We start from the raw sequence: 288,358 nt of genomic DNA on the forward strand, positions 1-288,358 counted from the left end.
AGTTCAATACAAGTATATCCCTGTATTATCAATTTATAATCTCATTCAAGATCGCTGGTACTGAGTATTGGAGTAGTTACTTGATTGCTGAAGAAAATACCAATCTTCTCCATACTCACCTTGCCTTGCACACACCTCATGTGCAGTAAATGTTTTTTTGAATGAGTGAGCGAAGGCATGATTGTCACTATATAAAATCTACACTTTTGCAGATAATATAGAGAAGTCTGTTTTCTGTCAAATCCCAAAATTTATGTATTACCAACAAACATTAAAATCCTTTGGGTAAGTTATTATAATAACTATTCTGTTATCTGGAATGCTCACCACATATCTATTCAAGTTTATTTAATAAATGAATAAGCCTACAGCAATATTTCCTTCCTTTTAACTTGTTCTCTTTATGTGCTGTGCTCCTTTGGAATCAAAGAAGTGCGTGAGATCTCTATTGGATTGCCTTGTAGTATCACCTGGCTTTTTTATGGTTTAACTCTGCATGTATTAGTAACTCACCTCTCCCCACCAAAAAAATTGGGAGCTCTTCTTTATTATTTTAAGAATAATTTCACTATGAAATGTTACAAATATGCAGATGATTACAGGGAATCATAGAATGAACACTAAACTCCATGAAGTCTTAACATTTTTGCCATATTTGATTCATATTTTTAAGTAATTAAATATTACTAATAGAATTGCAGCCCTCTGCAATCCTGTTCTCTCTCTCCCTTCCCAGAGGTAATTTTTGTTCAAATTTGGGTTTGTCTTTTTCAGACATATTTTTATATGACTGCAACATATGTATCCCTAGACATTGTATAGTATTGCTATTCATCCTTTAAAAGAGTTGGGAAAAAAAGCAAAAATGTTAGATGTATATTCAACTTAGAATATAGATGCAGATTTTTCTGAGCACTGCCCTCCCTAGATGCCATTTAAGAAAACTAAAAACACACTTATGACACTACACATCTTGTAAGAAGCTAAGAACATATATAAAATATGGAATGGAATTGAGGATTTGAGATGAAGAGTAAAAGAATGGAAGGAAAGAGAAGAGAAAAACTAAATGGTAAGTGCAAAGCATAAAATACAATGAGGAAAAAGGAAAATAGATAAAGGAGTGTAAACGTATAATATAAAAGTTTGAATGCCTGCATCAATCAATAATAATAATGAGCTAAGATCCTAAGGAGAATTGTTTCTTTAAAAAGGAAACAGAGGCACTCAGACCACCTTAAGAAAAATGGAGCTTATCATAAGGATATATAAGGTCTAGAACTACAACTGTTAACTGACAAGCAGTCAGGAACTGATAAATCTCTAGGAACCAATCTCTCTGTCTCTCAGATTATCCTCTGGCTTTCAGTTTGCTGAGTTCTCTTCCACTATACCAAAGGCTTATCCTTTCCTTCATTCTGTATTCTTTTTACTACTTCATAGTTTCATCTTTTTCATCATCACTGTCATTTTGATATCTTTATTCTTCAATTGCCCTGTATCTATGTATGGATAGATGATAATGATGATGATGACAATGATGGTAAAGAAGGAGGAGGAAGGGGAGGGGGCCGATGAAGAGGAGGGAAATGAGAGAAGAAGAGGAGAAGAAGAAGAAAGATAGGGAGGTAGGTAAATAGGTAGATGATAGATAGGTAGATAGATAGATATCACAGATCTTCATCTATTTAGATATTTTCTATATCCTTCAATTGAATTTTCAGATTTTTCTCTTGTCCATTCTTTATTAGGTTAATTCCTATATAACATAGAATTGTTTTCTTTTTGCAAATGGCATTCTATTCTATTGTATTTTCTTGTTGGTTTTTGTTAGTACAGAAAGAAAATATTGACTTTTATAAGTTGAAGTGAATTCTTATTTCTGAGTTAATCCTTATTCTGTTCCCCTGGATAATTCCTCTTATAAGATATATTCTCTGTCTCCATTTTGTTTTGCTTTGTTCCATTGTTATTTCAGTCTTTATGCTGGTTCATTTTATATTATCATTCATCTTTGAATGTGGTCAGCCATTTAGTGAAGAAAAGCCGCAAATATGCTATATCCTTAGCCCTAAATTTTTGATATTAAAACGGTTGATGTGACTCACAGGATTGTCATTAAGTCCCAACTCTGTGTGCTGTGATCCTTGTTTCCTTGCATCCCCACCCTCTCTTTCCTCATTTGACCTCTGGCAATCTCACTCAACTAGAAAACAATGTTGTAGATAATTTAAATGTCATGTCATTGAACTTCCAGGCAAAATGGTAACCTAAACAGATACAGTCTCCCTCCCACCATCATCTCTGACAACTAGAAATCCTGGGTCAACGTGTTTTAATTCAAATTACATGTCTGTTTTTTAACATAGTATTCTGATTTTACATCATGAGTGTGATCTTGTCTAAGAACAAAAACAGTGCCAAGAAATCAAACTTTTTCTCATTAGGTTTATTGTTAGCAACACTGGTATTATAGTTTGTAACTACTCTATGTATACTGATAAAGTGAAATATAAGTATATATATAAGGTTTTAGGAACTGTCTTATCTAAAATTCTCCCAGAAGCAGGTCTTGAGACAGGAATTCAAGTAAGAGTAGTTGGAAAACACAAATAACACTGGTAAGGAATGGGAAATCAATAAAGGGTAAAGAAGGCATCCCCTAAGGGCTGTGCTACTACACCAACTACCACATTAAGCCATTGAAGACTAATCCCATAAGAAAACTCTGAGAATGCATGCAAAATATATACCTCAGAATTGTCCAACACCTGCTTATGAGAGTCACTGATTGAGGGCTGCCCTCCAGGGATTGTGAGTTCATTGGCATTTCCAGTCTGTCATGTGTACAGGCAGCTCTCCACAGGAGCAGGAAAAAGAGCCTTAGTCACAGATACAGATACTAGCAGTTGTAAATGAGCAGGATTTCCCACAGATATGAATGGAGAACTGACCGTATCTGCAAGGGTCCATCCCTTGCACCAATCAGATGTACTCTGTCCCCATATGAATTTCTTTCTTTTTTTTTAATTGAGGTATAATTGACATATAACATTATATTCATTTCAAGTGTACAACGTAATGATTCAATATTTGTATACATTGTGAAATGATCATCCCAGAAAGTCTAGTTAACAGCCATCACCCTACATAGTTACAAAAAAATTTTTTATGTTAATTTCACTTCATCTAGTTACTGTTTCTTCAAAGTGGTAACCAGTCAATTTTGATTAAAAAAGATAACAAATTACAACAGGCTTAATCTTGGTGTAATTACTTAATTGTAACTACTTAATATTAGTGTACAATTACGCTGGTAAATGGCCGTCTCTTCAGGAAAACGTTGGGGAAATCACTACTGTCTGTGCTTGCTGAGGCACTGCAAAGTTCTTCATCAGGAAGGCCCATCTTTCCCTTGAATCAATTCTGGGTCTGAGAACTGCTTCAGATCTGGAAACTGGATAAGGCATCAGGATTTTTGCTGTTGTTATTGGCAGCTGACATCAACACCTATCCTTGATCTTTTTGCTTAAAGATGTACAACAAAACTCTCATTGGGTGTCCCTCTACCTCTCTATCTTGTCTTTAGTAAAAACACTGAGAATTTAAGTGTTTTATTTCTTTGTTTAAAAAAACCCTATCAAGAGTATTTGAACAGTACTTGCCTTCTTCTTTCTGTCTATAAGTTATGATATAAATCAAGGATCTTTTCATGCCTTGGCAAATTGTCATACTACTTTCTAAGTTTGAATCCACTTCCAGCATTTTATCCTTCCCATTTTCAATGTGATGAAATATCTCTGAGAATTCTATGAATGAGAAGTTTTTCACTGGCAATTCTTTCTCTGAGATATCTTCATCCTTTCTGTCATGACCACTTTTCTCATTTATATTGTTAAGGCTGCCTTCACTAAGTTCCTCTGATTGCACATTGGAGTCTCTTTTTTTTTTTTTTAATAAATTTATTTAATTAATTATTTATTTTTGGCTGTGTTGGGCTTGCGCGCGGGCTTTCTCTAGTTGCGGCGAGCGGGGGCTGCTCTTCGCTGTGGTGCGCAGGCTTCTCATTACGGTGGCTTCTCTTTGTTGCGGAGCACGAGCTCTAGGCACATGGGCTTCAGTAGTTGTGACTCATGGGCTCTAGAGCGCAGGCTCCGTAGTTGTGGCGCACAGGCTTAGTTGCTCCGCAGCATGTGGGATCCTCCCGGAGCAGGGCTCGAACCCATGTCCCCTGAGTTGGCAGGCAGATTCCCAACCACTGCACCACCAGGGAAGTCCCTGGAGTCTCTTAAATAGAGGTGGTGCCAGTATTTCCATGGTTAGCTATTTCTTCTTTAACCCCATTTACATTTGATTAAAATTTTACTTCTAGTATTATAACTTGTTTTTTTTTTTCTTTTCTGTGCTTGATTTTTGATGGCCAATTCCCTCTTTCAATTATCCATTTTGGTAAAATGTTACATAGCTTTATCACTGGGAGAGAAAGAGACAACACAACTCTACTTTTGTCATCTGTGTGCGAACTAACAGATGTGCCATGACCAATTACCTATAGAGTCTGAAAAAAGTGATATAACTGGTCACTGATCATAATGTGCATCTGTTATTTGCATAGTGATTTGTGCATTGAAGAGCTAGCAGCAAAGTCTGTGCTTTATGCAATTGCTAACAGTTAATATATCTTGGTAACTGAAATTTGAACTATGCTATTGGAGCACTGGTAGTTTTTAACTGAACTGCAGTAACTGAAATTCATGCATATCAGAACCATGCAAAGCAAGGACTGCAAATCCATTTCAACATGCCCACCTCTCTGAGCCTTTTGACTCCTCCTTCAGTTCTCTGCCATGGCAGTTTCAGCATCCCCACCATCCAAGCAGAATATTTTAATTGACTCCTGGTGTCCTTGCCAGGATATTAAGTCCTGAGTCATGGAAGAATACTCATATCAGTAAACTCTCCTTTATCCAGCCTTATTTTGTAACTTCTGGTACAGCACTCTCAAGATTTATTTCTAGGCACATTTTCCTGATTCCTGACAATATATTTTAGCCAGGTCCTGCAACTCATCTGGTGAATAATCCCTTTCCTCGCAAATCAGAGATAGTACTTCCCCTGTGAGGCTATGCTGAAGTTGACCCCAGCTACTGGCCTTGCTACCGCAGGGGCAGCTGGAGCAAATCTTGAGGTAAGATACTTGCAAGCATATTATCTTGTAAAACATCTGCCTCAGGTAAGGACTCTGCATGATGTCCAGGCAAAGCAGGATTGAGAGTGGTAAAAGGAGTCAGCAACTTCTGCAGGCCCAGGAGTTTAAGGAAGTCTTGGAGAAATTCAGTAGGACACCTATGTAAGTCCAAGAGTTCATGGAGCTCTTGAAGGAGTTCAAGATTCTCAAGTCAATCCATTCTAGATATCAGGGTCCCACTTTTTTCAGATCCCTAATTTTAGAAAGAAACTTGCCAGAGCTGTTATTCAGCCTTCTTTGTAGTTCTACTACTCTCACAGGCAGATAACTGGGCCTAATTCTCAACACAATCTGTCCTCTAGCTTTAGAAGGTTAGAGCTTCCTTAAATACTCCCAAAGAGATTTTCTGGCTTTCACACAATTCCCATGGTTCATGACTGGCTAGTTTGAGTGTGTGGTTTTCTTTCTTTCTTCATATGACATGCCAATGTCATTTAACAGCAATTGATAAATCCATAGTCCTGATAATCACCAATGTCACCATCTCTCAAATTACAGAGATATTGCATAAGATAGTGCATGCCCTTCCACCTCATCCCATCCCAATTCATCACAATAAGAATCTTAGTGATTATAAAGCTACAATACGCCAGAGTTTATCACCACCCTGCTTATCACTAGCAATGGGGTCTTTGCTGCAACCTGGGTGTCAAGTGATTCTGTTCTAGAATCCATCTTGAAGATCTGCTTTCTAGAACAACTTCCTGTCTCACTTGCCTTAGTTAAGGATTCCCACCCTCCACAAGCAGACCCAGAGAAAACACTTAAATGAAAATATTCATTTGGAGTTGCAATAAACAATGGAGGGAAGGAGGATATGAGATAGGGAAGAGAAGACACTCAATAAAGAGTACATTATCAAACTAAATATCTCAGTGGGTAACTGGAGTTTAATCCCTTAGTGTGATATCTGGGAAATATAGATACAAATTATCCTACCTGAGGGCCAAAAAAACCCGGAATATTTAAATACCAATTTCTCTCAGTCATTGGTTGTGAACAGCTCCCAAGAGTTGTTAATTCTTCAGCACATCCAACCTGCCATGCTCATGAAGAAAAAAGCTTTCTACAACATGGAGAGCCTCATGCAATACTAGTAGTTGAAGTCAGCCAGAAAAGACAGTCCTGGAAAGGCCTCAGGAATCTGGGTGGGGGAGCACAGCACCTGCTATACCAATCATCCCTGATCCTCAGGAAAAAAAAAACTGTATATCTTGAACCTTGGTGCTGAGTGGAGCTGAAAAATAGTCTCCCGGTGAATCTGGATCAAGAGAATTCTCTGGGTTCCCAGATCACCAAAGAAGGAGGAGCATTAGGCTGGTGTTAAGGCCTGAATTGTGTCCCCCCAAAATTATATGTTGAAGCCCTAACCTCCAGTCCGTCAGAATGTGACTGTATTTGGAAGTCGGGCCTTTAAAGAGGTGATTAAGTTAGAACAAGGCCATTAGAGTGAGCTCTAATCCAATCTGACTGGTGTCCTTATAAGAAGAGGAAATTTGGACACACAGAGAGACATCAGGGGTGTGGACACACAGAGGAAAGACAATGTGAGTACATACCATGAAGGTAGCCATCTGAAAGCCAAGGAGCCTTGAAAGAAACCAAACCTGCCAATACCTTGATCTTGGAATTCTAGCCTCCAAGACTATGAGAAAAATACATTTTTATTATTTAAGCCACTCAATTTGTGGTACTTTGTTTTGGCAGCTCTAGCAAACTAATATAGCTGGTATGGCTCAGTGATCCAGGAACATAATCCCCATGAGAGCAGAACTACAGGAAAAGGATCCTTCCACCAGATCAATCTATCCTGATCAAGCAATTCCTCCACAAGTGCATTGCAGAACTTCTCCTGATGCTCCCTGGCTTGCCAGAATCTCAGGATCAACAGAACTTGTGAGTTTTACTATGCCTTCTTTTGATAACCCAGAAGTCCATCTTCAGAAATGGAATCCAGTAGAAATGACACCACAGATAATCAGTCATTTAACTATGCATGATTCACTGCTCCCACCAGAACAGGACACAGCTGGCCCAGACTCTGGACCTCCACTGCATTCTTCAGTCAGAGGTCAGATGCTGCAGAGGATGTCAGGGGACAATGTCTGAGAAGAGAACCTCCTGTCCCTCTTTTTCCCCTAGAAAGCTAGTATGGACATTCCCAAGAATTGTCTCCACCAAGTGATTTTCCAACCCCAGCGCACCCTCAAATGGCAACGATAAAGGTCTCTCCACCAAGCACTGGATTTTGTCTTCTGTCCTGCAACCTGAAAACAGAAGTGTGTCACTTTCAGAGTTGACCCAGCCTTCCAATAAGCAGACTTCTGAAGATTCCAGGACCACAGGAATACATTCTTTTGAGTTTCATCTAAAGTATTTTTTTCTTTTAATTTTATCACCATTCATTAAGTGAATATACAATGGCCCAAATGGAAATTTGATAGAATTATAATTCTTAAGATAGTGATTATTGTAATGTAAATCTTTTGTCACTTCCATTTTATTTAATTATAAATAGTGTAACTACAGTAAATTTGTTGTTTTTAACAAGTCCAATAAAACACAGCAGGAGTTTTTTGTCCTTCTAAAATAATTTTGATTTTTTAATCTTTTCATTCTACTCCCCTTAGTTAAGTGTCTATATAATAGCTCAAATATAAACTTGATAGATTTACAATTCTCAACGTAGTGCTTTAAAAATATACATTGTGTAAATGTAAATCTTATTAATAAATTGCTTCCATTTTATGAGTTTAACTGAAATCTAATTTCAAACATCTATCTTTAAGGCTTAGATAATGTTAATTTAGTATTTTGTTATTGCTATTTAACAAGTCTTTCTTATTAATCCAGAAACAAATCTTCTAGTTTCAGTGCTATAGTCAGGTAATTATACAGATGTTCAAATAGAAGCTCACTAGAGTAATAATTCTTGGGATATTGTTTTATAACAATAAAAGTTGTACGTGTTGCTTATTTAAGAATGAAATTTGTGAGTCAATTGCTTCATTCTCTTCTATTTCTAGATAATGGAAGTATGGTATTTTGGCGTTGGTGTTTGAATTAGTTTCCTGCAGCTGCAGTTACAAATTACCACTGTGAATGGAAAAGCAAAATGAAGTCAGTATTACTAAGAGAGTTCTCTAAAATGGAGCTGGGAAATGACTGAGGAAGTGTGACTTATGCATGTCTCAAGCAGGATGGAATATGAACTTTGATCACTTATTATCTTAACACAGTCATTCGGAACATCTGCCCAGTATTCCAGAAACTCAAGATACTTATTGGATGCTGACCCTAAAATAACTCATGGCAACCTATCCCTTAAGGACAAATATTTCCCTTCTTCTGTTATAGTGAATCATAATTCTTGCCAGACAACTTTACCAACCATGTAGCTTTTGCCTTTATAAGCCCCTGACTCTTTCTCTTCCCTGAAACACTCTTTAGGTTCTACCCCAATCTGTGTCTTGCAAACTGCAATTCCTAAGAACCACCCCCCCGCTCCCCCCCCCGCCAAATAAACTCTTTTCTTATTTGGAGCCTTCTGCGTTTCTTGGTTGAGACTCCATACTAGTAGCTTAAAATGACAGAGTTCAAATCAAAATGTCATCAGAGTTGCACTCCCTCTAGAGACCCTAGGGGAGAATCTTTCCTTGCCTTTTCCACCTTCTGGTGGCGCCCAGCAACCCTTGGCTTTCTTGGCTTGTGGCCACAGTACTCCATTCTCCACCCCCATCTTCACTTTGCCTTCTCCCCTGTGTACACCTTCCCCTCTGGATGTCTATCTTATAAAGATTCCTGTCATTTGATTTAAAGCCCACAAAGGTAGTCCAGGATGATCACCTCATCTCAAGATCCTTAGATTAATTACACTTGCAAATCCCCTTTTTTCAAAAAAGGTGACATTCACAGGTTCCAGGACTTAGACCATGGACAAACCCTTTGGGGAGGGGCAGGGCACCATTTAACCCACTACAGTATTTTACAAGTTGCCCATAACATAAAGTGTAATGAGAGTTTTACATGAGTAGTCTAGCAAGAAGAGACTTTTGAAACTCGAAGTCAATTTCTGTACACCAAGGGCTATATCTACTCTGGTTGGTAGACTAATATGTTTACCTAAAAGATAGTAATTACTCTTTTTGAAAAAAACTGATTAGACTAATATTTATAAAATGAAAAGGTAGTAGAATTTGGAGTCAAAGTATATTTATTTTTTAAAATGTGTGCCCATGTTAAGGACTGAAAAGATACACAACTAAAATGTAAACAGTGGTGATGGGAGGAGAATGGGAAGTGGAGGGTAGGGGGATAAAGGGGGAATTTCGTATTCTTTCTCTGTATGTACTTGCATTAAAATGCACACACTAGTGCACATATCTGGCATCCAGGTTTTTGTGGCTGCTACCCAGAGGAAACATTCCTTGATACTTTGGCTCTAATGGCCAGCAGGGTTTGTGTTCACAGGCTCAATGGGATGGTAGCAAACAAAGAAACACTTCTTAACTGATTCACGCCAGAGTTCAGTGCAGAGAGAACAGAATGAAATGCCTCTCTCCTCACCTTCCCCTGAAATAGGTATATTTGCACACTTTAAAAACTACAGCCTGAGGGTTCAGTTTCCAATCAGGCTGCATCTAGATGCTGACTAAGATCCTCCCCTTTGGGACACTGACAGGTCTTGGCACACTCTCAACTACTGGGGGCAATTAAGAACAAAGTAGGCTGCTTGGACAAACAAAAAGGTTTGAGAGACAACCAAGAGGTAGGAAAGAGTTGAACGATAAGATTTGTCTCCTGTATGAGGTCACTCCAAAAAGACTGGGAGAGGTGGTTCTTTTCTCTAACACATACAAACCAAAAGAGAGAGCCAAGGAAAACAAAGAAACGAGGAATATGTTCTGAATGAAAGATCAAGAAGAAAAGAGCATTTGAGATGCTGATGCATTTGGGAAGACTCAAAATTACTAAGTTCAAGAATAAAAGTGGATGGAAGTCCTAGCCAGAGCAATTAGTCAAGAAACAGAAATGAAAGGCATCTAAATTGGAAAGGAAGAAGTAAAATTGTCACTATTTGCAAATAACATGATATTATATATAGAAAACCCTGAATACTCCACCAAAAAAAAAAAACCTGTTAGAACTAATAATCAAATTCAGTAAAGTTTCAGGATACAAAAATCAATATACAAAAGTCTGTTGCATTTTTATACACTAACCAGCAGAAGGAGAAATTAAGAAAATAATCCCATTTACAATTTCATCAAAAAGAATAAAATACCTAGGAATAAATTCAACCAAAAACATGAAAGACCTGTACACTAAAAACCATAAGACACTGATGAAAGAATTTGAAGAAGATACAAATAAACGGAAAGATATTCCAAGCTCATGGATTGGCAGAATTAATATTGTTAAAATGTCTACACTATGCAAAGCTATTTGCAGATTCAATGCAATCCCTATCAAAATTCCAATGATATTTTTCAAAGAAATAGAAGAAACATTCCTAAAATATGTATAGGACCACAAAGGACCCCGAATAGCCAATGCAATCTTGAGAAAGAAGAGCAAAGCTGGAGCCATCACAATTCCTGATTTCAAACTGTATTACAAAGCTATGGTAATCAAAACATTATAGTATTAGCATAAAAACAGACACATAGATCAATGGAACAGAATAGAGAGCCCAGAAATAAACCCATGTATATATGGTCAATTAATTTACAACAAAGGAGCCAAGACTATACAATGGGGAAAGGACAGTCTCACCAATAAATGGAGTTTGGAAAACTGGACACCCACATACAAAGGAACGAAACTGGGTCACTGTCTTATACCATACACAAAAATTAACTCAAGATGAATTAAAAACTTGAATGGAAGACTTGAAACCATAAAACCCCAAGAAGAAAACATGGACAGTAAGTCCCTTGACATCAATCTTGGCAATGATTTTTAAAAATTTGAGACCAAAAGCTAAGACAACAAATGCAAAACTAAACAAGTGGGATACCATCAAACTAAGAAGTTTCTGCTCAGCCAAGGAAACTATCAACAAAATGGAATGGCAACCTACTGAAAAGAAGAAAATATTTGCAAACCTTATATCTGATAAGGGGTTAATATCCAAAACTATATATAAAGAACTCATACAACTCAATAACAAAAAATCAGACAATCTGATTAAAAAATGGGCAGAGGAACTAAATAGACATTTTTCAAAGAAGACATACAGATGGCCAACAGGTACCTGAAAAGATGCTCAACATCACTAATCATCAGGGAAATGCAAATCAGAGACTTGCAAAGAGATATTACCTCACACCTGTTAGAATGGCTATTATCAAAAAGACAAGAAATAACAAGTGTTGGCAAGGATGTGGAGAAAAGGGAATCTTTGTGCATTGTTGGTGAGGATGTAAATTGGTGCAGCCACTATGGAAAACAGTACAGAGTTTCCTCAAATAATTAAAAATAGAACTACCGTATCATCCAGCAATTCTTCTTCTGGATATTTATCAGGAGAAAACAAAATCACCACCCTGAAGACATATCTGCACCCCCATGTTTATTGCAGCATTATTTACAATAGCCAAAACATGGAAACAACCCAAGTGTCCATCAATGGATGAAAGTTTATCCTCACTATGTGAGAGATAGATAGATAGATAGTTAGATAGATAGATAGATAGATAGATAGATAGATAGAGAATATTGTTCAGCCATAAAAAGGAAGGAAATCCTGCCATTTGCAACAATATGGATGGATCTGGAGGGTATCATGCTAAGTGAAATAAGTCAGACAGAGAAAGTCAAATACCATATGATCTCACTTTTATGTGGAATCTTAAAAAAAAAAAAGACTCATAGATACAGAGAATAAAATGGTGGTTGCCAGAAGCAGGGGGTGAGGTTTGGGTAAAGGATGAAGCTGGTCAAAAGTACAAACTTCCAGTTATAAGATAAATAAGTCCTGGGGTTGTAATGTACAGCATGGTGACTATTGTTAATAATACTGTATTATATACTTGAAAGTTGCTGAGAGAGTAGATCTCAAGAGTTCTCATCACAAGAAAGAAATTTATGTTTGTATACCTGAAACTAATATAATGTTATTTGTCGATTATATCTAATTAAAAAATAAAATAAAATTTTAAAAATAAAATGCATGCGCTGGGCTTCCCTGGTGGCGCAGTGGTTAAGAATCCGCCTGCCAATGCAGGGGACACGGGTTTGAGCCCTGATCCGGGAAGATCCCACATGCCACGGAGCAACTAAGCCCGTGTGCCACAACTACTGAGCCTGCACTCTAGAGCCCGCGAGCCACAACTACTGAGCCCGTGTGCTGCAACTACTGAAGCCCGCACGCCTAGAGCCTGTGCTCCGCAACAAGAGAAGCCACCACAACGAGAAGCCCACACACCGCAACAAAGAGTAGCCCCCGCTCGCCGCAACTAGAGAAAGCCTGCGTGCAGCAGCAAAGACCCAACGCAGCCAAAAATAAAATAAATAAAATAAAATAAATAAATTTATAAAAAAAAAATGCATGCGCTAAGAAATTAACACACAATAAAGAGAGAGAGAGAGAAATTCAAAATGGCAGAGAGAGAAAATCAGTATAGGAAGTCGACAGTTGGTTCAAAAACCACTCTCCAAGCTACAAATGCCCCCTGGACAGTTCTCTTCTGGTGGCCCAGCATGTTTTCCCCAGCCAGAGGCAGAACTTCAAAGAGTAAAGCCCCTACAGATGGAGATGGAATCTCAGTGAAGATGAACTTCACCTACTTCATATCTTGTCCCAGGACTTGTGTTAAACTATGGGTACATTCTAATTTTCACAAATTCTGTTATTGTAGGCCTTAAAGATAAACATTTAGAATTGGATTCCAAATTAAATTCATAAAGTGCAAAAAGACCTGTTTTACACATGCAAGTTATACACACATACACATACACACACACACACACACACAGCATACATATGTATGGACTAAGAACTACCATATCAATCATCATTATATGTGCAGGGAATAGTTTTAAGAAAACAAGATTCTGGCCAGGGCTATGAGTTACGATCATTTAGATCGTAAAAAATAGAGTGATTTTTTTCCATAGCACTTCTATGTTCTTTCAAAATATTTGAAGCATTATCTAAGCACAAATATGAAATGTCTCATGGAAAAAATATCCTTTGACTATTTAAAGCGCCTTCTGGATCACAGATTGATTTTCTTCTGATGCATCAAAGTTTGAAACAGATGAACCTGGTGATGTTAGTTTTTCTTTTATTCCAATAATATCCTTCATGGTTACATATGTTTTCCCAACTTGTGCTCTAAGCAAACATTCCTTTTCACAGTTACTCTTCCAAAAACAATCCATTAGAAGCTTTTACATGATAAAGATCCAGTCTACATCTTAACCTTATAAATCATATTCTCATGAATACACATGGTAAATTTTATCAACAGATAAATTATGATGGCAAAGGAAGAAATGTCATTATTTGGGAGGAAAGTTTAAAACTGAGGCTGTCTACGTCTCATATGGACATCAAGGGTCCCTGATGGGTTTTTTTAAAATAATAGATGTTTATCCTTGTTTCTGTTCATTGCCAGAATTTTTTGCAATTAACCAGTAAACTAGGGGTCAGTTTATTTCCCCAGAGATATGATTACATTAGTCACGCAGTAAATCTTGAATTAATTTTGTTCCAAAGTTTTCTGAGGAACTCATTAGATAATCTCTGGATCTAGGGAAATTAGTCACAGGGCCTAAAGGAATCACCTTCGCTGCACCAAAAGGGAAAAAAAAATTCAGTAGCAGCAAATATGCTGAAGAAATCTTAACCAAAAGGTTCCCCAAGTCTTAACAAATACAAATTCATAATACACTGAATATTTCTACTATAAAGTAAATAACCAAAACCTATATTTATAGCATCTTATGCTAGATGGGCTGTAAATGTCAAGATCTGGTGTAAACCAGTGATTTACTTGGAGCAGCAGAGTTCTATGTCTAGCAGCCATTGGGGTGATTCTTCAAAAAAGAACCGTTTAATAAATGCACAGACTTGAACTAATGCTCTAAGGTGTCACTGACAAATATCTATGCTGCTGGAAATTAACGTCTTTCAAGTACTGGATGAAATTGTAGTTCTCCTCTCACCAACAACCTGCATTCACCTTTTTCTCGCATCACATTTGAATCACATTGAGGAGATAAGCAGAGCCACGTTGTTGAATATTCATTAGCTTCATCCCTGCTAGCCCTCTCAGTGGCACACTCTCTCTAGGTTACTTGTTCCAGAGACCACACAGACAGGAAAGGCATACAAGCTACAATTGTTAGTCTCCAACCCCACAGAAATACGCCATCCCCACCCCACAACCAGTACTAGAAAATCCATCTAGCATCATACACTGAGTAGGATTAGAATCAGTTCATCCACTGCATTCCCATATTGATTTTCTATCACATACTTTTTTTTCATAAAATTTCAAAATGGCCTTCGAAGAAGGTACTAATTACTTCTTTCCTTTAACTGCCTAGAAATGAACTCCAAACATAATAAAAACAAAACTTTGTTTCATAAATAAACAAGACTGGTCCTGTCCATAGTTTGTATATTTATCTGCAGCAAGTTTAGAACAAAAAGGTTCCATGGGAAATTAGAGTGATATTAAAAGCAAGTCAAAGCAAGTATCAAGTGCACTCAAATAAGTCATGCTACTAATTAGCAGTAAAGAGTCAATGGAATTCAGAAAATCCTTGTAACTTTGAGCTTTCTTTTCATCAATGTGCTCTGGAAGAGAAAGGTTTCTTTTCACCGAGATATGTCCTCACTAGAATTTGTTTAATTTCTTTCTAGCAGTGGTAAATGACAATCAAAATCTAAACCCTGCCTCTGAGGCCTCTTAACGGCCAGTTTTCACTGGAATATAAAAGTCTAATGAAATAAAGTGTATTACAGTGAATAAAGTGTATTCCAGCTGGCCTTAGTTGCCTTAAAAACCAGAAGAGCTGTGTGAACCCCTTCATAAATTTGCCCCTTTCAGTGAAAGGAGAGGTTACAGACTACAATAAACAATACAGGAGGGCTGGTGTGGCCAAAGGAATTCTGCTCCATGCAGGAAACACGAAGGCCCAGATGTCCAGTTGCCCATAACCCATCACCGCTCACCTCTTTAACGTAGTTTTTATAAAGACTTTGCTGGAACAGTCTATATTCATCCTGAAAGCAGACACACAGAAAAGAAAGGATAAGGGGAAGAAGGAGAGGGGCGGGAGGGGGAGGAGGAGGAGGAGAAGGATCTTTTCAAGACTGATCCTTTTCAAGATCTGAGAGTTTGATAACTCAGGGCAATTTGCCCTCAAAGAGCAAAAATATCTTAATATTTATGCTATGGAATACCATATTTAGATAATTAGGGAATGAGTAAAATGCTAGGACCATAAAGTTTTTTCCATGGAGAAATATAAAGTCTGTTTTTATAGCCCAAGTGTTGCCCTTTCTCATATCTTTTCAAGCATTTTGCTTACAATGAATTTTCCCCGAAGTATTACTTATCTGAGCAAACCATCTGAGTTCCATTAGCAAGGCCAGCTGCAACAAAGGTCAGTTCTGATATCAGCTAGTTGCTATGAAGCAAAGGGAATAAAATTCACCGTGACCCAAAGGATCATAATATACATCCATTATATATTGTTTAAACTGAGCACTGAAAAAGAAGCTTAAAGAGTAACATTTTATGTGAAATATAGTCTATTAGTCCAGTTTTTAATCTTTTCAAGTGTATATATTACAGGAGATTTAACAGAGAAATAAATGCCTGACAAAACTTCCATTCCTGGTGTTTGTAGATCTATAAATTCAAATTGGTTATCAAAAGGTTCTTTTTCAACCTGTGTGGAATTTATCTGTCTGATAATTTATGAACACTTGTTACTCAGATTTAGAGCTCTTTCTGCATCAACAGCAGATTCACACCAACCAAATGCCTCCGTGAACCCTCTTCTCTCAATACTCTATACAACCCCTCCCAGCCCGCTTTTGTAAATAAAGTTTTGCTGGAACACAGCCATGCCCATTCATTTACAAATTTTCTATGGCTGCTTTTGAGCAGAGTTTAAAAGTTGCAACAGAGAGCCTATATGGTCCAGAAACCCTGAACTATTTACTACCTGGCATTTTAACAAAAAGTTTGCTGAACAGTATTCTATACCCCCTCTACCTATCTTTACTTTCCCAATTTTACTCTCATTTCCTACTGAAATACACATTCCTAATGCCTAATTTATTATAAACCTTAATGATCATTCCTTATACTTTCAGTATTTGGCTTGAAAAAGACTTTTAGTAAATTTTAATTCTTTCCAAGGAAATATGAATTGCTGTTACATTTCATAACATAAACCTTACTCTTTATCCTCTGCTTGTTCTACATTTACTGGAGTCGCACTTCCCAGTCAGGCCACATACAATCGTACAGGTTGCTCACTGCACAAAATGGCCCAGCAAAGGGGATGAGCTGAGGCTGGATGCAGCCCACACATCCCTTTTCTAGTCATAAACCTTGACACAATGCTATAACCTTCCACAGGAAAGGCCACCTTCATTCAAAATTGCATGAAGGTCTCTTCTCCTCATTAAGCTTTGCACCCACATGGTTGATTATGCCAATGTGCACAAAGGTATCATCTGATCCAGCAGAACCCTATGTTCTCTTGTTCTTTTTCAGCAGATCTCTGATAGGATCCTAGAAAATGCAGGTAAAATTCTTAAGTAACATTCTGAATGTCCCAACTTTTGCACAATCTAGCCCTGGTATTACGCACAGGTATTCAGCAATTTATAGTGATGACGTAGGAGCTAGAAGTTGAGAGAGAAGATAAAGGTAGGCTGATTAAACTGGATGTATTCATCATTTATGTTGAGGATGTGAGAAGGTTCTTAATAAGAGAGGAAAATAAGGAAAGAGGTTTACTTGTATAAATCAGTTACATCCTGGCCCAATCTCTGTGTGGAATTTATACATTTCTAGAGTTAAGTAACTATTTAGAAAAAAGAAAAACAGAGAAGAGGAAAGAAATTAATTTCTGGGGGGTGGGAGGGCAGTAGTGATGGAAAGAAATGGTCTATGAGAAAAGGTAGGTAAAATGACGGTTAAAAGGAGGAAGCTAGGAAAAGCTCATGGAAAATTAGGGTGAGGAAAGGTCAAGGATGAGAATTAAAGGGAAAAAGATGATTGGACATGAAGCAAAGGGTCTGAGTATGGAGTGTGAGAGGAGGTTTTGAGATAAGGAATCTTGAGTCACAGGCAGAAGAAAAAGGAGAAGAATAACCACAGCTGCAGCTCTAACCTTCTAGCTAACAAGTAATTAAAGATCGTTGATCTATTTTGTCTTAATACAATATGCAATTATTCTAAATATATAATGCATGATAGCAGAGCTGAAAGAATTTGTATAGAGATCAGTGTCAGAATTTCAAGGAATTAAATATTTAAACATTTTATAATAGGGAAAGAAGATAAAGAATAATGTACAGGAGACTTCCCGGGTGGTCCAGTGGGTGAGACTCCACACTCCCAATGCAGGGGGCCCGGGTTTTATCCCTGGTCAGGGAACTTGATCCCACATGGATGCTGCGACTAAGAAGCCCGCGTGCTGCAACTAAGAAGCCCACATGCTGCAACTAAGAAGCCCGCATGCTGCAACTAAGAAGCCTGCAAGCCACAACTAAAGATCCAGAACGCCACAACTAAAAAGATCCTGCATGCCACAACACAGATCTTGCGTGCCACAACTAAGACCCGACGCAGCCAAAATAAATAAATAAATAAATAAATATTTTTTAAAAAAAGAATAATGTATAAAGTTAGATTTGCATTTTACGTTTTTCTCAAGAAGTCTCTAACTTTACACATTTGGATCCTTTATTCAGCCTCTCTTGAAATAAATATAATTCTGATTATTCAAACTATTATACTGAACTTATGAAAAGGTTTTGAAGATGATTTATGGCTTACCAGTTAGAAAGTGAATTATTTTACCAAAAAAAAAAATGAATTAGCCCTCAGCAGCTCTAAACTGAACATTACAAAGTGATTATGTGAGTCACATACTTGAGTTTGAAGTATTATCAAGTCTTGAACTAACTAATAAATTAGCTGACTATTCTAAACCCCATGTTCATAGAAGTATTAATGATAAAAAAAATAGTGACCCAAATAGTGACCCACACATTCAGAAAATTTATGGGGAAAATACCCTTTTTTTTTTTTTTTTTTTTTTTTTGAAAATACCCTTTTTTAACTTGTTCCTCGATTTTACAAAGTTTGAAGTGGGCCTCTCCTAAAGGAACCACCCTTCCATTATGGGAGGCCCACCTCCAGCTGTGTCACCTCACCAATGAGATCATACCTCACTGTACATGATCTGAATAGAATGATGGAACCACAAGACCAATTTCAGCACAATATCACATCCAAAAGAAATAAAATTTGGATATTGTTTTGTTTTCCTTTTTGTCTTAACTTTCTTTTGTTACACAACAAATTACCACAAATTTAGCAGCTTAATACAACAACTCTTAATTCACTCACAATTCCGTAGTTCTGACGTCCGGCATGGTGTGACTGGGTCCTCTACTAAGTGAATCACGAAGCAGAAATAAAGGGGTCAGCTGAGCTGAGTTTTCATCTGGAGGCTCTGAAAAAAGAAAATCCACTTCCAAGCTCATTCTATTGTTGGTAGAAGTTAGTTCCTGGAGGTTTTATGACTGAGGTCCCTGTTTTCTTGTTGGCTGTAAACCAGGGCATCTGTAACTTATAGAGTCCTCCCACTGTTCCCTGACAAGTGGCCCTTTCCATAACACAGCATTTGTTTCTTTAAGGCCAACAGGAGTATGTCTCTGCTGCCTTGAAACTCTGACTTCTGAAACCAGCCGGAGAAAACTCTCCACTCTTAAAGGGCTTCCCTGGTTCATCCAGGCCCACCCAAGATAATCTTCCTTTTGCCATATAGTGTAATATAATCATCTCATCATATTCACAGGTGCCACCCACACCCCCAGGGAAGAGTATTATATAAGGGTGAGGGTCATTAGGAACTATCTTAGAAATCTACTTGCCAGTTTTGTTTTAATTTTATTCATACTATAGAGTTGGTGATACTGCCATGAAATGTGCACTCTCATATGGCCAGAAACTACCCTCTCAGCAACTTCTCAACATAATAATCCTCCATCAACCATGGCAGTTACCCTCCTGAAAAGCACAGTAGTTGGCAAGACAGTAGTCGGTAAAATCAGGATCTTACAAAGGAAATGATATTGGGGGAGCAAAGAAAAAGTCATTAAATATGTATTAGGGTCTGTATATTCTTTACTAAGGCATTTGCTTCCTAAATAAACTATGTTAGTTGGTCAACGTTAAATTGTTTGAATAAACAATTGTCCTGACTCATCTTTGATTATTCAGGGAACAGGTCTGCAGACATCATGATTTGCTAAGATTTGTAAACTTTCACTTGTTTAATTTGCTTGTAAAATTTTACTCTTTTATAAAGCTTCTTGGATCAGCTCTTGCAAGCTTATAAATCTAATATCTTTTGCACTTACAGTTTCCTTTATTCTTTTTCACAAGCTACCACAAAATGTTTGTGTGGCTCCCTAGCTTAACATGTTATTTTCTGGATCTGATCTATTATCCATATCACTGCACTAGCCTCAGTGCCTATATCTTCAATAAATACTTGTTGAAAGACTGAATGAATGAATGAATGAATGATTGAATATTGAGAGGGTACAGCACAAAGAGATGTCTCTACTCTTTCCTAAATCTAAGTGAAAGGGGAAAAAATAATTATCACACTCTGTTTTAAAAGAGCTGGACTGAACTATATATACATAAAAAGATCATGAATTTTTAATTTGGGGCATATTGATTAAAATTTTTTTGTTTATTTCAGAACAGCATCTAGCAGTGGTGGAACTTCTCAGGTATAAATGAAGAAAGGGAAGTGTGATGTGAATTTTATGTGTCTACTTGGCTGGACCACAGTGCCCAGATACTTGGTCAAGGGTGTTTCTGATGAGATTAACATTTACATCAGTGGACTGTGAGTAAAGCAGATTGCCCCACATAATGTGGAAGGGTTTCATCCAATCAGATAAAGATCTGACTAGAACAAAATCTGACCTCCCCTGAGCAAGAGGGGATTCTGCCAGCTTGATGGCCCACCCTGCAGATTTTAGACTTGCCGGCCTCCATAATCACATGGGCCAGTTCCTTCAAATAAATCTCTCTCTGTCTCCATTTCTCTCTCTCTCTCTCTCTCTCTCTACACACACACACACACACACACACACACACACACACTATTGGGGTTTGGTTTCTCCAGAGAACCCTGGCTATTACAGGAAGTCTCAAGGAGGCACATCCACACTCTCAAAGTGGGAGCCTGTTCTACTGGGAACCCTATCTCCCTCACAGCAGCTGAGGCTTTGCTGTTGAGCCAGGGTCACCATCTGGGCTGGACTGTCCCTTGGTCAACTTGACATCATTGCCACCCTCTCCAAAGGTCTCTTATGCATCACAGAACACAAACCGGGAACTCCATTTCCAGAATCCACTTCCTTGTATGATTATAAATTAGAGTCTACCAATGAGAGGCATTTGCGTGAGATCTAGAAGGCAGAAGAGATGGAGAGGCTGCTACCCTCTGGAGGCAGTTGCAGGCAGTTGCAGATAGACACGTGAGCTGACATGAGGATCAAAGTAACTTGAGCTTCTTTCAGAATCATGGAAATCACTGCTGTGGGATGAGATCATCAGTGCAGCTTTCCTGCCCTTTGCTCCTGCAGTGCTTTCAACAGTTGCATAAGCCTCGATTTCCCTGTCTTGAAACCCTTCCTATTCAGAATGCACACAATGCCTCTGTGTTCTGACCAGACCCAGACTACACCACTGATACATTCTTTTGGATGAAAGGGAGAGGAAGCTCTTCATTCTTTCCATTATCCTAATCTATCAGATGGGGTATAATAACTTGGAACTCTAAGAGGGATCATAATCCTCTTCCACCCAGAAATTCCCATGACTCCTATGAAAGTGGGTCTACTCTTCACCCTCCTGTCTAAATCCACAGGCCTGAGATCACTGGGGAGAAGCAGCAAGACTCTCTATAGAGCAGGAATGAGGTGTTTCCCCTGGCAAAAATATCTCCCGTTACACTTCCCTTGGAAGAGCAGGTTCCAACCTGTCTTATACAATCGTGATTAAGACACTAAAACAGTTCTTCCCAGAACAAAGAAGATAAATTGATAGTTTCATCTTTAAAAATCAAGTTGCTGACAATATTAGAACAACAGTTTATCCTTCTTAAATATCTGTGTGCATTGTGTCTGTTTTCTTTAGTTCCATCTCACAGGTATCCTCTTACAATAGGATAAACCTTAAACTCTTAACTATGACAACCTGGTCCATGTGGCCTCTGCATAACATCTCAGACTCACTTCACTCACTCTGAATTCAGGCCTCATTAGCCTCTTTATGATATGAGTCAACCCTGTTCCTTTGGGTCTTACGGCCTTTGCACATCCCATTCTCTCTGCCTGAAAACACTCCCGTGGATTCTGACTCTACCTTCATACCCTTTGTCCCAATAATTTCTACTCACTCTCCAGCTCTCCTTTTAAACATCACTTCCACAGGCAGGTTACTTCATCCTGTTATTCACACTTATATTATTGCACTTTGCAGTGCTTATTACAACTACAATTTACTAATTTTCAAAATATCTTTCTTGCCTTCTAGACGATAGCTTCCTGGTGTTACATTTTCACCACTGCATCCCTGGTACCTGGCGTGTTAAGCAAATAGACCTTAAATATGTATTGAATAAAAGAAAAAAAAAGAGAGGGAGGGAAAAAGGAAGGAAGAAACGAACGAACAAAGGAACGAAGGAAAGGGAGGAGGAGATGTGGTGGTTAAAATTAAATTCACCATAAATCAGTGATATTTCAGGCAGCACTATAAAAAAAGGAATCTATGGATTGACTGGAGAGAAAAAAAGACCTTCACAGAAGGCTAGAGAAGTGTTCTTTCTGTCTGGCAAAAAATTAATACAGTGCTGGATCACTAAAAGAAACCATGTTTTTTTTAAGATGGTGATGATGACAGAAACTGGAGAGGGCTCTGTATTTCATCTGCAGTTTGGGGAAGGTAAATAGGTTTTTAAATAAGGTAGGCGGACACTGGTGGGCCAGCAGAAACCGCACTGCCTCCATTTTGGGAAGAATTTGGCTGCCACTATTCCCAACGGACCTCCGAGGACTATGTCAGCGCACAATGGCTCCAGCCTTCTCTGGTTCTTGGCAATATAGAATAGCCTGAATCAAAGGACAGGAAACAAAACAGACATGGACTCTTCTCCCCAGTGCGCAAAAGTAGCCACTTCCCACATGAAAAGGAAAGAAGTGAATCTATTATGTCACCTACTCAGAATATGTTTAATGAGAGTAGCTCGTCGTTTGAATCAATTTGTTCTGCAATATCTACTCGATTCCTGTTATTACTCTCCAACTTCTTCATTCTACCTTTATAACTACCCCCCAAAAGTCAACGTCTCCCAGGGATTTGTGTGTATGTGTGTGTGGTGGGTCACAAGCAGAAGGAACTTGGCACCACAATCACAATTAGATAAGTCAAGCCAGGTCAAAGAGAAAGGTCGGGTCAAGAGGAAATGGTAGATACACAGTGAAGGGTACATTTCTTTAGAACTAGATATATGGACACTTGCCAGTGCTACACAACTGCTTATTGTGTGGAAGAACGCCAAAATGTGACAGCAAGAAATTTCCACAAGTAAAAAAATAAAACAGTCTTTCTATGAGGGCTTAATGCACTGAAAATAAAAACCAATGCAATTTTATGACTTTAAATTATAGGAAAGACAACTGAGTCAAAAAGAGAAATATAGCTTAAAAATTATGTGTACTGAAGAAAAAGCATACACACTATATAGAACAAAGGTGCTACATCCAAGACTTGTAATATTCTAAAGTGCAAAGTATTTAAATCTTTCCAGTTCTCTGAGGGAATGAAAGAATCAAACGTACGTATATGATACACAAATACACATTGATGTTATAAGGAAAATAAGGGGAAACATCTTCATAAGGATTTTGATGAGAATTCTTGGCCATGAGACTACACTTTAGCTTTCAGAGTTTGTATTCTCATATTGATTGTTCTTTCCTACTTTTCTTACATGACTCTGTTATTCAGGGCATCACCTGAATCTTGATCACTTTCTTTTCTAAATCTGCACAATCTTCCAAGATATTTTCTGTGCTATGAACCATTTTCATTTATTCATAGTAATTGCCAATATCTAATCTATTTCTTTAAATGTTTCAGTTCCTTAAATTTCCTCCAAGCCACGATAAGTCATCCTTCAGAAAGACAAGGGAAAAAAAACACTAAAAAATTTCTTTAAATATCTATTTCTTCCATGTTACCTATATGTCATTTGGAAATTTTGTCTAAAAGTCCCACTTATAGTAATTATTTTTTTTTCTCAAAGCATGAAGTCTGGGTTTGTATGTAGTTCAGTTTGCTATTGCCTCTGATGCAATATTGTGCAGATTGATTATGCAGAATGATTGATTCTCTCCAAATTTTCACCCATTGTAATAAAGCACTTTCAATTTCAGTCAGTGGGCTAGTGGAAATACATGGAGGAAATATAACTGCACATTTTCTTCTTCTATAGATCACAGCTTTTCCCATTTGTTGGTAACAGATAATTTTGGAAAACTGACACTGAAACACACTGCTCCCAATCTCTATTGCAACTATGTACTCTTAAAAAAAAAAAAAAAAGCCCTGGAGGAATTCTCCGAAGAATTAATGCATCACTGTATGTTAATAGCATATGCTCAATAAATATAGATAAAAATGTCATGAATGGATTAATAAGTTAAGGTAGATTAGAGAGAGAGTGTGTATATGCGTGTGTCTTCATCTGTTTGGCTGCTGTAACAACATACTATAAGCTGGGTAGCTTATAAACAACAAACATTTATTTCTTATGGTTCTGGAGACTGAAAAGCCAAAATCATGATGCCAGCATACCTGGCATTTGGTGAGAGCTAACTTCCTAGATGGCCATCTTTTCACTGTAAACTTGCATGGTGGAAAAGGGAAGCTTTATCAGGCCTCTTTTATTAAGAGCACTAATTCCATTCTTGAGGGCTCTGCCCTCATGACTGAATCACCTCCCAAAAGCCCCTACCTCCCAATACCATCATCTTGGGGGGTTAGGATTTCAACGCATGAATTTGGGGGAGACAGAAACATTCAATCTAAGGTAGACAGATTAGATAGATAGACAAACAGATAATAGAGGATAGGAAGATAGATGATAGATAGATAAATAGATAGAGAGACAGATAGGTAGGCTTTGTTGAAAATGAACATGCATGGAACAAACTTATGGAAATAATGATTCAGCAGGTGAACCTGAGAATCCACTGATTCTGATGACCCTTCTGGTCAAAGATAGATATAGGTAGGGAATCTCTATCTCTGGACCAGCCTCTGAACACACACATCTGACTCTAAGGGCAAAAGAACCATAAGCGGTAAGAAAAAGCTGCTTCCCTCAGAATATGCTGGGGCCTAAGAAAATCTGCTCTATGAGCCCTCCAACAGATCTTAACACAAAAGGAGGGAGAGTCCTTCAGTCCCATTCTCCCATTCCAGCATAAATCATCACACCCTGAGGGCTTTGGGCCATGGTCTATGGAAAAAACTAGACTCTGGAGCACCTTCTTCCTGGAGTGAGACAAATAAGCAGCAAGCCAGTAGGTTTGGGCAGCACCCCCAGCAGCTACCACATCATGCCAAGAGCAGACTGAAGTAGCCAGTGGAGTGGCACGAGGTTGTAAAATATTGCCCAGCACCTGGAAACACTCCCTGGGGAGTCACAGGGACACTTAAGAGAACTGTCCTGGGGTTGAGAGCCTCCTTTGAGCAGATGGAAGATAGAGCCAGATGGATAAATGATATGTGTGCCCAAGAAAAGTATCTGCGAAAGGTTTCTATGGAGAAAATCCTTGCTTTTATTCCTACCCCATATATAAGAAAATAACAGTTTTTAGAAGTAGTATATCCGGGTCAGATAGAGAATCCATCTTTGCATTAGGATCATGCAAAAATACCTCCTCTCCTTTTTGTCAAAAACACTGTTTATCTGGATAATAAGTGAGACAAATTACAAGACTTTTCCTTTCAAGTGATAAATAAAGTAGCATGCCAGACAAGATTTTCTTAGTTAAAAGCAAAATGAACACATGAATCATTGGTCTGAATAATTTAAGAAGAAAATTATCTTATATTTACCTCCTTTTCAATTTGAGCTGTACAATTTGACATAAGTTGCCCACAAGCCAACTATTTTGGTTATGTTTGTTTTTAATAAAGCGCTAACACTCATTTTTCATTTCTCTAATGTTTCAGAATATAGTTTAAACCACTTAAACTTGAAAGAGGATTTTTAAGGCATCGATGTATGAGGGATATTTCTAGTTCTCTTCCTCCCACTACCCTTCCCAGGCCCACCTCTTTAACCCCCATTTCAATACAACCTTACTTCACTCCAGCTAATCCCTGTCTCTGTCTTCACTTTCAAAGCTACCCTTCTCGAAAGCATTGTGCACATTATTTCCTTCATTTCCTCACCCCTCATTCACTCCTCGACCCGCTCTAGTCTGGCTTCTACTCTCACCAAAACCACCCTCCCTCAGATAATCAATTATCTCCATCTCCAATGGGCATGATTTCTCTGAAGAATTTTGGAATACTGACCACTTCTCTCTCTCCGTACTTCTATGACTCTACCTTTTTACCTCTCCAGCCACTCCTTTTCTAGCTCAGCTCCAGACTTCTCCTCATCTACCAGCCTTTAAATGTTGGATTTCCTCAAGTCTCCAGTCATGGGTCCCCTTCTCCTCCCACCCTACACCCGTGACTGCACTCCCAGTGCCTCAGGAGCTAGGCAGGTAACCTAATCCAGTGAAACAGACCAGGAAAAGCCCTCCAATGAAGGAAAAATCTACCATCTCAAAGGGAAACCCAGCCCCAGTTCATTATTGACTTGCAGGAATGTGACGGAAATGTTGCTTTCTAGCTTCAATGACTATATAAACATCAACTCTCAATTACTTATCTCTAGTGTAGACTTCCTTTCAAAACTCCAGATATATACATTCAAACACCTACCCAATATTTTCACTTGGATGTCTCAAAAGAGTTTCATACCCAACACACCCAAAACAGAATTCATGATCTTCCAGCCTGGTCCTCCTGGAGAGCAGACTCATTTTATTGTCTACAATAAATGGCATCATTACGGTTACTAAATCTAGCTGTTGAGTACAGTGGAGCATCATTCACCCAGTTGTTAACAACATACTCTCAGAGCACTCAAAGTACATGTTTTCAGAATATATGTGTATATGATATATGTACATGAATATGTGTATAAATATAAATTTGAGATGTGTGTATAACATACATTATATATAATTTATATATGTCACTTATGTATATGTGAAATATATATGTATATATGTGTATGTATCAGTAGTATAGCACTAGTGCTTCCAGAATATAGTAAAGAATTATGTTAGAAAATATTGGTAAGACTTGGAATTGACTCAGAATAGAGTAACTTACATGACAGGCACAGTGAGGAAGGTTCCCACTCAATATAAGGCAGAATGTTTTATCTACAAGGCTGGTCTGAAAAGTGCAGTGATGCCCAGGTTCCCCTTGAAGAAGGAAAGATTTATTCCGCTAGTTGCAGGAGAAGATAATCTTCAGTTTTTAACCCTTTTTGAGGATTGCCTCAGCTGACCCAAGATCCAATGATTAGTCAATAAGAGGGCATAAATGTCTAGCCTTCTACCTCAAACTCATGACAACTCTGACAGGTCACTGCAGACCTGAGCTTGCCGTGGGTTCATTTGAAGCTTTCATTGGGACTGCATGACGGCTTGACTTCTCCCTCTGCCCAATCCTGCCTCCTTCCCTCCCTTCCCCAGGTGATGATCTGATAAATGACCTGCACCCTAATTCCTCCTCTGAGTTTGTTTCAAAAGGAAACTGACTTGGGACACTGCATCCGAAAGAATACGGGACCATTGCCAGAAATGTCCAAAGATGGGACAATTATTTTGAAATGTTACAGAAAAGATGCATCTATTGGATGTCGTCTATATATGATTTTATGCATTTAAGTTTGGTACATTAGAAATCATACTTAATATACTTTATGTGTAGAGTACTTTATAGCTTTTACATATCATCTCATTCAAGCACAAAAAACAGATGAAGTAGAGAGAGTACCAGCCCCATTTACAGAAGAAGAAACTGAGGTTCAGAAATATTATTTGGCCCAAGGTCACATATTCACTAAATTAACAGTCTAGTGCTTGAATTAAGTTTTTCCTCAGTTCTCAACTTACAACCGAGGCTTCTTTCACTGTGTCAATTATGAGAAATGACTATGGGTTTTCATAAAAGTATTGTCTAACCAAAAATTATATTAACTTTTTAATTTGCTCTGCCATTGCCAGTATATTAATGGGTATTTTTTAAAAAATCATTGAAAACACAGCTGTGTTTCCATTTGCCAGGTGTAAGTAATTCCATCCAAGAATTTTGATGGGACCTTTGAGACTTATAAGACTCCTTTATTATTTCATTTGGTTCCACATGACAGCCTGCCTTTCTGCTCAGTTGTATAGGCATGTCCTATGACATACCTGGCAGCACACATTTCACAGACTCCAGACTGCCAGGACCAAAGCCAGAGGTCTTGGAGTAAAATTCTGGATATTCATAAGAACATTACAATAGCAGATGAGGGAAGCTTTGTACAAAATATTTCTGAAATGAAAAGTTAGCAATATAGACTCTATCCTAGCATCCACCATGCTGGACAAAGCAAAGACTAGCCCTTTGGGTTGTTGGAACTTGGGACCTTGTGGTAGACAGACACTTGAACAAAGGCCTGCAAAGGCCACAATCATCTTGAGAGTTACATTAGAGTCTCAGAATGGTTAAAGCACTTGCCTACACTCTGAAGAGAGGCAATAACATCTTTCTCTAGCTCCAGATTATGTCCTTTGAAACAACAGTATAATCCAAATTAATCTGACAAGAGCATAACTGAGACAGAAGTTTACATGGAACCTGACCAGACTCCATTTAGCCTTTTAATCAATGAAGACTAGGCCTTTCAATAACATGTTTTTTGTCAGACAGAATTTCCATCCCAGAAGGAGAAATGACAGTTTCAAACTTGATTATATGGAACTCCCTTGGAGGATGCCACAAGAAGGAAAGCAGGTACCCATGTTAAGAGGGTGGCAAGGATATACCCACTCCTACTTCAATTTCATATTGACCTTTCTCATAAACTTTCACTAAAACATGTTACACACATTTAGAGGGGGAAAGTTTGAAACCACTCCAATAAGTGACACAAAGCTGGGGTTTCAAGGCTGGTGTGCCTACCAGATGCCTCCTTTCCAGGAGGTGTTAGGGTCTGGCTTTGAGACTGGGTCCTGTCACTTCCCAGCTGTGTGAGACAGGGCAACTTACCTGAGCCTCAGCTTTTCATCTAGAACTTGTGGCTAATAATACCACCCTCAGGGGGTAGTTACAAAGACCTCATGAACTATTATGTGCAGATGTGGTAGCATCTTCTGACTCTGCAGCTCCGTAGTTGCTGGTGCCCCTGATGACACTGCAGCGGCTCCATCTGCCCTCTTCAGTCCCCAGAGCCACCCGGGCTCCCATCAGAACCTCCAGCTTCTCAGACATCCGTCAGCACTGACAGAGGCTTTAGTCATTTTCATCACCACCATCATTGTTATTACTCACGCTATCTGCTATTTATGTATACAATGATGTACACAGTTGTCTTCCTGAAAATGAAGGGTATGAAATCTGGGAGGCAATAGAACACTTCATACGTGGGTTCTGGAGTCAGACTGCCTTGATTTGAATCCTAACTCCACAACCTATTAGCTGCGTGATCACAGGCAAGATATTTAATATTTCTAAACCTCACTTTTCTTTTCTATAAAATGGGCACAAAAATGGTACCCACTCCCTAGTGTCATGATAAAAATTAAATTAGACAATCCATGTAAACTTCATGGAACACAATAAGTACTCAATATATGCTAGCTAGCTATTATCACTGTAGCACCTTACTAGAGTAACCCTGTTTTTAAATGTCATGTTTCAGACAGTAGAGTCTTATGAATTAATATAAAACAAGTAAGAAATATTAAGTGAAAATTCAAGAATGTGCACATTACATATGATCTTTGTGTTTAAAAAGAGAGAAATATCTCTAGATACTTATCTGCAGAAAAACAAACCTCAGGGACTTCCTCTGAGAAGGGAAACCTGGGAACTAAAGAAAAGGAGTAGAAAAGAGACATGTTTTACTGTAGACTACTTTTACTCTGTGAGTTGTTTAATATGTGTGGGAACTACCTAGTCCAATAAATATAACATTAAAAATGAATTTTTTCTTCTAGTTTCACTACAGATAGTTTTTGGAAAGTGTCATCAAGATACTGTTGCTTTCCAGGGACCTATTATAATAATCACAAAGGTATTGATTGGAAGAGCTTTGATTGCAATGATATCTCACAAAATTGTTCCATTTTACAGATTTTCATTGATTAAATCAGTTACCTCTTTGACAGGGAAGCATATGAATTTCAATTCAGATATCAGAAAGTTAATACATAAAAATTATGCTACATTTTATTTAGGGAGCATTAACCAAAATTTTCAATTAATGAGAATATAATTCTGCACCTGATATTCAGTAACTCACCACATATTCCTGCCCACTCTCTACCACTGTGCCCCATTATTTCCAAACTGATTCCAGAAAACTGAGTTAATGTGTAAGGAAGACATTTTAAAAACTGTCCTGGACTTCTCTGGTGGTACAGTAGTTAAGAATCTACCTGCCAATGCAGGGGACACGGGTTCGATCCCTGGTCCGGGAAGATCCCACATGCTGTGGAGCAACTAAGCCCGTGTGCCACAGCTACTGAGCCTGCACTCTAGAGCCTGCGAGCCACGACTACTGAGCCCGCATGCCACAACTACTGAAGCCTGCGTGCCTAGAGCCCGTGCTCTGCAATGAGAGAAGCCACCACAATGAGAAGTCCACACACCACAACGAAGAGTAGCCCCTGCTTGCCACAACTAGAGAAAGCCTGCACACAGCAGCGAAGACCCAACACAGCCAAAAATAAAAATAAATTAATTTAAAAAAAAAAGAAACTGTCCTTACTATATTTTCTATTTCTTCTATGAAATCTCCTCCAACCCTCATAGATGGCCTTCTCTCCTATAGGAATGTTATCTACAATTTACTGATTGATTTCAATATGTCAGACACTGTTTTGAACACATTCTATGCATTTTCACTTACACTGCTCTCAAGGACAAAAGACTATTTTTAAAATTCAGTAACAGAGTATAATAACAGCAAAACCACACACCAAATAAATGACTAAATGTAAGATAAGACTATGAGGTTGTAAACCTGTGCTTTTCATCATTCAAAAAAAAAAAATACTACCCACAGTTATCGCCTGTACCTCTCATTGAACACCTAACATGTGCTACTTTGAATGATTTCTTTTCTGTTTTGTTTTTGTTTAACTTTTGCCCATGTTCAGTCATCCTAGCTCAATTTTATAGTCCTTACAGGAAAGAACCTTGTCTTTTGACCCCTTTGTATTCCTAGCAGTTAGTACTGAAACAAAAAAATAACATGGGGATGATAGGGTTATGGTGGTGATGGTGGTGATGGTTAGAATGACATAATGACAAAGCCCACTGGGTGGGATTTGGGGCAGGCACTCTAGGCTGAAGTGTACTTATTCATTCAACATGTATTGTCTCAATATCCACTCTAGGCCAAGCTAGTGCAGTCTCTGGACATAAGGGTAACAAGGTACTGTAAATCTATGATAAAAAAAAAAACACTTTATGGAGTGCTTTTGGGGTACAGAGGGTGACTAGTATATCCAGAGAGGAGAAAAAGACTCTGTAATCCAGGTATACATTTATAGTCAAAGTCTACATTGTTACAATCTAAGCCAAGTTAAGGGCTTTGTATGCATTATTTCAATTAATCGTAGCTAAAACTTTGTCTGTTTGGTATTATTACCTCCTCTACGCAAATGAAAAAACGTGAAGCTCACTTTTCCTAGGATTTTAAGTGTTAGAGTTAGGATTTGAGATTCTAGCCCCAGAATCTGAGCTCTTAACTGATGTTTGACCTGTCTTTTCTAAGACCTATACTATAAAATGAAAAACATTCCATTTGAAGTCATCTGAAAGTTCCACAAATTTTTCCACAAAAACCAACTTGTAAAATATGTTAACATTGAGCAAAACCCATCTAGTACAGCAGCAATAACTCTAGCTGAAAAGAATTTGGGGGATTCTTACAACTCTACTGTGTACATGGCAACCTGTGCTATAGAGTAGAAGGGAATATTGTCTGAAACTCTACTCTGGAGTGGGCTTGCCTACTAAGAAGTCAAAGGAGATTACCTACTTCATCTATGATTTTGAGTTTTCTTGAAGAGCCAATTAGAGTGATAGTTTAAAGGGCCAAGATACAACATGGTAAAGAAGTTACGGGAATAATCAAAATGCAGTTTCTAAGCATACCAGAATACAGACGCCTAGGAAAGAAGCAAGTCAAACATTAGTAACCAAAATTATTCTATATTCGTTTAATGCAAACAATTTGTCAAATAAAGTGAAAATAGTCTAGCTATGCATAGCTTACAACCTCTTGAGGAAACCAGGCAGAAAAAGCCAGGAAGACTTTCCCAGAAATAAATCAAAGCTTTAGCAATGATATTCACTACTGAAATATGGGACAGAAGTACAAGGCCAAAGAAGAGGCAGAACTATTAAATGGTTTCTGTCAGGAGCCAGAGTTATTGTAAATAGATTTGAAATGGGGAATTAAGAGACTATTACAGAAACATATGGCTTAAAATACCACAGTCTATTCGAGGGACCTAAATTTTAAAATAAAGCAGTTAAATGTTCTGTGCAGCATAAAATATTTCTGTAGGTGGAGTAAAAGAATGAGGTATGATCATACTACTAATTCCTTCCAGTTCCATAAGCCACCTCACCTCTGTTGCAAACCACAGGGCAGAGGTTACAGTAATTACAACTGCTTGTCAGTGAGCGAACTACCCCTAGAGTCACTGAAAACCATGACATGATTAGAAATACAATTAAAAAGCAGTACTGATATATGAGAGAAAACGTGGTGAACAAAAGACTAGCCCAGATCATTAGAACAGTGAAACTGTTCTGTATGATACTATCATGGTATATACATGTCATTATACATTCGTCAAAACCCATACAATGTACAACACTAAGAGTGACCCCTAATCTAAACTATGGACTTTGCGTGATAATGATGTGTCAGTGTAGGTTCACCGATTATAACAAGTGAACCAGTCTAACGGAGGATGTCCCTAGTGCGGAAGGCTGTGCATGAAGGGGCAGGGGTTATATATGGGAACTTTCTATCCTTGCCACTCAACTTTTCTGCAGCGAACCTGAAACTGCTCCAAAAATTAGTCTTAAAAAAAAAAAAAAGAAGAAGAAGAAGACTAGCTCACTGGTCACTGATGGACCCACAGAGTCCGTAGACAACATCTTAAAGAAATAGAGGATGAACAAACCAAACTCTGCAGCTCCACCCTACTGCATTCTAGTTGTTTGCTCCATTATGCAAAATAATGGAATACCTCCACCTGCCTACTCCTCCTACTCTTCATGCTGTTTGCACTGAGTTGTCTACTTATGAAAACATATTATGAGTGTGTCCATTTCAAAAGGAAATACTTATTGAATAACAAGTTAGTAAAATCCATTATTGAAAAAATTTAATTGCAAATTTAAAACTTATTAGTATTTACCCTACCAAAAATTAGTCTATAATTATTTCCCAAAATTAGTCTATAATTAGTCTATAATTACTAAAAATTAGTAGTGAAAATTAGCATGGCAAGCAGTAATTTTAGCATTCATAGAAAAAGCTCAAAGCTGTGTGATGGGTACATACATGAAGGATCATTATATTATTATCTACTTTTGTATCTGTTTGAAAGTCTCCTTAATATAAAGGTTTTTTTAAAGGCTCAGCTAGGAAGTTAAAGTATATACCTGCTTAATGTACCAATAACTCTACATAAGGTCATTTGATTGCTATCAGGTTGTGTTATTATAGTCATAGAAAAAATTTTATATTTTTTAGCACCAGCATTTGAAAATTTAGCCTAGTATTTAAGAATATGAATTCAGAAACTAGATGGTCTCAAGTTGCATTCCACCTACTCTGCTGCTTAGCTGTTGTAACCTTGGAAAAGTAATTTATGCTGCATAAACTCCAATCTCCCCAACCAGAAATGGGGATAATATTACCATGGGTGATTGTAGAATTAAATGACATAAAAAGTACAAAGTCAGCACAGCATTGGGCTAATGATAGGTGCTCAATAAATACTAGCATTATTAACATTCCAAAGTTCTCTATCGATATTATTGATCTAAAACTAAAGGAAGCAGTAAAGGTAATTAAGAATCCTATTTTGTAGGTGGGGAAAGAGATTTCAGAGATTGACAATTCAAAGATTAAAAGACTCTTCCTATTCTAGTGTATTTCTAGGTTAAATATTTAGAAATTAAAGAATTTACAAAAATAGAAGAAATTATATAGTCCTATCTTGGCCTTTAACCCTAATTAAATAACTTAAAGAAAGTTTTGCCATTGAATTAACCAATCGGTTTTCAAGACTGCCCTGGCTTTTACTTCCCACCAGGCCTTCTAGCATAAACTCTGCACAGGAGTATGGTCTCATGCTTAGCCAGGGATATGCTCATCTGGCGGGCCTTCTCCAGTCTCTCCTGAGTGGATGTATGGAGAATGTATCAAATCCCTCTGTGGCTGTCTCATTTCCCAGATCTCCCTGTTAAATTTCAGGCTATTCTGCTAGTCCCCTGCTTGCCCCAGCCAGGACTACAACCTTAGTGTACCTGAGCCATTGGTCCTCTCATTCATTTGCCACCGAAATTTGTGCTTTACTGACAACACTGCTGGATATGAGGCTTTCCATACTCTGCTCCAAACCAAGTGAGCCCTCTCTGGCAAGGAAGCTTCTTGTTTTCTTGTTCTGCAGAGCCCTGTTCAGTTCTGCTCAGATCTACCTTGGGGGTGAGTGTGGATGAGAGAAGTCCCGAGCAAGAATGCCAGAGGCTCCCACCATTCATATCTGACATTCAGTATTTTTTCATGAATAAATTGCTTCTCAATTTGTTGTATGCCTTTGGTCGTTTTCAAGAGCCCCGAAATAGTGGTTTTTGATCATTTTGTCCAGTTTTATTGCTGTATAACGCTTTACCAGAAAACATAATCAGAACCTATTATACCACGTTTTATCACAAAAAGTAAATAGTGGGCTGTGTTCTAAATTGTCTAACTTGTAGCCATCATTATTAGCATTTTTTTTTATTGGTGTATAATTGCTTTACAATGTTGTGTTAGTTTCTGCTGTACAGCATTTTATTTTGAGGATCACAATAAATACATGCAAAGTAAAATGTTCATCTAAACTCAATAAAATATTGGCCCTTTTCTATACAATGTTTATACGTTTTCTATAGAAAGTTTATATGGGGGCCCTTGTCTATATAACATTTCTATAAAATATTTCTATATAGTGCTTATATTTTATGCTATGTGTTCCCATATAATCTTTTTTTTAGAATTATTTTGTAGATTTTTTTTCATTTTTTTAATTGTATTATTTATTTATTTTTGGCTGTGTTGGGTCTTCATTGCTGTGAGCGAACTTTCTCTAGTTGTGGCGAGTGGGGGCTATTCTTCACTGTGGTGCGTGGGGTTTCTCATTGCAGTAGCTTCTCTTGTTGTGGAGCACGGGCTCTAGGTGCACGGGCTTCAGTAGCTGTGGCACACGGGCTCAGTAGTTGTGGCGCACGGGCTTAGTTGCTCCTCAGCATGTGGGATCTTCCCGGACCAGGGCTCGAACCCGTGTCCCCTGCATTGGCAGGCGGATTCCTAATCACTGCGGCACCAGGGAAGTCCCCCATAGAATCTTTTTATGATTCTATATAATGTTAAATGTTCATCTAATCTCAATAAAATATTAGCCCTTTCTTATATAATGTTTATATTCCCTAATTGTTAAATTATTCAAGCTCCTCAAGAAGCAAGGATTCTGAAAGCTGGCAATGAACAATAATCCATTTTTCTGAAACTCTCTTTCATCTAAAAACAAGTCCTTTCTAAAGGATGATCAGAATTTTCTTTTTTAAGCAAGATTTTAGAAATGTACTTTTAGTGAGAGTAAATGATGGTTGGATAAGATAAAAAGTCTCCATTAACATAATTATATAATTATATTATAATAACCAGGTTAAGACTCCACAAATAGGTATATTTGACTACAGGACCCATAACTATCAAAGATATTTGTGGTTCTCTGGAGACACTCTCTCTTAGACAATAGTGTTAAAAAGGAACTCACTGGGATTAAGTGCAAACCCACGTCTATCCATTCAGGGTACATTGAACTGTAGCTCAACCAGTACTTTTATTTTCTGTGCCATTATCCTTCCTGACCATAGTCAAACTAATAACAAGATGAGCCCATAGAATAATTAAGGCAGGCTTAATTAATGGGTCACCTGTACTCAACCCCATTCCTTTTGAACATCTGACATAGCTATAACCTACAGCTTTTTTTTTTTTTCTTATAGGAGATAACTTTGTTAGAACTTGAGCACAATTAACTGAAAGGCAACTGGAAGATTAATAAGCGTGATATTATACTATGAACTCCTGCCATGTAATTTTTCTCATCTTTGAATAAAGTAAAATAATTTGCATGAATGTGCTTTCATAATAATCTGCCAACAAATTGGATGGTCTTAATAAAGAGAGTAACAGCCTGAAAGAAAAAGCAAAAGAGAGTATACAATTCCTTACTGCTGTGGAAGGAAGTGAAGAAAGATATCAAAATTTCAACATCTTCCAGGAATGAAGAGAAAACATAATGGTTTTTAAGGCTTAAATTGTACCCTACATTCCCAATATAGTAAAATTGGTATTTAAAACATTTTTTTTTCACATAAACATACTACAAGGTTCAAAATGAGACAACAGATGAAGAGCAATGGAGAGAAAAAGTTCTTTCATGAAGAAAGAAAAATCTAGCATATTGCAATGAGGCCCTCTGCTGCCATTTTTTAATACTACACCAAAAACCTAATTTCCAGTGGCGTCTCATTGTCTTTGCGGGAGCCAATACTTCAACAAAGCTTAAAGGAAAAAAATGGCTTAAATCCTTCAAAAAAACTTAGTCACTTCCAAGATTTTTAAAAATGGAATGAATTGATTCTAGGTGATACTATTCTGAACATAGTGTCTGAGCCACATAAACCTCAGTTAAATCCCTTAGTGACAGCATTATTTATTTAAGAATTGATTTTCATTATTTATTTTGTATTCTATTTAAGTATTTCCAAAAAAAATTATATTCATGCCAAATAGCTTCTATGAAGATGACAGTCCAACCAGTGCCATGGCCAAAAGATTTTTTTTTAAATTATAAATAAATCCTTGTATTGCAAAAGGCTATTCCTATTAAAATATCTCCATTTCTTGGGGAAAGGTACCAAGAAGTCCAAAAATTAACTCAAAGACTCATATGAGACTAAAACCAGTGCCATTTGATCATCATTTTTGAATTGCCAGGACCAGAGGTAGACCTACCAGGAAATGAATAAAGCCTCATGTGTAGGGCTGCCATAAGTGCTAGGAGTGGCCAGGAGTTGTGAAGCATCCTGGGTGGGGAGGAGAAGCCAGGTGGCCAGGTGGCAATAAGGAAGCATGTCTATGTAAGCATATCTGGTACACTGTCTCAGCGTAGAAAAAAAGAAGTTGAACCTCTAACACTCATGTAAATTATCATGATTTCTTTTCCTATACTAAATATGTCAAGCTTATTTTTATATTTATACTTTTATCTTCTTTTTCTTAAAGAGGGCCAAAAAAATTGTGTAAGCTCAGGACCCACAAAACCTGAATCTATCCCTGGGGAATACAATTTAATCAATACAGTCCACCCAGAAAATATTATTTCACTTTTAATGGGATCATCTTGGATTCATAGGGGAAAAAAATGGTTTTAATGGCAATTTTTAAACTAAGACTAAATAGGAGCCTAAAAAGGCATTGGTGCAATACTTCATACAATTTTTTTAAGGGAAAGAAAGAAAATTAATATCTGTCCAACAGTGAAGCCACCTAGCATTCAAGAATCTCTAGCTCTTGATATCTATGTAGTAGTTAAGAGTACTGGCTGTGGAGTCAGGCAGTTCTGGATTTCAGCCCTGAATCTGTCACTCTATAGCTATGTCACCTTTGGCAAGTCAATTGTGCCTTGCAGTGAAAGGCATTGAATAATTATTTGTTGAAGAAATAAAAACATACATCAGTTCCACACACTGCCCAGAAAACTTTCAAGTTAGCAAATATAGCAATTTTTTAAAACTATTTTTGCACATCTGTTAGAGGAATGGTATTGGGCAAAAGAGTAAGAAGCGATACTGGAGTTTAAGCAAAGCATTGTTTGGGTTTTTTACTAAGATTTATATTTGTATTTGATGAGATTGGAAAAGTCTGCCTGGTGCAGAAAGCATTTAAGGATGGAACCTGAAAGATTATTAGGATTAGACCTGGGTGATGGAGAAGGTGGAGAAGGCTGGAAGCATTTCAGGCTGAGGCAACAATACACTAAGTTAAGACCCAGAGACCAGAAAATGGAGAAATCTAAGGATTCTGGGAAAAGTCAGCAGCCCTGTTGGCTTGAGGTTTAAAGAACTCATGGGAGACTGGAAACAATTAAGGGTCATATCGCCCCTTTAGTTAATAATGCGCCTCATTCTGGAGGTGCTTGCGAAAAATTCCTTATCACTAAATGTCCACACAACCACCACTATAAATTACATTTGGTTTTAATTGATACAAAGAAATATGAGACTTAGGACAAGTTTTTACTAAACTACAATTAAGTTAATCTAGTTCCAGTGTTGAAAAGGGATTTTATTTTTTAATTCAATCTTTCATCCAGGAGTGGACTATGTGTAACTTTTTAAATACTTCTCTCATATAGAAATCATTTGCATTTCAAGGTTTATGTTAAAGCCATTTACTGGAGGATTGAAAGGGAAGGAAGCATAATGGACATTAGGTTAACTACATAAATTTTCTAGGAAGTCATTAGGAGGAAAACTGTTCTCAAGGCAAATGGTAACAAAGACAGATGGATAGATGAAGTTGCCATTCTTATTGGTATAATACAAAAGTAATGGCCTTGGGTCAGAACGTGAGATTCCAAGTTGGCCTCTGCCACTTGTCAGTAGTGTTAACTTGGGCAATTTAACTTCTCTATGATTTGGTTTCCACTTCTGTAAAATGAGAAGCACGATCACAATAATAAAACTTGCCAGTGGTATATTGTATTACTATCTGCCTGAGAGAGGAATATACATTTTCACCCCACCGTCTTTGGACCTGACATGTGACATGTTTTGTCCATTGAAATGTGACATTTGTCCCACCTCTTTGCTATTAGAATGGTATGCGTGTAAGGATGCTCTTTCAGCCCAGATTCTAAAGTGAAGAGGACATGGGAAGCAGAGATGCAGCTCATCTACAGCCTACATTAAATGTAAATGACAAATAAGCTTTGTTGTTTGAAGCCACAGAGATTTGGGGGTTGCTGCAAGGCCAAGTGATACACTATGCTACCCACTTCACACACTTGTTATAAAAGCTGAATAAACTATTTTAAAGCACCTTATAATGTTCTATGCCCACTCATACCTCAAACTGTCTGCTTCTCTCCCCCCACGTTGTTGCAGATCAGAAACTCGTCATGTGAGATCATAAGGAAGAATGGGAATACCAGCTGTCAAAGCTGCAACTCGCTCTCCTGCCATTGCCTCCCCACATTCAGTGCTACTGCCCTGTTGGCAGTATACTCAGTTCCTGTCCCATCACCTTACCATACCTCATAAAACAAAATAATCTTGGGTTTTTTGTTATCTTTGATGTGAATTCCCTTGAAAATAAAAAGGGGGAAATATCTTTCAAATGATACACCTTTTCATGCTAGCTCTTAACCCAATTTTTCTGAGAAAATGCTCAGAACCACTTAAGTCTGGTTTCCCTTTGTACTTTAGTTAAATCTTACTTGAATCCTTTGTTTAGCCAGTTTTACCAGAACTTCTATGTGGAACCTTATTCCCTGTTTAACTTAAAGGATTCCATGAAAACTAAATTTTTTTTTAAAGGACAGCTTTAAAAAAAAAAAAAAGACATTTCATTTTAACCAGCAGTTAAAAAAACCCAAAAACCAAAAAACTAAATTCGATAAGGCGGTAACCAAAGGGATGGCAGAGGAAAAGCCCAAGAGATGGAACCATGATTCTCAATAAACCAGGAAGAGATGAGGGCTAGGGAAGCAAGTGAGTCAACGACTGGGCCAGGAAACAAGAAAATCTTTATTTTTCAAGCTCCTGGAACTCCCATTTCTGCCTGATGAAGTTGAAAGAACATGAACTTGAGAGTTATACAAGCCTAGGAGCTTTGAATACGAGCTCAACCACAATTTCTGCACAACTTTAGGCCAGTTATGCAATTTGACATTTACTTTCCTTACCCAGTAAGGGAAATAACAGCTACCTGATAAGATTGCTGTGAAGTATTAAATGGATCAAGGTGAGTGGAGCACCTAACATAGTACTTGGACAATAACAGCTTCTCAAAAAATTCCCATTCTTGGCTCTTTGTCATTAACTCATCTCTCCATACCCTGAATCAATCTTCAAAAATCAACATGAAAATGCTTTTGTTCCCAGGTTGGGAATCTCTTGTAGAGTAACAAAAGTGACTGTAATCCACCACATAAAGACAGACGACAATAAAACATTTTATGTTTTAGAGCTCACAGTATTTTTAAAGTATGCACACATTTATATGTAGATATTTTTCTAAATATATTGATTAGCTTTACACTGGTCACCAAAAAGGTACACAACTGAAATATGTAGAAATAAAATTACACATTTTCCAAACAAAGTCACATCATCAGTTCGGTATTTATTCGACTTTCAACTTTGAAATCCCCAGGAACTGGCAATGAGAGAGAGGGAGCCCCCACCCATCAAGGGTCATGTTAGTGATTCCAGGGAACGCTAGAAAACCTGTACTGAATCCAAGTTTTTAACTGCCAGGTTTTTAACTCCTGGCTACAGTTCCCATGTATGATATAATTTAGAAACTTAGTTTAGGCACAAGAGAATCATGGGATTTAAAACAGTGTCCCTCAACATGTAAAATTTTAATGAAAAACCCAGAAAAGTCATAAATTATCATAAAGAAACTAAAAAACAAACAAAAAATTTGCAAAATGGCAGGCAGACCTTTTTAAACCAAAAAGGGGGGAAAAAGGAAGGATGGTAATTTTACTAATGTGTAAGTTGAATAGAACCTTCCTAGGTCCTTTACACTCTTCCCCTTCTACAGGCATCTTCTGCACCAATGATTCTCTAAGGCCATTATGCCACCTACTATGAAGATGGAGCAGCCAAGTATGGTGCTACATTTCCAACCCAAATTGATCACAGAAGTTTAAAAATACACATTTTTCACCCCAATCCTGCAGTACCAGCACAACTACCCAAAACACTTGCACACATAAGGATTTGTTCATATAAACCTTGAAAAAAACTACCAGAGGCTTCCTGCTGCATTTCTTTGAAACCATTTGTTGATTCTTAGTCTGAGAATTGACTCAAAAATTCTAGATAAAATTGATTTTTACCTGTAAGTCTCATATTTACCTCTAAAATCCCTCATGGTCAATCTCAGTTATCCCTGTCACAGAAAGAAAGGAGTAATGCAGACAGAAGAATTTATCAATTCATATAAAATGATTTTCCTTTGCCCCTAGTAACATTTAAGCTTAGATGTTTTCTGATACATAAACACCTATCTGGGCATGGCTGTTGTTCTCCGTGCTCAGGGCAATAGTTCTAGAATTAAACAATGGAGGGAAGAAGCCACAGTCACGTTTAAGCACAGTTCATTCACATCTTTGTTTATCCATTCAATATTCATTTATTGAGTACCAACTACATGTCAAATAATGTTCTGATTGTTGGGGTTCTATCAGTGAACAAATAGAAGAAAATCCCTACTGTCATGGAATCTATACTCTAGTGGGGGCAAATAAATAAAAGAAACAAGTAAATTAAATTACTTTAGATAATTGTGGTGAAAAATAACAGTGGAGGGGATAAGGAGTATTGTACGCAGTTACAAATATAAACAGAGTAGTCAGGGATCCCTCACTTAGAAAATTCCATTTGAGCAACGACATGGAGTTAAAGGAACATTTCAACAAGTGCTAAAGTTCTGAAGCAGGCACACACTAATAGTATTTGAGAAATAGCAAGAGGGCTAGTGATGCTGGAGGATAGAGCAATAGGAGATGAGGTCAGAGAACTGGAAGTAGAGGAGAGGAGATTTAAATTTTATTGTTAATGAGATGAAGAATGGTTACAGGGTTTAAGGCAGAGGAGTGGCATGACCTGATGAAGGTTTAATGGAATCCCTCTGACTGCTGTGTGGAAAAGAGCTTGAAGGAAGGATGAGAAGGTTGGAAGCAGAAAGCACATATAGACTCTACCACAATAATCTAGGTACTCAGGTGATCATGGCTCGGATCAGGCTGAGAAAGAATAAGAAGTTATTGGATTCTGGATATACTTGAAAGGTAGAGCCAACGGGGTTCTTTTTCTATATGGAAAAAAACCCCGACAAAGATGACTTGTTGACGTCTGGACTGAGTAACTAGGAGGAGAAAGTTACCGTAAACTGAGATGGAGAATACCTTGGCGGGGTCTGTTTGGGGCAGGGAAAGATCAGGAATTCAGTTTTGTATGTGTTATGTTTGAGATGCCTGTGAGATGTACACGCCTAATGGCGGGTGTCTACTGGGAATACCTATGGGGATACCTAACAGGCAGCAGTCAATACGGTTGACTCTTCCTCTATAGCCATGTAGCTTTATTTACCTCCAAGGGGTCCTTTGATGGTCTCTCTAAATACTTTTCCTTTTGCTCACTTAGGGGATTGAGATAGCACAGAATTTTCCATTGCTGATTCTATCTATGAGTCAAGATTTCCTCCATGCTTTGCTTAGGTAGCTATGCAGCAATACTGTGAAAGATAAAACATGTAAGGGGCAAGCAGGAAAATCTTAAAGAGACTGAATTATCCTGGAAATAATTTGGAATTTTAACATCACATGCAAAAAAAAAAAAATCTCTTGAAGTACATTGGGAAACCAGCTGTGGCTGAAACATTGCGACCGTTAGGACCACAATTCAGTCTGAGATATTTGCATAATTGTTACTTTATAAGATCAAACTTTCCCCTGTATTTATTATTAAACTAATGCATTTCAGCTGCTGTATACTGTGGTTTACAAATCATCAGGAGCTTGTAACATTCACGGTCATGTGAAGAGCCAAAAAAGATGTGATTTCTCAAATTAAAAACTGATCTTATTAGGAACAAACATAAATATGATGAGCAAAGAAGCAAACCACAAACCCAGGTTTGCCTGCAGATCTGTAAAGTTTCCACTAGGGCCAAGTTCCAACAAGGAATGATGTTATAAATTAGATGACAATTCTAACATTTGAGTGGCTAAAGATTTGTTCTAACATTGAGTATTTAAAGACACAGTGTGGATCCTGCCTGCCAGTAGTGTACATTCTAAATCTGAGGAGTAAAGATATGTATATGTTGATGGAATTCTTGAGCACTGTCATTCCATCTCAAGATAAGCAAAAGGCTACTTTCCCACACCTATTAACACTCCTTGTTAAATGATACAGAGCTACTTCCTTTCAGGTTTCAACTAGATTCCTTCCACTTCTTTGCTCCTTTATTTGAAGAAACTCCCATCTGAACAAGATTACCCACTCTTTCCATTATGCAGTTATACTACTTAAGGCAGAACTAATTACAGGATAATGCAAGCAGTTGTGTTTTTTTTAACATCTTTATTGGAGTATAATTGCTTTACAGTGGTGTGTTAGTTTCTGCTTTATAACAAAGTGAATCAGCTATACATATACATATATCCCCATATCTCCTCCTTCTTGCGTCTCCCTCCCACCCTCCCTATCCCACCCCTCTAGGTGGTCACAAAGCACCGAGCTGATTTCCCTGTGCTATGCAGCTGCTTCCCACTAGCTATCTATTTTACATTTGGTAATGTATATATGTCCATGCCACTCTCTCACGTCGTCCCAGCTTACCCTTCCCCCTCCCTGTGTCCTCAAGTCCATTCTCTAGGTTGGCGTCTTTATTCCTGTCCGGGCTAGGCTCTTCAGAACCAATTTTTTTTTTTTTTTTTTTTTTTAGATTCCATATATATGTGTTAGCATACAGTATTTTTCTCTTTCTGACTTACTTCACTCTGTATGACAGACTCTAGGTCCATCCACCTCACTACAAATAACTCAATTTTGTTTCTTTTTATGGCTGAGTAATATTCCATTGCATATATGTGCCACATCTTCTTTATCCATTCATCTGTCGATGGACACTTAGGTTGCTTCCATGTCCTGGTTATTGTAAATAGAGCTGCAATGAACATTGTGGTACATGACTCTTTTTGAATTATGGTTTTCTCAGGGTATATGCCCAGTAGTGGGATTGCTGGGTCATATGGTAGTTTAGTCTCAGGTCTGAGAAGGCAAATCTTGGAGTCTGAACAATTTGTTGCAGATTCCCAGATGATTATTTTCTCCAGACAACCTCACTACTTGTGGTTAATGAGTCTGTTTTATTCCCTTCAAAATAAATGAGAATCACAATTGCCATTTTCATAGCCCTATAGAAGCTAAGAGTTCAATCTCTGAGGCAGTAGCTCCATTCCAGGCCCAGCTCTGACTCTTCTGAGCTAGGAGACCTTTGACAAAGTTTCTTAACATCTGTGTCCCAGTTTCATTGTGTGTAAACTGAGGTCAGCAATAGCACCTACCAATTGGCTATTGTGTGGATCATATGATAAATGACACTTGGCATTGTGACTGGCAAATAATGAATGCTCAATAAAAAGGCCCACCCCTAACATCTGTGGAGTCTGGAGGGGAATATAAATGAAGACCCTTAAACCATCAAAGAGATCTGAAGCCAAACACTGGTGAAAGTGGTAAAGCAGGATTTTATTCAGAAACTATCGCAATCGAGGAAAAGGAGACTTCAGTATAGTATAAGAAGGATAAGCAGGAATTTATAGCCAAAGAATAGGATGAGAATGTCAGTAGATGGAAAATTACTAAGAGGAAAGAGACATCAAGAGTAGAGAGATTCTTGCTAAAGCAACTTAACAGGATTCTTGCTGAAGGTAGGCCAGGGTGACTGGATATCAAAGGTGGGGAGATTTTCTGTAAACTGACTTAGCAAGATTCTTGGTAAAATTGGGCCCAGCAAGAGGAGGGGGCCCAAGATGGAGGGCAAGTCAAGAAGAAGGCTAAGAGGAACTTGACTAAAGTTGATCAAGGAGAGAGTCTTTGTCAACAGCAGAGTTCTAAACATTTAAGAGGTATAAAATTCAGTCAGTAAACTGTTGAGTTACTTATTATTTTATCTATCATATATATTCTCTATGTATATAGTCTCATAATGACCTAGGACTCCTCCCAGTTCGACAGCAGAATATGCCAGTCAGGGGAGAGCCAGCATCCTTCTCCTTAGGCAACAACTGCCCTCAGCTACCCATTGGGCACATGGGTGTGCATACCAGTGGGGCAGACCACACTAAGGAGGATGGAGACTGGGACGAGGCCAGAATAAGCCCCAGAGGCAGGCTCAATAACACTTGCAGAGGAAATTCCAGGGACTCAGTTACCCACGTATCCTCTTGGCCTTATGGACTCCTTACCCCATGGGAAGGAGGGCTAGAGCAGGTTGCAAAAGCATGGTGTCCAGAGAAGGAACGCTTCACAGTTTTATGTGTTTTAATAACAACACTGCTATGACTTCTACAGACAAGTGTTACAGAAGATACAAGCTCAGATAAGGCACTAAAGAAAACTTTGCAAGGGAAGGGAAAAGAAGAGTTAAGGAAAGCCTATAAGAGTGAGGGTATTCTAAGCAGAGAGAAGAGCAAGTGTTAAGATAATGTGGTGTATAAAACAACATGATCTCCATGCTCACAGTCTTTGAATACAGTAAGTATTGGACAACGTAATGGAAGTGAAACTGGAAGAGATATTGGGAAGGCTTTATCACCGAGGAGCATATGCGTCATTCTAAGGAATTTAGATTTTATCCTGGAAGATCTGCTGCAAACTGGCCAAAGCCAGTTTGGCCCCCTTGAGAAATACAGGTTCTTTTTTATTTTTTTCATGTTTTTGAGGTATAATTGACCAACAAAATTGTACTATATTTGAAGCGTACAATGTGATGACTTGCTATATCTATACATTGTGAAGGGATTATCCCCATCAAATTAACATATCTATCACATATATACCTTTCTTTTTTTGTGTGTGGTGAGAACACTTAAGTTCTACTCTACTAGTAAGTTCAAATTATACAAAATAGTATTATCAATTATAGTCACCATTTTATACATCAGATCCTCAGAACTTATTCATCTTATAACTGAAAGTTTTTATACTTTTACCAAACTCTCCTCATCTCCCACCCCCTGGCAGCCACTATTCTCATCCTTGTTTCTATGAGTTTGATTATTTTTTTTAAGATTCCACATATAAGTGATACCATGCAGGACTTGTTTTTCTCTGCCTAGTTTATTTCACTTAGCATACTGCCTCTCAGATTCAAGCATATTATCCCGAATGGCAGGATTTCCTTCTTTTTCAAAGTTGAATAATATTCCATTGTGTATATATATCACATTTTCTTTATCCATTCATTCATCAATGGACACTTAAGCTGTTTCCATGTCTTTGCTATTGTGAATAAGGCTGCAATGCACATGGGAAATGCAGATATCTCTGAGACAGTGATTTTTTTTCCTTTGGATACATATCCAGAAGTGGAATTGCTGGATCATATGGTACTTCTATTTTTAATATTTTGAGGAACGTCCATACTGTTTTCCAAAATCACTGTTTACATTCTCACCTCCAGTGTACAAGGGCTCCCTTTCTCCACATTCTCACCAGCATTTGTTATCTCTTGTCTTTTTGATAATAGCCATTCTAATAGGTGTGAGGTAACATCTCATTGGGGTTTTGATCTGCATTTCCCTGATGATTAGTGATGTTGAGCACCTTTGCATGTACTTATCAGTCATTTGTATGTCTTCTTCAGAAAAATGTCTATTCAGCTATTTTGCCCATTTTTTAATTGGGTTATTTGGGGTTTTGCTCTTGAGTTATATGAATTCCTTATATATTTTAGATATTAACCTCTTATCAGATTTGTGGTTTGCAAATATCTGATCCCATTCCATAGGTTGCCTTTTCATTGTGTTGATGGCTTCCCTTGCTGTGCAGAAGCTTTTTAGTTTATTGTAGTCCCACTTGTATATTTTTTTCTTTTACTGCCTTTGATTTTGGTGTAAAATCCAAAAAGTCATCACCAAGACCAATGTAGAGCTTACCTCTGGTGTTTCCTTCTAGGAATTTTATAGTTTCAGGTCTGATGTTCAAATCTTTAATTCATTTTGAGTTGACTTTTATGTATGGTATAAGACAGGGATCCAGTTTCATTTTTTGCATGTGGATATCAGTTTTTCCAACAATATTTGTTGAAGAGATTATCCTTTCCTATTATATTCTTGCTGCCTTCTTGAAAATTGACCATATGTACATGGGTTTATCCCTGGGCTCTCTATTCATGTCCATCTATGTGTCTTTTTTTTATGCCAATAGCATACTGTTTTGATTACTATAGCTTTGTAATACAGTTTGAAATCAGGACCTGTGATGCCTTCAGTTTTTTTGTTTTTCTTTCTCAAGATTGCTTTAATTATTCAGGGTCTTTTGTGGTTCTATACAAATTCTGGATTGTTTTTTTCTATTTCTGTGAAAAATGCCATTGGAATTTTGATAGGAGTTGCATTGAATCTGTAGATTGCCTTGGGTAGTATGGACATTTTAACAATATTAATTCTTCCATTCCATGAGCATGGACTATCCTTGCATTTATTTGTGTCTTCTTTAAATTCTTTTATCAACATCTTATAGTTTTCAGTGTACAGGTTTTTCACCTCCTTGGTTAAATTTATTCCTCAGTATTTTATTTTTTTTGATGCAATTGTAAATGTGACTATTTTCTTAATTTCTCTCACAGATAGTTGATTGTCAGTGTATAGAAACTGATTTTTCCATGTTTATTTTGCATCCTGCAACTTTACTGAATTTATTAGTTCTAAGAGTTTTTTGGTGGAGTCTTTAGAATCTTCTACATATACCATGTCATCTGTAAATACAGACAATTTTACTTCTTCCTTTCTGACTCAGATGCCTTTTATTTCTTTTTCTTACCTAACTGCTCTGGTCAGGACTTCCAGTACTACACTGAATAAAAGTGGTGAGAGTGGGCATCCTTGTCTTGTTCCTGATCTTAGAAGAAGCTTTCAGCTTTTCACCACTGAGTATGATGTTATCTGTGGGCTTGTCATATATGGCCCTTATTATGTTGATGTACGTTCCCTTTCTCCCCATTGGGTTGAGAGTTTTATCTTAAATGCATGTGAAATTTTGTGAAATGCTTTTTCATATTTCTTGAGGTTATTGTATAATTTTTACCCTTCATTTTGTTAATGTGGTATTTATCACACTGATTGATACACAGATGTTGAACCATTCCTGCATCCCAGGAATAATCCCACTTGATCGTGGTGTATGACCCTTTTAATGCAATGTTGAATTCGATTTGCTAATATTTTGTTGAGGATGTTTGCATCTGTGTTCATCAATGATATTAACCTGTAATTTTCTTTTCTTGTAGTGTCCTTTTCTGGCTTTGGTACTAGGGTAATGTTGGCCTCATAAAGTGAGTTTAGAAGTGTGCCCTCCTCTTCTGTTCTTTAGAAGAGTTATGGAAGTACTGGTATTAATTCTTCTTTAAATGTTTGGTAGAATTCAACAGTGAAGCCATCTTGTCATGGACTTTTGTCTGTTGGGAGGTTTTTGATTACTGATTCAATTTCCTTACTAGTTTTTGGTCTGTTCAGGTTTTCTATTTCTTCATGATTCAGTCTTGGTAGGTTGTGTGTCTCTAGGAGTTTATCCATTTCTTCCAGGTTGTCCAATTTGTTGGTGTATAATTATGCATAGTAGTTTCTTATGATCCTTAGTATTTGTGTTATCAGTTGTAAAGTCTCCTCTTTCATTTCTAATTTTCTTTGAGTCTTTTTTCTTATTTAGTCTAACTAAAGGCTTATCAACTTTATCTTTGCAAAAAAACCCCACCTCTTTGTTTCATCAGTCTTTTCTATTGTCTTTTTAGTCTCTATTTCATTTATTTCCATTCTAATCTTTGTTATTTTCTTCCTTCTGCTAATTTTTGTCTTAGTTTGTTCTTCTCCTTCTAGTCCCTTAAGATGTGAAGTTAGATTGTTTTTGAGTTCTTTTTGGTTAATGTAGGCATTCACCTCTATAAACTTCCCTCTTAGGACTGCTTATACTGTATCCCACATGTTTTGGTATATTGTGTTTTCATTTTCATTTGTCTCAAGATGTTTTTTTATTTCCCCTTTGATTTCTTCTTTGACCCATTGGGTACTCTGGAGCATGTTGTTTACTATTTGTGAATTTTTCAGTTTTACTCATGTAATTGTATAGGTTTATTTTGCAGTTACTATGACACTTACATTAAATATCCTATCATTATAACAGTCTATTTTAAGCTGATAACAACTTAACTTTGGATGCATACAAAAGCCCTACATTTTTACACTCTTCCCCCACCCAACATTTTTGTTTTTAATGTCACAATTTATGTATTTTTACCTTGTGTATCCATTATCAAATTATGGTAGTTAAATATTTATTTTTAATACTTTTGTCTTTTAACTTTCATACTAGATTTAAGTGGTTTGCCCACCATCATTACATTAGAGTTCTGAATTTAACTATATATTTCCTTTACCAATAAGTTTTATACTGTCATATTTCCAATGTTACCAATAGTGTCCTTCAGTTCAGCTTGAAGAAATCCCTTTAACATTTCTGGTAATGTCAGTCCAGTGGTGATGGACTCCTTCAGCATATGTTGGTCTGCTTAATGGTGTCCCATAAGACCCTTAAGCTATCTTCACTCTTTCTCATTCTTTTTTACTTTTGCTCCTCTAAATGGATGAATTCCACTGCCCTGTATTTGAGTCTGCATATCCTTTCTTCACTTGATCCAGTGTGCTATTGAACCCCTCCATTGAATTCTTCATTTCAGTTATTGTATTCTTCAGCTCTACGATTTGTTTAGTACTTTTTTACATTTCTGTCTCTGTTGAAATTCTTGTTTTGTTCATGCATTGCTCTCCTGACCTCACTGAGCATCTCTGTGACCATTAATTTGAACTCTCTATTGGGTAAATCACTTATTTCCATTTCATTAAGATTGGTTTCTGGAGATTTATTTGTTTTTTTTCTGTTGTTGTTGCTTTAAACATAATTCCCTGTTTCTTCATTTTGCTTGACTCTCTGTGTTAGTTTCTGAGCATTAGATATAACACCTATTAGATATAACAGCCACCCCTCCCTGTTTTGACTTTCTGGCCTTGTATAGGAGATAAACTTTGGCAATCAGCCCAGACTGAGCTCCTGTTGCCTCTCAAACCTTTGTGATTGTCCAAGCTTCCTCTTTGTTCTTAGTGACTGTCAGTGGTGGAGGGTGTTGCAAGACCTGTGAGTGTCCCCAAAGTGTGGAAAATGCCCATATGCCTATTCAGGCTCCCAGAGGACTACTAACTGCCTACACCTTCAGCTCCCCAAGAGAGGTTAATTGGAATCTCGACCCTCAGGCAGCAGCTGGGCAAGTGAGAACATTAGATATGCAGTCTAGCCCCTATCAGAAATAAATCAGGAGTAGGTGTTTTTGCTTACTCTGTGCTGAGCCAGAGGGAATAGTTGCTGGGAGTATCTGTGTACCCATATAGAACCACCACTTTGCTTTTTGCAGTCCTGGAGGATTCATGAATGCCAAGCCCCATCAGCTCCCAGATGTAGGTGATTTGGGAGCCAGTCCCCTGAGGCAGCCATAACAGTTGGGGAAACAAGCTCCTTCCAGAGAGACTGACAACTTGGTTTTACTGATGGAGTGAGCCAAAGGGAGAAGGTGGGGAAAGTGCCCTCCAGCTCTTTCAGGCTTCAGGAAGGATCACAGTCAGCACCTAGATGTGAGCTAAACAGTAGCCAGATGCTCAAACAGCAGCTGGTAAAGTATGCAGTTAAACCCCTTCCAGGAAAAACTGGGAGATGGGCATTTTTGTCTACTTCCTCTGCACTGAGCCCAGAGGGATAGCCATTGGGAGTGCTTGCATGCCTGTTAACAAGTGTTTCCTTGTTTGTAATAGTCCTTTGGGACTTGTGAATGCAAGAGCCATTGGCTCTCAGAGCTAGGTGATCTGGGGACCTGTCTCTTGGGTGGCAGACTTAGGGACAGGTTGGGGTGCTATATGTGTGGTTCACACCTTTAGCTCCTCAGCAAGAAGCTAGGTTTGGATATTGGGGGTTCCCTCCTGATTATAACATGCTGTGCCAGGGGTGGGGTTTATGGTGAGAATGTGTCTCAGCCTTTCCTACCCATTTTGATGTTGGTATTTTTTCAGTTGCCTGACGTGTAGGAGTCACTCAAATAGCTCTGTATTCCTCTCAGAGAGAAATAATCCATGTGTAGCTGTATATTCAGTGTGTCTGCAGGAGAAGGAAAATTCAGAATCCTCCTATGTTGCCACCTTGGTGATGTCTTTTCTAAAATGTTGGTAGTTGCCCATGTTAGAATTAAGTGGGGCTATTCATCCCCTCCTCTTCAACCTTACTACCAAGTGGCATGTTACAATGAAAAGAAGTCCCCGAGTGAATTTAACTTATGCCAGGGATTTAAAAAGACCAGTTTATCATATCCATCCTCTCCAGATTCAAAATTGATCAATAAATATGAAAAAAAGATAGAAATCAAAATACACTCATTATTATTGGAAAAACTAGATTGGGACTCATGTGGTACTGTGTAAGAATGAGATTTGGCATTTTATTTTAACTACACAACAAGCAAGAAGAAATATCTAGACAGAGTCTGAAATAGTTTCCTATCTAAAGGGAATTTACAAAGTTTAAATATGGATAAGGTCAACTTTAGTAAAATCAATGAGGTCATAGTCAGTGGGTTAATTATCACACAGCTGGTGAGCAAATTCAATTTCCTAGGACAAATACAGTTTATAACTTCAGTGATCCAACACAATTTCCTATAGCAAACAATTGAATAAGCCTTGAGGTTAACATAGTCTTAATATTGTAGATTATAACATAAGATTACAAATAAAACTGTCCTTCCTTAATCTTTCTTATCTGAGATGAAATGGTAAATACCATAATCTTACACTTTGAATTCTTAAAGCATTTATGTCAACAATGTTTAATCTGACTCTATATTTCTTTAATGTTAAACAATATTGAACGTATCTGCTCAATTCAGACAATTCCAGGCTTGCCTGATATGCTTACTTTCAAGAAGAGAATACCAGAAAAGACCTGGAGATGGTAGGTGAAGAGTGAGAGGAAGGGGTAGGAAGGAAAAGAGAGAGAGAGAGAGAACTCTAGCACACCAAAAGCTAGGGTTATACACAGAGCCCCTTTTCCCAATTTCACCAAAAAGTGAAGTCACTCCCACTGCTGGGCATAAGAGTCGGTCAGCGGTATGGAGAAGAGGAAAGCTTGCTCCCAAATGAGTGCTTCTAAATGTGTGACAGTGTTGGTGGAAGTTCCTATTTATGACCAGAAGGAACTTTGGAAAAAGAAAGAATAGTTTCCTTGGAGATAATATTGCTCAGGAAGAGTATGGCAAATGGGAAGAGGAAACCAACGTGGAATCTTGGGGAAAACAAACAATAAAGAAGCAGCAAAGGTAAGGGGTGGCCAGAAAGATAAAACGAGAAATGAGGGTGGTGTCTTAGAAACATAAATCACATAAATACTGACTGGAAAAAGTTTCAACAAGGAGAAAAAAATTGTTCAAGCTACCAGTAAAGACCATGTGTTATGAGTCCCTATGTGTCAGGCACAGTGCTACATGTGCACCTCAGCCAATCCTCTAAATAAGAGGTAGTCTTACTTCACAGAGAAGAAAACTAAGGTTAAGACAACTTAAGTAACTCATAACAAAGTTGGGCTTTGAACTTCTTTCTGACCATAGAGTTTATTATGTTTTCACCGTGCTGTAAAGCCTCTGAGAATGGGGAATTTGGCAAATATTTCATATATATCTTATACACCTCCCTGGGGGTCTCTTGAGGCCATCACTAGACTCTCAACTGCTTGCTCCTTCTCAGCTATCCTGCAGCTGCTCCTTTTATGACATGGTTTATCAACTCCACTGGGGTTCCCAATAGTCCCAATGTCTGGGATTGATGTGTTGCTTGCCCAGCATACTAGGTATTTATTGCTGCATAGATAGTAGCTTTTAATTTCATAGTCTCTGTGAATCAGGAATCTGGGCTTTCTCTGGCTTCAGACCTCTCCAAAGGCTGCAATAAATGTGTCAGTTGGGGCTGCAGTCATCACAGGCTCGACTGAGGAAGCACCCAAGCTCACTCATGTGATTGTTGATAGTATTCAGTTCCTCATGAGCTGCTAGCCAGAGGCTTGCCTTTGTTCCTTGCTATGTGGGTCTCTCCACTGGACAGCTCACAACATGACAGCTGGCTTCATCAGGGAGGGCAAAAGAGTATACGTTACAGCAAGATGGAAGTCAGAGTTTTTTATAACCTAATCTCAGAATTGACATCCCATCACCTTACCAGTATTCTATTCATTAGAAAAACATCACTAGGACCAGCCCACACTACTGTGAGTCCCAAAATTACTTAAGAGTATTGTTCCTTTTGCATTCCCCACTCCACACACCTTCAGGTCTACAGCTTTATGGTAAAATCCCAGTCCTCTGATTTATAAAACTAGAATGAGAAGGAATCTTCAAAAGCACTCTGTTAAATTTCGTGTTGAAAAGCCTTGAAAGGTGTTGGGAACTTCAGGATGTCAGTCAGAAAATAAGCTCCACAATTTTCCCTACTGTCTTGGTATTTAATGAAATGGGTGTTGTCATGTGACAGAAGGGACAAAACTGGAAGGAGTCTGGACAAGATATGTAATATAAGAACTTACAATATCTTTGTAAAACTTCTCCATTTTCTAGTCAGACTTGGGCCATTCGGCTCATACATCTCCTAAGAGTCAGTGAGAAATGAATGTCTTCATCTTCCCCGTGGCCATGGACCTTAGAGCAACTTAGGCTTGCCTGGCATTGTAAAAAATTCATTCCCACCCCCCTGCTCAGAAACCCCAACTCAGTAAGTGGTTTGGGGAAGGGGCCTAGAATTTGTGTAATTGCTGACCAAGTGGAGAAATTCTGGCAGCGGTAAACCTACAGAAAGGTGGGAAGCAAACTGCCTCTGCCTTAGTGTCGGATCCACCCAAGATGTCTTTAGCCCCATTCTTACTCTGTCTCTGACTTCCCAAACCCATAGTACCTGTGTGATTCTGCAAGTCTTTTCCTCACCCTCTAGAACATAACTTCATCTCTATTAGACTTATATCATCTGCTGTGTCACTATCACATGATAAAGTTCTGTTCCATTCAACACAGACCTGCCTGCTGCTACCCACATGTAAGAAAGACAAAGTCTTACTCCTAGGTTGGCCAGATGTTTGTTTCTCAGAGTCAGGCCTAAGTCTTTTAGCCACAGATCAAAACTGTCAATAACTTCACAGTCATTCTGAACTGCTAATCTATCCAGAGATCCCTGGTACTGTCCAGAGAAATTATCTAACTAGGCTTTTGCTTTCCTCAAGCTTCAGCTCAGTCCTTAATCATTCTGAGTTTTTCCTAAATCCCTCTGTAATTGATGAGCATTGACTGGGTTTCTCTACTTCCGCATCTACCAGATACCAATACTGTTTTTATTATTGCTTTGAATGTTTCTATACTACCAATAGCCTTAAGCTCACTTGAGGATGCTTTCAGCCTCACATCCTTTCCTCTCAGGAGCCCCACTTCCTCCTTTCCATGTGATTCCAGTGGGGGCTGCCAATCATCAGACCTCACCTCTCTCATCTCAGGAACAGGCACAAGACCAGGACTTGCCAATCAGAGTCTCCTGTTCCCCAGGACTCAATGGTTGGTGTACTTACTCCAGGGAAGGTTACTTGGGGTCTTCTTTTTTTTTTTTTTAAGGGACTGATATGGATGCAAAAAGAGTAGAATACACTAGAGTTATAAGGGCTATTTTGATCCAAATATACTTGGGACCATCTTTCCTGTCATTTGAAAGAGAACCTGACATAGAAACAAAGCCAACAGCAAAGAAAACAGAGTCAAGAGATAGAAAAAAGAAACAGATGCCTGACAACATCATTTAAATAACTGGGGACTGTCATGTCTGAAGCAGTGAATCCCTGAACTTTTCAGTTATATGAGCCAATAAATTCTCTTCTTTTGCCTAAGATGGTACAAGTTAGACTTCTGTCACTTGTAAGAAAAAGAACTTGACCAATTCATCTCCACACAGCACACAGCACAGCGATGCCATAGTCACTTTTAGGGAAGGGAATATTTCACCACCATTATATACTTCACAGTGTCACAGAAATTATGTTCTTTCTTTTTTAACCTCAACCAGCTAAATAACGGTGACGAGGTTCCCAATTAGTCAACACTTAATGGGCCTATTTTATTTTTAAACACTACACTGCCTTCAGGTATCTGTGGAGAGGTGTGTGTCGAGTGACCGGCTTGTTCCCAATACAGAGGTAAGGCCAACTTGTATTTGTCAACATGGCCATTCTTATTCTTTCATGGATAGGCCACGACATACACACAAAACCTGTGTATTAGTGGTCTGAAACTTACAGGAAAACTTAGCATATCACTAATCTCAACTAGTAATTATCCCTTCCCAATTTCCCCATTTCTACCAAAGCTTCCCTTTCTCCTTTGCCAACTACATTTGACCCATTGTTATGGTCTGTTGCTCTTTTTTAATAAGGTCTCTTAGGTCTGATGCTGTCTTTCTATTTTCACAGTCACACCCTTTATAGGGTCTGGTTAAAAGCACCCTCAGTCACCCTTCATCACATGGCTCCTGGTAACGTGTTAAAAGGTGTTCCCAAATCCATTGCCACTGTATTCAATCCAGGCTCCTCACCATTCAGCACTTCGTCCTCCTCCTCTCAACTACCATTTCCAATCTCTCCTCCATTTTCTCTTTTGATCCTCTTTTAAGTTGTTTTTTAAAAGTCCATATAAGTTACTATCCTATGTGGGGTCCACCCTGTCAGAGCCTGTTTTTCAATATTTTAAAAAAATCATGTTTGGAAAAAAATTTTGTATAATAGCACAATTCCTAGGAACAATTTTATGGTAAGAGTGAAAAGGAAAAAACTGTGTGGTTTGATATTTTAACTTGATAAAAATGTTTTCTAGGTTTCATTGTTCCAATTTATTAGTTAAATAATACAATAAATGCTTCCATATGACAATGACCTCATTTCTGTGAACAAATAAACTGACCTAAATACATGCCAAGAGAGATTGCTCAACTAAATCCATGAATGTGGGATTAGAAAATATAATGAGCTCTAGCCAAGAAGAGTAGATGCTGAGAATATAAAATACCGTATATAGTTCAGGTATATAGAAATGCAGTTTATTTAGAAATTAAATCCTCTTTAAACACTTAAAAAATAGAAAAATATGAGTGTGATCCTGAGAGAGTCAATCAATTAAAAGGTTTTTTCCCACATTTTGAAGTTTATTGTCTTTTAAGCTCATTCTGTCTAAACAAGTAGTTGTTTTGAACAGGGAGCCTTAAAAACTCTTGCCAGAATTCTCACCCCAAAATAACAGAACAGTTATCTGCTGAATACTGAGATCCTGATTTATCGTCTTTTTGTGACATTTATATTAAAATGGCATCTCCCCATTGAAACTAAAAGGAATACTAAGTAAACTACAAAGGCTAAACTTCAGATTATGAACAATTTACAAGGTCAACAATATGACTTGCAGGTTAATCACCAAGCAAATAATTTGACTTCACAGTCTATGCAATTCAGATTATCAAGGTTCATTTTATTAACTCAAACCTGATCTGAACTAGCATGAGGATATTTACAGTCTTTGATGTTTTTATTTACCCACTTATTGTGAAATATTAATGGGAAGTGCTACCTCAGTGAAAAGGAAAAATTCTAAATTCCAAAACAGTCTGGCCCCAAGTGTTCTGGAAGAGGGATGCGGACTTGTCCCTTTGTTTTATAATATCGAAATGTTGATCCTGTTTCTCCATTGTGTGCAGATTTTAGAAACTAGATTTAACATTAGTGTCTTCAACAGAAAGTTCCGTAAGTGATCAGATTAGCCATTTTCTCACCTCCCTTATTACCAAGTATTATTTATTATTGACCAGCTACTCTGAATACAGCACTGTGCCAGGCCCTGGGGTAACAAAGAGGGAAAAGGCATGATCCCTGATGCTCAAAAACTAGTTGAGGAGTCATGGGGCATGCATTTTAAAAAAATCCATCAAACCTATAAATAAATTCTTTAGAATTTCCAAGGAAAGAATGGTCACTCAAGACTTTAATCTCCTGGGGGCTCTATGAAAGAAGTGAGATTCGTGCTGGACCTGGAAGGATACATAAGAATTAATCAAATGGAGAAGAGGAAAGTGCATTCCAAAATAAGGGAAATGACATAAACACAAGAAATTGGAATGTGCAGAGCCAGTTCCTAGACAATGAAATGACCAATTTAGGTAGAATGGAAGAGGTATGGGATTTATTTAATACTGATTATCTATTTTTGGCAGGCACTCAACTGGAAACTTGAAATATAACTGATAAATAAGAGACTATCTGCTCTATAAGAACTATAATCTAGTAAAATCTACATAAAGAATTGTCCTAAAATTTTATAGGAGCTGTGATAGTATGACATGAGGATACAAAGGAAGAAATAATCAAACCTTTGTGGATAGCTAAGGAAAGGCTTCTTAGTGAAAGTACTGATTGAACTGGGTCATAGAAAATACATTAGGATAACCACATGCACAAAGTCAGAGGTTGTTCTAAAAACACTGTTAACTTAAATGAATCCACATTGTAAAGTTTAATGTTCTTAACACATGAAAATTCTACAACCTCTTTTGATAACCCATTCCAGCATTCAACAGCTTTATAACGTTCTCTCTTACAAAGTCCTTTTTACTCACCATCTTGACACCTCTCTTATAAAACTCAACATGGAGTATTTTATAACTTCTAGTTAACGTTTATCACACTCATATTAACCTTTTCTGTATGGGACGATTAAAGGGGAAAGACATGTTGCTTAAATTCCAATACAGACAACTTTAACTCTGTAACTCTGATTCAGAGGAATACCTGATTTAGCCTCTGTGCTGGCAATCTATCTATCTTTGTTTGGTTTCCTTGGGTTGCTATACAAATATGGAGAACATTACTGCTTTGGGAAATAGGATTAACTAAAATCCAGGTGCTTAAAATATTTCCCAATGCAAATATAAACAACACTGGAGTGTTTATCCATCAATCATTCCAAGTACTCATCACGGGCTATTTTACTTCCCTCTTTAGTTTACTCTTTGTAATCCCTTCTCTTCAACATATTCAAGCACCCTATTAAACAATAACAAAGATTTTCTCTTTCTGGTATGGGAATCTCTCTCTTGCCATTGATAGAATACAAACATACACAAATCCCTTTAAATTTTAAGATAATCTTATTGCTTAAGAGTCAAGCTCCCCCAACCTTCTTCTTAATGGACTTGGTGTACTTTTTTTTAATACATGACCCATGAGCCCCCGATTTTCTTACAGTAATCACATTCCTGGTTTTCATGTACTTAGAGAAAGGACTTTCCCATATTTTCCAAAGAAAATGTCTTCTTTTTTGTTCACATTACCATATGAACAGATACATTCTACCATATATATAGAATTATATCATAGTTGATCCTTCAAAACAGAAGCCCCCCTTTTCATCCTTATGCCTACAGTACAACTTCTGGTACATAATAGTGCTGTCTAAATAGTTGGTTGAATGAATTATAGAAATAAAATTAGTGGACTTATACTGTAATATGTAATACTATTTTAAACCAACGATGCATATATTAAAATTAAAAGCTCAATATTTTATAAATTTCATAGTCATTAACGAGATAAAATACCTCTAGAATTTTGAGTTTTGTGAAAGTTACTTGAAAGAGAAAATCTCAATTTAGTTTCAGTTTTGGGGAACTAGGAACCCTGCAGAAATGCAGAAAAAACAGTCTTATCATATTTGTGCACACTGAGTGATTTGGCATCTCCCTACCTTCAGTGTTCCAGAAGCTGTTTTTATTTTAAAACAAAATAAACTTTTCAACAAAATTAAAACTATTAGCTCATCTGTCAGTAGTCAAAATATGCCAAGGAGTATGGAGAAGATATTTTTGGGCAGAGCTGCTTTCCCAAGTTAAGAGATCCAGCAACCTGGATCCCTCCCACTCCAGAAATCAGAATTTTTAAAGGAGCCTCAGGGCAGCATTCTGCCTTGCCTAATCCTTCCTATCTCTAGCAGCCAACCTTAGAAATGCTATTTTCTTCCCAGCCTTTACGACTCCTGTACTGGCCCCACAGTTCCTGACTCAGGCTCATTTCATTATTTTCCTAGGGGTTAGGTAGACTCAGTGACTTTGGTCCTAGGTTTCTGCCACCCAGATTACTGCCTATGACTAGTTAGTTATAGCTAACCCCCTGGTCCTAATCTGGTGGAGCCATAGACCTTGCGATGGTTGAGACTCCTCTATGGAAGTAGAATGTAAGTTTAAGTTAGAGAAGAGAACTCTTAGTATGACAGATTCCTTCCAGAACCAACAATAGAACTAAACTAGAACCAACTAAATAGAACCAACTAAAACTAGAATTACCATATGATCCAGCAATCCCACTACTGGGCATATACCCAGAGGAAACCATAATTCAAAAGGACACATGCACCCCAATGTTCACTGCAGCACTATTTACAATAGCCAGGTCATGGAAGCAGCCTAAATGCCCATCGACAGACAAATGGGTAAAGAAGATGTGGTACATATATACAATGGAATATTACTCAGGCATTAAAAGGAACAAAATTGGGTCATTTGTTGAGATGTGGATGGATCTAGAGACTGTCATCCAGAGTGAAGTAAGTCAGAAAGAGAAAAATAAATATTGTATATTAACGCATATATGTGGAACCTAGAAAAATGGTACAGATGAACTGGTTTGCAGGGCAGAAATTGAGACACAGATGTAGAGAACAAACGTATGGACACCAGGGGGGAAAGCGGTGGGGGGGTGGGGGTGGGGGGTGTGCTGAATTGGGCAATTGGGATTGACATGTATACACTGATGTGTATAAAATGGATGACTAATAAGAACCTGCTGTATAAAAAAATAAATAAAATTCAAAAAAATTTAAAACTCATCATGTTTTGTTATTATCCTTGCTTTTGACATTATTTACTTCTATTGTATCTATATGATATAAATACTGTATAATGATGTGCTACTGCGAATTTCTTCCCAACTCTGATTTGTTCAGGTGAGAAATCATTTAACAGTAGGTCACATATCAGATTTAATGATATTAAATTTATTGGGAAAGAGTTAACAGATTGAGATGAAATTCAATTTATCAAATTATGGTTGAATTTCTACTATAGGTTAGTCATGGATACAAGAACTTGGCAAAAATGAATGAAAGCATTCTGTGATAATCGATTGGTATGTGAAATTTTGACACAAAGTACTGTATATTTTATTATTACTTGTAAATTGCCTAGTGCACTTCCTTTTAAAAAGTAAAATTTATAATAATTTATGTACACAAAGATATGCATGCACGTTTTTTTCAGAAAGCCAGTTGTTAAACATTTACCTACACCAGGGGAGTGCACAGGGGGGAAAAATTCTTCTAAATACGAAGATCTTATCAATAGTTTCCAAGGAAAAAATTAGAGAAACTAGTAAAACTCTTAGAAGAAAAGTCAGGCAAAAATTTTTGTGATCTTACATTAGGCAACGGTTTCTTAGATCTGACACCAAAAGCCCAAGGAATAAAAGAAAAAAATGGATTAATTGAATGTCATGAAAATTAATGTGTTTCACATTACTCTATCAAGAAAGTAAAAAGGCAACCCACAAAAAGGATGGAAATATTTACATATCATATCTGATAAAGGAGTAGTATCCAGAATATATAAATTATTCTTACAACTCAACTATAAAAAGAAAAATAACCCAATTAAAAGATGGGCAAAAGATCTGGATAAACATTTCTCCAAAGAAGATATACAAATGACTGATAAGCACACAACAAGATGCTCAACATCATCAGCCATTAAGGAAATGCAAACCAAAACCACAATGAGGTATCACTGCTCATTTACTAGGATGGCTGTAATCAAAAAGACAGACAATAACAAATGTTGGCAAGGACTTGGAGAAATTGGAGCCCCCTCATACACTGCTGGTGGGAATGTAAAATTGTATAGCCAGTTTGGAAAACAGTCTGGCACTTCCTAAAAAGGTTAAATACAGAGTTACCATATGACTTAATAATAATAATTCCATCCCTGGATAAATACCCAAGAGAAGAAAAATATATACGTGCACACTAAAACTTATACATGAGTATTTATAACAACATTAATCAAAATAACCAAAAAGTAGAAACAAACCAAATGACCCTGAATTGATGAATAAATAAATAAAATGTGATATATCCATATGATGGAATATTCAGCAATAAAAAGAAATGAGGTTGGGACTGTGCAAAGATCCAGTAAGGGAAACTAAATAGAAGCAATGAATGAGATAAGAAGAAAACCCAACCCTTGCAACCACCCTGGCAGCTCTAGGTCTCACTGGTCCCACTTCACATACAGGTAAACAGAAGCTCAAAGTGGTCATGTTACAAGACGCCATAGTAAAGCAGTGCCAGAATCTAAACCCTGGGTTCTCTGGGTTAGTCCATGTTTTTCCACCCCTATAGGATGATTCTAAAAATGTATATATTATTGTTATTATCATACTCATCTATTGTTTTGGCATGAGGTTTTTGGCCAGTAATTTACCATAACAGTTACATCGCTGAGTTAAATTTCTCCCACTTGTGAAGAACACAAACAACACATAGCAGCATCCCCAATCAAAATTCTTAAATGATTAAATTGAAGAACTTCTTTGGACTCACAAGGCTACCCATAGCAAGGCATGTTTCTTACAAAGTTCTGGAGATAGCACTGGGAAACGGGCCTGAGAACAGCCCCAGAGAGGAAGCAGTTTCAAGTTTCCACTGTAGCCACGGATATGTAAATTTACTTCCTCCTCTCCTTTGCTGCTCAGTGCTTTATACTCCATGTTTGGTTTCACCACTATTCTTCCTTCTGTCCTATCTTCCTGTTTCTCCACTTTAACCAGAGTACTATATACAGTTAAAGCAGCATATAAAGTGACTTGAACTTCTGGAGTACAGGAGTATTTAAATCTAGGAAACATAATTTTAGCATAGTGATAATGATTTAAAAATAGAAAGATTATATTGCAAAAAAACATATTTAAACTTTTAAAGCAGCAAACATTTATATTTGAGTCAAAAAATTTTTATCCAGAAATTCCTAAAATTGACACATCATTAACATAGATTTTTTTCACTCTTTTACAAAACTTAAGCCTAGATCCTTCATGAAGTGCTTTTTTTTTTAATTAAAAAAAAAATTTTATGTGAGCACTGCATTTTTTTTTAATGAAGTGCTTGTTTTTAAGATAAAGTCCTGACCCCTAGTGGCTACATTGAATTAATTCAATACCTAAATCTACTGAAGTCTTAACATCACAAAAAGGAGCCAGCCAGACATTATAGCCTCTCATCAATGTAATACAATAGGTAAAATACAAACACATCTATGAAATATTTGTGAAAAAAATCAAACTTGGATCTGTCTAGCCTCCAGGTCTAATCTAATAACCTGGTTAGAGGAAATAAAAAGGAGATAAACATATTAAACAATATCAATCTAGAATGTCAGAAATTCTACCCCACAAAATGTCCAATCTTTTTTTTTTTAAACAAAGGACGTGAAAAAATGGAGACAGAATTTCATAGATTAAAAGTATCTTAGGGACTTCCCTGGTGGTCCAGTGGTTAAGACTCCGCACTTCCACTGCAAGGGGCATGAGTTCAATCCCTGGTCAGGGAACTAAGATCCCACATGCCACAGGGCATGGCCAAAAAAGTAAATAAATAATTTTTTTAAAAAAATATCTTAAGAGACATATTAAGCAAATGCAATCGTGGACACTGTTTGGATCCTGATTTGAACAAACAATTTTTTTTTTAATTGTGAAAACTAAGAAAATGTAAACACTGTGTATCAGACGATATTATGGAATTATAGTTTACTTTTATAGTGTGATGTTGATATTATGATTACTTTTTAAATGATCTCTTAGAAATACATAGTATTTACAATTGGAATTTTTTAATTTTAAAGAAGAGAATTACAAGTAGAAGAAACTACAAATGCGAAGGCCTGGAGGCAGAAATGTGTTAAGATGAGATCAAAAAGGTCATGGAGGTGTGAGAAATAAAGGGTTTTGTAGGATTTTTAATGACTTTGGCTATGTGAAGTCATCAGAACATTTCTAGCAGAGGAGTGATATAATCAGATTTAGATGTTTAAAAAAGGTCATTCTGTATGGAAAGCAGATGTCAACAGGCAACCAGTTAAGAAGCTATTACCATAATATAGAATAAAGAAAGTGGTGGCTTGGACAGCATGGTAAGAAGTGGTCACATTCTGGTTATATTTCAAAAGCAGAGCTGACAGGATTTACTGATGGCTAAATATGAGTGTGAGAAAATGAGAGAAGTTAAAGACAGCCATAGTTTCCTAGCCTGAGCTATTGGAAAGATGGAGTTGCCATTTACTGAGATGGGAAAGATGGCAGGAGAAGACTTGGTGAATTTGAAGTTCAATTTTTACCATGTTTTTCCCCCAGTTTTATTGAGATATAATTGACATATAATATTGTGTTAGTTTCAGGTGTACAACATAATTTGATATATTTTGAAATGATCACAATAAGTCTAATTAATATCCATCACCTCACACAGTTACATATATATATATACATTTATGGAGGGTGAGAGAGAAAGTGAAAGGGAGGGAGGGAGAGGGAGAGAGACAGCCCCCACAACTTCTTTATCCATTCATCTGTGGATGGATGCTGAGGTTGGTCCCATGTCTTGGCTATTGTAAATAATACTGCAGTAAACATGGGGGTGCAGATGTATCTTCAAAATAGTGGTTTTGTTTCCTTCATATATATACCCAGAGTGGAATTGCTATATCATACAGAACTATTTTTAATTTTTTCAGAAAACTTCATACTGTTTTCCATAGTGGCTGCACCAATTTACATTCCCACCAACAGCACATGACGGTTCTCTTTTCTCCATATCCTCACCAACACTTGTTATCTGTTGTCTTTTTGATGATAGCCATTCAAACAAGTGTGAGGTGATATCTCATTGTGGTTTTGATTTGCATTTCCCTGATGGTTAGTGATGATAAGCACCTTTGCATGTACCTGTTGGCCATTTGTATGTCTTCTTGGAAAAATGTCTATTCTATTCTTCTGCTGGTTTTTTAATAAGGTTGTTTTTTGCTACTGAGTTATATGAGTTGTTTATATATTTTGGATATTAACTCTTTAACAGATATATGACTTTCAAATATTTTCTCCCATTCCATAGGTTGTCTTTTCGTTTCGTTGATGATTTTCTTTGCTATGCAGAAGCTTCATAATTTGATGGAGCCCTACTTGTTTGTTTTTGCTTTTGTTGCCTTTGGTTTTAGTGTCAAATCCAAAAATTCATTGTCAAGCCCACTATAAAGGAGCTCACCTCATGTTTTCTTCTAAGGCTTTTATGGTTTTGGGTCTTACATTCAAGTCTTTAATCCATTTTGAGTTAATTTTTGTGTATGGTGTAAGATAGTGGTCCAGTTTCATTCTTTCACGTGTGGCTACCCAGTTTTCCCAACACAATTTATTGAAGAGACTGTCCTTTGCCTATTGTATATTCTTGGCTCCTTTGTTGTAAATTAATTGACCACATATGCATAGGTTTATTTCTGGATCTCTATTCTGTTCCATTGATCTATGTGTCTTTTTTTATGCCAATACCATACTGTTTTGATTACTGTAGCTTTGTAATATTGATTGAAATCAGGAAGTGTGATAACTCCAGTTTTGTTCTTCTTTCTCTAGATTGCTTTGGCCATTTGGGGTCTTTTGTGGTTCCAAACATATTTTAGGAGTTTCTTTTATTTCTGTGAAAAATGCCATTGGAATTTTGATAGGGATTGTAATAAATCTGTAGATCACTTTGGGTAGTATAGATACTTTAACAATACTAATTCTTCCAATCCACGAGCACAGAATATCTTTCCATTTATTTATGTCTTCAGTTTACTTCATCAATGTCTTATAGTTTTCAGTGTACAGATTTTCACCTCCTTGGTTAGATTTATTCCTAGGTAATTCATTCTTTTTGATGCAATTCTAAATGGAGTTATTTTCTCCATTTCTCTTCCTAATAGTCATTAGTGTATACAAATGCATTATATTTGTATATTGGTTTTGTATCTTGCAAATTTACTGAATTTGGTTATTAGTCCTAACAGTTTTTTGGTGACATCTTTAGGTCTTCTATATATAATACCATGTCATCTGCAAATAGAGGCAGTTTTACGTCTTCCTTTCCAATTTGGATACCTTTTATTTATTTTCTTGTCTAGTTGCTCTATCTAGGACTTCCAGTACTATATTGAACAAAAGTGTCACGGGCATCTTTGTGTTGTTCCTGATCTTAGAGGAAAAGCTTTCAACTCTTCATCATTGATTATGATGTTAACTGTGGGCTTGTCATATATGGCCCTTATTACATCAAGGTATGTTCCATCTACACCCAGTCTGTTGAGAGTTTTTATCATGAACGAATGTTGAATTTTGCAACATAATTTTTCTGCATTTATTGAGATGATCATATAGTTTTTATCCTTCATTTTGTCAATATGATTGATTGATTTGCAGATGTTGATCCATCCTGCATCCTAGGAATGTTGATCCATCCTGCATCCTAGGAATAAATCCTACTTGATCATGGTGTAAGATCCTTTTAATGTAATGTTGAATTGGTTTGCTAATATTAGGTTGAGGATTTTTGCATCTATGTTTATCAGTGAAAATTGACCTGTAATTTTCTTCTATCGTAGTGTCCTTGTCTGGCTTTGGTATTAGGATAGTGCTGACCTCATGAGTTTGAAACTGTCCTCTCCTCTTCTGTTTTTTGAAAGAATTTGAGAATATTAGATATTAATTCTTTAATTGGTTAGTAGAATTCTGTGAAGCCATCTGGTCCTGAACTTTCATTTGTTGGGAGGGTTTTGATTATTAATTCAATAACCTTACTAGCAATTGTTCTGTTCAGATTTTCTATTTCCTCATGATTTAGTCTTAGTAGGTTGTATGTTTCTAGGAATTTATCCATTTCTTTTAGGTTGTCTAATTTGTTGGTATATAATTGTTCATAGTAATCTCTTATGATCCTTTGTATTTCTATGGTAACAGTTGCAATGTATCCTCTTTCATTTCTTATTTATTTGAGTCTCTTTTTTTCTTGGTGAGTCTAGCTAAAGGTTTGTCAACTGTGTTTATCTTTTAAAAAAAAAGCAGCTCTTAGTTTCATTGATCTTTTCTATTGTCTTTTTTAGTCTCTATTTCTACTCTTTTAAATTTATTTCCTTCCTTCTACTAAATTTGGGCTTAGATTTTTTTCCTAGTCCTTTGAGGTATACAGTTAGTTTTTTTAATCTGAGATCTTTCTTGCATCTTAATGTAGGTGTTTATTCCTATAAACTTACCTCTTACAACTGCTTGTGCTGTATCCCATAAGTTTTGGTATGTTGCTTTTCCATTTTCATTTGTCTCAAAATATTTTTTGATTGCCATTCTGATTTCTTTGACCCATTGGCTATTCAGAAGCATGTTGTTTAATCTCCACGTAAATTCTCCAGTTTTTTAATAATTGATTTCTGATTTCATAAAAGATGCTTGATATGAGTTAATCTCTTAAATGTATTGACTTATTTTGTGGCCAAACATGTGATCTATCCTAGAGAATATTCCATGTGTGCTTGAGAAGAATGTGTATTCTGCTTCTTTGGGATGGAATGGTCTGTATATGTCTGTTAAGTTCATATTTCTGTATATGTTTGTTAAGTTCATCTGATATAACATGTAGTTTAGGACCAATGTTTCCATACTGATTTGCTATCTACAAGATCTATCCATTGTTGAAAGTGGGGTATTGAAGTTCTCTACTATTACTGTATGGCTATCTATTTCTCTCTTCATGTCTGTTGATATTTGCTATATATAATTAGGTGCTCCCATGTTGGGTGTATATTTACAAATGTTATATTGTCTTGGAATGACTCCTTTCTCATTATATAATGACCTTCTTTGCCTGTTATTAGACTCTGGCTTAAACTCTATTTTGTCTGTTTGTCTGATATAAATATAACTAAGCCTGCTTTCTTTTTTTTTTTGGTGTCTATTTGCATGGAATATCTTTTTTTCATCCCTTCACTTTCAGTCTGTACACATTCTTAAAGCTAAAGCAAAAGAGCATATACTTTTTAAAAATTCATTTAGCCATTCTATGTCTTTTGATTGGAGCAGTTTTTACCATGTTAAATTTCAAGCTTACTAGATGGATGTTCAAGAGGAGATGTGGATGAGTATGGAGTCCAGGGGAGTAATCTAGGCTGGAGACAAAAGTATAGGAGTTGTGAAACTCTACCACTAACTCTCCTTTGCCTTTCTTAACTTCTCCAATTTCCTCACCTTTTAGGTAGGACCAAATGTAACTGCCATTTTTGTAGGTTAAAAATGGTAAAATATAGCAATTTCATATGGTTCAACCAAATATAAATGGAAAGATTCCTACCCTATTTCTTAAGGCAGTTAAAATGTTCAATGAGATTAAAGTGTGAAAATTTACACAGTAAATGTTTAAAGTATTGTTATGAGAGAGCTTGTCTAGTTACAAATTAGAAGAAGCATTTTCATAACTCAGAATTCATTCTCATGCAACACACTTTTTAAGATGATTTCAGGTTCTCTATGTGGAATCTGTTTAGGGAGGTCCCATGACTGGAGTTAAAGCATTTAGCAAATGTTTGAATGCTCTGTGCCAGCACAAAGCTGTTTGAGAAACTGCTCTTAGACAATGCTGGAGAGATAAAGTCTGCCTAAACCTGCTTTTTAAAATAATCCAGTCTAGACTTATCCAATCCTGGATCAATACCCCTAATTAGCATACCAAAAAGTGGTCCAGTCTTGACCCAGTACCTGCTAAAGTCAGCTTGAACTCCACTCAGTGCTGGATAACCTGGTTAGGCACTCTGTATCTAGCAGCAATACCTTAGTTTGGGTCATTTCTCTTATCTTTTTTAACTAACCATTTAGTCCCATGCTTTCCTTACAGTTCCTGGAATGTGTCAAGGATTTCCCCTCTCCCCTCTATTCATTTCCCCACCTTTCACTTGTGGGTTCACCCTCCTCACCTCCTTCAGATCTTTGCACACATGTTAATTACTCATGGAGTCTTTTGTTGACTGTCCTTTTGTAAATCTAAACCACTCCACCTAGCTCCATCCAGAACTCCCTATCTCTTCTCCCTGGTTTATTTTTTTTCTTCAGGGCACTTATCATCTGAGAAAGCAAAAATCCCTGAAATCTGGAAATTGGCCTGATATTCACAGCTAGGCCATGGTGTTCTCCTGTTGGCCATAAACAATCTCACAGAATGTCAACAACAGGCAAGGACACAATTATAAAATTGTCCCTGCTTTCTGACAACATGCAATCCAAGGAAAATCTCTACTTATTAGAACCTCCCCAAAGTTATCCAGCCAAGGCCTAAATCCTATAATAGGTTCTTTTTAACACCCTCTTACTGAGCTCCCCCACAGTTCCCTGTGGTGATAGTTCTCCCTCACTGCAACAATAAACCCAAGTTGTTCTACTACAGGTGTGTTCCTGGTGATATTTGCCTGGAGGACACTGATACATCTAACATACTATCTGTTCTTCTTACTTATTTTTTGATTGTCTGTCTTTTCCCACTAGGATATATTTCTATGAGAACATGGATTTTTGGCTATTTGGTCAGTATTAACATTGCCAGCAGCTAGAACCGTGCCTGGTATATTATAGGCTCTCAATAAATAGTTCTTGAATGAATGAATGAACAGTAAGCACTCAGATTTCAGTAGGCATTAGAGATGCAAGCACAAACCAGAGCAAGTCCTTGAGATCTTCAGAGTTTGACTAGTACTGGTTCAGTAAGTTTGCCTGAGGAAAGGAAGAAAGTGGCAGAGACAGAAAGTCAAATTCTGCACTGGGGCCTGCTGTGTAACTCTGTTTTCCATTCCTGCTTTCTTTTCCTTTGCTTTCTTTCTTTATCAGGATCATCCTTGGGAGAAAGTCAGACACACTCTCCTGAAACCAGTGCCGGCTGAAAGAAACTATGGTTTGACCTGTGCCAATGAGAACTGAAAATGCTATGGAATCTTCATGCCAAATCTATAAAACTTAACTCTTTATGGCCTCAATGAGACAATGCTTCAAGAATTAGAGATTCGTTCACTGTAATTTAGAAACCCCTCTTATGGTTCTCAAATTTCATGGCACGTAAGAATCCACTGAGGAGTTAGAAAAAGAGACTATTTTTAATCAAAACAAAATTGACTAAGTTTATAATAAAATGAATACCTTGAGCTTAAAGGCTTAAAAGATCTAAATTTACACGTCTACAATTTTAATAAATTGAATATTCATTAAAACACTGGCAACTACAAATAGTTTTTTCAAGCACAAAATTTTCCCTCAAGACAATTAGCAATACAAGTGACATTTCTCAGGGTTCTTTGCAAAGCCTTTTGCCTCTAGAGCCAACATACATACTTCTCCTTTTCCTTGGTTTCAACTAACATCTTTATACCAATTATTAATAAATTAATCATTATGATTTAGGGAATCTCTTATAAGTGTGGTGACTTTCCCGACCTGGTTGGGGCTATGGAATTGTCCCAGGTAGGCTCCACCCAGGGGACAAAAGCATCCTTTAGCAATAACATTAGCTTGTTACCCTTTGATTGCAACAATGCTTATTTTGGGTAAACTTTTAAAAAGATATATAGGATCTAGATTTTTTTAAAGAGAACAATTTGTTGGAGGAAAATACTAATACAGTACTAGCTATTCCATTTGGTGCCAAAAGATGTCACTTGTACACAGGAAAACTCTCCGTGTATAATATAAACAATTTAAATTGTTTTCAGCAAAATTTTTTGAGGCTCTAATTTGTAAGGACACCAGGAAATGCATTCTGGATGATGATAGTATGAACACAACATGGTTTCCAACCTCAAGGGGCTTAAAATACCAGAGGAACAGATGTGTGTTCAAATAAGTATATATAATGCATGGTACATACAATGCAAAGCCAGAATTACAAACTGTCAAAGCAAAAATTGCCCCCAACAGAGTTAAAAAGGTAAGGCTTTACTCAAGGCTATCTAAATAGGTAAGAGAGATCAGAACACAGTCTAAACTCAACTCTGCTGAAACAAAGAATGGGAGTGTTGTTCTGGTGGCTTTTAAATATTTTTATTATAGTAAAATATACATAAAATTTACTATTGTAACCTATTTTAAATATACAATTCAGTGGCATTAAGTACATTCACAAATGTACATCAGAATTACCTGTTTCCAGAACTTTTTCATTCCTCCAAAATGGAAACTCAATACACATTAACCAATAATTTCCCATCCCACAGTCCCTGATAAACCATTCTACTTTCTGTCTCTATGAATTTAACTATTCTAGATACCTCATTAGGTAGAATCATACAATAATTGTCCTTTTGTGTTTAGCTTATTTCATTTAGCATAATGTTTTCAAGGTTCATCCATCTTGTAGCATGTGTCAGAATTTCATTCCTTTTTAAGGCTGAAAAATACTCTGTTGAATGTATACACCACAGTTTATGAATTTATCTGTTGATGGACATTGGGTTGTTTCCACCTTTTGACTATTGTGAATAATGTTACTATAAACACTGGTGTACAAATATCTGTTCAAGTCTCTGCTTTCAGTTCTTTGGGGAATATATCTAGAAGTGGAATTGCTGGATCACATGATAATTCTATGTTGAACTTTCTGAGGAACGACCATACTGTTTTCCATAGCATCTGCACCATTTTACATGCTCGCCTGCAATGTCCAAGGTTTCTGATTTCTCCACATCCTTGCCAATGCTTGTCATTTTGTGTTTTTTTTTGATAATAGCCATCCCAAAGGATGGGAGGTGGTATCTTACTGTGTTTTTTAATTTGCATTTCCCTAATGATTGGTGATGTTGAGCATCTTTTCATATGCTTATTGTACATCTTTGGATAAATGTCTATTCAAGTCCTTTGCCCATGTATATTTCTGATCCTCTGAGGCACAGGCTAGTAAAACTACTCCCTCTTGGGAGGAAAGTACTTGTCCATATTAGGTAAATTATCCATCTCTCCAAGGGAGCCAAATAATAATGATTTTCAAAGGCCAAGTAATAATTCAGTGATGAGTAAAATTTTTCCACAGCAAGTAAGAGTTTAGAGTATTTATACATTCCCCCAAGCCTTTCAATTAGAAATATAGCAAATGGCCCAATAATTTGTTATTTCTAAACCTAAATGCATTTACCCAACATGTAGCTGGTTATTAGCATTCATAGCAATATTTATGACATGTGTGTTGGCTCTGTAGGTGTACAACACATAGAGTCTTGATGACATCATTTAAAACTTTAAAATGTAGTATATTAGGATATGAACTTCTCAGTATTATACACACACACACACACACACACACACACAGAGTAACAGTTGAATAATTACACGTCACACACATCTATTCCCTGTTAAGGGTACAGATAAAAATCAGTCAGAAATGTTGCCACTTGTCATAAAATATTTTCCTTTGTTTTCTATCATGGAACTAGCCACAGTGGATGCTAAGGTAGGTGATGAGAGAAGTATATTTGTTTTCAGTGTTTTCTCCAGCTTCTTCTTAGGAGAATTTATCATTGGATGAATCTCATTTGCAGGCCTTCCAAATAAATTTACAGATCTCTATAGGGTTGATGGACAATTATGTCCATGGGCAGTGGGTACTTCAAATGGTGGCAAGCAGTGTGTTTTCTCTGTCAAGATATATTTAGTTCCAGTGCAGTCAATAAAAAAGAAAACATGGCTGAGTCTTCAGTAAAACCTAAGAGGCTTCCTTCAATATTACACTGATTGAACTATGAAGATTCAAAGCCAAAACAGCTAAATATATAGGAGAGGAAAAAAAAAAAATATATATATATATAGGAGAGAAAATAGTCCATGTTCTCAAGTAATGAAAAACATATCAATCTATCACATACTATATTCTTCATTTGACTTCCAATTTTTATAAAAGCAGAAATAACGTGCAGATATCTTTCAAGGCAACTTGAGAAACTATTACAAACTCATCTTAGGCGCTGGTCCTGCCATCACCTTCATCTTATTCTCTCATTCTCTCCAAACAGCCTTCTCTTGTGTTTCAAAAAAATCCCTTACGTAGCTTATTAGCTCTCATAATTCAAAAAGCCCTTGAAATAATCTCTTTCTTGATAAAATGACACAAATGATGATCCAGAAGAATAAGCTTATAGGAATCACCAAAAAATCATTTACCAGTTTATTAATAAAGGATATTGTAAAGGATACAGATGAACAACCAGATGAAGAGGTACACAGGATGAAGTACAGAAGAGTCCCAGGAGCAGGAGCTTCTGTCCCCAAGGAACTGGGGTGGCCCCACCCTCCTGGCATGTGGATGCTTTCACCAAACCAGAAGCTCCTCCTCTGCCTATTTTTCAATCGAGTTGTTTTTTGTTGTTGTTGTCAGGTCATAGGAGTTCTTAATATATTCTAGATATTAACACCTTATCAGATATATGATTTGCAAATATTTTCTCCCAGTCCATGAGTTGTCTTTTCACTCTGTTGATTGTGTCCTTTGAAGCAAAGAATTTTTTAGTAGGAAAGGTTTTAAGAGCTGGGGTGAGGACATTGTAGACCACCTGTGTTAACTGGCCTTACCCAAAGGAAAAGTAAACTTTCTCTTATCTTCATGACAGGGGGTACTTTTACAACCTGGAGCTAGGCACCTACGGTGGTTAGTCTCCTACTCTCCCAGCAGACAAAGAGCGATGGGAGCATATCTTCCTTGATTATTACATTTCAAAGGGATGGCTAGGGGAGAGAGGAGGTTAAAGGCTTTTTTTTTTTTAATTTACATCTCTGGAGGTTCCTTAAAAAACTAAAAATAGAGTTACCATATGATCCAGCAATCCCACTTCTGAGCATATATTTGGAAAAGACGAAAACTCTAATTCGAAAGATACATGTACCCCAATGTTCATAGCAGCACCATTTATAATAGCCAAGACATGGAAGCAACCTAAATGTCCGCTGACAGATGAATGGATAAAGAACATATGGTAAATATATACAGTGGAGTATTACTCAGCCATAAAAAATAATGAAATAATGCTATTTGCAGCAACATGGATGAACCTAGAGATTATCATACTAAGTGAAGTAAATCAGAGACAGACAAATATCATATGATATCAATTAAATGTGGAATAAAAATTGATACACAAATGAACTTATTTACAAAGCAGAAATAGACACACAGACATAGAAAACAAACTTATGGTTACTAAAAGGGAAGGGGAGGGAGGGATAAATTAGGAGTTTGGGATTAATAGATACACACTACTATATATAAAATAGATAAACAACAAGGACCTACTGTATAACACAGGGAACTATATTCAATATCTTGTAATAACCTATAATGAAATAGAATCTGAAAAAGAATAGATACCTATGTGTGTACCTAATATATATACATATATATATATATACATATATATATATCTGAATCACTTTTCTGTGCATCTGAAACTAACACAACATTGTAAATAAACTATACTTCAATTTTTTTAAAGCCATTAAAAAAATCAATTCTAAAAAAAAAATTACACATCAAAGGGGCAGAGAAAGAATTTACAAGTTGTCAGAAGCAAATGCTCTAAGAAAAGGGAAGTCATGAGCCTAGAGGGAAGAAGCCTGTCTAAAGTTTAGTTAAGCTGAGTGAACTGTAAGGCCATGTTGATGAAAATAAAGCATTTGGGGACATGAGAGATCAGAAAAACTAATTCCAACTGAGGAATCCCAGAAAGTGTCAGAAGTGATAACATTATGTAGCCTAGAAAGCAATATAAGATTCAGCAGAAAAGTTACTGAGGAGGAAAATGCAAAGTAAAATAACATCACTAGAGAGAAACAGACAGAAAGAAATGATATTTCATCACGAGATAGCTAATAAGACACCAGTGTGCCAAAGGAGTTATTGTGGAAGACTCAGTCTGGAAACATGGGTGGAATCAGACTGCTGAGGGCTTTACTATCATATTAAGGATGCAGAATTTATTTTGTGGACCCTGGGGGCTCGATGAAAAAATTTAACAGCGGGGATATGACATGATCTGTGTTTTGAAAGTATGGAAAGTAGCTAAGCAAGGAGGAGACAGGCAGTAGAGAAAGCCCTGCCTGTTGGGCCTTCCTGTTGCCACTGTGTGGCCCGCACAGCTGGTAGGTGTTTCCAAAAAATGTACAAAAATACGAAAAAAGAGTATAATGGCCTCCCATTCACCAGTTTCAACAATGACTAATTCATGGCTAATGTTGATTTACCTAAACCCACACCCATTTCCCCCACTCCTGTCCCCATGAATTATTTGGAAGCAAATCTGAAACATATCATTTCATCTATAGGCATTTCAGTATTTATCCTTGCAGGATATATCTTTAAAGAATAAAGATTCTTTTAAAAAAACAAGCCACAGTACCATTATCACACCTAAAAAAATAGCAATAATTCCTTAATATTTTTGGATATGTAATCAGTGTTCAAATTTCTATATTATCTCAAATTTTTATAGTTTGCTTTCAACAATTTCTTTGTTGGTTCTCCCACTCCTCTCTCTTTTCCTTTTGATATATTTGTGAGGAAACACTGTTATGTGTCCTGCAGAGTTTCCTATATTCTGGATCTGGCTGACTGTATCCCTTTAATGTCATTTAACATGTTCCTTTGTCTTCTTTATTTTTTGTAAATAACTAGTTAGCTACAAAAAGGCGTGACTGGATTTTTTGCTTTTTTGCAAGACTCCTTTCTAGCTAGTCTCTCTTTTTGTGATGTTAGCAACCAATCAATGACTAGGTAAATTATTTCATTTGGAGTTTCAAAATGGTGAAAATCTGATCCTATCAATTCTGCATTTATTAGCCTTTATTCTTCTTTAAAAAGAAATTTCCACTCATGAGTTAACTGAATCCCTTGAGGTACAGTGATTTATAAAAACAGGATAAATGTTTAATTCTATCTCTTTATCTACCAGTTTCCATTAGTATTAGTAACAGGAGATATGAGTATTTATCTATATCTATTATATTGTATACCATGTTAAAATAGCAGAATAAAGCAAAAACCTAAAATATAATGGTTACCAATTGAGGGAGGGAGGAACAGTATGAAGGAACTGGAATAGAAACTAAAATTTCTGAGTTTAATCTTATTTTATAGATTTTACTTGTAACTATACAATTATTTTAAATACTTATTAAAATAAATTATAAAATAATTCCTAAGAACTAAAAAAAGTTTCAATTCCTAAAAACAGAAGCAAAAACAAATATTTCTGTGTATCAAGTTGTTGACATAGCCAACCAGAAAGAAATTATTTTAAACGACTTAAAAAACTCATAATTTGTATATGTATTTCCAGTAGTATATAGTCTAAGGACAAAAAATACCTTCAATAAAAATCTTTAAATGTTCCAGTGATTATACTGTCGATGGTAGCATTAGTGTTGTTATTCTGAGATGGTTGCAAATGTTATGTGGGACAAAACAATCACCATTTTGATGCAGTTGGGGACCAGCATTTTCAGTGTGGGAGAAAGGCTATCAGATGTAGGATCAAGAGGTTAAATAAAAATATTATAGTACTGAATTTTTTTTTATATGACAAATCTTGTTTTCTTACCTCCCAACCTTATTAAAGTTTTTATTTAATTAAGCCTAAAAGACTAATAAAAAAATTTTAAGGCACTGTTCTACATAACCGTTTATCCACCAAAGCTTAAACTTTGAAATACATTTTTTGGACATATTAAACATTTATTACAGGTTTGAAGTTGCCTCCTTTTTTTTCAAGGAATATAAAATATACAGGTAATTGAGTTTGTGTATAAAATTATACTTGGCATATTAATTTAAATAGGATTTAAAATCCTAACAGAATTTTGTTTCTTTTATTTTTTCTTTTTCTTTTATTTACTTATTTACTTGTAAATGCTATATTTTGCATCTCTAATACATAAAGTCCATTTTTCTTATTCTCATAACTAAAAAAAATCATTATTCCACCTAATGTTATTGTATTAGTTTGCCAGGGCTGCCATAACAACATACCGCAGACTAGGGGATTTAAACAACAGAAATTAATTTTCTCTGAGTCTGGAGGCTGAAATCCAAGATCAAAGTGAGAGCAGGGTTGGTTTTCTCTGAGGCCTCTCTCCTTGGCTTGCAAATAGCCCCTTCTCGCTGTACCCTCACAAGGTCTTTTCTCTGTGTGCTGGCATCCCTAGTGTCTCTCTCTCAATCTGTGTCCTAATCTCTTCTTTTAAGGATACCAGTCATATTGAAGTAGGGCCCACCCTAACAGCCTCATTTAACTTAATCACCTCTTTAAAGGTCCTATCTTCAAATACAATCGCATTTTGAGGTACTAGACATTACCGCTTCTACATATTAATTTGGGGCGGCGGGGGTGGGGGGGAACAGCACAATTCAGCCCGTAACAGTTAATAGTAATTCCTTAATATCACATAGCCAATTCACATTCAGTTTTCTTACTGTTTACTACACTATGTATTGGGCAGATTGTATTATCATGTTGTCACTTTAACAAGTTACTCTGTGCCTCTTTATTCAAGTAAACTGGTAGTTAGACCTAGGGGCTTGATTCAATTCAGATTCAATTTCTGTTTTTATGAACATAATTCATAAATAGTAATAATATGAAATACACTACATCAGGAGGCATATAATACTTGATCAGCTCACGTTTTGTATTGTTAAGATTGACAAGGTGTTGTCAGCCTGATCCATTCCTTATAAAGTTTCCTTTCACTCTTCCACCTAATGGTTGGTTATTTGGCAACCATTAGTTATTATTTCCTCAGCCGTGTCCAGTCTATTAATAGGTCCATCAAAGGAATGCTTCATTTCTGTTGCATTTTTTTTTTTTATCTACACCATTTGTTTTTAGTTTTCTTAGGATTTTCATCTCTCTTAGATTGCTCATCTGTTCTTGCATGCTGTCTATCCATTAGAGCTCTTAGCATATTAATCATAGTTTTATTTCTTTATTGAAGTATAGTTGATATACATTATGTTAAAGGTGTACAATATAGTGATTCACAATTTTTAAAGGTTATACTTCATTTATAATTATTATAAAATGTTGTCTATATTTCCCGTGTTGTACAATATATTCTTGTAGCTTATTTTATATGTAACCGTTTGTACCTCATTAACCATAGTTTTAAATTGCCAGTCTGATAATTCCAACATCCATGCTATGTCTGGTTGTGATGCTTGTTCTATCTCTTTAAACTGTATTTTTGGCCTTTTAGTATGCCTTGTAATTTTTTCTTGATAGCTAGACATGATGTACTGGATAAAAGGAACTGCTGTAAATAGGCCTTTAGTTATGTGGTGGTAAGGTTTGGGAAGGGGAAGCAGTCTACAGTCCTTGGATTAGGTCTCAGTCTTTTAGTGAGCCTGTGTCCCCGAACTGTGAACTTCACAAGTGTTTCTCAGATTCCCCCACCCACAGGTGAGACACATGGCTACAGTGGGCTGGAATTGGGTATCTCCTTTCCCCCAGGTCCGCTAGGCTCTAATAAAACCAGCAGATTAGGCTCTGGTTTACTAGTTTCCCCTGAGGGCAGGCGTTGTTAAAACTACAAAGTGCTCTGGTGTTTTCATCCTACCAGCCTGCCCTATGGATCACACCTGCCAGTCTCTACAACTGCATGAGCCAATTCCTTAAAATGAAGGAATGACTCTACCCAGAGCAATTAGGCAAGGAAAGGAAATGAAAGGCATTCCAACTGTAAGGAATAAGTAAAACTTCCTCAATTTACAGACGACACGATCCTATATAAAGAAACCTTAAAGAACACACACACGCACACCACACACAAGTATTAGCACTAATAAACAAATTTGGCAAGTTTTCAGAGTGCAAGATCAACACTCAAAAATCAGTTCCTTTTTAATACATCAACAATGAATAATCCGAAAAGGAAATTAAGTAAAAATTCCATTTATAATTGCATTTACTATGGACTAAATTGTGTTCCCCCAAAATTCATGTTAAAGCCCTATGCCCCAATGTGATTGTTTTTGGAAAGAGGGCCTAGTATCCTTAAAATAAGAGACACCAGAGCTGCCTTTCTCTCCCTCACCACCACATGAGGACACCCGGAGAAGGCAGTTCTCTACAAGCCAGGAAGACAACTCTTACCAGAAATCACATCTGTCAGCACCTTGATCTTGGACTTCCCAGACTCCAGAACTGTGAGAAAGAAATTTCTGTTGTTTAAGGCACCCAGTCTGTGGGATTTTGTTATAGCAGCCCCGAACAGACTAAGATAGCATTCAAAAAAAAAAATGAAATAGATGGGAATAAATTAACTAAGGAGATGAAAGACTTGTACACTGGAAACTACAAATATTGCGAAAAAACATTAAAGAAGACTTAAATAAATGGAAAGACATCATGTTCACGGATTGGAGGACTTAATATTTTAAGATAACAATACTTGTCAAAGAGATCTATTAATTCAATGCAATCCCTATCAAAATCCCAGTTGCCTTTTTTGCAAAAATGAAAAAGCTGATCCTCAAACTCATATAAAATTGCAAGGGGTCTGAAGAGCCAAAACAATATTGGAAAAGAACAAAACTGGAGGACTTACACTTCTCAATTTCAAAACTCAGTACAAAGCTACAGTGTGGTGCTGGCACAGGACAGACATATAGACAGACAGAGTAGAAGTAATACTCCAGAAACAAACCCATACATCTATGGCAAACTGATTTTTGACAAGGTTGTCAAGTCCATTCATTGTGGATAAGAATATGCTCTTCAACAAATGATTCTGGGACAACATGCAAAAGAATGAAATGGAATGCCTACCACAGAATGTATATAAAAATAAACTCAAAATGGATTAATGACTTAATATAAGAGCTAAAACCATAAAACTCTTAGAACAATATAGGGGTGAATTCTGTAGAACCCAAACTAAAATGGAGTCACTTATATTGGGGACAAAATGGAGTTGGACAACACAGGTGCATTAAAGAAAAACGAAACTTTACCTTACCTAACGTAAGTTGCAGGAATTTACAGCCCTCCTCAGAAATCAGCAGAGGATGCCAGCCAATCCCCAAAGACCAAGTCTGCTCATGCTATCTTTGGACTTCCTTGTTTCCCTGACACAACTACCCTGATCCAAATAAGGATCAGCTAAAAAAGCCAAATTACTTCTGCATTTATCCTATACACACTCTTTAGTCTGTGAGCAACTCAGAACTCGTCGCTCCCATAGCCTTGAGTTTCTTGGCTTGCAGGTTGAAATCCTTGTGATAAACTCACTTTCTGCTTTGTGTAAAACGAAGTGCAGAGATGGTTTTCAACAATCCTTATGACCTTGGATTTGGCAATGGATTCTTAAATATGACACCAAAATCACAATCCACAACAGAAAAAAATAGATAAATTAGACTTCACCAAAAATTTAAGTTTGAAAATCAAAAAACATTAGCAAGAAAGTGAAGACAACCTACAGAATGTGAGAAAATATTTGTAAATCATATTTCTGATAAGGGTCTAGTATCCAGAATATATAAAGAACTCATAACTTAAACAACAAAAAAACAAACAACCCAATTTAAAAATGGGCAAAGGACTTGAATAGACATTTCTCCAAAGAATATATACAAATGGCCAATAAGAACATGAAAAGATTCTCAATTAATATCATTAGCCATCAGAGAACTGCAAATCAAAACCACAATGAGATACCATTTTATACCCGCTAGAATGGCTATGATCAAAAACAAAACAAGACAAAAATTTTGGTGAGGATGTGGAGAAACTGGAACTGCCATACATTGCTATCAGTATGTAAAATGTCTCAGCCACTATGGAAAACAGTTTATTGACTCCACAAATATTTAAGCACAGAATTACCATATGACCCAGCAGTTCCATTCCTGGGTACTGACAAAGACTCTCTCCTTGACTAAACTTTAGTCAGGCTCCTCTAAGCCCTCTTAGCCTCTACTTTAGTATCGGTCTTGTGGGATCTGCATCAACCAGTTGTAGTAAGAATCCAGCTAGGTCAGTTTAGAGAGAACCCCTACCGGGGTATCTGATCACCCTCAATATCTGATCGGATTCTTCATCCCCCCACCGTTAATAGCTGATCATCCTGGTCTGCCTTCAGTTAACAATCCTTTCAAGTCGGTTTGGCCAGAATTTAGCCCTTACACCTGATATTTCCTTTTAGGAAATTTCCACCCAGTTTCCCCGCCCCACCTTGGCTATAAATCCTTACTTGTCTATGCTGTTTTTGTAACTGAACCCAGTTCTATACTAAGGTCTCTTCTCCCTACTGCAATAGTTCCTGAATAAAATCTGGTTTTTTTACCGCTTGAATTACTGTCAGATTCCAGGTTTCTTTAACAGTATATACCGGAAAGAGTTGAAAACAGGGACTCAAAACAATACTTGGACACAAATATTCATAGCAGCACTATTCACAATAGCTCAAAGGTGTAAACAACCCAAATGTCCATCGCTGGATGTATGAATTAATTGGGGTATATACATACAAATAAGATGCAATATTAGCCATAAAAAGAATGAAGTCCTGATACTTGCTATAAGGTGGATGAACCTGGAAAACATTATGTTATGTGAATGCAGACAGATGCAAAAAGGTCACATATTCCATTTACGTGAAATACCCAGATTAGGTAGATACTTAAAGTCTGAAAGCAATTGGGGTCTGCTAGGGTCTGGGAGAGGGAAGCATAACGTGTAATTTCTTAACAGGGGTGAGGAAAATGTTTTGGAACCAGTATGGTTGGTGGTTGCACGACACTGTGAATGTACTGAAGGCTACTGAATTGTGTACTTAAAAATGTTTCATTTCACATTCTGTGAGCTTCACTTCAATAATCATTTTTTAAAAGTTTATAACCAAACAACCAAAGTTGTTTAAAGGTGCAGAATTACAATCAGACATTGCAATGTGCTCTGGTTATTCCGTTCCTGAATCTTTACAACTCTTCAGTGAGGTGTTTTGTTTTATGGCATTAAATTCATTGGCACTTGATTGATAGACTATCATAGGCTGCAAGGCCTGCACTAGTAAATACAGGAATGGTGTCTTTCCCTTTCATGAGGATGGGCTGAGCAAGGAAAGCTTGTTCCAAGTTTCTTTCACTGTAGAAATTCAACAGGGCTCCCTACCTCACAAATAGCCATACGCTACCTCTCGTTTTACGGACCTGGATGCCGGGCCAGCGAAAGCGCTCTTGGGCCTCGCCCCACCACCGGGCCTTAGTCACGAAAGGCCTCGCGGGGACCAGCCCCAGGCGGGAGCATCCTGGCGTCGAGTCTCCTGGCCGCGGCCCCGCCTTCCCACCTCTACCGCTTCCGCCCGCGGTCGCCCGCCCAGCGCGCCAATCGGAAGCGCGGGCGCCGTAACAGGCGGTCGGCGGGGCTGTGGCGCCGCGCGGGCAAGGGGGCGTGCGGAGCGAGCGGCGGGCGGGCGCGCAGTCGGCAGCGCGGCGCCGAGGTCGGCGCGTCGCGTTCTGGCCGAGCCAGCGGCGATATCCTGAGGCGGCGGCCCGCACAGGTGGGCTGCGGCGCGCCTGCGGGGGACGGGGTAGCCGCGCGAGATTCGGGGCGGGGTCAGAGGTGAGCGAGCGGCTTCCCGAGTGGCTTTTCGCCGCTTCCGGCGCCCGGAGCCCGCGGGGGGAAGGTGGTGTCCCCGGAGACGCGGTGGGCCGGGTCGAGCCAGCCGCCCTCCCGGCGGTCCCTCCGTTGCCTCTCGCGGTGCTGCCAAGCCACGCTTTTCATCTTAGTTTTGACTCTTGGGTTCCAGTTACAGGTATTTCCGGAAACTCGCAAGAATTGCGCGTAGCGCTTCTTTGGGGGCGGGGTTCTCGGTGTCCATATTGAATAAAGGCTGTTCGCTGCGCTGTGGCGTTGGGGCGTTTTTCAGGTAAAGTCTGAGTTGTAAACAAATGGTTGAGCAGTTGGAGGAGACTCACGTCGATCGGGGAAATCAGTGGGATTGATGGAGACGTTTAGAATTGATTACTGGTCCTCGCCGTGGTTCTCGGGATTTCAGAAATAAGCTTGGCGAATAGCTGCCCCTGGAAGCCATCTCCGATAACCACCTCCAGGGAGGGGCTGCGTACAATGAAGTCCCTGGTAGGACTCCCAATAGAAAGTGATTAGCGCGATTTTCGGAGTCAGTTTGAGTACCGTGTACGATGGGTGATAACCATGATGTAAAAATAGGTCAAAATTAAGAAAAAAATTTTTATTAGTCTGAGCAGAATCGAGGCCTTACTTTAAATGTTTTGCTTTCAAAAATCTAAAAATGGGTGTTGGATTGAGTGGTCTGGAAGGTTGTAAGATTTAGGAGAAAGAATCTTAATATTAAAAAGAGAGGTCTGAGTTCTAGTCTAGTTGTGTGATCATGGGAAAGTCACTAGTTCTGAGAGCCTTATTCTGTAAAATGAAGACAATAATTACAATGGTTTTCTCTCAGGGTTCTAGTAAATTCTGTATACAGTCAGAATGTTTGGTTTGTAAGTGGTTATTGGGTTTTTTAGTACTTAGTTTAAATTCACTAAGCCTTCCTCTCCACCATCCCCCGCAATTTAGTGACAAGAGATAATCATCATCACATTTTGCCTATACCTAGTGTATCTTCATCTTTAGATTCAATGGTCAGAAAATTTTCACCGTAAATTCATCTTAAATCTTTCATGAGCTCTTCTAGAGTAGGATTACTGTCTTACTCGTTTTTTGAATGATTATTCCTGGAACCTGTATGGTGCTTGTCTTTTTTGGTGGTTTGTGGGGTTTTTCCTGTTTTTTTCACCCCCTCCCCTCGTTTTTTTTTTTCAAACCTGAACTGGCAAAACTTAAGCTTTGGGTTCACCCAGAGCGAACCAAAACAATTTAACACGGAAAATAGTGTTTTCTGTCGCTTAAAGATGTGCTCAGCTGTGTGTAGACACACAGGGGTGGTTACAAGGAGTTAGGTAAAGAATTAGATTAAAAATAAGCTTTATTTAGCATCACTCTCAGAGCAAACATATCATTTCTGTGGGAGGCAGAGAGGATATAGCAGTCGAGTTCAAATGGCAGCCCCTTTGAATCACCTAGGGAGTTCCAAAAATGGTGATCCCTGGACCCTACTCCAGACCAATTAATGAGAGTCTCTGGAGGGTGGAGCATGGGTATCCCACTTTTTAAAGGTTCCCAAGGTTACTCTCTTGTGCAGCCAGGATGAGAGCTTGTGTGTTAGAGGAATGAGGTTCTTCAGGAGTGTATCTTGTTTGCTTGAAGAGGTGAGAGGCTGGAAGAATTAGAGCTGCATTGGAAAATGTAGCCTGGGGCATTTGGGGGAATATCATTAGAGGACTTTTATCAGCAGGTATGATGAAATGTATGATTTGTAAAGTGAACTGTGCAGTGACCAAGGCCAGAGGGCAGGCTGTTAAAATAATCCAGAGTAACAATGAAAGCAGCAACTGTGATGATAGAAGAAATTAAAAAACATTCTCTCCTGGGTGTTAAACATTTTTAAGAAACTGAGTAATGATTTTAACTTGCAAACTGTATTTTGCCCTACCTAGTTACAACTTTTCAACAATGAGTGTATAGATTGTCATATAATGAATTTTATTGTTACTAATTATTTTTAAAGGGTCTTAGAAATATATATGCCTCAAATAATTTTCCTTGTTAATTATTAAGTAATCTCATATCTCTTGAGAGCTTTATGTTAATATAGGGGTTGTATTATTTTTGCTTTTTCAGTACTCTAAGACTGATTTCTAAAGGTACGGTTTTCACCCCACTTCATCAACGCACATAAGTTTTCTCCTTTTTGGACCTCTATTTTATACCACAATGGTAAGCTACAGCTCAGTATGTTAATATTCTTAGAATGTTCTCTTCCTTCATCTCCATAAAGGTATCTGTATGAAACAGAAATATTTTCGTAAGCTGCCCAAGTTACCCTAACTGGGAAATTACTTAGCAATCACATGCAAAATCTTCTCTACAAAATAGGGGGCTCATCTCTCAACTCAGTGTTATAATCATATCCAGATTACACAGATAATCTATCTGTCCTTATTTTTGGGAAGTATTAAAAAATAATTACTTCTGTCTACTTTACTGTAGTCCAAATCATTGGCAAGAAGGATAGGTATAAATACAAATAGTTTTGGGGGCATAGGTTTCTCATAGTTTAAAGTTCCTCTTAATTTAGATTTAAAAAAAATTTTTAACAACAAATGTAACCTGCTTACTGCAAATAACATTTAAGCAGCATTAATTTTAACCTTCTAATGGCAGATTTCTGCTTACCACTTAGAGTCAGTAAACATACTTAGTGCTGGGCATTTAACTCATGCCATTAAAGAATTAAAGACAAAGGAGAAAAAAATCAGTTTCTGTTTTAAACAGCAGCATTTGACAGGGAATAAATGAACACTAACCACCATGTTGGATAAACCTCAGAAAACATATATCTTCTCTTCTTGGGATCTTGCGTGTATACCCTTGCCCTGTTAGAGAAAAGCTGTCACAGTGGGGTTCTGACCTTGCCTTATATTTTGCATTCGTATTAGCCAATCACTTCCCTCTTAAGTATTTGAACGCAATAGTGAATAAACGATACTAGTGTTTACATATGCAAGTATATCTCACTGGAGCTTTTAAAGTTTTGATATCAGAAGATTAAATATTTACTTGAGAAGACTGGCTATTTGAAATTGTCCTAGAGTATACATTTGATTGTGTTTATTATAATTTTTTGATCTAAACTTACTTGAAGCTTTTATGGCCAAAATAATTAAAAGAACCTTGTGTTTTTGTCAAGAGTATATATTCAAAGTTATGTTTTTATGTTGGAAAATAGTTTATTCTCAAGAATCTCATCTTGAATCCTGGGAAACAGTTTCATTGAAATCTGCCCATAAGATATTTTAATAAATTAAATTGGTATAAATTTATTTTAACAATCTTTTGAAATACTGGCATATTTTAGACTTTTTTACTTACTCCATTTAGATGCTTGATATGTAGGGGTTCTATTGCTGTTTAAAAAGCCCAGCTAAGGACTTCCCTGGCGGTCCAGTGGTTAAGACTTCACCTTCCAGTGCAGGGGATGCAGGTTCAATCCCTGGTCGGGGAGCTAGGAATCCCACATGCCTTGGGACCAAAAAATCAAAACATAAAACAGAAGCAGTACTGTAACAAATTCAATAAAGACTTTAAAAGTGGTCCACATCAAAAAAAAAAAAAGAGACAGGTACCACACTGTTCATTGCAGCACTGTTTACAATAGCCAGGACATGGAAGCAACCTAATTGTCCATCAACAGATGAATGAATAAAGACGTGGCACATATATACAATGGAATATTACTCAGCCATAAAAAGAAACGAAATTGAGTCATTTGTAGTGAGGTGGATGGACCTAGAGTCTGTCATACAGAGTGAAGTAAGTCAGAAAGAGAGAAGCAAATAAAATATGCTAACACATATCTATGGAATCTAAAAAAAAAATGGTACTGATGAGCCTAGTGGCAGGGCAGGAATAAAGACGCAGACGTAGAGAATGGACATGAGGACACGGGGTTGGGGGGGGAGGGGGAGAGGGAAGCTGGGGCGAAGTGAGAGTAGCATCGACTTATATACACACTGAATGTAAAATAGTTAGCTAGTGGGAAGCAGCAGCATAGCACAGGGAGATCAGCCCAGTGCTTTGCGATGACCTAAAGACGTGGGATAGGGAGGGTGGAAGGGAGGCTCAAGAGGGAGGGGATATGGGGATATATGTATGCATATGACTGATTCACTTTGCTGTACAACAGAAACTAACACAGTATTGTGAAGCAATTATACTCCAATAAAGATCTATTAAATTAAAAAAAAAAAAGGCCAGCTATTTTTGTAATCATGTATTCTCTGTCCTTAGGACTAGGAGGACAGGGTCACTTCAACCTTTTCATGATTTCCAAAGTCTGGCAATATTTATTCTTCTCCCTGCCCTCTTGGGATTTTGGTGGGTGCTAGGAGCTTTTATTCCATGCAACTTAGTAGATTGAAGTATTGGAGTCTGCAAAATACAACAGAAAAATGTAGGTTCTTGTAAATAAAAAATAAAAGTTCTTTGCCTCTCAATGAAATTAAAAATGACTGTCATTGTGAATGAAAAATGCTGTAACTCTGTGTGATACCCAAACCACAAAACTAGAAAGAAATCATTGGTGGTGTATTTGCTTAATTTTTTTTTAAATCTAGTACTTTTTATTCTTGGGTATCATTACAGAAGAATGCTATACAAATGAGGAAGACAGTTAACCATCTTATTTCTCCCTCTTGCCTTACAATAAGGGTCTCTAAGAAATCAATGAAGGATGGGGATCTACTAGTAGATCTCAAATTGTACATGTAATAATAATACTATATTTTCATCATTTCTAAGATGCATTTGCTTTTACGTTTTCATTACTGAAGTGATAATGTGTCTACAATCAGTGACATCTTACAGTTATAATTGGCAGCACGTTTTTCTTAATGTTAAATAATAATTCAGGCATATAACTGATGGTATCTTAAATTCATTAAAACATGCTAAGCATAGCCTTCATTTATTCTATTTCTGCTAGGTACTGACCTAGAAACATTGTATTATAGTTTCTCTGCATAATATTAGGAATTTCTAAGTTGATATTAGGTACCAACATAACAACCCCCTTGGTTTTCAGGATTCCTAGCAGCTTAAGGGATTTTTTAGTCTTTGCTTCACTTTAATTGCATACCTGATGGCCAGTATATTTTCCTGAATGGTGCTCTTAAAATGTTGATGTTTATAAAATGGTAGTGGTTACCATATCCAACCCTCAGCCCTGTATCAGCTGCACAAGCATGGCCAGAGAAAATCATGGTAGCATTTCTTAACTACTTTGTGGTCATAATCAGGTGCCTGAGACTGCATATAATTTCTTTGTGCTATATCTTGAGTATACAATGGGGTGGGTGGAGGAGAGAAATAAAGAAAAATGTTAGACCTGTTTTAGAAAATAAAACACATTTAAACACTTAATTAGAAAATGTTATATGTATATTAAAGTATGTTTGTGTGAAAATAACTAATATTACCAAATACACTATTTACTTTTTACAGCAACAAGCTTTAGAACTAGCTTTGGATCGTGCGGAGGTGAGGCGTGACTAAGTTACATATTGAAATAGTGTTGTCTTTAATCGACAGAACTCAGTTTTAAGAGATTTTCGTATGTGACTGTCAAAGGAGTACGTTAATATTAGGACGAGTATGCAAATTTTTCTGTAAATACATAAAAACTACCAGATGATGTTTGGATCGTCTGATACTTGGAATGCTCAGATAGTAATGCTGTGGAATAGAAATTGAATAATACAGTGGAATAAACATTTGAACAAGGACATAGAGTTTCTAAAATTATGTTTTCTGTTTTAACAGATATTCTAACTGCTCAATTAAAGGGGAAAATAGCTCAAATATATAGAGTCCTTGTAATTGGGTATGCTATGCATATTCTGAACAACCATAAAACATTGAAAATATTGCTAACCTGTGAAATCACAGTGGTGAAACTATATGATTTTGCTTATAATATAGCAAGTAAATATTGTGCTAAATTTTAGTACAGTTTAAATTTCACTTGTTTGTAACATGTATTTAGAAATTAAGTAGGTTTCCCTAAAAGGTATGATTTAATATGCATCAGAGACTTGAGTGACTGAACAGCCTTTTTAGCCTTACATGATTTATTAATACAGTTGTTCATGCAGTATGCAAAAGACAAGCTGTTTTCTTAAACTTCTCTTTTTTAGTATGTCATTGAAAGTGCCCGACAGAGACCTCCTAAAAGGAAATACCTATCTAGTGGAAGGTATGAATGCTTAATTAATTGATATCTTAGACTCACAGAAGTATGATGATTGCCATCATTTATTTCATTCTTCCTAGACACTGAGCTAGAAATGTTATATTCTGGGTACTTTGCATATACAGTTGACCCTTGAACAATGTGGGTTTGAACTGTGCAGGTCCACTTACTTGCAGATGCTTTTCAGTAGTAAACACTACTGTACTTCATGGTCAGTGGTTAGTTGAACCTGTCGATGCAGAGGAACCACGGATACAGAGGGCCGACTACAAGTTATACGAGGATTAACCCCTGTTTTGTGCAAGGGTCAACTGTATTAGAAATTTCTAGGTTGATGTTAGCTACCATATCCAGCCCCACTTCACCCCCAGTTTTTGGGAAATTGGAGGAAAAATTACAGGAAAATTCAAAATGTTTATTTTATGATTATTATATTAACATTACTTTGTATACTGCCTTTGTTTATTAAATTTTAGAAAATCTATATTTCAAAAACTTTATGATTTATATATTGAAGAATGCGAAAAAGAGCCTGAGGTTAAGGTAAGTATAAATTTTTTATGTTATTACGACTTTTTAAATGTAGTGGAAGAGGGAAATTTGAAGGAATTAGATTTGAATGATTTATATTTTTGTTAGTGAACAGATATCTTTTCTAACCAGACTAGCCAGTTCTGCAGCTAAACCAGAGCTCTGGCTAATCTGGCACCAGGCAGGGATCACCTACTTAGGTAGCAGAGGGGAACCATGTTTGCTGAGTAACAGACTATCTCATTGGGAAGTTAGAAGAAGCAAAGCCACCATATATATTATCTTTTGCATCTTTTTCTTCCTGAGAAGTTATTTGTAGACTGAAGACAGGAGAAAATTAACCTATTTCTTCATGGTGAGTTGCACTGGAAAGTTAAAACTATTACAGGATATGTAGGAAATTTAGATGTGATAATAAAAGGTGAATTTGGTCAGAAAAATTAGTTTATGCCCAGGTTAACTTAATTCATTTTTATTTAGCATGAAAGTATGGGCAGTAGAAATGTAATAGAAATTGATTTTTTGATATCTTTCGGACCCTCAGGTCGTCAGGGCCTTAAAGGGCTCTACTGAGCTTCTGTTGTCTGTCTTTAAAAATGAATACCTCTTAGGCAAAAAATTAGTGGAATTCCAGTAATATCTAACCTTTAAAATCTTTAGGAGAAAAATGATTGTGAAACCATGAGTAAATCTTACGGTATGGTTTCCATAAATTCTATTGAGGTATAGTTGACATAGAATAAGTTGAGTATGTTTGAAGTATACATTTTATAAGTTTTGATGTGTATTAAAAAAAATTTGAATAAATTTGAAGATCTAATTGGCTTTATTAAACGATTCATGAATTGGGCAACATCTCATCTGGCAGAGATACTCTGAGGAGTTGCACAACATGGAAGGCTTTTATTGTAAGGAGGGCAGGACAAGGAAAGAAAATCATCAGCAAGGAAAAAATGAGAGTTCACTGGAGGAAAGTAAAAGTGCCAGAAATGATGGCTTTTTGTTGGCTGAGCTGCAGGTGTTTTCCCTTGGCTGGCCTGCAGTCCTTTCCCATTCACTGAACTTGTTGCTGGGAAGAAGAAAGTCTCCCTTCCCCTAGTTGGGGAAGTAAAGTAGTTGCATTTCCTGTTTGGGAGTTCAAGGTGGTTCTCTTCCTGGTGGGATCAGTAACTGATGTCTTCCTGTTTGGGGTAATTGACGATGAGTGGTGGGGCAGGAGAGCTCCCTCTGCAGTCCTTCCCCGCTCCAGTTTTAGTTGAGGTTTCCTTTTATTAGTTTTCACAGTATACACCCATAAACTGTCACCACAGTCAGTATAATGAGCATATCCATTGCCTCAGAGACAGAACTAAGATAGGAGAGATACATAAATGAAGATTCTAAATTGGGGTTGACAGCCATTGTCCACCAGCCAGATCTGGCCCAAACATGTTTTTGTAAATGACCTTTTATTGGAATACAGCAGCACCCCTTGATTTATGTCTTGTATGTGGCTGATTTTGAGGTAAATAGCAGAGTTGAGTAGTTGCAACACAGACCGTATGGCCCACAAGACTAAAGTACTGTCTGGTCCTTTAAGAAAGACATTTTCTGACTTCCCATCAATGTGGTTAAAAGTTGCTTTGCTTTGCTTTTTAAAAATTTATTTTCAAAATGCAGTTTTTTGATTCTATGGTGACTATAGATCAAGAATTTATAATTTCTTTCTGCATATGACTGTATATATATATATGCATGTTAAATATACTCAAAATGGATTTGTTTTTTGATACGAAAAATATTCTATTGACTGATATCTTTCACAAATAAGATTTGATGAAAGGATTTATTATATCTATAAGTGGGTTTCATTTTAAATCATATACATTTCTAAAATAATAGATTTTGATGTATGTGTATTAGGTTCCCTGATAGTTTTCTGTTTTTTTTAGCGAAGTGGTTTCTAAGGAGCTGTTAAATTGAATTTACAGAAAATTACTTAAATTACTTATGTCCTTTTAACCAGTTAGATATTTTTGGGTTTAACATTTCAGCTGATTAGAGCTGTTGAACTTGTTTGGATCTAATTTAGGCCATAAAATATTTAAGAAATGTGCTCTGTAACAGTACAACCAAAGAAAATGCCCCAAATTATTTATGTAGATTTATACTTAATAGAAACTAATTATACATTATAGCATCTTTCTAAAAAATATTTACATTTAATGGTTTTCCTTTTTAAATATTTTTAATATTTGCTACTTGTGTACTCAGGTACATATTTTGTATTTAAGTGTGTTTATTTTATATATAGGTCACTAGTTTTTCTTTGTGTTATTAATTCATTTGCCTAAAACATAGTAATAGATCAAAATTAAGTTTACACAGATGTGGAAGGAGCATCAAAGATTAACTCAGGTCTGATTTTATTAAATGATTGCATTCTTTGTTATGCTGGATTATTTTCATGAGCTCTGCCTCTTTTTAAAGCAGAAATTAAGAAGAAATGTGAACTTGTTAGAGAAGCTTGTTATGCAGGAGACATTGTCATGTTTAGTGGTCAACCTATACCCAGGAAATGAGGGATATTCTCTGATGCTCAGGGGAAAAAATGGATCAGGTAAGAACTTCCAGAGGGCAGCAGCCACGAAAATCCCTCTGCTAGGCGGGGTGTGCTGTCTTTTAAAAGTAGCTTCTTAACCTTCAGATCAGTGATGACTTGATAAAAGAAGACTTTGATTCCAAATTGTTCTCTTTATGGTGTTTTGTTAGAATATTAGAAGTTACCTCTAGTATGATTAGCCTTCCAGAATTTGAGAAGTATTCTGACTGAGGTCTTTGAAGTTAAATTATAAAAGACATAATTTTAAAATACTTGTCAAAATTTCCTTTTGTTCTGTTGCTATTTATATATTTAAGATAGCATCAGGTGTTTTAAGGTATGTTTTTCTTCTGTGCTTTGAATATACTTTGAGTCTGAAGCTTTCAAAGTTAAGCAGATTCACTGCCTTTTGAATAGTTTTCAACATTTTATTCCTATTAATGTGAATATGAAAATAGAGTTTTAAAATAGAAATATTCTTAGATTTCACTAAAGAGGCATTTAAATTTTGATACAGTGATGATACTATGAGTTCTACAAGGAACTTACCTAGTTAAGAATTTTTTCTTGTGTTGGTTGTTAATTGTATAACACCAAGAGAATTTTGGTCTGTAAGTAGTCATTTTTCAGAAGTGATACCAGATTATCACTCTGACTTCCAGATTAGATTAAGCAATCTTCAAGGAACTTTTCAGTTAACAGATGTTGGAATTTTATCGTATTCTGCTTACTATACTGCTGGCGGTGATTTGTACTGTGATTGTTGTGCCAGACGTTTTTCCATAGTATATTAGGTGTTTTCTCCTTTCTGCTCTAAAACTGTGTACACCAAGTTTTTTAGCAATATATAAGGTGATTTATTTTTGAGACTTAAATAAAGAAGGACTTTAGGAGAGCTTTTGGCTTTATTCTTTTTATTTTTTATCAGAAGTTACTTAAATTATTACCTAAGCTTTTTGGTGAGGCTGATCACTTTCTGAAACTTTATGTTTTAAAATTAAGATTCTGAGACCATTCGACTGCCTTATGAAGAAGGGGAATTACTTGAATACTTGGATGCAGAAGAATTACCTCCTATTTTGGTTGATCTCCTAGAAAAATCTCAGGTACAAAATTTTTCTCTTTAAAATGTCCTTAGATTTGCCAGATATATGTTGTTTTGTGATGAAGGGTATTTAGTTGTATTCTCACTAGTGCATGGAACATGAAATGAGACATTGTACATAGCTATATGAAAATTGGTTTATTGTGGAATATTTATTCTTTAGGCTGTACTGAAATGTATAGATTTAGTTGATTCTTCTAAAATTGCTATAACAAGTAACTCATCCACTGGAAATCGCCCTATAGCTACAATCAAGAAATTATGGAAGAAACTGCTTACTTTCTTGGCTTTCCAGCCATACTGTGGTAGTTTACTGAGGAAAAAGAAGCCATCAGATGGGAACTCCCATTTCCTCCCAGCATCCCCACATCTCTGTCCACACTTTCTGCCTGCCTTCCTGTTAAAATGGATGAAATAAGCTGTTCCTAAGGCATCTTCTCCACTTTATGTTCTGGATCCTTCTCCTCCTTCTCAAGGTCTTGCAACTTTCACCTTCCTCTCTTCTATTATCTATTTTCCTCTCTCTAGTAAAGAATATAAGCATATTGTACCATCTCTCAACTTCTAAGAAAATCCTTTCCTGTTCTCACCTTAATTGGTCTCTTAGCAAAGTTCAGTGTAAATAACTACTTCGTCCCTGAAACACCCTTCTTTCAGCTTCTGAGACATCACCTTCCTGGTTTTTCTCTTCCCTCTAGTCTTTCAGTCTTTTTTGCTGTCATCTCTGTTCCCCCATAAGTATGTTCAGGGTTCAGTCCTAGGGATTCTGTTCTTTAGTAACACCCTCTCCCTGGATGATCTCAAACAGCTTAATGAGTTTTAAAAAATGACAGTTAATCCCTTGCTTATCTCTCTCACAATGACCATCCCACCAAGCTCCAAACATACATATTTACTGGGATATAGATTAGGTTCTTCAGACTTACCATGACAAAACAGAGCTTTTTATTTTTACCTCCCAAACCAGTTCTATTACCAGTCTTTCCAATCTGACAGATAACTATACTCTCATCTTTCACATTCAGTCCACCAGCAAATGTCAGCTGTACCTTCAAAATATATGGTCATGACCTTCTATAGTTACCTTCCTGAACTTTCTGTTTTCATTCTAGAACCCTAGAAATCAGTTTTCCACAGACAACCAGATTAAGCTTACAAAACAAAAACAGAAAACAACAACAACACAGTTCCCTGTTTGAAGTTCTCCAGTGTCCTCTCAGTGTACAAAACCCCTGCCTTTCTGTTTGTCTTCACCTCCTGGTTCTCATCCCCACTCACTACACTCCAGCCATCTGTGGCTTCTTGCCATATTAAAACACACCAAGCTTATACCTATCTTATTCATCTGCTCATCTGTCCCAGATGTCTGGCTCTTTATTGTGATTCAGGTCTCAGCTGAAAATTACTCCCTCAGAGAGTTCTGTCTGAGCACACAGTCTAAATTAAGCCCCTCCCTATTTTATTTCCTCTGTAGCATTCACTGTCTCAAGTTACCTTGTTTATTTGTTTACATGTTTATTGCCTGTCTTACCACACTGAGAGCAAGTATCTCACCACTCTATCTATGAAGCTTCTTGGATAGTGCGTGACACACAGTTCCCATTGTAGTGGCTCAGTAAATGTTGGTTAAAAAGCATGAGCATAATAATGACTGACAACATGGAGGTCACAGTACCCACTAAAAGTTAAGAATGGTGAAGACACACAATACCATAAGCGACTGTGGCAAGTGATAATTAACAAGACTTGAGTGACAGAGATTCTTACCTTTGGACTTAGAAAAAGGACAAAAAAACAGTGTCTTTAACAGAGATTATTATTTGAATTAATGTTAGCTTCCTTCCTCTTATTAGTAAAGCCTATCTTCTGGAAATTTTAGCAGAGCAAATATAGCAGTTGTATCTATAAGCTGAAACTCTGGCATGGTTATTGACAATTTATAACAATGACAAGGTTAGCAGAGTACAACAGTGAGCCAGTGAGTGTCAAGAAGAAAAGCAGGGACTTCCGTCCTGGCGGTCTAGTGGTTGAGACTCCACACTCCCAGTGCAGGGGACGCGGGTTCGATCTCTGGTCAGGGGACTAAGATCCCGCAAGCCTCATGGCACGGCCAAAAAAAGAAAAAAAGAAAAAAAAGAACAGCAATACCAGTGATCTGTAACATTAACAGTATACAAATGCCAGATGTCATTCTATTACTAGGAAACAGTTAAACAGTGTTAAACTGCTTCTTGAGTCATGATGAACATAAACAGTTGCTTTTAAAGGGTTTATATGGTAGTAAATCCACCAAGGAATTCCATTTAAGAGTATGTGAGTGGTCAGAAACATTGCATAAGAATGTAAAGAACCTGAAACATTCAATATAAACCCACTTATTTAGGCTTTTGAAAAATGACATCTACTTATATATTTTCACTCAAAACAGGTTAATATTTTTCACTGTGGATGTGTCATAGCAGAAATACGTGACTACAGGCAGTCCAGTAACATGAAATCTCCTGGTTACCAAAGTAGGCACATTCTCTTACGTCCAACAATGCAAGTAAGGAATGTTTAATTAAGAAGTATTATTTCAGATTTTATTTGGAGTTTTACTTATTAAATGTCTTCATATGTTTGTATGCCTATACATTAATGTGTTTTTTTAACTTTTATTTATTCTAGACTTTAATCTGTGATGTACATTCAATAACAAGTGATAACCATAAATGGACCCAGGTTAGTTCTGTTTTTTAATCCCAAACAGTAATATATAGGATGAAACAATATTTACTAAGTTAAGCAAAAGATATTTTCTGCTCATAATTTTATTTATGAGTAAAGTTTGGGATTGATTTATGAGCTTTAGAAGTTAAGGGTCTCTACAAAGATGCAGTAATCCTTCAAGGAACTAAAACGGTTCAGTCCCAGTTGCTTTTAGGGCATCGTATAATAGGGTGAGGCTGACCTCTCCCAATGTGAAACGTAGTTTTGTATCCCCTCTCACACAGAATGTTTTGTTGTGGATACAAACAGATGCTGATTTTTTGTCATCTAGGGTTCTAAAGCAGACCTAGCTGTCGTTTTGCCATCGTACTGGTTGTAGCCCTAGGGGACCTCTCTTACCCGGAGAATAGCCGGTTAGTCCTCCAGTGCTGGCTCAGGATGTGTGAGGTGCCCACTCACAGGTGTTCACTTATTTTTCTGTTACTGTAAAGAGGTGTAGTTAAACTAAAGAAAATATTAATGAGAATTATTCTAGCTGTGAAATATGATTGTAAAATAAGATTCAGTTCATCAGTAACTATCAAGTGTTGTGCTGTAGTTTGGGCTGTAATCTTTTTGTTTACAAGAAGGTTAAAAGCTATTAAAAGAATATTCAAAAACAAACTCACTGGGCATCATTGGAGGTTCTTAGGGCATTGATTTCTTACTCTGAAGATTGGTAAATAATGGGAGAGACCAAAGCCTTTATTCTGCCTTTTCAAGGAAAATTCCTTAGAAAAATTTCAGCTAACAAGTGTAAAAGAAATGATAGACTTTTTAAAATGTCATCAACTTGGAAGTCTTAATGAATTAATGAATCTAGATGGCTGTATTTCTTAGATGTGAAAAACCTATAGTCTGACTAAACCCTCTGGTGTAAAAGTGGGACAGTCAATCCTTTTGTGCCCTCTTGCGTGGCGGACGAGAAAGTATACAGTAGTACTGTTGAAGAGCTCTTGTTTAAAAAATAGAACCTTAATTTAAATCAAGCCTCTACATCTAACCAACAGTTTAAAAGTAATTTATGGAGTAAGAGAAACCATTAAATGACACAGATGAGGAAACAACCAGCCAGACCCAGTTAAATGATACCCTGAGGAAGCAGTTGCTCAAATCCTAACAAATCAGTTCCATGAGAAAAGAAAAAAAGATGGGGGAAGAGATGATCGTTACAGAATATTTTTTTTTAAATGTTTGAGGAAAAAAAAAAAAATGTTTGAGAGATAAAAACCGAATGCAATGTGTAGGCCTTGTTTGAGTTCAAATTCAAACAAACCAACTAAGAATACACTTTTGAGATAATGGGAATTTATCTAAACTGGATATTAGAGGTCCTTAGCAGTTAGCAGTGCGTCCTGAAGGATTTTTCAGGTGAAATAATACAACGTCGAAAATGTATTTAAAATTACTTCAGGAAAACAAAGAAAAACAAAAAAAAAGTTAGAGGGGCGGTTGTTAAATAAAATTGGGTGTTGGTACGTGGGTGTCATTATATTTCTGTTTTGTGTATTTTTGAAAATTTCCATAATAAGTTGAATAGACCTAGTGAAAGAAGCAATGTTTCTTTTTTGCAAAAATTTTTATTCAGCAGTAATTAATTGATTCATTTGACTTTTTAAAAATTTAGTTAATAGCCATTAAAATATTTCAGAGTTTAAGCAAAAAAAAAAAAGAAAAAATAGGATTCAGTAAAGTAAGTTAAATGATACTGGTAAAAAGCCTGTATAAACTTTGGAATTGGTGTATATAGCTTATACAGTATTAGTGGAGTCATTTTTATTCTTGTAATGAAGTTAAGCTGAGTATAGAATGGGACTGTTATCTCAGTTAGTGAAAGTGCTGTCATCTATCTTGGTCCTGTAAGCTTTGTGGGGACAGAGGATTTTATCTGTTTTCTTCATGATTTATTCCCCCCATCTAGAACAGTGTCTTACACATTGTAGGTGCTTAGTAAATATTTGTTGGGCTAATGGATAGGCATTCTTATAATTTGACCACCTTGTACCAATTACTGAATTTCCATTAGTAGTTTCATTATGCTGTCAAGTTTCTAAAGTTTACACACTTAGGTTGGAACTTGAAATACTGTATTTTACTGTACTCCTTAGCAGAAATATTCCAAGGAATATCTCTAGATTAAGTGATATGTATGATTTGAAAATCTTAAATCTGGTATTGATATATGCTCTTATATATTTCAGGAAGACAAACTTTTGCTTGAGAGCCAACTGATTCTAGCTACAGCTGAACCACTGTGTCTTGATCCTTCTGTAGCTGTAACCTGCACTGCGAACAGGCTGCTCTATAACAAGCAAAAGATGAACACGCGCCCAATGAAACGGTAATTACCTTTGTGGAAGGATAAACCAAAAGAGAGCTAGAGCGGTACCTCTAAATTTTGCCATTTATGGTATCTTTTCCCTTTAAAGAATAAAAGTGCTCTGATTTTTTTTTTTTTTTTTTTTTAACATTTATTTGTTTATTTGGTTGTGCTGGGTCTTAGTTGCGGCTCGCCGGCTCCTTGGTTGCGGCTCACCAGCTGCTTAGTTGCAACACGCGGGCTCCTTAGTTGTGGCATGCAAACTCTTGGTTGCAGCATGCATGTGGGATCTAGTTTCCTGGCCAGGGATCAAACCTGGGCCCCCTGCATTGGGAGTGTGGAGTCTTAACCACTGTGTCACCAGGGAAGTCCTTGATTTTTTAAAATTGGATTTTTAATTGTCTTTTAATACTTTTATTGTGTAAGAATTAGGATTTTTTTAATATGTACTTTGCTTTATATTGAAGTGATGCATTTTCTGCATTCTTTTGAAGAACAAACTACCTATAAATTCAGAGTTTGTTCACCAAAAAGAAATTCTGAGAAGAGACAGGTATGAGCAGAAAGAATAATTTATCACTTGCTAATACCAGTTGAATTTTTGTTAATATTACCTTTAAAGATACAACTTATAACTTCTTTTAGAGATCTGGGAAAATGATCACAGTTTGAGAAGTCAGTTTCTAACTAAATGCCTTTTTATAACATAGTAATTTGTCTTGGAATGTTTTAGCTATCTCTTCTAGTTAATAAAGTAAAAGAATGCATATTAATTTGGTCTGCAGTTATAGTAGGCTCATCATTAAGTTATCTTTGCATTATTGTTTGAGTTGCCCACTTTGGATCTTCTTCAAGTTTGAAGGGGCTGAAATAACCTACCCATTTTCTAAATTCCCTGCTTTACTACTGAAATAATATATTCTGGGGAAAAGGTGCAGCTTTGGAAATAGTGAAATAAGTCCATGTAGTATCCATTAGCAGTCCTATAAAGTCTCCTAGTATCTCTGTCCACATCTCTCCACGCCCACTGCCAGTGCCTTAAGCCAAGCCACCATCATCTTCATCTTGACTTCTGCAATAAAATCCTTCCTAACTGGTCTTCCTACTTCACTTTCGCTCGCTTCTGGTTTGTTCGCCATATAAGCAAACCACAGTAATGTTTTGAAAACCTCAAAGCCGACCATGCCACCACTTGCTTAAATTCCTCTAAAACCATCCCATTGTACTTCACATTCAGTCTAAACACATTGTCATTCATCTGCGAGGCCCCTGCCTTGCTCTTTGACCTCATCTCCCATTGTGTGGACCCTGATGCTCTAGTCCTACCTACATTTTTCTGTTTTAAAAATAAGCCAACTTTGTTCCTGCCTCAGCACCTTTTAAAATTCTCTCTCTGCTTCAACTGTTCCTTCCCTGATCTTTCTACAGCTTGTTCCTTCTTGTCATGTCTCAGCTCACGCATCATTTCTTCAGAGTCCTTCCCTTCCCTAATGTTGCCCTCTCTATCACGTATTCACCACAGTACCCTGGTTTTTCTCCTACTGCTTATTGTTATCTGGAATGATCTGACCTGTTTACTTGTATACGTATGTCTTCACTCTGGACTGTCAGCTCCGTGGTAGCAGGAATTTTGTTAGTCTTGTCCATTTTTATTTCACCAGTGCCTAGAACATTCCTTGGCAAGTGACAGTGTTCTACAGATACTTGTGATTTAATTACACATTTAACACCTACTAATTTAAACCATGTTTATTCTGAGTTTCTTGTATGAGCTTTGTGTAGTTCTAATCTCTTAATATTTCAGGTGTTTCAAGAGATATTCCAGGTCCTCTCTGAATCGGCAGCAGGATCTGTCTCATTGTCCACCTCCTCCTCAGCTAAAATTACTTGATTTCTTACAAAAGAGAAAGGAAAGAAAAGCAGGTCAGCATTATGACCTCAAAATTTCTAAAGCAGGAAACGTAAGTATATATTTTTAAATATATATATATATATATATATATATATATAATGCCAAATGCCTTGCCTTATTTTCAGTGTTCAGTGTATTTATTTATACTCTTTAATTTTTTAGTGTGTAGATATGTGGAAACGGAGTCCCTGTAATTTGGCCATACCTTCTGAAGTGGATGTAAGTCAGTGCATGAATTGCACGTCCTTTCATGTAAGGTTCCTAAGTTTGACTAATAGTAGCTTAAACTTTGGGAAAACAAAGACTCTTACTACTTCTTTTTTTATTTTATTTATTTATTTTATTGAATGAAAGATTCTTTAAATTCTGTAGTGCTTTACAGTTTTCAAAAGTTTCACACATGTGATTTTATATAATCCCATAATAACCCTTTTTTTCCCCATTACCCCTATATTGCCCCTCCCCCCTTCCTTTTCCCCACTGGTAACCACTAGTTCATTCTCTCTATTTGTGTTAAGACTCTTCTTAAGTCAATTGCTCATTTTCAGAAGCTATTCTTCTTTCACATTAACTTGTCTAGAAATGTAACTCCTTAATATAGGTCTGTGTTTAGAGCAGGAATAATAACCAAAGTATTTCAAAATGAGTAAAAAGATGGTACATATTACATAATATGCATAAAATGACTCTGATTTTTTTCATAATATTTCATCATAATTTCCTGATAATGCTTCTTTTCTCACTGGCTAAATTTAAAAATTAATAATATTGGAGCAGTAGCCAAGATTAGGAACCTTGGGTGGTATTCTTTGCTGGCCCATGAAACACATGAACTATAAATGAGCAAAGACAGGAAAGAGATCTTTTGATGGGAGGTCCCATATTTCTTTTGTTTCCCCATTTCTCCTATTTTTATTATTCACTCAATTCTTTAGAATTGGTCAGTTATTTTAACAGATGTTTGCGCTGTGCATCCTTCCCAGGCTAGCACATGTATAATTCTTACTACCTTTGATTTTTAAAAAACTGTCAGAAGCATCAGAAGTACACTGTATATGCAGCTCAAGAGAGTAAGCCACATCATCTTTCAGTAACTTATGCGCCCCTCAAGGAACGTGGCCTGAGAGGAGATGTTTAGTGTAAATACCAAAGTGTGGAATTTAGCTTCGGAGGGCAGTCTGGATATCTAAAGCAGGGCTTCCCAAACCTTAATGTACGTAAGAATCACATGGGTTGCTTGTTAAAATGCAGGTTCCAGTTCAACAAGTCTGGACTAGGGCCTGAGATCCTACAATACTGAAAAGCTCCTAGGTTGGTGGCACTGGAGTCCACAGACCATGCCTTGAGTAGCAAAGCCCTAATAAAAAGTTTCTCAGCCTAACTCGATCAGTTGAAGCATCTAGGATACCAGTTAAACATACACATTTAAACCCTCACTTCAGACCTGCTTACTGAATCAGGTCTCCAGGGGAGGGATATGGGAATCTGAATTTTTACCAGATGCCCAAGTGAATCTGTTGCTCTTAGAATCATGGTTACCAGGAAGATGAGAACTTTTGGTTCACACAGACTGCTAGGAGATACATGGAATATATGGTTCAAGTCTGACTAGAAAATGGAAAAGATTTACAAAAATTTTTACCAATTTTAATGTAACTTCCCTAGTCTCTTGCTAGTTTTGTCCACACTGTTACATGACAATTCCTGTTCCATTAAAGACCCAGCCAAAGGAAATGATCCAGATCCTGGTCCTAATCGCCTGTCTGACATCCCAGTTTTCCTAAAAGTCAAATGTGATATCACCTTACGGAGCATAAAGAAGAGGCACTGTCCAAAACAGCAGCTGTGTTTATTACATTTATTTAATGGCAAAAGAGATTCTCATTTCCTTTTGTTTGTAAAACCAGTTGGTCTAATTGAATATATATCAGGAGAATTTTAAACTACTTAAGCATAAGTAGTTGGTGTTATTAGCGATTCAGGAATTCTTGTGCTAAAGTACAGTAACCGAAAGTGGGGTCCGGCTGCTCACCACTCAAAAGCCAGTAAAGAGGCCAGGTTGGTGGAAAGGAAAGTTTGCTTTATTTTGGATGCCAGCAGCTGTGGGGGAGACCAGACGCCTGTCCAAAGGCCGACTCCCCCTCCTGACAATCAGGGAGCAAGAGCTATTCTATACACGGAGGGAGGGGGGGCTACCTGCAGAAACAGTACAGTCAGCTCTGACAGTCATCTTGAAATAGGTCATCAGTGGTCTGACCAGCATCATCTCGATTGTTTTAGGGACAGTTAATCTTCACTTCTAGGGTCAGTTTGTTCCCATTTCTTTGAGGTCAGTTCTCGGAATCGTGGCAGCTTATGTCATGGCTACAGCCTGGTCGTCATGTAGTTAACTTCTTCCACCTGGTGGGGTTACAGTATCTACAAGGCAGCTCACAGGATAGGGCTCAGAGTATTATCTGTAGCCCTTGAGGAGGAACTAAAGGTCCTTGACTTTGCTCCATGACTAAACTATTATTATTTGGTCTCCTTGACTGTTTTCCTTTGTTTCTGCATTTTCTCAATTCTCTGATTAAACTTATTCTTTGGCTAAAGTTTTTCCACAGACAAAAGCAGGGGGGCGGCGGGGGCGGGGGGGTTGGGGAAGGGTCCCGCCCCGTTTCAGTGTATTTTGTTAAAGTTACTTAGGTTTTTCTCTTTGGTCATAATACTGATTTCATTATATCTGATGTCTCTTGATTTGATTGCTTAGGTGGAAAAATATGCCAAAGTGGAAAAATCTATCAAATCTGATGACTCACAACCAACAGTCTGGCCAGCCCATGTAAGTAACCATTGTAGTCTCCATTTCTAATGATGCTGTTTCTAATCTGGGATCTGAATTTATTAGACATATAAAGTACAGTAGCCTTTATTTTGGGATCTTCTTTTGTTTGTTTTTTTTAAGAACTTTCTGGGAGTTCAGTGAATTAAAAAAAGGAACAACGATTTAGTTTTATTTTTCATAAAATACGGTTTCCATTCTAAGGACAATTTTAATGCATAACTGCATTTTTACTTTTGTTTTGGTCCCCTATTGGTAGTTCTGATTTGTTTTCTGTTTCAAATTAGTAATTAGTAAGTTATTCTAGGGATATCTTTACAGAGAAATGTTTTGTGTATGTTTCTCTAATTGCAGTGACTTCTTAAAGGCATATTTAATTATGTGGCATAATTAATAGGCATAATTAATTATGTGAATCTAGGAGTGAAATGAGAGTTGTTTGTTTGTTTTTTTAATTTCTTTTTGGCTGTGTCGGGTCTTAGTTGGCGACACGCGGGATCTTCGTTGTGGCATGCAGGATCTTTCGTTGCAGCACACGGGCTTCTCTCTAGTTGCGGCGTGCGGGTTTTCTCGCTCTAGTTGTGGTGCGTGGGTTCTGTAGTTAGAGTGCGTGGGCTCTGTAGTTTGTAGCATGTGGGCTCAGTAGTTGTGGCGCACAGGCTTAGTTGCCCCGTGACATGTAGGATCTTAGTTCCCCAACCAGGGATCAAACCCGCATTCCCTGCATTGGAAGGCGGATTCTTTACCACAGGACCACCAGGGAAGTCCCATGAGAGACATTTGGTATGTGCAATAGCAAAAAGACTAATGACAAATAGAAACAGGTTTGCTTTTGAAAGTTTTATCCTTTTAGTATTTAATATTTGCATTCATATGTTCAGTGTATGAAATTCTGACATTTCACTAGGGCTTCATTAACTTAATATCCCATTGAAACTCTTGTTCCTAAAGTACCATGTTGAAAAAAGAATCCTGGGCTTCTTTCCCTTAGGCTTTTTTCTCTTAAATAGGTCTAAGGACTATGTTCCATGTGTCTTTTTATTGCAAGGTGTAAGTTAGTGTGTTATTTACTCCTGATTTGTGTTAATTTTGACTATGTATTTACTGGAGAAGGTATTTATTTGGGATGCTCGGTCTTTTTCAGGATGTAAAAGATGACTATATATTTGAATGTGAAGCTGGTAATCCATATCAGAAAACAAAGCTGACCATTTTGCAGTCACTTGGTGATCCACTTTACTATGGTAAAATACAGCCATGTAAAGAAGATGAAGAGAATGACAGTCAGATGTCTCCATCCCAGTGAGTTCTGTTAAATACAGGCAGTTGACAAAATAAGCCATCAGAATGTATTTAGCAACTACTGATGAACTATTAGTGAATAAAAGTTTCCCTGTTTTGTGAGTTAAATACTCCAGTTAGATTTGGCAGCAGACCTAAGTAAACTTAAATTGTAGTTACCATGCTGTCCAAGAGTTCTTTAAAATAATAATTTCTTTAAAAAAAAAAAACAACCTGTGCTGTAAATTATTCTTATATTTGCTTTGAAAGATATGCCCGTGATATCCCTCTTGGTATATTTATGTGTTGCCACTTAGGACTTTAACCTCTCTGTGAGCATGAAGTGCTTCCAGGCAATAATTTGTTTAAATGGGAAGCAAGTTTACTGTAAATTAAATGTAAAAGCTGTTAAAAATGCTTGATATTTCAGCACTGCCTGTAAGGACACAGACTCAGTGCTTAACGTAGTTACTGGCTCTAGAAATACATACATAGTTGTCCCTTGGTATCCACAAGGGATTGGTTCCAGGACCCCCTTGGATACCAAAATCTGCAGATGCTCAAGTCTCTTATATCAAAATGGTGTCGTGTTTGCAACCTCTGTACATCCCTCCCATGTACTTTATCTGGGTTACTTATAATACCTAATGTAGTGTAAATGCTATGTAAATAAGTAATAAATACAATTTAAATGTTACGTAAACAGTTGCCAGCTCGTGGCAAATTCAAGTTTTGCTTTTTGGGACTTCTCTGGAATATTTTCCCCCCAAGTATTTTCAATCCATGGTGGTTGAATCTGGGGATGCAGAATCCGCAGATATAGAGGGCCAACTGAAGTTGATATTCCTAAACTTACAGGCTACATGTATTTACTACAAGGTACCAGTATTTAGTTTTGTTTTCCTTGTCAGTTTTATTATTAGTTCTGCTTTTTAATCAAGTCGATGCTGTTTTTAAAAGAAGGAAAAATAAAGAGAACCTCAGCAGAAAAAAGCAGGGGCCAGCCAGCTCTATGTTAAATCCTTACAAAATACTAATTGAAACTACGGCAGAAAAATGGATTTTAAAGAGTAACCTCACCAATACCTAAGTAAAAGTCAATGGGAGGAAACAGCAGTCAGGGAATCCTCAGCTAATTTTTTCACATTAGCAGTTTTTATTTTTGTATGCTAAGTAGAAAAATCAGATATTTTGATTAGCTGTATTTTGTAGTCTTCCATTTAAAGATACACATTGGTCATTTTAAATAGTTATTAACTTTTCTCAAACACAAGGGCATATGTTCTCTCATTTAAAAAAAAAATTGTTCAAAAAGCCAACTGATTAGATTTGTTTGACAAGAAGAGAATTGAGTTTTTTGCCTTTTACATCAGGACGTTGCTGCAGAAATGCTGCATGGTTTATTACCTTCTAGTCCTTCTCCCATATTCATAAATTACTTGATTTAATAGCTATGAAGTCAAAGTTTGAGCTGCATTAACCAAGTTTTTTCTTTTTTTTTACATTTTATATTTCAGCTTCTCCACAGATGATCATTCAAATTGGTAATTAAAAAATAAACAAACTCACTATTTTAGTATGTTAAGAAATCATACAAATGTCAAACTCTTTTAAGACTTGATAAAGACTTTTTATTTAAATTGGCGATAAACCATCTTCCTTGTCTAACATATATTCTAAGGTCCTGCTATGTAGACATTAATAATGTCTTCCAAAATCAAAGGTTAAAGTGAGAGGAAGGCCAAAGGCCTTGTACACGGTAGTTCAGTGAATATTGCTGTAGGACAGACACTTGTAAGGGTGTATAGCACTTGGTAACTTTCAGCCCAGATTTTGTTTTGAAACATAGGTTTTCTGCCAAAGTAAATCTCCTTTAAATTAAATCAGCCAACTTATTCACAGAATTATTTTGTAATGCATGCAAAACTTGGTCATTGCTTCCTATTTTTTAATGTATTTTAAAATTTTTGTTTTCATGATATCTTGGTAGATTTTAATTCAATTTATAAAATTACTGTCACTAAAATATGGAAGTCTTCAAAAGTAATCTCAGGGCTCCTTAAAACAAGTCTATCTAATACTTTTCTCTTCTTTTTTTAAAAACAATTTAGGTTCATTATTGGATCAAAGACTGATGCTGAGAGGTAAAAATATTTGCATCTTTATTTGTGATCTGGATGGATATGATAAACTTCACTCTTGTAGGGTAGAGACTACTCCATTCGAAGTCAAAGCTTTGATTTTAATTATGCCTAGGTATTACTAGGATTTTTGAATAGAATTAGGAAAATAACAATTAAAAGGATAATGTTTAAAATGTAGCTTTATTTTAAATAAGAGAAGTTAGATATATCTACAGTAGCTAAGGAAAATGATTTCTAGGTAACAGTTTAATCAGAATATAAGTGAGAGTCAATTGGCTACTTATTGGTGAAATAATCCTTGTAATTTCTGTATTAGAGACAAGATACTGAAAGTATCTTTAGATTGTTAATTAGCAAAATGTTTTCAGCATTAGCTTGTCATTGAAAATATTAGAAGAATGTGCTTTTATCAAAGATAAATTGTCTAATTTTAATTTTTGTGTTATTTTTGATAGAACTTGTTTCGTTAACAGTTACTATTCATTTCCTATGTAGTAAATTTATGTTTAAAATAGAGTTAGCTAATCATTACCTGTTTTCCCCCTAATATTTCAGAGTAGTCAGTCAGTACCAGGAACTGGTACAGAACGAAGCCAAATGTCCAGTGAAGATGTCGCATAGCTCCAGTGGCTCAGCGAGCTTGAGTCAGCCTTCGCCAGGGAAGGAAACAGAAGTGTGTTTGCTTAGCTTTTTTTGTGCTGTTACTTTTTTCTGCCTAATTGTTCTCAAGGAATCTGAGAAATGTTAAGGACTGTTTTATGAGGGATAGGGGTATTGTTTAGTTTTGGTTTTACTTTTAATTTTCTTTTTATTACTTAACTTTTTATGATTGAAACTTTCAAATGTACACAGAGGTAGAGCAAAAAGTGTAATGAACATCTGTGTATACTGATCACCCACCTGGCGTCAACAGTTACTATTTTTCTGGAGACGATTTAAGGGTGAAGCTTTGCTGTCATCTTACTCTGCTCTTCTGCCTCAAACTTTCTCCCCACTTTATTACTCAGAAATCTTTCCTTCATCCTGTGTACACTGTAAGTTATCTCATGGATCTCCTTATGTGAAATTACATTTTTTTGAAACACCTGTAATACCCAATCTATAACCATTAAAAGTACATTGCAGTTTTTTAAACCGTGTTTTCATCCAGGAGTTATAATAGTGTTACTAATTTGTGAATTTCTGATTTGACCTTAATTTTAATGAGTATGCTTAATGTCACTGTCTTAGCAGCCTGAGACCCTGTCAGTTCAGTCTTCAGTACTGGGGAAGGGAGTAAAACATCGACCTCCACCCATCAAACTTCCCTCAAGCTCAGGAAATAGTTCCTCAGGTATTACATTCCTTAGTTTTTTGTAATCTAGAGTGAGAAACAACAGATGATCATAATCCATTTACTCATATTTTGATTTACTCAGAATTTCAAATTGTAAATCTAGGAAACAACTTTTATATTTTTCTTCTAGGTAACTATTTTACACCACAACAGGTCAGCAGCTTTCTTAAATCTCCAACTCCTCCTCCTGCTTCTAAGCCACCAAGTCTTTCTCGGAAGTCATCCATGGATCTCAGTCAAGTTAGCATGCTTTCTCCAGCTGCCCTGTCACCTGCCAGTTCATCACAAAGTGAGTCATAACCTAAATTCTTCATTAACTCTTCATAAGCTTTTGCATTAGTGTTTCTTAAGATGGCTCTTTTTGACCAGTGAAATAGTGAAATCTGAATGTACTGTCTACCCAAAACGTATAAGTTTTGAGAAGCTTCATGCCAATCTCTTGTTGACTGTATGTATTACATGTTTTGTAATTGTATTTGTTTTTCTGTATTTATGTATGCACCTCGTGTATACCTTTCTTATAGACTTGCAACCTACACATCTCCTGAAAAAAATAATCTGGTAGTTAAATGTGGCAATAAGATTGCAAATTATTTTTTATTCCAGTGTACCCTTGGGCATTTTACATTTTATGTAAACTATGCAGCTGATACGGAACAAAAGTCATAAGAGTTGTTGCTGCAGTCTTATCTCTGTAAATGTAAGAAGCCAACTAGTTCCAAGGTGGTGATACAGTAAACTGAAAGCCGATTTTTCAATAACACTCTTACACTCTTATAAATTGTTGTCAGTTACTAAAATGTGGGATGATCATAAAGCATCTGAAGATATTAAAATGTAATTTTTACTACTGAATACTTTTTTTTTTTAACATCAAGAGTTATTCAAGAATTCTAGCGTTAGTTTTGGAGAATTTCTTCAAATTAGTAAATATCTGAGATATTTAGGTACCAACTTTCAAAAAAGCATTCCAGTTTTTTATTTTTTAATAAATAACTAATGTGTGCTGAAAGTTTTAGTACACTGCACAGTGACAGGGTGGTCTTTGCATTAGATGTAAACATCTTCATCTTGATAGCTCAAAAGGTGTAATTTTTCTGCCTTCTTGTTTTGCACAAAGAAAAATTTATAAATTTCCTGAAAGTCTTATTCACACTTCTTATGTTGTGGGTATGGATTATGTTAATCTACTGCACACAGTTGTTACTTTAAGTAAGGGTTGAGTGACAGCTTCTGGACATTCACATTTCTTTCCTTTCTTTCTGCAGGACATGAAAGCTAAAAAAGAAAACACCTCAAGAGCTTTTGGTTTTATTTTTTTGGTTTTTGTTTTTTGTTTTTTGTTTTTTAAAAAAAGTTGATAAACTGTGCATACTTCATTCACAACAGATTTTCTATACATTCTACATTTAAACAGAAGTACACAGTTACTGTTAAAGATGCAGTATTATCTCTCAAATATTTACTTTATTACTGTGTTTTGTAAAATTTGTTTGTTAGGATAAACTTGATGTGTTAGGATTTAAATATATATATCTAGGTGCCAAATATGATTGTTAATCATATGTAATTTATTAAATATGTTCAGAGTTTATCTCAGACTGTTAACAGAAAATAAGCAATATTTCTAAGTGAAGTCCTAAATTAGTGAAATCGTAAATAACAAAAACTAATTTGAAGTCCTTTTAAACTTTATAGGCCAAAGGTAGCATGTAGGAAACTAACTTTTAAATGGGTATTGTGGTAGAATACAAACGTATATTTTTACTGTTACTGTAATAGCATCTCTGATGGAATTTGTAGGTGATATACTGCATCCTTAATTGTAATTGAGTGTAGCAACACTCATGTATCATGTGTAGAAATTAACACTTGCAGTTAACTGCTTTAAAAAAAAAAACTGGAACAAACTGTCAGTGCTAAATAAGATTCCATTAACCTTATTTTAAAAAGGACTGGCCATTTATAACAAACTAGCAATTTTTATTTTTCTCAATGAGCAGGATCTGGAACTCCTAAGCCATCTACTCCTACACCAACCCCTTCATCGACCCCACACCCTCCTGATGCTCAGAGCTCAACTCCTATTACCCCTTCAGCTACCCCTACTCCCCAAGATTCAGGCTTCACCCCTCAGCCCACTTTGTTAACTCAGTTTGCTCAGCAGCAAAGGTCTCTGAGCCAGGCAATGCCTGTAACAACCATTCCTCTTTCCACCATGGTAACATCTATAACTACAGGAACCACGGCCACCCAAGTCATGGCAAACTCTGCTGGACTTAACTTCATCAATGTAGTGGGCTCTGTTTGGTAAGTTTGCATTGATGCCCTAATTTTTTTTTTTAAGATACTGTAAGCAATCTAAAGAAATTCTTATTTGTGAAATGAAGAACAAATTGCATATTATTGAAATTGAAAGAAAATAGCTTGTAAGTGGATAGAAGCTATCTCAACAAGTATGTTTTAATTTTAGGTGATCAGTCTATTACATGCACTAAGATGATACTACTACACATTGACAGCGGCTTAGATTTTCCTGTTTATCCTCTGTTTTACCATCTTTTAATCCATTGATTAGGACATTACTCTTTCAAATTATATTTTAAATATACAGTACTTGATAAATACACAGTAAATATACAGTACTTGATAAATATACAGTACTTAATTGATAAATATACAGTACTTAATTTTAGCCAACCTTGCTGTCACTTTCTAGCAAAAAAGTGAAACTAAGCCCCCAAATTGACATTTAAGACAGAAATATCTGTGTTTGTTTAGTGGTTTGTTTTTTAATCCAAGGAATTATGTGGCTGATTTTCCCTTTTATAGTGCTAGTTTAATGCTTTGTCTTATTCTCCTGCAGTGGAGCTCAAGCTTTGATGAGTGGTTCAAACCCTATGCTGGGCTGTAACACTGGTGCCATAACTCCTGCAGGAATAAACTTGAGTGGCCTTCTACCCTCAGGAGGTCTGCTACCAAATGCATTGCCCAGTGCAATGCAGGCAGCTTCTCAAGCAGGTCAGAATATTAGAAATAATAACCTCTAATAAAATTAAAGTCCATGCTTATGTAAAAATGCCATTTTAATGATATTATTTAAACATTTAACATCCTTATTTTATGAAATATTATGTCGGAAATATTTCCTTTCAAAAGCTTTAAGAGTTCTGGTATTTGAATTAAAAACCCATCTAGCTATGAACTTCTCTGTGAGGAAACTTGGTAAGCCTGTAAGTCTCTGCAAATTTTATCTTTACCTTCCAAAAATTATTATAAAAGTAACTTTTATAATTGTCAGTGTAGTCCTGTCCCAGGTAAAAGAAATGTATTTTGAAAACGTATGTGAGCAAGAAAAGCAACACAGCATGGCATTAAAAAGCCTCAGTTCTGGAGCCAGACTGCCTGATTTGAATCCTGCTTGTGCAGCTTACTCTAACTGTGTAATCATGACGAAGTTACCTTTGTGCCTCACTTTCTTCATAAATGTGGATAATAATAATACTTTACCTCATAGTTGTGAGGATTGAATGAGTAAATACAGATGAGGTGCTTAAACTATGCCTGAGATGTGATAAACATTCAAAAATATTTGCTGTTATCATCATTAGTAGTAGTTTTCTTGCAGTAGTAGTAATAATTATAATTACGTATACTGGAAAAGAGTTTTAACAACTTGTGCTTTTTTTTTTAAATTTACTAATTATTTGGTTGCATCAGGTCTTAGTTGCAGCAGGCGGGCCCCTTAGTTCTGGCATGCGAACTCTTAGTTGCAGCGTGCGTGTGGGATCTAGTTCCCGGACCAGGGATTGAACCCGGGCGCGGAGTCTTAACCACCGCGCCACCAGGGAAGTCCTGACTTGTGCCATTTTTTAATGCTCTTTAAGAGAATGTATTATATCTCAGAACAGTTCGATTTCTTACTACTGAGAAAAAAATTAACAGGAAAAGTAAACTCAGCATAGTAAGAAAAACTTGTCCGAAACTTTCTATGAGTTAAGAGAAACAGAACCCAAAGAATATAATTTAAACATGTTAATATATTGCTGTGATTTTCTAATTCTAGCTCATATTCTTATTTTAATATGTATAAATATGCTCTAGTGACAGAAGCCCTGGAAATGGAATCAGTGTTGAATTTAGGATTTTATGTTTACATATAATTCTACCAGTTACTTGTGGCTCCAAATGCTAACTGGGGGGTCTGAAAGCAGTCACTTAATTTTTCTCCCTTAGCCTCAGTTTCATCTGTTCTAAAATGGGAGTAAAAATTTCTAAATTCATTTGGTACTTAATGAGAAATAAATGAAGTGATATGAAAGTGGCTTTAGAAAGCTATAAAGCATTATACAGATGTCATCCACCTTTAAAGGGAGTTATGTCTTTTTTTTTTTTTTCATGAGACTCCTGGAGGGACTATCAGTATTGTCACATTTTTATCTGATTATGCATTTTCCATTTCTTATACAAGACTTTCATACTGTCATCTGTGCATTATTTGCCCTGTATCTTTTTTAATACAATTATCTGCTTAGAGGACTAGATACATTTTTAACTAGTGTTCGAATTGGTATATTTAGTGAGGAAAATATATATAATACATACTTTGAGACTGGGATCAGCAAACTATAACCCACATCTAAGCTAAGAATAGTTTTACATTTTTTAAACTTTGACAAGAGAAAGAGTATATGAGAGTCTCTGTGTGGCCCACAAAGCCTACTGGAAGAGTTTGCCAACCCCTGCTTTATGATGTGCTCCATGTTGTGTCACAGATTTTGGGGAATAAGTTCAGAATTAACAGCGCATCATTTCCTGACTTTCAGCTTGATCCTTACACACAAAATTCAGCAACGTTGTTTAGCATTATTAATATCAGCATTTGTACTTTAAAAAACGGCACAGAGCACACTGCTTCTCAGAGATAGGGTTATTATCATATGCTGTTTAGCACTGAGGAACATAAATAGATGCCAGTCCCTGAAATGTATTTGCACAACAGTGATAGTTTTATTATATTTATGGTGTTTGCATACTGCTAGATTACTTTTCCAGCCAACAGTCAAAATAGTTATAAAGAAGTCTCAGTTTCTGAAATACAGATTATAGTGTACATCTGGTGCTCACATCTTTGGTATTGATGAAAATAGGGGGTTTTTTGCTTATAAGAAATTTTTAAAGTATAGAAAATAAGCACATCTGTGCAGGAAGTACTTAAAGTATTATATTTTTATATACTAAAGTATAAAATACTTTCAAGTATAATAAAGTTTTAATTCCCTGTTTTAACCGTGAGTTTTATTTAATAGGTGTTCCATTTGGTTTAAAAAATACTTCAAGTCTCAGGCCCTTAAATCTACTCCAGGTAAACCTGAAACACTGCTTTTTATTAAAGTTTTTATAGTTTTTGTTTGTTTGTTTTTAACCATGTAAGTTTGTACATATCAGCATTTGAAGTTTTGAGGTTGTCCAGAATCTTCTAAGGGTGTGGTTACCTTTGCATGTTCAAGTAGATAAGGGGAAAGAATTGGTATCCTATGTACTGCACTTTCATCGGCTCTGGCACCACTGCCGAATCAAGAACTAGTTCCAGAGGGGAGAGTTGACAACTGCCAAGGAAAATAACTTGCCTACAATAGTAGCAGCAGGTATACTTAGAAATAATTTCTCTCTTAACAGACTTTTTATGTATGCATGTAGGTATTGCTGTTTGCTTATAGTAGATTTTCTGTGTGAATAGAAAGTTTTAAAATTAGGTATGTGTGTTCTTTTCCTGAGGAGAATATGACTTCGTGGCACAGTGCCAGGCACCTAGTAGTCAGTCAATAAATGCTTGTTAGATTACAGTTTGTGTCTAGTAGTGAGACTTTTCTTAACACATTTTATCAATGTTAACATATAAAGAGAGATTGTAGGTAAAGAATTTAGTACATGTTGTGAACTTATAATATTCTGAGTGTTATGCTAAGTCCTTTAAGGATGGAGTTCAGTATTAAGCTAGTAGGTTGGGAAATGGATGGGATTATCTACAGAGAATTTTTAGAGAAGGTACACATAAATATAAAGATTTGGAGACAAAGAATGGCAGAGCTATGGATTATTGGGAAATAATAATAACAAACAGATCAACCCAACCTGATACTCAGAAGTAATAAATCAGGAAATACATTTAGAACTAAATCTTAAAACTTATTTCCTGTACACAATATGCAGTGTCAGTATTTACAGACTAATTGAAGAATAATCTAATTGTGATATGGACATATTGGTTTATTTAGCCAACTTTCCTGCATTTTGCTGTAGGAATTTCTACAAGGATCAGTCTCAGTGTGTTAAGAGGAGTCGGATTCCTTAATAGCACTGATAATAAGGATTAAGGGCAAAGCCACCTTATAAATTATATTTTGCAACATTTATTACTATCTAACTAATTGAGGAAGAAACATTTGACCTGTGCTTTGTCCAGGTTTACCTAACAGTGAGCTGTGCTGAGTGTAGAGCTTCTGACCCGAGACACCTTTTTTGACTATATAGACCTAAGAGTTCTGTATTTGATATTTGCTTGGACTTTCCCACAAAACTTCAAAGTGCTTTTAACTTAAACTCCTGTAGAATAAAATGGAAAAACCATTTGTTTCCTGATGCATTGGGAATGCATAGTTTTAGTTTTTAGTGTGGAGTTTCTGGATGCTTCTTTTTTAAAGGTTTTTTTTTTTTTTTTTAATTAATTTAGATTCAGAATGACAGAGCAAGTAATGTCTCCAAACTAAATAGGACATCTAATGCATTTCCTTTTCAGCTTTGGAATTCCTAGCTATGTGATATAAAAATCCATGCATTTCTGGTTTAGGGCAAAGCTAGACCAAATTTAGGGAGACGAGTTTTCTTAATATATATCTCTGATTATCACTAGCTTCTTGTTTATACTTCCAAATGCATTTAATGCTGTTTTGTGTTGATGTATAAGAGGAGTTAAATAAAAGCAGTATGTATATTTGGATAGCTAACTATTAACTTGAAGCAGAAAGACTTACATTGGAGATTACTAACATATTTGAGAGCCAAAGTAACAGCACTTAAAAATTGTGTTTAAAGCGATTTGTTCCTTTTTTTTAAGGGCAGGAATCTTGTTTTGTTTCCATTTTTGTTCACCTGTTTCCTCAGTCCCTGGAAGAATGCCTGACACATAGTGAATGCTCCAGAAATGTTTGTAGAATAAAGAAATTTAATCTGAAATCGGCTAATTAATTCTTGCTTAAATACTTAATAGCTTCCAGGTGGCTCGCTCATTTTTAACACACTGCAGCAGCAGCAGCAGCTTTCTCAGTTTACACCACAGCAACCTCAGCAACCCACAACTTCTAGTCCTCAACAGCCAGGGGAGCAGGTATGTCCTTTCTACCTTCCATATGCTTTGTATCATAGAATTATTACCTTTTTTGGTGTATGCCAAGCATATTCCAAGTGTTTTTATTTAGATTGTTTGAAGCAACTTTTCATATGCGGTTTTTCTTTATTAACAATAGCAGCTATCAGTTATTGGGTGCCTATTTCTAATTCTCACAACAGCCATACTTGAATAGATGATGTCACTTCCATCTTGCATAGTCTGAAATAGATACAGGTGACTAACTTGCTCACAACCGTACATCGAGTGGCAGAGCAGGGATTCAAGCCCAGGTCTTTCTGCCTCTATAGGCCATGTATTTTCTACCCCATCATCATCCTTCTTTTGATAGTATTTTGTCTCTTATTAGAAAAGAGATGTTCTTTTTATCTTGAAGCATACAACAGAGAGAAGATAGACAAAAACAAATACTTTGTATATTGCCAAACAAAATGAAATTGAACAAGAACTACAGTAAATTAAAGTAGTAGAAGGAACTTCAGGTTTTTCTGAACCTTTGCTGCACTTAGGAATCATCTGGGAAACTAAAAATTACTGATTGCTGAGTCCCACCCTCATCGTTTCTCTTAGTTCACAATTAAATATATATAATGTTCACTATCAGTCCTTCCACCAAAGATTCCCCAGTCAAATCTTGATTGGATAATGCTCATCCTCTATTAGATTTCTCAGGAAGGGCACATTTAAAACTATTTTTCTTTATTAACACATGAAGGATTACTTGGCTGGATATAAAATTCTTGATTTGCACTTTCTTTACAAAATTGTAAAATACTGTACCATAAAATTTACCATCTTAACCATTTCTAAATATGCAGTTTAGTAGCATTAAGTATATTCATATTGTTGTGCAGCCAATCTCCAGAACATTTTCATCTTGCACAAGTGAAACTCTATACCCATTAAACAACTCCTTATTTCCCCCTCCTTCTAGCCAACTTTCTGTTTCTGTGAGTTTGACTACTCCAGGCACCTCACCTAAGTGAAATTATGCAGTATTTGTCTATTTGTGACTGACCTGTTTAATTTAGCATAATACCCGAAAGGTTCATTCATGTTGTAGCATGTGTCAGAAATTCCTTTTTAAGGCAGAATAGTATTTCATTGTATTTATATATCACATTTTGTTTATCCATTTATCCATCGATGGACATTTGGATTGCTTCCATCTTTTGATGGAAGTCTGAGTTATTTTATTTATTTATTTATTTTTAATGAATTGTGCTTTAGGTATTAAGTCTGAGAACTCCTCACCTAGCCCTAGGCCCAAAAGTTTTTTTTTTATAGTTTCCATTTAAATCTATGATCCATTTTCAGTTGATTTTTATAAAAGGTGTGAGACTTGGTGCAGGTTCATTTTATGGGGTGATATGGATGTCCATTTGCTCCAGCACTATTTGTTAGAAAAGCCATCCTCCTCAACTGAGTTGCTTTTGCACCTTTGTCAAAGGTCAGTTGGCTGTGTTTGTGTGGCTCTATTTCTGTATTCTCTACTCTGTTTCACCCATCTATGTATTAATATCTGTCACTCTGTTAGTACCATACTGTTGTGATCACTGTAGACTATGTATATACATACACACACACATATATATATATACACACACATACACATATATAAAGTAAGTCTTAAAATCAGACACAGTGATTCCTCCCATGTTATCCTTTTTCAAAATTCTTTAGCTGTTCTAGATCCTTTGCCTTTCCTTATGAATTTTAGAATCATCTGTATCTACAGAAGACTTTGCTGGGATTTTTAAAGGAATTGAGTTAAACCTAAAGGTCATTTTGGGAAAGGCTTACCATGTTTACTATGTGAGTTTTCTAGTCCATGAACACAGTATGTCTCTATCTAGGCTAAAATCAGCTAGTTTTCAGCATACAAAACCTATGTGTTTCATAGATTTACACCTAAGTTTCTTTCCTTCTTTCTCTTTCTTTCCCTTCCTTCCTCCCTTCCTTCCTTCATTTCTTTCTCCCTCCCTCCCTTCCTTCCTTTTTTTTCCCATTCTTGGGAAATTGTTAATGGTATTGTTTTTAATTTCGTTTTCTACATGTTCATTGCTAGTATACAGAATTGGTTTTTGTATGTTGATCTTGTGTTCTGCAATCTTACTGACCTCACTTATTTGGTGTAGAAGTTTTTTTGTAGATTCATTAGGGTGTTTTTTCCTAGTCAGTGCCATTTGCAAATAAGGGCAGGTATTTTTTCTTTTTAATCTATATGCCTTTTTGTTTCCTTTTCTTGAATGTGCTCACTAGCAGTTCTAGTACTATGTTGCAAACAGTGTTTTAAGCTTTAAAAACTTGTTCTGATGAAGCTTTATAGAAGCAATATTGAAAAAACAAAAACAAACAGCCCTATCAAAAAATGGGCAGGCCTAAATAGATGAAAAGGGAGTCCTCTTGCACTGCTGGTGGAAATGTAAATTGGTGCAGCCACTATGGAGAACAGTATGGAGGTTCCTTTAAAAACTAAAACCCAAGCTGCCACATGATCCAGCACTCCCATTCCTGGGTATATATCCAGAAAAGATGAAAACTCTAATTTGAAAAGATACATGCCACCCCCATGTTCATAGCAGCACTGTTTATAATAGCCAAGACAGAAACAACCCAAGTGCCATCAACAGATGATTGGCTTAAGAAGATGTGGTATATATATACAGTGGAATATTAGCCATAGAAAGAATGAAATATTGCCATTTACAGCAATGTGGATGGACCTAGAGAATATCAAACTAAGCGAACTAAGTCAGACAGAGCAAGACTAATGTTATATGATATCACTTATACATTGAATCTAAAAAATAATACAAGTGAATCTATATACCAAACAGAAACAGACCCACAGACACAGACATAGAAAACAAACGTATGGTTACCATGTTGCAGGGGCGCTTAAATTAGGAGTATGGGATTAACAGATACAGACTATTATACAGAAAACCGATAAGCAACAAGGATTTAACATATAGCACAGGGAACTACCTTCAATATCTTGTAATAACCTATAAGGGAAAAGAATCTGAAAAATATGTGTGTGTATATATATACAACTGAATTACTTTGCTCTGTACCTGAAACTAACATGATATTGCAAATCAACTATACTTCAATAAAAAAAAAAGTTCTGATGAAGCTTTACAGAAGCCGTAATTATTTTTAATACAGAGTCAGTTCTGAAAATTAGGTTTTATTTTCTTGCTTTCAAAATACCATAAGCTTATTCTTGCTCATTCTAAATACCTTTGATGTCTTTTCCTTAGGCCATTCTTTTTGCAAGACCTAGACTAACGTTGATTTTTTTTTCATACAGGAATAAAATACTAATTCCACCAGTCTAAAATTGTTTTTATTTTTGTACAAGTCACGTATTATTTCTTTATTCAGGGTTCTGAACAAAGTGGTACCAGTCAAGAACAGGCCTTATCTGCTCAGCACACTGCAGTTAGTAACCTTGCTGGAGTAGGAAGTTACATGCAGTCACAGGCAGCTGGTTGGTATCTTCATAACTAAATATGTTGAATTTATTTAAAGTATCTAATCTATTTGGGATCTCACCATTTTAACTATTTCTTTTCCTTGTGCAAACAGTTACAAGGAAAAAGTTTAGTTGTATTTAATGTGTGAACTATTAAATTGATTAATTGATGGCACTCAGATTTTTTTCATTATTTTGATAATTGATTCAAGTGCTTTGACCTACATATATTAACAGCAGTTAACATTTTCCTCATGTTAAATTTTGTTGGGAAAATTTTACACAGTTACCCAACTTACTAGGAAGCTTCTAAAGCTGTTAGCTCTTCAGTTTTCCTGGGATATTGAGACTGCATTTTTCTAGATTGCACAATCTTTTGTCTCATTCCAGTGGCTTGTAGTTGTATGAATTAGGACTTAATAGTCAAGTAGCTTAGCTTCTGTAAGACACTTGTAAAAAAATGCGATTGTACTAAATGATTGCTCACCACTTCTAGTAATAAATGGTGCACCAAAGATATACCTTTAATGAAGATTATTTCATCAGTTGAAGATAGCAATTATAACTACATTTAATTAAAATCAAGAAGCCACATGTATAAGAAAACTGAGATACTGTTTGAGGATTAATGAGTGAACATGTTAACATTTTGAATTATCACTGGGCTTACTATGATGCCTTTAGAATCCGGTATAATTCCCAGTGTCCAAATTTGGAATAATTTATGTAAAGTTCTAATTTAGAGGCAGTGAATTTCCAAATGGAAATTTATTAGTATAAACTTTTACCCCACAAGCTATTTTTTCCTAAAATAGCTGTAGTATAATTTAGTGGAAAGAACTCTAGGCTGAAAAATGAGAATGTTCCTAGCTCCAGACGTGCCACTAATTACCTTTAAGTGAGTCACTCAAACGATCCAGGTCTGAAATGTCCTCAACTGAGCAGTGAGAGTTGAACTTATCCCTGATCTCACTCAGCTCTAAAAGGTTCACCACCTTTGTTGCTAATAGTGTAGTCTGACATTCATTGTAACATCTTTTAGCACTTGTCTACCAGTTTTGTCCTTATGGTAATTTGGATTTCTCCCACTCCATTTCCTACTTGATTGGTTGTATTTTAAAATAGCATACTGTATTCAACATTTTGCTAGAAAGCCTTCTCAACAAAATAGCACTAGTATCAAGTTTCATTGAGATGTAAGAAAAGAGAGGGATACAGTGCTTTGGCCCACATGCTCTCCCTTCTTTTCCGTGTCTAGGAAGTTCTATCATCAATGGTACCCTCAACTAACAGGAGTCTGTACTAAATTTATTCTGAAATGTCTGTGATTTGATACTTAAGATTAATCATACTGATACTTTTCTATTATTTCATTTTCTGTGTTGTCCTTTTCTAACCCTGGTAGCCTTCAAACTTTTTGACTGCCCTGCTTTCCCCTTCTCCTCTCTGTAGTGTTGTCTCAGCTTGGCTCTGCCGAGAACAGACCTGAGCAAAGCCTTCCTCAGCAGAGATTCCAGCTCTCCTCTGCCTTTCAACAGCAGCAGCAACAGATCCAAGTAATCCAGCAACTTCACTCTGGTTACATTTTTAAAGATACTCTGCTCCAAAAGTACTTCAAAATACCTTACTTTAGTTTTATGTTACTGTCTTTTAAGACTATACAGTAATTGGTAAATAATTTAGCAAATTTTATTTAAAAGTCTGACAACTTTAGCCAGTGAACTTGGAGCACTGAATATTTTGTACATTTAAGTCATACTCTTTTCCTAATTTAAAATCTTTCCTGAAGTGCTGGTGGCACATTAACATACATTTTTATAAGTTTCAGTACATTTTGAAATAGTTAGTTGTAAGTGCCAATGGTTAACTTTTTAATACTGTACTGCAGACAAAGGCAAGTATACCAGTGTTCCTATTTGTAAATGTCATACCTGTTTTAGAAGAATGTTGTTCCATTATTCTAGAAGTCAGCATATTATAGTTGACTTTCTTTAATTTGCAGGGTGGTTTTATATTGCTATAAACTATCATACAACAAAATGGTAACTGAAGTTGCTGAGTTACTGCAATATAGACTGGCCAGGCAAAGTAACAGAAATACTTTTGAAGTTTACCAAGAGCCATTTTTAAAGCCCGCAGCAGGCTTCTGTGCCACTGGTGCTGTTTGACTGTGCATTGTCCTGATGTGGTATAGTCCTTTTTTGTTACCTTGGTGCTTTCTCCCTTTCAGTTTTGTTGTTTTCATCACTCTCAGGAAAAGCATCTTTCCACACCTGCCTACCTTGAACCTAACTTGGTTTCTCCCCTCTGCTTTGCAGCAGCTGCGGTTCTTGCAGCATCAGATGGCTATGGCGGCGGCGGCAGCAGCACAGACAGCTCAGCTACATCGGCATCGGCATACAGGCAGCCAGTCAAGAAGTAAAACGAAGAGAGGCACGCCAACCACTCCAAAATTCTGAGTCTTGCATTATTTTTTTTCTTTTTAAAAACGTAAGAGCATTGAATCAAAAGGATTGAGTTTCTACTTCGTTTTTGTTTTTTAACATGTGTCAGTATTTTACATTGCTAGATATACACACTTTATACAGAAGCACAACCCTATGATTTTTAAATAAAAACAGGGAAATGGTTTAACGAACCATTAGGGTGGGTTTGCCTAAGTCATTGCTTTTTAAAAACGGTTTCACTGTACATAATACAGAAGTGACCTAAGAAATACTAGAAACATCTTTCAGAAGAATGTAGTTTGATATTTATTTAGTATAAAAGGTTTGTGCACAGTGTAACAAATACAGTTTTTACAAATCTGTTTTGAAAATGTGGTGGTTGTTTATTTGGGTTTCATACTCTTAAATACTTCATCCATCAGTTTTTTTACTTCTTTGTGTCTTGTAACTGCTCGGCTCATACAATCTTGAAGTTTAGCTCCAGTCACTCCACTTCCACCTGAAAAATTATTGTGCCAACACTTGTTTTTACATGATCTACATCATGTCAAGTTATTGACATAAAACAAAAAAAGTGAATAATATAAACCAGTGGTGTGGTCTCAAGATTTGCAGGTTATGTTTTAACAAGACCTCCTGAAGTTTAAGAATCACTGACATACAATATAAAAATGCAAGGCATCTGAAGTAACAAAGAAACCATAGTAAATTTACATTACGTAAACCAGTAAAACATCCCACATTCCATTTGGCCCTCCCTAATATAAAGAAGCTCATGCTGAGTTTTCATCTACGTGTTTAGTACTGCAATGGAAGGAAAGTGCGTGCCTGGTTTGTGAAGACAACATAGCTTGCCTTCCTCGTCCATTACTACTGTTAAGGTTCCAGTTGCCAGGTTTTCCTCCTCTTCAGTAGGGTCAACTATAAGCAGAGTGCTATTTTAAAAATAAAATAAAAAAAGATAAATTATCAACCCATGGGACAAATTTTATTTTAGAAAAAAGTACAAATTAAACTCACTACCTGCATTTTAGCTTAAGTAAGGAGCTAGACAGAACTGGTAGAAACCAGAAAAGTTAATAGCAACCTGAAATTCTACTACTTGTAAGAATCTTTGTCCTCCCTTCAATTAAATATACAACCTTTTAATACATGTGATTAACTTACTCATCAAACACAGCAAAGGAAGTTGCAACTGGATGAGTTCTAATATTCAAATAACTTTTCTTCTTTAAATTAACTTCTGCTAAAGCAGTTTCTTCATTTATAGTTACTTCAGGCAACTGTACTAGAAAAAGGCGAATATGTAAAGTCAGTCTCTCACTCTAGTGAAAGAAACAAAAAGGCATTCTATGCTTCATTAATTCACTTTTCCCTCTGTTTAACTTGTCCAGAAGTATTATTTTTTAAAAAATATATCTTAGGACAATTAAGGCAAATACAGTAGATAGAAACATGTTTTTCTTTAATTTAGAAACACATGAATGATAGGTAAGTCTTAACAAAAACCTTTAAAAATTTATTGAGAAATTTTACCAAAACGGAACATTCTGACACATAAGTAGGAATATTCCCTTTTATTAAGGTTGCTTACCATTTTTCAAAGCTGCTAACAAAGCAAAGGTGCAAGCATCCAAAATGTTTCCATCATGATTGAGGCAAATGAGATCACAGTATAGAACCCAAGCAAGCTAAAATAGAGTTTATACAAAGTGGAAATTAAAGCCTTCTGATTGCTGTAACATGGTATTTGTTTCTACTTACAAACCACACCCTTGGCTAGACAATCAAGATAACCTTCAAGGCTCAGAAACTTTAAAAAAAAAAAAAAAATTAAATTTCCCCCACAAAAAACATTTCAGAATTAATAAAAGCTCTTAGCTTCTTTATTCCTCTTACCTTTCCTGGAGAGATACATAAGTCCTCTTTCTGAATTACCTGTGAACTTGATTTGAAGACATAGAACACAGTAAATGAAAGTTCAAAAACTCTCTAAAATGAATGATAGTCACATTTTATCATGATGATCTTACTTTTCAATGACATCTGCAATGAACTGGCTAGCCACCTGGGCCTCTTCTCCAGGAGGTCCAGACCGAAATCTCCAGGAACACAGAGGTGATAGATCCACATTAGGAACTGAAAGAAACTGCAGCTATGAACCAAATTTCACCTCTCGTTTAGTTTTAAAGATAACATCAATCCACGGCAAAGACAACTGTAGGCATAGATAGGCTTTCCAAGTGGAAAGCATCGTACCACATCAATTATATTCTTTTTCATCTTTGTGAGAATCTTATGCTTAGATAAAATTTATTTTTTCCCACACAAATAACCGCCCCGCCAAAAAAAAGCATGTGTTTAAGAAACAGCCTCGGGCTTCCCTGGTGGCGCAGTGGTTGAGAATCTGCCTGCCAATGCAGGGCACACGGGTTCGAGCCCTGGTCTGGGAAGATCCCACATGCCGCGGAGCAACTAGGCCCGTGAGCCACAGCTACTGAGCCTGCGCGTCAGGAGCCTGTGCTCCGCAACAAGAGAGGCCGCGATAGTGAGAGGCCCGCGCACCGCGATGAAGAGTGGCCCCCACTCGCCGCAACTAGAGAAAGCCCTCGCACAGAAACGAAGACCCAACACAGCCAAAAATAAATATAAAAATAAATAAATTAAAAAAAAAAAAAGAAACAGCCTCAATCCTAAATTATTCATGAAAGTTTCTTTCAAAATACCCCAATCTGTAACAGTAGATAGCCCCTCTAGTCATACCAACTGTTCTGCATTTTTAAAATGTTGGTTCCTACCATAAACAAAAGATGGTCCAAGAAAAAAAATCACATAGTGGTATAAAGGAAAATTCTTTATGGAAACAGAAAAGTTTGCAATTACAGCCCTTTGCCTAAGAGAATCTATTTTCTTGGTTGATGACATCTGTATAAACCAAAAGTGATCAAACAAGTTTGATAAAAGGTATTTACAAAATTCTGTATCTTGCTATTATGCTATCTTCTAACATAAACATACATAAAACTTTTCAGGGACGTCTGAAGCTTATGAATAATTTTCTTCAACTCACCTACTAAGATTTAACTATAATAATAGTATTAACTGTCTTAAAGTATTTGTATTAAATTTATGAAGCCATTTAACTTACCAACATATCCTTTATCAGGGGCATCTGTTGGTGGTGCTCCAAATTCCTACAGAAGCAGACAAATGTTTCCTATGAAAGAAGCTACTAAAAAATTGTGAAGAAGTCAGTTATGGAAGGCTCTACCAAAGACCATCTTAGCTAGTTAACTACATCATGAGCATCTACTGGGAAGATGAACTTGGGAGCGTACGTCAGGGGCTCTAGGAACGCAGGGCCACTCCTCACGAGCTCTGCAAGGCAAGAAGGCAGCTGATGGTAGCGCTACTCATCAAAATTACTTGGGGCTCTTCAGATTTCTGTCCCACCCTCTCTTCCACTTATTCAGTAGCCAAGAATCTGAATTTAAACCCCAGGTGATACTGACACAGTCAGATTTAGGAATTGATGGTATAATGGTCAAGAGCAAAAGCCCTGGAATTACCGACCTGGTTCAATAGTCAGACCCACACCTTTTGGCTGAGAGACTTTGGGCCAGTTATTGAAAGAACTTAGGTTAAGTAACTCAGAGTTCAGTGTAGTCAAAAAAGCAGAGGCTTTGGAGTCAGTTATGTCTAAGTTCTATTTATGAGCCTTATGTTCCTGAACAAGTTATTGAACATAATGTAAAATAGGAAATGAAGAGAGAAATACTTCAAATGATTATTCTGAGGATTAAACTGAATAATTCTGTAAAACACCTAACATAAGGTACCTGGAACATAGCAAATACTCAGTAAATAGTAGCTATTATTCCCTCAAGCTTTTCTTTTGAGCAGTTTCTACACATTTGCACAGATTAAATGGCATCACTAGATAAAAATATGTCACCAAAAATCTCTCAATTTCTCAAATTACAACCAAATTCTTTAAAAAGTAAAGGTGGTAAGGATTTTTTTAAATTGTTCCATTTCAGCACATTTGAGAATGTTCATAAATTGTAATTAAGAGCCATTAAACTTTGGTTGTATTATCTAAAACTCAAAGGTGAAAACTTGGGAAATGAAAACAAATACTAAAAAACTGACACCTGATTGCCTAATCAACAGCAGAACTATAGGTGTATATTACAATCTAATAAGTATATGAAGCTAATTTAGTAACTCAAATCTTAGTAATATATACAGTAAACCTACCGCTTTAATTCCACAAATTACTGTAGTATTTCCCAGCTTCACTAAAGAAGAACCATCTGCAGTACCAATTGAACCTGAAAAGGTAAGTATTTAAACAAAATGAAAAAGTGTTTTCGTCTTCTACGTATGATTTTACCTTGCTACATATCTAAATTGTTTATGAAAATTTATTCCTTGCTTGAGTCTTTTTAAAATTACAGTTGACCCCTGCACAACATGGGTTTGAAATGCACCCGTCCACCTATATACAAGGATTATTTCCAATAAATATTACCACACTACTACACGATCCACAGTTGGTTGAGTCTGAGGATGCAGAGCCTCGGTTACGGAGCACCGATCCATAACTGTAAAATTACGCTCGGATTTCTGACTGTGCGAGGGCCGGCGCCCCAACCCCCTCGTCGTTCAAGGGACAGCGGCACCGGTCTAAGGATTGTTCATTGTCCCTGAAGTGAGTTAATCATTTGTTGTTCAATCACAGGGCTGTTACAAAGATTTAAATCTCTTGACACAAAATCACTGTAATCCCTTAGACACGGTAGAATTTGTCTGAAATACTGTTTAAATGGCTCAGAGGCTAAAACTTGGGAATGGCATATAGGTAAAATTGGGAAATTCCATGTTTGCAACAGAAGGTTTAATAAATGTAAGATATATAAGAAAACCATGTCTTAGAAGTTCTGAACGGAGGAAGGCAGGAAAACACTTTACAGTTACTTTAAAATTTAACATGAGCATAACAACTAAGAGGACAGTGAGTTTAAAAAAACTTTACAAAGAAAAACTTACTTTAAAAAAAAACTTCTATTTTCAGAACTGAAGCAACTTCAACATTCTATTTTAGAACTCAAAATACGCTCACCTATGTTGACAGTTGTGGTTCTGAATTCACCAAGTTCTCTTCCATCAGGACGGCAATTCTCTTTCTAAATAAATATATGAAAGCAGATTACATCTACATGTATATTTTACACACACCAGTGAAAATACACTAAACCTCGTTAATTAAAATTAATTTGAATTACTTGAAAATTGTCTTTTAAAAACTGAGGTATAATTGTCGTATGACATTAGTTTAGGTGTGCAATGTAATTGATATTTGTATTTATGGAAAAAGCACATGATATCATTATCAAAAGGCAAAAAATGTACATAACCACCTTTACTTACCAAAAATCTCCTGTAATACTCCAGGGGTTCCACAGTTCTGAAACACATGTTAAAAATGAGATAAATTAGTAAATCAATATAAATCCAGAAACTGGCAAAAATCTTAGTGTGGTGATGGAGCAGAAATCTCCAAAATTTGTAACTAAGTTTCTTTCAGGAATTCTAATGTTTATGTTGCCACGTGTTGCTAATTATAAAAATTAGATACCTTTGCAATAACCATACTCAAAGGGTGTCCTTAATTTTGCTTTAAACAAGTATAGGGTTGGAGCCCAAAACCCTAGGGCACCTTTAGAAGAGGATTAATACAGGTGTGAAAATAACATCACTCTCACTCTGAAGCAGGGATTCTTGGTGGGCAGGAAAAAAAGAGTTACATATTTGTTTTCACTATCCAGTGACTGAAATTTAGCATACTCTTCAATTATGACCGTTGGCAATAAACCATTATAATATTAGCCGTACCTGCGACTTTAACCACAGAGAGTAAATGTTTTCGTTTTTACTTTAGAGTTGTCGAAGGTACCTGTAAGAATCCTCGTTACTTCGAAATTCCAGGAGTTAGTTACTAAGCTCCCCAGGAGATCTTAATTAAGAAAGTTAATTCTAAAACAGATGTATATCTCATTATATCATAAACTTGGAATTTATACACATAACTGTTTCAGTACAATTGGTTTCCTTTGGAATCTTATTTATTTAAAACTGGACTCAGAACGAAAATCTACAGGCTTCTCCAGAGCGGCAGCAAAAACGCCTAAGTATAACCTTCCGAACGAGGAACAACGCTTTTAGAAATAAATTTCAAGGGAGAGGGAGAGCAGCGTGGCAGGTGGTTCTAACAGAACACTTTTCACGAAGTTACAACTGCTCCCCTGGGGCTGCAGGTCCACTACACACCAAGCCACAGCGCTCGCAGCGGGTACCGAGCTCAACACAGCCCCTTCCAGCGCTCGCCTCCCCGGCGGGAAGACGCCCCCTTTCCTTTCACTACGACCACCTCCAGTCCTCCCACCCGCCGCCCGCTTCCGTGGTGGAAAGAAGTGGGAACCAGGTGGGGCGGGGGGGTCTCCCGGTGAGAAAATTCCGAGTAACGGGAGCCGCCAACCGGCACGGTACGAACTCCCGCCCACCAGCCTCCCACACTCACTTGAACCCGGCAGCCATCTTCCGCCCGCGGGTCTGCGTCTAGCGCTTCTGCGCCTGCGCCTGCGTCTGCGCGCCTGCGTCTGCGCCTGCGAGCGCGCCGCCGCCGCCTGGGTAGCACCGCCCCTTCCGCCGGCTCTGCGGCCCCGCTTCGCACTTTCAGTACTGACACCTGTGCTCTTCTCCCGCTACCGGATATCTAGAAGGCAGGGTGGAGTGGGCGGAGTGGACGGCGTGGGGACGGTTTCCAGCCTGCCTTTGCTTAGACTTCCCCTAGCCAGATGCCCCTCGAGGTTTCCTAGACTTTGACGCGTTTTGACGAATCGGCTATTACAGAAGTGATGAGTGCCTGTTTAGAGACTGGTGGTTGAAGAGTTTCAGAGAAAACCGACCCTATATAAAGCAAAGAATCAAGTGTTGAATGTGGAGCATAATTCCAATGTTTCAGGGTCCTTTTCCCGCCTCCTTCTTATTCTGGGCCCTGGGCTTGCCTTCTCCCAGGTAAAAGCCTCCCTGCTCCAGCACCGAAGAATTACGTAAATTTTCTGTGCCCTCGTTTTCCGCACCAGGTTACCTTTACAGGTGCCGGGAGCGGGCTCCAAAGGAGCAGCTTTTGTTGTAGCCTGTGTCGTGGCTCAAGACCTCCATCTCCCTCGTGTAAAATACGGGGCATCTAATTCAGTTTGAATGTCAAAGAGTATACCCAAAATAGTTCGTGTTATTGTTACCAGAAGCTGGGGGAGAACTGGGAAAGTTTTAGAAATAGATGGTGGTGATGGTTGCAGGAAATTGTGAATGCAGTTAATGCCACTGTAGTGTACACATAAAGTGGTTAAAATGGGAAATTTTATGTTTTATCACAGTTTTAAAAAATTAATGTAATATACCAAAAACAAATAGGTAGGTTATATGGTGTGTGAGTTTTATTTTAATAATGCTGTTAAAAAACGATTCGTTGCCTATGTGAAATTCAACTTATGTGGACATCCTGAATTTGTACTTGCCAGTTCTGGCAACCTTAACTACGGTGGAACAGAGCGCCTGCCCCCCGCCCTCCCCAAAACGGACTGAGCGCCTCCCATACAACTACATATTCTTCGCCTTGCCGCGCGGGGGCGCTGTGGGCGGCGCGGGGTCCCGGGTCGTGGCCGAGTCTGGCCGCGCGGCGGCGCTGTGGGCGGCGGGCGCCCGGCCGGCGGGGTCTCTCTGCGGGTGGGAGGCGGGGCTGCGCGGCCGCACTTCCGCATGTGTGTAGGCGCGGGATAGGGCGGCCGGCGGCGCCGGCATGGAGGATGGTTCTGCTCCTGCTGCAGCTGGCGGTGCTCGGCGCGGCGCTGGCGGCTGTAGCCCTGATTCTGGTGAGGAGAGGGGTTGGGGACCGACGCGGGCCTGGGCTCACTGCTCTCCGGGAGACTCGGACCCCACGCATCCTCTGCTCCGCGCTGCCGGCTCTTGGGCGTGTCCCTTACACCATACTTGCTCTGAGCCTTGACCCCAGAATTTCCTCTGCTAGAATTTCACACCCCCTTTCTTCCGTTCTTTATGTTTACTTTAGAGCTTTATATCCCTGCGTGCCCAGAGCCTAGTACTTGTGTTTACTGGGACATGCCCACCCTGTCTTATGACACCCCCTGGTCCCCGGACTCTCTGCCCACCCGCCCTCTCAGCCTCGACCTCTCCAAGATTGCCTCCCGGGTCTGCAATCGCTGTAGTTCTGGCCCCATCGGGGAGGTCTTGAGCCCCCAGAAAGTGTGTGCTTTCTAGACACTCCCTTTCCTGGTGTAGTTAAGCAAATAGAAAGTGTTGACAGCACTGACAAGAGCCATCTGTTACAGATTGGATAAATCAGCGGATCAGGAAGACCCACTAGGGACATAGGAAGACCAAGATAGACAAGGTCTGGTGTTACCGTATGCCTGGGGGTCGTTATGCCCTAGAATTCAACACCCTAAGCTTGCTGCCTCTAAAAGAGACAGTACAGGGGAATTCAAACTCCGATTTTCTTTGCCGTTACTGTGGAAACGCGGTAACATTGTAACACTTGCTGATCCATAGGTAATAGGAAATTTGCCAAGTGAACTTTCTCCCATATAATTGGAATGGGCCTGCCTCTAGTTAGTAAATGGAGCGTTTTCCGCTTCCTTGACGTTAAGGTTAGCAGCCTAGATAGCATTGCCAGGAAGGCCACTTTGCCATCTGGCCAGAATTTATGGCTTAGAAGTAATGTAGACAGAGAAAAAGTGGTGTATCCTTACTTCTTTAGGGTTTGTGTCTGGGTGAGAGAGGAGTCCTCTCTTTCCCTTAGTAGTATATGGAGATTTGTGTGTGTGTGGGGGGGGGGTTCAGGTTTTGGGTTGGGCAGAGCTTGACAGAATCCTAGACTGAATCTGCCTTGTGTTGACTGTGTTGCACAGATATAAATGTGTGCGTTATGAGATTGTACTGGAAGTATTTGATCCTATTAGCTGGAAGTGGTTATAAGAGCTGTTATTTATTGAGTACTTGCAGTATGTTGGGTATTGTATTCAGCATTCAACAGGGATTATCTCATTTGATCTTTAAAACAGTGCTGACAGAAATGTTATCATTAGCTTCCTTTGGTGAGGAAGCTGATGAGCTGGTATGCAAATGTCACCCAACTAGTGGAACTTTGTTTTTTTTTAATGAATATATATGTATATGTGTGTATATATACACACATACTCACACACACACACACATACATGTATCTCCCCTCTGTCTCCTCACCCCACTTCCTTTCTGAATTACTTTTGAAGCAAATTCAAGGCATAACATTTTATCTGTAAATCCTAAACATTTATCTCCGAAGATAGGACCCCCTTTTTAAAATATAACCACAATAAGGTTATTGCAGATTTTTTTTTAACATTGTTCAGTGATTTCAAATACCCCATCAGTTCAAATGCCTCATGTATGTGTTAGTAAATTGGTTTGTTCCATTCAGTATTCACACACACTTAGCACTTGATTGGTATGTCTCAAGTCTCTTAAACTATAACAATTTCTCCTCCCCCCTTTTTTTTTCCTTTTCTTTAATAAGCGGTCATTTGTCCTGTAGAACTTCTCACAATCTGGATTTTACTAATTGCATCCCTTAAGTGACTTTTAACATCTTACTCTGTTCCCTGAATTTCCTGTAAACTGCTAGTTACATCTAGAGATTTGATGAAATGCATGTTTGAGTGTTTTAATCAAAAGAAGTGTGTGAGTGATGCTGATTACTTCCTTTTGTGTCATATCAGGAGGTGTGTAATCTCTGATTTTCTCTGGTATTAAGAGGGATTCTTGGGTTCAGGAGTTGTTAGCTTGACCCACCGATTATAAAGTTTGTCATTAACCTAATGGTTTAGCAGTCATTGATGATCACTGCCTAAATCCAGTATTTCACTGTGGGTTGCAAAATGGAATATTCTGACTGTATCATTCCTTCTTCATGTATTACCTGGAATTTTATAATGAAAAAAATTTCATCCTCAGCTATTCGATAACGCTGAAATATCTTTCATATATAAAAGGTAAGATAAAAGGCAAGTTTTCAAAATAATGAGATGGTTCCCTGGCATCTTACAAAGGTGACTAATTTTTTGTATTTAGTATCATTATGAATCCGTGATATAAAATTTTTCATGTGTTTTAATACATTGCATTAATTATTCTTTTTGATGCTTAAAATTTCCCCCTCACACGCCAATGGGAGCCTGTCAAGTTGGCTACTTTGTCATGATTGTTGGTAGCCTCCTTGCTTTCCCGTCTCTGACCACCATTGTACATTTCCTGGCCTGGACCTGAATCAGCCATTCCTCTTAGGAGCATTGGTTACTTTTAGTAGGAAATTGAATTTAGAAACCACAATCTGGACACTAGGGGTGCAGAGCAGGAACTCTTTAACCACTAGTCTGGATACTGCCTTCATAGTCATACTAATCAGAAGCATATTCAATTTCAGTATGTACCCAATAGAATATTATAAGTGGTCACTGAAGTACAAATGAGTAGCATTCCAAAAGTTGGTAGGTTGATTGTTTTGAAAGCAGAAAGTATACCAATGGAAACAATGTTACAAAGAATGGTTATTTCCAGGGCTAGGTCCCCACTGAATATGGAAGGGGGTTATATAATGTTAGCAGTGGGATGGTGCCTACAGCCTACAAGTTTGATACCTGACTCCAAAAAATAGTGTATTCTGAATTCAAGTCTGGGATAAGTATCAAGAATATATTCTTAAGCATTACTGATCCCTACTCTGGGGGTTGGGGGACTCTTCCCTTCCTACCCTGGGTCAACCTGGTCTCAGATGGGAGGTCTGCCCTCACCCACAAGCTCTACCTGCAGTGTGTCCTCGATCACATAGGCTCCAAGTGGCATGGGGCCTCGCTGTGTGTGTACCAGGGATTGGGAGTTCAGGGCATCTCAGAGTAGATGGCACTTCTGTAATGACTGTTCCCTTTTAGATCTGGGGTGACAGAGGCTGGGGAATGACAGGTGAGAGGAGACAAAGAGCCTCGTAGAGCATTAGGGAAAATGCTTAGTTAGGGAAAAAAGGGCAATAATAATCAGTTCACAAATAGGGGACTGACTGGTTTGAATTTTGAAGTCACCTCCAGCCCATTGTTAATGGACTAAAACAGTAAATATTTCACCCCAGGGCGAAAAAATCATGCAAATGATGTATTCTAATGTAGCAAATGTTTAAAAAGGTCAACATAACACAATTTCTTATTAACATATCCGCTTTTAGATTTTCTTTGTTGCATTTATAACTGCTACAGAGATGCCACACCTTCATCGACAAGAAGATGAGAAGTTCTTCTTAAATGCCAGAGGCCAGAGGGAAGCCTTACCCAGCATACGGGACTCACCTACCAAGCAGCTTTCTGTGGTCGTGCCTTCATACAATGAAGAAAAACGGTGTAAGCCCTACTCGATTTTTTTGGTAAGGGGTAATTGGGAAGAAAAGGAAATTTAAAGTATGGACTTGGCCAGAGCGTTGATACATGTGGGCTGTGGAGAGTGCGCAGCTGGTAGTTGTAGCTCAGAAGAGGAAGAATGAGTGTTAGCAGCCACGTCAAGTCTAGGGCTGAAGTGTTCTAGAGAAGTGATGAGCAAGGGGGAACAGAAGACAGACATTCCAGGTGGAAGTGGCCACGGGGGGACAGTCCAGGAGGGACTTGTTAGGTTATTCAGGCATTTTCCGTATGTAAACTGTGTTCTGGGACTGGGCAAGTCATTTTCAAAAGCAATTTTTAATATATATTTTTTTCTTTAAGTGCCTGTAATGATGGATGAAGCTCTGGGCTATCTAGAGGAGAGACAGGTATTGTGTTTTCTCGTCCAGTATGGGGTCTAATTAAAACTAGAGCAGGTCATGAAGCTGTGGACCCCAGGCTAGATCCACTGTGAGAGGCAGTGCCGGCCGTTCTCGGGCCATCGTGGTCCTGGCCTCTGCACTCAGCATGTTGCCAGCCGTCAGCCATTTGCAGGCAAGCCCGACAGCTCACTCCCTCCAGAGCAAACAGGAGAGCTGATGTTCCTCTTACGGACTCTCCCTCCCCCCTTTGATCTTTTCTTGCCTGATGATATACTTAAAATTGAGTGATAGTGTGTCTGCAGACTTTGTATGACAGCACAATGCTGTTTTTGCTTTTGTGACTTTTTAAGTAAGATGTTTATTTGAAAAAGACCTATAACTAGAGTGAAATCATTTTGTATGTCTTTATTATTCTGTAGAGTCCCCCCTCATTTATTTTCCTCTGCTTTCTCTGCATAAAGGGAAGAAAAGTAGCATGTGCCCCTCTTTTGTATCCGCTGCCATTGGAATCTCTTGGGAGAGTTTAAGAAAATAAGTAAGATTTATGGCTGTTTCTTTTTTTTAGAAAACTCCTTGTTTTGATTTACTTTGTTTTAGGTTTTTTTGGGTAAAGGGAAAGGAGAAGATTCATCGAAAGAGGAAAAAAAGAGGAAGAGGACTGAGCCCTTATTATATTTGAGCTTCTGCCTCTTCTATTATGTGTAATCTGCACACCAGCCATGTGGACTAGGTTGTGGTTTTTTTTGCGAGAAAATAGGCCCAAAATGCTAACTTGCCCGAGGTCATAAAGCTAAGAAGTGGCACAGCCACGTGGAACCTGCACCCCTGACTTCAGACCTCATGGCTTTGCCTTGTATACCTCGTAGCCTCTGAGTGGCACTCAGGAGGGCAGCCAGGGGAGCGTGGGAGGCCCACGGAGACTTGGTCCGTGTTCACCCTCAACTCCCACCCAGTCTCTGGTCTCCTTTCTGTCCTTGGCCCTTTTCCTTTATGTGCTTTGTGCACTTATATTTATGTTCATATTTATACATATCAACACTAAAACAATTGTTTCTTTTTTTTAAATTTTTTTTTATTGAAGTAGAGTTGATTTACAATGCTGTGCCAATCTCCACTGTACAGCAAAGTGACTCAGTTATACACATGTATACATTCTTTTTCTTAATATTCTTTTTGATTATGGTTTATCACAGGATATTGAATATAGTTCCCTGTGCTGTACATTGGGACCTTGGTGTTTATCCATTCTAAATGTAATAGTTTGCATCTACCAACCCCCAACTCCCAGTCCATCCCTCTCCCCCCCCCACCTTTGGCAACCACAAGTCTGTTCTCTATGTCTATGAGTCTGTTTCTGTTCTGTAGATAGGTTCATTTGTGCCATATTTTAGATTCCACATATAATTGATGTCATATGGTATTTGTCTTTCTCTTTCTGACTTACTTCACTTAGTATGATAATCTCTAGTTGCATTCATGTTGCTGCAAATGGCATTATTTCATTCTTTTGTATGACTTGAGTAATATTCCATTGTATATATGTACCACATCTTCTTTATCCATTCATCTGTTGATGGACATTTAGGTTGTTTCCATGTTTTGGCTATTGTGAACAGTGCTGCTGTGAACATAGGGGTGCATATATCTTTTTGAATTATAGTTTTGTCCGGGTATATTCCCAGGAGTGGGATTGCTGGATCATATGGTAATTCTATTTTTAGTTTTCTGAGGAACCTTCTTACTGTTTTCCATAGTGGCTGTATCAACTGACATTCCCACCAACAGTGTAGGAGGGTTCCCTCTTCTCCACACCCTCTCCAGCATTTATTTGTAGACTTTATAATGATGGCCATTCTGACCGGTATGAGGTGGTACCTCATTGTAGTTTTGATTTGCATTTCTCTAATAATTAGTGATGTTCAGCATCTTTTCATGTGCCCACTGGCCATCTGTATGTCTACTTTGGAGAAAGTCTATTAAGGTCTTCTGCGCATTTTTCAATTGGGTTATTTGTAAAACAGTTGTTTCTTAACTTCCTTACAACGTTATTAGAAATCTTGATGGCAGTCATGCCAAATTGTGGTATTTTATTTTTGCTTCTTGCAGAAACAAGATCCTACGTTCACTTATGAAGTAATAGTAGTTGATGATGGCAGCAAAGACGAGACTTCAAAGGTAAGTAAACTTGCTTTTAGAATTGCCAACAGATGGAATAATTTGCAAATGTAAAATCATATTTCCGCTCGTCAGAGAACCCTAAAGGTGTGCCAGATACTCTCCATTTAACATAAGTGGGTAGTAGAAAAAGCAGAGAGATTTCACATATGGGAAGCTGGAAAACATACCTGCCTTTCCACTGCTCCTTGAGACCAGGGAAGCTTGGAAGGTCACCAAATAGGGAGAGAGTACACATAACAACAGTTCACCTTGGCCTCTGGGGAACCCTCTTTGCCCACCAATTTATGGTTCCTTTTATTCTAAGCATAATTCTTTTCTGTATGCTCCACCTTAACTTATGGTTTCTAAAGTAGTCATGCAAATAGGAAGACACCTTCATATCTGCCCCTGGGGATTGGGTATGTCCTTTGGCCTACCCCACAGTCCCTTCTAGATTGACCCATGGGGTGACAGTATCTTAGGGTTTATCCTCTCTCCTTCCTGCATTCCTAGACCTGTAACTGCTGGGCCCTGGTGCGTTAATCCTGCAGTAGTACATGTATTAAATCTTGTCAGTGATCCTGATAAATTACTCTCCAACATCAAAGTATTTTTGTTATTACGACTGCTTCACATTTTGTTTTTTGGCACTCATGTTTCTATAATAAAAGATTCACTTACGGTGCTATTAATATTCCTGTTAAATGGCAACATAATAGATCTTAAAATAAATATACAGGGAAATATCTGTTCACCTGATTATTCATCAGTTATGATTTTGGTCAACTCCAGCTGTGCAGGCAGTGCTGGACACTGGCTGGACCACACAGGTACACGCACCTGCCCCCTGGTATAAGGAGCCCCCAGGACAGTCAGGCAGCACGGCTCCAATTTCTGTAATGCAGGTAAAAATGGAGCCAAAGAGAAAGATGCTGAAAAGAATTTGAGAGAAAGAGAAATGACTTTTGAACTAAACCTCTAAGGGTGATGATGACTAGGAACATGGAGGATAGTATATTCAAATTGAAAAAAAAAATAACGTAAACAAAGGCATAGAGGCCTGGAAGTATTGGTGGATCTGTGTTAGGAAGAGTAGGTGCTGCACTTGGAATAGTATGACATGAAAGATGAACACAAACTGTCCAACAGTTTATTAGTATATGAAGGGAGTGGTGTAGAAAGTCAGCATCGGGCATCTACTGCTGAGATGACAGAGCAGCCTCAGCCCAGCTGAGAAGAAGCAGCTTTTCCTGAAGAGTATTTCCTTCAAGGCCTTTTGCCATGTGAGTCTCAGGCTGCTCTCTGGAAGGATCCAAGAGGGAGAGGTTCGCACTTGTTCCCAAGGTTGGGAGAAACAGAAAACTTGAAATCATAGTTTGTAAAAGTTTTTTTTTAAAAAAAGAAAAAGAAACTCTTTTCCCCTAAGTTGAGTATTTATTGTCTTCCTGTAACACGTTTCACTCTCTGAGGGGTCTGGGAAAAAATTTAGATATAGTTCTTGTTCTTAAGGAATTTTAAACTAAGGGGTAAAATTTATGCCAAAGTACAGAATAAGAGAGTATTGCATTTGTACAGAGATATTTATTATACCCTCAAATAACATAAGATGCCAGAAAGGTAAGCATTCCATGTGAGCTGAATTCACAAATGGTGAGCAAGTGTCAGCTGCTGCCATGTGCTGCAGGGCATACTGTGAAGTGTCAGTGTCTGTATAGGCCAAGCAGGTGGGCCTCAGTGGTGTTTGCTTCCTTCAAAGCCAGATCACATCCCCTTTAGAAAGAGCCCTCGTCCTCACCTGGTCAAGTGTCTTTCAGTGCACTCAGCTACATGCCCAGTAACTTCATCTTCCTGGTTTGGGTCTTATGATGACTGTCATGCTTTCTGCCACCCCAGAACAAACATCAGCAACTCAAGTAAATGTTCTCTGAATAGACATTTCTTGAGCCATTAACATGAGTCAAGGAGTAGGACTGGTGCTAAAATACAAAGGTGGAGCCGTGCCTCTGCCTTCAAGGACTTCACATCTAATACTGGAGACACGCTCCAGATAAATAGAGCACAATGTGTTCGATATTTTCATCAGTTAGAAAGTGTCTCATGAGGGGAGCTTATGTAATAGAAGGTGTTTGATTATCTCATACGCCAGAAGGTCTGGACATTGTTGTTTCAGCATTTGGACAGTGTCAAATGGCTGGATCCACGTCTTTTCAGTTACCACACACTCCCTCATCATCAAATGGGCACAGCTCCAATTATCACTGATCCTGAGGCAGTTGAGACAGTCAGGACATTAAGAATTCTCTTGTGTGCCTCTCTCCTTTTATAACCAGGAATAAAAATCTTCACAAGAAGCTCCCACCCTCCAGCAGACCTCCCCTAGAGTGCATGAGCCAGAACTTTGGTGACATGGCCACCCTTGCCTGCAAGAGGGGCTGGGAAAGTATAAATACATGGTAAAAAGGATTTGGACCAATCATGATTCATCTCCTAGGACTGCACACACTGTCACTATGCAGACCGGGGCCAAAAGAGCAAGGAAGGAGGTGCTGTTTGTTGGGTAAGCAGCTAACAGTGCCACCACAGTCCTGTAATAAGAGTAGGTACAAAGGACGGTGGCTACCCTTGTTCACTGAGATTAATCAATTCCAGGCTGTGTGTCAGGCACTAAAATATTAATCCTTGGGACTTGCCTGGTGGCACAGTGGTTAAGAATCCACCTGTCAATGCAGGGGACACAGGGATCGCCCTGGTCCAGGAAGGTCCCACATGCCGCAGAGCAACTAAGCCCGTGAGCCACAACTATTGAGCCCGCGCGCTCTAGGGCCCGCGTGCCACAACTACTGAGCCCACACGCCTAGAGCCTATGCTCTGCAACAAGAGAAGCCACCGCAGTGAGAAGCCTGCGCACCGCAACAAGAGTAGCCCCTGCTCACCACAACTAGAGAAAGCCTGCACGCAGCAACCAAGATCCAAAGCAGCCAAAAAAAAAAATATATATATATATATATATATACACACATATATATATATATTAATCCTTGGCTTTAAGTAGCTCATAGCCGAGTGGGGAGGGGCTACAGTTCATTAATAAATGAGTGGTGCAGAGTGATTTATAGCAAATATAGATCACTGTTCCATGACTTTGATTATTAATAATAATGAAGTCAGGAAAGTTCCAGGCATCCCGGAGTCTTGAGCCTGTTCCTAGTGGGAAGATCTACAGATGAGAGAAGTAACAGTTGAATGGGAAAATGCATTAGGAATACTTATTAGAATTATAGTTTTTCCCTGGGGAAGGTGACAATGGGCGTGGAAGCTAGGAAGAAGAAATGGTGTTTGAGCTGAGTCTGAAGACAGGAGTGCAAACACCAGATAAGAATAGCTTCACGGGGGTTTCCCTGGTGGCGCAGTGGTTAAGAATCCGCCTGCCAGTGCATGGGACACAGGTTCGAGCCCTGGTCCGGGAAGATCCCACATGCCACGGAACAACTAAGCCCGTGCGCCACAACTACTGAGCCTGCGCTCTAGAGCCCGCGAGCCACAACTACTAAAGCCCGCATGCCTAGAGCCCGTGCTCCGCAACAAGAGAGGCCACTGCAATGAGAAGCCCGCGCACCGCAATGAAGAGTAGCCCCCGCTCACCACAACTAGAGAAAGGCCGCACGCAGCAATGGAGACCCAATGCAGCCAAAAATAAATAAAAATTTAAAAAAAATAACGTCATGACTGCCTATGGAAATGAGCGTCAGAAGACAAGGGTGCCGTTGATGAGGAGGTTCTGCGGAGGGTGATGTGGAAAAGCAAAGGGCATGAGCCACACCCCAATGGCTTGAAGCCTAAATGAGGGACAAAGAGATGTTGATAGCAAATACAGATCACCATTTCATGACTTTGATACTAGATCAAAGAGTAATGGCAGTCGCTTAAGATAATAGTGAAGTCAAAGGTAAATGTTTAAGATGCTGGAGTTTTGAGCATGTTAGAGGCTGAGGACCCAGCAAAGAGGAAGAGATTGAAGATTCAGAAGAGGACAGATCATGGATGATTATCTGCTGAGAGCCAGGAATTCGAGTGAGAAGATTTGGGGGAAATGGTCTAGGATACGAACAGCTTCTCTGGGGAATAAGGTCAGTTGCTGACAAGTAAACAGGTCATTAGGCAGTATTGGGAGCCCAATCATAAATGTGTACCAGTCAATTAGAGCGTGGGTTTTATTTTTATTTTTTCTAGCAGCTTGGTAGCCTAGGCAAAAAAGTCAAGAGAATAAGAGATGGCCACTACCTGTTCTGGTGTTTCCTCTGCAGGAAAGTGAATTGTGACTTCGACCTAGTAGTCAGGTCAGAACACCTGTTCTGGTGTTTCCTCTGCAGGAAAGTGAATTGTGACTTCGACCTAGTAGGTCAGTGTCGGATCTTGGCACCAGAAATTCAACAACTCCTCTCGGCCACCAAAATGCGCGGTGGGTATAATCTAGTCACAAGGAGAGGGCAATTAGAATAGCAGTGTTTAAGCCAAAATCAGAGACCCAGTTTATATTGCTGTCTTGGAATTCAAATTGATTTTATTCTGACTTTTATATAATTTGACAGGTAGCTTTTAAATATTGCCAGAAATATGGAAGTGACAAAGTACGAGTGATAACGCTGGTGAAGAATCGTGGGAAAGGCGGAGCTATTAGGATGGTAATACCTAATTTCAACATTTTTATTTGAAATATAAAGGTATTTTGAATAACCTTTTTTGCAGATTACAGTACATGTATGTTCTACAGCCAGCTAGTTAAATACTAGTCTTTCAAGTTAGTGGTAAATTGCTTTTAATAATAACTTCATGCATATATGTATATATAATATGATCAAATTAAAAAATATCATGCCATATCTATAACATACTGGGTGACTCAGGAAAATGTTTATCTTATTCAAAGTTGAAAACATTGCCCTCTGTCTCTTATGTGTCTTTGACATAGTTACCAGATAATAAGATTACATGATTTTTTGCAGTTTACAAAATGCTTTCGTGTATTGAGTTTTACCTATATGAAGGTACTATGCAAAACATGGTAGTGTGAATTAAGATAAATCTGGGACTTCCCTGGTGGTCCAGTGGTTAGGACTCCGTGCTTCCACTGCAGGGGTTTGGGAACTAGGATCCCCAAAAACTGCACAGTGCAACCAAAAAAAAAAAGATAAATCTGATATGGTCACTCCTGATGTAATTTACAGTCTAATACAAAAAGTGATTGTACTTATGAGAGAGGCACAGATGAGGTACAGTAGAAGTTCCAGGAAAGAAGAGGTTACTTTCAGCAGAGGCGTATCAGGTAGAAATCAAGATACACTGAAAGAAAGATCTAAAAGCAAGATATGTGAAAGAAAATCCAAACAACAGTGCCTTAAATGACGTAGAGGTTAATTTATTTATTTTGTGCCTCCAAAAGAAGTCTAGATGTAGGCAGTCCAGGGCTCATTCAACAACTCTGTGTCCTCAGGAACCCAGCTTCCTGCCTTTTCACTCCCTCTTCCTCCTGCCCACCTGCACACAAGGTGACTGCGGGAGCACCAGCCATTACCTTCTCATTCCAGACAGGAAGGGCGGAGGGCAAAAGACGCACGCCAGTTAGTTTGCCCCTTCTAAGGAACTTTCCCAGAAGCTCCACCCAGTGACTGGCCAGAACAGTGTCACGGGGCCACCCCTATTTCCAAGGAAAGCTGAGAGATGTTTTTTCTGACATTTTCATTCTCTGCCAAATCAGGGTTCCATTTGTAAGGAAGAAGAAAAGAATAGGTATTAGGTAGGTAACTAGCAACCTTGGGCACATGAGGAAAATAGCAAACTTCACAAAAGAAATGTCCCTGAAGCCAGGCCTCCAACGATGGTGAACACTGGCTTCCACTTGCTGACTGATTATTTTGAGCTAGATAGCAAAAATTTACCACTTCAACATAATTATCACATTTAAACCTCCTCACATCATCTCAGTGAGTTAGGACCTATTATTTTGATTATATAGATGAGGAAATTGAGGCATAGATAGGTAAAGTGACTTACTCAAGGTCACATAGATAGTAAGGCAAGATTTGGATTGGGTTAATTTAACCATGAAATCGTGCTCTTCACCTCCCTGATCCCGTATGGAGAAAGATTTGAGAGAAGAGCGTGCCAGTCAGCAGAGCAAGAAAAGACAGAAAAGTAGGAACTCTTGGGATATGTACTAGAAGCAGTGAGTTTGCTCTGACAGGGTCACAGGATATGCAGAAAGGAGAAAAAGAAAATAAGATTGATGCAATATCATCATGGGCTTTAAATGCACCCATTCATTTATTTATTCAGCCCACATTTGAGTGCTCACTAAGTGCCAGGTACTTCATTAGAGACGCCAAGATGAAAGATACCTGTCCTGTCCTTAGGGTATCATAGTTCACTAGTGTTACAAATGCTTCAGTATAAATGCTCTGGGAGGAGCAGCAAAGACTTCCCACCGGAGATAAATTCTGGATGGACTCTTGAAGAAGGATTAGGAATTCTCTAGGCAAAAGTCGGGGCAGGGAGCTTGCAGAGGAGAACATGAACAAAGACACAACAAAGGAACTTCTAGTGGTACATGAGGCTTGACTTTAGAGATATGCTGGAGGATTATGTGAGTGTAGATCACAGACTTTAGGCTAGGGGCTGTTAGACTTTCACCATTGACAGAGGGACAGCCGCCAGCGCAGTGGTGTAGGCAAGGTACCATGAATATTTGGGTTATGATGGTGACACAACAGAGGAAGAGGAAAAGACGAATATGAGAGGTAGAATTGTGTCAGGTGATCGGAGAGAGCAGTGAGTTACCAGTAAGTAGCCTTGGGTACCTGAGAGGAGGAGGATGTCGTGAGAGAAGAGGTGAAACACTGGGAGAGGAGCTGGTTTAAGAGACAGTGTGTTTAGTTGAGTTTCAGCCACACTAAGTTTGAGATGCCAAGTAGTGGTATCCAGAATAGCCTGGTGGAGAGGGCATGAGAGTCATCCACATGTATCAGCTGAGAGTTGAAGCCATTAAATTGGCAAGGAAGAGGGTATAGAAGAAAAGGAGAGCCAAGAACCAAGCCTTGGGGCAAAGAGGCACATGAGGAAGAAGAAAAATCAGAAAGAACAGTCAGAGGGGAGAGGGTGTGACTGAATGGACAGCAATGGGAGCAGCTAACTTAGACTCTTTCCAAGAAGTCTGGCAGTGAAGTGGAGGCCATCCAGATAGGATGTGAGAGTAGCAGGCATTCAGAAGCCCCCTTTAAAAAAAAAAGATGAGGTGGCTGAAACAAGTTTGAGGGCAAAGGCAATTTTCCATTAATATTGCATAACAACCTACAGTTCAGCCTTATCATGTATCATTGAAATAGTTAGTCCTTTATTGTTTTGATTTATTTCAAACTTATAGCTACAGATTTTGTACCTTGCAATGTTTACTCTTTTCCAAAACTTAATATGTGATGTTTATAGATTAAATATAACATTTTTATTTCTGCTTTTTTTACCCATATTCTAACAGATATGATAAAAAAATTAACAGATACTAATTAGTAGCCTTATACTATACAATAATTGATCAAATTTCTGTCTAGATTTGTATACGTACATCTTATCTATAGTCACACTGCTGAGTGACATCAAAGCTGTATTCTGTATCAAACCATAAATATATTTACACTTAAGACACACTGTATTCACTCAAATGCACCATGAAATTAAGAGTTGATGCATAAATCACTTTTTGGCCTTTTGGCTAAGATCAAGTGAAGAGTTGATGCATAGTTTATTTCTGGGTGAAATATACACTCGTAGAGCCATATTCTGCCCAAAAGACCAATCAATTCAAAATTGAATGGCATAATTTTGCTAAGTGTCAGATGCCTCAAATAACAAAATAACATTTGAATATATCCATACTTTCTAAATTTTAGTGACATTCCACATTTCTTTATTCAACAATTAATTTAAAATACTTTAGATTCCATAATAAAAAATACTGAAGATCTAAAATGTTATGATGCATTTCATAGCAAAGCTATCTATGTTTTGTTCTTCATATGCTGCTGTAAGGAACCCCTGATCCCTTTTATGCACCATAATACATATACAATACAGATGTAATATTTATGATAGGTATTTTACATTTTTATTCTTACTGATGCAGCATATCTTTAACTTATCCAAATCTATTTTCTTATCTTGATATTTTCCAAGGTATTAATAGTATGACTTCATAAAGTTTTTAAAATCGTGAAATAGACATTAGCTACTTTTGGAAATATCTTATCAATGTAATTTGCGTTCAGTGAACTTCGGCCTCTTTCTGCCATTTCATACCTAATATTTAATTCTTGGATATTTTAAGTACAAACTGATATGTCACCAAATTTAACAAACTGATATGTCACCGAATTTAACCTTGATTTTAAGCAACTTTCTTTTCTTTGAAATTTTTAAATCCAGGGTGTATTCAGTTCTCGAGGAAAAAAGATCCTTATGGCGGATGCTGATGGAGCCACAAAGTTTCCAGATATTGAGAAATTAGAAAAAGGACTGAATGATCTACAGCCTTGGCCTGTGAGTATAAGAATATAGTTTAAACAATATTCATTAAAGAATAGAGGGGGTCTAAAGTAAAATTAAAATGATGTTTACCTATAAGTTAAACAATTGGGAGATTTTTTTTTGGTGTGAAATTCCTATATACAGTCCCACAGAAGAGCTAATATTTTATTATAAACATTTGCTGATTTTCTGAGATTCACTTGACAATTACTTATTTAATATTCTGTCTATCTCTCTCAATTTTAAATTGCTTTACTTCTACCAGAGTTTTAATATTTATCATGCATATTTAGCTAAGTTCTCTCCAGAGAATCTACAGAGACTTGATATGTTTCTCCCGCATTATTTCTCTACCTTGGGGACCCAAGAGTGGGAGGGAGAGTGGAAGGTGTCAGATTATTAGCTGCCTTTATGTCATTCTGAGGTGGGGCAAAGAAAAATTAAATGATTCAGCCAAAGTTAGGGGGTGAACCAAACCATACACTGGAAAAAAAATCTGAACCTTCCTCTTGTAAATCCAGGTCCTCTGAAAAGGAAAGGAGTTCTGATGTCATCTTTTTTCCTAATCGTAACCCAATTTACTGCATTGTTACTATAAATGTTGAGCTTTAAAGAACTAAAGCATATGATTATGTTTAAGCTGTTAATTCACAGCCTGTTCTGTAGCACCTCAGGGTATGCCTGGTTATTTAAGAGTATCACGACCCATTTAAATTAGTTTGAACTCAATTTATTAAGAATTGTTGTCAATATGCATCATATAACACTTTTTGGAGGTGGTGGAAAGCAGGTAAATGATAGGTGGTTAAAGTTCCAGTCAACCCAGTGAGAATTATTTTTGAATTGGGACTCCTATCTACTACTGATTCTAACAAAGCTTGTAAACAGTCAGTTGCTCTCAGAAAGCGTATACTCTGAGCCTAACCTGCATAACGGAATTAGGAGTCTTTTTAATTACTGAATTAAGGTGTTGGTAAACTTTTTCTATAAAGGGCCATATAGTAAATATTTTCAGCTTTAAAGCCATACAGTCTCTGCTGTAACTACTCAGCTCTGTACATAAATGAATGACTGTGCCTGTGTTCCAGTAAAACTTTATTTACAAAAACAAGCAGGCCAGATTTGGCCATGGGCTGTAGTTTGCACCCAGCACCTTTGATCTAATTCATTTATTTATCCAATATTGGAAAATTTTCATGACTAACAAGTGAACTTTCAATCTCTGCTGGTATAGCTCTAGTGATGCCCAAGCAGCCCATCCATCTCAACTCAGTTATTAAGCTCCTCTTGACATTAAATGCAAATCTGTCTCCTTTTAATCAGCCCCTTTGGTTGGTTCTGTTTTTTGTAGCTGCACAAAACAGTCTATTTCTACTTCTTAGTGACAACCCTTCAGAGAGTTAAAGCTGTTTTCCATGTGTCTTCTCTATTTTGGGCTGTCAGTAGTTATTCCAGTTTTTAAATAGCAGGTTTCTTTTTCTTATCATCCTGGTCATTTTCCACCGAAGTTGGTGAAGATCTGGTTACAACATGACATTGTTACCTCATACGACCAATTTTTTCATAGGAGTTGCCGTTGAACCTTGACTCCCATCCTTATACTGGTACAGTTGTTATTTCTGTTTCTGTGTTTCTTTTGCTTTGTTTTGTTTAGGAATGGAAGTGTGGCTCTTAATTTATCCATATTATACATCAGCATGTTTAATTTCTGTTTCTCAAGGTATAGGTTCTTCTACCTTTAATGCAATTGATATTCCCTTCTCAACTCATTTAGGCCAGAAATTCCATAAGCACTGTCTCACATATATTCCCTTAAACTCTAATAAAAATTGACTAGAATAGTTCTGAAAATAATGAAACAGAAACATGGGTTTCAAAGTAGTCAAGTCCTATAGTGGATACACGACTGACTCACTAGATGGCAGAAGTTAACTTAAATGTCTTTTACAGCATTGGTTTGACAGGCTCCCCAGCACGTTCTTCAGTGGCTTCTACTGTTTTCTTTCTTCTCAGCTGATTTTATTTTTAATTGTAACAATACGAAATTTGCTGCTACAGCTGACCCTTGAACAACAAGGGGGTTAGGGGTGCCGACACCCGGCCTCCCTACACAGGCCCAGTTCAACCCTGTGTTGTTCAGGGGTCAGCTGTACTTCTTACTTGTAAATCCTCTTAGAGTAACCAGGTCACATATTCTAGTCTGATTATTCTTAACATGGTGAACTTAAAAAATTTTAAAAGTTGCCTGCACTTCCTCCTCTGAAGGTAATTGTTCTTTTAAGGTTCGGAACTATTGTAAATGTGTATACTTTAAGTAGAGCTTTGTATGACAAACAAATGAAATAGGGATTTACATTTAGTTCCAAGTATTTTATTCGTATCTTTTTTAAGTGCAAAACTTTTCTCCTAGCTTTTCAATGTCCTAACATGTAGTTATTCTACCTCTTAATAAAAATATGCTTGATTTTATGTTATTTTTTAAGCAAAGTATATAATGATCACTTGTTTACTGGCTTAACTATTCGAAATAGAATCTAAAAAACCCATGAAGGGGCAAATAGATGACAAGATGTCTTATTCCATAGTCATAGAGTAAGTCCTTAGGCCATGACTTGGATCTTAAATTCTCATTTAGACATAGTTTCAACAAGCTTGGCTTTTAGGTTTTTAAGGCCATAAATAATTAAAGGTAATGGATATGAAAGAGATAAGGAGTAAAATTACATTAAGAAAAACTATAGGAAACAGATATTAACCACGCACAACTCAATCTGGAGTGATTGCTAACTAATGACCCTGTGTGTTCCCTTGTCCTAAGTATGGTCAGTAAGTTCCCTTGGCCAAGTGAGGTTTTGGTACACCGACATTTCATATGTGTATTCATGGCTTGGTTGTTCCTGAAACAAAAGAATGTGATGATTACTGCTTCCCTTTTTTGTGGACCAGGTGGTCAGGTCTAAGAGCCTGGTATATTTGTTTCACCCTCTCAATATGTGGGTAGATGACCAGGCTTCCAAAAGAGATCCCTTCATTCCCCACATCATTCATTTTATAGACCAGGCAGTTACACAGGCATTTTTCTGAGATCTTTGTGAAAATCAAACAAAGGAGAATAAGAAAATTTAAAAGGTAGTCTTGAAATCATAAAAAGAGGTAGATTGTATGTAATAAAATTTCATAACAGTCTTTCTCAGCAGATCACAAAGTGTGTTCCCAAACCTTTGAAGGGCAAGGGCTGCCTATCAGAGCAAGTGTTTGTTTAATGCCAGCGAACCTAGTTTGAAAGTGTGTATCTCTTAGGGAACAGCAAACTTTCTGTAAAGGGCTAGAGTGTACAGGCATACCTCGTTTTATTGCATTTTTGCATTATTGCGCTTCTCAGATACTGCCTTAATTAAGGATGTATATTTTTTAAGACATAATGCTATTGCACACTTAATAGACTACAGTATAAACATAACTTTTATATGCACTGGGAAACCAAAACATTTGTGTGACTCACTTTATTGCGGTGGTCTGAACTGAACCCGCAATATCTCTGTGGTCTGCCTGTAAATATTTTAGGTTCTGTGGACCATGTATGGTCTCTTTTGCAACATTTTTTTTTTTTTAACAACCCTTTAAAAACCATTTTTGGCTCACAGGTCATTCAGAAACAGGCAGCAGGCTGGCTTTGGCCCATGGGCTGTAGTTTCCCACCCCTGTTCTGGAAGATTGAAACCTTGATCTTAACAAACACAATTTTTCCTAACCACAGAAATTTTCATAAATTTAATATCCTCATGATTGTCAGGAGAAAATACTCCTAATTTATTTTTTTATTTAACTTTTTTTTTTTAAGATTTTTTTGATGTGGCCAAATTTTAAAGTCTTTATTGAATTTGTTACAATATTGCTTTTTTTTTTTAATGTTTTGGTTTTTTGGCCACGAGCCATGTGGGATCTTAGCTCCCCAACCAGGGGTCAAACCTGCACCCACTGCATTGGAAGGTGAAATCTTAACCACTGGACCGCCAGGAAAGTCCAAAAATACTCTTAATTTAAAAGGCAGGAAAGTAACAAGGCACCTTTCATCAAATAAAAGGGAGAAAAAGAATGAATGTTGCCAGATTTATCTGTTGAGCCTGTGGAGATTGATACAATATTTTTTAGAACAAGTTGGAAATATGAATCAAAAGCTTTAAATAAATTAACATCCATTGACCCAGACTTTGAGAAATTTATCTTAGGAAAATTAAGAATGTGTATAAAAATAAATTGCCAAGGGTTTTTGCTTTTTTTTTTAAATACAGCAGTGTTTTTTAATAAGAGGAAAAAAACTAGAAACAATATGAAATGTCCAGTATTAAGTTACAGTGGTTAAATTCATTATTATATAGGATGGCTATTCATTATACATGATTAAGTGAAAAAAGCAAATTTTAAACATTCTATGTATGGAACTATCTATAAAGTAATATGGTAACATCAGTTGTCTCTGGATGGAGGAACTATGGATATCTATTCAATTTTTTTTAGATTAATTTTTTTTTTTTTTAACAGTGAACCCATATTGCTTTTGCGGGAAAAGAGGGGGGGAATAGTTTTAATCAAAACTTTTTTTTTAAATAAATAAAATTTTTTCTTAACTCACTAGTTTACTTCATGTATCAACTTTTTTGTTTCTGTTCGTATTGGGTGAATATGACTAATCTTACTATCTGACTTTGACTAATTTCTAAATGGTTTCAACGTTGTTTCTATATCTCAACCTCATTTGGAATCAGTTTTGTCTTCCGGACAAATATGCCTGTGCCCTTTTCCATTTCCGTTTCCGTTATGTTTCTTAATTTTGGATGTGGAGTTCAGATAGACCTAGATTCAAATTCCATGTGAACTTGGGCAACTTAATCCATCCACCTCACTTTCCTCATCTATGACATAAGGACAGTGTGCCCGAATTCATAATCCTGAGGTAATGATTAAAATTTTTTAAATGTATGTCGAGTGTTTAGCATGTGTTCAGCACTCAACAACCATTACCTCTAATTATTAACATTTTGTGCTTTATTTTCAGAACTAATTCTGATGTTACTGTTTATAATTGTAAATGTAAATTGGATTTACCTAATTCTTCTAGTCTATTTCTTCTGTCCAGTGAATTTGTGAGAAAACACTTAACTGAAAAAGTAATAGGAGAGAGAGATTCTGATGAAGCATTTCTCTCTAGAATACAATACAGTACCATCTTTTACCACTTTTAAAAGCCAGCTATCATAGTAAAAAAAAAAAAAAAAAGTAAGAAGTTCAGCCAAACTCTGAAAGAGGCTTAAAGGAAAGAGACTCCATGTCTACATACATTTTCTAATATGGGAAGTTTTAAAAACGAGACTATCCTTCATTCCTGAAGAATAGCTAACTACTCTGAAAGCTGCTTAGATGAATTCCACCTGATAAATCGTTATCAGGGATTCAGTTCTTATATTGGAATGACAGATACACAAAACTCTCTTAAAAGCTTTTAGAGACTTACACTGAAAGAAAAGGAGATTTTGAATGAAAGCTTTTGTTTTTTATTTGTTTTTAGTTTAAGTGACATTTTAACTCTACTTAGTCCCCGAAAGGTGGGAGGATGTTCTTTTTTCCCGGTTGCTCAGTAATGTTACTGCTCTTTTTGGATTCACAGTTAAAGCTCATTTGCCATATACTGTTGAACGTTCAATGTGGTTCTTCCTTAAGAAAAACTATTCTCTCCCTTCCCGAGCAAAATACCTCTGCCAGAAAAAGAAGGGAAGAAATTATTCCCACTGTTAAATAGTAAGCAAAGTATATAACAGATAATTTCCAAAAGAAAATATAGATTGGCTAATAAAAGCTCTCCAAATGTTTACCTTTTTATTAAAAAAAAAGGAAATTAGATCATATGTGGTAATATTTTCCCCTTATCATTTTCACAAATTTAAAATGAAAATACTTAGAACACTGACAAGAACTACTGATGAAATAGTCAATATCATATTCAGTGGGAAGGTAATTTAAAGAATAATTTGGCCCATTTACATTAAAAACACTCATACTTTTAACTTAGTGTTCTAGTTCTATGACTTTCTCAAAGGAAGAAATCCAGAATACAATTAGAGTTTTATATTCAAAGACGTTCTTTTTTAGACACCTTACTAATAACATGAAATTAGGTGAATTCACCTACCAACACGTAGGTGAACAGTGAAGCCATGGTTAACCTATATGGTGAAATATTATATTGCCCTTACAATTGACACAAAAAAAGAAAGACATACAACACTACTGTAAGTTCTTGAAAAATAAACCTGAATCTTATCAAGCCTCTAACTCTAACAGCCAGTTTATAGGAAATAACAGAGGAACATGTTAAATGTCACCAGGGGGTGCAGTCAGCTAAATTTAGAATCTAGGACACTGTACAGGACAAATTACATGGTTTCTTCAACAAATAAATTATAAGAAAAAAATTTAAAAGATGTAGGAGGAACCCAGGGATAAAAGAAATGCCAACCAAATTGTATGAATTTTATTTGGCTCTTGATTTAAAAAAACTGAAAACATTTATGAGATAATTGGGCAAATTTGAAAACTGATTGTATATCTGATGGTGTTAAGGAATTCTTAATGTTTTCAGTATGATAGTGGTATTGTGATTGAAATATATATTAATTTATAGTATATGATGCCTAGCATTTGTTTCAAATAATCCCCAGTTGGGTAGGGTGGTAGTAAAGGGCTTCAGAGGAGGCAAGATTGACAGTTGGCTATGTGTTGGTAATTGTTGAAGCCAGGTGGTGGGTACATGGGGCTGCATTTTCTTATTCTCTCTACTTTTGTGTATGTTTGAAAATACCCATAACAAAAAGCTCAAAAACAACGAACTTGAATGTAAGAACTTTTTAGGTTACTTTATATGAAGAAAAGCATGGTATACATGAGTAAATTTCAGCTATGGTTTTTTAAATACAGAGGGGAAAAAAAGAACACAAGGAAATACACTGCCTCCTGGACCTTTGTAGGTCCTTTACCTTCTTTTCTACCTAGGATTTGTCACTTCAGAGAGTTTTCAAATCCTAACTCCTAAAGGTGATGTTTTTTAAGCTCTGTCCCTACAGATAGCGCCTATATGCCTCTTCCCAGCAACATTACTGCGACTAGCATACAGGGAGTGATTTCCTAAGCCAGTTTTTTTCTAGACCGGGGCAAATAGAACTTCAGAAAGGCAAAAAAAAAAAATAAAACACAAGGAAATATACAAAATGTTATCAGTGGCTGCTTTTAGGTAGTGAGATTATGCATGACTTTTTATAATAATTTTTTCATATACATGTAAATTTATATGCTTGCCAATTTCTTTACAATGAACACTTTTCAATTTTATTTATTTTGATTAATGGTTCAAAATTCAAATGGTATAAGAAGTTATCCAGTGAACCTAGCTGTGCCCCTCATTTCTCAGTCACTCAGTTACTCCCAGAAGTTAACAGTGTCATTCATTTCTCGTATATCCACCTAGAAGATGTATATATGTATTCTTTATTTTTTAAACACAAATTGTAACACACTATCCACTGTTCTGTTGTTTCCATTTAACACCATATCTAGGAGATTGAGCCATATGCGTACATCGAAGTGCTTCCTCATTCGTTCACAGCTTCATAGCTAGTCCCTTTGGGTGGATGTACAGGTTTGCTGCTTGAGACAATACTAAAGTGATCAACCTTACATGAATGTCATTTTATACAATGCAAGTTTATTATGGGAAGAATTCCTAGCTGTAAAATTGCTGGGTCGAATTATGTGTATATTTGTAACTGATAACGGTTTTCAAATTGCTGTCTATATAGAGTGTGTATGCACAATATGGTAAAAATTGATAGGTGTTCTTTGCACTTTTCTTAGTATTGATATAAGTATGATTGAGGTGAGGATCTTTTCAGTTGTTCTTTTTGTGAATTCTCGTTCATAACCTTCACCTCTTCCCAACTGAGTTGTTGAGTATTTTTCTTAATAATTTGTAGGAGCACTTTATGTATTTTGGAAATTAGCCTTTTGTCTGTAATATAAATTACCAGTATTTTCCCCCAATTTATTTGTCTTTTAATTCCTAATATGGTTGGATTTTTCTTGTTTTGCTGCACAACAATTTTTTAAATTTTATTGTCAAGTTGATCTAATCTTCTGGGTTTTGTATATTTGTGCCTTCCTTGGGATCATATAAAAAACTATTTCTGATTTACACTTAAATCTTTGATGTATCTGGAATATGTCCTAGTCAGTATGTGGCTCAGGTCCAATTTAATTTGGTTTCCAAATGGCTACCAGAATGCCCCACAGCATCTTTTTTCCACTGATTTAAAATGTCATCTTTATCATACTCTTAAGTACCCATATGTTTTGTGTGTGTGTTTCTGGCCTTTCCATTCTGATCCATAGGTTTATCTATTTACATTCTAGTACTTAGTTTTAATTATTTTACCTTTATGATGTATTTTTAAATCCTCTGGAGCTAGTCCTTCGTCACTCTTAGAATTTTCTTGGCTCTTCTTGGTTCTTTATTTTTCAATATTAACTTCCAAGTCAGCTTGTCTCAATCAATGAAAAATTATTTTTATGTTTTCATTGGTATGGCCTTAATTTTAAAGATTAGCTTAATGAGCATTGCCTTTTCAGTGCTGTCAGTGCATCCTCTCATCCATGGTCATGGTATGCCCTCTGTGGTTGGATTTTTTTGTTTCCTTTGGTTGCATTTATATCTTTCCTTTATTTAGATCTTGCCACATTTCTTGTAAAGTTTATAGATTTTTCTTACTGATGTTATAAATACTGTCTTTTCTTCCATTATATCTTCTGATCGCTGTTTGTACATATGAAGGCTAAAATATTATATATATATTTATTTTGTGTCCACTCATCTTTTTACATTCTTATTGTTTGTAGTAGGTTTTCAGTTGATATTCTTGGGTTTTCCATAATGTAATGATTATATATAAAATCATACCATCTACAGATAACCCTTTTCTTTCTAATACTACTAATTTTTCTTATAATTATATTGATACAGTATTTTCAATTAGAAAAATCACTTAAATATATGAATTTTGAAATAATGCATGCCTCTTATATTTAGCCCTGAATAGTGTCGTCTTGGTAAATACAATTAGACTTAAGTTGTACATATTCTGAATTCCTCAGTAAACCTTTAAAGATATTTAATGTTACTTTTTAAAAAAACAGTTTCTAAAAAATGAGATATTCACATTGGAAATAAATATTTTTATTAATGATACTTATTTCATTGCTTTTTTCCTCAGGATCAAATGGCTATTGCATGTGGATCTCGAGCTCATTTGGAAAAAGAATCAATTGCTCAGGTGAGGCTTTCATCATGGATCAGTTTTTTCCTTTTTTACATATACATTAGCATGAGATAAGCTTTCATACTTAATCTCATAAAAATGAGGTTCCTTTCAGAAGAAAGAATTAGCATATTTAGGAATTGATTTTTTTTTTTTTTTCATGAGTATTATACAGGGAGGATGTAGACTTCACTTTGATTTTGGATACAAGCAGCTCTTTTTTTAAGACACAAAGAGAGTCCCCATTCAGTTATTATATAAGGCAAATTTCTCCAAATGATGCATTTTTGAACCTATCAACTTGCCTTTAGTTTTTCTCATGTCAGCACACTTAAGTACTATATTTTAAGTTTTATTCAAAGTTTAAATTTTTTTTTAACTGTTCCTCTTAGAAAAGCATTATACCTTCAGATTTGTAAAGTTGTACTGCCCTTTTTAGTATATTCAAAAAAATCACTGAAGACATTAACTTCTTCAGGTTGTAATTTACAGATTAGGCTAAGAAGCTGGAGTAGCTTTGAGGAAAAAAATATAATAAGGAACTACTCTATGCAGTATTTTTTATTTTAATTATTTTTGCACTTAAAAACGTAGACCTAATGTATCAAGCTCCATAATTGTCCATTATATTCTTAACGGTTCATCTACTAGATTGGTCAAGTAGATCAAGAATAAAGCCATATTTCTCAGTGCAAGGTCAAAATTATCTGGGGTGTTTTGTTTGTTTGTTTTTTCTAGGCCAATCCTAGACACTAAATCAGACTCTAGCCACGGGACCAGGAATCTGCCTTTTTAACAGTTTTCCCAGGTCACCCTATGCATACCAGAGTTTGAGAACCAGTGGAATAAAAGATTGAACCTTTCCCTTAGTGATTCTGAAATAGGACATGAAAAAATTCTAATTTTTTTCCCAAGATATACTGATGGCAGAGTCATAAAATCCCTTAAGGATTTTGCTCAAATGTGGAAACCTGAACTTTCCTTTTTTTAAGAAATAAATTATTTTAACATCTTCAGCATCTAGTCCAAATGTAACTCTATAACCCTATGGACTGTTATTGGTGTTTCAAAAAGGTTAATCTGTTAACCATAGAGAATATCAAACTCCTAGAAATTTAACACTGAAAGAGAGTTTAGAGATTAGCTAGTCCAACTTCATCACTTTACTGATACACAAGAGATAAGAAAAAGTGTATGCGCAAAATGTTCAGCACATTATTTATCATTGTGAAATACTACAAACTATAAAATACTAAATCCCAACACTAGAAAGTGTACATATTTCCCCTGGACGAAATGTCATGCAGTGATAAAATAGATGATAATGGAGACTGTATAATCATGTTGGGAAATACTAAAATATTAGGTTGTATGGAGAAAAAACAGTATGATATTGTAAATACAGTATAATTGTTTGTGTAAAAAACACAATGAAAATAGACTGATGTTAATTTAAGGGTTTTGTGAGTAAATTTGGTCCTTTTTTAAAATATATATATAGATAGGGGAAAAGAGGATTATCTACTTGGAAAGGAAAAAGGGTTGGAGAAATAGGAGGCAGTAATTAGGAAGCAGTTGAAGTAATCTAGGCAAGAAATAATTGGGACCTGTATTGTTGGTGGCAGTAGAAAAGAACTGTGGTTTTTGATTTTGTTTTTAACGGTGCAGATTCTTTTCACTTAGAACTTCCATTGGTTGAAAACTCTTTGAATTTTTTTCCAGAATAGTAAGATGAGGCTGTGCTGTGGTCTGAACCTTCTTTTACCTAGTGATGCTTTTAACCAGTCATCATGGGATCTATTCCAGGATCTATGCGTTTATAATTTATCTTGTCATCTATCCATATCCATTCCTCCATCTGTAAAACTTAGTTACTGACATAGTGCTTTTGAACCCTACAGAACTGGCTGCTACTCTAGAAAGAAAGGGTAAACTGGTCCACTGACTAGAGATCAGCAGTTGTCCTCTGCAGATGCTACGTATAAATCCTGCTGAGTAGGCTTGTAGTTCAAGTCCAGTGATTCTCACAGAACTATACCTGTCTTATAGAAGGTCACCTCCAAGGGGCAACACAACCATCTGCCACATGTCCAAGAACCTGCGGCGTGGCCTTCCTCTTCTCAGCCACGCGGCTGTTCTCTTAATGTGCCATAGGTAATATAAATCCTGCATGGTGATTGATCTGTGGACAGTGAGAAAATTATAGAAGTATTAATTAACCAAGATAGTAAACAGCAACTTCAGTAGCTTAACTGTGTAGTTTTCAGTCTTATCTGTCCTAAATACCTTTACACATATTCTCAGTTAATCCTACCGTCTGTTCCGTTGCTCCCTTGGAAGACAAACGTGCATGATACAGCACCATTGGAGTCTTTCAGGCATCCTTAAAAGTGTTCATATGCCCATGTGTTCTGTATAACAGTTAAAACAGTCATGTTTATATTGTCTGGGTATTCTCAAATTTATCATATTTAAAGGATTCAAAATAGAATCCATTACTGTTTGTTTGATCTCTTTAGATTTTTTTTTTGAAGAGTCTGCTTAAGTCTTAGGACTTCTTTAACTTCTCTTTTTAAGATAATAAAATTACCAGTCACCTTTAAATTTCACCTGAATTCCTTGTTTACATTTCATAAACATTAGAGATGATTGTTAATATTAAAGCAGTGAATGTTTTTAAATATCTACTTCAGAAGTTCATATAATGCTATTCTATGACTTTGTTACCTTCATTTAACTAAATAAGTCTATCCTGTAGTATGTTTTTAGATGTCTTCTAAATTCTAAGATATTTTGCCAAGTGTTAAAAATTAAAGAAAGTTCCAGTTGTTTGTAGATTATATTGTTATGCTTTTCAATATGTTAGAAATCAAATAAGTTAAAGTCCTCATGTGAACTCAACATGTTTCTGTTTTTTTAAAAAATAGCTATTATCCTAAAACAAACAAAAATCTTCTATTAACGTCCAAGCAAAATCAGTCATGAATATTTTTATTTGGTTACTAGTAAGCTCATCTAAATCATGTTAAAAATCATTCAAGGAGAATAGTTTATAGGTATTATTTTTCTACCTTTTAATTTTTATTTTTCTATCTTTCTATTTCTATTCGTTCCTTTCCTAAGCATAAATGCTCTTTTGGAGGTTTAATCAGTCAACCAGTATTTATTGGAAATATTTTAAATGGAAGGCACTGAGCAAGCTGTTGTGAGATTCCCAAAGTATTTTAAGATGAGGGTTTCTGCCCTATCTGCTTAGAGAGGTAAGACATACTTACATCAAAACATAACTAACGATTCTAGGTGATCAGTGAGAAGTGCTAGAGCTTTTCAAAGAGTTTGTTTTACGTACCCTATAGATAAGTATTTTATTCTTCCTTCCCTTCTTGCCCTATTTAATACACAAGTGAAACTGTGGTCAGGAGGTTAAAGTGAGCTTTCAAGCCTTCTTCCCTTATTAAAAGCATTTATTAAGTTTCTGTTACTTCCTGTACCAAACACTTGGTTAAAAGCTTTAATATTATCTCATTTAAACTTTACAGTACCTTTGTGAGGCAGGCATTTTCATTCTAGATGAGCAAAGTGGGATTTAGAGAGTGGAAGTAACTTGTTCAAGGTCAGCCTGCTAATCATTTTTTTTTATAAATTTATTTATTTTTAATTTTTTTATTGATTGATTGATTTTTGTCTCCATTGGGTCTTCGTTGCTGCGTACGGGCTTCCTCTAGTTGCGGCGAGCGGGGGCTACTCTTCGTTGTGGTGCATGGGCTTCTCATTGCGGTGGCTTCTGTTGCGGAGCACGGGCTCTAGGCACGTGGGCTTCAGTAGTTGTGTCACGCAAGCTCAGTAGTTGTGGCTCACGGGCTCTAGAGCACAGGCTCAGTAGTTGTGGCACACGGGCTTAGTGGCTCTGCGGTATGTGGGATCTTCCCGGACCAGGGCTCAAACCCATGTCCCCTGCATTGGCAGGCGGATTCTCAGCCACTGCACCACCAGGGTAGCCCACAGCCTGCTAATTATTAATGGAGCCAGGATTCAAATATAGGCCTGCTCAGTTCCATGGCTTTTCTCCCGTCATTTTTTCACTGTTGAGTCATGATTTTGTTCCATGGTGATAGAAAAAGACATGTGAATGAAGAACAATACTAAAGATTACAATTATGAAAAAAAAAGCCAGAAGGAGGAAAGAACTTTTATTTAGTAGGATGAGATATTAAATATTCTGTATAGACTCTTACTGGTTTGCTTATGTGCATATGTAATATATCAGTCCATGGGTCTATTACCATAATTATAGAAAACTTTAAGAGATCTTATCTTTTTTAATCCTAAATATGAAAGTCTTGAATTCAGTGATAATTAATGATTTTTTTTTAAAGTTTGCATTGTTTAATGAATAATAGAATATCTGTCATGTTACTACTAATAATAAAATTAACGACTAATAACAATTGTGAATTCTCAGATAGGATTAGACTACTTAAGTTTAATATCCAAAGTATTAAAGAACTTACCTGTTAAAATATTTAATCAGAAATATCTGTCATAGTTAGAGACACTGGGTTTTTGTTTCAAACTCCTTTCTAGTCTGTGACACTCTGCTGTACCTCTTCTATCGTATTCTCATTAGCTAGGTATCATACTTCAGGTTGAAATCTTAGTGTTTCATTTTTCCAAGATATTCTGGTAACTCAGCTTTTCTTGAAACTGAAATGTATTTGGGGCACAAAATATGAGGTGAATGAGATGTTCTCCTGGCTCAGAGCAGCCCTCCAACTGCTGTGGTATATTTCTGGTGCACTGAAGCCCTGACTCTCACAGGCACTGTGATTCTTCTGGTCTGACTCCACCTCCAGGAAGTGAGTAACTACTTTTCTAGCCTCTGTCCAGCTCCAAGCATTAGGCGTCCTCACAGTTTCTAGAATAGACTTTGCCCGTGCAGCTAACGGAACAATGGCGTTCATGTGTGAGATCTACCCAGTCAATTAAATATTAATTTGCAGTTGTCTACAGCCACGTGTTTTCAATGTCTCCTTTATAGATAAATAGAAAAGTCATTTATATTTTGTCTTTGTTTCAGCGTTCTTACTTCCGTACTCTTCTCATGTATGGGTTCCACTTTCTGGTGTGGTTCCTTTGTGTCAAAGGAATCAGGGACACACAGTGTGGGTTCAAATTATTAACTCGAGAAGCAGCGTCACGGACGTTTTCATCTCTCCACATTGAACGATGGTAGGTTCCTAACCGGAATGTGTCTGGTGTATCTTATACAGCAGTTTCTCCAGGTAATGGGCAGCAGCCCTGTAGTCCCATAATGAACATCCAGGTTTAAACAAAATTGACACTTACATATGCAAACTTAATCTGTATCTTTACTGGTTTGGTTCTTATTTATCTCAAACCAAACATAGGGTATAAAGTTATATATTTACCTTAATTGTAGACAGTATAAATTGAGAGGCCTGAAAACATCCTGTTTCCTTAAGCTTCCTTTTTTTCCTTCAAAGAAAAAAGAAAAAGCTCAGACATATCAAAGCAGAAGAGGGTACCCACTTTCTCTTCTTTCCTTTCTTTTGCAGGAGTAAGTTCCCTCTCCTGCCTAAGACCAATCCTTGGACCTCTGCATCCCCTTCCACCTTCTAACAACCCAATCCTGTTCACTTATTTTCTCTCCTGTGTATTTAGCCTTTTCTCTCAACCACATCTTGCCCATCAGTTTTTTCAAGTTTAAATTTCTCTTGCCATTAGAAAAACACCCTCTCCATTGACCCCTGCCCCCAGCACCCCTCCAACTCCAGCCCTCTTTCCTTTCACAGTGAACCTTTTCTTGGAAAAGTGGTCCATATTCACTGTCCCCATCTTCTTGCTTCCCACTCACTCCTCACCCATCCTCCCATCTAAACATCTAGTTACCCTCCTATCATTAAATCCAGTGGTCATGTTTAATGTGACCACTTACCATCTCAATGAACCTATCAGCAGCATTCGGCCTCTCTTTGTCCCAGACCTCGCCTCAGCTCCCAGCCTGTTTAGGGAATAACAGTCACATAGAAGCCTGAAACCTTGGAGTCATTACAGCCTTCCCCACAGCCCCTCCGTATATCCAGCCCATGACCGAGGTCTGCTGTTTTGAGCTTTTATGTCCCTTCATTTCTCTTCATCTTCACCACGATCCAGGACATCAATTCCTATGCTGCAGTCCAAGGGGACCCTTCAGAAATTAGAAGTGATCAATCAGATGCACCTATTCTGCTTCCCATTGCCTTTCGGTGCCTTCCAGGGCCTTGAGAGGGATACCAATAGGCAGTATCAGTATTGATATTACGGTCTGGCCCACCTGAGTCTCCATGTGCGGATTCTTCCTTCTCACCACCCACTGCCCCTCTGTCAAGGTCTCCTCATCCTTCAGATCTTCGTTAGGACAACCTGCCCTCACTCTCTGTACTAGATCAGATGCCCCTGATTGTATGCTGTTGCAGTGCCATAAGCCATTCTCGTAGCACCTGTCACATCTGTAGTGTTTTATTTGTGTAATGTTTCTTTTTCTCTATTAAAATGTAAGCTCTACAAGAGCAAGAATCCCATCTGATTTTGCTTATTGTATAGCAGAGAGAATGCCTGGCACATCATAGGTACTCAATAAATACTGTTGAAAGAATACTTACTGTTAGTACTGGGTTCTGTGTGAATTCTGTTCATGGTGGGAGTCTGCATAATTATTCCAGTGGATGTTCATTTTTATAGTCTCTATAACTTTCATGTGTTGATTTGCAAAGATCTGTTATCTCCATAGAAATAGATGTCATATAATCTTCCCAAATAACTTTAAAGAAACTGTAGTTTCAGAATTAAAATTATCAAACATGTTTTTAAATCTTTTTTTCCTAGATTAAAATTTTTTAAGTAATGTATATTTGGTTTTAAAATTTAGATGCCTGTTTCTATTATGTTAAAGAATAAAATATATTGATAGTTAATGGACTCCAAAATCAGAGAATCTTATTTATTAAGAAGCCACTCTAGAAATAAAGCCCTCCCTCTGCATTAGATATTTTTCAGTCAGATGTTATGTCTCCATCTATGGTCAAAGAACTAGGTTCTTTGTAGTTCATAAGGAAGGATTTAAACATGGAGAACATTAGGGTTAGGGTGGATGACTTAAAAATCATGAAGTTTCCTTGTCAGGGCTGTTATAAGTCAGGATTGTTGTAAGGCAGCATTGTCCAACAGAAATATAATATGAGACACAAATGCAAGCCATATATGTAATTTTAAATTTTCTAGTAGCCACATTAAAAAAGTAAAAAGAAAGGTGACATTTATTTTAATACTATATTGAACACAATATAAACATAGTCATTTCAGCATGCACTCAGTATGAAAAAAATACTGAGCTATTTTACATGCTTTTCTTTGTACTATGTCTTCAGAGTACAGTACATCTCAATTCAGACTAGCCACATTTCAGTTGCCCAGTAGCCAGCGACATGTGGCTAGTGTATTGGCCAGCACTGTTCCAAGGTTTTATGGGTTTTTTAAGTTAAAGAACATGTTTTTATTTTTTTCTTCTTTAAATTTTATGTTCATGTGCATGCCTTTTTAATTATTTATTCCCAATTTGATTGGCATAACATTGACCTGACTTAAAATTTTAGCCTCTCACATCTCTCTTTAGGGTCCAGTTACGTTTATGTTGTGCCCATAAAGGAGAACCACCAAATACACATTATCAACCTGATTAGCAGTATACCCTTCACCACAGTAATGTTTCATTGTCTTTATTTAAACATCTCTGTTCCTTCACTTCAATCAAGAAAGACTAAAGAGCAGATATTTTTTTTCTTATGCAGCATAAGTTTTAGAAACCAAATTGTGCATCTACTCATTTCCATATAAGTGTCTCCTTAGACGGTTTTTTTAAGAGGACTTGTTCTAAAGAGTCACTGAAATTTTTCTCGTAACTTTCAGGGAATCCAAGTCAAGTAGTTTCTAGGTATTGCAAAACTTCAAGGTATACGCTGTACTGCTGAAGTTAAAAGACTACAGGCATCTCTTTGATTCCGAATTATTTGAGTATGGGTAACGTTAAATGTTAAATATAAATATGTATATAAAATCTCCATCCTCTGAACTCTACCTCACCTAAATTCTTTCCATTTAATGTTAAGGTATAATTTGACCCAATTTATGAATAATTTTTTAAATGGATTCTTTGAAATGTACTTTCTTCTAGTGAATTTTTTTTTATTTTTAATCAGTGTATTCATGTTTATAATTTAAAGTCATTCCATCAGGCTTATAACAAGAAAACAGCTGTCCTTTGCCCCATCTCCGTCCATCCCCCATTGCTGCTCCCTCATTCTAGTCACTTTCATCTCTTTACTGCTTGTTTGTGGTGTTTGCTTTCACATTGAAAACAATGGGTCTGCATAGCTATGTCTCAGTTTTTCAGTTTTAGATATTAATTTCCACAATAGGAAATCAATGGACAAGTATTTCGTTCTCTTAAACTCCTGTACACCCTCCACAGTTATGCTGCTAATACAGTTTTAAAATAATATTTGCTTAGCTCAGCATTGATCATTATAGCTGGGTAAAGAGAATTCAGATTTGAGCTGTAGCATGCAATGGGATTATACGACCCACATAGTTGTAGTACTTTTTGTTTTTCTAAAGGTAATAACTGGAGTTTTTTGCTGGCATTACTTGACTGTGGATCTAACACTTCCTTGTCCTCACTCTCTGACAGGAGCATAAGTTCCCAGACACATCAGATTATGCCTCAATTCCATCTTTTTCTTGGAGATGGAAAGCCTTTCTCGTCGGCTCTTCCTTTCTAGTTGTGTCCTGGCCTGCTGCAGCTCCTGTCCTAGATCTTGTTTTCCTTGGTTTCCATCCTAATTTAGTAGAGCACACCTCTCTTACACCTCCTAAAAAATATGAGAAAGACACTGCGAGACCCCGCGTGTAGAGACGTGCCTTGATTCTACCCTCACACTTGTTTACCAGTTAGCTGGAGAAAGAGTTATAGGTTGGAAATCCTTTTTCCTCTGGATTTGGAAAGCATTGCTCTGTTGTCTTTGGCATCAGTGTTTCTGTGGAAAAGTCCAATTCTGTCAATAATCTAATCTTGATTCCTTGTCTATGGCATGTTGTTTCCACCCACTTTGGAAGCCTTTTATTCAGAGTGTTTTGAAATGTCATGATTCAGCGACTTAATGTGGCTCTTTTTCATGCATTTTGTTGAGTACTCAGGAGGCTAAGTCTGGAAACCCATGTCCTTTAGTTCTGAGAAATGTCCTTTATTCATTTCTTCGATGATCTCCTCTGTCTTTTCTCTCTTCTCTCTTATAAAACAGATATAAAGCTTCCCTATTGATCCTTTAATTTTATTTTCTCTCCCTCTTCCTATTTTTCTTCTTTTGAGATTTCCTCAATTTTATCATCTAACCCTCCTTTTAAATTTTTATTTCTGCTATCAAAACCTCAATTTCCTGCAACTCTTGTATTCTGGTATTCATTTTTCTAAATCTGTTCTTGTTTTTCATGACTACAATAGCTTCCACTAACACTTTGACATTTTCTTCTTTCCTTGCGTTGTTTCTGTTGCTCCAGTTTTTTTCTTTATGTTTGTTTTTATCATTAAAGTTTATCCTCAGATATCTTTAGTATGGTGCTAAAAATTTTAGCTCATCAGCAGCTGGGTGCGTGGTCAGAGAACTCTGACTGACTGATAGATTTCACTACAAATTAAACTCGTGGGGCCATTTTGTGTGGGTAAGTCCCAGCTGTCACTATGTTTTGGGCTGGTCATTTTCACTAAAGTGGGATCCTTCAATCTGCTGCCTAAGAGATATGATCCTGGCTGCCAGCATTCACAGAACCGGCTGGAAGAAAGGAGAATCTCATACAGATTTTCAGTGAGCCCTCCGGTCTGCAGCCCACCTGCACCTCCACTTACAGAGGTCACTTGGGCCCTTGATGCCTGAGCCTCGGGGGCTCTGTGGTGCCCATTAACCTGCTCTGGGCTTCTCCCTCTGCCGTTGTCTACTTACTTGTCTAGCTACTTTGCAACGTTCACATTTTTTTTTTTTTGTTACTCTCATCTTCTCCTCTTTTTGTTCTCGTATGGTTATCCCATCATTGTCGTTTTAATTTTAGTGGGATTTCAGAAGGGAGCAGTAGGGTGTGTGTGTGTGCCATGTTTAGCAGAGTCTCAACACACTCTTTGTTCTTCAGAAATACATCTGTTCCTGAGGTAACAGCTATATCAGGAACTGAATAACAAAAGAAAACGTGGTGACTCTGCCCTCCCCACATTTACAAAAACTCAAGAAGTCATTTCAGTTGGAGAATAACCCTTATGCTGCTTCTCTTTATTGGCATAAGGTTCCATCCAGAAGTACTTGGTATTTTAATTATAATGTTTGCTTTGGTAACAGATTGGTCTCTTATTTGTAATATGGTGATACGAACTGCAGTTTGTTGTTTTGTGGTTTTTTGTTGTTGTTTTGGGGGTTTTTTTTTAAATAAACATCTCATGTCTTCTAAAATGTTTAAGGGGAGAAGGGTATAATAAAAATAATAGTTTATAAGATGAATAGCCCTTTGTTTTTTTTAATACAAAAAAAAGTTAATTTGTATTTCAGTTAATCAGTGGTTTTTTACCCCACTCCTTTTCATTCATCATTTTTATGTTGTTTTGTGTCTTTGATAAGTCACTAATTCTATATGATATCTTTGGAGAAATACTTAATAATCTTGATCAGATTATTAAATAGCATTACTCAGCAGCCCATTAGGTAATTTTCTGGTTTTATGTTAAAGGAAAGTTTTAAGGGTTAATATTCAAATTATTTCCTTCTTTCATGAGTGTCACAATTCTACTTAACGGAAGTTTTACTTAGTCCTTTTAGAAACACAAAGAACACTTTTGTAGATGGTTTTATCATCTTAAGTAAATATTTTATTAGGATAAAGGAAAGCATTAAGTGTTTTAAAAAAAAATAGTTTTCATATTGAATTATCCAAACACTTGGGATTTAAACTAGTTGCATAATGGATGGTGGTGGTATTGTAGCCAAGAAAACAAAACTCCCAAATTCAGATTGTCTGGAATCAGGGAAATCAGATAGAAGTGGATTTTAGGCGTTTTCTTGTTTGTGCTCATATTTTAAAACCAAGCCTGGGAAGTTTGAAGTGTGTTCCATGCAGTCTAGAAAGTGGGGCGTTTCATGTCTCAAGAAGGAAAGCAAAACAGTGAAAGACTTTAGTGCTTTTCGAGACAAGTAAAAGCATGAAGTGCAGCACAGGCAGTGGTGCTTCTCTTTTTGAGTTTAATGCCAGTGAAAGGAAGCAACTGGTTGAGAATTTTTGTAAAAATCCAGGAAAACTTCTAAGTCAGGATTCAAAAATGTTAAGGAAAGCAGATTCGACCTAAACCAAAGGGCTGATTGAAGAGGAGCTTTTTAAGAGTCTTTCCTAGGTAGAAGGAAGGCTGAGCTGGGAATTTCAGACTAGAGATGATTTTAAGTGTATGTTAAAATGAGACAACGTATCTAATTCCTATGTATATATGTAGTTATACCCACAAGGCCTTTCAGGCCAGCCTAAACTGGCTTTTCACTTTCACCAGCTGCCAGTACTGTACTGTCCAGGACAGCATTGGGGAGGGGAAGAGGGAAGGCAGGCCACAGGGACCCCGTACTTAGAAAAGAAACCTTGCTTCTTTGGTGGTAGAAGAATGTAATCAAGCAGCTCTAAAGTGATTGAGAACATTCTCTCCTAGTGCTTCTCAAGGTTCTGTTTTACCAGCTCTCTGAATCCGTTGAAAATGCTATCAGTTCTGTTTCTTGAGCTAGTTAAGGTTGGGATTTGAAAACCATCAATCTTGAAAATTTCCAGGATTAAATTTTCTCTTGGAGCCCAGGAGGCCGTTTTTACCTCTGGGAGTTTCTGAGTTGTGACAGAGACGCCATATTTCTCATTTATATGTTATGCAGTGACACGCGATGTTATATTATTTGCCTTGAAGCTCCTGAACTACTTTGCTTTTATTTGACCTTATGTTTATCTGGCCTTCACTTTTACAATATAAGCTTTTATATCTGCTGTGTAAGCTTCTTTAAAACACGCCAAGGTAGAGATTTAATTACACTCTATTTGTCTTTTTAAAAATAAATAGCAATGTATTTTCTATTTCAGGGCATTTGATGTAGAACTGCTTTACATAGCACAGTTCTTTAAAATCCCAATAGCAGAAATTGCTGTCAACTGGACTGAAATTGAAGGTGAGTATATTGTTTACATTACAGCTGATCTTAAGTGGGGGAAGACGTCAGACCATACAGTTGTCCAGTGAAGTCAGCTGGCTTTACTATCACCCCAGCTCAGCTGTCCTAACTCAGAGAGGCAGTTTCATAGACAGTACTGCCTACTAATCCTTGCCACCCTCCTCCAGCTGGCTTACTGCCTTCTGTATTTTTTCAGTCTCTTCTTAGGGTTTCATTAGGCCTACTGGTTTGCCTAAGAAATTCAGTAAAAACTTGTACAGCAGACAGGATCATGGTGATTTCAGGCTAGAAGCAAGGTGAATAGTCTTCAGATAAACTTTATTGTTTGTAATACCAATTTTTTTTTTTAGTATTATTTCATTAGTCAGTGAGTTTTGAGCACCTACAAACCGCTGTGCAAAGCTAAATGAGGAATTAGTTGTTTTTACTCCAAATGTCCATAATCCATTCACAGCCGATTTTTAACTGGCATCTGTACATATATCCAAAAATGTAAAGATTTCTAAGATTTAAAATGTGAAATCTATCATACTTCCGAATAATTTCTATTCAGAAAAGCTTAGACGGCTCTCACTGTTTAGAATTTAAAATATATTCTAGTGTTCTCCTTTGCTTACCTTAGAATGATCCTAAATTAATTCACAGTGTAGGAGCAGTTAACTGGAGACTTTTTCAAAGTCATCTCTCCCCCAGGTAAGCATGGCCTCCTCTTGAAAAGTCACTGTTGAAGTTAGCAACCTCAGATGTTTAGGGACAGAAAAAGGTTAAGAACCGGTCTGGAAATCATACAAGCTATGTAGACCTCTTGGAGTCTTGCTGAATCATATTGAGTTTACAGCAGTTTGACTAATCTCCACAGTAGCAGCCTAGATCAAAGGGGATGGGAAGCAGGTGAAAGGATGCCTCAGACTCGTCAGGATCAGCTCGGTCGACATGTCTGTGTTGATCTGTGCCCAGCATAGACTCTATGGGAAGTTGAAGTGGAGAAAAGTAAAAATATGTTTCATTTTATATCAGTTGGTCACTTGCATTTCTCAGAGAGTTGAGTGTTAAATCTCGTTAACCAGCACTTAGTGAGCAGTTTTTCTGTTAATCATCCCCAAACCCTCAGCCATATACGGTCGGTCCCTCCCCACTAGAGCAGGGCCATCTGAAATTCTCACAGTTTAGATCCTCCCAAGTTTTATTTCACTTCGAGGTGTTTTGTTTTTGTTGTTTTTAGAGAAACCACTCACTTTGGCTTTGAAGATATTTTAAATCTCTTATCCATGATTTAAATTAATTATGGTGGATGTGTAAACTTCATTGTGGTAATCATTTCACAGTGTATATGGCTATCAAATCATCACGTTGTACACTTTAAATACATTTCAATTTTATTTGCCAATTACACCTCAGTAAAGCTTGTGCGGTGGGGGGGGAGGGGCGGGTGGGAAGAGAGGAACAGAGGAAGAAGCTAGAGCGTTTGGGCTTCAATCTGGAAATTGTCAGTGATCGTCTTGTGGTCTTTACCACGTCACTCTACCACCCAGCACGCCAGTTACCTGAAATTGGAGGGCAGGGCAGGTCTGCTTCTGACTTACCAAAGAAACAATTCCAAGGGGTAAACTCAAGGAATATAAGCTTTTAAGACATGCTCAAGGAGGCAAATCTCATGCAGTCAACTGCACTTGGCATGTTGCCATTTGACAACCACTGGACAAGAAGATGGCCTAGCTAAGATGTATTTATTTTATCTGAGAGTCTTTGGTAGAATTAGAATAAAAGTTGGGTTTTTGTCTTGGCTTTCTTATCTCAGATTATTAATCTGTACTTGTATTATGTATAGAGGTGTATCTGATTCTCTGTAGTACATGAGATTGAAAAGCAGTGTGTAAAACATGAAGATTTGCCCCCGAAAATCATTTTTAAATGTACAAAGGAATTGTTTAACAGACATACATATGTAATATAAATAATGTAAGTTAAATTAAGGTGACTAGAAGCTCACAAAGGTCATGACTTCTAAAATACAATTTTAAACTGTTATGTTTCCTGAAAATATATTTATTTTTAATTATTTTTAAATCGCAGGTTCTAAATTAGTTCCATTTTGGAGCTGGCTACAGATGGGCAAGGACCTACTTTTTATACGACTTCGATATTTGACTGGTGCCTGGAGGCTTGAACAAACCAGGAAAGTGAATTAGGTTATTTGCCATCTTTAGTTGTATTCGTATCCATCAGTGTCACATTATTTCATTTGAAATTAAAATTTTAAATAAAGCTGGAATAAACCTATTCCATTGTCTGCCTTTTGATAATTTTAAAGAATTTACTGCCAGCAGTAAAAATCTTTATACCTCTTTTGGACACAAAAATTTTTAAGGTGTTTGTAACAAAAGTCAGATTTTCTTTTGCTCTAGCAATTTTATTCATTTAGATTAATTATCATTATGATTCTGAGAAATACAATTTTTAAACAGAAGACAGAAGTGATTATTCTTACTCTAAAGTGCCTCATTCTCATGAACTTAAATATAAACCACAATCATATAAGTGTTCAGGGATTTAAAAATAAATGTTTAAATATATATAAATTTATCAATATTAAACCCATAATTCATTCTGTAAAAGTCTAGGAAATTATGTTAAAGAAAGGATATAGGCTTGCTCACAAAGGTATCCACTTTCTCATACAGTCTTATTTATCTCCTTCCAAATTTTTCTTACCTCCTGGCAACCCTTCCCTCTTGAGTTCAATGTTAATAAAAATAGGAAATTATTAAAAAGAGAAAGTTTTGCGATATTAATAAATGTATTAATAACATCAAAAGCCTGTGTTTTTGAGAAACTAAAGACTAAAAAATAGCAGTTATAAAACAATGAACTCCTAAAAATAAGAATTAGATTGTTTCTGATGTTTTAGAGAAAATAATACTACTTAACATTTACTGAGTGTTGACTGCCCACCACCGTTCTAAGCACTTAGTATATAATGACTCACCTAACTTTTACAATAGGAGAGGAAACTTAAGGCACAAAGCAGTCACTTGCCCAAGGTCACAGAGGTAGGAAACAGTAGAGTTGTGACCCTAGCCCACAGAGTCCGGATCCAGGGCCTATACTCTTTAACGAGTATGCTACTTCAGTTTCTGACAGTATGATAACTGGGGACATGTAAGTAGAAAGCTTCAGAAGCACATGAAATACAACATTTTAAAGACAAGACTTACAAGGAAAAGTAAATAAGCTAAAGATGACTCCTCTCCAGTAGTTTCAACAACAGTGACGCTGTCACATCTGCATTAGACAACAAGCTTCTTGAAAACAGAAACCATTTCTTACTCAAATTAGTATTCCCAGTACAGTGCTTAGCATAAACACTTAATATCGATCAAGTAAATAAACTTCATTCACTACCAGGTTTTGAGAGCCTTTAAGTCACTTAAATGAACAGAACAAAACAAGGCTTATGCAAGTAGAAATGAGAGAAAACAAATAGTAAAATGACTGTGAGCATTAACAAGAATTTAAAGTTACAAGCCTTGAGCCAAAAATAAGATCCTTAATGAAACTATAATAAGACAATAAAATAATTTATTGTTCTTTGTAAGCTAGTGATATAAAAATGTATGTTTGAAGCATGAGAGGAATTTTCAGGAAAAGGGTCAATAGTTTTTTATGTAGTTCACCCATGAGCCCTATTAAGAAAGGTTTCTGATATCCTTGATGCCAGTTTATCTTCCTAGGCACAGGTTCACCTAAGCTAACAGCGTGGTACAGACTCGGGGGCACTCTGTAAGAGAAAACGTAGTTTAACTTGTTGACATTATAGAGCCTGCTAACAAAAAGAGCAAGCAGCCATAGCAAAAGCAAAAATATCAGCTACTATCATTTTACTATGTGCAAGGAACTGTGGTAAGAATTTCATGTGCATTATTTAGCTTAATCTGATCAAACAACTCTATCATACAGGTATGATTACCCACATTTCAGAAACGAAGAAGTAGTGTTAGACAAGTGATTTGCCCAAGATCACACAAGTAGCCAGTGTCATGCTTCTACTGAAATAAAAGCAGGAAATAGGATCATGGGCCATGATTAAAACTGAGGGTACAGTCTCATTACAATCAGACAACATGACCATTTACAGTACTTTCTACCTTCTGACTTGTTCTTATAGAATATGTATACATGGAGTTTATTTGACTCAAGATTATGTCTGGATGATGACATGTTTCTTGACATCTGTAATTCTATGTCTCTATGTACTTGTGTATTTCCATGATTCACAGTTGATTCTCCAGTTCTGTTTTCCACTTTTTTTATTGTTATAATTTACTCAAGAGCAGAAACCTTGCCTTTTATTTGTGTGTCTCCATAGCATCCTAAATTGTGATTGTTCAATAAAGGTTTCCCAAATGGTTAGATAATGCCAGCATTACAATTCATTTGTCCAAGAAAAAAATTACATGAATGAGGTGATCCATTTTATCGACAGCTAAATCTCCTGAAGAAGCAGTCTAATGGGTTGCTTTGTTTTTGTGCAAACTCAAAGGCACCAAATCTACAAACTAATGATTTTATTATGTCCATCCAATATAGGACTCATTTGGAATTCACTGATTTTGAAGTAAAACTCATTAGTATTTTGATGGTCACAAAAAGCAGTACCTTCCCAGATTTGATCCTCTAGACAATAACTGCCCTTCTACAACCAAACACTACAGGAAAGAATGGTGACCTCACACCTGCTGACAAGAGCCAAGGCTGAGTGGGGAGCCAAGATGCACACCCTCACAAGGCTGGAATCAGGTACCTGGACATCCTTACCTGGGTGATGTCAGAGAAGGCCCAGCAGGGAGCAGGACTTTCATCCCCCAAAGCCAATCCTGAGTCCGCACCAGGGGAAGCTGGCCTTGCACTCCCCTCTGCAGTAACAGCAGCTCCACCCCCTCCCAGGGATGGCGTCAGAGGAGGCACTTCCTCTGGTGGCCCCGCAGTGATGAGGCCACCCCGCTGCGCTGCGGTGACAATGAAGACCACGTAGTGAGCCAGAACTCCTACCCCTGCCCAAGTATAATAAATAGTCCCCCTTCCGTTGGGTGTCAATGGGGGCCAAGGGGAGAACCTGTACTTACACCTCCCCTGGCAATATAACAAGACGGTGCTCCCCCTTCTCGACCAGAGGAGTGTCAGCTAAAACAAGAGTTGTGAATAAGATCCAGAGTCTCAGAACATAATAAAAAAATGTCCAGGTTTCACAAGAAAATCACTCGTTAAAGCAAGAACCAGAAAAACCTCAACTTGAATGAAAAAAGACAATCAAGAGATGCCAACACTGAGATCACAGAGATGTTAGGATTATCTGACAAGGATTTTAAAGCAGCCATAACAAAAATGCTTCCACAGAATTACAAACATGCTTGAAATTAATGAAAAAAGTAGAAAGCCTCAGCAAAGAAAGTCTCAGCAAAGAAAAAGACAATGTCAAGAAGAACCAAATGGAAATTTTATTTATTTATTATTATCTTTAATTTTTTTTATTTTGGCCACGCCATGCGGCATGCGGGATCTTAGTTCCCCGACCAGGGATCGAACCTGTGCCCCCCAGCAGTGGAAGTGTGGAGTCTTAACCACTGGACCACCAGGGAAGTCCCTCAAATGGAAATTTTAGAACTGAAAAATACAATAACTAAATTAAAAGCTTGGTGGATAAGTTCAACAGCAGAATGGGGGTGGCAAAGGAAAGAATCAGTAAACTCAAAGATAGCACAATAGAAATTACTCAATCTGATCAAGAGAGAAAAAACAGAAGAAAAAAAAAAGGCTCAGTGAAACTATAAAAAGATCTAACGGTATCATCAGAGTCCCTGGAAGGGTGGAAAACGCACTTGAAGAAATACTGGCTGAAAACTCCTCAAACTTGGCAAGAGGCATAAATCTACAGAATCAGATTCCGTATAGGATAAACCCTAAGAAATCCATACCAAGACACATCACAATTAAACTTCTGAAAACTAAAGACAGAAAAAATCTTGAAAGCCACCAAAAAAAAATAAAAAAACTGACACCTTACCTATAGTGGGGAAACAATCAGAATGACTGAATTTACTGAATTTACATCAGAAACTATGCCAGTCAGAAGGATGTGGCACAATATTTTTTAAATACTAAAAGTAAGGAACTGTCAACACAGAATCTCATACTCAGCAAAAAACAAATCTTCAAGTATGAAGGGGAAATAAAGACAATCTCAGATGAAGGAAAGCTTAGAGAACTGGACACCCACAGACCTACCCTAAAACGATGGCTAAACAAAATTCTCTAAACAGAAAGAAAACATCAAAAGAAGGAAACTTGGAACCTTAGGAAGGAAGAAAATACATGGTAAGCAGAATATTGACAAATACAAAAGACTTTATCTTCAAGAGTTTTATATTATGTTTGATGGTGGAAGCAAATACTAAAACAGTCTGATGTGGTTCTAAATATATGTAGTGGAATATACAAGACAATTTATTACAAATGAGGGAGGGAAAAGGGGCAAAACAGAGGTAACAGGCCTTGCAATCCCCTAGGCAATCTTATGGCATCGCAGTTGGGGAGCTGTGACCCACAGTTGGAGAATCAATAAGCTAAGTATGCAACTAGTGCCCAATCTGTCTTTTTTAAGATAAAAGAAGTATTAGCAGAATCTGCCAAAAGCAAGCCCTATTCAGAAGGTGACAGATTCTCATACTAAAGTAGGTGGGGTAAGAGTTTGACCCATTAATGTTTCCAACTATGATTACTTTTCTCTTTCCACAGGCCAATTATTTAAAGAGAAATAAATTGAGATTTTAAAATTTAAAATCCTCAGTTTAGTCAAGTCCCATACAGTTTTTTGAATTTCTCGAATACCTGTACATTCACCATTTCTGATGATTAATCAGTGCATGACAGCTGAGTTTTAGCTGCAATTTTATCACACTCACTTTTCAAAAATAATCATTTCAGAAAAAAACACTTCCAACAAGAATAGAACCTTATTTATATTTCTTTTCTTTTTTCTTAAATTTTTTTAACATCTTTATTGGAGTGTAACTGCGTTACGGTGGTGTGTTAGTTTCTGCTTTATAACTAAGTGAATCAGCTATACATATACATATATCCCCATATCTCCTCCCTCTTGCGTCTCCCTCCCTCCCTCCCTATCCCACCCCTCTAGGTGGTCACGAAGCACCGAGCTGATCTCCCTGTGCTATGCAGCTGCTTCCCACTAGCTATCGGTTTTACATTTGGTAGTGTATATATATCCATGACACTCTCTCACTTCGTCCCAGCTTACCCTTCCCCCTCCCCGTGTCCTCAAGTCCATTCTCTACGTCTGCATCTTTATTCCTGTTCTGCCCCTAGGTAGAACCTTATTTATATTTCTTATAGGAAATATATGTTAGAAATTTAAATTTCGGACTTCCCTGGTGGTCCAGTGGTTAAGACTCCGTGCTTCCACTGCAGGGGACACAGGTTCCATCCTTGGTCCGGGAAGATCGCACATGCCGCGGAGCAACTAAGCCCGTGCACCACAACAACTGAAGCCCGCGCACCTTGAGCCTGTGTTCCGCAACAAGAGAAGCCCCCGCTCGCTACAACTAGAGAAAGCCCGGGCGCAGCAATGAAGACCCAACGCAGCCAAAAATAAATACAATTAAAAAAAGAAAGTCAGTCTCACCTAGTCCCTAAACAGCATGCTACCAAGCACCAATTTGAATGAATTCCAATATTAACATAAATTCAATTAAAATAATAAAGGCGTATCTCAAAAACTTTTTAAAAATGAGGATCAAGAAAACTCACTGAATTATTGAAATGTCATTGTTGACCTCTAAGAATGTTGGAACAGCACTGAAATCAAATAGTTTGACAATTCTCTAGAAAAACTGAGGTTTTCATACTCAAAACCTCATGGAATTCGGCACATTCTGGCATTCTGGGCTGTCATTATGATCATGCAAGTTGTGTCTGCATCCAAGTCTCTGGCCAAGGCGGCTGGATAAAATCCAGGCTGCACTCTGCCTCAAAGCCAGCACCCACTGGGCTGCATCCACCGAGGGGGGCGGGCGCGCGGCGTGGTTCTCTGGCTCTCTGGCTGGTAGGCATTCATACTTATTTCTCAAGGTGTAGCTGAATTTCACCTCTGTGGAGACCTCCCTGACACCTTCCGTGTCCATGGCCCTAAGGGACACATGAAGTTGTATGACAATCATGGGCATGTGGGTCTCTCTAGTGAGACCGAGTTTACTGAGGGCCTCTGTTCTGTGTCCATATGGTTAGTCCAGGCACCTGGTACTTAGGAAAGTGTTCAATGATGGTTATGGAGTTAAGATGGCTCTTGAAGGAAAATTCAAGGGGGAGGCAGGAAAAGTGGAGAGCTACAGATGAAATGTAGGAAGGAGACTAGAAGTGGGAGAGGTGTACAGGCAGCAACTCCAATGGCTCTGAGTGGAACCATTATAATGCTGGATCAAACATAAGGTACAACAGATGTACAAAGCAGGATCTTTGCATCTATGGATTACTGTAGACTTTCTCACAACCTTGTCCTATGTTGGGCACATGACAAGTGAAAAGAACCAACCTTCTCATGGGTAAGGAGGCTGCCCTTCCTACCACCTCTTTATGGGCTGCAGGAGCTCATGTTCAGCCAAGTTCTTGTAATTCAGAAAAGGGGGAGTTCTTGTAATTCAGAAAATTCAGCTTCGTTTTGCCATGGTTTTCAGGTCTTAAACCAAAATTTTATTGGTGTTTCTACCAAATCACAACCCGTGACTGAGTCTCAGCTCTCACATGATTCCCATTATGTACTTTTTTGGTGGAAGTTCTAACAAGCAATAAAACTGCAGCCGATCAAGAAATCAAGAGGGAAAAATAAAGCAAAGAGTCTGGATTTCCTATTCCAAGGATATTCAGCTTCTGAAAAATGGAGTGTCAGCTCTGAGCCTTCCTTCCCAGAGTGGGTATTTTCTCCTTGGAACTCAGATCTTACTGTTCTTGGGTATAAAGGATTAACCTGCTATACTAGGTTTGAGGGATAAGTGATAGGCATTGTATAAGTGACAGGCTAACTTCTCGATGCCAAAATTTCATGGTATGTAAATGAGAATGTACAGAAAAAGCAGAATACACACAAAGAATCTGAATATCCAAGTCCTGCCAAGAGTCCAGAGAATTCTGTGAACTTAAAAAGACTGTGCCAGAAGCACAAGCCAGTACTGCAGAGGTTATAATTTCTTGCTCTGCGTTGTGTCCTCTGCATTGTCTAATGCACGTAAGCAAAGGAAACAGATAGTGGCTGGGCCATTTCTTTTCTTAATAACATTAAAAAAAAGAAAAAGTAAGCCATGTATTATCAATTGTGTGACCTCATTAGTTTACCTGCAATAAAGTGCACAGGAAGTGCAACCTGTAGTTCTTAGCAGTCCAAAGGTTTCCTGGAGTTTCACACCCAGAACAATCTCCAACTTAACACCTATCCTGGAGCAGAGGAAAATGGGCCAGGTGTAGAAAGATGATTTAAATTCTACCACAAATGCTGTTTTACACAAGGTCACTGCTCAACTGACAACGCTATGATAATGCAAACATGGCATCTGCCACAGGAAGAAAGTTCAGTGCTTTGAGAACGAGAAAAAGCAGTTAAATTCACGGCTTTGCATTTCAGGGGTATCAGGACCTTCTGGAGGACTCATTTTTCTACACACAAGAGCAAACTGAATACTGTCCCGTGTGCCTTTCTTCTACTTTCATCTCTACAGTAAATGCCTTTTCTATGAAGAGCTGCTGGCTGATGGGGAATCAGAGGCCATCAGTATGTTGGTGGCATTTCCTAAACAAATTCTGAGTGAGTTGGAGGAGGCCACAGTGACCTCCAAAGGCAGGCTATCCAGGGGGGGAGCCAGGCCATGAGCAAGGAAGGCTGTCCATTAACGTTGTTCACGGCCCATAAGGTTGTATTTTTATTAGATTAGACAAGAGTATATATTATATATGCTAGGCTGTTAAGCAAATAAATTCGGGTAAGGAAATGACAACCCACAAAATTATATGGCTTGTTTTAACCGCCACTCACCACTCAGAGTGAGTAGCTTTTCTTCTGCTTATGCCAGGGCAAACCAGCTACTCTGGCGCTCTCGGTGGGAGTAATGATCCTCTTTACTCTGCAAAGCAAGTAAGAAACAAACAGCAAATAACAGGTCAGAAAGAGTCACTCGGGGGCGGGGGTGGGGGGGTGTCCAAACCGATTTGTTGGTCCCGTATCTCTAGTTCTGGTAACGGCCCTCCGGCCTCGGGCTCCAGGTGGAGGCAGGAAGTCTCAGCGCGGCGGGGAAGAGACGCGAGCTGCCCCGCGCTGGCGAGAGCCTCCCCGTCGAGGGAGCTTGATCGCGGACCGAGGGGAGTCCAGGGTCTCGCGGGAGGACGCAGACGCAGCCCGGGGCTGGGAGCCCCCTCGCGCGGGCCTCCCCGAGGCGCCCCCGCCGCGGGTTTCCGCGCACGTGGCCGCGGGCCGCGCCGCGCTCCCCCTCCTCGCGGGCTCCTGGAGCGGCCCGGGCGCTCGGCGGCGGCGGCTGGCGGCGAGCGGAGAGCCGCGGGCGGCGGGCGGCGGGCGGCGGGCGGCGGGCGGCGGGCGGCGGGCGGCGGGCGGCGGGCGGGGGCGGGCCTGCGAGCAGGGCTTCTGGCGGCTTTCCAGGTCGGCGCACTAATACGGGCGATGAGGCTTCGCGGCTCCAGTCTGACTGACGCCGACTGGGGCCGCCGCTGCCGCTGCCGCCGCCGCCGCCGCTGCAGCCGCTGTCTCGGTCGCCGCCGCCGCCGCCGCCGCCGGGCTCTGCAGGCGCTGGGCGCGCTCAGCCAGGCGGTGAGTGTGCGGCTTTCGGAGAGGGCGGCCGGGGCACCCACCGCGGGGGAGGGGACGCGGGCAGACCTGGGTGGGGTGGGGGGAGGGATGAGCGGCACCGCGGGGAACAGGTAAGAGCTGCCTTCCCCGGCGCGCGCTGGGCGTGTGCGTGTGTGGATGCGTGTGCGGCGAAGTTTTTCTTCCACAGGGAAGTCTTGGAGGCTCTTTGGTGTGTGGCTTGGCTCTTTGTACTCTCCATCCCTGTATTTCTTGGTGGGGCCTGTTTGGGGTGGGTCGGGGTGGGCGAGAGGCCGGAGGGGGCAGCTCCGGGGAGACGGCCGCGCGCCTTCCTCTCGGCTGCGGCCGCGGGGGCCGCCGGCACCTGGGACCTGTCAGAGGATGCTTGGCCCGCGGCGGGGGGCAGGGATGGGCGCTCGCCGTCAGCCCCCGGGCTGGGTACCGTGAGGGGCCGAGCACCGAGGACAGGCGCCGTGGAGACCCCGATTTGCCGCTGAGTAACTGTTTGCTGTGGCCGGAGGGGGAGGACAATGGAGAAACCGGGGTGCGGGGTAGTATATGTGACTCCGCTGGCCTCCCAGGCCTTGTATCTCGTAGGGTTTTTTTACTCTGCTTACCTTTGAGACACGCGAAGTGAGCAAAAAGAAAAAAAGAAAAGTTAGGAATGTTGTTCAAGTGTGTCTGCGCTAGCGCTTGGATTGTGTTGGGAGCTGGGGTGTTTGTCTTTTCTTTCGCCTGTCGTTCGGTGCCAACTCTCCGCAGAGGGGAGGGGGGCGAGGTGGGGAACAGATACAGGAGACTTACTGACGCCAGCATTGTGATCGGAAGGAGGAGCGCTGGGCGGCGGCGGGGGGACGGGACACATTTTTATGGATGGCTAATCGCTGACAAGTCTTCCCGTTACTATGCCTTCCTCTTCCCACTCTTGACAGTGGAAATTTGAAATGATAGTTTAGAAATACTCCGTTGACTTGTTTCTGGGCTGGAACTGGTACGCGTGAGAAATAACCTACAAATGATGTAAATCGACTTTTGGAATAAAATTGCACGTAAATCCTTTGCCCAGTAATTCGCAGTCGGATACACACCCACAGGACACTGTGGGTTGCTTTTAATGGATCCAATTTACAAGTACCGTTTCAGTGGCTTGCCAGATTTCTCGGATAATCTTTTGGAAGCGTTGTTGAACAGGAATAATAGAGAATAGCTGTAAAGTCATAAGGCATTTAATAATGCTACCTCCTTGGCCATAATTGAGCCAAGCATTTGGGCATCCTTCTGGGTGAGTGACATGTTAATCCTACCAGGCATATCTTCTGCCTTGGGATTCCTGTCGGTGTCAGGGAATGCCATTGGATGTTTACATTTTAGAAATAGTGATCTATATTTAAAAAGGAAGTAAAAGGAAAATCCAAACACATTCTCCTAACTCTAAATAGACAGTTCAATAAGTAAGTGTCCCTATATTTGTAGGAAGCCATGAGCAGGATTTTGGACCGCTCTCAAGTTTGTGGTTATCCAAGAAGGATACTGCAGATAAGAAAATGATGTAATGATTTATAAATAAGGAGCATTTAAAATACATTATGATAGAAGCTTCAAATAATATATCAGAAAAATAACTTTTAGTGGCAATGATCGCCTTCATTGATGGCAAGACTGCTGTCTTTAGCAGACAGCCTTCAGCTTCTTAATCTATTCTGACACAACCAACTCCTATTTTTATGCTTGACTGGCTATCTTTGCCAGAGCTGTTTTTTGCTTGAACTCTGTGGTTTCAAGCTATGTTTAAGAGAATGCCAACGTATTCTTGATCTGAGCAAACTCATTTTTTTCACTACAGTGTTTGCTAAAAATCAAAGACATAAACAAATCTTAGGTTAAACCTCGAAGTACTTTGCACTTCTCACATCTTTGTCACCAATCTTACAAAGTCAGCATGAGCTATTTGACTTTTCTCCTTTTAAAATCTTTTTCTTTTTCTTATATATCCCCAGTTAATGAGTAATCAGAAAATATTCACAGACGTCAACTACTATATCTCTGATTGCCCAAGACCATGGAATGAGAAAGAAGAGGGGTTTTTGTTGTTACTGAAACATTGCTAAGGATTCTAGAAGTAATAAACAACTGGTAAATTTGTTTATCCTTTCTAATCATGTGCTCAGTTGGAGGAGAAAACAAAATCTGTCAAGAAATTATTTCATAAAGATTAAAATATTCAATTTCAATTTTACAAGTAGTTTAATTCTTTTTAATGAGAGTTCAATTTCCTTTGCCACATTTGGAGAGTTGGTGTTTAATAAGTGGTCACTATAGCACTTAGACAACTAACTAGTTTATATCTGACGTTCCCTCTGCAATAAATAAAACAGCAATTTCATCATGTTTGGCTTTAATATGTTGGAAATAATACTAATCCACAAAATATACTCTGATACAAGGCAAGCTAAAAGTTATGAAAATGAAGAAGTTTTTTTTTTAATTCGCAAAACATACTACCTTGAATTTTAAAGTTCTAACGAAGCTTAGTGCAGATTTTCTGCTTATCACTTCTAACATTTAATGAGGAATTCAGAAACAGGGAATAGTCCAGAATAAAACAGTAAATGTAGCAGTACATTGAAAGCATGAATCTCTTCAAATAGTTGTAATTCTAGGCTGTTGGATTTATATTTCCTTGGTTACTGTTGCCAGCGAGTTGAAAAGTTATTCTAAAGGGGAAAAAAAAAAAAGCAAACAGTAAATTCGTAAGTAGTTATAACAGTATGAGCACCTCAGAATTTTTTTTTTTCTGTTAACCTAGTAAATGTTCATGTCATGAGTAGGGGCATAACAAAAAATAAACAAATATCCCTTGGCCATAAACTAACATTTTAAAATAAATATTCCGATAAATGATGTCTCTTAAGAAACGTGAGCTAACTAAAGTTAAGATTTTAAGATGTTTGTTAGCGTTAGAAGCCATCAGACCCATGGAAGCTGGATGTTCTTCTTGCCAGTGGACCTCGGCCTGACACTTCCTACCCCAAACCATCCTGAACACCACCCACTACTCTCTTTTTGCATCAGCCTTGAGCTGACCCTAGACCGCTTTTCCAGCCTTATCTTCCCACCCCTTCCATATTTTATGCTGCAATTAAAATAAAGAATTGTGATTTCCCCTGCATACCCTGGCTTTCCTCTCTGCACGTTTCCTCATGCTAAGGCCTAGAATGCCTTCCCCTGCTTCCTGACCTCTCACCGAATCCACACACCTATCGGCATCTTCCTCATCTTTAACGGCCCTGTCCAGGTGTGTCCTCCTCTGATGCCCCTGGTCTCAGGTGTGTCCTCCTTTGAGCACCTGTGGCTCTTGACATTTTGCACTCTTGCCCATCTTGTCTGCTATTGAATTACTCATATGCTAATTTATTTCTTCTCCTCAGACAATCCTTTCAAGATCTGTGAAGGAACGGACTGTGTTTTTATCTATCGTTTTCATTCCCTGCATGCCCACCACAGTGCCCTGCCTAGTGCTCAGTCAATAAATATTAATTAATTGACGTGTCTTTCACTGAACCCACGGTCTCGTCTGGAATAAAATCTGCAAAGGAGTTTCCCCTAAACGATAGGTCTTAACGGTCCATCTTTCAAGAAGCCAGTGTTGAACTTGAGCTGAGGACATGTTAAGAGGCTGTGGAGAATAAGCCCTCACCCCAGCCCAGTTGAGCCTCTTTCTCCTGAATATTATGGCTGAGCATTACAGTCAGGAAAGCTTATATGATACTCTTATTGCATTAGCAATTTTCCATATCAGATTCACTAAATACACAATGGAAACCATTTAGCAAAAAAAAAAAAAGACCAGATTTTTAATGTGATATGGCTACCACAATGAAACTCTAATTCAATTCCACAGAAAATTGCTAACACGATATGCTGACCTCCTTCCCCCAGCAATAGCCACAGAAAAATTGATACTGTTTTTAGTGTACATGTTTCAAACTATGCTCACAAAAGAAAAAGCCGACTGCTGCTGCGATGAGCTTCTGCTCTGGTCAGATTGGATGTATAAAGAATCTTGTTATCAATCTTGTCAGAGAGCTGAATCTCCCTTCTGTGCCTTGCTCATTACATTACCAAACCATACTAAATCCCATCTTAACGTGCATCATATTCTGTTCAGTGGTTCAGAATGAATAGAGTTAATATAATGTAAAAAATATAATTTGTGTATAAATATCATGCCTATATAATATAGTCCATTATACAGTTTTAGTTGGGAAATCTAATCAACTCAAACCAGTTTTTTAAGAACCAGAGAGACTATGACATAAAATTTAAATGCAAAACTTAAAATGAAAATGCATAAATATTAAGAGACAAATTATAAATGTGTGTATACAAAGCTGTATCACTTCAGAAGTCCTAAACACTGATGAAATGTTGGTTCTCCCCCTTCATTCCCTAAACCATATTTAATTCAAAGACAAAAATTTAACCCATGAAATCAGTGTAAAGGAGTCCTACAAAGTTCTGATTTTTCCAAAAAGACAGTTTTGATTTTCTTTTTCAGGGGGAAATACTAAATATCAAAGTCCCTCTCTTTCTCTCTCTCTCTCTCTCTCGCTCTCTGTCTCTCTGCGTCTCTCCTGATTATGTGATATCACTGGTGGGGATTATTTTTATATATGAATTTTCCCTTAGGGAAATTTATTATTTCATATCTGACCACTTCCTTTCCCCTTTTTCACATTTAACTTTGAGGGACTGTACATAGGAAACGTGTATTCCTCAATCATGAAATGGGTTTAGGGCTGCGGTAGTGCAAAGCTGTCTTTGTTTACAAACACTGGGATTATCAGGGGTGGCCATCCAGTTCTCTAGCCACTGGACAGATAATCTGCAGAGTTCACATGTTCTCTGGGGGCCACCCAGATGTGTTGATGGCCTTGGGGATTCGTTCTGAAACAGCTTAGGGTTTGGAAGTGGCGGAGGTGCGAACATTCTGTGACGGAGCAGCAGTTTCACCTGGCCGATTCCGAGAGCACATCCCCAGATAGAGGGGGCCGCGTGCCTTCACAAACCCTTCTTAACCCATGGGGTATCTTCTTCCATGTGGCCTAATATTTTTCTTTTTTAATCTGTTAAACTGCTTAGAAGCTGATCAAATGTAGATTTGCTTTAGTTAATGTGTGTGTGAGTCAGTTTGTTTTTACAAAATGCAGTTCATTGTGAAATAGGTAGTTGAGGCAGTTTATCAAAAGCCTTTGAAGGATTTTGTCCTGAGCCCTTAGGGGCTTTGGAAGGTTTACAGCAGATTTGCAGATTTTTTATTTTTTAAGGAGAGTTTGATGGATGGTAGAGTTCATCTAAAGTGCTAGGAGTTGCTTTCTGAGTACTTGTATGTAATTTAATTGACTTGGTGGTAATACATTTCAGAGAATAACTCAGAAAAAATGACAGATTCCATCAGGGTTCTCCATCTCTTGGTAGAATATTTGATATCTCCTATTATTCACACTTGATTACAAATCTATTCATTCATCTTGCTTTTTTTCTTTGCTAAGAATCACACATGAGAGAATTGGAGTTTGGTAGGAGGAGGAAGGAGAAAGAATAGGTCATTTAAAAGTTGGTGCATTAGGACAGTTGTGAGGATTGGAGGTGCCTGAGCTTGGGCAGAGGGTGCGGCAGAAAGCAGGTCGGCAGATGCCGAAGGTGGACGTCACCTATTTGGGCTGGTTTTAGCAGTATTAGAGGCTACGTGCACTGGGAGTGGAGAGGGTCGTGGTGGGCTGGCCAGGGAATTTATCAGCACTTGCAACATTGTTTCTGCGGGAAAATGAATTCCAGTTTCGCAATGACCACACTGAAATGCACACGACTTGTTCATAAAGTGGGACCACCAGGGATTAATGACATGAGTGATTATTATTAATGATATGAGTGATTATTAGAAGCCAATGAATGTGAAAAATGAGAAAATGTTATAAACTAAAAAGATTTTAGGTCCCAAGTGCTTTTCTTTCACTTGTTGATGCCTTTATATCATTCTTGCCTGATTTCCAAGTGCTTTTCTTTCACTTGTTGATGCCTTTGTATCATTCTTGCCTGATTTCCAAGTGTTTTTCTTTCACTTGTTGATGCCTTTATTATCATTCTTGCCTGATTTCCTAGGGGTAGTGGGATTTCATTTTTAGGAGCAGAAGTTGGATCAGATGTTTGTCAGAGACAAACCCTTGTGTCCATAAATGCTTCCCTTAGGATTGATTAGTTATTATGTGTTTACACAAAGCAGTTGTTAGGTGTTGGATGTTTGCAAACAATGGCAAGTTGGTGTCTGGGTGTTATTTCAAAGGATGACACCTTCTTTGTGTTATCATTGATCTAAATTGATTGCAAATATTCATTTTAAAAAGTTTTTAAAAATACTGTATTGATTATGTTTGGGGGTCATAAAATGTGATTTTGTGGATGTAGTAGTTGCTCTAGAAAGTGGGAGTGATACACTTGGTCATTCATTCAACATTATTTACTCTGTGCCTTTTGTACCTACACTGCCTATGAGACCCCAAACCAGGCGGTCTGGACCATATAAAAAGGTAACCATGGGCTTCCCTGGTGGCGCAGTGGTTAAGAATCCGCCTGCCAATGCAGGGGACATGGGTTCGAGCCCTGGTCCAGGAAGATCCCACATGCCGCGGAGCAACTAAGCCCATGCGCCACAGCTACTGAAGCCTGCACTCTAGAGCCCGCGAGCCACAACTACTGAGCCCACATGCCACAACTACTGAAGCCCGCGAGCCAAGAGCCCACGCTCCGCAACAAGAGAAGCCACCGCCATGAGAAGCCCGCGTAACGCAAAACGAAGAGTAGTCCCCACTCGCCGCAACTAGAGAAAGCCCGGGCGCAACAACGAAGACCCAAAGCAGCCAAAAATAAATAAATAAATAAAATTTATTTAAATAAAAGGTAACCACATAAAGTAGCATAACAAAATAAAATCCCGGTATCCAGGATTTCTTAGCCTAATTAGAGAGAGAGAGAGGTCAGGAAAGCAGATATCAAATTGTTTAGCCAATAGTAAGTTTTTTTATACAAAAAATTGACGTATTTGGATTTCTCTAATTTTTCCTGGTTAGAATTACATTTTAACTGTGTGTGAATTTCGAGTCACTCTTGACAAGGATAATTAGGACGGTATTATATGGGGCTCAGCACTCTAACCAGAGGTGAAATAGAAGGCATAATGGGAATAGAGGTCCTGGTGGTAAGTCCCTGTGAGAACTTAAGGACGCTGAGGGCATCCCTGGGCCTGGACTTTAAGGATGCTGAGGGCATCCCTGGGCCTTTACCGCTCTGATTTTCCCAGGTATCCTCTACTGGCTGAGGAAGTTTGCATGGCCCCTCCTACCGGAAACCTTCCCCAGCCCTTTTAATATCAGTTATAATAATGCATCTGTCACCTGTCTGGTAATAATGTGTTTAGATTTCTGTTTCCTCCTGTAGACTGTAATATCTTACAGGAAAGGGACCGTATTTTATCTTGAAATACCCAGTGCCTAGCACCATGTCTGGTTCATCATTGCTACTTGATAAATTTAGTTCTTCCTTCAACCATGTTCTTTTCTCTTCCCCTAAGATAGGTTGGTGTTTCATAGGGTAAGGAGGAAGGAAGGAGAAGCCATTCGGATTTTAATCTGTAGGCACAGGAGAGCGATTCCACTTTGTCCTGTGGTCAAAAAAGAAATACTAAAGGGTTTGAACAGGCAAATCATGTAATCAAAGGTGTGTTTGAAGGGAGGTGAAGACCAGTTGAAGTGGCACAGTGCATCTGAATGCCCACATTTGCATCCGGCGAAGCTGGTGAGATGGTTGATACACCATGAATGCCTTTGGCCAGTAAAAATCTGCACTTATCCGAACAGCAATGCATTACACAGCTCATTAGTGATTCTCCTCCATCGGTTTTTAATCTCATCCTTCAGGCAGCCTGTGGCCAGGAAACTCAACCTCCCACAATACATGCACATCAATAAAACATTTTAAATTGCCCACATCATTTTTAAAAACATTTAAAATTTTCTTTACAGCCATTGAACACTTTGCAGGTATTCAAGTACAGGTTAGTGTTCTCTGTAACATCATCTTCAGTAGATGGACTGTTACATGCACAGGAAGGAGGGAACACATTATGTAATTCTGCCCTTCAGAAGAATTTATTGTATCACATCAGCAAAGTAATGGGTTTCAGGTCAGCAGTTAGACTGATTACATAGGGCTTGATAATAAAATAGTTCATGTTACTGATAAAACTGGATTTTACCTTTATTCATGCAACATTTGTTGTAGTCCAGACCTGGTGTTAGGCTGTACTGACCACCCCGTGGCACAGCCTGTGCCCTTTGAAGGAGCTTGACATCTCTGGGGAAAACAAGTAACAAATATAAGGAGTCAGGAGTGATGGTGCTACTGTGAAGGTCTGTGCCAGGTGCTGGGGAAGCCCAGAGGAGCCGTGGAGGCCGATTCATGCTGCTATCTGGGGCCGCAGGGAAGCTTTCCAGGAAGTCACCTTCCAGCTTGGTCCTGAAGGCGGAGCAGGAAGTGGGTGGCTGCACACAGGTCTCCTGGGCAGAGGGGAGGGAGTCAAGGGCAAAGGGAGCAAGAACTAGTGAGGCTGGGAATGTAGTTGGGGAGGCCAGGTTGTGAAGAGCCTGGTTTGAAATTGAACGCCAAAAGCATCAAATCATACCCCACCCTGCAATGATATTTACTGTTGTTGTTTTATATAAAATATGCAAATACATACCCAGAGTAGAAATTTGGATAAAAATATTTTAAAGCACAAACAAAGCACGTTTAATCCCCACCCCTGGAAACAGATACTGTCCATTCGGCTGCAGACTCACAGCAAGGTGTCACTGAGGACTCGGAATGACATCGCATGAGGGCCCAACAGGGAGGGTGCTTTCTGGGGCGTGGGCTGCTGAGGGGGGAGGCACGGTCGAAGACAGCTGCCTGGAGTGATCCAGACTCACTGAGGACGTCCAGGGTGGGACATGGCTAAGAAGTGTGTGGCAGGGCCCATCGCAGGATTCGGTGACCTGTGGGGTATGGGATGGAGGGAGAGGAAGGAATAGAATTTCCGTGGGATTGTTCTGGGTCAAGCGTAGTTCCTGGTTTCTAGCTTGGACTAGTGGTTAGAGGGTGGTGCTACCAGCACGTGGGGAGCACAGGGAGAAAAGCGGTGCTTTAAGAGGTGTAACAGGATCTATTTCTTTCTCTCTTTTTTTTTTTTTTAATTAATTAATTTATTTTTTATTTTTGGCTGTGTTGGGTCTTCGTTTCTGTGCGAGGGCTTTCTCTAGTTGTGGCAAGCGGGGGCTACTCTTCATCGCGGTGCGCGGGCCTCTCATTATCGCGGCCTCTCTTGTTGCGGAGCACAGGCTCCAGACGCGCAGGCTCAGTAGTTGTGGCTCACGGGCCCAGTTACTCCGCGGCATGTGGGATACTCCCAGAGCAGGGCTCGAACCCGTGTCCCCTGCATTGGCAGGCGGATTCTCAACCACTGCACCACCAGGGAAGCCCTCTTTCTCTTTTTTTAAATTAGTAAACTTTATTTTTTAGAGCAGTTTTAGGTTCACAGCAAAATTGAGTGAAAAGTACAAGAGATTTCCCGTATACCTTCTGACCCCACACGTGCACAGCCTCCCCTGCTACTGAGAGCCTGTACCAGAGCGTAGGGCTTACACTGTCACCCCAAGACCATAGTTTACAGTAGGGTTCACTCTTAGTGTTGTGTGTCCTGTGGGTTTGCACAAGGTTATAATGACCTGTCTCCACCACTGTACTATCTTGCTGAATGGTTTCACTGCCCTAAAAATCCTCTGTGTTCTGCCTCTTCATCACTCCCTCTCCCCAACGCCTGAAATAGATTCCATTTCTACATTCGGATATACTGCTTTGAAGGATTCTGGAGTTAGTAGTAGTCAAAAAATTTAAAAATCATTTTAACCAGCAGACCCTTTCATCGAGGAAGCCTCAGGAAGTAAAGCCGAGTGAAGCAGGGCTGCTCTGGTGGAAGGTGGTAACCACAGGGAGACAGAGTCCTGGGCCCCCCCTTCCCCTGGTGTCCGTCTCCTCTTGCCATCCCTTGTTGCTGTGCCCGAGGCTCCCTTCAGTCTCCAGAGTCCTGAGGAGCCCCCTTTGGAAACTGCACATAAGCAGCTCTGGAGCTCAGAGGAGGGGATGGGCGTTACCAGATGCAATGACCTCAAACTCTTGGGCTTTTGGAGATTTGGTGACTGTTTCTTAATAGATTTTTTTTTGATTTCCACTTGTTTATTTGCTTGTTTGTTTTGGTCCCCTTCCTTGGCATCAAGCTGCCAGCTTTGATTTCACTTTGCTGTCCTACCTGCTAGTAGCACCTCCTCTTCCCTCTCCGTTTGCTGCTCTGATTTGCTGTAAGCTTGGGAATCCTAGAAACATGCTTGTTGTTTAAACTGAGTCGAAAATAATTGCAAATAGATCCTGTGTGATCTTTTTTGTACAGGCTTGATAACACATTTGTTTTGGCAGGTAGAACTCTTTTTTGTTTTTTTGCTTGTTCTCAATTATCAGCAATTGTACAGAGACAATTGCTGGATAGTCAAGTTTTGTGCAGTTTTCATTCCGTCTCTGTCAGGGTCCATCTATCTTCTCACCTTCCCTCTCTTTCTGTCTGATCCTGGAATTCTGGACTTATATAGAAAGTGTATATTATGAGCTCAGGAATTTCTTTTTTTTTAGATAGGTGTAGCATGGAACTTTATTTATTTGGCCGCATGGTGCAGCACGCAGGATCTTAGTTCCCTGACCAGGGATTGAACCTGGGCCCCTCAGTGGGAGCAGGGAGTCTTAATCACTGGGCCACAGGGAAGTCCCTGGGCTCAGAAATTTCTATCCATCAGCTCTACTGGGTGAATAGTAGCAGTTGAAGCTGATTAGGAAGAAAAATATGTCATATTTTTAATTCCTAATGAAATGCTGATACGTTGAGATAGTTGAGACACTGTTTTTTTCCTTTGATGTGAACATTTATCCTCCCCTCCCTTTTTTCTCTTTCTTTGCCTCTGATCCATTCTTAGATTGTTTTTCTTTCTTTTTTTTCCCTTTTTTGGGGGGGGGGAATGCATTTTATGTGTACAGTGAGGTATGCATAAGGAATAAGCAGAAGTATAACTGTTAATAATAAAAAAAGAGTGTCCTTACATAGTTTACAGTTTTCAAATTGTTTTTGTACACATCCTCTCAGTATGAAACGTAATGATTATTGTTTCAGTTTTACAGAGGAGAAAACAGGATTGAAGTGGTTAATTTGAAGGTCTCAGTTAATTAGCAATGGAGCTAACATTCAGACTCAAGTCTTCTTCCTCCAGTTCCTGTGTTTTCAATCCATTACATTATGTAGTCTCTTGTTCATGGAATCAGTAGTTAAACTGTGGGCCCTTCCAAACTTGAATAATAAAATATCACACTTGTGGGGTGATATATACAGTATAATACAGTATTTCCAAGCATTTGCTGACAGTGTAAAGGATATAGGTTGGAATGCTAGAAGCTTATGCGGTAATCTTCCCAAGGTAGTGTTGACATTCTCTTATAAGTGTTATGAATTGCTTACTCTTACACAATGTTTAATCTTGCTCGTAATATTCAGAAAACTACATGGAAAAAATATGTAGCATTCTAAGTCTACCTTAAAAGTGACCCACACGATTAGGTGTGTTCTTTAGATTCCCTCTGTCAACCTTTAAAACAAAACGTAAGTGGTTTAGCCAGCAAAGTCAAATTTATTTGGGAATAGCAGAAGAATTGCAGTTAAGGACATGCAAACTATGGAAAACTGTAGGCAAGTCTGGAGAACAAAAGAGAGGAGCATTCTTTTATAGTGGAAATGAGGAAGTTGGGAAGGGCTGTTTTGAATGAAAGTTCACTGGAGGAGAGTGAGAGTTTGCGGTTGTTGTGACTTCTCATTGGCTGAGTTGCAGCAGTTTTTCATTGGCTGCTTTGTTGCTGGGCAAGGAGAAAATCTTCCTTCATCCTGCTGGGATATGTCTTTCTTCTTGATGGGGTCTATAAAGTAAGCTGCTATGAGAGCTGTCAGTTCAGGGCTTCCTGACTCCATTGCGAATGAGGTTTTCCTTTATTCATTTTCACACCTCTTTGCTGCTCTAATGCCTGTTCTACTTCTCTTTTACAACATTTGGCATAAATAAAATACCAAATAGGCAATGGAATAATAATTCTGTCTCCAAAAGAAATGGTAATGAGCAATAATAAAAAATGTTTCTTGTCTCTCTATTTTAAGAAATAATTCTAAATCTCCAATAATTCTAATTCCAGAATAATTCTGAATCTGAAATTTAATAAATGATGTCTAACCAACATTGACATTCTAGCTGAAAAATCAAACTATATGAATGCCAAGAGAACTGTGTCTCAGGGATTTAAGTGGACATAGATTAAGACTTCTCACAGGCTTATTAAGCATAAGTTCCAATGACATCAGCTTACTTTAGCACTTCATATCATGAACACAAGGCTGCCTAGTATAACCATGTCTTGGTTTAGGCATAATATATCACTTGTAGTTAGGGCCTTTATTTCATGTGAAATTCAGTATTAATATAAAAAGAAACCAATCTGCTGTTGGAGGAGTTCTGTTTTAAAGTGAGATTGAGTGTGTGTCTTATGCATTATGAAGGTTTTGCTATATCTCTGAGCTTTTATCAGATGAGAATCAAGTGATCATATGTCACTTCCTCTGGGCCACGGTATACCCAAATCCAGGAGTGATGATAAAAAATATATTTAAAAATTAACTTCAAATATTCTTGTACTTAGTTGTGTAGTATAAGGTAAAGTTGTTTAACCCAATAATATTCCCATGCAGTAGATTCTATTATAGTCCTATTCCAGGAAGGATTATAAAGTCAATTTTATGGAAGAATGAATTTCAAATTGTGTGGACCTTCCAATAGATTTGAAGTCATAGAGATTCTGGAATATTAGTAGGTTTTAACACAACTTTAAATATCGGATGTGATAGTGCATGAAAAGGAATTTATATTTCTGCTTTCTTTCAAAATGCTCACAGCTGATGAATCTGTGGATGTTTGTTTAATTTAGTTATTTGTTTTGTATGAGAATAAGTGATTCCAAGAAAATAAAGTTCAATAATATCAATTAGCGGTATATAAACTTGCTCTTGGTTGGTTCTGACATAGAAAGTAGATCTCATTTTTAAAAATAATCTCTCTAGAGATTGTTCCATATTTTTCCCTTTTTCTTCCTGTAGAAGGAAATGTTATTTTTAAAACAGCACTCCCCTCTTCCCCAGCTGCCCCAAACTACCACTGTCAGAGAAAATTGATATGTTTACATGATTCGGCATTAAGTGGGAGAAAGGATCTGAAAGGCAGGCAGAATGCCCGGACTGCACAAAACTATGACGGTCCTGCAGTGAGTGTGGGCCATTGAAAGGTGAGTAACCTACATAACTGGGCCTGGGCTGTGTGCGAAGATTTCCCAGCATTTTATGTTATTAGGGATTTTAGTTTCTTTCAAGGCTTCCATGTACCAATGGCACATTATTTTCCAACTCAAAATTAGAGTTTTAAAAAACCCTCTAATTTTGGCAGAAGGAGACTTTATTTGTAAAATCCCTTGAAGGTAGTGATGAAGCAAATTATCATAACATTTGGAATAAGATTTTTCTTGTGGTAAAATATACATAAAAGTTACCATTTTTAAGTGTACAATTCAATGGCATTAAGTATATTCATGTTGTCGTGCTTCCGCCACCACTATCCATCTCCAGAACTTTTCCATCCTCTCACTTGTAACTCTGTACCCATTAAACAAAAACACCCCCTTCCCTTTCCTCTCAGTCCTGGTAGCTTCTATTCTACTTTCTGTTGCTATGAATTTGCCTGTTTTATTTACTTCATGTAAGTGGAATCATACTTTTGTGTCTAGCTCATTTCATTAGCATAACGTCTTCAAGTTTCATCCGTGTTGTAGTATGTGTCAGAATTCTCTTCCTTTTTAAGGTTGAATAATAGTCCATTGTATGTATGCCCCATTTTGTTTATCCATTCTTCTGTTGATGGACATGTAGGTTGTTTCCACCTTTTGGGTATTGTGAATAATGCTGCTCTGAGCATTGGTATGACTACCTATCAGTGTCTGTGTACCTGTTTTCAATTCCTTTGTGTATATACCTAGGAGTGCAATTACTGGGTCATATGGAAATTCTACATTTAATTTTTGAGGAGCTGCCAAACTGTTTTCCACAGCTGCTGAGCCATTTTACCTTCCTACCAACAGTGCACAAAGGTTCTAATTTTTCCACATTCTTGTCAATGCTTGTTAGTTTCTGTTTTGTTGATAACAGCCATTCTAAAGGGTATGAAGTGTTATCCCATTGTGGTTTTGATTTGAACTTCCCCAATGACTAATGAGGTTGAGCACATTATCACGGGCTTATTGACCACTTATATATCTTCTCTGGAGAAATGTCTACTCAAGTGCTTTGCCCACTTTTCAACTGAGTTGTTTGGGGTTTTTTGTTGTTGTTGTTGAGTTCTTTATATATTCTGGATATGAATCCCTTATCGGATATATGATTTGCGTGGAATGTGATTTTTAATGGAAAGAGTCTAAAAAACTACTATATATATATGTATTTTCCACCTATTTGTGTATATTACTTTTCACATTTGAGAATTCTGTGGAGTTTCATAACATACAGTCATATAAGTAAAAGAAAGCAGATATTTAAAAAGATTCTTTGTTTTTAAAACCCCACCAATCTTAGGTCACATTAATTTTAAACAAATCATGGTTAGATTAGAGGATATCTAGCCAGCAAAAGAGGTAACAGTCCAGTGTGTGATATAACATTCAGTGACACAGCAGTTGTGCTGCAGATGAAATTAGAAGGGCCATGTGGTCTTTGTAGCTCTAGAAATGTGGATCCCTGAAGAAAAATCAGCTGCCGTCCCCTAGAGTCTGTTTTGTGCTCCTTAGTGTCCTCGTGTAAAAGCTTTCGTTTGAGTTAAGAGAGTTGTAATGCAGGTAGATTAGAAATAAGAATTTTTAAAACTTGGTTCTAGTTCTGCTTTTGACATATTAATATGGTGATAGTATTATTGAAAATCCAGCAGCAACTCTTAACTGAAAAACAAAGATATTTTAAAAAGTGTAAGACCTTTTGAACAGGATAAGGACAATAAATATTTTTAGTCTCATTTATATGTGGTATCAAAAAAAAAACAACAACCCAAAACAAAAAGCCAACCTCATAGATACACAGAACAGATTGGTGGTTGCCAGAGGTGGGGGGGGGGTGGAGGGGGCAGAATAGGTGAAGGGGGTCAAAAGGTATAATTTATAACATAAATGAGTCCTGGGAATGTGATGTACAGCATGGTGACACGTGATCATGCTGTATAGTGCTGCATATTTGAAAGTTGCTAAGAGAGTAGATCTTAGAAGTTCTCATCACAAGAAAAAAATTTATATAACTAGGTGTGATGACAGATGGTAACTAGACTTACTGTGTTAATTATTTTGCAATATGGACAAATATCAAATCATTGTCTTGTCTGAAACTAATATAATGTTATATGTCAATTATACCTCAATTAGAAGGAAGGATTTTTCAGAAGAATAGATTAGAGGAGAGAAAGAGTAAGAATAGAGTAGAATGACCAGGAGTCAATTTCAAGAAATGAAAGCCTAGGTCAGCATTTCTCAGCCTTGACTCTACTGGTGTTCGGGGTTGGGTAATTGTGGGGTGCTGTCCTCTGAGTTGTAGGATGTTTAGCATTTTCCCTGGCCTCTACCTGCTAGATGCCAGTGGCACCCACTCCCTCCAGCCCAGTTGTGGCAACCAAAAATGCCTCCAGACTTGCCAAGTGACCCAAGGGGGGTAAAATTACCCCTCCTCCCTCCTTGAAAACCACTGGTCTAGGATGGTAAGAGCCTGAGTTGAGTTCCAACAGCAAGATGTCATAAAAAGAGGAAAACAAGTGCAATTTTGAGTAAAGAAAATTTCCGGTAATTAATACTTATTAAGCAGCTACCATTTCCCAGGCACCAGCACTAGATGACATAGTGCTGTCACACAAATAATCATAAATATTTATTAAATGCAGATTTTATGGGAGGGATTGGAGCTACAGAGATGAATAAGACAGTTTCTGTCCTTAAAGACTGTCGTTTAATAGAGAAGAGACAGATGAACAAATAAATTACGATCCAAAGTGAAAATAGTAATGTGTATAAGCTACTGACTGAGAAGAGAATTCATCTGGGGAAGTCACGTGAGCTGGATTTGAGGAATGAACAGCAGTGTTGCCTCCCGGAGTGGGTTTTACAGATGAGGTGAATTCTCCATGGTCTTTTAGTCGCTAAGTTGAAGACCAAGTTGAGGCAAAGCTCTCTCCAGACTGTCACCTCTGTCCAGGGAATAAAACTCCCAAAATGTAATTAAACCTGGGATGACTGCCGGGGAAATTGTACATTTTCCCTGAGGGTTTGAGTGGAGCAATTAGCACCTGGCAAATCCCAGAGCTGTGCCATTTTAGTGGCAGCTTATATACTTCACATATTGTTTTAAATCATTATCAGATGAGGAGATGCATATCTCACTCCCTTAATAAATCAGACTCTCTGCCAAATTATATCAACAACACCTTGTTGATTTTGAAAATGTTAAATAAGAGGCCTATTTGCATCCTCTGGTTAACAGGTTCTTTATTAGCAAGTAGGTGTGCTGTCTTGGAACCTAGAAACGGATGGGGCCATATGGCTTAATTTGTGGAGTGGCAATAGATTGCTTCATCTCACAGCAGCAGTGTTTGCTGTTATGTAGGAAAAATGCAATTATTCAGTGGCTGTTTACAGAATATATATTCAACAGTAGTGGTGCTCTTCATACTTCCTTAATTATTTACATTTTAAAAATTTTACATGGAAAAAGAAAGCAATGAGCATCAAAGAAAATTGCCAAAGCATTTATCTTAAACTGCACCACATATTCTAGCGCTGCTTTTTCTTCACTGGCTTCTGTCCCATTAGTAACAATAGTGTTCAGGCTTGCTGATGTCACTGCTCACTCATTTCATTTAACTAAATGTGATAAATGTGTTTAATGAAGATTTCGTTTGGAATTTTTTTAGAAGGTCAGTATGGTACTTTTGCATTGCAAGGTATGTTTTCTGATATGATTGTAAAACTACATAAACTTATCAGAAATAATTATTTATGTATCCTAAAAGCTATGGATACACTTGAGATAAGATGCAAAAGCTCTTTTCCCTCTCAGTTCAGAGAAGACAATTTATGGTTATTCTGCTTCATCTCATCTGATGGTTTGTTTTTGAAAAATGTAAAATGTTCAATGTGATAGTAACAAAATGATTTTTAGCTTTAGTACGTGTGAATTGCTAAACACTGACACACACCAGAATGGCTCCAGCTGTTCCTGCCCCACTGACAATATGGCTTTGAAAGGGTCCCTTGGCACCAGAGCCCAAGCCTAAACCACCTGCCTTCCTGCCATTTCAACTCTTCTCTGACAGGAATTGCTCAACCATGGTATCATCTTCCTCTCTTTTCCTTTTCTCCTCTCACCCCCACCATTTTCTCTGAGCTGTGGACAACTCTGTCTTCTCAGGACCTCATTCATTCATTTAGCAAATATAAGCGCCTACTATATGCTAAACCCTATTCTAGGAGCCTGGGGTACAGTGGTGAACAAAATGGACAAAAATCCATGTCCTAATAGAGCCTATGTCATGGTGGGAGAAAAGAGACAATAAACCATAAAAATAAATAAAATACAAAACAATCTTGAAAAAGGAGAACAAAGTTGGAAGGCTCACACTTCCTGGTTTCAAACTTACTACAAAGCTACAGAAATCAAAAGAGTGTGGTATTGGCGTAAGGCTAATTAGATCAATGGAATAGAATTGAAAGCCCAGAAATAAAACCAACCATCTGTGGACCTGTGGCTGATTGAGTTTTGACAAAGGTGTTAAGCACACTCCATGGGGAAAGAATAATCTCTTCAACAAATGGTGCTGGGATAACTGGGTATCCACATGCAAGAAAATGAAGTGAGACTCCTATCTCACACTATACACAGAATTAACTGAAAATGATCAAAGACCTAAATAAAAGCACTAAAACCATAAAACTCATAGAAAAAGACATAGGGGTAAATAATTATGACCTTGAATTTGGCAGTGAGTTCTTAGATAGGACTCCAGAAGCACAAGTGACAAAAGAAAAAGTAAATAAATTGGACGTCATCAAAATTAAAAACTTCTGTGCATCAAAGAGCATTATCATGAAAGTAAAAAGACAACATATAGAAAGGGGAAAATATTTGCAAATCATGTATCTCAGAATCTCTATATCCAGAATATATAAAGAACTCTTACAGTGCAACACAAAAAGACTAACAATGCAGTTTTAAAATGGGCAGAGGACTTGAGCAGACTTTTCTCCAAAGAAGATATACAGATCGCCAACAAGCATGTGAAAAGATGCTCAGCATCATTAATCATTAGGGAAATGCCAATCAAACTACAGTGAGATACCATTTCACATCCTCTCAAGATACCCCACATTCTTTAAGTTGATGCCAGTTTTCAAGCAGGTAAACATGAATATATTTTATCAGTAGATTTCCCACTCTGGTAGATTCCTTTGAATGGCAGGTTGGGCTTAAGCAGAAAAGGGCTTTGTCATAATATGGAATACTATATGCAGCATTTTAAAAGAATGAAGTAGATTTATATAATACTAACATAGAAAATACCCTCAGGCAAGTTGCAGAATGATTAAATATTTTTAAAAATTCAAACTAATACTATATTTTTTTGGTGAGGACCTATCTATATGTGAATATGAAGAGGAAAATATCTAAAAATAAGCCCAAAGAGGTAATAGTAGTTATACCAGGAAGGACATGAGGATTTGGGAACTGTGGTTGATGATCAAATGAAATTTAATCTTATCTGTGTTTTAACTTTTGTAAGAATAATAGCTTAATGAGTAACTTATATAATTAGAATTGTAAAATGCCTTGACTGATTTAGATATGACTAGAGGCAAAATGCCTCTGGGCTTATTTTGGTTTTGTTTTAGCAATTACTCTGAAACTGTTGACAACCAACTGTAAAATCTGTACAGGGAGTGCTCAAAATCTGTTTTTTTTTTTTTAATTATGGCACAAGAAAGTATTGTAAATGAAATAAAAATGCAACTTAGAGTTAAAATTGAAAGCTGAATATTACTCTGACTACCACAAAACTTTAAAAACAAAATACTAACGTGAAAATGCTTACAGTATTTCATTCATTGAAATAGACAGAATATAAGACATATCTGTGAACTAACCCTATTTTACAATATTTTTATTTAGAAGAAAGTTTTAAATTCATAAAAATGTTAACAATGATTAGCACTTCTGTGTGAATGAACAGTCGTTTTGGGACTTTATTTTTAAGAAATTTTCCATATTTTTCTAGGTTTTTTTTTTTTTTTTCGTGAACACAAAATGCTTTTAAAATCAAGGGGAGAAAATGCCCTCACTATCTTAATTAAAGAAAAAAGCAAGGGAGAGAGAAAGGAGGAAAGACTGGGCAGGGCAAAGCAGGAAAGATGGGGAATTCTTGTGCTACTCCTCTGCCTCAAGTATTAATAGCTTGAATTTTGTGTTTTCATTGCTTTGATCTTTAAAATATAATTTGATAACATGTATGTATCTCTGTGATATTTAATTTTTGTTTATCTGTTTTTAAACTTTATAAAAATGATTTCATACTCTGTGTAGTCTTCTAGGCTCTACTTTGTTTTTCATTTAACATTTTATCTCTAAGATCAACCCTCAGTATAGTTAGTATATTTTTATTACTGTATGATATTTCACTGTGAGATTATTCCATCATTTATCTGTTCATTCTCTAGTTGATGGAAGGGTTATTTCCAAATTTGTGCTATTTTGAATAATGTTGCTATATAAGTATTACCGTATATGCAGTAGTGTCATTTAGGTCAGTGCCTTTCACATGGTTTTAACTATAACCCAACAGGACATATACACAAATCACTCTCTCTCTCTATGTATCTGTGTGTCTGTCTATCACTTCAAAAACTTCAAGATATAATACTTTTCCCTACTCTGAGCAATGACTCTGATAAAACCCAGTCTATTTTTTAAAATACTGATAGAGATCCAATAAATTGGATTTTATTAACCATTTCTACCTGAGGTTTGAAAACTAGTCTAGGACATACATCAGGTTGTGGAGTTGCTAGGTCTAAAGATATGCAAATTTCAACTTAAGCAATTCAAATTTGCTTAAGTTGAAATTATTCAAGATAATAGCAAATTGTTTGCAAAGTGCCGATCCACCTGTTCCTATCGACAAAGTTAGGTTTTCAACAAGAAGTCTATTAACTTAATAAATCAAGTGAGGACATATTAATGATTTTTACTTACATTCTACTCTTACAACTAAAAATTTCTAGCCACATAAAGTGCCAGGATTTCCAGAAGACTGGAGAACACTGAGTTGTTCTGTATTCTGTTTGAGATCTTGCTTGGCAAATGTCTTCACATATTCTTTGTTTGAAACTACATCTCCCTTATTACTCTGTTTGCTTTGCTGCTCAAGTATGCAAATAGTGATCTACCTCAGTTGTGGCTTCATGCTTGATTTTAAAGTTAAGCATCGCTGAGATGTTATCTGCTAAGTAACAGTTTAACCAACTGAGAAAACAGGTACATTGTCCCTGATGTAGTATGACACGGGTCATTCTAAAAAGACTGGAATTTTTATGGGCAGTGGTGATGTCAATTTTAAAGCTCAAAGGATCAGTTAAGTATAAGCAGGCTGTTTGATGAAAAGTTTTGGTTGATTTTGTCAAAATGTGTCTTTTTGTAGAACCAGCCTGACATCTAAGGCGTCATAGTAAGAACTTAGTTTAGCTAGTTTGGGGGTCTTGTCATCATTTGTAAGGTTGAGAATGTCTTTCCTGCTGTTTTTACACTTGCCAGGGGGAGGGGAGTGCCTCTGTATGCTGGGGCACTTCCTCTTGGCTCTTGCTGTGTTTCATGACTCCTTAGCACATAAAAATCTACTTGTTAGTCTAGATTCAGTGACTAAATCTACAATGGAAGAATTTTTGCTCTGCACAATGATTGACTTCATTATTCACAGCTATCCTCTTGGTTAATGGGCCATCAGCCATAATCTTATAAGGCTCCTTCCTTATGTCTGTCTGGCCTGGGTGACTCCAATAGGAGGTGAACTTCCCTCCAGCTTAATCTTTCAAGTCAGTGGTACAATTAAGCCTAGTCACCCAATAATGCCACGTTGTATATATTTCAATGATATTATCATCATAATTGACAAAAATTTTCCCAACACCGCCTTGCACCCTTTCATTCTTCTGGGTGTGAGTTTTTCTAGCTTGAAAATGTACAGAGCTCATTACAATGGGTGAGCTCACTTTGACTCCAGCACAGATTCCGTTTTTCGTTTTGTTTTGTTTTTAGTTTCTGGAATTCTTTCTCAAGGGCGAGAATCCTAACCGTAGGTCTAAAGAAGCACTTGCTTGCACGGTGGGACAGTAGCAGTTGACAGATGCCCAATGGAGCAGCAGAAGTAGATAAATTTACAGCACAGAAATGTTAGGACTCTAAATGGTGTTGTTTCCTCAGTTATATCGCATCGACGTTTTCAGAGATTCTACCTGCAGAAAAACCTAACAAGTTGCAGCAGCTCAAGTTCATGTCTCACGGTCCATCCACAGGTCTAGGGAACAGGGAACTGTCCTGTGGGGTGCCAGTTACAGATTGTGGGTCTCACTGGGCCTGGCACAGTGAAGAAAATAGATTGCTTCTGGGCTGGCCCAGAGTTTTAGACTCTCTATGATGAAATCACTTGTTGCCACCTATGTTTAAAATAAAAATAAAAGAAAACAAAGCAACACTTCCCCATAAACCATTTGGCAAAGCCAAAAATATCCCCCCAGATATCCCTCATTGCATTTTTAAGACTCTAAATATTTTGAAGCAGTTTAATGGCCTTGTGTCCTGACTTAGATTCTTTTAATTCCTTAGGTAATGAAGACTTTGAATCTGGGAAGCTGTTGTATAGTTTTAGCACACAGCACAGCACCTAACGCATGGTAGAGACTCAAAGGTTTGTTGACTGAATCAAAGAATGAATGAAAATGCACAAACTACCAGTCATAAAATAAATCACAGGGATATAATGTACACCACAGGGAATATAGTCGATGATATTATAACAACTTAGTATGGTGTGTAATCTATAAAAATGTTGAATCACTACGTTGCACACCTGGAACTAATAAGTCACTTGTACCTCATAGAAAGAAAAGGAAGGGAGGGTGGGAGGGAGAGGAAGAAGGAAGGAAAAGAAAGAAAGAAAGCAAGAAAGAAAGAGAGAAAGAAAGAAAAGAAAAGAAAATGTTGAGAATTACTTCAGGATGGCTTCGCAGGATAGTTTAGAGGGCTTTTTAGAAATAACCCCTACTCCTAGTAGTGCACCTAAGCACCAGGGAAGGTAGCAAGATGTTTTTGGTCATACCAGGCAAATGGCCATTCATTCTTCTGTAGATTTGCATTTCTCAGAGGAACAAAGTGGAAAGAGGAAAAGTGAAAGATCACTTGTGTTTACCATAATTACAGGCTGGAGTTATGGAAATAAATTAAAAAATCGTTTTTTGAGTAAGCCCCCTGCACATTACTTGTGTGTTGATATATGAGAAGTTCTGAATGAAAAATAGGGAGTTTTGAAAAAACATGTTTCTGTCCTCTGCGTGGTGTGGCTGTCATGCACTGTTCTGCTGTGTCACCACAGCACATTCCCCATATTTGGGCTGAACCACATTTATTGAGAAACGGGGATGGGGGGGGGGAGACAGAGAGAGAAGGAGGATGGACGTGTTGGAGGGAAACTCATTTCTATTGTTCCTAAACACTCATCAGGGTTAAAAAATGACATCCAAGGTGTCCTGGGGTGACTTTATAACAACGAGAAGGTGGAAATATACCTCCTTACCTACAAAAACAATTTCAAAACATCTATTTAGAAAAAGGGAAATATCCCTTTTCTGAATTTGAGCTAAGCTATTCTACATGGATATCATCTGATATTTAGAATAATACAGTTTTCTGAAGGACACACTGGGAGCATTTTTTAAAAGTGGTTTATTGACTACATCAGTAAAATAATACCGTATTGCTTACAAAAAAGCTGGCAGGTTTGTAAAATTCTTAAAGTTTTAAGGATGTTTGGTGTTTTGATGGGCAAAGAGTTTAGAAGATAAAGCGTCCCCAAAGCTAATTTGATTTGCTCTGCAGTTTGCTAACAATGGGGTTCTTTAGTGCCTAACGAAAATGTTTAGATGATAAGGTGGCCAGAATACATTTTTAAAGTTAGAGTTGTATTTTAGAAGTAGCCATATAATGTGAACTCTCTTAATTCTAGTAAGGAGTCTAGATTGTTTCTATTAGATATACCTGTAGAAGCAAAATATGTAAAGTTTGACAGTTAACCAGAGGAACTGCAACATAGACAACTTGGTAAATGTTTATTGAATGAAAGGGTATTTATTCCTGAAGAAGCTGAATCAGATTTTTGTAAATTGCAGCATAGTTTTACATTTATAATGAGTCATTTTGTAAGACAAATAATCTCTCCCAAATTTATATTTGTGGCAAAGCCAGATTTTCATAGATCAGAATTGCTTGGAGTAAGGGCACCTTTAAGATGCCTTGTGTTGTATCTTTTTGAGGTTGCTAAGGTACAGAAAGTTTGGTTTTTTTTAAGGGCAACAGTTATTCAGTTTATAAACAATTCAGTAAAAATAGATTTCTGAGGATCTTCAATTTGTAATTGATAAATCATCCATGCTGAAATAGTTGGCCTTGATTCTATTTTCCTTGAGAATGTGGAATGTTTTATAAACACACTAAGAGTTACAAATATAGGAGGGAGGAAAGAAAGAATTGCACTGTCTAATGTGATGATATACATTTGTGCATACATGAAATTTCAATCAAAACATTCTAATACAAACAGTAAAGCATGTTAGAATTTGGTCTAAATTAAGAAAAGGCTCTAAGTAACACATAATCTACTTTGTTGCAACCCTATTTGGGTACTAATGTGAGTTAAAGACCTATTTTTTTCCTGTTATCTTGTCTCTCTGCTGAGTTCTGGTGATATATTTCAAGTTTTAAGACAAGTAAGAGCTCCTGATGAATGGGTTGTCTCTTTGTAAGATGTTCACTACCTGTTGTCTAACTGGGAATGGAAGACTTATCTTGGGAGTAAAAAAACATGGAGCCACATTTTAGAGTAAATAGCACACTACTTTTTGAATGGATACTGGAAATCCAGTCTTCTTGTCATTTTAACAAGAGCTGAACCAAGATCTGTAGGTATCTCAGAGAGAGTAATCATATGGCTCTGCTTCAAAATCTGTTGAGGAAAGGTGGGGGAAAAATCAATCTTTGTTAATGAAAGGTTTATACAGAAAGAAATTGAAGTATGAAGCAGAATCAATGCTTGGAAAAATAATGGGCAAAACATTTCCTAATTTTTGCAGTTCTTCTTCTCTTCTAGGTTTTTTATTGGGATTTTTCTGACTCTGGAGGTGTTTTTCAGTTGATACAGAATTCAAAAAGTACAGAAGTAACATGTCTTTCACCCTTCTCCCCAGCCACCATTTTCTTTCCAGAAGCATCTAATGTCATCAGTTTCTTGTGCATCCTTTCAGAGTAATGAAAGTATTTATTATCAGTCCCTGCCTCGAAACTATTATATTAAAGGTTCAAAAGGCAATCAAGTAAATCACTCCTTTCTGTAAGAAACATGTATCCTCTGTATTACCACTTCAGAATTTCCTCTGACTTCCTAATTTCCAGGTGCTGGGTGGCATGATCATCACAAAAAAATATTTAAAAGTGTTATTTTTTCACACTTGAGGGCACTGCCTACTTTAGTAGGAATGTGACCAATTTATATTTTGAGAGTGTGTTGTGATATATTTGTGATTCATATAGATAAGTACCCAAGTACCGTCTTGGCTACCCTGCTTCTTTATCCAGCTCTGATCACCTCCTTGTATCATAAAGGGAAAAGAGCCCACTGGTAGAGGACCCAGGTTTCAGTCTGAGCAATGAGCAATGCTTCTTTTCCGAGAGTAGGTTGACTTTTTCTGAAGCTCCTTGGAGTGGGACCCTACAACGGCTTTGTTGTCTGTCAGCCATGCTGGCCCCTGTAGGAGCTTGCCTTTTGTTTTGTATCTGTATTTCAGAACACACTCCTGTTTTCCCACCCTCTCCCTACTTCCCACCTTTTCCTTGCTCCTGAAGTCTCTCATCCCTCCTCCTCCCAGTCTTAACTCAAGCTTCAATCAAGACATTAGACTTTTTCAGAGGTAATGCTCCCATTCTTCCAGTGACCAGATGGACAAACCTACCTGAATCTGCCCTCATTCTCCCCTCTTCCCTTCTGTGGCCCCACTTCCTCTATCTTTTGCAACATGAATCTCTCCTTTTTTTACTGATTAATTTCTCTCAATGCGTAAGATGGTCTCTAGAAGCCCCATCTTAAAAACACAAAACAACACTCCACTGATCCCACCTTCCTCAACAGCTACCGCCCTGTTAGGTCTCCCACGGTCTCTCACCTGTACTGTAGTGTGTTCTAGTTGGTCTCCCTGCTTTCTTACCATCCTGTTTTTCTCCACATAAGCAGCCAGTGTGATCATTTAAAAATGCATCAGGTAATTTAACTTCTTTGTTTTTTAAACCCATTCAAAGGCTCCCCTTTGCACTTAAAATAAAATCCATTTTCCACACATTGCCTTCAAAGTCCAACATGAGCTGCCTCCAGCCCACCCCTCCCACCTCACCTCCTTGCCCACTCCTCCTTGGCCACACAGGCTTTCCTTCAGCTACCCAAACTCACCAAATTCTCCCCACCCTTACGCAACCCTCTTAGAACTTTTGCCTGGAATTCTCATTCCACAGCTTCTGGAGAAGCTGGCACTATCACCTCTCTATTTGTTACCAAACCAGACTTCGGTCCACTCACCCAATGTGCAGCAAAGCCAATCTACTGACACTAGGTTATGGTGAAGGAAAGTACAGTGTTTCTTGCAGGGCCAAGCAAAGAGAAGGGGTAGCTCATGCTCAAAAGACCCGAATTTCAGGGTCCCTTGAGATTCTGTATGAATTTTAAAATGAATTTTTCTATTCTGCCAAAAAATTGGGATTTTTTTGGGTAGTATTGACATCTTAACAGTATTAAGTCTTTCAATCCATGAACATGGGATGTGTTTCCATTTACTTATGTCTTCTTTCATTTCTTTCAGCAGTGTTTTATAGTTTTCATTATACAAGTCTTTCACCACTTTGGTTAATTCCTGAGTATTTTATTTGTTTTGATGCTATTGTAAATGGGATTGTTTTGTAATTTCTTTTTCAGATTGTTCATTGTTAGTGTATAGAAATGCAACTGACTTTTGCATGTTGACTTTGTATCCTTCTGCTTTGCTGAATTTGGTTATTAGTTCTAACAGATTTTGTGTATGTGGACTCATTAGGGTTTTCCACATATAAGATCATATCATCTGCAAACAGAGATAAATTTACTTCTTCCTTTCCAATTTGAATGCCTTTTATTTCTCTTTCTTGCCTAATTGTTCTGGGTAGAACTTCCAGTATTATGTTGAATAGAAGTGACAAAAGCGGGCATCCTTGCCTTGTTCCTTATTTTAGAGGAAAAGCTTTCAGTCTTTCACCATTGAGTATGATGTTTGCTGTGGGTTTTTTAATATATGGTTTTTATTTTGTTGACATAGTGTCCTTCTATTTGTAGGTTGTTGGCATTTTCTCATGAATGGATGTTAAATGTTTTCAAATGCCTTTTCTGCATCAGTTGAGATGACATGTGTTTTTTTTCCCTTCCTTCTGTTAATATGGTATATTACATTGATTGATTTTTATATGTCTAACCATCCTTGCATTCCAGGAATAAATCCCACTTGGTCATGGTATATAATCCTTTTAATATGCTGCTGAATTCAGTTTGTTGGTATTTTGCTGAGGATATTTGCACTGATGTTCATAAGGGACATTGGTATAGTTTTCTTTTCTTGTAGTGCCTTTGTTGACATTGGTTTCAGGATAATTCTGGCCTCATGGAATGAGTTAGGAAATGTTCCCTCTTCTTCAGTTTTTTGGAAAAGTTTGAGAAGGATTGGTATTAGTTCTTTAAATGTTTGGTAGAATTCCCCAGTGAATTAGCAGGTCCTGGACTCTTTGTCAGGAGATTTTTTGATTACTTGTTCAGTCTCCTTCTAGTGATAGATCTGTTCAGATTTTCTGTTTCTTCTCCAGTTCATCTATGTTATCTAATTTGTTGGAGTACAGTTGTTCATAGTACTCTTTTATAACATATTTATTTCTGTAGAATCAGTAGTTCGGTTTCATTGATTTTTTTCTATTGTTTTTCTGTTCTCTGTTTCATTTATCTCTGGTCTAATCTTTATTATTGTCTTCCCTCTGCTAGCTTGGGGTTTAGCTTGTTCTTCATTCTCTAGTTCCTTAAGTTGTCCTAGTCTTTAATGTCTGGCTTCCAAAAGGAGAAAAAGAGAAACTTAAAAGGGGGTGAGGTGGAGAAAAAGTGTCAGCCCTTTAAATCCCCTGGAAGTCACTTCAGCCAGAGGGGAAGGGGCTTGCACCAGTGGGAGGTGCAAGATCAACGGCTGCCCTCCGGTTTGTCTGCATCTCTGTGATTGGATCAGCAGTCGGTGATCAGAGCACAGGTAACTGATGTTTGGAGGGCCCGGTCCTTTTTGCCTACCTTAGCTCCCTGTGGAAGCCGTGCAGGCTGCTGCCAAGGGATATGGACTAGGTAACTTCTTCTTGTGCTAAGAACTGAAATTGGCCCATATTAGCCACAATTTACCATCCAAGCCTTCCCCTGAAGTTGCCTGCCTTCAAATGACTCCAGAGTTCCAAAATAGTTACATTAGATTCTACTAGTGTAATAATTGTCTAGGTGGGAAGACAGATTCCTGGTGCTTCATACTCTGCCATCTTCTTAGAATTCTCTTCCTAGTCTTTTTAAAGACCCTTCCCCAGCACCCAATTTAGTTAGAATAGTCAGCTATTCTCTTCAGTCTCTTCAGCTTCTTCCCCTTCTCTCTCATACTTTCTCCTTTTCCTCTTCTAATTCAGTGGGTCTTTTTTTTCTTTCTTTTTTTATTTTTTTTTAATCTTTTGGTGGTCACAAGTTCTTTTAAGAATTTAAAGAAAAATACCTATGAATTATCTCCCTAGAAAAATCTATATATGCACAATCACCCAAAATGAGCAGACAGTTCAGAGGTCCATAGGTGCTCTGAAATTCCATCATGGGGGCCCCTATTATAAGGACGCATGTCTATCATCTTCCTTTGACACTGTGGGCAGGAAGTATTCTACTCCTGCAACAAGACGCTCACTAGGAGATTGGTGAATGCGAACTGGCCTCTCACAGATTTGTAGGAAGTCTCTGATTACAGCTAGAAAAGCCTCTTTCCTGGCATATGAAATCATGACGCCATTTCCATGTTTATCCACCAACTGGCATGTTTATCCAATGACATTAAACTGGTATGTGTATGAGGTAATTACTTATACCTTGCAATACAAACTTGTGATTGCCACTCATTTGGAACATGTAAAGATGACAGGCTAGTTTAAGTGAGGACAAATTTGAATTAATCAAATATACGTCTATGTATTTGTGTGTGTGTGTGTGTGTGTGTGTGTGTGTGTGTTTAATTAATTAATTAATTAATTTTATTTATTTTTGGCTGCGTTGGGTGTTCATTGCTGCACACGGGCTTTCTCTAGTTTTGGCGAGTAGGGGCTACTCTTCGTTGGGGTGCTGGCTTCTCATTGTGGTGGCTTCTCTTGTTGCGGAGCACAGACTCTAGGTGCACAGGCTTCGGTAGTTGTGGCACGCAGCTCGGTAGTTGTGGCTCGCGGGCTCTAGAGTGCAGGCTCAGTAGTTGTGGCACACGGGCTTAGTTGCTCCACAGCATGTGGGATCTTCCTGGACCAGGGCTCGAACCCGTTTTCCCCTTCATTAGCAGGCGGATTCTTAACCACTGCGCCACCAGGGAAGTCCCTGTGTGTGTGTTTTAAGCCTGGTTTCTCTTCAAGTGTGTACAGTAATAAGACATGATATACATGTGCCAACAGTGATAATAATAGCCAGCTATTTTCTAGATAGCATTCTTTTGGGTCTCTTTTTACACTTGAAGAGCCATACCAATTACTGGTGTACAAGAAGTGCTGTAGAAGTAGTCAAGGAAACAGTCTCTTCTTTTAAGGAGGTTAAATGTTCTTTTGGTGGGGATTCCCTGGCAGTCCAGTGGTTGGGTTCAATCCCTGGTCGGGGAACTAGGATCCTGCAGACCACGCGGTGCAGCCAAAAAAAGTTCTTTTGGCAAGTGTGTTCAAATTCTAAATTTCCGTAGTAAACTGTTTTATGGAGGGGATACCGAGATATACTTAATGCTGGCCGTGGATTAGAGGGTCAAAATTGATAAGGTTGAAAAATTTAAAAACAAAACAAATAATGAAATAACAGTGTTCTGTCATGAATGTTTCTGGAGTGGCCCTTGCAACCCATGGACACCCCGGGCTGACTGGGGTACACTGCCTGCTAGGTGATGTAGATTTTTCTTGGCCGCATTGACCAAGAAGCAGTGCCCATGAGGGGTTGTTCAGTGGTTCCATATGCTCCTGAGCAGACAACCAATGTATGCACCTTAAACAGTATTTTTTGAATTATGTTTTCTTCAGGATTGAATTCACCAGTTGAATCTTCCAGTGAGGCCAAGTAAGTGGAAATAAGATTGAGTAACTGCTAACAGGAGTTGGATTTAAAAGGACAACTTAAAAAATAAAAGGCTCATATCTCCCAAACTTTTATCCAGCCTGGCAAATTGGATTTTAGTGTGGAATGATGCACAGTTAAATCATGGAGTGTGCCTGTGGCCAGTGCTGCTTTCTTTTAAGTGGTCCTGTTTATTTAAAAAGCTTGAAAATGAGAAGTTGTTTTGCTCACTCAGTTAGGGTTTATTGTAAAACTCAGATGCCAGAAAAAGAGAGTACAGTATTGTTTTTGTGCTGTGAGAGCATGAAATGGACCACGAGTGAACCGGAGAAGGCATGGTCGTGGTGCTTTCTTCCTTCTGCCCAAAGAAGGAAAGCTCTAATGGTCAACAGATGGCGTTTGTGGATGTCTGGCGTTAACACTTGTGGATGTCTGGCCGCATCAAGGCCTTGATGAAGGTGCTGAAAATGGTGGCAGACAGAGTCACGCCAAGTGTACGTTTTCACTCTTATTCCCCAGGGGTGATAAAAATAATGCTAGAAAGAAACAAAAAGGTGGAGAGAAAAGTGGGCCCTGTGCTGTGTTGGTAGATGGCATTTGTCATAAAAAGGTCTAGTTTGATAGCCACGGAAAGAAGAAGTTGTTCTGCCTGGCCCCATGCGGTGTATAGCTTCATGGGTGAAGGTGTTACTTTTGGTCTCCCCAGGGGTAGCAATGTAGCACCAACAGCTGAGGGAATACAGCTATTTTCCTTTTCCATTCTTGTGTTCCCCTAAAATAGAGGTCGAACAAATATTTTAAAGGCGCAAAATGCTATCAGAAAATACTATTTGAAATGAACATTACAGGAATATCTTGGCATAATGGCTGCAAAACACATTATCGCTTGGCAGGAAAGAGGTATAGAGGAAAGTAGCACATTAACACTGAGGACTGCTTGTTTCGCCCAGTAAAAGCAAGCGCAGTGTACAAAGAAGTGTATCCTGAATGTGTTGCTTGCATTCATTTAGCACAAATAAATCATTTGGTTTCACTTCGAAGTGGAAAAAAAAAATCCCATGTGTGGGATGACACCTGGTTGTTGTGTAATCCCATGTGACACGACAGACACGGAGTCATGGACCCATCGCCCAGACAGACCCTCCCAGTGAGACCGAGCCCCTTCTTGATCCGCAGAGGAGGAAATGAGGGGACCCGGAGAGAGCACAGGACTCGCCCGAGATCACACAGTTGATCCATGACAGCGATACCCAATTTTCTTACAAAAGTGAGAATTTAACCACAAAAAAACTTTAGAAAATTACCCTTATCTGCCAAGTGAGTTTATCTTTGAACTGTGACTTACATCCTTCTAAGTGCAGCTCACTGATCATCTTTGGAACCCTTCCAGAACCCCCCAGGTTGGACCAAGGGCTCTTCCTGCTATACCACCTCCTGCCTCTCTCCTCCGTAGCTCTTGTTATATTTTGTAGAAATCATCTGGTCGTGTTTTTGTGTATGAATCCTCCATGTACATAGTTTATTTTGTTTCATTCTTCTTTGTGCTTTATAGGAATGGAGTAATGACCAGCATGAGTAACACCACCCCCCCTCCTATTTTTGTGAGTTTTACAATGACCCCCCCGGGGGGTGCTCTGTGCTAATTATTACGGTGAGCCTGGCCAGTGGTGTTTTCAGGACGTTATGCTAGGTTAGAGCATATAGTCTACGGGAACCTAAATTATCTGAGGATGGAGAGCCGTTCCGAACCAGGTGGACACGACTGAACAAACTTGGGCGAGGTGGGGGCCCTACACTGTCGCTGTCAGTGTGACGACCGGCTGGCAATAAACAGGGACCCTTTGTTCTACTAAAACAGTGGCTAAAACATTATAGGAATGTTCGATACTATGTATAAAATAGACAACTGATGGGAACATACCGTATAGCACAGGGAACTCTACCTAATGCACTGTGGTGACCTAAATGGGAGGGAAGTCCAAAAGGGAGGGGATATCTGTATATGTATGGCTGATTCATTTTGTTGTGCAGTGGAGGCTAACACAACGTTGTAAAGCAACCATGCTCCAATAAAAATTAATAATAATAATAATAATAATAAGCATTATAGTAATGAGAATGGGAGGATAACCTTTGTGAACCTTAAACCGCACCCCTGGACAAATAAGCAAGAACTGGAAGCCTTAGTGTCAGTGAGATTCCAAGTTTGATTCTTTTTTTTTTTTTTTTACATTTAGTTTTTCTATTAAAAAATATATCAAGCAAGTGTAGAGAATCATATTTTGAACATCTGTGGACCCAATCAGCTTTACTAAACCTTAACTTTTTTTTACAGGACCTAAATATATGCATTTGTAATTTACTTTGTGTTTTTATTAAAATTTTTTATTAAAGTATAGTTGATTTACAATATTGTGTTAGTTTCAGGTATACAGCAAAGTGATTCACTTATACATATATATATATGCACACTATATATATTATTTTATATGTACTATGTATATTTTCCAGATTCTTTTCCATTATAGGTTTTAACAAGATATTAAATTTAATTCCTTAAGACTGCAACTTTTTGATATTTTGTATTCTTTTCCTTCCCTATCCAGTGGTCACTATTACAAATTTGACTTATTACTCTGAGATTCTAAATTTGACTCTCTGGGGCCTCCCCCAACGCAAGGGCTCTGTGTTATGGGACAGGAGCTGTCTTGTAGCAGTAAAATCATAGTTTTGGAGCTACGGTGAGGCTCATAAAGATTTGAAATGTGGCAGAGAGATCAAACTGCAGAGCCAGGGTTCCCAGATCCTAGATTCTTGACTAGTTAAGATTTCCCCAGGGGACGAGGAGGGACATTGGCCCCGAAAGTCACTCATCAGGGTGAACCTCACACAGACATGGTTTGCGGAAATGTATGGTTTAGGGGTAATGCTTTTCAAACGTTTCTTGACTGTAACCCACAACAACAAACAAACTTTGCTTGGTGACCCTCGACACATGCACATGTACACACACAAACACACACTCACACACACACACACAGAACACCTACCTCTGAATGAAACATTTAAATGGAATAATGCCTTTTCTTTCTTTGTTAGCTGCCCTGCAATATGGTCTACTTTGTTGTTTTTACAAAAGCTATGTGTTCCAATACGTTGATTTCCCAGGCCGTTAATAGATAGGAACCCACAGTTAAAACGACAACAGCAGCAGCAAACTCTGGATTAGAGAAGTGTGATTTGTTTCATGGAGCAAAAGTTTTTTAAAGGGTATATTTAGTTTAACTCTGCTGAACATCTTTATAAATAGCCATTTTCTACTGCTGACCTGAGCTTAAAGATTTATGCCACAATTTACTAATAACAAATCCTATGTAAAACTAAGCAGAATTCAAAGCTCTTTGGGGGTTCAGATTATTCTGTGTCGTGTTACTTCTCCTCTTTAGAGCTCCTGACCCTCTTCAACCATTGCTTTAATGCAGCCTGTCTCGATTAAGTAAACAGAGCTCGAACACAGTGTCTTAACTATATTTTATAAATTCATGATTGTTAAGCCACAAAATCAACCTTTCCAAATAAAACTGAGTGTAAGTCAAACTGCCAAGAGAAAAAGAACAGCTATCGAGCCCTTAACGTCTCCTTTTCACCCTAGTTTACCTTTCTCTATACAGTGCTAACTAAAGTCTATACAAGGAATAAAGCGATGCACGTGTTGCTTCGTATTTATTGAATGCCACCAATTTTTGTGTAACCACCATCCTCTTCGCAGAGCTGCCTGATGGTTATCACAAGAGCAGGTGTTGTGATAGCACCTTTGTTCAAGATGTGCATGTAATTGTACTGAGAAAGGTGCAGCTTTCCCCCCAGGGAAGCAAAGGAGAAAATTATGTTTAATTCATATTAAATGAGCTATTGTTGGAGATTATGAGCTAGATTGATGCCAAGATGCTAAAATGAGTCAGCTTTCTCCAAAATATTACCAGCAGCTACTTTAAACATTAACAAGGGAGCTGGTTTCTAAAATCTGGAAGAAGGAGAGAGTTTTGTTTAAGCCAGCTATTTCACAGAAGAGGAAATGCAATTCTACCTCAGGAAATTTAAATGGGACTGTTGAATAACTGGGAAAGAATGTCTCCTTTGGATGAGAGGGCAAAGAAGAATTCAGCTGATTTTCAAGGAGAATAACAAATGTGACAGCAGTACTTTTTTGTGTATGTGTTTATGTATGTGACTATGTGTAACTTCTAGAACTTTTTGGTCTTATGACCCCTTTCTATTTTTTTAAAAAAAGATTTATTTATTTAGGCTGTGCTGGGTCTTTGTTGTGAAATGAGGGATCTTAGTTGCGGCATGCATGTGGGATCTTGTTCCCCTACCAGGGATCAAACCTGGGCCCCCTGCATTGGGAGTGCAGAGTCTTACCCACTGGACCATAAGGAAAGTCCCATAACCCTTTCTACTTTTAAGAATTATTGAGAACTCCAAAGAACCTTTGCTGATGTGGCTCATATCTTTTTTTTTTTTTTTTTTTTTTTTTTAACCATTTTAGTAATAAAAACTGAGACGTTTATAACATTTACTGACTCATTAAAGACAACAGTAAACTCATTATATAGTAATATAAACTTTTTTTTGAAAAAACTAGATTTTACCCCCAAATAGTGAAAAGAGTGTTATTGTTTTATATTTCTGCACATCTGTTTAATGCCTGGTTTACTATATGACACTTGGATTCTCACATCTGCTCCTGAATACAATCTGTTGTGATCTGTTGTTTGGGTCAAGTACATGGGGAAAATCTAGCGCACACAGATGTGTAGTTGAAAAAGAGAGGGCCTCACAGCCCACTGAAAGGGACTCTGGGACTCCCAGGGGTCCTTGGGTCACATTTTGAGAACCACTATACTATAAAGTAGTTTGGAAGAATATATGAGTGGTGAGATGATTAGAGATCCTAATTTTTTTCTTTTTCATTTATGTGTATTTTGTACAGTGAAGATGGATCACTTGTGCAAACTATAAATTAGAAAGGAAGAGGCATGAGCATGTTGAGAAAAGACCCTAGAAACCCAAGCAGAGACATTTATACTTGGGAAACCATGGAGCCACTGTAATTTCTCAAGTAGGAAAATGGCATGTTAAAAATTGTATTTGGTAGTACATGGATTAGAATTGGAAGAGAGGAGCTCCTTCAGAGGTGTTGCAGTGATCAAGGGGGGTGGTGACGTGGGGCAGGGCTCAGATATGTGGAAATGGAGAGAAAGCTTCAAAATCTGAAAGACATTTCAAAGGCAGAATTACCAAGACTTGGATATAGGGAATAAAGGAGAGGGAAGAGTCAAAGGTGACTGAGAGTTTTCAAGTCTAGAACATTTGAAGAATATTTTCCCTCTTACATCCAACCTTTAACCTTTTCTGAAAATTATCCTGATTAAGTTCACGGAAGTCTTATTTTGTGTTTTTCAGAGTTGGCCAGCCCATCCCAGGGCTTAGGAGAAAGTCAACCCACTTTCCAGCCTGCATTGGTCACAGTTACTTCCAGAAGAAAGGGAAGACCTATGACGTCCCTGGAGAGTTGGTACCTATGACATCCCGGGAGGCGTCCTTGCTCACTTCACTTGGGCCCTGCAGGCAGTGAAGGGCCTTGGGTCTAGCTCCTGTTTGTACTGGACGCCTGTGGTCCCTCTCTTATGCACTCCAGCACCCCCATCAGCTCCCTCTTCTCCTTCACCAGCCCAGCAGTGAAGAGACTGCTCGGCTGGAAGCAAGGAGATGAAGAGGAAAAGTGGGCGGAGAAGGCGGTGGACTCATTAGTGAAGAAGTTAAAGAAGAAGAAAGGAGCCATGGATGAGCTGGAGAGGGCGCTCAGCTGCCCAGGGCAACCCAGCAAGTGTGTGACGATTCCGCGCTCCCTGGATGGGCGGCTGCAGGTGTCCCACCGCAAGGGTTTGCCCCACGTCATTTACTGCCGAGTGTGGCGTTGGCCCGATCTCCAGTCTCACCATGAGTTGAAGCCACTGGAGTGCTGTGAGTTCCCATTTGGCTCCAAGCAGAAAGAGGTGTGCATTAACCCCTACCACTACCGCCGTGTGGAGACGCCAGGTGGGTTTCCTTCATGGTTCATTGTAAAAGGTAAGAGGGTGTGTCCCAGTTGGTGGAGAACATGGGGCTCTGGCAGGAGAAGGACACCCTTACGGCAAGAGAGGGAGAGAAGAGAGGGAGGTTCGATTTGAAGGAACTGATCCAAATTTTGTAGTCAGAACAATCTAGACAGAAGATACTTTCATTTCAGTGTACATGTAAGCTTTGTGTGATTTTGAAAAATGCAGTTTTATTTTGATGCATTTTGGAGTCATCGTCCAGTTCTTGAAAGCTCTTAATATGGCCTTGACATGATCAACTGTAAAAAAATAAGCCTCCTCCTCCCCATCCCCCTTTCCTGCACTCAACTGTGCTGCGCTAAACCGGCTGCACTTTCCCCAAGCTCAGTAAGTGGAGATGTCTCCTACCTGGGTCTGAAAACAGCCAGTGAAAGAGTTGCTGGAAATCCTTCCAAGACTGAAAACAGTGGCGGTTAGGGGAGATTGGTGGCTGTTCTTAAATATGGCTTTAAATATAGGAAGGTGTTGTTCCTAAAACTCTTCACACACGTGTGTGTGTGTGTGTGTCTGTGTACCTATATTTCACACACACACACACACACACACACACACACACACACACACCCTTTTGGAGAAGTCTGGTGTTCATCTTCGTTCCTTCACACTGGCTGTAACAATTTGACTACCTTTCTCTTTGGATGGAGTGTTCCTATGGCTCGATGGATACAGTTTTTGTGGGAGCTTCCTCTCCCTGATTGGCCATCTGCCCCATTCCAGGAGACCATGCACTCTGGGAACTGGCCCATGTCCATTACGAGGCGGTTCTAGGTAGGAAGGCAGGTGGTGGGGGGAGTCCAGCCTGCCTCCTGGCCCCCTCCCAGGTTCAGTTAACCTTGCAGCCGTCCTGGCTAAGTCATGCCCAGCCTATAGCAGTCTTAGTGAGGTGACCTTTCAGGCTCCCAAATCCCACTATCATGCTGTTAAACTGTTGTCAAGGACGTCACCTGCCTGAGCGTGTATGCTTCTCACGGTCACATTACCCCGGATACAGGGGGAGAATGTGATGAGAAAGGCCCACATTCCTGGTGAATCGGATGTGCTTTCCCCTAGATCATGTAGGTCTTTGCTTTCTCCTCTTCTTTCCTGCTTCTCTCTGAGCTTTCTTTGCCTACTTTAAAAAAATGTCGTCAATGAGTTTATGACAGAAATGACTTGATTTCTCTTTTGTTTCTAAGATTTGAATTATATTAAGCATTCAGAATACATCCCATGAAAAATGTTTATCAAGGAATCATTTTTCTCTTCCTGAGTAATGTAGTTATAAAATGTATCTTCTAAGAAGTATCTTGTAAAATGTATCTGGCTTTCCTTTTGAACACTTGAAACCCTAAGTTTAAAGGATTATTTCATGTTTTCATTTTTCATATTATGTGAGGTTCTTTCAGGAATGATAGTGTGAATGTTTTTACATATGGCAGGTAGATTTCATATCATCATATTTTAGGTTTGAGTTTCCAAAATGAAAGATGGGCAAAGATTGTATTGATTTTAAGGTAATGTTTAAGCTATACCTTTTTTTTTTTATTCCTAACTTTTATCTTTTAATAGAAAAAGGCAGATTTTACATCTAGCTTTCTGGCCGTGCTTAAAGTCAGTATTTTGAGAACAATGAAGATGCTAATGTGCACCAAGTTTGCTGGGTCCCTAATTATCATAAAGCCGAAGTTTTGCCTTTGAAATCTCTCATCTTTTGACCACCCGTTTTAGGAACCTTGAAGGCTGAATTCTGATTTTCTTTACACTCACACAACCACTTAAATAATCAATTTTAGTGCTTTTCAAACTATCTGTAGTGAAGGACCAGTTTTTAAAAAAATTTCCAATCCCTCAAATATCAGTATTTTTACAATACAAATGAATTACTAGGCAGATGAAACTTTTAAAAGACTTACAAAATACAAGCTCAATATTTTTTACTATTCATTTCAACAGATATAAAATTACTCTGTCAAGGGGCTATTAAAGTTTCTAAACACAAACTCTCAGTTTCAGTACTTGTATTCCCACGGACTGGTACCCAGCAGCTGGTAAAGTCTCACCAGTCCTCAGGCCTCACTTTGTGTGGCTTGCGTCTGGTAGAAGCCGTGCAAAAATGTTTTCAGGGCTCATAATGATTTTTCTTCATGCAACCGGAGGTTATTTCAGGAGTATAATTTCTCCTCCGTGTAAAATGCCCACACTCTATCAGAACCACATGACTTTTGAAAAAGATACAAAAGCTTTTCTCAGCTTTGCTCTGCAGTTCCTTATACGCAGTAACTCCTTCCATTATCTGCCCCCAGGGTAATGCTTAGATAGTGTGGTATTTAAAAGGTGGCATCACATTGAGACCAGTGTCTGTAAGCTCACTAGGTCATATTTGCAAGCAGCAGTTGTGATGCAGAAATAGAATTGAGTAATTAGAAATAGCTATTACTATAGATTGAATGTCTGTGTCCCCCCAAAATTCATATGTTGAGAACCTCATGCCCAAGGTGATAGTATTAAGAGGCGGGGCCTTTAGATGACTAGGTCATGAGGCTAGACCCCCATGAGTGGGATTAGTGGCCTTATAAAAGAGGCCCCAGAGAGACCCCATTCCCTTCCTACCGTGTGAGGACACAGTGAGAAGAAGCCAGCCTGCAACCCAGAAGAGGGCTCTCCCCAGAACCTGACCAGGCTGTACCCCTATCTTGGACTGCCCAGCCTCTGGAACTGTGAGAAATAAATTTCTGTTGTTTATAAGCTTCCCAGTCTATGGTATACCTGCTATAGCAGCCCTAAGGGGCTAAGACAGCTGTGTTTTGAGTGAAAGTATTTACAAATATGATCAGAGCAAACCTAAGGTAAACTGAGCTTGTCAGGCTGAATTACAAGAATCCAGTAATTGAACAAATTGTATTTAACGACATCTTTGAAGCATAGGTGATCTCTAATGCTGACAACAGATTTCTTAGAAATGCTGCTCTCTCTATTTAACATTTTGTTCAGTTTTGCCTCCAGTGGAAGCAGAAAAGGTTTTTTCAGCTGTTAAATCCTGAAAATCAATATAATTTATTTATGTAAAAAAAAAATCACTCAATTGATATATTTTTTGAACCTTTTAAGTACTAATTTTCTTTTTATCAAGTAGAAAAAAAATGTATTTGCCCTAACTCCTTAAAATACAAATGCTATAAAAATTCAAAAAAAAAAATACAACCAGGATGATACCATCAGTTTTCCTTACAAATCTTCACTGCCTTTGGTTTTACCCAGATGATAGAAATACATTATCAAGATATTTGCCTCAATAAAGAAAAATGCATCCTTTCTTTTCTTTTGGTGCCTCAGATCTGCAGGCCACGGTGGAGTGAAAGTCTCTGCATTCAGATATGAGGGAGGCTGTTTATCAGTGTTAAGAATACACTGTAGATACCTTACATTAGAACTGAAGTCACAGAGAGTATCTGAATTCTTCATCCAAAAAAGAAAAATGAGTGTTTATTTGATCTTTGTTAACACTGTGATCAAGAAGCATCACTGGAAAAGAAGTCATATGCCATTTACTATGTCAGCCCCTCACTTTCAGAGCATTCATGAGGCAAGGCATTTGTGTATGCCTGTATATTCATGGATTACATAAAAGGAAATTGAATGGCTTATCATCCAGGTCATTTTTGCACGGTGATATTGAGTATTTGTTCTATCATGTCATAAGGCATATACAAACGCTGGCTTTTGAAGGAGGAAGAAGTCATTGTTTCTCTGCCACCCTCATCTCTGTAGTGGTTTAGCTTAAAACTTTTCATCTGCCTTTTGGAGTTTATATTCTACCTGTAGAACTGAAAATTATTGCTTGTTAAGAAGAGATAAATGTATGATAGTGGGTAAATGGTGGACTTCGTGATGGATGTTATTGTTATTGTAACTGTTGTCTGTTTACTCCAAAACATTTACTTTCTATGCAAGTTTTTATTGATACTGGCGTGTGATAACAAATCCATAGTGTGATTTGAAACAAGTGCTACCTCAGCCATTTCCAGAAGCAACCTCTTTTAATCATTCTTGCTTGGTTCTTTTGCTAGTTCTCTCCATTATTACTAAAAACATATGAAGATAACTCTAGATAATATGCTTATACATCTGTTTTCAAATTTATCACTTTTAGCTAATTTCATTGACTCTAACATAAAAGGTGAAGATTTAGCTAATTTATATTACCTTTCTCCTTTCTTCCTCTTCTCAATCTGTATTTTGGTTTCTATTTTATTATATAAGTTAATATAATATTAATTATATTATTCTTTTGGCTATTCTATTAGTTTCCATTGTGGGATTTGGGGGTAAGAATTATTCCCCCTTAGAAGAGCATTGGTCCATTGCCTTCTACTGTCCAGCATCGGTGATGGGAAGTAATAAATCAGTTTCTTATGTCCTTGTAGGTGACTTTGAGGTGATCTTCTGGGAGCTTTTAGAATATTCAGTTTGTCCTTAGATGTTTGAAATTCAAGATGGTATGACTAGGTCTGGATCTTTTTTCATTAATTAGTCTGTATACTCTGTGGCTCTTTTCAATCTGATGACATAGATCCTTCTTTAGCTCTGAGACATTTTCGCCTGTTATTTCTTTGATCACTTCGTCCCTCTGTATTCCCTGCTTCTCTTTCTGGAACTTATGTTGGTACCAGGTCACCCCTCAACAATACTTCACGGAATAGCTTCTTTCTGCCAAGCCTTGGGACACTTTAGAAGTCAGTAGGAGCTAGGAATGCCTGGACAATGCTTGCCCTTGAGAATTGCATCTGTTCCTGTTTTTGTATAGAATCAGGAGGGAAATGTTCTTTTTAAAGTATGGAACCCAGAAGGAAACATACTAAAATGAACAGGCTTTATTTATAAGTTCTCTGTTACTGCTTATCTTCTACTTATTCACTTTTGTTACTACTCACTGTTTATCTTTTACTTTATAACTTTTAGTTACCTTTAAATCTTTCTGCTAAAGGCAAGTAGAATGTTTTTACTTAACCAGCAGTACGGGAGCCTAAAAATTTAGGCTGGTCATCTAAGTAATTCGCCACGGTTTCTGAAGTAAAAATATTCTGGGCATGACTTGGGGTTTCATTGTGAGCAATAGAAACCGATTTTGCATTAAAAAAAAAAACAAACACATTATTGGCAGAATCAAAGGAAGCAGTGAACAGTCAGGTCTCCAGAAGGCCAGGTAATAGGGCAGCTCTGGTCATTTCTGGGATGGGAATGAGTAGGCAATTTTTAGAGCGCTGACATCAGAACGATTCTCTGCTGAACTTTTCGTTAATTGGCTGCGAGGAGAGAAACCATTGCTTCAGCCTGATTCCCAAGCTCTCTTTTGAGGAGGAGATGGGACCTTCGTGGACAATGTCACGATGAGCACACAGAATGGTGGACAGGTGGTTCCCAAAGGAAAAACAGGAGTTTATTACCCAGAAATGGACAGACGAAAAGCAGCCCGCGTCCACTCTCCTTTGGGCGGATGAGCCGAGGTTCTAACGCACCGGTTCCTTCCTCCCCCCAGTTCTGCCTCCCGTGCTCGTGCCCAGACACAGCGAGTACAACCCGCAGCTGAGCCTCCTGGCCAAGTTCCGCAGCGCGTCCCTGCACAGCGAGCCGCTCATGCCGCACAACGCCACCTACCCCGACTCCTTCCAGCAGCCTCCGTGCCCGGCCTTCCCTCCGTCGCCCGGGCCCCCGTTCCCGCAGTCCCCGTGCACGGCCGGCTACCCTCACTCCCCGGGAAGCCCTTGCGAGCCGGAGAGCCCCTTCCAGCACTCAGGTCAGTGAAAGCCGCGGTCTCCCGGGATACGAGTACCCAACAGGGTTGTGTAGGCGGGGCCATCGTAAAAAACCAGCGCTGCCACTTGCAGTTCACACAGCAGTTTCCTGCGGCCGTTGGACCCTGCCCACCCTCTAACCTGATCAGGACTCTACCCATTTTGGAGCAGTTATCAATTTCTTTCTTTTTTTTTTTTTTAATTTTTATTGGGGTATAATTGATTTACAATGTTGTGTTAGTTTCAGGTGTACAGCAAAGTGAAACAGTTATACATATACATATATCCACTCTTTTTTTAGATTCTTTTCCCATATAGGCCATTACAGAGTATGGAGCAGCATTCCCTGTGCTATACAGGAGGTCCCTATTAGTTACCTATTTTATATATAGTAGTGTGTATATGTCAATCCCAATCTTCCAATTTATCCCGGTACAATCCAGTGGCATTAAGTACATTCACACTGTTGTGCAACCATCACCACGATCTATTTCCAAAATTTTTTCATCACCCCAAATAGAAACTCTGTGCCTGTTAAGCAATAGGTCCCCATTACCTCTTCCTCTGGCCCCTGGTAAGCTTTTATCTACTTTCTGCCTCTATGGATTCGCCTATTCTAGGTACCTTATATAAATGGAACCGTACAATATTTGTGGAGTTTTTTGTGTCTGACTTATTTCACTTAGCACGGTGTTTTTCACAGTCCATCCACATTGTAGCAGTATCAGTTACTCCATTTTTGTAACTGAACAATAGTCCATTGTATGGACATACCACATTTTTTAAAAAATCCATTCATTGGTTGATGGATATTTGGGTTGTTTCTACCTTTGGCTCTTGTGAGTAATGTTGCTATGAACATTGATGTTCAAGTATTTGTTCGAGTCCCTGCTTTTACTTCCTTTGGGTACATACCTAGGAATGGAACTGATGGGTCATATGAACTCTACGTTCAACCCCTTAATTTTGTAGATAGATCGACTCAAAGACCTACAAAAGGGCATCCTTTATAACTTTTGCACCAGGGTCATAGTTCATTTTCTCTTAGGGAAATGCCTTATCACTGGCACTGCGGTGTGGTCCGTGGACCACGTGCATTAGAATCATCAGCAATGCCTGTTAAAACCTGCATGGCTGCATCCAGCCACTGATCTATTGACTCACAATTTCGGGGGGTGGGCCCAGGAATCTGCATTTTAACAGGTTCCACTGGCGATTTTTATGCCCACTTAAGTGTGAGAACTACTTGGATGGACGATTCAGTTCAACAAAGGCAGTGGAGTTAATGCCGTTGAACTCCACTGCTAACATAACAAGACCATTCTGAACCAACATTAGGAATGTAGACAGAAGGAATCATTTGTTCTGAGGTCCTCGATAAAGAGTTTTCTCTCTGCCTCAGGAGTTTTTACTGTTTTGAATTAATTTCTGATAACATGTTATCTACTGAACGCGTACCATTTGCCTAATTATGATCGTCTGATCATAAAACTGATATTTGGGGAGAAGAGCCCTTCTCAGCATGCCTTGGGCACAAGCTTATAATCAGGTTTCAGCCATTCTGTGTTTTGGGGGCCATATTTTGAACTGTGTTGAGTCAGAGTTTCCTTTTGGCCATTGTACAATCCATGGCACCAGAGGAACTGAAAATTAAATTAACTTCAAAGGAGGTTTAGCGTTCTCTGTTTTGAAAGCCAGATAACAGACTATAGAGAAAAGCTAGGAGAATAGCTCCTAGATTTGAAGACCTCATCATGAAGTCATTTGAACCCAATAATAACTCATAAGTCAGAGGGACAGCGAATCAACCCTCTAGTGAGGGGCTCAGGACAACCAGTTTCTCCTGGAGGACTGTCCCAGTGTCACCGTAGAATGGACCCCTTACATTAGTGGTCTCTCTCTAGCAGTGACACTCTCCACCAAAGCCGGAAGTTTAGCGGCAGAAAGGGTTGACTCAAGCTGTCCTTGTGTAGTCTATCAGTCTGATGTTCCTTTGTTTTACTGCTTTCTTTTAGTTGACACACCACCCCCGCCTTATCATGCCGCCAAAGCCCCAGGGACCCAGAATGCCTGACCTGTAGATGCCACCGCTGAGAGTCACTTAGTACTGTCGGTGCCTAATAGAGGTCACCTGGCAGATGAACAGCCAAATGTAGCTGTTTTCCAAGAGTACTTCCTATTACCACCTCCCTTCTGGAAAACAAAGAAAAAAGCAAAAGAAAACAAAACGTGCCAGCCTGCTGTTTCATAAGTGTTTTCAGGGGCAGATAGCGTGGTTTCGCATTTTGACTTTGGCATTCCTCAGTCCCATAGAGTGAATGTTTTGTGTGTTATCCTGGTTAGTAGAACAAGTAAATTTTAAATTTTAACCGAACATTTAGAAGTCTGTAGTTCTGGATGTTTTAGTATGGAATTAGGTATTTAAGAAGTTAGTAATTTTGTCCCATTTGTGTTTCTTTACTATAATAGGTTTATAGTAATGTCTTTCATTTGGCTTAGGGGAGTGCTCTTCAAAATATGTATATGGTTTTTACATAATTTTATTTGTGTCCTGTAATAGGCTAGATAAATATTGCTCAACTTCAATGTTCATACAGACCACATGGCGATCTTGTATAAATGCAGATTTTGATTCCCTAGATCTGGGGTGCTTTTCAAGAATCTGCATTCCTAACAAGCTCCCAGGTGATGCAGTGGCTGCAGTTCCAGGAACCACACCGAGCAGGGAAGGTCAAAGGGCTTTACTATCTAAAGTATCTCAGAGGGAATTCTTTCATAAGTGAAGGTCCATTTGGAAATCACATAATAACCCCCTAATTTATCTGTTTTGTAAGTTCATATTTTAGTGCATATAGGAACACACTCTAGACACAAGAATTACTAGAATATTCAAAGAAAAGAAAGATACTATAATCAATAGAAAGGCAGAGAAAGAGTGTGAGTGGCGAAGAAAAAAAAACCTCCAAATTTGGGTTAGTGGCAACTTAACTTTGAAAAATTTGGGGTGAAAACATAACATTCATGGATTTCCTAATGAAATAGACCTCTCCCTTTAAAATACTTTTATGCCATAATTATCCCATATGTACACAAAGGAGAATGTGAGTCTATGTGGACATTGTTTTTTCTTTCTTAAATAAAATCCTATGCAGTGTTTTTGGTTTGATTTTTACATATTCGAACAAATTTTTTTCAGCTTTAGGTCGTTAGAAAAGGATACTCTTTGCCACGGGGATTCAGTTTGGCACTGCAACAGTAAGATGCTGTCATCTGTAAAGATGAGGTGACCTGGCAGCTTCCTTTTAGCTGTGTTTCCTTTAGGGGGGATGAAGTTTACATGGATCCACTCACATCGCTGTTGCCTGGCCCCTCAATTCTAGTAAACATGTTTACAAAGCCTCCAACCATGGGAGAATCACGAGGGCGGTGGCCCCTGTGCACAGGTACGTGGACCAGATGAGCTACCTGCCAACAGCTTCCGTGAAAGAGGCAGGTTTGTAAAGATCACACAGCAGCCTGCTGGGTCTTGCAGCCAACTTTCTGGTGAACAGCGATAACCGCAGTTTCCTGGTGGAGTCGTGAGCTGGGAGGCACGAGCGTGGCGGTAGTGATGTCCTGTCTGGTCCGTTTTCTTTCAGATTTTCGGCCGGTTTGCTACGAGGAGCCACAGCACTGGTGCTCAGTCGCCTACTATGAACTGAACAACCGTGTTGGGGAGACGTTCCAGGCTTCCTCCCGAAGTGTGCTTATTGATGGATTCACAGACCCTTCGAATAACAGGAACAGATTCTGTCTCGGACTTCTTTCTAATGTAAACAGAAACTCAACAATAGAAAATACCAGAAGACACATAGGAAAGGGTAAAAGCAAACATGTAGTTCCTTCCTATATTCTTCTGAGCTAAAACGTGGAAATAGAAACAAGCCATGGATTGGCTGCATGACCTAGTGGGATGATCCCAGGGCTGGGATCTGGGAGACCGTTCTGGGGATATTGTTGGGAAAAGCATGGGAGGTTTTGTAACCTTAGTGTCTCTACCTCTGAGGTCGGCACAGCATCTTCTGGGGGGTGGCGTAGGGTGGGTATTAGGAAGACGAACAAGATGATAAATATGAAAACAGGATGAAATTATTATTTTTATTCATTTATTTATTTGGCTGCGTCGGGTCTTAGTTGCGGCGTGCTGGCTTCTCTCTAGCTGTGGCATGCGGGTTTTTTCTCTCTAATTGTGGCATGCAGGCTCCAGGGCATGTGGGCTCTGTAGTTGTGGCACGCAGGCTTAGTTGCCCCACAGCATGTGGGATCTTAGTTCCCCGACCAGGGATTGAACCTGCATCCCCTGCATTGGAAGGCAAATTCTTTACCACTGGACCACCAGGGAAGTCCCAGGATGATACTATTGAAGAGAAGTATTATGAATTATTTTTGAATTGCCTGAAATACTAAATAGGATAACTTCTGAAGAAGAGGAGTTCTGGCTGGATGATTATTTATATCAGGTGAAGTTACCTTTAGAGACTGAGAAGCTAGGCAGTTTAAAAAATCGTTGACTTATTAATGTCAGGAAGCCTTTGGTAGGTGATTGGGGTTCTCCTGTGTCCAGGCATTGTTACGACAGCCGAATAAGCACAGGCCTCACTGGGGTCTGGCTGTGATGCTTTTGGAGCCTGTCTCATTGGCATGATCAGTCCCAGCTGAGCATGAGGCCTCATTGAGGATTTTAAGTTCTTTTCTTTTCTATTCGAATAGTTGGCAGTGTCTGAATGGTGCCTGGTTGTCCACTATTATACTCTGGAATCACAGGTGTAAAGAACCTTCAGAGTCATTTGATCTTTTCTCTCGCCGTCTAGCACTTACACCACCTTGGGAAGTAGCCACGAGCCTTTTATTTCAAATTTCCAGGGGAGATTCATTATTTCACTTATGATGCTTCCTGTATTCGTCCTAACGTACCTCCTAAATGTCTCCTGTTGTAAACCTACAGACCATTGACTAGAGACAGGCTGAGTTCCTTCACTGATGTTGACTCTTAATGGCAAAAGTTACTTTCTGTTTATTTTATCCTATATCTTTCCATAGTAGCTTTGAGGTGGCTTACAAGAAACCTTTACAGTGAAATGATAAATGAAAAATAGAAAATCAGGAGCTGGGGGTGAGTGGGAGAGAAGAATACACGTATATCATCTCCAAGAGTTACCATTGTAATTGTAACCATTGTGATTATGATTAAACTTTTCCTCTGGAGGTCAGAAAAAGGAAACTTAATCTGTAATGTAACTTTTATCCCAAAGGAGGAAACATAGTCATTCCTCAAAGGAAGTAATATTTTGACTGAAATCTTAAATATCTCAGGTATGGTTTTACTTTTAAATGATTTTTATAAGAATCTTCAGGTGAAATCTAAAGGTAGAACGTTAAAACGTAATGTTGTAGAGCTGTTTGCTAAAGGGCTTTACAGATTGGTCTGCATATTAGAATTCTACTTATGCCACTTGATCTAAAAATAGAATTAAAGTATGCAAGGACTGTTAAATACCTTCTGGGAAACTTTCTGCAGGTAGTTTGTTCAAGGTGCTGCTGATGTGGATGGACAGATGTGGAGGGTTGGTGTCATGTTAGTAATTGAGAGATAATCCACAGGGTTAAAAAAAAAACATAGGAGCAAGAGCCAGGACTGATGACCTGTTACAAAAACCAGCAAGCCTAGGAAATGCTCACCTGGATGGAAGGGTACTCCACCCTCAACATGGTCTCCAAGGCAAAGGCACAATTTTCTCAGAAAGCTGCTTTGGAATTGTCCTAATGTGAAAAGATAATTTTTTTAAGGGGCTACAAGCCATGCCATAAAGCATGGCATGGAATATTTCAAAGCAGAGCTATTGGTTTTCTGTGAGGTCAGGGGGCTCTCTCTCAGGGGCCCCCGTGGATTATCTGGTTCTGAGCTGCGTGGCTTCCTGGAGCACCAGCCTGAGTAAGTTTGCAGCCAAATGCACCTTGAGGTTAGTGAATAAGTTAACGTGTTCTGTGGAGTTAGTTACTAGAGACACTCAGACTTCACAGCTATGCATTCATCTCTCAAATATTTATTGAGCATTTAATCTTAGCCAGACGGTTCTGCCACTAGGGATGCAGCAATGGGAAACAAACAAGACAAAACAAAAATCCCTGGCTTCGTGGATTACCTACAACTAAGGAAAGACAAACAAGAAATAATACACGCGCGCACACACACACACACACACACACACACACACACACACACGTCAAATGATAATTGTCCAGGGAAAAACAAAGGAGGGAAAGGGAATGGGGAGGGTAGCCAGGACAGGCTTCCTAAGGAGGTGACATCTGAGCCGAGAGCTAAAGAGGGAATCGACAGTGTGGGTACCAGTGGGGAAAGCTTTCCAAGCAAAGGGAAACAGCAGGTACAAAGGCCCTGAAGCCTGCCTGGCATAGTGAGGAATAGCAGGGACGCCAGAGTGAGTGGAACAGAGTGAGTAAGGGAGTGACGAAGTCATAGAAGAAGCGGGGACAGGACCCGGTCTCAGGGCCTAGAAGCCAGGTAGAGTGCTTTAACTTTGCCTGTGCGACATAGGAAGATGGAGTTAAGTTGGAGTTTATAGATCTGAGTTTTCACTTCAAAAGGATCCCCTGGCTGTTATATCGAGATGAGACTGTGGGGGGGGGGGGGCAAGGGTGGAAGGCATCTACAAAAAAAAATCTTTTTATTATGGTTAATGATGGGCCATTTCTCCCCTCAGTAGTTATCAGTTGTTTTGAGGTCACTTCCGGTTTGTGTTCCTTGCCACTTAATTAAGTTAGGGAAGATGGCTGGTCCTCTAACGGAAGTTCATGCCACCACCGGTCAGCAGGGCATGTACTTTGAGTTGTTTTCTGTGGCGGTGATGGTTTATGCTGACTCACCCGTGCTCTTTCATCCTGCTTTCCATCTAATGCAATGCACTGTGAGGCAGCAGGCTTGGTACCAAGCCTTTATTTGTATCCTTACAACAGTAACAAACCTATTGCTTTGACCTCTCTAGCCAAGTGCTTTAAAAAGCCGTAGGCTAGTTAGCACTAGAATAGCAGGAGCTGCTGCTTCAGTATCAGAGGCAGGACTTCAAAGAACCTGTAAGAGTGCATTCTAACATGAAGTCTGTCCATATTCTTCCTTGAAAACCAGGCAGACCACTTGAACTCTTTCAGATGACTGATAGCTGCCCCCACTGATTTTCCCTAATGTGTGTGAGGCACCCTGGCAGACTCTTACTCATGTTATTTTTATTGTCACCCTACAAGTTAGGATTTCTTAGTCCCATTTTATGGATGAGGCAATGGAAGCTCAGAGAATTCAGCGGCGTACCCATGGTCCCACGAGTGATGTGGGTTTGCACCCATGGCTCTGTCTGTAAGGTCCAGTCGCTCCCTTCTGCTGGAGGGGAGGGACCCTCCTGCTTTTTCATCTCGGCACCCCTCTTAGTTCAGCGCTTGAGGAGTTGAATATTTCGATATGGAATGAAAATACTTATCATATGCTGCAGGCATGATATGTCAGAATCACCTCTGAGATCTTGAAATAAGGCCCTCATAGTACTAAAGTGATGAAATTTTACAATGATTTACTTTAAAAATGTAAATCAGAGAAGATTTTGTGTTTTCCCCCCAAGAATATTCTAGAAAAGGAGTACCTCACTGAGTTACACGGAGCTCCATCGGAGGATTATAAGGATCTTTACAGAAAAAAAGATGAACTGCTGACATATCATATCTATCTGTGACTGCGCAAAATAAAGTGAAGGTTATTTCCTGATGTTTTGGGAGTGATGTAATAGCCAATTTGGATCACTGGAGTATAAAACGTGCCTGCTTTTTTAGAGTGGCTTTTAGGATGGCCCCGATTTCCAAATAATGAGGAAAACCGCAGTTTTGGATGGACTGCATGGACATACGTGTGCTGCTCTTAAGGTCATTGAGGTTGGATTATATTTCTTAGAAATGCACAACTTAATCCTAATCAATGGCACTGTCATTTCTGAGCACCTACGATTTGTGCTGTAACTGAAGTCAGAGCCGCTGACCCTCGTAATGAGCCTGTGCCGGGTTCTTGGTGTGAAAGGACACTTGGAGCAGGACGGGCAGGTTTCTCCTTTGCAGCTGCAGACATGCTGCGTGTGTCCTGGCTGCTGGCTGTTCTTCCTCTCCTGGGAGAAGGAGTGGGTAATTATGATAACTCCTGAGGCATTAGCCCCAGGGATTGAACTTACTGAGGCAAACCAAGACCTTCCCTGAACATAATTATCATAGATTCCAAATCACTGAATTGCTTTTGGAATTAGTTTTTCACCTTTTAATGAATCTTTATTTTCTTGCACATCTCAGCTTGTTCTGTAGAATCCTAGTAATGCTTCCATGTTTTATGAAAGGAATTATCCTGAGGCAAGGGTTTGGTTTGTCAGTTCCTTAGAAGGAGGGTCTGTACCTCAGGGTGATTTTTTTTTTTTTTATAAATTTATTTATTTTTGGCTGCGTTGGGTCTTCCTTGCTGTGCGTGGGCTTTCTCTAGTTGCGGCGAGCGGGGGCTACTCTACGTTGTGGTGCACGGGCTTCTCATTGTGGTGGTTTCTCTTTCTTGCCAAGCATGGGCTCTAAGCGCGCGGGCTTCAGTAGTTGTGGTTCGCGGGCTCTAGAGTGCAGGCTCAGTAGTTGTGGCGCACGGGCTTAGTTGCTCCACGGCATGTGGGATCTTCCCAGACCAGGGCTCGAACCTGTGTCCCCTGCATTGGCAGGCGGATTCTTAAGCACTGCGCCACCAGGGAAGTCCTCAGGGTGATTTTTGGATTGCTTCTTTCTCAATGGATTTAGTTTCCCAGTCTCAAAATGTCCTTTCCATTCTGCCTTTGAATGTGTATAAGGTTTCTCATCCCTGAAAAAGCAAATCCTAAAAAATTTTAACACAGAATGTCATACTGTTGCAGTTATTACACAGGGCATTGCAGAATACTTCATATCATGAGAAAATGTTCACACTATTTTAATATGTGAAAAAAGGTTATAAAAGATCCTGTAGAGGATGATCCTAATTTTGTTTAAAATGTGCACATAAAAGACTGAAAGGTATATGACACATATTAGCTTTGAATATTTCTGGGCTGTGGATTTGTGGCCGATCTTTATTCTTTGCATCTCTGTATTTTATAAATTTCCTCTAGTGGGTCTTGTTGCTCCTGTGAAGATGGGGTGGGACCGGGCATGTCCAGGCATGCTGGGGTCACTGAAGTAGTGGTGAGAGAGAAAGCATCACGGTTCACCCACCCTGGCAGAGTCGCCGAGTGTGTGAGCGCACAGTGCCCATTCAGTGTAGGTCAGTTGGGACCAAAGCTGCTTGTTCATTGCTTGTTCATCATATTGTCCAGAGAGACTTAAAGTCTTCAAGTGTAGTTTTAGGGGACTGATTTTGCTACCAGCCCAGAAGTGGCTTTTTGTGAATTGGAAGGAACCCATTTCTCAAGAGAAGTTTCTGCCATCTGCTGGAGGAGCCTTCTAATAACTGAACAAATCTCAGAAGACTGAGGCACACCCTGGCTTTGTGCAGTGCACAGCTGCAGGCACTGTCCTGGGCGGACCCACCTCCATCCTCTGGACCAAAGCCCCGGTGTAGATCTGGAAATCTTTACTTTTATATTATTTTTTGATCATACATTAAAAAAAAATTTTTATTTTGGAAAATTTCAAGCTTATACAAAAGTAAAGTCATGTAATCAATTTTCATATGACCATCTCCAGCTTCAATAATGAGTCGCATTCTGTACCATTCTTTTCCCCTGTCCCATCACAGTATTTTTACAAGAGTATTTTAAAGCAAATCTCAGGCCTCGTATCCTTTCTCTCATATATTTAAGTATATGTCTAACTTAAGGAATTTCTGAAAGTATCATCATTAATTACCCTCAGAAATATGCACTTTCTTCAAGCTCCAGAGGATCCTGACAGTCAGCCAGATTTTAAAATAGTTGTGCATCTTTGATGGGGAGTAAAGACTGGTGAGGCCCTTTGCCTTTGGGTTTCTCTGAAATCTTGATCTTACTTTAGATGGCCTGGACTCAAAAGAATGTCACCCTGCATTTCATAGAGTTTCTAAGTCAGTACGATTACACTTCTTCACAGCGATTAGTTGTATTTCAATAAATAGTGCATTTTTTAATGGGAAAAAAATAAAATAGTTGTGCAGAAGAGAGGGCAGCAAAGCCAAGGGGAATATCAATTACAAACTCCAGGGAAGGTGTTGAGTTTGTGCTCATAAGTTCAGGGTGTTTTCCAAGCAGAGTGGAGAGGCATCAGGGTTCTCTGAGCTGGGCTGTGGGGTGATGAGATCTACTTTCCGCAGGGATATCCTTTCCCCACCCCCACTCTCACTCCGGAGGGGATCCATGCATATTCCTTCCACTTTGGGACGTCCCCCTCTGACTGTCAGTAGGTTCCACAGCATTGGAACCCACTCACCAGCCTAATTAAGCCGCTGTCCTCCCCGCCTCCCCTCCATCACCTCTGTCATTCAAGGCTACAGAAGATGCCAGAAGGGACCTACCTGCAGCCTGACTCAGCAGATCCAAACCAAGCCCAAAGAGTCCTAATTAACCACCACACAGGACTCCAGACTCCCTAATCTCCTAAAGGGTGGGTGCAGGCACACACAGATGGAAAACTCAGATGAAGAAAGATGCAGCCCGAGAAGAGAGGTAGTCCGAGGTGTGGGTACAACTTGCCCGAGGACCCCGTCGCCTGGCTTCTCTCTCGTCTCAGGTAGCACCTCCTTCAGGCGTTTATCCTTACTGCTCACTGTTCTCTGTGGCGATCTAGCGTCTCACACATGTGGTTTGAAGCCACTCTTCTGGCCTGTCAAATGGATGCAAGTAAAATCCCTTGCTTACTTGACTCCTTCGATGCCGCTGTCTCTAGCCCAAATCCAGCCTCCTTCGCAGTGGGGTTGAATTCCTCCCCCGCCCCGGTCCCGGTACTGAGTCCTGGCTCGGGCTTCTGCGGGTGCATCCTGTTGGCTCTGCCCCTTCTTCTCGCTCAGGATGCTAAACTACTGCCTCCTTGTTCAGTCTTTTCTCTGCTTTCCATGTTCTGCCAGCATGTCTGTGGCTGCGGATAAGACTTTAACAGGACTGAAAATCCTCCCCTAAATAAACACCAGAGTCAGATAACAAAAATCTTATCTATTCTCCTTAATAGGTTCTGGGAGGATTATATATTTGAAGGTCATTCAATTCAAAGACATACTAAACACTTAGCAGCCTCACGTTCTGGCTCTTTTACCACCTGCTCGCTCTCACTTTGAAAAAACTCACAGCTACCCCAGAGGCAGGCCTTCCCCCTGGGAGTTTTTAAAGGAAGTCTGCTTGGATTCGCCCCTGCCTAACCTCCAACATGTCGCTGCAGCCAAGTAACTATGTCCCAGCTAATTAGGACAGTCCTTCTGCCTTCTCCTCACGGCCAGGGCCACGGGTGTCAGACCCCGGGCCGTTTAGGGGAAAGAATGATGGAGATGAGGAAGAAAAGGGGGAGAGGAAGGCTGAGCAGAGGAGGGGGAGCTGGTCTGATCTAGGCGCTGAGAGGGGAACCTTGGCCTGAATATCAGGAGCTGTGCTTTATCATTGTGACCCTGGGTCCATTTCTTCAGACTGTGTTGGAGTCTGTGGTTGGGATACCTAAATACTGAAAACCACTCTTCTCTAAAATTGTATTAAGGGAAAGGAGATCGGAAAAGGAAGCCATAAAGCTGGCGGGAGGTATAATGCAGAAGTGCCTCCATTGCTGCGGCTGTGTCCAAAATGTTTCCTAAATGCAGAGTTATGCACACCAGGGTCTGAGAACCCCTGGAGGTCTTCAGTTCTATTACTTTTAAATGTTTTATTTTTATTTTTAAACGATCCAAAGTCTATCACTGTAAGTACATTCAGTATCATTTCTACAAACCCCTTTTGCCACTGCCCAGCGACTGTACTTACAGTCATGTTGACACTTAGTGCTGGAGCACTTTGTTCCTGCTACAAGGTTGGGGAACAATCGTTCTGGTACTTAATACTCACTAGACTAGAACATCTCCATCTCACCTAACCCCAGTCCCTTGTTATAAACTTATGTGGAATCTTAAACCCAGACATTGGGAGGGAAAGCAACAACTGAAATTCACTCTGAGCAGCAGCGTTCTCAGGACGCTTTGCCTTTCAGCTCTAAGAATGTGAGATAAAGTAGCATAAACTACATTTTGATTGTGAGTTTTTATATTTTATCTGAAAACATGGCACAAATTTCACTGTTTGTAGGTAAAAAGAGGCATTGTTTCTATGACCTATAACTGTAGGTGATAAGCTTTAAAATAAAATGGGTCTCTTTGAGGTATTTATTAAGAGAAATGGATTTATAATTGTTGGTGAAATAAAATTTAAACTTCATTTATTGTTCCCTCTGAAGCAGGTTTAGTGTATGCACCTAAGTATTACCATGGTACTATCTGTGTCCAGTTCTTTTTTTTTTTTTTGACGTGTTCTGCATTATGTATTTATTTTGCATCTAATATTATGAGATCTTCCTTTTAGAAGGAACAAGCGTGAGATTGATCAAGTGATGGGAGTAGTACACGAGAGCCTACTTCTGTGTTCTTGGTGCTGATCGTAAACCTGGGTTGCAATCCACTTTTAAATGCACTCATGGAAAAAATATAGATGATAATTAAAGCAAGTCAGCCTTTGGGGCACGTGTGGTACTAATCGATGATTGGTGATATTAAAATTAACCTCACAGTTGCTAGTCACATCTCTTGAGGTTACAGAGGTGGATGAGAAGGGAAGGGTGATACAGCCAAGCGAAAGTCGGTGCTGGTGTTGGAAGACTGTTTTTGCCTCGTAGGCGTGCACCTGTACTACGTCGGGGGAGAGGTCTATGCCGAGTGCGTGAGTGACAGCAGCATCTTTGTGCAGAGCCGGAACTGCAACTATCAGCACGGCTTTCACCCGGCCACCGTCTGCAAGATCCCCAGCGGCTGCAGCCTCAAGGTCTTCAACAACCAGCTGTTCGCTCAGCTGCTTGCCCAGTCCGTCCACCACGGATTTGAAGTCGTTTATGAGTTGACTAAGATGTGCACCATCCGGATGAGTTTTGTCAAGGTGAGGAGTGCTTGCTTCCCGATGGTAAGATGGAAAATGAAAAATAAAACCAAAAGCACTCTTTGGTTGACGTGGCAGTTAGACAGCCAGGGCAAGTAGACAGCAGTTTCCTGGGGGGGAGGTGGAGGGGGGCACCCTCTTTAATTGTTTTCTTTGTTCTTTTTAAAGTAAATACAAATTTAATTTAAATTTTTATTATAAATTTTACAGTAAAAGTAAAACGAACAATGTCCTAGAAGTCAAAATTCTACCTACAGGTAATGGCAAGAGTAGGGAAACTACAGAGTCCAAATTTTACCAAACAATGTACAACTTTCCTCATCAGCAGCTTAACCGAGAAAAGCATGAGCTTTGTAAGCGAACAGATTTCAAATCAAATCCCTGTTCCCCTAACTAACAACTGATCAAACAAGGTAGCTATGCTATCTTTTTTTTTTTTTAACATCTTTATTGGAGTATAATTGCCTTACAACGGTGTGTTAGTTTCTGCTGTACAACAAAGTGAATCAGCTATACATATACATATGTCCCCATATCTCTTCCCTCTTGCATCTCCCTCCCTCCCACCCTCCCTATCCCACCCCTCCAGGTGGTCACAAAGCACCGAGCTGATCTCCTTGTGCTATTCGGCTGCTTCCTACTAGCTATCTATTTTACATTTGGTAGTGTATATATGTCATTGTTTTTTGGAAGAGCTCCTCCATGAGTATGAAATCTCTTGTTTAGCAATTTTAAGAAAATCCTTAAGCATATTACCTTTGGAGGAAAACCGAGTTAAGATAGTTATCTGATTTTTTTTTTAACGCATAAGATAAAGTGACAATGATAATTGTATAGGACTTAATGCTACAGAGATTCTTCCATCCCTCAAATTGCTGAGCACCTATGGTCACTCAGTAAATGTTGGTGAATTTACCTGAATCAAATAAGACACTCTCCTTACTCTTACAAAGCATACAGGCAAATGGAGCAGTCATATTTATAAATAAGCTACAAAACAGAACTGACTCTAATACAAGATAGTATGAATTAAGTGCTTTTTTATAAAGGTATAAACAAATTGGGATAGAAACATTATGGGGGTTGTGATTAATTCTGAGACAGCAGTAGATGTTCTGTTTATGAATATTTGTTGAATTTATCAAATTAGATCTTATTAAAATTGATGTGAGGGTTGGAGAACGGAGGAAAAGTTACTTAGCAGAAGGAAAAAAACTGGATTTGCACGCTGAAGCTAAAGACCTCAGTTTCATCGTCTGCTATTTCATCCCTCGCAAAGCACTTGCAAATAATTCTAATATTTCCAAATCTGAGCTTGTTTATCAAACTGAGTATATGTACGCAGTTTTCCCATTGTCATATATTCATCCAAGGAATCAGTATGGCTTGTTCCAGGTTTTTTCAAAGTAAAATTTATTTATTAATCCTTTAAAATTATCTTTAAAAATGTGTCCTGTTTTTCTATACTTCTTAAAAAAAATTTATTTTATTTATTTATTTTTGGCTGCGTTGGGTCTTTGTTGCTGCGCGCAGGCTTTCTCTAGTTGCGGCGAGCAGGGCTACTCTTCGTTGTGGTGCGCGGGCTTCTCATCGCGGTGGCTTCTCTTGTTGCAGAGCACGGGCTCTAGGCACGCGAGCTTCAGTAATTGTGGCACGCGGGTTCAGTAGTTGTGGCTTGCGGGCTGTAGAGCGCAGGCTCAGTAGTTGTGTTGCACGGGCTTAGTTGCTCCGCAGCATGTGGGATCTTCCCAGACCAGGGCTCGAACCCGTGGTGTCCCCTGCATTGGCAGGTGGATTCTTAACCACTGTGCCACCAGGGAAGTCCATTATGTCTTTATTGTATATATAATTTTAGTAATTATTTTAAAAATAAGAATCGAGAATAGAGTTTCCAATTGAAAAAATGACTTCTTGAATCCATTTCTTTCATGGTGACAAAGCAGTTTTATTCAAATTTACTGTTAAGCTTTAAAAGTATTTTCACACTGTCAGGCAATTAAATACCTGAAAACCTTTTCAAACGTTCTGATGCTTCAGAGCCAGCAGAGGGCGTTAAATTGCCATTAACGAACAACCATTTGACTTGCGGTTACTTTTTTCTAGGCCTGTGTTTTTCAAATTAGGATGAAAGGCCAATATCTCAGACGTAATTATTTCACTGTAACATAAGCTTGCATAGAAATCTTATTTTCCTAAGATCAGCAAGATGTATTTCTCAGATATGCAACCTTTAAATTCATAAAACTACACAATTCACAGTAAATAAACTGTTATTATATTGCAGGGACTTTTAAAAACATAAATCCCTAGCAAATGTAACTACAGATGATCAGTTTAAAAGAAATGTACAAGTTCTCATCACAAGAAAAAATTGCAACCATGTGAGGTGGTGGATGTTGACTGAACTTACTGTCTTTATTTTTACTGTCTCTCCTATGGATGGTCACAAATGGCAAATTGCCAGAAGTGAGCCAGCCGGGGAGAGGAGAAACAAGCTTTGTTCATCAATCCTGAATAACCAAGAGTGCCCTCAGCCCTCGCTTTACAACGTTCAGATCCAGTCACTGGTCTGTAGTGAGCAACCACTTTGTACAAAACACGGGTCTTCAGCATTAAGGGGGTGAACATGAGTTCAAGCTCCTTTCCCTGTGGAAGAGGAAGTGATTTGCCAGGGTCTCCAGCATGGCTAGAACCCAGGCCCTCTCTAGGTCCATGAATTTAGTCGTGAAACCAGGAGGAAACCATGGATGGGGACTCAGGGTATCTGGTTGATGCAAAAGTCGTCCTGTACTTGCAGGAACGTAGAGTTCACATTCTCAGGTCCCAGGAGCTGCCCCGGGTTGGGTGGGCTGTGTCCACCAGGCCTGCTGGGGCCTCTGAAGGGTGCCTGTAAAGTCTGGCACAATCACTCCGCTCCGTTTTTGCTTTTCAGGGCTGGGGAGCCGAGTATCATCGCCAGGATGTCACGAGCACGCCCTGCTGGATTGAGATTCACCTTCATGGACCACTGCAGTGGTTGGACAAAGTTCTGACTCAAATGGGCTCTCCACACAACCCGATTTCTTCAGTGTCTTAACAGTCCTGTCTTAATCCACATTTCTATAGGATAGATGCTATTGCAGGCAGTGGCTTATATCATTTCAGATTTGCAACTAACTGAAGTTTCTAAGTACATGTGTAAATACATATAATATATACTATTCACATTTTGTATCACCATTTGTTTTCTGCTTTCTAGTTAACCTGATGCCAGTACAGTGCAATTAGAAAAGCAGGTTTTTTGTGCCTACACTCTAATAAGCAGCAGCTTCTTTTGTGGGAGAGAACAAATGAGAGGCAACTGTAGGAACAGTATTTGAAGGGTGTTGGTAGAATAAAGGCAGCTTTAGTCCACCATGTCATGTAAGGCATGTTGTGTGGCCAATCTGGAGAAATATTAAAACTGTTTACGTAGCAAAAATCAGGTACTAGCAGCACTAGAGCAAATAACACTTTAGGACAAAAACAAAGCTATCAAACCCATAAAATTTAAATAACCTCACTGTTAGTGCTACTGGCCAAAAAAAAAAAATCAAGCTTGTAAAATCAGTTATGTAAGATAAGTCACATAAACTTTATTTCTGAAGTTGAAATACCTATAGCTGGACTATTGTGCTGATAGGAACGGTACATTTTAAACAGATTAAACTGTGATGGGAAAAGAAAGAAACTGTGAAGCTGAGAGTCATGTTGCCTCATTATCTACCACTGTAAAAAAAGAAGAATGAGTCTAATATGGGAAGATAAATATGAAAATAGCATGAAATGAGCTATATCCCCCAATTGCAAAATAAGACCAGAACTTAGTCTGAGAATCACCCACGGAGATGCCTGCTTTCCACATAGGAAATCTCAGGTTCCTGTTTTCCTGGTGATTCATGTCAGGCAGCTCTGCAGATTTCTGAGTCTGCACAGGGAGCTCTACGGCCATGTATGTCAGTCAGTCCTGTGTGCGGAAGCAGTAAAATAAGAGCATTGGACAAAAGCACCCTGTTTACTTACACCTTCTCACATTCCCACGTTCAAAGTCTCTAGGTGAGGGCATGCCTTTGCCACATTTTCCTCACATGTTGGCAAATATTAACTATCCACAGATGACTCAAACAGTGGTGAAGCCTTTGAGAAAATCTAGACACACTGCTGGGATCAAATTTGAGTTATTTAACTTAGTGTCTCTATTGATTAAATGATCTGCTGGTCATATGTGGTGGCCTCTTCTAAAACTAAAGCTTCATACCTGGAAATAACTTCCCAAGTAAGATAATAATTTCACAATCCCTATCATTTCTGAGGAACAGTGGTCCTGAATAACAGGACATTTAAAAAAATGTATCCACAACATCAAAACCTGTTCTTATTTACCCTTGGATGATAAAGAGAGGAAAATTTCCCAAATTCCTAGGTACTTTCATATATATATAATAATTCCCACCCACTAAACACTGCATTGCTTGGAAAAATATTTCACACCCTTTTTAAAATGTGTAATTTAAGAAGGTAATTATGCTTGTAACAGACGGTACTTCAGTGATCCAGGAGGTTTCTTCATTTATACATTCTGTCTCAACTCTTTCTAGCGTTAGTGCATAGTAGTTGTTTCTCATTAAATTGTATTCAAGGTAGGAATGATCATGTGAAAAAGATATATGTGTGAGCTACTGCTGTCACCTCTTGTAATGACTAGTGTCACCTAATAGAGGCTTCCCTATATACAGTAGAAAATATTACATTGTACATTAAAGCTAGGTGGGCCATTTAGTGTTTAGCAAACTCCGTAGTATATTGGTGCATCAACTATGTATGTGCCTGGCACAATGTTAGGTCCTGTGGAATCGAATGTAAACAAGAGACCCATCCCAGCCCTCTGGAGCTGAAAGTCTTAAGAGTAAATCTGTTTGTAGAATCATCTTCATGTTTCAAGAACTTTTAAAACAAACCATGCAATCTTTCTTATGCTTGAAAAAAAGTATAATTGACTTCTTAATTATCTCTATTTTGAAGCTGATTTCCCTTCTCTTCTGAGCAATCAAGTAATGGTTGAAGACTTCCTTGGATAAATGCTACTTTTCTTCTGTGTCTCAAAATTGGGTTTTTCTCCTTTTGCTTCCCTATTTTCCAATAATTCCCCATCTCCCCTTTTCTTGGAAAAGGCATTAATATGGTGAAGTCATCCTCATACAAGTACTGTTGCATAAAAGAGCATTAGGTGCACGTGGTTTGGGCTCCAGAGAGCAAACATAGCTTTCTGAATCTCTCCATCAGTGGTCAAACTCCTCCTCTGGTAGTCTTATACCTTTACGGGATTAATCGGTACTAGTTGCTTATAAGTGACATGAAAAAATACATTGAATTTTCATGCAGCTTTGGGAAACCAAGACAAAATATTCCAGTGAATCCAAATTATTTCTTCAAAAAATAAATGATTAAAGCGGTACGTATGCGTCATTACCAGTCCTATCTCACCAAAAGCCTTTATTAAGATACTGTGAAATTCAGAGAATTTAGAATTGATGAGAAGTTAATCCTTCAGTCACTGTAAGAGTCACATTTTAAATCAGCCTTTTAACATTTTTGCTGGCAAGAATTGTTAAAAATTGTAATGCAGTATTTGATTTCAAACTTCTAAATGTGCTCATTTAGCATTCATTCCTTGAGATAGACAATCCAAAAAATGTCATAGCATTCTTTTATAGGATAGTGAGCAAAGTGGACATGCTAAGCCATTAATTGCATCAGCCAAACATGTTTAAGGTTGCCATAGACAAGGATTGTGCAATAGAGAATAACAACATCTGGCCTGCTCACAAGACCCAGAACATTTATGGTGTTGTTCAAGCCTGTTTTTTTGTGTTTTTTTATTAAAAATTTGAGATGTGAAAAGTTTGTTTTAGTTAGATGATATTTTAATACCTGCCAGTGCTTTGGAACTATTAAGATGTCACTTCTCAATACATTTATGTTTTGTTATTCTTTTCTTTTTTTTACACTCAGTATAAATCAGGCAAAGTTGTACAACAACCTAGCATTTAGAATTTACTTTTCATTGTCTTCCTAGGAACTGAATACCCCCATCACAGCAACAAAAGCATTTTATAAGTACCACTTGCTAGACTTTAAGCACCTGCTTAACTTTGAGTATGTCCTGAATATTTGGTATATATAGTCAACAAATAAAGCAGAATATAACATGCATTCCAAATTTCATCTTTTCCTATTAAGGATTTAACAGCTGAACTATATGACAAGATTAGGTGATCCTGGCATATGTTAAGTTCAGATTAATGTAAAACCAACCAACAAAAAAGAAACTATTTCTATTTAAGTAATGTTTTTGATTATTGTAGCTAGGCTTCAATTATCCTTCAAATGCACACTTACACTGTTACCTGATTGTTTATAATAAAGAATACTGTGCCTATGTGTCTTTTGGCTCATTTTTCCCTGCAAACGTCATAGAAGGATTTGTTGCATATGAGTCCTTAAGATGATCTTAAACCATCCTATTTTGAAAATAGGATGTTTTTGAAATCCCAACATCCTATAGAGAAATTAGGTAACAGTTTTGAATTAAACACCTCAGAATAACTGGCATTAAATATAGAACCTTGCAGGGAGGGATAAATTAGGAGGTTGGGATTAACATATACACATTTATATATAAAATAGAAAATATATATATTCATATATAAAATAGAAAAGAACATAGAACTTTGAAGATACTTTGCAGTAATTTTAGAAAGGATATGCATAGAAGCTTTTTTTCTGGATATTAGCAAATATTAAGTGATATTACAGTATATAGGAGAGAATGAACAATTTTATTACTGCATACATCTATACATTGCTATATATTATCTATTTGAAAGGTGCTAAAGAAGGCAACTGAGGAAAAACTAAGATGAAATCCAGGAGGAATATGAACATATCTAAAAATGTAAATGTTCTATTCACTCCATTTAAATTTCCTTCCAGTCTATAAATGGAGGGGATTAAATACGTAAATATTTTGAGAAAACTTAGCCGCCTTAACTTGATCAAAGTTTTCCTTTTTTAATTTTTTTTAAAGAAACGGAGCCCTTTAGTCAAAAGAAATATTTTGTGGAGTTCCAAAGTGTAAACAGATGAAAGACAAGCTATTCTGGTTCGATACAGGTGAGGATTATGAAACTTTAAGTTTATGGAAAGCAGTGTTTGTGTCTTGCTTGTCTTTGCATCTCCCATGGTTCCTGACCCTGTGCTTGCAACCAAAATTTGGTATTGGCACTTCAACCACTAACTAGTACAGATTTTTAAATATATCACTGTATAGACATAAAATATTGTCTTTAAACATTAGCCCATCTAACTGAAGGAATATTTTCATCATCCTAGGAACTTCCACGTATTCGTTTATTAGACGATTCTTGTGCATCAGCTACTACCAGGTAGGCACCATAGATGGCAATGACAACACAGTTTCTGCCTTAAAGAAGCTTATCATCTGTGGAGGAAATGAACAAGTAAACCAATAAAGGTCAGTGTGCTATCAGTTGTGACAGGCTGCCAGTGGACCAAGCAATGACACCTCTATCAGGCCCTGGATGGGTACCCAGGAAAGCTTCTGGGCTGATCCACCTTGCCTTCCTTCCCATCAGTTCCCTTAGCAAGTCTCCCAGACATTTCTATACCAGCCTAGGTGCCTGATCTCTGTGCTCCCATCATAATTCGTGCTCATCGACGGTCAGTTATCAATTCCTGCACCATATTGTTTTCTTGTCCATCCGTCTCTATGAAGCTGGGAGCTTTTTAAGGGCAAGGATTGTATCTATTCGTGTTCAGCATTTTCCAGCTGTTGTTTGTTTAGAAAGGCATTTGGGGTTCACATTATAAAGGCAGAAATGGTATTTGTCTCATTCTCCTTTTTTAAAATCAGCAATTATTTAATTTCTTCTCTTCAAAATAAAAATAATTGCAAGCCTTCAATTACATGTCCAGTGACCATGCTGCAGCTGGTGGGGATGAGAGAAACATGCTTATGATTTAGTTTGCAAAGTTTCAGCTGCACAGCAGTAGCAAGGGAAGATAGCTTTGACAGTTAAACTGTTAAAATTGTTTTTATTCTAAGCACTTATTTTCAAAATGTGAATTTGAGCAAAGACAAGATGCATAGGAATTCTGATGTAACAAGTTAACAAGGAGTATAAAAAAGGTAACAGTTCTGAAAGTTTATCTCTGTATGATCACTGATGATTCCATTATTTGCATGCATCTGATAAAAATGTTATGTATGGCCTCAGATTTACTCCAGTAATCTGAAAGATGATGTTAAATGGAGTGACTATAATGAAAATTATATTCAGGTTTGTTTTTTTTAAGCCAGAAATTACTCACACCTGCAGTATGTTATTTGGAGATAATGTTTGCAAGTGACAGGCTAAATTTTCTCTAACCTCATCATTTAGAAAGAAGAAAACTAAACATTCTAAAAATAACCCACTGATGTTTAATGAAGATGCCTGTGGAGAGAGGCTCAGGAGTAGGGGTAAGAAGACTTTTTCTATCAAGGGGCAGACAGTAAATATTTTCAGCTTTGCAGGCCATGTGGCCTTTGTGACTGTTATAACTACTCAACTCTGCCATTGCAGTGCAAAAGCCACCCTAAACAACGTGTAAGTGGATGGGCATGGCTGTGTTCCAATGAAACCTTATAGACACTGAAATTTGAATTTCATATAATTTTCACATCATGAGATGATTTTCTTTTGGTTTGTTTTCAACCATTTAAAACTGTAAAAACTATTCTTAGCCTGCGGCAGTACAGAAGTGAGCTGCGGGTTGGATCTGGCCTGGGGTGGGGTGTCCCGGTTTGCTAAGCCCTGCTCTGGAGGATGAGAAGCTGTCTTGAATGTACCAACCACAGCCATACGCCCATCTGAATGCAGCCTCAGGAGACACCCCAAGCCCGACCACCAGAACCCCTCAGCTAAGCTCAGCCAACCCTTAACATTGTGGGTTGGGCAGGAAGGTGATTATGGTAAGCCACTCTGCTTTGGGGTGGTGTGTTAGATAACTAGTCACAAACGTGCGGAATGTTAATGAAACTTTTTCTTTGCTTCATCCAGAAGCCTCAGGTGGGAGTAGCTTCTCATCACAAAGCACAGGCATGCCTGTTTGGAAGCACCTACAATTTTTTTTTTTTTTAAACATCTTTATTGGAGTATAATTGCTTTACAATGGTTAGTTTCTGCTGTATAACAAAGTGAGTCAGCTATACATATACATATATTCCCATATCCCCTCCCTCTTGCGTCTCCCTCCCACCCTCCCTATCCCACCCCTCTAGGTGGACACAAAGCACCGAGCTGATCTCCCTGTGCTATGCGGCTGCTTCCCACTAGCTAGCTATTTTACATCTGGTAGTATACATAAGTCCATGCCACTCTCTCACTTCTTCCCAGCTTATCCTTCCCCCTCCCCATGTCCTCAAGTCCATTGTCTATGTCTGTGTCTTTATTCCTGTCCTGCCCCTATGTTCTTCAGAACCATTTTTTTTTAGATTCCATATATATGTGTTAGCATATGGTATTTTTCTCTTTTGACTTACTTCACTCTGTATGACAGTCTCTAGATCCATCCACCTCACTACAAATAACTCAATTTCGTTTCTTTTTATGGCTGAGTAATATTCCATTGTATATATGTACCACATCTTCTTTATCCATTCATCTGTCGATGGACACTTAGGTTGATTCCATGTCCTGGCTATTGTAAATAGTGCTGCAATGAATGTTGGGGTGCATGTCTTTTTGAATTATGGTTTTCTCAGGGTATATGCCCAGGAGTGGGATTGCTGGGTCGTATGGTAGTTCTATTTTCAGTTTTTTAAGGAACCTCCATACTGTTCTCTAGTGGCTGTATCAATTTACATTCCCACCAACAGTGCAAGAGGGTTCCCTTTTCTCCACACCCTCTCCAGCATTTATTGTTTGTAGATTTTTTGATGATGGCCATCCTGACCAGTGGAAGCACCTACAATTTATGATATGGTTGCTACTCTGGATCTGAACAGTACCCCGGCTCCATTTGCTCTGCCAGTGAAACCGCTGTTGAAGAGATCTCTGTTCAAAACACTTCTCTTTCCCAGACCACGTGGGAAGACTTGCCAGTCTGGTTGCTACAGGTAAAGCATTCAATTGCCACCTCCTACTAACACCAGAGGCGAGCTATGACATTTCCCAGCGAGGTACGGTGCAGGCAGTAAGGCAGCACTGGCCTCTGAGGATACTGCTGTTCCCACCACCGCTGTGGTGATCCCAGCCTCTGACCTTCATCTTGTGGCCAGAGAAGAGTCCAGACAGCCTAGAGCTCTGCTGGTCAGAAAGCACCCCGCCTTCCTTTCCAAACTGGGTACCTGAGAATTACTCTATGCATCTCTGTTTTAAATTCTCATTGCCCTTTGGAATGGGCGGTGCCTGGCCTGGGCAGAGGATGTGGTCATTTTCCAATTGCTAACAAAGCAGGAAGTGTTCAAGAAAGTGAAGTCCTGGATGGACTTTAAACCCCATTTAAAGGTAGCAAATGTCTGGAACTAGGAAGCAAAGGGCAATGTTGATTGTTGCTGGCACTGGAGAGGTGAATAAGAAATAGAAGAGACACAGGAAACACGGTAACATAGCATTTGAACCTAAGAAGAGAGACAGGTACCTGGATAAGAGAGGAACGCTTAGCTGTTCTTGGACAGGCAGATCCCAGGCCACAAGGGTCCACGCACTGGCACAAAAGGCAAGGTGTCCCGGTCCTGAAGGCTATTTTAGAAAGAAAAGGCCAGCTCTGCAAATGTGACAGGAGCCTGAAAACAGGGTCTCTGAGCACGACACTGCTTGAGTTTCCATACTGGCAGACAACTTTTGGTGATCTTAGAAAAATACTGATTTCTCTAAGCTTCAGGGTCCCTCATTTTCTGAAAAGAAATAATGCTGTCACAATCACCCGTCACCCCCGCAGATGGTTCTAATCAACATGATGGTGAAGTGCAGGTGCGTATGTGTATTTTAATATGATATATTACCATAATAAATAGTAATAAATTTTTGTGCAAATATTTGATGTTAATATATCCTGCTCCTTATTAGATTTTCAAAGGCAACCGGTGTAAAATCTTATTAGTGGACAGTGGTCTCCAACTGAGGACAGTATGTGACCCAAGTTGCAATTATATATAAGAGAGGAAAACAAACAGAATCTCACTAGTCATAACTATCTTTTCTGGTTGTTTTCCTGCTGCATATACTCCTGGGCCCTTTTAAGCCCAAACTACAAATAGCTCATGAAAATCAGTATCTGTGCTCAGTGAATACACCTTAAGAAAGGCTACATGCATTTCAATATTACTAGGGTAAAGCTACGAAGAGAAAAGATCTATTTAGTTTGCTGCAGTATATAATAATTTAAAAAAAGCTTATCTCCGATGCATTAGAATAGTACAAACGATTATTTAGAGGGTGGAGTAATACATGTTAAGGATAATAGGGAAAGTAGCCCATGTCCTGATTAGAAGATGAGATCAACTCATCTAATTAGTAAACATGTCAAGTATTCTCACTAAAATGTTTTGCAAATATTAACTGTAAACTCAATAAAGGCAGTATTTTGATCAGTTTTTTTTCCTATAGTGAGGCAAGTCTGCTAAACAAATGACAGTTCAGCCTATCTCCAAATAAACTGCTATCTGAATACAGGTCCTATGTATGTACCATTCAACAGCATCTGTAGTCATGATTATAACACTCATTTTCATAGTTAAAGAAAGCTAGAAACTGAGGGAGTGATGATGATAAGAACACTAAAATTTCCATGTCAATTAGTTACACAAAGGAAATCAGGACTACTTGCCAATATCCGTATTAATTATATTTTCCAATTCTAGAAAAAGAAATGGAAGTTGTAAATCAATCATTTGAAAGATCCCAAATTGAGACCTTTTAAACCAAGACTGAGAACCTAGAAGCCATAAAAGAGGTGTCAGATATGTTCAAATATTCAGAAATTGAAAGCTTGCATGGCAAGAAATACCATAAAAAGGTAAATAGACCAATTTTAGAATTGGAAAAAAATAAATAAATACGACGTAGGGTTAATTTTTATAATAGTCACCAGACTTTTGCACACTGAGTAGAAAAAAGGAGCCTAATGGAAAAATAGACAAAAGACACGACGAGGCAATTCACAGAAGAGCAAATCTAAGTAGCCAACGAGCATATGAAAAGGTGCTCAAATTTACCAGCATTCAGGGAAACGCTAATAAGTGTTAACAATTAGCAGTACATAGCTATCAGAAAGGCAAGAGTTAAAAAAGAACAGTAACTCCTACTGCTGGCAAAAATGCGAGGAAAAGAAATTGTCCCTTGTTGCTGATGGGCGTGTGAAGTGATACAGCCTTTTGAGGGGAAAGGAATATAACAGTATCTATTTAAAGGAAACAGGTATCTATGGATCTCCCTCCACCCAACAATCCCATTCCTGAGAATCCACCCCAAGGCCAGAGAACCAGCAGTAAACACCACTACGTAGGGACACACCACAAGGACGTTTGCTGCAGCTTTGCTCATAGTGGCAGAAAACCAGACACCAACAGTGGAATGATTGAATATGATGGTACATTCACATCATGAGATGCTCTGCAGCCACTGAAGCAATGAATTCGAGCTACACAAGTGACCCAGGGACCTTCTACACGGTACTGGTGTGTAAAAAAGCAGTATACTGACGTGTATAATACACCCACATTTTTTTGTAACAGTGACAGTTGCAAGATGTGTATATATGTGTATCTATAGAAAATTATACAAACATAAAAAAAAGAAGAATCCCTGCTGGGTTGTTGACATACATGGAAGACGGGTGGGGGAACCACAAAAAGGAACAAAAGGGGAAAGCCAAAAAAAAACCACCCCTCCATATATACGATATGATTACACTCCTGTATTTATATAAAATTATATACGTGTGCATACAGAAAGTTTTTTAAAAATTTAGCCTTTACTGAAGTGCCTGCTGGGTGTGAAACTAGGTACTTAAAAGTGATAGCTGCTGATTTAGCAACAACATTCTACTGCGGCAAAAGCATCATTTTCGGAGGCAGAAGATTTAGCTTCAAATCTTAACTCTGCCTCTAATAGTAAGACCTGTTATTTATGTCACTTCTCTCTTTCTTTCCTCATCCAAAAACAGGGACAATACTTGCCATGCCATGTTTTGAGGTTCAAAGGAATTAGCACATAGGAAAGTACCTTCTAAATTGTGTTCTAAAGTAACACAGTAAGGGTTGGTTTAAATAAAATCTGTCATTTAACACATTCTAAAACTCAAGGCTTAATATACAAAGGCTTTATTCTCATGGCCCAGTGACAGTGCATCCACTGGTAAACGTAAAGTTCACGTTCAAACTGCACTGGCCTCATCATGATCATGTACACGGATCACACTGCTTACTAGATTTAAGTCCAAGAGCTGTGTGATCTTGAGCAAGCAGCTTAACCTCTGCAAGCCTGCTTCTGCATCTATAAAATAATACTGTTACAGAGGAGTGTAATAAAGATCGGGGCAGTTGCTCATTCATTGTAATGAATACTGCTAGTTTCCTGGCTGAAGTACCTCGTGCTCTCTGATTCTTCCTACACTTGTTTTGCAATGTCATAGAAAACTACATTCCCTGTTGGCCTCATTTCTTCTCTGTTCAGCGAGAACTCTAGCTTCTATTCCTGAGAGTAAAGCATCCTAACTTCCGCCACTTATTCCACTAAATGAATCTGAGCTCAAGCTTGCAATTTATCTTTCCTCCTCTATGGCTGGTGGAGCCCTGAGATATACTGTCACCTGACTGCAGACTGCCGTTTCAGGCTCCTGGTTTCCAGGCCAAACCTTTAATGCCCAACTCATCAATCCCTTTACACACAGTATTATTGAGGATATAGACCTGGCTGGATATAACAGAGACACCTTACTAGCCATGGCAGACACAAGAAATTCCATCTCTCTTTGATGTAGTAGTCCAAAAACAGGAGGTCCCTAGTCCAAAACAGGTTAGGATAGTAGCTCTGCTCCCCAAGGCCATCCAAGGTCACACGTTCTTTTTCTCTTGTTCTGGCTTTCCCAATGAATTACCTTCATTTGGTCTACAGATGATGTGCTGCTTTGTCCACATTCCACGCAGCAGGATGGAGGAGGAGGAGAAATGGGCTGCCTGTCTCCTGTTTCAGGGGACCATCTGGAAGTTGCACACATCTTCTCTGTTCATAGCCCATTGGCCATAACTTACATGGCCACACCCAACTGCAAGGGCAGCTGAAAAATAGTCTTAAAATTTTTTTTAACTGAAATAAAAAATATATACTGAAAAGTACAAAAATCATACATGTATAGCTTGCTGACCTTTCATTAACAGAACACACATGCATAACCAGCATCCAGGACAAAACGAGAGCATCACCAGAACCCCTGAAGCCTCCTCATGCCTCCTTCTAGGCTCTATCCCCACCCAAAGGGAAACCACTGCTCTGTGTTCTAACAATAATAGTTTCACCTGCTTCTGTACTTTATACAAATTGAATCATCCACACATCATTTGTGTCTGGATTCTTTCGCATGACATTACGTGAGAATCGGCTGTATTGTTAGGTGGGTACATTCCCAACCAAAACTTCCATTATTATGAAAGAAGGAAAAAAGTTATCAGGGGACTATTAGCAGGCTACTAGCTACTAGCCATCTTTCTCACTGACTTCAATGTCTTTCTGATTTTTTCTTTTCCTACAGCCTCTTATCAACTCCCCCACTCCATATTAGCAGATGACTTCTCTCTGCTCCTTTCCCCAAGTCTACAATAGCAGATGACTTTGCTGGAAAATGCAAGCTGTGAATGCCTTTACGTTATTACTGCAAACATACCATAGCTACACTTACTATATCTCCTTTCCTCTAGACTCAAATCAACTAGGATAACATCACTTTGTCATGTGGTTAGAGCAGTCACAGGGCCTGCTCAAATTCAAGGGGGCAGAAGAATAAAATCTAGTTCTTAATGGGCCACATCACATAAGAGCATGTGGGATGGGAGATTTTGTTGTGGCCATCTTTGGAAAGTGCAGTCTACCACACCTACCTTGAAAGCTTTAGCAGAGTTATTTAAAGTCATAGTAATCATATACAGAACTGTGAGAAATAATAATAAATTGTTGTTTTTAAGCCACTAAATTTTGGGGTGATTTGTTACACAGCAACAACTACACAGTTAGGTGTATCAGTTACCTACTCTTTCAAGAATGCTGCATAACAAACCATCCCACAACTCTGTGGCTTAAAATCATAAGTATTGTTGCCCACAAGTCTACAGGTCAGCTGGGTGGCTTCTGCCAGTCTGGACCAGATCAAATGCACCTGCAGTCAGCTGGCAGGCTGGCTGGGGCACAGCTAGTCTAGCACAGCCTCACTCACATATCTGGCTGTTTACTGGCTATTGGCTGGTACAACAGAGGTGACTGGGCCATGTGTCTCATTATCCTGCAGGTTGTGCTGGTCTGGGTTTGTTACCATGGCAGCTGGGTAGCATTCTAAAAGGACTAGCTGAAGTGTTCAAAACCTTTGGAAGTCTGTCTACTCAGAGCTGCCATGTTATTATTTCCTCTGTATTCTATTGGCCAAAACAAGTCACAGGGCCAGTCCTCCAGATTTAAGGGGTAAATAAACTCAACCTCTCGGTGGGAGGAACAGCAAAGTCATATGACAAGAGTTATAAATATATGCAGGGATAAAAAAGTTGGGGACACATTGCAATAAATCTACCCTAAATATGTAAAAACCTTATTGTTTTCTATAATATATATTATGTATATAATATATATATATATATATAAATTCAATTCTTTTTCTTTTTTTTTTTTTTTTAATAAATTTATTTATTTATTTATTTATTTTTGGGTGTGTTGGGTCTTCGTTTCTGTGCGAGGGCTTTCTCCAGTTCCGGCGAGCGGGGACCACTCTTCATCGCGGTGCGCGGGCCTCTCACTGCCGCGGCCTCTCTTGTTGCGGAGCACGGGCTCCAGACGCGCAGGCTCAGTAGTCGTGGCTCACGGGCCTAGCCGCTCTGCGGCATGTGGGATCTTCCCAGACCAGGGCTCGAGCCCGTGTCCCCTGCATTGGCAGGCAGATCCCCAACCACTGCGCCACCAGGGAAGCCCCTCTTTTTCTTTTAATTCAGCTCTCACTGGCCTATTACTTTCCCTCCTTCCCTAATCCTCGTGTTCCATTTGAAGAAGGATAAGCTGGGTTTTTTTTGTTTTCTTTTTACTACAAAAGTTAACTTATACTCTAGGGATTCAGTAAAGCTCCCAACACCATAAGTAAGAAAACAAGCTAACAGTTAATAACAAATGGAAACGAATTCCTCTGCATCCGGTGCGGAGCAACTAAAGAATAGAATAAGTGACTTGGACAACTCAAAGGTCAGTAACTGGACTTTAATGAATAATTCTGGTAAAAGCATTTTTGCACAGATATGCAGGTATAAAACACATATAAAAATGAACATAAAGATTCCTTCTGTCCTTAAGTACATCTTAGAACAGCCATGACTAAGTTTAACTTGATATATATTTCAGAGCTTAAAACCCAAGAAACTAACAAATTTTTGCACAGTTTAACTTGAGGCACATGCATTTATTGTCCTAACGCTGGAAATACTTTCTTGACATTTGATTTGATACTCTTATTGGTAAGCTTTGCCTTTTAAAAGTTTTCCTAGGAGAAAATACAAGAAAAAATTATCTATCCAGATTACCCATCACTCTTTGAACATTACTTAGGAATAACACAATCTTAAAATAGCTCAATTTTGAAAAACACTGACAAAATGCTGGAGTGTTATTCTTACATTCAGGATCTCTTTTTTAAAAAGAAATGAGTATAAAAAAGTAATTTTGTCCTGACATTGGTGGGATGAGATACATGTGTACTGTTCACAAATTCAACACACAAGAGTGTCTGTTTTAAATGAGATCAACACTAATAGGTAACAAGAAATAGAGAAGCCAACTTTAGGAGATGCACTCATTCCAGGGTACTTGGTTAATCTCTCTTGGGTTTTACCAGCACATCTCTGAAAGGAGATGCACATCCTAATCTCACAGCTATTTAACAATGATCACTTTCCTTACACACAGAAAATATGCTTACCTCTTTGACAGCTCCAGTCTTAAATGCAAAGAAAAGGTTATTACGAGAACCCAATTCTAGGTGCCCCAACTACATTTTATCATCACAAGTAGCTCTCAGTGTTTCTTAACAGGGGGATTATTGGCATTGCGTGTAACATAATTCTTAGTTGTGGAGGACCATTCCAGACACCTAGCATTCCTGTCCCATTCACTAAAACCCAGCAGTTTTCAAGGTCGCCGTGACAAGCAAAAACATATGTTTCCAACTGCCCCTTGATGAGAATCACTGAGTTAGATGATTCAAGATTAATATCTATTAACTTCGTGACTTCCACAGAAAGCAACTGCTTCATTACCTTCAGTAACAATGACTGAAGAGAAACATTTTGTTTAAAAAAACATTGTAATTAAATATTACTTTGGAAAGATAAGCTGATTTCTTCAAATCCACAGTGATCTGAAAGGATTAGATGCACAACGTGCAATACTTATTTGTCCCCAAATGCACACATACATTCACAGGAAAATGACTGTTTACCTTCTACTGGCAAATCTTACCCCATTTATCTTTAGTATAAAAATATGTCCATCGACTACAATGAGATAAAAAACGTGTAGGACTTCTTGATAAATTCGCTCACACTGATGTTCCTGGAAACTGCTGTTGTCTTTGCTCCAAAACTTGCTGATTTAATAGCTGTTGCTGTTTCTGTAAAAACTGCACCACTTCTGGACTTCTTAGTAATGACTTAAAAAGGAAAGATAAAAAATATATTTATTAATAGCATTATTTTTATGGGATTAGATCATATTCATGCTATAAAATTACTCTGCTATATCCTTACACAAGATACAATATGCTTACGAAACGAAACATGCCTAAATTGAATTCACTTCTGCATTTGATGTACTGCAATTAAACTGCAAACTAATAATAATAAAATTTGATGTCATACATCAAATACTAAAACCTAAAACTCACGGGTGAAGCCTGATCTTATTGGTGATTTTGCACACAAAGGAAATGCTTTTATGATATGCCAGCATGTATACCCTTTATGAAACGTAAGAGCCAAGAACAGCACTGGATTACAGCAAGAAAAAAAAAGGAAATGAAAAGGCACACCATGTGAACATGGTTAAATGCCAGTTTAGAAACACATACATGTATGACTAGTACTGGAACTCAAGTTCCTCCCACTAGCTTACTAAGTCTTTCTGAGAAATTAAAAATGGTATGTGTCTGTGTGTATAGGTGTGTGTGTGTGTATATAGGTATACATGTATAATAAAAGTAATATTAGCACATTACCAAAATTTCAGAAAAGAAATACAACTGCTCTGAAACAACCAACACAGTTTTATACACTCACCATTTTTAAATATAGTTATACTCATATGACAAATATAATAGACTATGGCTAATATGTTTTTATTAAAATAAAATACTTATATAAATTGATGAAGGTAAAAAAACCTTGAACCTAATAAAGTGAACAAGATAAACCAAATAAGGTAGAAATATTATCATTAAATACTGATTTTTAAAATTTAATATTACAGCATAGTATATTTCCTATTTATTACTTTTCTTTAAAATTTATTTGTAAAGACTGCCCAACCTTTATTAAGTAAATGTACTAAAGTCTACTTAGCTGTTATGAGACAGTTGGACATTGAGGTTGTTTAAACTACCATTTTACTGTTTGTGATAAATACATTTCTGGCAAATATCCTTATGCTTAATTTATCCATATTTAGGATTTGTTTCCTGAGAATGTCTTCACAGTAAGTATGATTTCTGAGCGAAGGGATGACCATTTTAAGGACTCCTGATACAGACCGCCCAGCTGCTTTCTAAAGTGCTGTACTAATACAAGATGCCACCAGCAGAATGAGTCCCTTTCATGGAACCCTCAGCATCACTGTGTGTTATCATTTAAATAATTTTCACTTATTGTACTGTTTATTGTGTGATTTTTACTGATATGAAATATCTTTCCATATCATATAAGGAAAGCATTCTGCTTTTTTCTGTTTATATTTTTTGCAATGTATTGAGGCCAAAATTTTTTCCTCACCTATCTGTGTGATAAAAATGTCAACCATACCAACCACAGTCTTTTACATATTTGTTGCAAGTGTTTTTCCTATATGTTATTTTCAAGTTTGCATTTTTATTTTTACCACCATTTTTAACTACAATATTCATTTTTATGTAGTGAAATTATATTTTCTTTGTAATTTTGTCTTTATGAGATTCCAGCGTGTACTGGCAGAGGCACAATTCTGTTTTTTTTTTTTTTTTTTTTAATTTATTTATTTATTTATGGCTGTGTTGGGTCTTCGTTTCTGTGCGAGGGCTTTCTCTAGTTGCGGCAAGTGGGGGCCACTCTTCATCACGGTGCGCGGGCCTCTCACTATCGCGGCCTCTCTTGTTGCGGAGCACAGGCTCCAGACGCGCAGGCTCAGGAATTGTGGCTCACGGGCCCAGCCGCTCCGCGGCATGTGGGATCTTCCCAGACCAGGGCTCGAACCCGTGTCCCCTGCATTGGCAGGTGGATTCTCAACCACTGCGCCACCAGGGAAGCCCCCACAATTCTATTCTGATGACCAGTTTAACAAATTTTAAGATCTCAAAAGCTAAATAGTTCCATTTATAACAAACAACTTCTGTTAGATTTGTAACTACTTTACAAACAGATATTTACCAGTCTTTTCTGATTTAACACTTGTTCTAAAAGAGTAGGTCTTGCAGGTCGATCCCCAAAAGATCCTGTTCTCTGTTTAACAATGGAGAGTATATTATCTGCACTTTCCTGGGATAAAAGATAAAAATGCAAATAGTATTAAATGTTGATATAATCATGATTAGAGGCATTTCGATGATGTAATGAACAGGTCTTTGCTTCTCTTCCTTCTTGCCCAGTTCCTGGGAGCCTTTGAGAAAGTCCCTCTTTAAGTCATTAGGCAAAGTGTTGGCAGTTAATTTTATATAACATGCCTCACTCCCTCTCCCTCCAGGACTTCCAACCTGGGATCTTCAGTCTCCAGAAGGTCTCAAAAATCAATAGTAGGGCAGGGTAGGGGAAGGGGACCTATTTTAATATTTGTGAGCAATTTTCAATATTACAAAAAAGTTCCAAGTGGAAACTGAACATTCTCTTCAGATAAAGCGATCCAGGCCAAACCGAAGTTTGCCTGCCTTTGGATGGAATATATGAACTCAAAGGCCATTTATGTAGTGCTAATGAAACACTCTTGATAGTTTTTTGCTCAACAAAACAACAACAAGCAAATTAACAACAGCAAAAGGGGAGGGGGAGTAAAATATTACTCAAAGAAGCAATTGATACACAAAGATTTCAAAATTTGGAAGTCACCAGGAGAAAAATGACAAACTGGCTTTGAAAAGACTGGAAAGTACTGGTATAAGTAATCTCCTGCCACTGGTGTAGACAAAACAGGCAAGTCCTAAAATGACACCATACTCTTTGAGACATCCTTCCTCAAACAAAATCAGCAGCGCTTACTACCAACTATGTATCCCCACTGACCTGATAAAATCTTAAATACAATTTTCCTGGCTAACAAAATGTTAGTTCACTGAAACATTCTGACTCTTATAAAACCATGATACAATACTGACCACATCCAAAACTTCTGACTAAATATAAAGTCACAAGCCATGCCACGTATGAATTCACTCTTATTCTGCTCTTCATTTTGGTTATTATTGAAGCTGTTTTTTTCTCTTGACCTTCTTTCTAATGTCCTCTGAGTTGTCTATTAGAATACTCCCTTTCTTTATCTCTTTCACTACGAGAAGTTTATCAATCTGATGTTAAAAAAAATGTTCAATCCCTTAACATTTTAAGCCTCACAATATAAAAAAGTGTAAAAAGAGGAATCTAATACCCAGAGAAAACAAAAATAATTTTTTCCTTCCTCTCTCCCCATAGGATTAACTACTTATGGGACTGTGCTTCATTTTTATTGCACAAGAAATGGGATGCCAAAATTGATGGTGGAGTACCCTGCATTCTCACAACCTCACACACAGCACTGTGTACATTCTGAATGTTAATAACACAAAATCACAGAAGCTAGTAGTGAAAATAAACTTGAGTCATCTAGTTCAAACTTCTACAAGTGTTGGAATTCCCTTTTCAAAAATTTTCAACACTTTTTGTCCTAAGGAGTTACCAACTTTTGAGGCATCCTATTTGGTTTTGAATATCTAACATGTGGGGAGCGTTTAATTAGGTTGAGCTGAAACACATAACCCCTGTGACTTTCACCTAAGAGTCCTAGTTACTTCAGAACTATGCAAAATAAGTCTACTGCTTCTTCGAAATGATAGCCTTTTAGATATCTAATGATAAAGATCAATCCCACAGGTCAGTTCGTTCATCTCTGGTTCCTTTATGTGTCTCTCACACAGCATAATTTTTAGATACATCGACTAAATATTATATACATTTGTTTCTCATTTAACCTTGATTTGTGTAAGAAATACTGATTTTTAAATACCTTAATTTCTAATCTTGCTGCTCACACTATGGCAGAAGACCCCATCACCACCTACCAGTCCTAACTATAATCATCTCCTAAAACATCTCTAAATCTATAGGCTCTTGACTTTAATCCACCCCATCAGAGTAGGAGCCCCTGTTACTTCCTAACTAGGAACTTTCTTTTGAAGACTCCGAATTCAAAATCCATTGCCTGGCATTCAACATCATACAAAAATTGGCTTCAAACTCTTAAATTTATCTTTTGTGAATTTTCCAAATAAATATTCTGCTTTAGCTAGAATGGTCCCTTTGCTGCCTTCCCAAAAGTGCCTTCTGTATTCCCACTTCCCTTCCTTTACTAAAATGTATTCTCTTTCTTTTCATCACCAAAATTCTAGGGAAGTAGTATAGTGTGGCGATAAGAGTGAAGGCTCTAGAACCAGATTGCTTGGGTTTGAGTACTTGCTGGCTGCATGACCTAGGCCAAGTTACTTAACCTCTCTGTGCCTCGGTTCCACGTATGTAAAATATAGTACTTATATCATTGCTGAAGGGTGTGAAGCTCCCTTTACAGTGTAGCACAGTGCCTGGCACATTAAGAAACTTAGCTGATTAAGCACATACTATTAGCCGTCCTTTGTGGCTTATACTGAGTTGTATTTTCTTTGCAAAGCCTTTCTAGAATATCTCAGCCTACAATGATCTGTCGTCTCCACTACTAAAGCATCACTGTACAGTTGGCCCTTAATGTATCCTGCCTGTCCCTGTTAGTTATTTTCTTTACACTCAGTTCAACAAAGACAGCTCTTGATTCCTCAGAACTGGTAAAGTGTCCCATACTGTAAGATAAATGGCTATTATTTGTTGCTTATAGCAATTAATTCTCTTCCCTAAAAAAATCATGCAAATTATTTTAGAATAGGAAAATTATTAAGGTTCTTTTGGGGGGGGTGGAGGGAGAGATTCGAATTCAGTATCTATTTGCCTTTTGTACATTTTCCTCAAACTGTAGATGTAAATGCTGGGCAATTAAAAAAAGAAAGTTGCTACAGGTAAAATACTTCCTTCTTGAGAAGAAGTATATTATCTCCTCTCTCTGTAAAGAATTCTGAAGTGAATGGGTACGTTTGGGACAAACAGAGGGACAAATGACTATTTCATTCTGTAATAAGTGGCTTATTTACTGAGAATTGGGATACTAAGAATATACTCAACTGAGAACAGGACACTGAGAACACAGTAGTACTAAGCACAGAGTACTAAGAACAGAGAACTGAGAATAGGTTTAACTGAGAAAATAATACTAAGAACACTAAAAGAGTACTCTTAATAGGGGTACTGAGAACAGGGTACTAAGAATAGGTATACTAAGAAAAGGATACCGAGAATACGGTAGTGAAAACAGGAAGAGATTATCTTCTCCAAAGTATCAATTTCACGCAGGTTCCTAAGTCTCTTTGCCTGCTCCTCTAGTGATGAATCAGGTCAATCATTGACTATCTGCCCTTCCAGCCCATATCCCAGATCTTTGAAACGACAGCTTTGCTGACATGTCATCATTTTCATTGAGATTTATTCATCTCTCACAAGGATGCACCAGAACCGTTCAGGCTTTGCATATGTTTGTATAAACTGTACTTGAGGGCAAGCACTCATTAACTCTCAGCCACAAGTCCAGCCACAGCAACCTGGCCCATTTGGGAGGCGGTAGGCAGGCGCTGGAGATGCGGTCTGCGGCCAGAGTGGGGTTTCTTTTTCCACCTCCCACTCCCCCAGACCCCAGCCGATACCTCAAGTTTGACGTTTCCTGCGCTGCCAGCTTGGGCGGCCCCACTGCAGTTCAGGGCCTGGTCGCTTTTCTTTTTCTTGTACTTATCCTTGTACATCTTGTTGCGGTGTTTCTTGCACATCCACGGCTTGCGCTGCTTGGCCACCTGGCTCGTGGTCTCGCTGCAGCCCTCGTAGGTGCAGGTCTTGCTCATGCTGCCCCCGCCGCTGCCCCGTCTCCGGGCTCCACCGCTGCCGCCCTCTCCCCCAGAGTGGGTTTCCTCGTCCTCCAGATCCTCCAAACTAGCCGTGCTCTCGCCTCCCCCCGGGGGGTCCGAAGTGTCCAGCAGGTCTGTCTCGTCTTCCCCCGCCTCCTCCTCGCCATCCCCAGCCACTTCGCACAGGTACCGAACGGGCTTGCCCGCCCCGGCGCTGCCCCCCAGGGCCGGAGCCTGCCGCAGGACGCCCTCGGCCGCAGCCTCGTCCGGCCCTCCACAGGGACGCATCACCAGCAGGGTGAACTGCGAGGCCGCGGCTGGGACAGGGGCTGGAGACCGGGCCTGGCCGGGGGCAGGGGCGGGGGCCCCGGGGCGGAGCGCGCCGCTAGCGGCGCCCGGCCCCGCGCCCTCGGCGACAGCCTGCACCTCCGTGCTGCTGAGACCTGGCGGGGGTCCACGACCCCAACCCTTCAGCGCCTGCCGGGCCCAACTGCACTTAGCAAACCAACGACCCGGTACCCGCGAGAGGAAAACTGGTTTGCTCCGTGATGGCGCCCCGACTGCGCCTGCGCGGCTGCAGCCCGCGCTTGAAGCGTCTCTACGCTCTGTGCCTTTCAGGGAACCCGGCGTCTCCGAGGGGCGGAGCTGAGCGGCCGCAGGAGGGTCTGACTGCGCATGTGCTGTGGGCTCTGGCGGGAGAAGCTGCGCCGCGCGGGCACCGCCGGCGTCTGCCGGTTTGCTGAGCGCACTTGAGGTCTTGAGGTGCTGGGCGGGACAGCGCTTTTTGCCTGGAACCTACTCTGCCTAAAACGTTTCAAAGCACTTTGTAGTGGAACTCCACAATGTAAATTCAGATTGTTCCTGAGCAATCTTATGTGGCGTCAGGACGCTCATTAAAATATTTCTGACTGAAAAGCTGACTGAAAAGGGAGATGTCATGCTGGGATGTGGCAGTGTCACAACCGGGCCCCAGTAGTTAGCAGTCAAGGAAGGCAGAGGCGGCCGATTTGAAAATGGTACCGTGGAGAAGGAGTGGACCAGACCGGGGGCCAAGGAGTATTTTTGTGGAGAACTAAATAATTTACTCCTGAAACCTTTTTCTCTCTTGGAAACTTATTTGATTTTTAATACTTGGCCTTTGCTGTGACCTCTAAGGTAAGTCTTAAATAACGTTTTCAGTAACTATAGTGAAAATGTGTGAAAAGGAATACTGAATGACAAATGTTAAAAAAAAAAACACCACACAATGATCTATCATTTCTACCAGTTGTCACACGATTGCTGGTTGCTGAATCTTGACCCAGCCAAGTCTCGGGAAGGGTCGGATCCTGCCATGTCCTGAGCAAAACTGTCGGGTAGATGTGCTCTTTCCTTTTATTTCTTCCTCCTGCCCTGGTCAGAGTTCCCATTCCACCTATTGGAAAGGAAAGCAATGGTTATCCAACAAATGACCAATCCATTGACGTTAGTGTTTGGGTGTTGATGTGTGGGTCGGTCACCAGCTACATTTGAAGGAGAGGCACGGTGGAAGGGAGAAGGTTTGGAATTAGACCGACCTGGGTGGCACTGTGCTGTGTGACCGGGGCTAGTTAGTGACTGCCTCTCTGAGCTTCAGTTTTCTCACTGGTAAAATGGGCAGTCGGTTGGTTGTGTGCTAGAGCCAGTTGATGAGTGCCCACTGTTAAAATTTCACGAATTCATTTAAAAATTAAATTCCATAAATTTACAGTTAAATTATGTTAGAAACAAAGGCTAAAAAACTTGAAACTCATCTCTTTCTAATTGTTTTACTCTTAGCTCTGCTGGTAAGATTATTTATGTCTATTGTATGTGTATGTGGAAATACTGGTTAGTGGTATGATACTGCATATTTGTTCCCAACTCTGCATTCAGTGGTATGTTGGTAGCTTGAAACCAGCCATGGTGGGAATATTTACACCATGGAAATTGTCAAATGCTACAAAGCAGGGCTTGAATTATTGTTGGTTGTCTCCAGACTTAAGAAAGTAATAGGAAAACGTTAACGAAGATTAAACTTAAAATGTTTCATGTCTGGGGCTGTCACATTGTCAATACCCCCTCCCCCCAACTGAGGAAATATTCTTTCATTTTTTGACACTCTCTTTATTTCAGCAAAAAAGTTGCTACGTCATTGAAAAACAAGTGAAGTTTTGGCATACATCTTCATTGTTTCACTTTTGTCCTTAATGTAAACAAAATCTCCGCCAACATTCATGTCAGAACTACACTCTTGGTCAATAACGTGAGCAACTTCCTTGCTGTATTAGAGAAAAATCAATCAAGCATTTATTTATTGTTTGAATTTGTGACACTATTGTTGGTGAAATAATTATAAAAACTGATAGTGGATTTTGCAAGAAATGGCAAGTCATACTGAAGTATATAATAAATAAGAGTCTTATGTATTGTATCATTAATTGTAAATTGTGTGCTAAACATTCTTTATATCAGTTAACTTGTTTTAAAAAATTTACGAGCATATCACTGAGGGTAGTACTGTTTAAATCCTAGTACAAATTCCTGTTATATAGTATTTAATAAATGACAGCAGGTGTTTTTTTAATTAATTAATTAATTAATTAATTAATTTTTGGCTGTGTTGGGTCTTCGTTTCTGTGCGAGGGCTTTTTCTAGTTGCGGCAAGCGGGGGCCACTCTTCATCGCGTTGCGCGAGCCTCTCACTATCGCGGCCTCTCTTGTTGCGGAGCACAGGCTCCAGACGCGCAGGCTCAGTAGTTGTGGCTCACGGGCCTAGTTGCACCACGGCATGTGGGATCCTCCCAGACCAGGGCTCGAACTCGTGTCCCCTGCATTGGCAGGCAGATTCTCAACCACTGCGCCGCCAGGGAAGCCCCAGGTTTGTTTGTTTGTTTGTTTTTTTTTTTAAGTTTTATTGAGATAATTTACAGACCATAAAACTACCCATTGTAAGTGAACAACTTAATGATTTTTAGTGAATTTATTGAGTTGTGCAACCATCACCACACTCCAGTTTTAGAACATTTTCATCACCCTGTATAAGATCCTTCCTGTCCATTCTCAGCCAACCCCTGCTCCTATTTCAAGCTCCAGGAAACCACTAATCTACTTTCTGTCACTGCAGATTTGCCTTTTGTGGGCATTTTATATAAATGTAATCATATAAACATGGTCTTTTGCACCTGGCTTCTTTCACTTAGCAGAGTGTTTTTAAGATTCGTCTACGTTGTTGATTGTATCAGTAGTTTCTTTTTATTGTAGAATATTATTTCATTGTATTGTTTATCTGCTCACCAGTTGGTGGACATTTGGATTCTTTCCAGCAATGTTCCATAATGGCAGCAGGTGTTATTATCTAGGGCTTAACACATAATGGGCTCTCAAAATATTTCCTGAATGAATATATTAACAAACAAATGAGTCAGGGTGAAAGAAGGAGCATGGATGGACACAGACTTTTAGGTTCTAGGCCTGGCTCAGTCCCTAAGTGTCAGTGCAACTGACCAGGTGGGGACCAGGAGTCTCTGGGCTTTAGTTTCTCAGTTATAAAATGATAGAGTTGGTCTAAATGATCTGTAAGCTCTTTCCTAAGTTTAGAATATAATATACTGTAATGATCTTCTACTGTGCTTAGGCCTACTCCTTGGGATTCTGATTCCATTGGTCTGGTGTGGGCCTGGGCATGCATATTTTTAGAAAGCTCTCTATGTAATTCTAATATGTAATCAGGGTTGAGAACCATTGATTTATCTGTTATAGCTAAAATGTAATCTAGTAGACTTATATATACAAACAGATAACCTAGCTTTGGGATTCATTAATATAGTGTATTTGTCACCAACCAATAAGATTTTGCATATATAGTATTTTTTAAATGGTAGAAACTCAGATTATTGTCAAAGCAAAATTTTAACTTGATTTCTGTGGTCAGTATTTCATGTAGATTCTATCTATTTAAATCTTCTTTGAAGACTTACTACTAAAGACAAGGCATTGTGTAAATTCTGGGTGGGCTTTTTCATTTCCTCTATTTATCTCTTTACTGTTTCTCCATAACCATGCACATTCTTTCTTCTGTGTTTTTGAAAACAATGCTTATCTGTTATCAAAAGAGTCTCTTTAAATGGGAAACAGTGAGATGAAGAAGTGCATGTCTTCTTTCGTGGTGTTTGGTTTATATGGGCTTTTTGGTTGTCTGTTAAGGGAGACTCATGCTCTGGGGGAAGACACTGCCTTTTAGGAAGCTCTGCTATGACATGTAAGCAGAGGGTAGTGAATACGAGGATTCCAAGAGGAGAGCTGAGCATGTGAAGTTGGATTGGAGACACAGCTAGAACAAATTAAACTGGGAACAGGGACCTTCTGCCTAAAAATAATGGACTCCATATGGAGGTAGACATGACCAAAGGGAAGTTTGAAGTGTAATATTCAGAAGGCTCCCAGGAGATCTGAGCATGAGAGGATGATACTGTATAGACTAAAGTGATTATTGAAGAACAACTACAGAAATGTGTCAGGGAGCTGGGAACAAACAAGTGATGACTGGAGAGAGTACAGTATGTCATAATCATTACTCTGGAAGACAGAGCAGTGCTGAATCAAGTCATTGAGAGAAATGCCTTCGTGGAGAGTGAGCTTAAAGAGGAGAATCTCCTGGAATCCATCCAGCACCGAAAAGGAATTGGTCCTGCAACACCCCAGCCGAAAGGATGGACACTGAGCGTGCCATCCGTGGACCTGGTTTCAGTCTAAATACAGCCCGCACGGTGAGGTATGGGAAACCCCTTTATCCTGTGGACTAAAGAGCCTGCCTTCAAAATTATAGGCTGTGAAAAGTAGGGTTCTGGAAACCAAACTTGTGTTCTTTTGAAAATTTGTGTAGGGTCAGCCTTCAAGCTGAACAAGTGTCACAGCCTCCTAGTGGGGGAGCAAGGCAGAGATGACAGAGACAGACAGTCAACAGCATGTTTTGGGGTGGTGAATTTGGGAAACTCCATTTAAATATTTGCTAACAATTGCTGATGATCCTGGTCATCTGTGAGTAGTCAAGATGTTGCTTGTTTTCATCATTCTCCCTTTCCTCTTTTTATACTAGTCTTTTAAAATTGCTTTGTGGGAAGCAGCCACATAGCACAGGGAGATCAGCTCGGTGCTTTGTGACCACCTAGAGGGGTGGGATAGGGAGGGTGGGAGGGAGACGCAAGAGGGAGGAGATATGGGGATATATGTATATGTGTAACTGATTCACTTTGTTGTAAAGCAGAAACTAACACACCATTGTAAAGCAATTATACTCCAATAAAGATGTTAAAAAAAAAAACCCCAAAAAACTGTTTACACCTAGAACATAAAAAAAAAAAAAAAATTGCTTTGAGCAAAACAGCAGTCACCCTCATTAGTTGTGTGATTTGAGGACCAAGGCAATGACTGGTGGGCATCCCCAGCAGTCTTTGGTGTTTGTCCTCTCAAAGCATATTTTAGCACCCCTAAATCTCACTGCTGTGATGGGTGAGCCCATGAGCCACCTATTTAGCGTTGGAATGGCTCAATCATGTGGCCAGAATCTGGATCATCCCGGGAGCCTTGACAGACTGTGAGAGACTCTTTGATGTCCAGCGTCTCCTTACCTGTGCCCTCAGCGCATCTTACTGGTTGACTTTGTTCTTTAAAGTGCTCAGAATGCAGTAAACAGGAAACAGTAGTTCATTTCTTCTAGAACAGAATCTCCAGTGCTTTATGGACACTTTACAGATCCGTATGCTTAATTCATTTCTAAAACTTTAGTGTACAACTTATGAATAAACTTTTTCTTAAATCATGAAATAGTACCTCTATTCCTAGCCAAAAAAGGTTTGACCTGCTTCTCCACATGAGGTTATTTTAGATTTGCAAGTCTGAGCCTGGTTGACCTTTAGGGAGGATTTCATGTCGACCAGGGTCAGTGAAAGTCTGCTTATTCTATATGTCTGTTTACTCCCCTCCTGTGTGGTTTACTTCAGCTTCTGTCTCAGGAGGACTATCTAGCTCCGTTGTAATGCAGCCCCAGGGAACAGGACTTTCTTAAAAACATGTTGAATCAATCAAGGAGTCATGCAAATAAAGTTAAAAAAACAAGGAGAATTGTTGTTAGAAGTGCTTTTTCAAATAAGGTAAACAAAAAAGAAAAAAAGAACCTAGGTTTCACACCATCTGTATTATGTATACTCACCATTGCTTTTTATGAACTGTTGTCTCACATTGTCAGACAAGGAGATAAAGAATATACTAAATTCAAGGCTCTGGATGAGCAAGAAAAATACTTTTGAGTTGAGAATATACTTTAAGTGCTACTGAAATTCAGCAGAAGAATTAAGTCAAAGTGCCAGTTTTTGTTTTTGTTTTTTTAAATTTTATTTATTTATTTATTTATTTATGGCTGTGTTGGGTCTTCGTTTCTGTGCGAGGGCTTTCTCTAGTTGCGGCGAGCGGGGGCCACTCTTCATCGTGGTGCGCAGGCCTCTCACTGTCGCGGCCTCTCTTGTTGCAGAGCACAGGCTCCAGACGCGCAGGCTCAGTAGTTGTGGCTCACGGGCCCAGTTGCTCCGCGGCATGTGGGATCTTCCCAGACCAGGGCTCGGACCCGTGTCCCCTGCATTGGCAGGCAGATTCTCAACCACTGCGCCACCAGGGAAGCCCAAAGTGCCAGGTTTATTAACCAATTATTAATAACAGAAGTACTTAATTTTTCCAAAAGGAAAAAAAAGGGGGGGAAAGTAATTGTCTAAAGTAAAAGTAACTTCTAGCTTGACAGTAACTCTAAGGTGATGTTTAACGTTCAACACTATACATTCGTACATCTGTATTTTCTCAATATGATAAAAAGCTATCTTGGATTTTTCTTTTCTTTAACAAAGTAAATAAATATGAAAATTTGACTCTACAAACTAGTATACATAAAATAGATAAGCAACAAGAATTTACTGTATAGCACAGGGAACTGTATTCAATATCTTGTAATAACCTATGAGGGAAAAAAATCTGAAAAAAATATATAACTAGATCACTTTGCTGTATACCTGAAACTAACACAATACTGTGCTTCAATTTAAAAAACTGAACAATGTTTAAAATCTTTATCCATTCCAGTAGTCTTTCTAGAAATATATTTAGGATGGATAAGAGTATACTAATGGTATGTCAAAATGGCAAAGGACCAAGCTGGAAAGGCACCAAGCCTTCTGGAACAGTGTCAAGCTGGGCATGGGGTGCAATAGTATTTGTGTCAAACCACTGTTGCCCATTGCCTTCTAAGGGCCAGATGTTAGACTCTGGGAGAGGAATCCAACTGAGACCCTTAGGCTATGGAGCTTTAAACTGCAAGCATAGGATAGCATCAGCCCCTCCCCTGGCATAGTGAGGAATTAAGATCCAAGGTAGTGTGACTGCAGAACCTTGGCTCCAGCCCTAATCTGCCAGCTCAGCTAGGGAAGCACCAGCTCCTTCCCAGGTGAGATCAGGTGCCAGGATCCAATCCTTGAGACTGACCAGGGTTTATTTCTTATGTAGTTGGCTGAAACAGGTTTCTATGAAGCTCTGCCTGCAAGGGATCCACCCTGGACAAGTTGTCCCTTACCTCTTAGGTATCATTTGTTGTTTAATTGAGCTTAATGTAAGTAACCAATATAGGAAAAAACAAGTCAATATTTCCCTTCTCTTGAATTTACACTATGCTGCTGAGTTGGTGTATTGAATAAAGTTTGTTCTGATGGTTAAAATAAAATAGTAATTTATATTTTGCTTTGGATATAAAATGTATTTGTATGTCTGATATTCTGAGAATACCTAGAATTTCAAATGAAAGTGTAAAATCATAATTGGCTGAACATTTGATAAAGTCCTATGATTTGTCAAGGATGGGGACTATGAGTTTAAGATTTATTCAATCAATCAGTCATTCTTTTTTAAAAAACCTTATTGGGATATTTCTATATCATAAAGTTCACCCACTTAAAGGATACAATTCCGTGTTTTTAAATATATTTATGGAGTTGTGCAGCCATCACCATTATCCAATTTTAGAGCATATTCATACAAAAGGCTATGGAGAGATAGTGCTAGGCCTCTGGGGACTCTGAGTATCAGAATTAAACAGGAAAAAAAAAAGTAACCAAAAAATAAATACATAGTTTCAAATGTAAATTTCATAACATAATATCTTATCATACTACTTAGAAATTTTTAGATTATATAAAAATATGAAATATTTGAAAACAGTACCTTTCTTTAAAATTCAAGGACATGTCTGTGTTTCCGATGTCTGTTTTAATATTTTGTACTGTCTATTAACGTTAGTTTAAAATGTCCTGTAGACTTTTATAGTAAGTGCACGGACTGAAACCATTCTCAACTGTATAGGTAGTAGAAAATGCTGCCATAACTTAGCTTCTTTTTAGACAAGTGGGTGTGAAAGTCTTAGCTGGATCCCAAACCTTTTAAATTAGACTGATTAAATCATGCTTTGTCCTCAAAGTCTTGAAGCTCAATTAATTTTTCTTGAAAATTCTGGCTAACATGTTCCACATCTGCTTAAAACCACCCCATCTGGTGTTATAAAATGTTAACTGATCTTTAAATCTAATCATCATAGCATCCACATGAGAGCAATCTGTTTCTGAGTCAGTATCCTTTCATCTATCCTCATGTTAGATAGATTATGCTGCAAAGCTGGAAAGTATAAAAATCATCAGTGAACAAGGTTATTTTAAAATATTCGATTTGTTGAAAAAGCCAAGATAATTCCCTGCACTGTAATGAGATTGATCCCCTTTCCTTTAAGTTTAAGAGGGACCTCATTTACACTGTAAATGTGCATTTACATTGGAGAGATCTGACTGCCCCTTCTAACCCAGGTAATTGCATTAGTAATAGGGGTAGGGTCAACCTCTCCGATCGCCTATGTGAGCAAATAGGAAGTATCAGCATCACATAGGATGTATTCTGGCCAAAAATGTTTAACATGAATCGAATGAAACCTATAATTTCCTGTTTATAGGGGAGGGAGGGAGGAATAAGTTAAACCACACAATGAGGAGACAGTAAGAAACATCTAGAATATGGAAATTCTAAAAGATGACTGGTCTGGTGGAAAGAAGTCAATGTAAAAAAAAATTTTTTTTAAAGATAAGGTCAACAAATTTTTTGGATTAAAAGAGACTGAATACAACAAACAAATGCAATATGTGAAACTTGGTTAGAGTCCCCCTTAAAAACAATAACAAAAAACAATATTAAAAGGTATCTAGGGGACAATTGGAGGCATTTGAAAACGGACTGAGTATTAGGTTACATTAGATAATTATTCCAATATTTTTTTGATGTGATAATGACATAGTGGTTATGTAAGAGAATACCCTTATGTTTAGGAGATTTATGCTTGAGAATACAGGGATGAAGTGGCATGATACGTATATTTTATTTTGAAATGTTTTAGCTAAAATATACATACATATAGGAAGCAATTATGGCAAAATAAATTTTTGAATCTAGGTAGTGAGGATAAGTATGTTTATTGTCCTAGTCTTTCAATTTTTCTGTATATTAAAAAATATGCATATTATATACAAAATATAAATTTAAATATTTATAAATTGAATAAAGAGAAAGACCTTTGCAAATATAGCTTAAAAGATATACCTCATTGTTTTGCAGTATTTCAAATTTGATATTTATTTTTTTCATTGATTACATCAAAAATTCCACATAAGTCCATAATGTGAGCGAAATCTTTAAAAAAAAAATTTCTTGGAGAGCCATCTTATTTGGACAAGACATTCAAACTCTTCATTGACATTTGATAAATTATGGGTAATCTATCATTGAAGGGATTACTTTTAAACATTCATTGATCTGTGGCCTCTTTCTCTAAGATTCTTGGTAATTAAGTATTGCTAATGAATAGTGAAATGACTTTGTAAAAGCATTTGGTGATTCTTTTTTAAATTGGCTCTGAACTAACATTACTGACTCTCCATCTGTTAAATAAGTAATGATGTTGGAAAAGTATTTTTTTCTTTTAAGTAATTTTGAGGGTTTCAAATATTGACAATTCTTTTGTATTCATTGTCAGTCATTTTGAAAATGACATTTTTGCTACAATTTTTTCAGGCCTTGGAAATTTTACATATGCAAATGGTAAAGCTTGTTTATCATAAAGGATGCTTTCATCTACTCGTTTACATCATGCAGCTGATTTCAGTGTCTTTTGTAACCCTCTTAAAGCAGCATTGCAATGGAATAGAGGAAATGATTTAATATGATCTTTTCTTCCTCTTTGTAGTTATCTTTTATACAGCTAAGATTAATTTTTCTTGAATATTTTGTGGCATGCCATATTTTGTGATCATTTACGTTGTTCTGTAGAAAACAATGAGACCTGTCTCCTTCTGCATAGAACATTGTCAAACGTTCCAGGGACAGTTTTTAGTATTCTTTAATATATTCTTTAAATATAGAAATATATATCTCTTCCAATTTAATCAACATGTTCCTTTGTAAAATGCTCGCTTAATCTTGATGTGTTTGTCGGCTTAATGAGAAAAAGCACGCTGGCAGAGTAGGCACGTTGGTGACTGTTCATTTGTACAAAAAGCTGTAAAACCCAGCTTCTAATATTTAACTGAATACTTGTCCATATTTAAAATCTATATTTGACATTTTGAAAGAAGAGCTAAATGAGGAAATTTGTACATTTGCTTAGAATCACCATGATTCTATAGCTACAAACGCAGACCAATGCAGTTGTGTTGTTTTGGTGACTCAAATATCACCCATGCTGCTACCCTTGGTGACCTGGCTTTCTGTAATGGGAACAACTCTTGGTAAAGTTCTGAACAAACACCAAATGCATTCTTTCCTCAGTTTATATGGTAGTTACATTCCTGTGAGTTCAATATACATTAATACCATGAACTCATACTTTTGGTTATATATAAACCAGAATTTGAATCTCAACTCAGACAATTATTAATAAGTTTTTCACCTACATGGAAGCCCAGAAGAACATTCAGAAGTTGGACATGATGCCTACAGTTCCTTTTTGGTACCGGCCTGTCTGCATATTGCAGGCATCTCGCATCCCTGGCCCTACACACTGAACATTTGTAGAGTTCCCCAAAGCTCCAATCTTATGACAACCAAAAATGCTCCTTGCATTTGCAAAATGCCTTCTAGGGGCCTACATCACATCGTTTGAGAACCACTCACTTAGAATTTAATAAGCACTGACAAAATATTAAGAAAAATAAAATGTTATAGGTGCTATGAATGCATGGGTAATTCTACCTGGAAGACTTAAGAGCTTCAGAGAAGAAGTGATAAGATACCTTAAGTTGAGCCATGCAAGATCTACATGGACTAAGATAAAAGGGCATGACAGACAGAAGAAACATATGATAAAGTTTATAAAGCTCAGAGGCCTACAACTGGAAGGTACAACTGGCACCCAGGATGCAGAGGTACCTGCATGGTATCAAGAAACCATTCAGGGAAGTACATAGAAACCAGGTTTTGGAAAGGCTTGTCTTCCATGCTAAGGAGTTTGCATGCTGGGAAGTCCAAGATCAAGGTGCCAATAAGATAGATTTTCTTCTGAGGCCTTTTCTCTTGGCTTATAGGTGGCTGCCATCTCACTGTGTGCTCATGTGGCCTCCTCTTTGTGCTAGTGGAGAGAGAGAGAGAGAGCGCGCAAGAGCACAAGCCTTTTCCTGTCTCTTCTTATAAGGATACTAATTCGTATTGGATCAAGTCCCCACCCACCCTTATGACCTCATTTAACCTTAATTACTTCCTTAGAGGCCCCATCTTTGAATATAGCCACACTGGAGGTTAAGGCTTCAACCTTTATATATAAATTTTGGAGGGACACAAATATTCAGCCTATAACAGGCTGCCATGACAAAATACCATGGACTGGGTAGCTTAAACAATAGGCATTTATTTTCTCATCATTCTGGAGGCTGACAAGTCCAAGATCAAGGTATTGGCAGATTTGGTTTTTCCTGAGGCCTCTCTCCTTGCTTGCAAATGTCTGTCTTCTTGCTGTGTCCTCACATGGGCTTTTCTCTGTGCACATGGAGCTAGAAGGATCCCTGGTGTCTTTTCATCTTCTTATATGGACACCAGGACTATTGGATTAGGGCCTCACCCTTAGGACCTCATTTAGCCTTAATTACCTCTTTAAAGACCTCGCTAAATACAGTCACATTGGAGGTTAGATCTTCAACATATAAATTGTAGGGGGACACAATTCAGTACATAACAGATTTTGGCAGTATAATTTTGAAACTTTTTGATTTACTGTTTCTAATCTAGTAACAACCAAATATAGTCCCTCTGTCTAAAACCTTCTTTAATACCAGTTAGAACCTTAATGTGTTTTTCTTTTCCTTTTATATCTAAAGGTCTTTGAGGTCTCATTTTAGTTTAATTTCTGTTTAATATATCTTCTAAGATTTTAACCTTACTCCTAAGAAATATTCTTCCAGCTTAATCTCTCTTCCTTTCTTTTATTTTAATTTTCCCTATGCTTATGTTCTGATATGAAGACTGACATATTTTTCACTCCAGTTTTTCTGTGAGATTTTGATCAATCATGTCCCCCTAGAGACAGTATTTTAAAATGGTCAGCATTTTTATTTGTCTTTGGGTCAGCAATAATTCATTTCAGTTATTTCTCTAGTTTAATCTAAGAAGATGGCATTTTTTTTTCAATACAGATGCCCATTTGTTGTTATTGTAAATATACCATCCTTTTATGGTTGGGCCTATGATTTCAGTCTGAAATCTAAAGCCTTGGCTTGAACTCATGAAATTAACAAATTTGGGCCATCTTGAGTTTGCATAGTTGGGGGTGACTCAAGACTGTTGACAAGTCACATAAATTTAAGACTAATTCCTCTGGCTCCGAGTGTAGAATAGAACTGGGGCAGTAAGATCTGGTACTACCTATCTGAGCTTAATGTTAACAATTTAAAGCTAGAATCTCATATGCTATTGCTCAGTGACCCATGTGGAACTTAACTATCTTTACCAACCTGGCTGAAAACCACAGGTAGACACAACATTGTAAATCAACTATACTTCAGTTAAAAAAAAACAATTAAAATTAAAAAACCACAGCAGAAGCAGGAAAATATGCTGCTGAAACTCTGCCTCTTTCAAGGCAAGACTTCACTGGGACTCAAAGGCTCTCTCCTGATGGTTAAATCCCTATATCAGCCCTATCTTCAGGCATAGACCTACCTGGGCATGTATTGTTCAAGGTCATCTGCAGCTACCCACAGAGTAAATTCTACCTCAACCCAGGTTTGCTTGCTAAGGCCTGTGTGGCTAATGTTCTAGATCACCTGAAGTGGTCAGTGCCTGCAGCCCAGGCAATATAGAGAGAGCCCTTGCCTGTATACAAAGCCAGCAGATCAAAATCTTTAGGCAGCCGAGGCTTAAACTCATTCACACTGGCTGAAGCAACTAAGAGCCAACTTCATGAAAAATCAAGCACAAAGTATTAGCTGTGAAAAACTGTGAAAAGATTAAAAATCCCTGCATGGCCTGAGCTTGGTATAGTCCTCACAAAACTGAAATTATACCAATCAATTCCTCCAGCCTCCAGAAGCCTCAATTTTCATATGTTTTAGTCTTGATCTTCAAATTCATTCAGGTGTGTGGCAACAATGGAATTCCTGATGCCAAACCTCAGAACTGGATTGGGGCTTGTCCATCCTGAATAATCCCAGCACTCCCCTCGTCCCTTCCCCTCCCAGGGGCAAGGCCTCTCTCTACAGCAAGCTTATGTCAAGTCTAAGAGAGGCCCAGAGTGCATGTTCTCAGCAGGCAGGCACACCCAGGAGAGGGAGGAGGGAGGAACCATTGAGCTACAGCTCCCCCATCTGCCACTAGCATTATTCACTCTTCCTCCCCCTCCATGAGTGAGAGGCCAGGGGTATCTGGGACCTGGAAAGAAACATGAAGCAAAGAAAAGTAGACACCCCTCCCCCCACCGCACCCACATGTGCACTCAGTTTAGGAGATTCTAAAAGTGTTTGTAGCTTTTTTTATAGTATAATATACTAAGAGGAAATCTTTAAAGCCAGAATGAAGGGTTTGAACTTAATTTATTAGCTCTGGTGCATCATCAGAGTTTTAAAACAGAAAAGTAAAAATAATCAGAATTTAATATGGGAATGGTGCCTAGTCAGAAGGTGTGAAGAAACTGGCTAGGAGGCTAATGGAATTTTTAAGCAAGAAGAAAATATTAAACTCATAGCAAGTAGGAATGAAAAGGAGGGGACTGATTTAAAAATTTCTTCACATGCAGACAATCTGATTGTGAGCAACAAAGGAAAGGCAGGGGGAAGAGTCACTGCTAGTTGATGAGGTCTGAAAGCTAGTTATGGGAGAATGGATGGCACCATTAGTAAGTGAGGAAGACAGGAAAGTGTTTTTTTCTTTTTTTTTCCACATCTTTATTGGAGTATAATTGCTTCACAATGCTGTGTCAGTTTCTGCTGTACAATAAAGTGAATCAGCTATATGTATACATATATCCCCATATCTCCTCCCTCTTGAGCCTCCCTCCCACCCTCCCTATCCCATCCCTCTAGGTCATCACAAAGCATCGAGCTGATCTCCCTGTGCTATGCAGCAGCTTCCCACTAGCCATCCACTTTATGTTTGGTAGTGTATATATGTCAATGCTACTCTCTTACTTCATCCCAGCTTCCCCTTCCACCACCTGTGTCCTCAAGTCCATTCTCTATGTCTGCGTCTTTATTCCTGCCCTGCCACTAGGTTCATCAGTACCGCTTTTTTAGTTTCCATATATATGCATTAGCATACGGTATTTGTTTTTCTCTTTCTGACTGACTTCACTCTGTATGACAGACTCTAGATCCATCCACCTCACTACAAATAACTCAGTTTCATTCCTTTTTATGGCTGAGTAATATTCCATTGTATATATGTGCCACATCTTCTTTATACATTCATCTGTTGATGGACATTTAGGTTGCTTTCATGTCCTGGCTATTGTAAATAGTGCTGCAATGAACATTGTGGTACATGTCTCTTTTTGAATTATGGTTTTCTCAGGGTATATGCCCAGGAGTGGGATTGCTGGGTCATATGGTAGTTCTATTTTTAGTTTTTTAAGGAACCTCCATAGTGTTCTTCATAGTGGCTGTATCAATTTACATTCCCACCAACAGTGCAGGAGGGTTCCCTTTTCTCCACACTCTTTCCAGCACTTATTGTTTCTAGATTTTTTGATGATGACCATTCTGACTGGTGTGAGGTGATACCTTATTGTGGTTTTGATTTGCATTGCTCTAATGATTAGTGAAGTTGAGCATCTTTTCATGTATTTGTTGGCCATCTGTATGTCTTCTTTGGAGAAATATCTATTTAGGTCTTCTGCCCATTTTTGGATTGGGGTGTTTGTTTTTTTGATATTGAGCTGCATGAGCTGCTTGTATATTTTGGAGATTAATCCTTTGTCAGTTGCTTCGTTTGCAAATATTTTCTCCTATTCTGAGGGTTGTCTTTTCATCTTGTTTATGGTTTCCTTTGCTGTGCGAAAGCTTTTAAGTTTCATTAGGTCCCATTTGTTTATTTTTGTTTTCATTTCCATTACTCTAGGAGGTGGGTCAAAAAGGATCTTGCTGTGATTTAGGTCATAGAGTGGGGAAAATGGTTTTGACTGAGGATATGGGGCTGATGAGTTGTTTGGTTATTTTGTCATTTTAAGGTATTTTAGACACCTTACCAAAAAAGGATATACACAGCATAACAATAAAATAAGTATAGATGGTAAAAGTCAGGATCAAGGAAAAGAAAGCCACAAATGACAAGAGTCCATATTATTGCTATGAATGAGATTTAAATTTGGCTCTGAGCCGAATGACCAGTTCCCTCATTCTCATGAGTGGATAGCATAGAGCATATCAATTATTTGGAGGGGTAGGGAACACAGTTTTTCAGCATAAAATTTTTTTTCACTATTCTGATACTTTGGCTCTCTTGGCTGGTCCCCAGAGTCAGTTACCAAAATCCACTGATCCTAAGTTGATTTCCTCTCTTGAGCCCTCATGTGCTCCTCCACCACTCAGAGCTGTTACTTTGGTTTGGGCCATTCCTATTATACAGGGATCTCTGCAACTGTCTCCAATTAGTCTCCCTCCAATTCTGTCTCCACATGGCAGTGTCAAAGATGAACAAAACCAGACACTAGGTAAAGATGGATTTTATTGAAATAAAGGAGAGACCCCAGGGTATCCCGAGTTCAACTCTGACCTGTGACTAGGTGACTGGGTGTTTTAAAGGGAGAGTGAGGGAGTAGGGAGAGGGAGTGAGTGGGGGCTGGAGCAGAGTCAGGGATGTGAAGAAATTACAAAAAGCAGGTAAGTGGTTCCTGTCTGGGTGATTCGGCCGTCAGTGCCTGCTAACACATTTGCTGAAGTTAGTATACCCTCCCACAGAGGGTGGGAGACAGGCCCTGTCCTTAGGATTACATTTCAAAGGAACAGCTTAGAGGTCCTTAAAGACACTCTTGGGCTATGGGAGGTACAGGCAGAATTTTCTGTAGGACATAAGAAGGATTTACAATTGAAGCTTTTAAAATAAATAGTCTCAGAAAAGGGAGGTCAGGGGTCTCTCTCAGCTGTTGGCTGGAACAAAGGGTAAATTCTTTTGGTAACCTGGAGCTTTTCCAGGCAAAAACTCATCGCTGTTCCAAACATGCGACCTTAGGCTGCTGGAAGCCACACCAGTTTGGTGCACGGGTTTGCATGTTTTCAGCAGCCAGAGCCGTCTTTCTAAAATCTAAATGGAATCTGTTACTCTCCTGCTCCAAACCTTTCATTTATTTCCCATTTTCATCTGGAAAATGGACACACTTCTCAGCATGACTTACAAGGCCCTTTGTGGTCTGGCTTCCACTCCCCTCACCAGCCCAGGTCGCGTCATCCCCGAGGGAGGGAACAGTTACTGATTTGGAAGCGCTTACCCCCACCCTCTTCCTGTTGAGTCTTCGGTTTCTTGAACCTCTTCTGGCTGGTGCGCTGTCTCTGTGGGGCCATCACGGAAAGTCCTGTCTTCCTCCAGCCAGCAGCGGGCAGCTTCAACCAGGCTCTCTCCTTGGGGACCTCGAGTCCAGGGCAGAAGGACACAAGGGCGGACACCTGGTTAGGGCGCCTGCATCCCGGGGCAGTGCTCTGATACCAGTGCAGATGACCTTGGTGACCAGCCCCCAGCGTTGCCTGTTTCTCTTTCTGAATCTGGCACTCCTGCCCTTTCACTGCTTCTATGAAATCCTGATATCCTTCCCATAAACTGCTGTTTACCTCAGCCAGAGTGGATGGGCTTCTGCTGTGGCCACCAGAAAACCCACCGTTCTTCCGGCCAACTCCTGCTTTTCTTTCAGGCCTTGGTGTAGATGTCGGCATTTTTTTCCTTCCTCATGCAAGAGGCAATTTCATCTGCCTTTATTTCCATCCTTTTTTTCTCCTACTTCCCGGGCTTTGTATCATTAATCAGAGGGGTGGATCCCTCTTATTTACTCATTCTCTAACCCTGTTTCCTTATTTTCAATAGTTTTGTTTTTATAATGAATTTTGTGATCATATTTACAGCAGTTATTTATGCCTGAGTCCCAGTACTTAACTGATTTTGGTTTTCCTATTCTTTAGTTCTTAATTTTGAATCTCCTCAGTCAGCAGGATATCCACAAGGTGTTTAATTTCTAGATCTTTGTCTTTGCATAAGAACACACTTGGACTGGGAATAGAATTCTTAATTACATTTCCTCCCTCTAAATCTTTACAAATTTGCCATTATCTTTAGGAACTCAGTGTTGCAGGGAAGTCTGGGGAAAGCATCTTAATTCTGGTCCTTTTAAGGAAAGCTGCTTTTCCTGCTCTCTACTTGGATATTTGTAGGATTTTTAATTTTTTTTTTTTTTGATAAGGCATGTCTAGGTATGGGCATTTAGAATTAATTTAGAACTTGCTTGGGCTATAGTGAAGCAATTTTCCATATTGACTGTTTTTTGTTGTTGTTGTTAGCATTTAAAGTTTATACTATTCTATCTCCTGTATCAGTCAGGGTAGGACCAGAGAGGCAAAACCAAGGGGGATATTATTTCTTTTGGGGAATTGACTATACGGTAGCCAGGCTTCAAGATAGCTCACCCAGTGATCGCTGGTATTTGTGCCTTTGTGTAGACCCCTCCCACAATGTATTAGTCTTGGTCTGTATGACCAACAGAACATAACGGAAGTGATAATGTTTGACTTATGAGGCCATAAGGACATTGCTGCTTCTGTCTGTTCTCTTGGATCGCTCACTGGGGGAAGCCAGCCACTGTGTTTTGGGGACACTTGAGCAGGAGAGATGAGGGACTATCTCCTGCTAATAGCCAGCATCAAATTGCCGAGTGAGCCATTTTAGGAACAGATGCCCCCGCCACAGTTAAACCTTTAGATCGGGGATTGGCAGATTGACTCACCACGCCAACCAGCCTGCTGCCTATTTTTGTAAATAAAGTTCTGTTGGGGCACAGCTGAAAACATTTGTAAATGTATTATCCATGGCTGCTTTTGCCCCTTCACAGCAGAGTTGAGTAGTTGCAACAGAGACTGTATCGCCCACAAAATCGACAGTATTTGTTATCTGGCCTTCAGAGAAAAAGTTTGCAGACCACTGCTGGCATCTTTTTTTTTTTTTTTTTTTTTATTTATTTATTTATTTATTTTTGGCTGCGTTGGGTCTTCATTGCTGTGCGTGGGCTTTCTGTAGTTGAGGTGAGCGGGGGCTACTCTTTGTTGTGGTGCACGGGGCTTCTCATTGCGGTGGCTTCTCTTCTTGCGGAGCACCGGCTCTAGGCATATGGGCTTCAGTAGTTGTGGAGCACGGGCTTTAGAGCACAGCCTCAGTAGTTGTGGTGCACGGGCTTAGTTGCTCCGCGGCATGTGGGATCTTCCCAGACCAGGGCTCGAACCCTGCATTGGCAGGCGGATTCTTAACCACTGTGCCACCAGGGAACTCCCTGATGCTGGCATCTTGACTGCAACCTCATAGGACAGAAGTACCCACTAAACCACTTCCAGATTGCTGACCCACAAAAACTGTGTGAAACAGTAAATATTTCTATTGTTTTGGGGTAATTTGTCGTGCAGCCATAGGTAACAAACACATTGACCTTATATCACTGTGGGAGTTGATTAGAAAGTCTGTGTGAGTCGGTATTGTTTCTGTATCTGGTGCTGGGGCCTTTCATGCTTGGGGCAGATGGTTGGGAAAGGAAGACGGATGTGAACTGGAACTTGCAAGGCTGCACTGAAGCACCCGGGGAAGGACTAGAATGCACGCTGGTCACTTAGCCTCCACCCGTGATGATGAGGCTGTCCTGTAGGAGGTGCTGGCGCCCTTTGTCCGGGAGGTAAACGTGCACCTGACTTGGAAGTTGGAGAAGCTAAGGAAGGATCCTGTAGGAGCTGAACAGCTGTGGGCCCCCCTACCGCCCCCATCAGCCGGGTGAGATGATGTGCCTGAGTGCCTTGTGCCCTGCCCCAAACTTTTGAGCATAAAAAGATTGCCCCTACTTCACTTCTGCCTTGTGAATCTCTAGCAAAATGTCTCTCGTTGCCTATGCTAACGCAGAACAAGGCATGAAAGAGAATCTAGGAAATAACAGCTCCAGCGTACCTATCCACTGTACTTTCTTATCCTCAAAGGGTCAAGCACTTTTATTTAATTAACGTCATTATTAGGTGATGTATCTTTCCACCCTCTCCATTCCTAATTACAAGTGGTTTGAGAAATTGCTCTCAAGAGGTCTGACCCAGTCTGCAGATCATTACAGGCTTCAGAAAACACACAGTCCCTCTGTGCAGTGGCTCTGGCATAACTATGTGAGGGCCTACTGTGTAGAGAGATTGAAATGTTTTCAATATTGCTAGGCTGTCTCTACCTTTACAGAATGAAGGATAGAATGCTAGAGGCAGCTGTGTGCCAAGATCTTTGGTCCAAATCCTGCAGAACCCCAGGCATCTGAGCCAACATCGTGGGATCTGTGTTGCACAAGGTAGTAGAATGTTGCAGCAGTGACCCTCAGATTGCTCACAGTTCCCTTTGTCCACAGCTTTGGGTTGTTTCCTCCCACGCTGACTCTGACCTTGGCTGTGCAGCTTGCTATCCCCAGTGAGACAATAGCAAACATGACACAATCATAGACTTGAAAAGTGCTTGTGAACTAGCTTTTTATACTGCTGAGAAAATACTGCCAGGTTATAATGTTAAGCAAACAAGGCAAAGCAAAGATGAGTATGTGTAGAAGGTTACTAATTGCATAACAAGGAGGGCAAATACCGTACTAATTCATTTACAAAAATGCACAAGTAAATTTAAAAACTCAAATATTTCTCAAACCATTTATTCTTGCATCTCATATTCTCTCTTTTTGAAGTTTACCCTTTATAAGTTTTTTAGTGAGAGTAGTTTGAAAACCTTCTTGGTTGCTGTTTGTCTGAAATGTCCTTGTTTCATTCTCATTCTTAAGGTATGATTTAGTTGGGTATATGTTTTAGATTGGCAATTATTTTCCGTCAGAACTTTGAGGGTATTATTCCACTGTTTTCTGGATTCTGTTATTGCTGTTGAGAAGTCAGTTGTCAACCTCGCTATTGTCTTTTTGTAAGTAATTTGTCTTCTCTCTCCAGCTGCTTTTAAAACTTTTTCCTTGCCCTTGGTGTTCTTCAGTTTCCCTGTGAAATGTCTGGGTGTATATTTCCTTGATTTGTCTTGCTTGAGGATCATTGTGCTTCCCAAACGTAAGGATTCATATCTTTCATCAACTGTGGAAAAGTCTCAGTCATAATCCTTCAAATACATACTTATCTCACATAATGTATGCTCAGTTAATAACCTGAAAAATTCTACCACTTTTTAGACAATTACTCCTGTTTTTTCTAGCTTAATGTCTTTTTTTTTTTTTTTTTTTTTACCCAGTAACACACTAAATAAATATATTACAGTTGTTATTTTAAATTTCCATTTCAGGCAAAAACACACTCATCAATTGACTTGACACACAGTTCCTAGTCAGAGAATATCAAAGGAACAAGTGTGAATTGCACAATTTTGCTGAATCCAGACCGTTCTCTGTAAGAGAATTGAGGTGGAAGGATCTTGCTTTACATGTGCAGTTATTTTCACATTTTGAAGCACTACTATGTTTACCCATAATTTTGCACTAATGATATTTTCCTGTGCTATATTCAGTGCAAGATAATCACAAACTCTCTGAAAGGTGAAGAGAATGATGCAGAAAGAGTAATGCACCATCCAAAGTGTGCCTTTCATGCACCCCTCTGCCATCAACTACCACCTCCTCAAAAGTCTTCTCCCGTTAGCAAATATAAATACAAATAGTTTATGAGCAGACTGTTTTTGTTTCTTCTTAAATTACAGTTTATCATGTATATATAGATGCCAGGTAAGAGCAGCTTGTGTCTTTTCCTCTGAAATCTCTGCCTCTAAGTACTATGTAAGTGGAGAGTAGGTGGTGAGCATTCTTGGTGCATGAGAAAAGCCTGTCTGAGGGTGAAGCTACACACAGAGGAAAGCAGGGCTGAGGAAGGAGAGACAGAGTCCAGATAACATTGTTTGAACTCCTGAATCCACCCTGCCAAATGTGCCTCTTGACTTTTCATTTTTGTGAGCCAATAAAGTCGATTTTTTAAAAATAAATTTATTTATTTATTTTTGGCTGTGTTGGGTCTTGCTGCGAGCAGGCTTTCTCTAGTTGCAGCAAGCAGGAGCTACTCTTCGTTGCGGTGAGCAGGCTTCTCATTGCAGTGGCTTCTCTTGTTGCGGAGCACGGGCTCTAGGCGCACGGGCTTCAGTAGTTGTGGCACACGGGCTCAGTAGTTGTGGCTTACGGGCTCTAGAGCACAGGCTCAGTAACTGTGGTGCATGGGCTTAGTTGCTCCGTGGCATGTGGGATCTTCCCAGACCAGGGCTTGAACCCATGTCCTCTGCATTGGCAGGCGGATTCTTAACCACTGCGCCACCAGGGAAGGCCATAAAGTCGATTTTTGTTTAAGCTAGTTTGTTAGGTTAAATCCAATGGAGTCCTGACTACTACTTAACTTGACTTCTTTCCTGATGTCAGTCATGTGTTTTAGTGAAGGTCCACGGTGTGCACACAGAAGGCTGGGAAGTGGGAATATAGTTGATAGGGGCTTTTCCACTTCTTCAACAATTTCGTAAGGTTTCTCATAGTTTCCAAGCCCAAACTATGTGACAGCAATACCTGTCCATAAGAGGAAGGCCATCTTCACTCTTTAGACAAACTCTCCATGCTAATATTTATATCATTTTAACTAGATCTTTTTAAAAAATTACCCTTTCAAAAAAAAGTTAATGGGCCAAATGTTGACCATATCAAAATATAAATAAAATATTAAATATATATTTTTAATCCTTTATATATAAATATAAAATATTTTAAAATATGGGTTTGCACTACAGGAAGCAAATCACCACCATCATTTCAGGCATTTAAATGTTCCAAATATGAAATAACTAGAAACAATCAGGAAGTTGCTGTATGCAAGCTTTATTTTTTTGAGGGGTGGAGATGCTTCTAGTTTCCTGACAATTCATTTTATTTCCTAGCTTGATTGGTCCTTCCAAGAGAACATCTCTTAGAGGAGAAATAGGATGGTACTTTCAAGGTTCTGAGGGCCTCCTTGTAACCTGAGTCAGGTGTGCATGGCCGCTGTGGGAGCTGCGATAGAAATTCCAGAGCTGAGCAAAGCGAGTGCGGGTGGGAGGGCTGAAATGTGCTGAGCACAGTTCCTACTCACCCCAGGCGCTAAAGTTCCAGAGCAGCGACCTATTGTAGGGAAAGAGCATGCTTGAAATTTCAGGCTGTTCGTTGTAGCGATAATCTTTCTCCAAGACGTACAACACCAGAAAACACGAGAACATTAAGCATTCAGCTCTGTTTGATGATGCCCATCAATAAAAAGATGGTGTAAGTGGAGGACGACGTGGGCTCCCACATCGTGTTAGGGGTTCATCCCCTATGAGTCATAGGGCTTTGTGTGTACCATTCTCATTTTTAGCAGGTTTTAATTCATCTAGAATATGATCCACATGTGACTGAGAAGAAAAGGCTAAAACTAAATGAAACTGTCCAGAAGAGAACTGCTTGATTGAAAATGTGATTTATAACTATGGCAGCATGAATAGTCCTGTTTTTATTGTGTTTTCTGATCACCTTCTCCATAGGCAGAAGCATCCATATTAATGGCCAGATCATCAGACTTTTGCACTTTTATAATAGCAGAGTAAGGACGCAGTCTCTCAACAACTTTTGTGTATATGTGCTTATTCTAGAACACAACAAGATTGTTCTTCCTTCTGTAGAGCATTCAGATACATCAAATTTAGGAGATTTATACTCTCAGCACACTGAGAAGCCTCCATGTGCTCTAAGGGAGTTCTTACTTTTGAAAGCCAGATATTTTGCTGAATATTAAAAAATAAGACATATTAAAAATGACAGAACTAGAAAATCACCATGCTCTAATTACTACTGTCGTAATTGATTCAGGCAAGAATCATCACTGGAGGCTAAAACTACTGGGAGAAAAGTTGTTGGAAAACAAGATATTCAGTCTCAAACTATCATCCCACAAATTGCTTTAAAAAAAAAAAATGAATGAGGTATGACTGACATACAAAAAGCTGTACATGTTTGAGATATACAACTTGATGAGTTTGGAGATAAGTATACACTCATGAAACCACCACTACAATCTATGCCATAAACATATCCATCACCTCCAAAAGCTTCCTCCCACCCCTTTGTTTATTATTACTATTATTATTTTGATGTATATATGATAAGAACACTTAACATAAGATCTGCCCTCTCAGCACATTTTTCAGTATACAATACACTATGGTTAACTATAGGCTCTACAGTAGATCTCTAGGATTTACTGATTTTTCATAATTGGAACTTCATGCCCTTTGACTAATACCTCCCAGTACCTTCCTCCTCCTCCCAGCCTCTGGCAACCACCATTCTACTCTCTGCTTCTAGGAGTTTGACAATTTTATATTTACCAATTCTGAGGTAATTTTTTAACTTAATGTGTTACTGTTACAAAGATGTGCAGATCTTTAATCACTCACTATGTTAATACTGTAATATCAAAATACTGTTGCATTCTTTAAACATTTCGAATTAGATACATTAAAAGGAAGTTTTTTTAAAAAAATGGTACAGTTGCTGTGGAAAACAGGTTGGTGGTGCCTCAAACCCATAGGGTTGTTGTGAGGATTAAGTGAATTAATAAGGGTATAGTGGCAACCACTGTACTTACTACAAAGCAAATATTCAATACATGTTAGCAATTGTTTGCCTCATTTAAATAAATGCAAATCCTTCATAAGTTGCTTTAAGAGTAATGTCTGCTTATGCTGTTATCTATGCAATTCATTTTACTTCATACCTTACCATCTTATGTTAATGATTTCTCACATAAAGGTGGTTTTAAAGACATTCACATTTTCTGACAGATTTTGTGTCTGTGTTTTTGCACCCATGATTCACAAGTATGAATAAGGAGTGCCTAAGCAATTCAGATAAAATGCCTTTCTTGGACTGGAATCAGCATTCCTTTTCAAAAAATTGAAACAAAAGTTCAGATTATAAAATAGTAATGGAGTTGGCTTTTACTCACAAGTGTGAAAACTTGCTGCAATTCAAAAATTATTCATGCATTCAGATTTGGGGGTTGGAAGGAACTTTAGAATGGTATAAGGGGTTTTAAGATAGCAGTACATGAAAAAAAGTTCAGCTCTCACTCACAATGACATTTATGTTGTCACCATCAGAAGTTCTTCGAGGCTAAAGATATACAAGATTTTCCTATCTCTATGGGAAGTTTCTGTTTATCTATCCCATGATTCAATACATAAAATTATTTATTTGAATCTTGCCTAATTTAAGCCATTTACTAGGAAAAAAGAATAATTACTTGTGACTTACAATTTTAGCTTACAAAATACTACCGAACAGACTGTTGGCCTACTTGACCTGAGAAGAAATTCTGAGACTGTTTACGTGGAGCTGTGATTTGTATCTTGTAAATAGTAAAAGCATAAGGAAAGTATCAGCAGTCACGTGTGGTGGGGGTGTGCTCTCTCCTGTGAATATTATCCAAACCACTCTATTGGGACCTTTCTCGCTCCACTTACCATATTCCATCCTATGGGGTTTTATAATTTCAGAAGTACTTTGACATATTTCATTTAATTGTCATAAAATTTTTCTGAAGTATGTATTACTATCTCCATTGGATAAGTAATCAGGTTAGGTATCTTTTCCAAAATCATAAAATTACTAATGGAGTAGCTAGGGCTCACACCCAGGCCTTCTTAGTCCATCTCCAGGGCTCTCTCTCCCTGTTGCCTCTCAGCTGTCATTGTCCCTTTACACTAAGGACATCTTGATATGCTCCCTTCAGTGTCAAACTCAGGGCTTTGCCCAAGCAAATATACTCAATGAATATGAAGGAGTGCATGAAGGAAGGGAGATAGTGGAGGAGACTTTTGAGGGTTCTGGAAGAAGGGGAACTTGATGAGAAAGAGGAAACGGGACGCTAAGAGTAGTGAGAATTCATTCTTGACCCTTGTCGCACTGTTGCAAATTAAAAAAAATGGAATGAAGGAAAAAAGCAAGCACCTCCTCTATTGATGACATCTCCCCATCTAGGCTGCCCTCTTAGGCATTCACTGACCTCCCCTTCTCCCTCTCCACCCCTATCAATTACTGTTCCTTGGCTTCTGGGCATCAAAATGGGATAGTCGATCTATCTTCAAAGAAGCCAAGTTGGCAGAGGAAAACCAGCTTTATAAAAAGGTGCCATGATAGTGATTCACGGGGCAAAAAGTAACCCTGAGGGGATAGAAAGGATGTGCAAATGCTGAGATGGACTGCTGGTATCTGTTTATAGCATTCTTCACTTAACCATCTGTTGACTTAAAAAAAACTCACTGTGAGTTGAGTTTACTTAGTGTCTTACTGAGGACTGTAGCCAGGGAGACAGCCTCTCAGAGAGCTCTGAGGAACTCTTCCAGCAGGTAAGGGGGGAGGTCAGTATACATATATATATATGATTTTGGCAAAGGGGGTATATGCAACCAAGCACACATCTTGGTAGACAGTTGCTGCTTAGTCACCAAGAAACAGTAATCTTAGTTAATGGTTTTAGTGCTTTTCTAAGAATGGGAAGATCAAAAATACAGGTTCATAAAAAATTTCTACTGAAAATATATAACTGTCTGAAGGCCTGTTCTGCCAGTTTTCCCAGAGCACAGAGAATCTTATCCTGATCTTCACCCTGACCTCCTTTCAGGGTGTATTAAAGGTCAGCAGCTACAGTGGCTTATGACTCAGTCCTTGTAGAGCAGGATGGCAAGCAACATTTTTTAGTTGTCACATTCTAAGGACAAAACTCTCTCAATTGCCAAATCTCACTTCTCCTTCTAACCATTTTCTCTGAGGAAGCAAAGAAACTCAGCCAGGAAACTAGGAGGTACAACCCATCCATCCCACCTCAGTGAGGTCCATGTGGAATGCCAGGTCCATTCAGACACCCAAACAACCTGTGCCTGAGTCTGGGTATTGAGGTCAACCAGTTCCATCCCTGCATCCTCCTCATCTCATCCCCATCACCTCCCATCTCTTCCATGTGTACCCTCTACTCTTCAGCTCAGTGCCCTTCTCTCTGACTCTCACACTTTATTGGCCCACAGTCCTTATGACTAGGTATTTGGGAATCATATTCTATTTTAAGGAACCCCCTCTTTTTTTTTTTTTTAATTTATTTATTTATTTTTGGCTGCGTTGGGTCTTCCTTGCTGTGCGCAGGCTTCCTCTAGTTGCAGCGAGGGGGGGCTACTCTTGGTTGCGGTGCGCGGGCTTCTCATTGCGGGGGCTTCTCTTGTTACGGAGCACGGGCTCTAGGCCTGCGGGCTTCAGTAGTTGTGGCACGTGGACTCAGTAGTTGTGGCTCCCAGGCTCTAGAGCACAGGCTCAGTAGTTGTGGCACACGGGCTTAGTTGCTCCGTGGCATGTGGGATCTTCCCGGACCAGGGCTCGAACCCATGTCCCCTGCATTGGCAGGCAGATTCTTAACCACTGTGCCACCAGGGAAGTCCAAGAACCCCCTCTTTTGCTTTAACACCTTCACAGAACATTCACTTCACCCTTCCTTCCTACAAGATGCCATATCTTTTTCAGCTCTTTCCGACAGGAAGGACTTGTTCTCTGACACCTGATATTTCAGGCCTGCTGCTGGTGGTGGAGAGTGGGGTTATTCAGTATCAACCAGGCTCCTGTTTGCTGATTCCCATTATTTTACCCATCCCCTCATGGCAGTACCTGTCCTCGTTTAATGCTTAGAAACTGTGACCACACCACCCTCTGTCCCTCCCTCCTAACTCTTTTAATTGGTGGGCCAGCTATCTGCAAATTCCCCGGGAGATTTTGGTACTTCATTCAGTGATTCCCAGCTACACAAAGAGCCATCCTGGGATATTTCAACCACACATCTGGTTTTATGTTCTGTGACCTTAACTCTATTGATCTTTACTTTCCGTTTTAACGCCCTACTCCTTAGGCATGCCCCTCTCCCCACTGGATTTTATCATCATTGTAATTTTCCATTTCAAATATCTTAAACTCTAACTTGCCACACACTCTATCAATCTGCCCTCAGTTAGTTTCCCAATGACTTCTTAATTGCTAAATTCAAAGGATTCTTTTCAGTCCTTTGCTTATCAGTCCTCTCTATGGAATGTGAATTTCTTCTAGAAATTCTGTTTTCCCTCAGACAACTTAGTTGGTTTTTCTAATATCTTTGGCCTCCTTTACCACTGCTGTTGTGGGCCTTTCCATGGTATTCCCCAGAATTCCGTTCATGACCTTCCTCTCGTCTCAGGTCCATACTCTCTGGTTGCTGTCTTCTGCTCTCCTAGGTCTAATAATATACACCCGGATTCTGGTGACTCCAAATACCTTCAGCTCAGATAGACCTATCTTTTTTTTTTTTTTAATTAATTTTTATTGGAGTATAGTTGATTTACAATGTTGTATTAGTTTCTGCTGTACAGCAAAGTGAATCAGTTATATGTATATATATATCCACTCTTTTTAAAATTCTTTTCCCATGTAGGTCATTACAGAGTATTGAGTAGAGTTCCCTGTGCTATACAGTAGGTCCTTGTTAGTTATCTATTTTATATATAGTAGTGTTTATATGTCAATCCCAATCTCCCAATTTATCCCTCCCTTCCCCTTCCCCCACTGGTAACCATAAGTTTGTTTTCTACATCTGTGACTCTATTTCTGTTTTGTAAATAAGTTCATTTGTACCATTTTTTTAGATTCCACATATAAGCAATATCATGTGATATTTGTCTTTCTGTGTCTGACTTACCTCACTCAGTATGATAGTCTCTAGGTCCATCCATGTTGCTGAAAATGACATTATTTCATTCTTTTTTAATGGCTGACTAATATTCCATTGTATATATGTACCATATCTTCTTTATCCATTCATCTGTCGATGGACATTTAGGTTGCTTCCATGTCCTGGCTATTGTAAATGGTGCTGTAATGAACATTGGAGGAGACCTTTCCTTCAGATATCAGTCTCATACACCCTACTGTCAGATCTACATCCCTCCATGGATATCCCACAGCCACTCAAGCATATTCCAAACTAAATTCTTTATCTTACCCTACGAACTCACTTTTGCTCTTTATTCTGTATCTCAGTTGTTAGCAAATACCTCATCCATTGAACTAAAAACCTGGAAATCATCATTCTGTTCCCTTTTCCTTCCTTCTCACTCCCATAAACAGTAAATCATAAAGCCATACTTTTCATCAATTCTCTACACTGTGCCTCCTATACCTCTATCCCCCCAACCCCAGACTAAATGTTCTCTGCACTTTCCCTCTTTTCCTTAGCCCATAGTGCAGTTTTTGGTCCATAGCTGCCTACTATCTGCTTCGTCTGCTCTGTCCAGGAAAGAGAGCTTAGCTCTTGCTCGTGATCTAGCCCATTACTTCAGCACCCACTTCCTCAGAGACCAGGACCAGCCCTGACTCCTTGGATTTGTTTCACCTCATCTTGTTCATTCCTATGAAGCTCAGAAATGATACCAAGCAAGGGGTCTAGCTTTTAATCTGGGCTCTTATTAAGAAACTTGGAGATGCTAGACATAGAAGCAGGGACTTTGGGGAGGGGGAGGAGGTAAGTGACCACAAACTACTTTATCACAACGGACAATTATTTACTGATGGTGGGTGATTTGGTCTTGATAATGATGTACTAGAATGATACAGACACACCTCTAGATTAATAGTCCATCCTCCTTTGAACATACCTCTTCTTCAAAGCTTAATTGGTAGCCCTTGCAATCTAATCAGAGATATACTAAGGATCCCTTTTGGGATAGGGAGCTCAGGCTAGACATCAGTATATTCAAAAGGAGTGACAAGACACCAAAGAATTGGAACTGAACAAATGAACCATGTGAGCATTTCAATAGAGATTAAAGAAATAGAAATGTCCTCCTCCTCATACTGCATCATTTAGAGTATGGGAAGATACTCATCATTGTCTCCAAGCTTTGTGGTGGGAGGTGTAAAATCAACGTACGAACAGACAGCTAGAAATTCTGAATAGGATAGAACAAAAGAATGCATTATAATGAACATGTTGGTGGGATGATGTATCAGACAACATAATACTTTTTTATATCAAATTTCTAGTCTTCATTATGTGTGCTTATATTTTCTGTTCCTTTAGCTCAGGAGTTGGCAGATCTATTTTGTCTTAAAAAATATGACATGTGCAATCACAACTTTCCATCAAGTGTGTTGTGCTAAACATCCCACAGGACAGACTCAGAATATTCAAATCAATAACAAATCTTTCCACTTAGTAAGACCCCTAAATTTATGGCTCATTCTTTCCTCAGATTTTTCATACTGAGAAATAACTTTGTTAGTGGTCAAAGTCTTGAAATTTTCAGCCCAAGTTTGATACTAAGGAGTTTAAAAAATCATACCAGAAATTGGTCACATATTTTCCCTTCAAATGTAAATTTCAATGCTTTTCCCCTGACCGGTGACCTTGACCCTGGCAGGATGAGTTTTTACTAGTAATAACTTGCTTTTCGAGGCAATGATGCCTCTGAGGGCCCAATCCTTGCCTCTTACTGCATCCTTATATTTCATACTATGGCCAGCCTTGTTCCTTATATATAGTAGATAAAAATTGTAAGTGTTGGACATGACCATGTAGTCATCGTTTCATCCAACCCTTTCATTTTGGAGAAACAGGTCCCCAAAAGGTGCCTTCACTTATGAAGAGCTAATTTGGTGAAGAGCTACATCTAGAATCCAGGACTCCTGTGTCAGGACCTCCAGTCTAGTGCTCCGTCCACCAGTATGATAGATATCTGCTCAATGAAGCACTAAAACTGCCCTTGCAGAGGTCACAAAGGACCTTCCAATCACCAAACCCAATGGCATTTTTTCATTTCTCATATGCTTCAGTCTACATCCCTGGGAAACAGAGAGAAGAAATATTCCAGCTGGAGCCACTTCAACTTCCTAATTTCTGGTTGATAAAGTTATTTTCCCCATCCTTGCTGCCTTCTCAACCTGCCCAAGATCAACCCTTTTACCTGGGCTCAGTCTCATCCCCTCCAGCTCCTTCAGGAACTTTTCACTGTCAAGTGTATTCCTTCATCCACAGTTACAATTATTTGCATCTTTAAACTCTCCCCTGGGCTGGCTATTTACCTGTAAAGTGTAAACACACTCAAGTCTCACAGTTCACAAAGTGCCTCTGATCCTTGGTCCCCTCCCCTTCCACTATCTTTCTCTCATTACCATCGATGATAACCTTAAAAGAACAGTTTATTCTTTCTGTGCCCGGCTCCTTTCTTCCCATTCACACCTCCGCTCCCTGTGGCTGGCCTTTTCATGTCAGTCCTGGCACTGATCTTGCCGGCAGTTCCCGTGATTTCTAATGACCAAATCCAGTGGATACCTTTCAGTCTTTATTTCACTTTTCTTTGATATTTGACATCGTTGACCTGTTGTGGACATTTATCCTCTGTTTTGGTGGCCCAGCATTGAAACCCACTTCCTTTGAGGAAATTTTCAACCTCATGGGGCAGATTGAGGCATTTGTCTGTCTCCCAAATGCTGGATACCTGTTCCCTCTGTGTCTTTTCTTCACCACCCTCTCCTGCAATGTAGATATTCTACAAGAATCTGATTTTAGCCACTTGAATATCTATATCAGTGGTTCTCAGCCTTTTTTTATATCCTAGCACACACAGAAAAATGATATTATGGCACACTGGGGATAAACAAGAGGGAATTTTAGGATGACTATGTCGACTGAAAAAAATGCAAAACCTAAAAGTTGAGAATTATGTTTTATTTGGCAGACAAAACTGAAAACTTAAGCCCAGACACAGCCTCTCAGATAGCTCTGAGGGACGGCTCCAAAGAGGTAATGGAGGAGCCAGGATACATAGGAGTTTTTGCAACAGAGACCAGGTAGTCGGAACTTCAAAAGGTTACTGTTAATTAAAGAAAACTAGGTATCTCAAGTTAAGGAATTTAGCACTTTTCTATGTATGGGAAGATGCAAGAGTCTGGGCTCACTGAAATCATTCCTCTGATATGCACCTCAGCTATCTGGGGCCAGGATCCTGTGCTTTCTCATTCTGAGTCTCCTCAGGGTGCACCTTTGTGGGTGGCTGCAGCAGTTGACTGCTTGATGGCAGGCTTCCTGTTTCTATCCTGAGTTCCCTCAGGGCTCGCTGTGGGGTGGCTGTAATGTGATGGCTTGATGGCTGCAGCATCCTTTGTTTACTGATATGGCAGGCAACATTTTTTTCACTGACAAGTACATGGGAGGTTTGGTAGAAAAAACTTGTTATAGTTTCTTTATATTATATAAGTCTGATAAGAGAAATAGAATGCAAACCTCCAAAAATATTTTTTAAAAAACTTTTCGTTGAGAAACTGGAGTTTGTTTCTGTGAATATAACTTCTTTTTAACAGGTTTTATGCTTGAATGACTTGCATTCAATTCTTTTTTTTTTTTTAAACATCTTTATTGGAGTATAATTGCTTTACAATGGTGTGTTAGTTTCTGCTTTATAACAAAGTGAATCAGTTATACATATACATATGTTCCCATATCTCTTCCCTCTTGCTTGCATTCAATTCTTAACCAAGACTTTTGAAATGATGATCTCTTCAAGTTCCTGATGGCCACCACGGAACAGTATGGGTGCCACAGGGAACTTCATCAGATCCCACTCTGCTTTAGCCACTCTTCAAGGAACTTCACATTGAAGCTGCTCATGGCTGGAGGTGACTGAGGAACTCTGACCCCTCAAGAACTTACCAGCAGTACTGAAGCTTGCAGGATCAGTTTCTTGTAGCAGACCTGCAGCCCACTGAAGGCACAGTGCTGTGGGAATGCTGGTTGGGAAGCTGGGTCTATACCATTTCCTCTCAGCCTTGTTTCTCCTCAACACACCTGAGGGCCGCATTAGTGACATGGTGACTCACAAGGGCATATCTTTGAAAAATCCTTCTGAGTAATTCTGTAATAGTCCCCAAGGACTATCATTTATGAACCTGTGTTATTGCCCTTCCTAGTCTATAATTTCTTTGAGGGAAAACTACACCACAGGTTTCTGTGGCTGCTATAACAAATGACCACAAACTTGGTGGCTTAAAACAACAGAAATTTATTCTCTCACAGTTCTGGAGGCTAGAGGTCTGAAATCAAAGTGTTGGCAAGGCCACGCTCCCTCTGGAGGCTCTAGGGAAGAACACTTATCATGCCTCTTCTGGCTTCTGGTGGCAGCCAGCATTCCTTGGCTCATGGCTGCATCACTCCAGTCTCTGCTCCATCTTTACATTACTTTTTCCTCCTTGTGTCTGTCTCTAATCTCTCTCTTATAAGGATACATTTAAAGCATTTAAGGTATCTTAATGGAATGTGATGGCATTTAGTGCCCAACTGGATAGTCCAAGATAACCTTCCCATCTCAAAGTCCTTAACTTAATCATACTTTTTTTTTTCCTAAATAAGGTAACATTCATAAATTCCAGGGATTAAGACTTGGATATCTCTTAGGAAGCCATTTTTCAACCTACCACAACATCTTTGAGTAAGTGTTCTCAGGAGCCATGAGTGATGTTTTCAATTAGAAATATTTTGCTTTGCCTCAGGATTGGTAATACAGAAAGAGAGAACTAGTGTTAAATCAGTGTATATAAAGCAAAGATCATACCTGAGTCAGTGTTCTGTTCACTAACTTGTATAGAGATACGGTGTCAGATAAACCAGGCCAGACACTGCCTCTATGTTGAGAGCAGAATCAAACCCAACCTGCTTCTTTGAGCGCAATTTGTTTGCATTATCCCAGGATCAGGACACATTCATCCCATTACTCTGGGGGCCATCTTTCTAAGCCACAGTGAATCAAAATTTCTGACACATTTAACACCAATTAATTCTATCTTTTGCAGAACAAATGTTCTGATTTTTGCTTCATTTTGTTTTTAAAAAAATTAAGTTCTTGTCAGTGTCAAGAATATTGATTTATTCAATTCACCAAATATTTATGAAGTGCTTAGCACTATGATAGATTAAATGGGCAGACAAAAATGAATTATGTATATATATATATTGTTT

General features: G+C 38.5%; 5 protein-coding genes across 9 annotated transcripts; 3 read left to right on the forward strand and 2 right to left on the reverse strand.

Annotated features, from left to right (window-relative positions):
* The first annotated feature begins 7,009 nt into the window (after window positions 1–7,009).
* On the forward strand, window positions 7,010–120,851 carry SUPT20H (SPT20 homolog, SAGA complex component). The gene is made up of 28 exons (XM_061170925.1): window positions 7,010–7,319; window positions 50,371–50,534; window positions 55,474–55,524; window positions 81,772–82,127; window positions 82,398–82,434; window positions 87,651–87,686; window positions 88,343–88,401; window positions 88,875–88,941; window positions 91,399–91,528; window positions 92,513–92,616; window positions 95,044–95,160; window positions 95,283–95,336; window positions 97,565–97,704; window positions 99,488–99,644; window positions 99,758–99,814; window positions 102,345–102,416; window positions 103,561–103,718; window positions 105,809–105,841; window positions 106,397–106,514; window positions 107,072–107,174; window positions 107,308–107,466; window positions 109,181–109,487; window positions 110,044–110,198; window positions 112,487–112,542; window positions 114,448–114,564; window positions 117,979–118,084; window positions 119,522–119,625; window positions 120,388–120,851. Exons 1-28 carry the CDS (start codon window positions 7,010–7,012, stop codon window positions 120,526–120,528), a joined length of 3,468 nt encoding a protein of 1,155 aa, XP_061026908.1. The 3' UTR covers window positions 120,529–120,851.
* On the reverse strand, window positions 120,799–127,160 carry EXOSC8 (exosome component 8). Its single transcript, XM_061170852.1, has 11 exons — window positions 127,100–127,160; window positions 125,950–125,986; window positions 125,642–125,705; window positions 124,777–124,850; window positions 123,665–123,710; window positions 122,550–122,655; window positions 122,416–122,461; window positions 122,111–122,207; window positions 121,684–121,804; window positions 121,345–121,451; window positions 120,799–121,015 (listed from the first exon to the last, which is right to left on the reverse strand). The coding sequence occupies exons 1-11, from the start codon at window positions 127,114–127,116 to the stop codon at window positions 120,900–120,902; spliced, it is 831 nt and encodes a 276-aa protein (XP_061026835.1). The 5' UTR covers window positions 127,117–127,160; the 3' UTR covers window positions 120,799–120,899.
* Window positions 127,161–128,337: 1,177 nt separating this feature from the next.
* ALG5 (ALG5 dolichyl-phosphate beta-glucosyltransferase) lies at window positions 128,338–167,088 on the forward strand. 2 transcript variants are annotated; one of them, XM_061171269.1, is made up of 10 exons: window positions 128,338–128,453; window positions 131,855–132,026; window positions 132,384–132,430; window positions 134,531–134,599; window positions 139,171–139,263; window positions 143,054–143,167; window positions 152,473–152,532; window positions 157,595–157,746; window positions 164,719–164,804; window positions 166,881–167,088. In XM_061171269.1, exons 1-10 carry the CDS (start codon window positions 128,388–128,390, stop codon window positions 166,994–166,996), a joined length of 975 nt encoding a protein of 324 aa, XP_061027252.1. In that variant the 5' UTR covers window positions 128,338–128,387; the 3' UTR covers window positions 166,997–167,088. The 2 variants fall into 2 exon arrangements, with proteins under 2 accessions (XP_061027252.1, XP_061027253.1); XM_061171270.1 differs by having other exon boundaries at window positions 131,886–132,026.
* A 7,886-nt stretch (window positions 167,089–174,974) lies between these two features.
* Window positions 174,975–235,085, forward strand: SMAD9 (SMAD family member 9). 4 transcript variants are annotated; one of them, XM_061171266.1, is made up of 6 exons: window positions 174,975–174,999; window positions 211,134–211,799; window positions 217,344–217,601; window positions 221,238–221,459; window positions 230,512–230,768; window positions 233,701–235,085. In XM_061171266.1, exons 2-6 carry the CDS (start codon window positions 211,358–211,360, stop codon window positions 233,842–233,844), a joined length of 1,323 nt encoding a protein of 440 aa, XP_061027249.1. In that variant the 5' UTR covers window positions 174,975–174,999; window positions 211,134–211,357; the 3' UTR covers window positions 233,845–235,085. The 4 variants fall into 4 exon arrangements, with proteins under 4 accessions (XP_061027249.1, XP_061027248.1, XP_061027251.1 ...); XM_061171265.1 differs by lacking the exon at window positions 174,975–174,999 and adding an exon at window positions 175,637–175,686; XM_061171268.1 differs by lacking the exon at window positions 174,975–174,999 and adding an exon at window positions 175,637–175,686 and having other exon boundaries at window positions 211,134–211,769.
* Window positions 235,086–247,567: 12,482 nt separating this feature from the next.
* RFXAP (regulatory factor X associated protein) lies at window positions 247,568–271,493 on the reverse strand. Its single transcript, XM_061170926.1, has 4 exons — window positions 271,476–271,493; window positions 254,304–255,263; window positions 250,708–250,815; window positions 247,568–248,744 (listed from the first exon to the last, which is right to left on the reverse strand). The coding sequence occupies exons 1-4, from the start codon at window positions 271,491–271,493 to the stop codon at window positions 248,634–248,636; spliced, it is 1,197 nt and encodes a 398-aa protein (XP_061026909.1). The 3' UTR covers window positions 247,568–248,633.
* Window positions 271,494–288,358: the final 16,865 nt, after the last annotated feature.

The sequence above is a fragment of the Eubalaena glacialis genome, chromosome 16 (genome assembly GCF_028564815.1).
Source record: "Eubalaena glacialis isolate mEubGla1 chromosome 16, mEubGla1.1.hap2.+ XY, whole genome shotgun sequence".
Taxonomy (NCBI): domain Eukaryota; kingdom Metazoa; phylum Chordata; class Mammalia; order Artiodactyla; family Balaenidae; genus Eubalaena; species Eubalaena glacialis.

Excerpts from the sequence above, each read along its gene's own strand:
- SUPT20H (XM_061170925.1), top strand. The coding sequence starts at position 7,010 with ATGAGAGCAGAACTACAGGAAAAGGATCCTTCCACCAGATCAATCTAT. Across the intron at positions 55,525-81,771 it reads GGCTTGTTCCCAATACAGAG|TCACGAAAGGCCTCGCGGGG; the intron begins GTAAGGCCAACT and ends ACCGGGCCTTAG. Across the intron at positions 103,719-105,808 it reads AGTCAGATGTCTCCATCCCA|GTTCATTATTGGATCAAAGA; the intron begins GTGAGTTCTGTT and ends AAAACAATTTAG.
- EXOSC8 (XM_061170852.1), bottom strand. Across the intron at positions 121,452-121,683 it reads TCCTTTGCTGTGTTTGATGA|CACTCTGCTTATAGTTGACC; the intron begins GTAAGTTAATCA and ends TTTTTAAAATAG. Across the intron at positions 121,016-121,344 it reads ATGTTGTCTTCACAAACCAG|GTGGAAGTGGAGTGACTGGA; the intron begins GCACGCACTTTC and ends ATAATTTTTCAG.
- ALG5 (XM_061171269.1), top strand. The coding sequence starts at position 128,388 with ATGGTTCTGCTCCTGCTGCAGCTGGCGGTGCTCGGCGCGGCGCTGGCG. Across the intron at positions 128,454-131,854 it reads CGGCTGTAGCCCTGATTCTG|ATTTTCTTTGTTGCATTTAT; the intron begins GTGAGGAGAGGG and ends ATCCGCTTTTAG. Across the intron at positions 157,747-164,718 it reads TCTCTCCACATTGAACGATG|GGCATTTGATGTAGAACTGC; the intron begins GTAGGTTCCTAA and ends TTTCTATTTCAG.
- SMAD9 (XM_061171266.1), top strand. The coding sequence starts at position 211,358 with ATGCACTCCAGCACCCCCATCAGCTCCCTCTTCTCCTTCACCAGCCCA. Across the intron at positions 211,800-217,343 it reads TTCATGGTTCATTGTAAAAG|TTCTGCCTCCCGTGCTCGTG; the intron begins GTAAGAGGGTGT and ends TCCTCCCCCCAG. Across the intron at positions 217,602-221,237 it reads GAGCCCCTTCCAGCACTCAG|ATTTTCGGCCGGTTTGCTAC; the intron begins GTCAGTGAAAGC and ends GTTTTCTTTCAG.
- RFXAP (XM_061170926.1), bottom strand. Across the intron at positions 250,816-254,303 it reads CAGGAAACGTCAAACTTGAG|GAAAGTGCAGATAATATACT; the intron begins GTATCGGCTGGG and ends CTTTTATCCCAG. Across the intron at positions 248,745-250,707 it reads TGTTAAATCAGAAAAGACTG|TCATTACTAAGAAGTCCAGA; the intron begins GTAAATATCTGT and ends TTCCTTTTTAAG.